Genomic DNA, 288,358 nt, shown 5'->3' on the forward strand with positions numbered 1-288,358 from the left:
AGCACTGTCCCTGGGCTTCTTTTTGCTCAAGGCTAGCTCTCCACCTCTTAAGCCACAGCACCACTTCTGGCTTTTCCTATATATGTGGTGCTGAGGTATCAAACCCAGGGTTTCATGTATGTGACGCAATCACTCTTGCCACTAGGCCATATTCCAAGCCCCGAAAAATACCTGTCCTAACAAAAAGGATCAACATTTTAAGCCTTCCCAGAAATAAAGCCAAAGTGTGGATTTGATTATCTAGTGTCTTCTTTAAGAAGGCCATTGATAGACAGGATAGATGAAACAGAAAGATGTACAATTCTAAATGTCTGGATAATTTGGGTACTAAGGCAAAGAGTATGGCTCAGGGGAAATATCAGTAAAATTACAAATTCGATACCAAAGGTAAAGCTTGTCATTTTTCTAATTTTTCCTAGAGTGACATGAAAAAGAAGAAGGAGGAGGGAGGGGAGGGGGAAGAAGAAGGAGAGGGAGAGGTGGGGTGGGATGAGTAGGGGAGAGAGTGGGAAAGGGGGAGTTGGAGGGAAGGGAGAGGGGGAGGGAGAGGGAGAAAAAAAAGAAGGAAGAGAAGGAAGAGCAGGAGAAGGAGACCCAGATGAAGAGGAAGAGGAGGAGGAGGAGGGGGAGGGGGAGGGGGAGGGGGAGGGGGAGATGAAGAAGAAGAAGAAGAAGAAGAAGAAGAAGAAGAAGAAGAAGAAGAAGAAGAAGAAGAAGAAGAAGAAGAAGAAGAAGAAGAAGAAGACACAATAGAAATCAAATGTAACATCTCATCACCTTGAAACCAGAGACACAAATGGTATCCTACACTGAACAGTTAGCAAAGATTTTTTTTTTTTGTATTTTATATTGGTTTTGTCTATCTATCCTAGAGAACCATAGGATCATTAATTCAGACATTACTAGGCCTTGTGATAAGTTGTGCAGTATGTGATATACAGGCAGAATCACAAGTATGCCATGTAGAGATGTTAATGTGTAATGTTTTCTCAGCTACTTAGAGTAACATAAAGTAACTGTGTTGATTCATATCTCATTCCAACCAAACGGAACAAGGAAAGTGTTACCCAGAGCAGTCAGATTCAGCAACTAAGCAATCTGTGCTTTTATTCATTTGATAAATTCCTATTTTGAATCTTCATTTTAAAATCAAGTTTCAACTTTGACCCACAAGCTGCAATAGATTCTGGTAATATACAGAGGATTTCTAGAATGAATTATTACTAAATCCACTATCACAGGAACCTTCTCTATATTCTATTAAATTACCTACAGAGATTTAAATTTTCTCATTTTTATTGGGATACCTGTTTCAGCCCAACATATTTGTAATTCTGACAAAACAAATATGCATAATCATTAGAAGCTATAGGAGTGTTTTTGAATAAATAACAATTTGAAAGTCTATGCAATACCATAGGGCAAGGCTGGTGAATGTAGGAAATAGGAAACAGACTGCAATATAAGTCCATAGTATTACAATCCTTTGTAAATTCTTGAGAATTTCATTAGTTACCTGATGTAGAAAGCAGACTATAAAGTATAGCAATTGCTCTTAAATCTTCTTTTCTGTCTACACATTATATTAGTGTTGGGAACCAACATTCATTCAGTTACTCAAACTTCAAATACAGCAGAAATCTTTTATTCCTTGTTTTCTTTTAATATCCAGATGCCATTTGGTCAGTTATTACTCCTACACATTTCGATATTCCATCTCAGTTCTACGTTTAGTCTTTCTTCTTTAGTTTGTTCCAGATTCATCTATTACCCAGATTAGTATGAAAGTTTTTCCCAAGTTATTATAACAGATAATAGATCAAATGTAGTCATTATGTTCAATGTCCACTATGCATAAATTGAACTACGTAACTTGAGGGTAAGGATGGAAAGAGGATAATGGGGAAGAATGATAGAAAGAGTGACATTGGTCGGTTAATCATACTAATAAATCTGACTCATGGAATTGCAACTTCTATGTACAACTACAATAATAAATTTTAAAAAATTCTAACAGAACACAAAATAATATTTATTGCAATAGCTAATTAATAAATTGCCTGGCTTTTATTAGGGAATAGATAATAGATTTATAATATCATTTTAATTTACCCCTCCAAGTTTCATTCTATCCCCATGCAAACTTCACACAGTTTAGCAGAATATACCTTCTAAAAAAGAAATTGACCCATTCTAGTTGTCCTAACAAATTACTGTAACTAAATTTATTTCTAACTGTTCTAAAGATAGCTGTCAAAGTTCTGCCAATACTGTTTCTGGACAGGAACTGCTTGCTCCTGGACAAGGCTTTCTGACTGAGTCCTCACATAATGGAAAAGATGAGATATCTCTCTTAGGTGTTTTATTTTTTAATAGGGACACAGCCATTTATGAAGATTCCATTCCCAGACTCTCAAAGGTCCCACCTGCAAATATTAATCACAGTGAAGGTGAGAATTTCAAAATATGAGTGTTTGTGTCAGGTATAGCATTAATGTTGTCCATTATTTACTTTAAAGAGGTCCAAATATAAAATCCTAAAATATGGTTCTTTCTTGATTTGGTCTACATTCAATTTCCTATAAGTATCCATAAGTACTTCCGATATTGCTTAGCATCCCATTATCATTCTGATGAGCTATGTTTGTTTTTTTTTGTGACTCTTATGCCTGGAGTACAACTCTTTATCTTCTTTACTTAGCAAACAGCTGCTAATTCTTCAAGATTCACCTCACATATAGCTTCTTGAATTTGCATCAGTGAGGAGAAAGAATTTCATTCCTTAAATTTCCAAGAATTAAGAGCATGATCTGTTATATAATTCTTAGGTATTACTCAAATCACTCATGTGTAGAATTCTCTCTACAACAGTCAGTTTATATGAATTCAAAGATTGTATTCTACTCAGCATGAAATCCTTGATTTTAATATGGTGCTTCTTCCACAGTAAGACTGCCAGAGTATTTGCTGAAGGGAATATGTGAGGTTTGAACAACTTAAGGTAGATTTTCAAGCTAAGCTGATATTTTATGAGTCATGTGTGTTGATTGAATTACTCTGTGAATCTTAAGTTCTTTGTTCATCCTTAAATTTGAATTTTGTATTGTTAGGAATTTCATGGGGAAGTCAGTTGCTTAAGGTGATTCCTTCCTTCCTTCCTTCCTTCCTTCCTTCCTTCCTTCCTTCCTTCCTTCCTTCCTTCCTTCCTTCTTTCTTTCTTTCTTTCTTTCTTTCTTTCTTTCTTTCTTTCTTTCTTTCTTTCTTTCTTTCTTTCTTTCTTTCTTTCTTTCTTTCTTTCTTTCTTTCTTTCTTTCTTTCTTTTTGGCATCCTATGGTGGCACCAAATGGCTTTTGATGCTGAGGCAATGCTTGCTGAGGTACCTGAATGGGCTAGTGGTAATAATTAACATTTTCAACCATCCAAAATTAGAGCTAGCTAAAGAAAGAGAAAGTGAACTTTAAAAAGATGTTCTACAGAGAATCATCTGGTAAAGAGCCATTTCTGGAAAATAATCTGTGCTAATGAGAAAAAGAGGTAAAAAAAACAAAACCTGTGGGATGTGGGCTTTTCTATTTTCAGTTCTTTGTTTTGCTTTCAACAAGGTGCCTCTAATCCCCACTGTGAATATTGTACATGCTGTCTTGGTCTCACACTCTGAAAAGAGCAAGTGAAATCTTGCCAAGCCATGGCACATGGTAAGTGTGGGAGGAATAACCCCAGTCATTGCTTAGTGGCAATTACCCCTAGAGACAGTTCAGCTAAACACAAAAGATACATTAATCTAGTTTTACTATTTTGGATCTCCATATCTAAAAAAGTTACATTGAACAATAAATAGGCAAACAAAAAATAAATAAGACACAAAAACACCTAAGATCTATTATCAGACTCCCTCTATGTTCTACTACAGAAAGAAAAGGTCAGAAAATTCAATCTTCTGGACAGTGAAAAAAATAACAAAAACCATGAAAACTTACAAACTGATGTACTCTGCAATGGCAGTTAAATAAAAAGGAAGAGAATTTTCAACTTAGATGCCATTCATTTGAACAAACTGCATATAAGAAACACCATTTTCACAGTTCCTCGTTTATCTTTCCCTTTACAATTTACAAATAATTAAACCAATAAATGGTTATTAAAACTGCTTTCAATTGTACAGTTTTTGCTTCAGTGCACAAATGCTATATAAATAAACCTCTACTAGAATCCGTTCTCCTCTTTTTACCTGAACTATCTGAAGAAAAGATAAGAACCAGGCTGTCCTTTTATTCGGGGACATACATTGTGTTAAGCATGATATAATCACAGAACACATTAAAGTGTTGCTAATATCTTGGTATTCAGAAGTTCCTCATCTTTAAAGCAGAAAAATACAATTTTCTCAAAATGTACTCCAAAAAACTACCTCTTCCCATATTGGTTACAGAACTCTAAAGTAATTTCGGGAGCTACAGCATTATGCAGGTAATTTTATGTATTATTTTTATAGGGAAGAAGATCAATTATCAGGCAAGTATTACAGTTTATAGATTCATCATTTTAATATATCACTATACCTCCCTGTAAGTCACTATAAGCAAGGCTCTCCTTAATTGTCCCCCATCATGCCTCCTGGACAAAAACACAAGGTTGCATGTGAGTGGGATTGCAGCATATACTGTTTTCCTTTTATTTACAGTGTGTATTCTATAAAAATTAAGGATCTTGATGCAACCCAAAGTAAAATTATAATTCTGTTCTTTAGGCTTGGAACTAACATGTCTGTATTACACAGTGCATGTTTCTGGACTCTGGTTTACTTTAACAATGTTAACACAAGCTCGGCTTTGTAATTCAACTTGAATATAAGGGATTTTTCTTTTTAGCTTAAAAGCATATGCATATGTAGACATTACTGGTATTGTTATTCCAGATTTATATTATAGAATTTTAAACCTATGACTCAAAGCCATAGTCAGTTGCTAGTCAATTGCCTGTAAGTAGCCAGTACAGGGTTTCAACACAATTCTTCCCTTCTTTTCAGACCTTTTAAACAACACATTCTCAACATAATAAATTGATACATGTGGCAATAAAACTCTCAATGCCTGGCTAGTCCAAACTTGTCAAAAGTGCAAAATCAGCATCCAGTTGTTTTGAAAACGTGATGTGAAATAAAGAATATGAACTGTGTCAGAAATCATTTGTATATTATTTGTATGCAAAATAATGCTACTTTGGATGCATTAAGTTCAGTAAAATACAGCATCAATTTTGTGTTACTAGCTTTTTAAAGGTGACTACGTGGGAAACTGAAATTCTACACATAGGATGCACAGCAGTGCAGCAATGCATGACAGTAAAGCATACAAAATTTCTCTGAGAAAATCTCAGTTGATTACATACTAGATATTTAAAAGAAAAACATGAAAAACGCAAATTGATATTTCCACTACAACTGATATACATATTGCAATTTACATGTGTCCATGATATTACGTTTGAAGAGCATTCATCTTTATGAAAAACATGTTTCCTAATATCAAACTTAAAGACAATCTCGTGCCCCATAGATTTGATTTTCTCAAAAATAGTTGCATTATGCTATGCTACCAAGAATCACCTGTCTTGTGAGGATCATTTGAGCAGTAAAACTCCCAAGATTTCGATTCTGTGCATGGTTGGACAGTTCTCTGGAAGTGTCTGTAATTACATTCGCATAGTAGTGGAAGGACACAGTCTTAGCCGTTGTTTCACTTTCCCATCTGCAGCAATGATTAAAGGGGTTCTCAAAATGGAAGGAAAAAGATAATCAAATTCTACTCAGAAATATCTGTAGCAGCATCCATCATTTTTCAGACTTTCTATGACTCTGACGTAGGTAGCCTCCATACCACTCTTTATGAAATGTTCCAAGAGAGAATCGTTTTTGTGTACATTTGGAAGCTGGGAAGGCATAAATGTTTCAAGAAATAACACAGATATCATTATCTATACATATAAATTAATCCTAGGTATATAGAGCTTTTGGAAGCCTTGAGATTATGAAAAACATCTCAAAATTATGTAATTGTGGGGAAATGAAGTGATCTGGGAAAAAATGTGTTAACTGATCTAAGTCAGGTGCAGAGAGACAAAGGTGCAGGTTTTCTCCCATATGTGGAAGTTAGATCTAAATTATAAACACATTTGAAATCATATACAGGGTCATATTCATATATACACAAACATATTGTCTGAAATATAATATACACAGAAGAAGTTTACAATGGTGTAATTCCTTTGCACAACTCATAGTTTAACTAAACAAATACTAAGAGCTGGAAAATGTGTTATAAGGAGGGAAAGACCTTAAGGTGAATGCTGCAGTTGAGCAGAAAAAGAACAGATAGGCAAATAACATCATAATATTCTATGTACACATGGAAAAATGGAAGTAGGTAACATAAATGGAGAGGTGGGTGGGTGAGAATGATAGACTAGGTGGCGTAGATCGATGCATTCTACTCATTCTACTCATAAATTGCTGCATTGAATTCAATCCCTTATATACAACTACCTAAAGATAATAAAAATAATTGAAAAGAAAGCATTCTCATTTACTCGAATTCTATCTTCATCATCTGTAAACTGGGAATCAATTACTCACTTTACTACAATATCACACAGTCTATTCTAAAGTATTGAAAAATGTTATAATTTTAAAGCTTTATCCATCAACTACATTGTAATTAGATAAATATCTTACCAGATATTTATATTTATATATTTATTTATATTTAGCCTTCATTAGAAGTCGAGCAAAAATAAGTACAGCTGCCTTTTGTGAAACTGACTTTTGCACTCTAGAGTTATTAATAAACATTGCTAATTGTTATGGAATACATAGCAAGACATTTTACACAAAGTAAAGAATAAATAGTAAAATATCACTAACTTAAAAATGATGTGTCATGAGTATAATGCAAAATATGGGGCTACATTCTTTAAAAGATTAGTCCAAATAACATTAGTTACTATTAGAAACTATTAGTGCCTTTATGTTAATAAAATATACTCACCCTTCTCTATCCCTATTTTATCTACTAAAACAATTGGACCATAGAGAAATTTCCCAAGAATTCTTTTCAATTGAGTAACAGCAATCTATGAGATATGGGAAAGGCAAAAGTCATGATCTATTCTTGAGAACATAAAGTCTGACAAATGCAAGGCTGCATAGAATATAATCTGTTTATAGCATAAAACTGACAAATATGTAACTGATACATTATAGAATAAACAAATTAACAAATACAACAAAAGAGTTCTACTGAAACTCAGGGGAAGACACTGCCAAGTTAAAGTGTATATGAAATACTTCCCCAATGGTACAAAAAGAATTCTAAACATTATGTTTAATCATCATAAATACAGCTAGAGTCAAAGTTATAACTGAAACTACTGAAGGACAGAGTAGGAAAGACACTAGAACTTATAGACACATGTAGGAACTTCCTGAACAAAGTCCTAGGAGCACAACAGATAGGGGGGAGACTTGACAAATGGGACTACTACAAAATAAAACATTTCCGCACAGCTAAAGACCTAGCTACTAAATTAGAAAGACAGTCAACTTTATGGGAAGGGATCTTCACCAGCACAGCAACAGACAAAAGACTAATATCCATCATCTACAGAGAACTCAAGAAACTAAACCCCCCCACAAACCCTGTAAACCAATAATTACATTGGCAAAGGAGCTAAAGAGAGACTTCACAGGAGAAGAAATAAAAATGGTAAAGAAACATATAAGGAAATGTTCAACATCCCTGGCAAATTAAAACAAATCTGAGATACCACCTCACACCAGTTAGAATGGCCTATACTCTGAGCTCAGGCAACAACAAATGCTGGAGGGGATGTGGAGAAAGAGGAACCCTTCTCCACTATTGGTGGGAGTGCAAACTAGTACAACCACTTTGGAGAACAGTATGGAGGTTCCTGAAAAAACTTAGCATAGACATACCCTATGACCCAGCCATACCACTCCTAGGCATCTATCCTGAACAACAGGTCCCAGAATACCATAAAGACATCTGCACATCCATGTTTATTGCTGCACAATTCACAATAGCCAAAATATGGAAACAATCCAGATGCCCCACTACAGATGAATGGATCCAAAAAATGTGGTACCTGTACACAATGGAATACAACTAAGCGATTAGAAATGATAAAATAATGGTATTCGAAGGGAAATCGTCAGAACTTGAACAAATAATGTTGAGTGAAACAAGCCTAGAACACAGAGAACAACGGTTTATGGTTTCCTTGATAAATGATTGTTAGGGAGTGGGGTGGGGGAGAACAGTAGAGATCAGGTCTGTAAAATAACAAACATCTTTTCAAATGGTATTTCCACGTGTTTGGGTCAGTGATTTTACATTATGTATCTAAAACCAAACAATTATTAAGCAAACATAAAACGGTCTAGGATAGACCTATCAGAGGATCCCAATAGCTCAACATCTATGTACGTATGATTATATAAGATGAGGCTGAGCAAAATGTACTCCAAGAGAAGGAAACAGGAAGGTTTTATTGTTACTGTTATGTTTAATGTACTATGTGAACTTCCTTTGGCAAACCCCATGTGGTTAATGTATATGATTTTGGTACACTGGATATTGTATATATGCTTACCTGAAGTAGGAAAGGGAAAGAAAAATGAGGGAGGGTGTAATAAACATGACAAGAAATGTACTCACTACCTTATTATGTAACTGTACCCTTTCTGTACATCACCTTGTAAATAAAATTTCATTAAAAAAGTTATAACTAATGACTTCCATGAATTTCCCTAGTAAATTACATTTTACATCATCATGAATAGGCCTAAAAATTAGAAGAAAAACAGGATTTCATGTCTGCAATAGGAAAGAGCTATCTTTTCATTGGACTCTTCAAGTTCATTTATCTTTCTATTTGTGGAGGCCAAGAAATCCCCTATTAATTTATGGACAGATTGATGCAACAGCCCCCTCAACAAATGGGCTAAAGATTAAAAAGAGACTTCTATGATGAGGAAACGAAAATGGCCAAGAGACATATGAAAAAGTGCTCTACATCCCTGGCCATAAAAGAAATGCAAATCAAAACAACATTGAGGTTCCACCTCACCCTAGTAAGAATGTCCTATATCAAGAAAACTAACAATAATAAATGTTGGAGGGGATGCGGCCAAAAGGGAACCCTACTTCATTGTTGGTGGGAATGTAAACTGGTTCAGCCACTCTGGCAAGCGGTATGGAGATTTCTCAGAAAGCTAAACATAGGGCTCCCATATGATCTAGCAGCCCCACTTTTGGGCATCTACCCAAAAGATCACAAACAAGAACACACTAAATCCACCAGCACAACAATGTTCATCACAGCACACTTTGTCATAGTTAAAATATGGAACCAACCCAGATGCCCCTCAGTAGACGAATAGATCAGGAAATTGTGGTACATATAAATAATGGAATTTTATGCCTCTACCAGAAAGAATGACATTGCCCCGTTCGTAAGGAAATGGAAGAACTTGGAAAAAATTATAATAAGTGAAGTGAGCTAGACCCAAAGAAACATGGACTCTATGCTCTCCCACATAGGGAAAAATTAGCAAGTCACAGCAGAGGATCACAAGAGCATAATAGCTGTGCCCCTATCAATGCATAAAATGATGCTAAGTGAAATGAACTCCATGTTTTGGAAATGAGTGTTATATCACTGTTGTAATTACTTTCAACATACCATGTGAAAACCATACCTTCTTTTGTTGATGATCCTCTTCTATCCCTTCCTGTGGTTGTCCCCATGCTATCACTGTATCTCATCTGAGTACCCTGGATACTGTATATACTGGTATTAGAACTAGGGAAGTGAAAGGGAATATCAAAATTGAGAGACAAAGGATAAAAAGACAAATGACTCCAGAAGCAATACTTGCGAAACCATTTGGTGTAAAGCAACTGAACAACTCATGGGGGAAGAGGGAAAGGGAGAAGTGGGAGGGGGAAATAAGGAGGAGGTAAAAAACAGTACAAGAAATATACCCAAGGCCTGATGTATGAAACTGTAACCCCTCTGTATATCACTTTGACAATTAAAAAAAAAGAAAAGAGCTCTAGAATAGATGCATGTTGAAAGGATATAATGCAAGTCTTTCAGCAGGTAGCTTCTCACTAGAGCACAGGTTTGAAAACACTGAATGCTTAAATTCACAAATTAGTATTAACAAACTATAGAAATGATCCCTGAAAGTATAGTCTTACAAATTGGTATTAATAAACAGATACGTCAAAACCATCAAAAAAGGACACTGATAATATCAGGACAGAAGTAATGTAGAAACTAATGTATGTGGAGCTAGCATCTTTTGAGCCTTTGCTATCCACAGCCCTCTTTAATTTTGTTTATCTTCATCAATTATAGATTATACAAATTTTTCAGCAATGAAACTGCTGTATCCTCAACTGTTTAACAAACTATAGAGTAAGATGACTTTCACATCCTAAACAACATGGAAGTTAAAATAAATGCTAGATTGTGTGTATGAGTTCTACAGATTTGATGTGTACAAACACAATTTTTAAAAATCTTGTGTAGGTCCCATGAATGCTGATGTTGGTCACTCTAATCTCATCAAAACAAATAGAGGAGCTGGAAGGAAAATGACTAATTAGCATGTGGCCAGTTCCATTATATCTAGATATTTGTATGTTTATGTTTCACAGTAAGTATGAAATTTGAAAATGACCACAGAACAAACAGAACAATTAGCTGAGTACCGGTCACATTCTATGTTAAGACTGTGTGATTTTTGTAGGTATTTTGAGAAATCATCTATTTTACTTTAATGAAAGACAACTCTGGGAATGAATTTATGCATTGGTGTAAGAGAGAGATGCCATAGTTTACAGAGGACCAGGACTAAACTAGTTCTGTTTGGGCAGATGAGAAAAGGCAGAGGCAGAACTCCAGGAAATGTGTAAACTACTTTTGGAAAGCATATTCTGCTGAAGAAGTATCTGAAAAATGCCTTAGCTATATGATAAATTGAAAATGTTCTGGAATAGTAGAATACTTGAAGTCCTAGACCACATACTGGGCTTTGGAGTTTCAGCATATCAGGTCTGATACCTTACTTGCCTTTATTTACCAAATGAAGAATCATTGATTCTTAGCAAATGCAGCTGCAGATCCAAGCGAGACTAGAAAATTCTGTCTAAGCAGAGTAAATTCTAACTAGCTTCCCCCTGAGTTTTATTAGTCCTTTCTCATTGTGCAATATATGTTACAAACAACTCTTTCTGGCCTCTTTCACTTAACCATATTTTATTAGCTGTGACCCTCCACTAGAATGTGAATACTGGAGGAAAAGTATTTTCAATTGATTAACTGATTGATTTCCTTGATCTTCAAAGCCTGAACTCAATGCTTTGAAAATCCACAGTATATTTTCAGCCACTGACTTTTATCCCGTACACATATAGACAGTCTTCACTAAGAATCACCTCCCTGCTCCCTAACTTGGCTCACTGTTCCCTTACCTCGTTCCACTTTGTGATCTTTTCTTATTTATGCAAAAAACCTTGACCCCTGTTGTATATTGTTTGACTGTGTCCTGACATTTTTCTCTCTTTGTAAACAGTTTTGATGCTTCTAGGATTATACATTTTTATTAAATTCCACTTAGCTCAATTCTTGTGACATAAATTAGATATAATTTTCTCACACAGGAAGGCATTCCAACTTGATCAGTCTTGGATTCTCAGAATGTATATGTGAAGTATCCCATTGAATTAATGTCCCTAATAAAGCAGAACTTGTCCATGTGATATAATCAGGAAAAAAAAAAACAATGCTAAGTATGTAAATATTTAAAATGGAAGAAGCTTTGCAAAGACTAGCAATAATACATAAGAAAGAAATTAAGACTCATCTTATTATTTGTGCTGGACATCCTTAGAGAAATAAATTTTCCTTAAAATTACAATATAAGTATAATAATAAATATGCTAGCAATTTTATAGTAGTTGGAAGAAATTCTACAAGAAATGTACCCACTGCCTTACATATGAAACTGTAACCCCTCTGTACAGCACTTTGACAATAAATAAGTAATTATTCAGAACAAATAAAAATAAAAAATACAGAGAGAAAAGAGGGAAAAATCTGTCTGGCATCATTTATGAAGATCCTCTAACCGAACACAGGAAATCATGATATGAGTTAAAATCTCTATTAGCTGTGATTTGCATGGGTGCACAAACTCTCTTGTGCAATTTCCAGAATTGCCTTCAACAGTGTTTCCAGGATGGGAGAATTAAAGCTGACTTGATTTCTAGGATGTCCCAGTGTTGCTTTGGATTAGTTCACACACAGATTTAAATGAATTTTCATCTCAAGTTCAGCCCATATGGTCACCCATAAGCATTCAGAATAATTCTCAGGTACATAGTCATTCAGCTCTAAAACTAAAACATGAGCATATCAGGCATTTAACTAATTCATCACCTTCATGAACCTCAAAGAAATGGTACAAACTACAAAGAGGCATATTAGTTTCGAATTCCATTTAATAGCAGGATCAAAAGCTGCCTCTGCTCTCAGTGTGAGGAGCAAGCACTGCTAGAGAATGTATACTCAAAATGCTTTCACCACTGAGCTGTGGTATGAAGCTTCCCTCTGAGTAGGAGTTTAGGATCTGTTCTGTGATTTCTGTTGCTAGGCAACCTCTTCCTTTGTCTGCTTTGTTCAGAACAGTTGCTTTATTTGTACTTGGTTTAAATGATGCAGATCATAAAGTGAAATCATAAAAGAAAATAAGAAAAGAATCATATCAAAAATTGTTCCAGGGAATTTGCAATATTGTGTGAAAACTAATGAATATTGGAGCAAATAGAGCTTCTAAAAAAACCCATAGCCTAGTAGATCCCACCTGTCTGAGTCTTCTTTGAAGAGAATAGGTAACGACCAAGTGATAACTTTTGATATCATCTACAACAACACCAAACGCGTAGGCAATAATTAAACAATGCTAAACAACATCCTCTGCAGAATGTTTAGGAAGACATTGAGTTCTAGATGCTGCAATAAGCATGTTTGAATATATATATATATATATATATGTATATATATATATATATATATATTTTTTTTTTTGCCAATCCTGGGCCTTGGACTCAGGGCCTGAGCACTGTCCCTGGCTTCTTTTTGCTCAAGGCCAGCACTCTGCCACTTGAGCCACAGAATCAAGTCTGGATGTTTTTCTTTTTATATATGTAGTGCTGGGGAATCGAACCCAGGGCTTCATGTATACAAGGCAAGCACTCTTGTCACTAGGCCATATTCCCAGCTAAATATATTTTCTTAATTCTCAGAAATAAAGAATTTTAAGGGATAGAGGACATGAAAGGTATATACACACATATACATAAAACTCTCTGAAATCTGAGAAATATTTGAAATTAAGGTTCAATAACTTCAATATGGGTATAATATTAAATTGAAATGAATAGCTTTCTTGAGAAAACCTCAACCTTATCTACATACATATTCTTGTAATGGAACAAATCAATTACTCAAAAGATGACTAGTAAATATAGCAGAAGCCATGGCGATGCTTTGATCATGCTTGCATATACCTTCTATTCCCATTCTTTGCTCATCAGCATGAACTAACTTTTCTCCACCATTAATAACAGTGAGGTATTGCGTGGTCACCAGAACAAGACATGTGAGCATTTTGAAGGTATTAATTCAACTGGCCTTCAAGTGACCTTTTGAAGAACATAGTATTATTTTTATCGTCGTTGTCGTCATCGTCGTTGTTGTTGTTGTCGTTGTCTTCATCATCATCATCATCATCATCATCCCATCCCATCCCAATACAGCCATGGAAATAGTGAAGTACTGATATAAGAAAAAAACTTTCACAGCAGCCAACTAATGTTTAAGAACCAAGAAGCCATCCCACGTATTCTAATGGAGTATTTGAGGGATGAGATACTGATCTCTGATTTGTTGTTGTTGATAATGATGTTATCATGGACCACTGTCTCTGTATAGTCTCCTCAATCTAGGTTTCAGTGAAATAATAATCTACAACAGTATCTTAGCCTTCATCTGTTTTTATTCTCAAGTTTGCAAATCACAGGTTATATATTACTCTGGTTATAACAAACCTCGTGCAAAATGAATCCTTTTCATGGTGTTTCCTCTCTATCTTTCCCTACAGGTGCCTAAAGAATTGTGTCTTCAGTTCTAGATCAGGAGGACTGCCACACCTCTCACACCTTCAGGCCTTCAGTCTCACCAATATGTAGAAAGATGTTAAATGGATGCCAAGAGTTCATAACTGAACACTCCAGAGCAGACTTAGTGAAGTCTGATTGTTAGTATTTCAGTCATCTAAACTTTCAATATTTTTTATGCCTTTGTGATTGTAAATACTTTATGCTTTTACTCTGATTATAATTGCATAAGAAAATATGTTGACCACATTTTGAAACAGTAAATTCAGCATCACGGAGATCTTTGTTTGGCTCATCTGTACCTTGCATCTGAGAGGAGTAAAGTTTGCTCTTCACATTTTAGAATAAGTTTATGCTAGAGCTATTATTGCAAAGAACAGCTGAAGTCGAAAGAGTAGAGAGCCCCACATCCCAAAGAACAACAAATAAGGCTTCAAGTCAACAGAGGCCTGATTTGCTTTATTTTAAACACAACTGATTTGTGATGAAATTCTCAACAAGATTCTCAACTTTGGGTCCCAGATTAAATAGAGAATAGAATGTCAAGAACATCTTTTACCGCTTACTTCTCCATTAAAAGTAAACAGAAAAGCAGGACAATACAAACCAAGAAGGTACATGACTGTAATCTCAGCTACTTGGGAGGCAGATGTATTGTGAAAATCATTACTTGTTTTCCTAAAATAAAGGAGTCAGGGAACAAAAAAAATTTCAAAAAACATGAAAAAAGTATATAAATAAAATACAAATATGAAAAATATAACATGACATCTATAAGACCCTTATCTGATCTGAACAATACATGGAAAAATATTCTAACAGTTTACTATCACACACGTTTATACAAAAAAAAAAGCACACATTGCTCAGTAAAAAGATATGTGTAATACCAAGTCAGACATAACATCTTGATAGACACTGTCAAAAAGAGTAAGAAAGTTAAAGCATTATTCAAGAAAGAAGAAATAGTTTTTGTTTTGTTTTGTTTTGTTTTTCTTTTCTTTGCCAGTCTTGGGCCTTGGACTCAGGGCCTGAGCACTGTCCCTAGCTTCTTTCTTTCTTTTTTTTTTTTTTGCTCAAGGTTAGCACTCTGCCACTTGAGCCACAGTGCTACTTCTGGCCATTTTCTATAAATGTGGTGCTGGGGAATTGAACCTAGGGCTTCATGTATACAAGGCAAGCACTCTTGACACTAGGCCATATTCCAAGCCCAAGGAATAGTGTTTAAAAGCCCCTTTTCCATAAAGGCACCAAAGTGCTTGAAGTATCATGACATATATTTGTTACAAGTTCTATCTTGTTATTACATCATAAATCAAAATTTTGCAAGAACCATAAAGTATCAAGGATATTTAGACCATGGTACATAATAAAAATAAAATGTGATAATACCTTGAATAAAATGTATCTCACATGTACAGGAATTGGAGGTTCATGTAATATAGCAATATGGGAACAATAATTTAAATAAATAAATAGCCAGAAGGAGCACTCTTGGAATGCTAGGCTACAGCAAGGACTACATTAAATGCTATGTGCCTTAACTAAATTTATAGAGTAATTCCACACATTCCATCTTACTGATAAGTACTGAAATAGATAAATAATTGGCTCAAGATATCATAGCCATTATTGGTTGTAGTTTAAAATCCTCTCCCATATGACTAAAAGGGAATCAGAGCCTGAATTTACCTATCCTTACAACTTGACTTTTGTTATTTTTCCCTTCAAAGAATTAATAGTAGTTGTCTTTTATTAAAACCTCTCAATTTGGACATAAATGTGCTCATAGAGCCAGAGTAATAAAACAAAAAAGTTGTACCTGAAATCCTAGTTGTACCAATGTAACTTGATATGACAAATGAAATTCACTTCTATTTCTAGTCTGAGAGACAGATCAATTTCAGGCTAAAACTGCAGTGAATTTTCTATTGAAAGAAGAGAAGCAAATAATACTTTAAGTTCAAATTATTATTTTAAGAAAAGGAGAAAAAGCCAAAGATTATAATGCAAACTTTTCAGCAATAACAATATAAATGGTAAGATTAGGTAAATGACAATAACTTTTTTGTTCTTGCTGGTCCTGAGGCTTGAACTCAGGACCTGGGCACTGTCCTTGAGCTATTTTGCTCAAGGCTAGTACTACTGGAGCCACGGCTCCACATTCAGAATTTTGATGTTAATGGGATTTTCTCATGGACTTTCTTGCCCAAGATGGCTTCAAATTACAATCCTCAGATCTCAGCCTCCTTAGTGTCTAGGATTGCTGGCCTAAGCCACCTCCACTTGGATTACAGTAACATTTAATATTCAAATTTCACATCCTGAATAATCATAAATATTGAATCTAGAAAAGTTGCTTTCCTTATGTATATTTGAAGACATCAAAACATATATTAGATAATGTTATTATCTTATGTTGAAATAAATATCTGAGTACATCTAAATAGAGCATTAGTGAAAATGTGACATAATACAAACAGAAAATCCTTTACAGCAATGGGTAATGAAGTCATATAGGTGGCAATATACTTTAAAATCATATATCGGTGAGAATGATTGAATTTCAGAATGCCTACAGGACTGTAAAACATAAATTCTACTTTGGACACTCATATAATCCATAGTTTTGGATTTTCCCCTACCTTGGTTAAATGAGAATTCTACTGGTTTGTTTGAAAAGTTCTCCTAGTTTGTTAGCAGGACAAAATCTGCCAATTTTAAACTCTGTTAAGTGCATGCCATGAACGCTTATTAAAACAAAAGTTTCAATTCAGAAACAGTTGTTGTTAAAATACTATTAGATAGCAACAAGGGTTCTACATGTTGGCCAATTAGGCATGGTTAGAGGGAGAACATGAAGATAGCTGGGTTCTCAGTTGGAGTATTCCCATTCTTCTCTGGTGTTCTTTAGTTATGATCTCTGTGTCTTCAGGATTTTAAAAGCTAGGTATTATAATGGTTGGCGATTACAACCATAGTGGTTTGATACAAAGAGGTTTAATGCATTGCAGGAGGTACCAGCAGCAAGCACAGCAGGCAGAAGCTTTATTAAAGTAGTTTCTATCACCCCTTGCCTATAAAATTCAAGCTGTTCTTAAACATCAGTCCGGATGTGCATTGCATTCCAGAAGTGGAACTCTCAAAATTTTACAATGCAAGTTCTTCTCCTGGGTGTGTTGAGTGGCTTTAAAACACTGATATAAGCTTTAAATGTTCTAGTAGTCTTTCTGCCTATGTTTTCTATTTTCCCCATAAGCATATGTGGCTACATTTAAGTGGAAACAATCAAATTACATGTTTCTCAAATTTTATTACATGAAGTGCTTTTGTCCTATAATTTGTTTTCTGTGCAAAATTGTTTTCAATTTTATCTTACATCTGACACACATATTTGATAACTTCATTTTTTTCATTACTACATCTCTCAGGAGCTTCAAGAAGTGTGATGATAACACCACACAATAATACTAGGGTGCAGTAATGACTTGCACTGAAGTGATTCCTGGTTAACATTCAAGTTGATTTGACTTTGAAGGCTACTCAGTGGATATTTGAGTGCTGATTGGAGTGAAGTTTAGCTTTGTAGAACTTGATTTTTTCATACCATTAAGCAACCAGCTAAAATTTAGTGTTGGAAATTATCTAATGTTGCTTAAATGTATTTAATGTAACATATAGAGGGTGGGGAAATGAGAGGAGACTAATAGAAACAGGGCTGTTTCTTGGAAGTTCACCTTTATATGTACCCTTATGCGGTGTCCATGGTACATGTGACGTATTTTGTGCATCCTTGTATGGTGGAAGATTGGGATTTTGAATGTGCAGTAGAGTAGTTACAATGGAAGAATTGTAATGTGCAAGCATGATGTGTTTAAATAAAACTTCAAGAAGATTTTCACAATCATATGTAAATGTTCTTAATGCTTTGTAAGAGCTCAAGGCAAATTACCACCTACATCTCTCCCCAGCTTCAATACCTAAACAAAAAAGAAGATACGACTGCAGAGTATTAGAAAAGCTGTTGTCACGAACAAGTCGGGTGTAGAAACAATCTGATGAGTTGTGCACTAAAGCTGAAGACCTACAGCTTCACCGAGCCAATGCTATGGTACATACTGAGCTCAGAGCTGGAGATTTTTCAAGAGTTTGACAATGATCTTGGTTTATGAACAGAAACCTGAATATTGGATAAAAACCATATCCAACATATTTCTCCTACTATCACTAAATGTACTGTTTAGTGCTAAGTGATAGTCTTAATTTTTTTTTCATATTATAGGATTTTCTTTTTCTTTTTTTGCTCAAGGCTAGCACTTTATAACTTGAGTCACAGTGATACTTCCAGCCTTTGGTGATTAATTGGAAATGAGTATCACAGACTTTTCTGCCTAGGCTGGTTTTGAATTGTGATCCTCAGATATCGGTCTTATGAGTAGATAGAATTAAAGGTGTGAGCAACTAGCCCCAGATTCATTTTATTGGGATTTAAAAAAAAATTGTGTTTGTTTTTAATATTCAACACAGACTGATATTTTGTTCTAAATAAAACTACCCAGCTGCCCTAAGACAAATTTCTCCTTAGCTCATATCTGGTGTGTGTGTGTGTGTGTGTGTGTGTGTGTGTGTGTGTGTGTGTGTGTGTATGTGTGTGTGTAACTAGTTATGACCTCACATTTGTTAGACTGCTTGCTCTTTCCAACTTTCCTGTCTGGGCGGGCCTCAAACTTGTATTTGCTTTTATTTTTAACCTCACAACTAGGTAGGATTCTAGTATAGGTGTGAATCACTGGATGTCTGGCTCAACCTTGATTTACTCACCCCCTGATAGACACCCTAATATTCCCATTTTACATAATAATCTCATACAGTATGAAACTGTAACCCCTATGTACATCACTTTGTAAATAAATAAACAAAAAAAAACACTGGAAAGGTCTAGTTTCTAACCATAAGGCATAGAGAATTGATAAGAAGAGCAGAGAATTAATGATCTAGCCATGGATAATAAAAATACCCAGGGAAAGTGATAATAAAATGACTCAAATTGTCTTAGCACAGTACTAATAAACTCTCATTACATTGTTAAAATGGTAAAAAAAAAAAAAAAAAAAAGGTACTCTAAATATTTAGGGCCAGAGGATAGACAAACTTAAGTTAAAATTGAGTATACAACATAATGCTAATTACCTCAACAATAAAAATTGAAATTGAATGGTGATATGAAATATAAAACAAAGACAAACAACTACAAAAGCAATACTTACAAACTGTTTGGTGAAAATGAACTGAACAAGTGAACAACTCATGGTGGGGGGGGAGGAAAAGGGGGAGGGGGAAGGGGGGAATGAGGGACGAGGTAACAAACAGTACAAGAAATATATCTAATGCCTAATGTATGAAACTGTAACTTTTCTGTAATTCAGTTTGATAATAAAAATATATTTTAAAAAAATAAGGAAGGATGTTAGAAGTACTATTATTGTTCCTATTTAACAATAGAGACAATGCTTGTCTTTAAAGTGATTAAGACAAGAAACAAAACTGATCAATCCTTAAATTAATTTTAAGAAATAATTATGTAAGAAAAAAGCTATTAAATATTGAGAAGATGAGAGGACTAGAAGACAGCTAAAATAGCTTATATTTTTAAAAAGATGCAGTCAGTAAATAAATTTTGATGTTGATGGATTAGGAAATTGAAGTAAAATAATGTTTATAATTCTGGGAGAAATTATTTGGGACACTAAAACACAAAATTCTGGGGTTCTGTTTCAGGCTAAGGCCCTTGACATTGGGAAAAGTAGTGTTAAGTTATTGATTGATTGATTGATTTTTGTCAGTCATGGGGACTGACTTCAAGGCCTCGGGTTTTTGCTGAGCATTTTTGCTCAAGGCTAGCACTCTATAGATCCACTCCTAGCCTTTTGGTGGTTAGTTGGAGATAAGCCTATCAGAGACTTTCCTGCCTAGGCTAGCTTTGGAACAACTACAAATGTCAATTTTAAGAGTAGCTAGGATTACAGGAATGAACCAACACTGCTCAGCTCCAACACTGATTTTAATAATGAAATTGTCTCTAACATTTGGTTTGCACTGCAGTTTTTAATGACAGACTAAAAAATCAGACTTAATTTCTAAGTGTATGTATGATTATATCTTTATATTTTAATGATGTACTTGATCTGTGAGAGTGGGGCTCATGAGGAGAAGTTGCTTAGCCTCATATCTTTTACCTAATGAATATATAATGAAATATGAATCAACAATTCATTAATACTGATGATATTTTTCCATTCACATAACCTTTATTTTCTTGGAGGTAGGGTGCTTGACTGAAAATAATGAGTGTTTAGTAACAAATCACACTGCTATTTATATACATTTCCTTTAATAAATCCTGGAAATTAGAAACTAAGAAGCAGAGGATTTCCTTTCAGAGAAATCTGCATAGCCTGCTTTTGGATTTCTCTTTCTAACATAAACCAGAAGACATGTTTGGATTGCCAAATCATATGCATGCTCTGCAAGTGGGCACTAACATGGGGTGGCAGAACTCTTGGGCCCCAGTATTGTCCAACATGTATAATGAAGATTCCATACATTCTGATTTTTTTTTTCCTGAATGTTAACTCAACTGACTAGCAGGGAATAGTGCTGTCTAGAGTGCTTCAAATTTTCATTTTAAGTTTTTTTCCATTTATTAAAAACAGAACTTCTGTTTTTTATATATTGTTCTTCTTACGTGTAGGTGGTTTTCATTTGAAATGACATTAATTATAAGTAAATCTAATTTAACAGATGGATGATAATGAGATACATTGAGTAATCAGTTGAAAGAAAAACACTCAGATGAGATTGACATTAACATTGGTCATTTTTAAGTTACACATACTACATTTAACTTTATTTTAAAATTTTAAATTATGATTAATTTTGTCTTAACTGATGCATAAGACACAAAAATGTATATATTAATGAAAGAACATGTGATGCATACTTGTGTGCTTTGTAGTATATTTATATAAAAACATATCATGTTTAATCAGGTTAGACATATCTGTCGCCTCAAACATAACATCCTTGTGGTGAAAAAGTTTAACATGTTTTTTCCAGATTGTACAAAGACAGGGTCATTAGCATAATGCACAGTCACTCTATTGTACAATAGAAGAACATATCATTTTTATTCCTTTCTAAACCAAAACTGCATAGTGCTGTTGTCCAACCTCTTATCACATCTCAGCACCCTCTTTATCTCTCCCTGATAACCACAGTTCTACTCTCAGATGCTAAGATCAACATATATATGTATATATTTACACATAGATATGCATATATATGTGAGTGTGTGTTTATTATACACACATTATATGTATATATATATATATGAATGAGATCACAGAATAATTGTCTTTCTGTGTTTGGCTTATTGCAGTTAACTTTCTCCATTTCATTCATGAAGTTTTAAGTGATGACATTTTATTTTTTGCCTTTGATTGAATAGTATTCCAATTTGTATGTGTATATGAATAATATATTAACAATATATGATATATACATAATATAATTCTAATTATATGGTTATAATTATTGTATTAATTACAGCATTATAATATATTATACAAAAATATATATACACCACATTTTTGGACACTTAGGTTTTATCTATTATTTCTTATCTGCCTAACTATATGTGTATCTATATAATATCTATAATATATTTTTCTCTACTGTGAACAAGGCTACAATCATCATGACAGTGGAGAAGTCTTTCAGTATGATGATTTTATCTTTTGGGGATGTGTACCAGTATATAATTAATGGATCATTTGGTGATTTTATTTTTTTAGAGTATTGTAAATATCTTGTATATTCTATAATAGCTGTACTAAATTGTATTCTTACAAATAGAATGCAGAGGTTTCTTTTCCTCTCCATGCTAACCAATACTTGTTATCTTTAGTATTTTTGATAATAGCCATCCTTTCTGAGTGAGCAATAACACATTATGGAATTAACAACTCAGATAATTTTTAAAATACTTTCTTTAGGCTCTATTTTATTAGTAAGTGACATGAATGCATAGTAAAGGTGAGTTACAAACTAGATGATTATGAATGAACCCATAGAGATTATGATTCTAATTCCAAGGCATTAGTAACTAATCCTATATTAACACAATATAATACCATTAGCTAATTTTTAAACATAATGATTACATGAATTTTAAACATTATAGCATTACATCACATATTATAAAGCTATGGAGCTAAGTATGTTATTTTTTATTTATTTATTTTTTGCCAGTCCTGGGGCTTGGACTCAGGGCCTGAGCACTGTCCCTGGCTTCTTTTTGCTCAAGGCTAGCACTCTGCCACTTGAGTCACAGCGCCACTTCTGCCCATTTTCTGTATATTTGGTGCTGGGGAATCGAACCCAGGGCTTCAAGTATACGAGGCAAGCGCTCTTGCCACTAGGCCATATCCCCAGCCCTAAGTACGTTATTTTTTATCTAATACTATTTAATCTGTTTCAAAGAAATTGAAGACATCATGAGAGGCATTTCATAGACATGTGACATTCTACATGTATATTGCTTGACTAACACATTGTATATGATAAACCATTATTGTTCTTTAGTATGCAGCTGAAGATAAAAAATGTTGTTTTTGCCAGTCCTCGGGCTTGGACACAGGGCCTGAGCACTGTCACTGGCTTCTTTTTGCTCAAGTCTAGCACTCTACCACTTGAGCCACAGCACCACTTCCAGCTTTTTCTGTTTATGTGCTACTGAAGAATCGAATTCAAGGCTTTATGCATGCAAGACAAGCACTCTACCATTAAGCCACATTCCCTGCCCTAAAGAATGTTTTAGTGCACTTTTCATGCTCTGAACACAGATGTGTGTTGTCTGGAAGGACATATTTACAGTTCTTTTTGAGCAAGGATTTGATGATTTCTTTATTAGTAAAGGATGCTAACAAACTTTAACTTAATTATTTAAAGCAAAAGAATTTTGCTTTTAATTTGTTAACTATACTATAACATGTAAACATGAACATGTGGTGGTATATTGTTAAAATTTACCTCATTATTTTGATAATAATCTAAACATACACCTATGTAGGTATGCATAGAATATAAATTCATGGATATTTTGATATCACTAGCCCCTAAACAGGCATTAACAACCAGCTTTAATTCTTGTGCAGTACTTAGGACACACTGAAGATCAGATAATACTGATTTTTTTGTCCTTGGTTGTCAGGATCAGCACTGAAAAAAGAATTTAACTGGTAAGCTTTACATTGATGCTAAACAAAATGAAAATATTTTAAGCAATATTTTCAGTACCATTAAAATGTTTAGGATTTCTAAGATGTGACAGAAAAAGGAAAAATAAATTTAAAAATAAAAATATAGTCCCATCAAAATTGTAAAAGAAAATTATATTGTGTATTGAAATAACAGCAGCAGAGTGAAAGGTAGCCAACAAAACACAAGAGATTTTCTCTTTGTTGTTGTTGTTTCATTCTTTTATTTTTGTCTCGTTTGTTTGTTTATCTGTTTTGGGGAAAGTAAGGGGTCAATGAAATGCAGGGGAAAAGGTTGACCAAATGGAATCATATTCCATAGACATTTTGGGAATGTGAACTATGCCATTTGTGTGTGGAGATGGGAAGGAAAAACTGTGAGAGAGTGAGGGAAGGGGTGACATTGTCCTAAAACAAATGTATTCTTGACTTATATGACTATAAGCCCTTTGCACATCAACTTTATAATAACAATAATAATGTATGAATAAAATATTTCTAGTCTAAAAAAGGAAATGTTTACAAACAGTATATTTGTGATAAGTTCTTAATATTTGGAATATCGGGGATAAGTTGAAATACTCTAATCACTTAACAAAAAAAAAACCTGATTAAAATAGTGAAAGGACTGTAATAGGCAAAGCTCTAAAACTGATACACAAATGACTAATAAATATGCTGATATTTTCTCAATACCACTGATCATCTGGAAAACTAAAATCAATCCCACTATGAAATAATATTTTATGCCCAAAAGATTGGAATGTATGAATAAAATAGCTAGAAAATAATAGAAGAGTTGGCAAAGACATAGAGAAATTTGAACAGTTAAACACTGCTACAAGAATGTAAATTAGTCTAACTACTGGAAAGCTCATGGGTTTTCCTCAAAATTTTAATCGTAGGAGTCTGTAGAGTACAATAATCCTTCTTGGTATTTGTGTAATATTTAAAAGAACTAAAAGTAGAGCTTGGGCAGGTATTTGTACAGTCATGGCCATAGCTACACTGTTCACAATGGTCATACTCACAGTAAGGAAATAATGCCCCTGCCCACCAGTTATTAAAGAGATAAAATTCAAGGCATGCATACATTCAAAAGTGTTCAAAAGGCAAGGAAATTCTTGGACACATTATCATCTAATTAAATGGAAGGACTTGGAAAAAAATCATACTAAGTGAAGTGACCCAGCCTCAAACAAACATAAACTCTATGGTGTCCCTCTTAGGAAATAGCTAGTATACGAATATGCTAGTCATGGTAGAAGACCAAAATACCCCAATAGCTACATCCATATGACCACATCAGAAGATGCCAAGTGAAATGAACTCCATGTTACAGAAACAAGAGTTATATCATTGTTGTAATTATTCTCAACATGCCATGTAAACTCATACTACTTTTTTTTTCTTTTTTTCCTTGTCTGTTTGACTGGTTGGTTTGTTTAGTTTTGTTTCTCTTGTGGTGCTGAGGAATCGAACCTAGAGCTTTGTGCATACTAGGCAAGCACTGTACCACTAAGCCATATTCTCCAAACTTTTTTAAATCTAATATTATAAGTTTTTATATCTGAGAATATCTCTATCATGGATAACTATATTATGGCAATGGTATCTGGGGAAGAGTTATTCCAAAAAAAATTTAGACAAAAGAGTAAACAAATACAGCATTGGTACTTACTGAACACTATGATGAGAATGAACTATACAAATTGTGAGAGGGAAGATGAGGGAGAATCTGGGAGAGAGACAGAGAAGAAGTAACATTGTTCAAAAAGAAATGTACTCTTTATCTGACTTACAAAACTGTCGGGATCTTTATCCCCAGCACTCTCCTGACCTGTGGGAGAGATGGGGAAGCTTGCCCCGACTGGGGAGGGCCAAGAAAGGAGAAGGGTCGATGGACCACCCATACCCAGACCCCCCCTCACCGGAGGACAATCAGACAGAGTCCGGGAGAATGTCTGCACACGGCTTGCTGTATTGAGGTAGATCCTTCTATTAAATAAGGCACAGGAGCCAATCAGGTCAAAGATGGGCAGGAAGGGGATGGTTGTACGTGCACCTATCTAGGGACTGTGAAGGGAGGCCTGAGCTGTCCGTCAAGGGTGGAGGGCAGAGGGACCAATCCTAAGAGGCAGCCTAATTCTACAGCCCACAGGACCGCCTCCGGGTTCACCATCAGGCGCCATCTTGGACACACATGGTCCCAAGGCTGAGAGGTGGGGCCAGCTAGAACCACCTTTCTGGGTTTCGTGTAATAGCCACATGTGACCCTAGGGCTGACAGCCAACTAGGACCGCCTTTCCGGGTGAACAGCCACTCAGCAGGTCTGGAAACAGGCGGGGCCAACTAGGACTTCCTCTGAGGCAAGGCATCTGGGCATGCCCCACACATAACTGTAACCCCTCTGTATATAATTTTTACAAAAACAAAAAGGAATTTTTTAAAGCACAACAAAAACATATGGATGTGCTATTCTTAGAATTCCAAATTTCCAGGATGGTTGTTATATGCCTTTGTTCTCTACTGAGACTCAGGTTAAGGTCTCCAAGATATTTAATTTTTTATTTACTGTGAACAACCCTATTTTCAAGTACACAAAAGTTCTGTTCTACTTGCAGTATTCTTTACTAAAATACCCAACTTAAATCTGGATGTAACAAAGTTAGAAAATATTATTTGTCTACCTTTGTTTTCTAGCACATTCAGATACATTTCTTGAAATAAATGACTCAACATTGCTTATCTTCACAATATTTTTATTCTGTTAAGGTTAATTTATATGTTATAGATTAGACACATTTTAAGAGCACAATTCATCAGTTTTGTTAAATATATACTTTCCTTGGGAAAGGCATGCTGGGATTTTTTTTTCAAGGAGATAACATGACTATTGGATACTTTTTGAAAATGACATTGCAGAGATAGCCATACATCGAGAGTAAAATTTCTCCTAATGTTCTGTTACTCACTGGACTCAGTACACCACATTAAAGGAAACAGTATGAAGTGGCACAGTACTGTGAAAATGGCTTGTTCCTATTTGTAATCAGCAAATCTTGCTCTTTACTTCTGCCAGTCAGTAAGCCAATCCAGTTCCTACCTTCCTCCACAGCTTCAAGAATTTCTTTCTCATCTTTCCTGAATTACTCAAGGTCTTGTACAATGCACTACCACTTGATCCCAGCCTATATCCTTTGTTGATTGAATTTAGCTTCTCATATAGGTCCTTACATTTTTTTGCTCCTCTGGAGCCATGACCCTATCTTCACTTCTTGTCTACCTAGGGTTACAGGTGTGAGCAAGTGTACTCTGTTTCTTAGATAAAGACACACTAACCTTTACCAAGGCTGCTCTTGAATCATGGTTGTTTCATTTCCTTTTCCCACACAGCTATGAGTACAGACATGTACCACTAAACTTGATTCTATATACTGTTGTGAGACAGAGGAGATAACTGCTGGGGGTTTGTAGCCTCCCACGCTCTGCTGTCTTGCAGGAGAGATGGGAAAGCGTACCCCACGCGGGCGGGTCCAGGAAGAGGGTGTGGGGGCTGACAGACGACCACCCAGCCCCCTTCTCTACAGAGGACAAACAGGCAGCCTGGAAGCCGGTCGGAGCCAAACTCGTTTAATTTAGGAAAAGATCTGTTACACAGGTTGGAGGGTGGTGGAAGGGGAGGGATACATGCACCTACGTAGGGGCTGTGATTTGGTGCCTGAGTTGTCCATCAGGGGTGATGTCACGCGTCCTCCCTAAGGGGCAGCTCATATCTACATCAGGGCCCTCAGAACTGCCTCGTATGCAAGGCATCTGGGCGGGTGTGCCCCACAATAACTATCACATCAGAATGTTCTTCATTAACCCTGGCAGATTATTTTCCAGGTGAGCTCCCACCTTGAGTTTTACTTGTAGACCTAGAACAGGAGGAATAGTCAATCTTACATGGATTTTTGTCCCACATACTAGGAGAAAATATAAGTGGTTTTAAGTCACCATGTTTATATGGAAACAATAGAAAGCAAAAGTCTTATACAAAAGAAAAAGAAGAAAAAAGCATGATAATTTGAGAGAAAAATTACTAGAAAACAATTATAATAAAAAGAAGAAATAGGAACTTTGAAAACACCTAGGAGGACCAAACCTTACTTTTAGATTGATTAACCAATGTAGAAACCAAAATGATTCAACAAAGTGAAGAATATCAATGGTATATAGTTATAATATTAGATATCTCAATTATTCAATATTACTTATCTAACTTTTACATGTTTAGGAAAACAAACAATAACATTGATCGTATTAGAATCATTGATCTAAAGACAATATACAGTGACTTTTTTAATGATCTAAAAATAACATTTCAATTCAGCAGAGAAAAAAATAGGTCTTACCAAAGAATGGCTGAAGGTGTGAGTTTAAATAGATAGATATTTTAAACATGTGGTCTTTACTTCAAACATTGTACAAAAACATGATATGCCTATGAATAAAAGAAGCAAGGAATTGCTAGAAGAAACCATAGAGTAATGAAATACATTACCAAAAATATATTAACAAAAACAAGACACTAAGATGATTGTTTTGAACAAAACACAAGGAGTACCAGCCTTAAAAGGAAAAGAATATTTCTCACCATCAAATACCAAAAATAAGTCATATAGTTGAAGGAGCTATATTACCTGTGAATATGATTCAAATTTAATTAATTGCTAATGAAATTCAAAGTAATCGAGGTGATCCTTATGACCTCATCAGAAAGACTGTAATTGAAAGTACTAATGATGTCATGTGTATAATGAGTATGCAAGTATTTGTCATTGCCATCTGATTTTAGCAAAAATTTAAACTGACTCAACAGAAAAGATGGCAGTGCCTAAAATGACAAACACTGATATATTTTATGTATAATTGCAATTACAAGTAAATATATTTTACTTTGCAATTTTAAGTAAATATATGAGATGAGTGAGTTTACTTGTCTGCTATAAGAATTCTTACAGCAGGATTACTTATAATAATAGAAAACTGAAAGTAAATAAAATACTCATCAATAATGGATTGAATATTTGATTGATTCAATGAATAAAATATGACATAGCAATTGAAAATAAGTTTTCAAAATAACTATTTTACATACGCAAATACTGTCATAGATAAAATGCTGAATAATATAAATTAGATAAAGCTTTTATTGTATTGTGCTTTTACTTGCTTGAAATTCAGGAGTAGACAAAATTATTGGGTGTGGATAGCTCATGTCTGTAATTCTGGTTGTTTAAGACACAGAGCCCTGAAGGATCATGATTTCAAACCACACTTGACAGCAAAGTCCCATAAAAGACTGCAGAAAAACCAGCAAAAATCTAGACTGGAGATATGGATCACTTGTGAAATGGTTTATTTGCAACACATCCATGTGTCTGCCTATCCAGCTGGCAGCAAAAAGGGAATCCTGAATGAGGGGGGCAAGGATTAAAGAAAAGGAAAAGTACAAGACGAGAAAAAAGACAAGAGGCAAAGATGGGGTATGGGAGGTCTGCATCTTGAGATTGTAACTCAAGACCGCAGCCATGTTTATTCTTAAATTCCAGCTTACATGCAGTATGAAAACCAGGAAATATCATAGGCTTAAAATTCCAGAACACAAAAAGGCTTGGAGTTAGCAATACCTGACATAGCTAAGACAGGGTGAGGTTGGTTAACATAATGGACTCCAGAGCAATACCTGATGTTAGCTAAGACAGGATGAATTTGGTTAACATAGAATGGACTCATATCAGACATAGTAAAGCATTTCTGATTTTCCATTAAGCCATGTCCTTGCACGTCCTTGAGAACACAGCCAGAGGTCAGGAAGAATTTAGCTGCAAGTATGGCTCCCGACATTTCCCCCATCTTCATATAAAGAAGTGAACCCACCTGTCTTAGTTGGGGTGGGTTGCCCAGCCAGCCTTACCCATTCTGGGGTCAACTTCAGAGCAATGCTGAAGGCCCATGTCTTAGATCGGTCAAGCTGACACTGCCCTCATACCCATCTCTGGCTGCAGTTCTTCTAGGGGCAAAAAATTCATTCACTTGGAGCTTGACCTTATGCAGCTGGCTGGCTAAACTCATGAAAGAGTTTTGCAATATGCGTACAATGCAAGGAAGGCATAGGAAAATCATCAGCAAAAGTATCCCTGGGCAATGTCATTAGCAGCCCCTTAACATTAGTCAAGGAAGGGATATACTGTTGAAGTTGTTCAAACAGTTCTTTTGCTGTTTCTGCCACTTCAGAGTCCAGAGGCGGAGCTTGATCTAGTCCAGCTATTTGCCTATGGAGTTGAAAGAGATATAAGGACAAATTATTATGGTGCCAAATACCACTTAGATTTGCTACAACTTGTTCCCAAGGATAGCTCGACCCATTATATTTATGGAGGGTCACACAGATAAAGTCAAACCCAGCATGACAGTGCACCCGTTGCAAAGTTTGTAAAGCATGGATTTGTTCTCCCAGAGACAACACAGATTCATACAATGCTTCTAATTTTTGTTCTACCTTATCACAATCCTGCCTTGAAAGTGCAGGGCTTGTGTAGTATTATGAGCATGCTGATTAACATACTGAGCTGTCTGCACACTTTGTGTTAAAGCCACAGTAGCTGCTGCAGCAGAGGCAGCTAAGGAAATAAAGGCTAAAATGTCTGCTATTAATAGCCCTACCAATCGTCTAGGGCACATGAGCTCTTTTAAATGTTTTAACACTTGAATACCTGTTTCTTCATACCAAGCTTCAGATATGTACACAGGAAGCATAACAAATGGTGGCTGCTTAATAATAATTACAGAATAAGTAAGACCACTATACAAGCAATTTGTAAAAGAACAGGTAGTACAAGTAACATTGAAATACATGGCTCCTATAGAAATATTAAAAGGTCCATACATTATGCCATAAGGAGGTGTTACACAACTCATAATATTTTTTAAAGAAGAAGAAGTGGGCCAGGAGATATTATTTAGGGCAACCACTAACATCCAGACACGACATTAAGGGTATCCATTCATCCACCACAGACCTGGGTTGTACTTGTTAGTGAGATTGGCTCCAGACCAGTCCATCAATTGAGAGTTAGTTCCTGAAATATTGGTTATAAAAGGATGTTCATGTCTACACTTTATGGGGTGCAGTTCTCCCGTGGATTCTATAATTTGAGAAGAGTTGATGCAGCGAGGTATCATGAAGGATGATGTAGAATTAGCATGTAAAGGGAACCCAGTAGGCAATGAAGTCATTTGTATATTACATACTTGGCTGTTACCAGGAATCCAAATTCTATGATTTGTGGATTGCATTACAGTATAGCCTGGAATATAACTGTTGGAGTCAGTTGTAAAACATAAAGGGGTTCCAATGCCAGAAGCTACAAAGTCTCCCATTTTAACGTGTGAGAAAGAATATTAACAGGAGAGAAAGGGTATATTTCCCCGCATTTTAATTTAGAAATTTGGTGTTTTATCAAACCGTTGGCCCGTACAACAATTCCTTGACCTAGAGGATTATAGAGAATTTCTGTAGAGTGAACAATTTGGTAAGATTTGCAAAAAGTTTGAAAAGCTCGTCCAACATATCCTGGACCATTATCAGTTTTAATTTGTTTAGGAAGTCCCATAGTAGCAAAGCAGCATAAGGCATGGGAGATACAATACCACTAAGCCTCGAGGGTTAATGCCATTGGAGGGCACAGGTAGGAAGGTAGTACTGTTGGGACTAGTTTTTACAATTTGACGAGCTGCCTCATGTGTGATATGAAATTGCTGATGTAAGGCATGACTGTTTTGATGGTGGGCAGCATGCGATTGCTTTGCTAAGTCAATTTGAGTGAGAAAAATTTGAGTGGCCTCATCTGTAATAGCATTGCCCTCACTTAATGGTAAGAAGAGGCAAAGTGAAGTAGTTTGTTGGAGGGACAATGATGTGAAATTATGTCCATAAAATTGTCCTAAGCAATGGCCCAGGAATCACAATGAATATAAAGCCATTCTTGCTCTTGTAAAGTATAGGGGATATAAATAGCCTGTGGATCTTGTCCAAGATACTCACAAGATTTTGTAGGGCACATATGAACTAAGGTGGCCACCAATTTATAATAGGGAGTTAACACTTTTGAAGGAGTAACAGGCAAGGAAAACCATAAAAGGGGTCCCTTCTGCCAGAGGACCACTGTTGGAGAATGAGGTGTAGTTAAAATACATGCTTTCCAAGGAGCTGAGTAATCAACATAATTTACATGTTGGGAAGAAATGGCAGAATTTACTATGCTTAAGGCTTTAGCTGTTTCAGTTGTCATGTCTCTGGGAGATGTAGGGTCAGAGTCCCCCTTTAATAGATCAAATAAAGGTTTTAATTCAGCTGTGGATAATTTAAGATAAGGGCAAAGCCAATTAATATCTCCCAGAAATTTTTGAAAATCATGCAAAGTAACCAAATGAGAAGTCTTAAGCTGTAATTTCTGACTAGTAAAATAATAAGGACCTAAAATATGACCAAGATAAGTATATGGAGGATGCTCTTGCACCTTTTCACTAGCTATTATTAATCAAAAAGAGGTGAGATCTTGTTTTAATTGTCCAAAAGCTTGGCGTACTACTGCAGGGTTTAGAAGAGCTAATAAAATATCATCCATATAATGAATAATATAAACAGAAGGGAAAATTTTGTAGTAGAAGAGAGAGCCTGTGCTACAAAGATTTGGCATAAGGTGGGGCTAGTTGCCATGCCTTGGGGCAACACTAGCCAAAGGTATCATTTCATGGGTTCTTTAAAATTAGTAGAAAGGACACTAAATGCAAAGTGTTTGCAATCTTGAGGAGCAAGGGGTATAGTATAAAAACAATCTTTTAAGTCAATTATTATTTTGTATGTATTCTGAGGAATTGCCATAGGAGAGGGCAAACCTGATTGTAATGCCCCCATAAGTTCCATAGTGGCATTTACTCGTCGGAGATCCTGAAGAAGTCTCCATTTACCAGATTTCTTTTTAATAACAAAGATAGGTGAATTCCATGGGGAAGTAGAAGGAGCAATGTGGCCCAAGTCCAGCTGTTCCTGCACCAGCTGTTGGTGACAATAATCTTTTCTATTGATAAGGGCCACTGATCCACCCACACCAGAGTCTCTGATAACCATGTGATAGGATAGGCACTAGGGACAGGATGAGCACCAGCCCCCGTTAAAAACATTCCAGCCCTTGTCTAGGAGGTCGGGGCTGGGGTTGAATGGGTTCTCTAATTCCTTGTTGATGAATCTCCAATCCTCCTGAAGGCAGTAGCCCTTGACTTAGGAGTTGATGAGTAGCTATGTCACTAGGGCTAAACAAATAAACTCCCATCTTTTCCATAATATCCCTCCCCCACAAATTTATGGGCAAATGATCCAATACATAGGCTGGAAAGTCCCAGAATGCCCCTCACCATCTCTCCAGTTAAGGATGGCACTGCTTTGTTGGGGATCTGTGGCATTAAATCAAATCATATTATTTAACCTTACCTTACTGGCATGTGAAAGAGAAAACAAATGAATAGCAATAAAAGTCTCAGCTTCAGTGGATCTGAAGTGGCTGTGTCTTCCATCCAAAATTAGCACACCAGCAGGAGAGATGGCTTGCATCTTGGATAAGGCTGTAGCATCTCAGAGTCCCCTGGATAGGCTGTCACACCTCCTGCTGGTTGCCTGTAAATTTCTACACAGACTGGTTAAGGGCATTTTTAAACAGATTTTAGAAGGCTTGGGCCTATAACCATCTTTCTAGTCACAAAATCCACACAGATTGAAGGCCAACTGAGTCTGCTCTCTGTAGCAGCCAGGACAGTTTCTGAGTCATAGAGGGAGAAGACACCAATGGTACCCCAATGCAACCCTGTGGTTGCCAAACACAACTCTGATGCTTTTAACCTTGGAATAAGTCTCGGTAGCAACTCTGTCATGATAGGCCTGTTATAAACCCAACTCTAATCTTGGGGCAGGCAGAGCCAGGGTAGTAGCCTTTGACAGTGTGGGCCTGTCAAAATCCTCACAGGACTCATAGATTTCCAGAGCAAATCAGGCAGTTTGGGAACCAACTGTGGAGGCAGCTTCCTGTAGCCACAGACTGCCACAGTCCACTTAGCTAGCACACATGTCAACCTGCATCCTATAAAGCAATATGTTAATTTTGGGTCAGGAAAATTTAGGTTAATAGTCACATTTGCGCAGTTGTTCCAAAATGACTCTGGTCCCTTGATCTTAAAAGAGTTTATGAGAGCATTGGGAAAAAAAGAAAAAAAATGGAGAAGCAAAATCTTAGTCTATATCAAAGAATTGTCAGGATTAGATGTACACTTGACTTTTAGCATAGATAGACATAAAGAATAACACACTGGTTTTACATCATTGTACTTATATCATGTGCTGTATATTAGAACCTTTTGTAGTTTTTCTTAGACACATTTGCTCACACCCAAACATATCAGTTTGGGTTTAAAACCTGTTTTTTGTTTTGTTTTTAAGTTTTACGAACACATAGACATAGACATACATACATACATATAAAGACAGTGTGCACAAGCTTTGGGGTGCGCTTACAATTGATCTTTAATTGGCCATGTAAGTTTTCTGGAATTCCAGTGGCAAATGATATTATTTTGCCTATATTCTAGAACCACGTGGTTAGATAGTAAACAAAAAAAAAATTTTCCAGCAATCCAAAATTTTCAGATCATCCGAGAAGCCACATATTGAGAAACCAACTTAGCTCCCATGGGAAGCTTATGAACAGAACACAGACAGCAAGACACCTTCATCTTCCTGCATTTGAATTGCAAGGCACCTTTGAAATGCAAGGCCACAGGATTCCCAAGTCCCTGCCCAGCCTCCAGGAATTTGACATGCCTGTTACCTGGGGGATGGGTGGGCTTCCAACCAATCCTATTGTCGACCATGTGCTCAATGCTAGAGAAAGCTTATGATTTAGCCAAACAAGCAGAATTTAACTGAGTCTCCAAACTTAACATCAATAACAAGAATAGAAAACCTTTCTTTGAGTCTTTCAAAGCAGATGTTAAACAGGCAGAAAAAGAGACAGAGAGAACTTCATCTGTCTGAGCGCTCATAGAAGTTAGGTAAGTCCTGCAAAATATTCCAGATATGTAAGATTGGGCTCAAACTTGAGCAGCTTTCCTGAAGCAATGTAGATTGTCTCCCACTTGATGAGCAACCAGCGGAGCTGAACTAGAGATCAGTTGACTCCAAACACCCACAATAGCTGATCTCCTTGACCTAGCCCAATGGCTTTATGGAAAATCCAAGCTCCAGGCTAATGGTCACTCACCCTGGTTGGGGTTTCAAATCTGTCGTTATCGCGGTGGATGGAAGTAAAGCGCTTGGTCAGGAGAAGTTACCTCAGTGATGTTAGTATTTCCCTACCCTCAAGTCCCTCTCCTCTGTGAGCAGCCTGCACCTAAGAGAGCTGTAAGTCTGCCAGGACTGTCGGTGGGGGCTCACTAGTATCTACACTTAAAGGAGTTTGTTGTTCTGGATGAAGCTGTGACAATAGAGCTATAACTGATTTAAACATATTCTCAACATGGGTCAATCTATCTTTAGTAGGCTCATTGCATAATTTCTGCTCAGTGTCTGAGCCATCTGAGTCTTCCTTAATATCTATTCCATTGGGTTCAGATCTTATTAATTTTCTCAGCTCTTCCCGGGCAGCTGCATAAGCTCCGGCGGCTGGGTGATGCTCATCAGGCCCCTGTTCAGTTTCTCTGATCGACTGAACAAATCTAATCCGTTCATGTCTAGGATCTAAACAATCTTGGACCAGATTCCAGAGAGTAATAGCGTCCACTGGGGTTTTCTCAGGGTCATTCACATCATAATGTTCCTGAATCTTTTTTCCAATTTTCTGCCAAATTTCTGTTATTGGTTCCTTCCTCCAGGAAGTGGGGGCATGCTTCCTCAATAAAGTGAAAGAGATGTTCTAAGTGACTTTGGTCAACTTTTACCACCTGGGCATGAAGCATGCCTTTGAGGGCCTGCACGTATAGCATGCAGCCTATACTTTGTCCCATAATTTCTTACTCCTGACAATTCTCTCTCTCTCCCGCTCTCCTTCCCAAGTGATCGGACGTCCTTACCTGAGCGGGGGTCCTCTGCCATCATCCCAGGTGTTCAGGTCCCTGTTCAGGCGCCACATCTGCCAAGACAGCCGGCAGCAAAAAGGGAATCCTGAATGAGGGGGGCAAGGATTAAAGAAAAGGAAAAATACAAGACAAGAGAAAAAAGACAGGGCTGGGAATATGGCCTAGTGGCAAGAGTGCTTGCCTCGTATACATGAGGCCCTGGGTTCAATTCCCCAGCACCACATATACAGAAAATGGCCAGAAGTGGCGCTATGGCTCAAGTGGCAGAGTGCTAGCCTTGAGCAAAAAGAAGCCAGGGACAGTGCTCAGGCCCTGAGTCCCAGGACTGGCAAAAAAAAAAAAAAAAAAGATAAAAAAGACAGAGGCAAAGATAGGGTACGGGAGGTCTGCATCTTGAGATTGTAACTCTAGACCGCAGCCATGTTTATTCTTAAATTCCAGCTTATATGCAGTATGAAAACCAGGAAATATCATAGGCTTAAAATTCTAGAACACAAAAAGGCTTGGAGTTAGCAATACCTGACATAGCTAAGACAGGGTGAGATTGGTTAACATAAGAATGGACTCCAGAGCAATACCTGATGTTAGCTAAGACAGGATGAATTTGGTTAACATAAGAATGGACTCATAGCAGACATAGTAAAGCATTTTCGATTTTCCATTAAGCCATGTCCTTGCACGTCCTTGAGAACACAGCCAGAGGTCAGGAAGAATTTAGCTGCAAGTATGGCTCCTGACACATGTATGCATATAATGTACCTTTATCAGACATGCTATCTGGTTTACTCTCCCTCATTCTTCTGTCTAATAAATCTCAATAAGTTTTACTTTTTCATTTTCATTATGTACAAACAGTATTTTGACCATATTCAAACTCTTTCACCAATTTGATATGTTCTCCCACTAGCAAGCAAAATTCATTGAGCCTGTTATATATTTCTGAGATTTATTTTTTTGTGTATACTAATTGGTAAAAGGAGATTCACCAAGGTATCTTACACATGTAAGCATATTTTTTTGGGGGGGAGGGGTCATGGGATTTGAACTCAGGGCCTAAGTGCAGTGCACAAGCTGTTTTTGCTCAGGGTTAGTGTTCTACTACTTTGAAGCACAGTGCCACTTCCAGTTTTCTTGTGGTTAATTGGACGTATGTGTCTCACGGACTTTCCTGCCCAGACTGGATTTGAATCGTGATTCTTAGATCTCAGCCTACCGAGTAACCAGGATTACACACGTGAGACAGTGGCACCCACCTAGCACAGTGCTTTTATGAAACAAACTTCTTTGATTGCAATACTTTCTCAGTCCTTCTAGCATTTAGTATTCAACTGTTTATGTGAGCATTTATGTTGTTGTTGTTTTTAGTTTCATTAATTGATGTAATCAAATTCAATATTGTTCATCTACTAATGTTCTCTTTTCCTCCAAGACCCAGTCATTTTATTTATCTATCTATTTATTTATTTATTTATTTATTTATTTATTTATTTATTTTCTTTGCCAGTCCTGGGCCTTGGACTCAGGGCCTGAGCACTGTCCCTGGCTTCTTTTTTGCTCAAGGCTAGCACTCTGCCACTTGAGCCACAGTGCCACTTCTGGCCGTTTTCTGTATATGTGGTGCTGGGGAATTGAACCCAGGGCCTCATGTATACGAGGAAAGCACTCTTGCCACTAGGCCATATCCCCAGCCTGACCCAGTCATTTTAAATAGTCCCACAATGACAAATATTGTGTATATGTATATTGAATAAGTAGTTCAGGTTGGCTTTGCACCAGCCTGGCTCAACTTTTCATGTGCTAGGATTACAGACATACATACTTATCTCTTTATGCACTGCCTTAGGTATGAAACTGTAACCCCTCAGTACATCACTTTGACAATAAATAGGTAATTATTCAGAAAAAAGTCAAAAGTTGAAAAGTAATTTTAAATAGGTGAAATAATGTTTAGAACACACTGCTTATGTGATGAAGAATAAATTTTGTGCATTAGAAAAAAATAGTAGAACTTGAAAATATATGTTCATTGAATCACTATTGACAGTATCCAACTATGAAAACAGCTGCCCTCCAATTGATAAATGAGTGGAGAAAATGTGGTATGCTTACTTAATGAAGTATTATTTAAAAATAAAGGATAAAATGATGCAATTTTTACTTATTTATTTTTGGTGCTGGTCCTGGGGCTTGAACTCAGGAGCTGAGTGACGTCCTTAAGCTTATTTTCCTCAAGACACTTGAACCACAGCTCCATTCCTAGAAATTTTGGTAGCATAGTGGAGCTAAGAATCTCGCAGCCATCCCTTCCAGGACTGACTTAAAACTGTAACCCTCAAATCTCAGCCTCCTGAGTCACCAGGATTATAGAGAAGACCCACTAGTGTCTGGCACAAAAATTATGTAATTTTTTAGCCAAATGGATAGAACTGGAGACCATCATGGTAAGCACAATAAGACATGCTGAGAAGGACAAAGTTTGCATGTTTTCTCTCATACCTACAGACTAGACGTAAAAGACAAACATGTGCATAACAACAAACAAGATGATATAAGCATGTATCACCACTTCCAGCTGACTTCACTATTAATATTCCATCAAGGTAGTTCTATAATTACCACAAGAGGGTCATCCTTTAATAAAGTAAATGTGATATTAGAAGTTCTGATATAACTAAAGAAAGCACCATGAATTACATTACAAATATAGATTATTGATTTCAAGGAAAGTACATGATTGCAAACTCAGTTGAAAATATGTTTTGTTATTGTAAGTAACCAGTGAAAGGAATACATTTTAAAAATTGAAAGAAAAAAAGTGATTATCTATAGATGATACAAATCTGACTCCTTAAGAAAATTATGAAAATTCATGAAGTTTCAGCTATGTGGTATGCTATAATCAAGAGAAATATGCACAAAAATTTCAAACAGCTAGTTATAATTATGTAACTCTTATATTTATATGCATTACCAGAGCTTGTGTAGACTTCAAATAACATCCAACATTCTACAGGATACATTAATAAAACATTATTTATTCAGGAAAGAAAAACAAAACCATTACTGAAAGGTAAGACAAAGATCCTATTAAGAGATACTAAGTACCATTCTCAATGGAAATTCAAAATTCATGAGATAATTTCCCCCCAGTTGAGTGATATATTAAACATAGCTCAAAAAATACTGCCATGAAGACTTTAACACTCCACTGTCACCTCTGGACAGATCAACATGCCAAAAACTGAGCAAAGAAACCTCAGAACTAAACAACTACATAGAACTAGACTTAACTGACATCTACAAAATATTCCATCCAGAAACACCAGAATACACAATCTTTTCAGCAGCACATGGAACATTCTCCAAAATAGATCACATCTGGGCTGGGGATATAGCCTAGTGGCAAAGAGTGCCTGCCTCGGACACACGAGGCTCTAGGTTCGATTCCCCAGCACCACATATACAGAAAACGGCCAGAAGCGGCGCTGTGGCTCAAGTGGCAGAGTGCTAGCCTTGAGCGGGAAGAAGCCAGGGACAGTGCTCAGGCCCTGAGTCCAAGGCTCAGGACTGGCCAAAAAAAAAAAAAAATAGATCACATCTTAGGGCACAAATTCAGAAGTATCAAAATCATTCCCTACATTCTCTCAGACCACAATGAAATAAAATTAGAGCACAACTCAAACAGCCACCACAGAAAATCCTACAATTCATGGAGACTAAACAACACGTTGCTGAATCATCAGTGGGTCATTGAAGAAATTAGAACAAAAATTCAAATATTTATGACATCAAGAAGATGAGCACACAAAGTACTGGCTCGTTTGGGACACAGCAAAAGAAGTATTCAGTGGAAAATTTATATCTTTGAGTGCCTACACCAACAAACTGGAGAAACAGCAATTCAACAACTTAAGGAAGCACCTTAATCTCCTCGAAAGAGAACAACAAGCCAAATCCCAAGCCAACAGACGGAAGCAAATAATTAAAATCAAATCAGAATTAAATAACTTACAGTTAAAAAAATCAAAAGAATCAACAAAACAAAGAGTTGATTCTTTGAAAAAATTAAAAAGATAGACCCCTAGCAAATCTGAACAGAAAACGAAGGCAGCACAACCAAATAAACAAGATCAGAGATGAATCAGGCAACATTACCACAAAAACAACCAAAATTCAGAATACAATAAGGGACTATTTTGCAAACCTGTACGCCAATAAATTTAAGAACCTGGAAAAAAAATGGATGATTTCCTAGAAAAAATTGATATACCCAAACTCAACCATGAAGATTGAAAGCTCCTAAACAGACCCATATCCAGCGTTGAAATAGAAACAACAGTAAGAGATCTCCCATCCAAGAAAAGCCCAGGTCCAGATGGATTCACAGCAGAATTTTACAAAGCCTTCAAAACAGAACTCACACCAATATTTCTCAAACTCTTCAAATTGAAAGAGAAAGTTCACTACCAAGCACATTCTCTGATGCACATTCTCTGATGCGAGTATAACCCTCATCCCAAAACAGGCAGGGACTCATCAAGGAAAGAGAAGTATAAACCGATTTCCCTGATGAACATTGCGGCAAAAATTTTCAACAAAATTCTGGCCAATCGACTTCAACAGGTCATCAAAAAAATCATACACTATGATCAAACTGGATTCATCACCACTATTCAGAGCTGGTTCAATATATGCAAGTCAATCAACGTAATCCACTACACCAGCCAGAGCAAGGTCAAGAATCACATGATTACTTCACTAGACACAGAAAAAAGCATTTGATAAAATCCAGCACCCATTTATGATAAAAGTTTTGGAGAAACTAGGATTTCAGGACACATTCCTGAATATAATTAAGGCTGTCTACGACAAATCCACAGGGAACATTACTCTTAATGGGGAAAAGCTATAGCCATTTCCTCTAAAATCAGGAGCAAGACAAGGTTGTCTTCTCTTCCCTCTCCTCTTCAACACAGTACTAGAATTCCTAGCCAGAGCAATAAGGCAAGAGGAAGACATAAATGGGATCCAAATTGGAAAAGATGAAATCAAACTCTCTCTCTTTGCAGATGACATGATCCAATACCTAAAGAACCTCATAGATTCTACTTGAGCTGATCCAAAACTTTGGCAAAATTTAAATCAATGGTTTTGTTATATGACATTGACCCAAAGACTGAGGCCGAAATCAGGAAAGCAACTCCTTTCTCAATAACCTAACAAAACATAAAAGTCCTAGGAATAACCTTTACCAAAGAAATGAAAGAACTCCATGATGAGAACTTTAAAAACATGAAAAGCAAAATTAAGGCAGAACAAAGGAAATGGACAAACCTCCAATGCTCCTATAATGGGAGGATTAATACTGTCAAAGTGGCAATATTTCCAAAGGCTATCTACAAATTCAATGCAATACCAATTAATATCCCAACACCATTTTTTAATTAAATGGAGGAAGCAATCCAGAAATTCCTATGGAACAATAAAAGATCCTGAATAGCAAAAACAATCCTAAGTGGAAAGAATATTTCTGGTGGAATTGCAATATCAAACTTCAAGCTGTATTACAAAGCTATAGTATTAAATATAGCTTGGATTTGGCACAGGAATAGGCCTGAAGACCACTGGAACAGAACTGAAGACCCAGAAATGAACCCACAGAACTATGCTTACTTAATCTTTGATAAAGAAGCTAAAAATAGGATGGAAGAAAGACAGCCTCTTTAACAAATGTTGCTGGAAAAAACTGCTTCAACACCTGCAACAAATTAAAACTAGATCCTTATATATCACCCTGCACAAAAATCAATTCCAAATGGATCAAAGATCTCGAAATTAAAACAGATACCCTGAAAACACTACAAGAAGGAGAAACATTTGAGCTCCTTGGCAAAGGATGAAACTTTCTTAATAAAGGTCCAGAATTGCAACAAATCAAAGAAAGGTTGGAAAAATTGGGATTGCATCAAACTGCAGAGTTTCTCCAAGGCAAAGGACATAGCTTGCAAGAAAAACAAAGTCCACAGATTGAGTAAAAGATCTTTACCCGCCATACAATGGAAAACGGCCTCATATCTAAAATACATGCAGAACTAAAAGAATTAAATTCCTCCAGAGCAAAACCTCAAAGAACCAACAGCCCCCTCAACAAGTGGGCTAAAGATTAAAAAGAGACTTCTATGATGAGGAAACGAGAATGGCAAAGAGAGATATGAAAAAGTGCTCTACATCACTGGCCATAAAAGAAATGTAAATAAAAACAACATTGAGATTCCATCTCACCCCAGTTAGAATGTCCTATATCAAGAAAACTAACAATAACAAATGTTGGAGGGGATGTGGCCAACAGGGAAGCCTACTTCATTGTTGATGGGAATGTAAACTGGTTCAGCCACTCTGGCAAGTGGTATGGAGATTTCTCAGAAGGCTAAACATAGGGCTCCCATATGATCTAGCAGCCCCACTTTTGGGCATCTACCCAAAAGATCACAAACAAGAACACACTAAATCCACCAGCACAACAATGTTCATCGCAGCACACTTTGTCATAGCTAAAATATGGAACCAACTCAGATGCCCCTCAGTAGACGAATGGATCAGGAAATTGTGGTACATATAAATAATGGAATTTTATGCCTCTATCAGAAAGAATGACATTGCCCCATTGGTAAGGAAATGGAAGAACTTGGAAAAAAATTATACTAAGTGAAGTGAGCTAGACCCAAAGAAACATGGATTCTATGGTCTCCCTCATAGGGAAAAATTGGCACAGGTTTAGGCTTGTCACCGCAGAGGATCACAAGAACACAATAGCTATATCCTTATGAACGCATAAGATGATGCTAAGTGAAATGAACTCCATGTTATGGAAACGAATGTTTTATCACTGTTGTAATTACTTTCAACATGCCATATGAAACCGTAGCTTCTTTTGTTGATGATCCTCTTTTATTCCCTTCCTGTGGTTGTCCTGGCGTTATCACTGTATCTCATCTGAGTACCCTGAATACTGTATGTACTGGTAATAGAACTAGGGATGTGAAAGAGAATATCAGAATCGAGAGACAATGGATTAAAAGACAAACGACTCCAAAAGCAATACTTGCAAAACCATTTGGTGTAAACCAACTGAACAATTCAGGGGGAGAAGGAAAGCAGAAGGGAGAAGGGGAGAGTGAGGGAGGAGGTAACAAATAGTACAAGAAATATATCCATGGCCTTACATATGAAACTGTAACCCCTTGTACATCTTTGACAATAAATAAGTAATTATTATTAAAATAAACTACTAGTTAAATACTTGGAAATATGAAAGAAAATATTCCCAGTAGCATTTTAACCAATAGCTTAAGTCATGTCCCAAAACAATGGGCAATAGCAACTTATCCATAAAATTTCAAAATCTGTCAGATTTCAGAATTTCTAATCAAAGTGCTTTTAGTTGTTTATCAATATTTTTCTTTTGTTAGTGTTAGTCAAATATATTCATTCTGCAAAATATTAAAAGTCAAACACTCTCGTGAGAACGTGGTATAAAGAAGCATTCAAATACTAAGTTTTGGCTGAAGGAGCTTTTGCCTCAGCAAGGAACAAATTTACTGTGCTATAAATGTTCTGAGCCAACTGTTCATGTGGAGAACAGTAAGTGAGATGGTGATCTCAGACTATGCTCCCATATACACATATACTGAAAATCAACTTCACAATAATTGTTAAGCAAGAATGAAAAGTATTTTTCTTGTTTTTTTTCTTTTTTTTCTTGATAAGTAATTTTATGATGACAATGCAGATTATGTTTATATTTCTCAATGACAATACTAACCAAATGATACCCATAGAGTTAAATAGACATGTAGTGTATAAGAAAGATACATTTACAACTTAAATAACTTTCACAATCCTTAATTTCATCCTCTTAAAATTTAAAGAAACATCACACAAGAAAGTTGAGATATTGTTTAAATTTGTGGTAAGCTGAAATTTGGAAATATTGATATATGTATGTTTACATGTAGACATACATATACATGTGTGCATGAAATATACATATATGAATATGTATGCCATACTCACATGTACATGTGTACATATACTTATTGAAGTATCTAAAAGAGATAATACAGACATTTTTACATTTTCATATATATATTCATATATACATATATATGGAAGAGTAATTTACCAAATAATTATATTATCCATTTATCTGAAATGATGCCAAATACATAATAAAAAACAGACAAAAGAGTTGTAGTGAATATGCTCCAAATGTATGTATAATGTTCTTGCTTTGTGGAAAATTTGAAGCAAAATGAATGTTGAATTTTATGTGTTAGAATATGTATGCTCATATTTAATTCTACATGTGTTATTATTTATTACCACTTTGTCTTCTTAGTAAACTATAATAATTAGTTTACAAAGTACTTAAATACTTTGAAAGACATGACTCCTCTCATAATGTATGTACTTTTACCTATTGATAATTTTCATTTTGGCCAAAAATCACTTACAAAACGTCTGCTGCAAAATTTATTTGAAAGGAACAAAAATTACTCTTAAAATGTCTTTATTCTGAATCTTTGTAATATGAATGTAAACACCTTTCTGATTTTTAAAGCAGATTGCTGTTTTAGTGTATTTCAAATCGTATTTTGGGGTAAAGTTTAATTTCCTTCTGAATTTTAATTTCTTTCTCAAATAAATTAGATTTGTGAAACTACACCATGAACAAATATTAATCTGCACTGATTTTTATTCTTTTCCAAAATGTCATATAGATGCCCTCATAAAATCATTGCTCTATTAATATGGCTCATTAGTTTAGCAAGATGCATTAGTAACTTATCTAGATTGTTTTATGTGAGGGCTAAAATTTCTTTTAAGAGCTGACTACTCTATAATACATGATTTTTGTTTCTGTTTTTATGTTGATGAGCACTTGACTTTTTCAATTTTGGAGCAATTTTGAAAGAAATGCTTACAATGATTTGTGTGCATATATTTCGTATTTGTGTAGACAGTATTGTCATTCCTTGTGGAGTAATGCTTAATGTGAAATTGATGTGTCATTTGTTTAGTGTGTAGTTGGCTACCAAACTTGAAAAAAATCTACCATACTGCATTCCACAAATGGCACAGGAGAACTCCCTTTGCTCTGCACCCTCACCCCTTACTACAATTGGGAATCCTCAGTAATTCTTTATTTTAGTGTTCTAGTAGGTGCATCAAATTAGGTTTAATTTACATTTCTCTCATGACAAATGTTCATTCCATTTCATTAGTTTATTTGCATCCATTTTAAGCTCTGTTATATTTACATAGTTAATTGTGTAATTTATTTATTTGAGTTGGTATTTGAGTTTGAATTCAAGGCCTGGCATTTTCTTGGCAATCACTCTACCACTTGAGCCACACACCCCCATCCTGTATGAAAATAATGATTTTGTCATGTTTTATTGTTGTTAAAGTTTGTTTTCCAACCCACCTCTCACTATGAAGTTTGCTTTGACTCAAATTCATGATTCTCATACCTCACCCTCTCTAATCCTGGAATGATAGCTGTTACTATGTCACCCACCCTGTTTTGGGGGTATTATACTATAGATTTGATACAAGTCCTATATCAGACACGTTATTATTTCTTCTTTATTGTTAAAGTGAAATACAGAGGGGTTACAGCCTCATTTGTAAGGCAGAGTACATTTCTTATCCAACTTGTTACCTCCTCCCTCATTTTTCCCATTCCACCCCCCATTCCCCCCATGAGTTGTACAGTTGGTTTACACCAAATGGTTTTGTAAGTATTGCTGTTGCAATGGTTTGTCTTTTCATCCTTTGTCTCTCGATTTTGGCTTTCCCTTTACCATCCCTGGGTCCAAAACACGTATGTACAGTATCCAGGGTACTAAGATCAGTTACAATGATAGTAGAGGTAAAACCTCAGAAAGGGAATACAAGAGGGGAAAAAAGGCACGGTTTCACATGGCATGTTGAAAATAACTACAACAATCATAAACAACTTGTTTCCATAACTTGGAGTTCATTTCACTTAGCATCATTTTGTGTGTTCATATGAGCATAGTTATTGAGCTATTGTAATCATCTGCTAGAAGGACTTGTAAACAATCATACTAAGTGAAGTGAGCCAGATCCAAAGAAACAGATCCAAAGAAACTTGGACTCTGTGGTTCCCTCACAAGGAATAATTAGTACATGTCTGAGATAGACCTACCAGACAAATTTTGCATGAATTTTGTCAATGTATGGCTTACATTTCTGCTGAAGAGCAAACACTGATCTTTGGATTGAGATTATTATATTAGATTTTCGATCACCTATATCTCTTTATTCTAAGATATCTTTGCATAATCTAAGTTTAATAGTTTTATCTATAATCTGAATAAAATTATTATAATGTTGTGTAAGTAGGTGAATTGGTTCCACAATTTGTTCAAATGACTATCATTTTCCCTGTGAGTTACATTTTCAAAAATTGGATTGATTTTTTCCTACAGCAACATTGCCTTGAACTCACTGAACTTTTACTATTCTGAAAATACCTTCATTCACAAAAAACTTTGAAATACATTAGTCCTTGTCATCCAATTAATTTCTATTTCATAATTGTTTTAGCTTTCCTGAGGCATTTACATATACATTTTGTGACTAAGTGGACAAAGGGTTTGAGGTTGTTCTGACCCTGTACATCATATGAAGAGAATTTCATATCCTAGCCCATATTTTTACCATTCCCAAGAATCATAAATGTTTCTATTTAGCTAAGTCTTCTACAATTTTCCTCTATAACATTTCCCATGTATTTCATATTTTAAACTATAAGAGACTAATTATTTCAATTCCTGATTTCTAATTACATTATTCCAGTATAATTCTGAGTTATCCCTCACTTCAACAAAAAGCTACCACTAAGTAACTCAACTTAAAAATATACTACTTATTTATTGTGGAAAATTAACAGATAATAACATGCTTTCTGAAAAAAACAGAAATGGACATTTAGAATGATAAAATTAATAATTAAGTTGATTAATTTAATTAAAAATAAATAATTACATTAGACAATAAAGTTGATATAAAATTTAAGTAATCAACAATATTTTTGCGTAAAATATTGACAGTTTGTTATTGAATAAAGTTATGCTGAGTAAACACGTTAGCCATTAGAAAAATACTGTATCTTCAACTGGAACCTATAAAAGTATGAAGGGCAAAACTAAATTCATATGTTGTTAAGTGCATAGCTAGAAACACACAGAAACAATTTCAACCACATTTAAAATAATTTTTTACATGTCCTAGTAGAATAAAGATCAGGGAAAAAACATAAAAAATACACTGATTCTAATCAGTGCATTTTCAGAGGTGCTTATATTGTTCCTGAGAAGATTGTGTGTTTTATGAGACAAAGGAAATAATTCTGAACATAAGTTACATAATTGGACTCTTAAATATAATATCATTTTACTGTGGAGAAAATATAAACATATATATATATATATCCTATTATTTTCCATATGAATGCAGTAAGAACAAATGATACTTTATCTTAAAATATACATATATAAATATGCATATTTGCATACCTGAAAAATTTCATATACTTTTCTAGCTCTATTCAAATAGAAGAATTAAAAACAAAAACTAATCTCATAATGAGATCAAATTCATAACTGACATATGTAAGTTTGTTTATTTTCCTTTCCTTAGTGATCTGTTTTTTTTCCCCAGGTACTGGGTATGACCTCAAAGATTTATACTCTTGCACATGGTCATGGCTGGTGTTCTAACCACTTGAGTCATGTCTCTAGTTCCCACATCATTAATTTAATATTAAAAATAAAGCAAAATCACTGAATCTATATCTAGACAAATGAATAAATTATGTGAGACTGAAAGGTCTTATTATACTAGGAAAAGAAGATATTCTCAAATACCATGAAGAATGATGTAGTAGCCCATCCCCAAAATAGTTACCAAGGGCTTAACTACATAATTAATAGAATATTTGGAAATAACCACAGGTGCATTCTGAGGCTGTCTTATTGATAACTTGATTTATTATTGAGAGGACTTTGTCTGGGGGGAAATATCTATTATCTTTTCTTTTTCTCTCATGTATTTTTGTTGTAGTTATAAAGGTGATGTATAAAAGGGTTACATTTACATGTTGGATAAAGAGTACATTTCTTTTTTAAACAATATCACACATCCCTCACTCCCCATTTTTCCTTCCCTTCACAACCTGCCGGAGCCAGCCGGCAGCAAAGAGGGAATCCTGATTGAGGGGGCAGGATTAAGAAAATGAAAGATAGGGCTGGGGATATGGCCTAGTGGCAAGAGTGCTTGCTTTGTATACATGAGGCCCTAGGTTCGATTCCCCAGTACCACATATACAGAAAATGGCCAGAAATGATGCTGTGGTTCAAGTGGCAGAGTGCTAGCCTTGAGCAAGAAGAAGCCAGGGACAGTGCTCAGGCCCTGAGTCCAAGCCCCAGGACTGGCCAAAAAAAGAAAATGAAAGATAGACAAGAGAAAAAAGAAGACAAGAGACAAAAGATGGGGTTCAGGAGGTCTGCATCTTAAGATTGTCACTCAAGACTGCAGCCATGTTTTATTCTTAACTTTCAGCTTATATGCAGTTTGACAACCAGGAAATAGCATAGAATTAACTAAGGTTTAAGAAAACAGGAAGGCCCTGAAATTGGTAAATGACAACAGGCAGTAAAACAAGATACAGTTGAATGGTTTATATAAAACAGACTTGTGGACATAATAAAACATCTTGGGATTAGTACTGTCCTTGAGATAACAACATATCCAGAGGTTAGGATGAACTTTGTTGTTGGCTCCCTAAGCCATGCCCTTGCACGCCCTTGAGAGGATAGCCAGAAGTCAGGATGAATTTCGCTATTGGCTCCCTACACCAACCACAAGTTATATAGTGCATTTCCAACATAGTGTCTAGTGAGTATCATTGCTGCATTTGCTCACCATTTGCCCCACCATTTTGGGGTCCTCTTTTTACCCTCCCCCAAGCCTATTATCTTATAAGAACACTGAATCTGCCTTTGTAGACATTTGTGTACCTTAGTAACAAATTCAGGCCTCCTGCTTCGAGAGAACAGAAACTTGCAGATCATTTGCATGATACAATTAATAAGTATATACTCTGTATGCATTCATGACTTTAAATGACTGAAGCATCTAAGTTTTATGAACTTTGATCTAGGTCTACTCAACTAAGTTATGCCTGAATTCCTTATGCACTAGAATCTACAAGGTAGCAAAGATTTTTATTATTTAAAGATTATTCTTTAAACAAGTTGTCAATATGATAAAGGAACTCAAGTAGGTCAAAAGGGTTTAAGGAATCAACTTGAACTTAATTTTTATTGTTCAAATATCCTGAATAGGAAAATAACTAGTAATAGTTAAATCATTTCAAGTCTTCATGACAAAGCTTACTCTCCTCCATTTTTGTTTTTCTTTGTGTTGTTCTTGGGACTTGAACTCAAGGCTTGGGTATTGTCCCTGAGCTTCTTTTGTTCAAGGCTTATGTTGTACCACTTAAGCCACTCTGGCCTTTTGGAGGAGATAATGGAAATAGTCTTGTAGCCTTTCCTGCCTATGCTGGCTTTGAACCATAATACTCACATCTCTGCCTCCTGAATAGCTAAGATTTCAGGCATGAAAACCCTGTGCCTGACTACCTCCCAAATTTAAATTCTTTTCTGGAGGGTGATAGCTAATTGTTTCATAACAATGAAAATATGAAAATATCCAGAACAAGCAAGTATTCATTTTCAAAAATTAGTTACAAAATAGGTAATTAAATGGATGGTGATGGAGAGTGTTTTTCAAGGAAGGGGTGTCAGAGAAATCCTACTGGAGAGGTGAGACTTTCGTGTTAACACAGTAGTGAAGAGGCTTTATTCCTGTGGGTATCAGAAATGGAAAATGGAGATGGTAATAAGACATGTCTATATGTCCCAGTCAGGGAAGAATCAGTACAAAAGCAGGACTACCACCATTACTCGGTGTGTGTGTGTGTGTGTGTGTAAAAACAAAAAGATATATACATGTATACACACATATATGTAGGGAGCGGAGCCAGCAGTTATTCTCACTTTGATCTCTGGCTATCACAAGGATATGCTAAGTGCAAGGACATTTGTTTACTAGTATCTCTGCCACTACCCAGAATTGCTTTGTTATGTCCACTTTGCTATGTCCACTGGAGTACATTCCTATGTTAATTAATCTCATCCTGTCTTTACTGCCATCAAATGTTGCGAACTTCAAAGCCTCTTTGTGTTCTTGAATTTTAGCAACCCTATGCTATTCCCTTGTTCCAAAACTGCATATAAGCTGGAAGTTAAAAATAAACTTGGCTGCAGTCTTGAGTTACAATCTTAAGTTGCAGACTTCCCGACCCCATCTTTGCCTCTTGTCTTTTTTCTCTTGTCCTGTATTTTTCCTTTTCTTTAATCCTCGCCCCCATTATTCAGGATTTCCTTTTTGCTGCGGGCTGGTTCCGGCACATATATACACAATATGCAATGATATATTATAATATATATTATTATATTTAGATTAAATATCATAAGGAATGCCATTACTTTATACTACAAAAGTACACTTACAAAAATGCAAAAATTGTTTAAATGTTTTTTTCATAATTTATTGTCAGATTAGTGTTCAAAGGGGTGACTTCCTCATATGTAAGGCAGTACATTTTTAAATCAAATTTGTTACCTCCTCCCTCATTTTTCTCCCACTTTCTCTACTCACCAATTCCCTCACACCTCCGAGTTGCTTACAGCATATAATCTACTAAGTATTGCTGTTGCATTGGTTTGCCTTTTACCCTTTGTCTCTCCATTTTGATGTTCCCCTTCCCTTCCTTAGTTCCAGTAAACTTATAATACAATATCTAGGGTACCAAAATAAGTTACAGTGACTTCAGGGGTAAAATCCTGGGGAAGAAAAACAGAAGAAAAAGGCATAATTTTACTTAGTTCATTGAGAATAACAGCAACAGTGATAAAGAACTTATATCCATAACATGGTGTTTATTTCACTTAACATCATCTTATGTGCTAATATGTACAGAGCTATTGAGCTATTGTGATCTTCTGCTAGGACTCTCCTAGATATGTACTAATTGTTACCAATGAGGGAAGCCATAGAGTCCATGTTTCTTTGGGTCTGGCTCACATCACTCAGTATGATTTTTTTCCAAGTCTTTCAATTTCCATATGAATGGGACAATGTCATTCTTTCTAATGGAAGCAGAGAATTCTATTGTGTATATGTACTACATTTTCTTGGTCCATTCATCCACTGAGGGGAATCTGGGTTGGTTCCCTATTTTAACAATGGTAAGTTGTACTGTAATGAACATAGTTTTGCTGATAGCTCTAGTGTGATCTTGCCTGTGATCCTCTGGGTAAATGCCCAAGAGTGGGGTTGCTGGGTCATGGGGGATCTCTATGTATATTTTGAGGAACCTTCACACTGCTTTCCAGAGTAGTTGAACAAGTTTACACTTCCGCCAACGGTGTAGTATGGTTTCCTTTTGGCCACAGCCCTGACAACATTTGTTTTTATTAGTTTCATTGATAATGGACTTTCTTACTGGTGCGAGGTAAAATCTCAATGTTGCTTGTTTAAAAATAAATGAATTACATAAATTGCCAATTGGAGCCATTAAGATTTCTATCCCCTGTATGCAGTAATAAGCCACCTTCTCTTCCTCCACCCCATCACAGGAGTCTCCTGAAACACAGGAGTTTCATAAAAACTTCTATTTTCAATTAAAAAAAATACTCATTGTTTCCAGTCCAGGAAATCCTAAAAAGAATTGCAAAAGGCAATGGTATGTATGTAAGCAGTCAGAAAACACAGAGACTCGGTACTGATTGCACCCACACTTTTCTAAATTTATGACATGAGTATGTCATTATCTTCTTAGTCTTCCTTTCCCTTCTCTATAAAGGTAAAGAGAACCTGCCTTGCTATACTTTTGCAATATTAATAATGTGATATATATTATGCCTGACTCAAAATATTTACTCAGAAACTATCATTAATGGAGGCTCTGCCATAAGGTTACCACCTTAAAGAAGATTTCATTTAACACACCGACTTATAATGATGCATTGCCTGTCAATGTTTATTTATTTCTCTTGCCCTTATTATTTAGCACATGGTTCTTTCAAATGAAATGATTGCAGAGACTAACTGACAATTTAAAAAAAAGTTAGCCACTTCATGCCAGGAGCAGAGCTTATAATGAATAATTTTAAGATTATGAGTAAAATGTTTATAGGAGTAATTAGCATCCTCCCCATGTATTTTATGCTATCCAACTCAAGTCAGTTTTACAAAGCTATCCAATTTACATAGCAACAGCAGTCCATTAGTGTATAGTCATTCTGTACCTTACAAAAGAATAGAGAAAATAAGCTGAATATTGGCATTCATGTGAAAGAAGCAGCCTTATATACTTTCATGATTAACTAGTGAGGACACAAACAGTGCTAACTAGAAAACTTGTGATGCTAATAACAACTTGTTTTTACAAACATACTTACATCTTCATTATTTAAAATTAATAAGCACATTTTAGATGTGGAACATAACAGTATAATATACTATATTGATATTGTATTAAAGTCTTAAGTAGATTCATTTAATACTATTGTGTATTGCCTACATTTCCCTTCTCAAATAATTAGCATAGAGGGGCTGGGAATATGGCCTACTGGCAAGAGTGCTTGCCTCGTATACATGAAGCCATAGGTTCAATTCCTCAGCACCACATATATAGAAAATGGCCAGAGCGCTGTGGCTCAAGTGGCAGAGTGCTAGCCTTGAGCAAAAAGAAGCCAGGCACAGTGTTCAGGCCCTGAGTCCAAGGCCTAGGACTGGCAGCAAAAAAAAAAAAAAAAAAAGAAAGAAAGAAAGAATTAGCATAGACTCACAAAATACAAAAACCTTGAAATCTTTTGAACTCTTACTTTCTTACTAGTTTTAATTTATCTAATCCTTCTGTTAATCTTTATACTATGTCTCCCTTTCTTTCTTTTTTTTTTTTTTTTTTTTTTTTTTTTGGCCAGTCCTGGGCCTTGGACCCAGGGCCTGAGCACTGTCCCTGGCTTCTTCCCGCTCAAGGCTAGCACTCCGCCACTTGAGCCACAGCGCCGCTTCTGGCCGTTTTCTGTATATGTGGTGCTGGGGAATCGAACCTAGGGCCTCGTGTATCCGAGGCAGGCACTCTTGCCACTAGGCTATATCCCCAGCCCCTATGTCTCCCTTTCTATAGTTCTCATTCTAAAAGGTTTTTCCTGACCATTCAACAGATGATCTTTACCATTCCAACCCAAATGTTCTCGTATAGATCATATTTCCAGGATCATATTAGCAAATTACATTTTAATGTGATTATTAATGTGGTAAATAGGTACTGATGTATTGTGACATAGTGTGTAGTTAGCAATTTTTCTTGTACAGGTCATTTCTTTGAATTTTTCAACTGACCATATAGTGTAAGGACAGTCCATAGTGCTGAATGTTTCAAACTAGGGAGGAAGAGCATTACCACTCATGTCAGGTCTAGAATCTATTTACCATTTTCTATCAATGTAAATGTACCTGTAGGTTTTCTACATATCATTTTCATACCAGGCTTGCATTTTCATATGACACCTCCAATTTTATATTATGCCTCTGTAGTCATACCATGCAGGCAATGACAAGCCTTAAACAACTCTCCCACTCACACAGTTTGGACTCAGGGGCTGAGCCCTGTCCCTGGCTTCTTTTTGCTCAAGGCTAGCACTCTTCCACTTGAGCCACAGAGCCAATTCCAGCTTTTTCTACATGTGTGGTGCTGAGGAATTGAACCCAGAGTTTCATGTATACAAGGTGAGCACTTTATCACAAGGCCTTATTCCCAGCCCTAGTTCAACAATTATATACATTATACAACATTTAAATCAGATAACATATTGATCTCCTTATTGATCATGTTTTATAAAAAATAGTCAAGATTCTTTCCTCCATCTTTAAGAAAATATACAGTACTTGCCATTTTCCTGTGGTCATACCAGAATATTTTGCTCCTGTCGAATTATTACCTACCTCCCATTACAAATTTTCTCACTCTTCTTTTACTTTCATTACAGCTATTGTACTTTCTTTTTATTTAATTTTATTGTCAAGATGAAGTACAGAGGGGTTTCAGTTACATATGTAAGCTAGTGAGTACATTTCTTGTCAAACTTATTAAACGTATTACCCCCTCCTTTATTTTTGTTTCACTTTCCTTCCCTCCCAATCCAACCCCCAAGTTGTAGAGTTAATTTCCAACATATTGTGAGTATTGCTGTTTTATTGGTTCACACTTTTTCCTTTGTCTATTTACTTTCAACTTAAAATTTAGTGTGGAAAGTAATTATCAACATGATACAGGTTTTGTTGTATTCATATTCATATCACACACATATTGGGAGGTGAATCTCTATTTTCTGAAGATATGAATGAGCTCATGAAAGACTTGGCTACTCTTTCAGGATAGTTCATATGTAACCAACCCAAGGGACAGTTGTCAAATGTAGGGCACTAGAGAGAATTTTCCCAGAAATGAAAATAAGAGTTTTTTTTAATTGTATGGTTTGCAATAATTTCTTCTGCCTGTCTTTTTTCCATTTGTCACTGTCATGATGGGACAAAAGGTGAACCAATTAAGCAGTGAGCTCACTCGACACTATGTTGGAAATGAACTTTACAATTTGGGAGGAGGGATATCAGGAAGGGAAAAAGTGGAAGAAAATAAGGGAGGAGATAATACTGTGCAAAAATAAATGTACTCATTACCTAACTTTTGTAACTGCAATTCCTCTGTACATCACTTATATATTTAAATTAAAAAAAGAGAATTAGCAACATTTTACCTTGTTGTATAAGCAGTAATCACTCATTTCCTATCCCATTAATATGAAACACAGAGAGGCAGAGGGCAGTCACATAAGTAAGGTATTGAGTACATTTCTTTTTGAACAGTATTACCCCTTCCCTCATTTTTCTCCTTTAACCTCCCAACCTCCCTTCCTCCCAAGTTGTAAAGTTCATTTTCAGTGCAGTGCTAGTGAATATCACGGTTGCATTGGTTCACCCTTTCTCCCACCATTTCTGTGATTCTTATTCCTTTCTCCAAATAAGATAAACTTATATACAAGACAATGAGTACAGAAATTTAAAAAAACACGTCAACAGTGAATAAACCAAAGGGGGAAAAATAAAGTAAAAGGAAATCAACTGCATGCACACATACACGCACGCACGCACACACACACACGCAACTCTTGCTTCCATTTCATGGAGGTTACCTCAGTAAGCACCATTTCTTAAGTACATAGGTAGTGAGCTCTTGTGATCCTCTGCTAAGAAAATCCTTGACATATTCTAGTTATTACAAATAAGGAAAATCATTTAGCCTGTGTGCCTTTGAGTTTAGCTTAATTCTTTAAGTATAAATTGTCCAATATTTCCAATTTCTTATGATTGGGAAGTGTCATTCTTTTGGATAGAAATATAGAATTCAGGGCTGGGGATATAGCCTAGTGGCAAGAGTGCCTGCCTCGGATACACGAGGCCCTCGGTTCAATTCCCCAGCACCACATATACAGAAAACGGCCAGAAGCGGCGCTGTGGCTCAAGTGGCAGAGTGCTAGCCTTGAGCGGGAAGAAGCCAGTGACAGTGCTCAGGCCCTGAGTCCAAGGCCCAGGACTGGCCAAAAAAAAAAAAAAAGAAGTATAGAATTCATATATATATATATTTCCTCTCCTGAGCAGCATCTAGGTTGATTGTATATATTAGTTATGGTTAAAAATGCTAGAATGAACATGGCAGTGATGCTACGTAGCATTAGTGTGGCCTTGTTTGTGGTCATTTGGGTAAATGCCCATGAGTGGGAGTGGGTCATTGGAGAACTCTATGTTTAGTCTTCTGAGGAATCTCCATATTGCTTTCTATAATAGTTACCATTATTATTAAAATCATATTACTGCGTTAGATGAACAATAGTATCTTTAACATCATCTAGTAAACAATGTCAATAATGTCAAACCATTTAAAAATATCTTTCATTCTTGGAAAGTTCCAAAACTATATAGATTAATTTATTTAATCTAGTTATTATAATTTCTTCACTTATTTTATGAATAAATGAAGAGAAAAATTAGCACAATTTGTCTATGATCTCATACATAAGGAAAACTGAAAAACAAAAATTCAAATCCAGTGTAAAGAAATATAAATAAATGATGATTCATGACAAGGAGATGTGATTGATAGCATAGAAGCTAATGTCGAAAATGCAGAGGTACATTTTCAACAGGCAAATCAGCAGCTGTCAAGAGCAGCAGATTATCAGCGCAAATCCAGAAAAACGGTGTGCATCATCATTCTTATCCTTGTCATTGGAGTTGTGATTATCGGTGCCATTGTATGGGGATTGAAAGGCTAAAACTCTTGCACTACATTCTTTAAATTATGTAGGAGACTCCTGCAATCATGTTTTTATTATCACTATTTTAAAGCTGTTACTTAGTGGATGGTTCCCATACTTTGTTACTTTTATTGGTGGGGTTCCTTTGGAGAAAATATGGTCTTTTCTAATATTGAAAGTTTTTCTAAATATCATTGTTGGCATAACTTCCATGCTTTTTGATTTAATAACTGTTAGTGTTCTGCCAAGCTGTACATAACTTTCACCTATAATTTATTTCTTCTATTTTAAGTAGTTTTTGAAATTAGTAAATTTGAAAGTGTATGTGTTCTGTATCTCTGTCAGTGCTTATCCATAAAACCTGATCTTTGTGTTACTTTAATTCAGACTCTCAGCTTTAATTTTTTTATTTGACCAGCAGAGAAAACATTGTCAATAACTTAAAAGCTAACATGTCTGTTCGCATATTTCCTCTACTTCATAGTAGCTTATATTGTTTAACTTTTATTGTTGAATTTATTTGAATAAAATCAATGAATGATTTCCCACTATATCTCCTGTCCCTGTACAGCATTTGCTGTAGATTGCCTAGATTACATATGGTCTATGTGAAGCCTGATGTTTACTAGGGATGATGAAGTAGCTTCGAAGTTGGATTCTAAAGATCCAAACCTGTTTTTTCACTAATCTTAACAATACTGTCAATATCTCTAGGTCATTATTTATGTTCCCTATGTTTTGTAGAATAATGGTTACACAACATATGTTTGGATGTGGCTTACTGAAAGGAAATAGCTTTCCCACAATTATACTTTTTCACTTAAAATTTAGTGTTTATACTGAGTACCCGTTTTGTACCATTTTTCATTAGGAAATGAATGTTTACCAATTAACTCACTTGCCTTTTGAAATCAATATTGTTTGAATGCATGAAAAAAAGATGATCTTAGTTTATCATTTGAATTTTATAATGTTCTTATAGCAGTTTGATATTGAAGGCAGTGTTTCATGTGGTGAACTTTGAGACTTTAAATGGGAACAAATGAAATATTAACTATTAAATTGTATGTTTGAAATCAAAATAAAGCTGATTTAAAAGTTGGAAAAAAATAAATAAATAAAATTGATGCACTTTGAATGCATGTATGAGAGCAGAACACTGAAACCTATTAAAGCCATTCGAAGAAGTTGAGGAAGATGAGGACCATTGAGAAAGAGGTTGAGACTTATTGGATGCATTACATGCTTCCGTGGGAGTGTCACAACAAACTCCTTTCGTATAGCTAATGTATAGTAACTCAAATCTTCAAAAAGGATGTAGTCTTAATGGTTTATTTCCTCAATCAATGATGTTCACCCTTTTACAGCTGACTATAGCATCATCAAATTTTGACTCCGTTTATTTCTATGCTTGTCTGATCAACAGTTGATAAGTTTATCAGAAGTTATCTTCAAGATACGATTTTTTTGGAACTGAAAATTTTAAATAAGAACAAAAGATTTCTGTACAGATACTAAGGAGTGTTAGAAGGGTGGCGGCAGATAGTATGCAGTTGTGTTGGGCAATAGCTCACCTGTAAGGCAGATGAAGTTTACTTGAGAATTACACATAGAAAAACTTTAAAATATAAAAAAAGCTTTATCTATACAGAAGAAAGCTATAGGCACAAGACATAAAAAACACTAAAAGATTCAGATGACAAATTAGGGTGATATGAGTGTTAATCTTACTGCTCCACAGAGGATAACAGGTATTTGGTCTATAGTTTCATTAGGGCTATGCTTTTAAAGCATTCATTTATGTAGGAAAGGCTGGGAATCCTTAACTTGTAGATTGTGATTCAATGTTTTCTTTTCTGTTTACATATGTCTTTTGTCCACATTACTTTACATTTGAGTTCTTACTCCGAATTGTTCAGAAACACTGAATATTTTCCTGTATTATTACTGATGCATGTGTCTCCAGATTATTAAGGGGGGGGGGGACTACGAATATAACATATTTTAATATAAAATATAACGTATTTTAAATAAAACTGAAAGCATTTCCTAAAAGAAGATAGTCCAGTCTCACAGATAACTACTGAATTAGTTTGGGTATGGATTATTTTTATGTAACCACTGTAAATTAAAGCTAATTGCTTCATATGTGTTATTCTTTCCTCTGTAATGTGGTTATTCAGGTGAAGCCAAAAATGAGTGACAGGAGAAGTGTGGGGAAGCAGAATTTGTTTCAGTTGTGTCCCAGACAAAGGATTCCCTGCAGGGTCAAATGTAGAAGGCACCAGGAGTTACAAGGATACAAGAATGAGATAAAGGATTAGGCCACTGCATCATTCATTCATTCGTTCATTTGTAGAGTTCCTTAGTGAAAGGCAAAGCAAGAGACAGGTGGATAGTCAAGTATTAGCTAGTTGGAAATTTTCAAGGTGCTTTGAGGTACAACAGTGGGAAGTAGTTGCTTGACCCACAGTCTGAAATTATTTAAGGCAGAAACATCTGGTTCCTGAGATTTGGGTGGCAGGTTGAGGAGTTGTGAACCCATAGTATTCAATATTCATAGCAATATCATGTACAGGATGGCTCTTTGCTTTTTCTTTAATCATGCCTTGAACTCAGGACCTAGCATTCTTACTTGACTTGCTTGCTCAGACCTAACACCCTGTGTCTTGAGCTATGCCACTGATGCAGGGTTTTATTTTTGTGGCTATTTCTCAGCAATGGAATCTGCAGATTTTTCAGCCTGGTCTGTCTTGAAATCATGATCCCTTGATCTTGGTCTCCTGAGTAACTAGAAGTACAGACATGGGTTACCAGTGCTTGGCTATCCCTTCACCATTTGTAAAAATAAGCTGCCCTGGAGGTTAGGCAGTTTCTTTCCACCAATCTGTTTTATAAGATGCCAAATCACCAAAATACATAAAAAGTTTTAATCATAATAAATTATTTGCAGAACAAAGTATAGATCCTCTCAGACAGAGGCACTGATACAGAAATCAAGTTATTTAAACCTATGAAGTGAAACCTGCATTTAAAAAAGGTTTTATGTTTTTGCTTTTTTAATTGATTTATGAAGTGAGTCTTTTTACTGACATCATAAAATGAGTCAATAATTATTGCTTTTGCTAAACAAAGACAAAAATTCCACTCCGGACATTACAAATGTAGTACAATGCTAACATAGACTCTAAGCATTGTGAGTTCAATGCATTATAATTTAGTACAGAAATATTTCTCTACACACATTAATAGCTCAGTAGCAACGATGTTAACTCATCTCCATGAAATAAATAGAGAAGGAGCATGAGTGACATTCAAATGCTAAGGTAATACAGTAGACAATGTCAAAACTTCAAGCATGAGCATCATCATAGTAGGAAAAAAAACTCGGAAACTGGAAAACATCATATCCACTAACAGACCACAACATTATAACCACAACTGAAACTGAATTTTAAATGTGATTATCTCATGAATAAAATAAATATTACTACTTTGGTTCTTACAGCATGGATGCATTATTAGTAGAATGCAAACACGGCATATATTCATCTCACTCAGTAAAAGCTTATTATATGTCTCAGTTCTTACCATTGAAAGGTCTTGATACCAGAATCGCTAGACAGCTGTATAGACCATAACAGAATGTAGTATGTGGTGATGTATTTACGAGCAAACCATTTTGTCAAGATGTGTTTATCTAAACATCTCTGTATCAGGTCTCAGTTTAGCCTTGTTAATTCTTTGCACAGAAGAAAGAAAATGCCACTGGTGTTACTGCAATTTCCTTTTTGAAGACACAAAAAGATATGCCATTCATTTGTCATTTAATCTTTGAGTTCCTTACCAGTAGCTGGCATAAAGTGCTGTGATACCACTGTTTTGTAACATCTTCCTCTTTGAAAACAAATGGACTCCAAATATTTATCATCTGGAAACTATAAGAGGGATGAAAAAAGGAGTGATTTAAAGTAATAAGTGTGGTGATTTGACAGAAGACATTTACAAGAAATTGAAAGTTAAGAAAATAAAATGCAGGTGCAGCAAAATGGGAAATTCATAAATAATGAGACCATTACAATGTAAAGTATTATGGAGGAAATATTCTTCAACATTTTGAGATTATCGATTTCTCTTTTGGTTTTTAAAAATCTGAGCTATTATGTGAAAGCCATGTTTTTGACCCCCAACTGTTGTTTCATAAATGAAACAGTCTTGTCATCCAATAAAATTAGAAATTATTTTTACAATGTTTCAGAGTAGTAGTGGCTCCTGTGCATGTACATACATACATAGAAGGAAAGAAAAAGGACAGTTACTCATAAAATCGTTTCTGAATTTCAAAATTATTAGGTGTTGTGGCCATTACACAATGTATATTTGTTGAAAGTCAGTGATTATGTTTTCTTTATGGCTAAGGACATTAAAAGGAGGAAAAAATTCTAAGTAAACAGAATTAAGGGATATCATATATCTATGTACATATCACAAATACATATGCATACACACATATAAGCAACATGGTTTATGATAAAAGAAGAATGGTAAAAGGCAAAAGGAGTAAGTTTGGTCATAGTACACTGTTCATGAAAGGAAAAAGCACACTGTAGTCTCATATTAAGAGTACATGTTAGCTCAAAAATAAAACCTTATGTGAGAGTCATTGTATATTTGAAATGGTCAAGTTTAATGTGTATAAATTATATCTCAACAAAACTGGTAACAAGTAGATCTTTGTATAACATGAAACATCATCAAAAGGGTAGAAATAGAGTGTGTTGTGTGATGTATTGATTTTGTAACTGCCTCAAAAAAAGTACTTTACATGATTGAAATGAAGTATGCGTGATATCACTGTACTTTTTTTTCTATTTCTATTTTTTTTCTTATTTATTGTCAAAGTGATCTACAGAGAGGCCACAGTTTCATATGTTAGAAATTGGATACATTTCTTATACTGTTTGTTACCTCCTCCCTCATTTTCCCCCTCCCCCTTTTCTTCTCTCCCCATGAGTTGTTCAGTTGGTTTACACCAAACAGTTTTACACGCATTGCTTTTGTAGTCGTAGGTCTTTTAATCCTGTGTCTCTCGATTTTGGTATTCCCTTTCACTTTCCTAATTCTAATACCAGCACATGCAGTTTCCAATGTACTCATATAAGGTACAGTGATAGTGCAGGTACAACCACAGGAAGGGGATACAAGAGGATCATCAACAATAGAAGCTACGGTTTCACATGGCATGTTGAAAGTAATTATGACAGTGATATATCACTCGTTTCCATAACATAGAGTTCATTTCACTTAGCATTATCTTATGCATTCATAGGGGCATAGCTATTAGGCTCTTGTGATCCTCTGCTGTGACTAGCCTAAAACTGTGCTAATTATTCCCAATGAGGGAGACCATAGAATCCATGTTTCTTTGGGTCTAGCTCACTTCACTTATAATTTCTCCAAGTCCTTCCATTTCCTTATGAACGGGGCAATGTTATTTTTTCTGATAGAGGCATAAAATTCCGTTATTTATTTTACCACATTTTCCTGATCCATTCATCTACTGAAGGGCATCTGGGTTGGTTCCATATTTTAGCAATGACAAATTGTGCTGTGATGAACATTGTTGTTCTGGTGGCTTTAGTGTGTTCTTATTTGTGGTCTTTTGGGTAGATACCCAAAAGTGGGGCTGCTGGGTCATAGGGGAGCCCTATGTTTAGCCTTCTGAGGAATCTCCATACAGCTTGTCTGAGTGGCTGAATCAGTTTACATTCCCACCAACAATGAAGTAGGGTTCCCTTTTGACCACATCCCCTCCAACATTTGTTATTATTAGTTTTCCTTACATTCTTAATGGGGTGAGGTGGAATCTCAGTGTTATTTTGATTTGCATTTCTTTATGGCCAGTGATGTAGAGCACTTTTTCATATGTCTCTTGGCCATTCTCATTTTCTCATCAGAGAAGTCTCTTTTAATGGTTAATTGTGATTGTCAACTTGATTTGGATTGAAAAACACCTATGAAATTAGTAGACATCTGGAAGTATCTCTGAAGTTATTTCCAGAAAAAATTAAGTAAGGAGGGAAGTCCCTCTCTGAATGTGGCAGCACGATTTTATAGGAGAGGGTCCAGTAGATTATAATGGGAAAAGGTAAAGAGCCCAATGATAACATAACTCTTTTCTCTGCACTCTTTCTTTCTCTCCGTTTCTCTTATTTTCAATCTTCATACATTCTGAGTGTTCTAAATTTAAGACACTTAAGTAGCACTATTGTAATGGAGTTCACTTATGTCCTCAAAGAATCTCTGTCACTGTCTGTCTGCCTGTCTGTATCTGTCTGTCTGTCTGTCTATCTCTTTTTCTCTCTCTCTCCCTATCTTGTTTCTTTGTCTCTCTGCTGCTGCTTCCTATGTGGATGCCCTGATGTGAACTGAACTACTTTATCTACTATGATGGATTGATAAAATAAGTCTTCCCTTTCTTAATTATACAAAATGTTTTTTCTCAGCAACAAATAACTCATACAGTACTCTTGATGTTTATATATTTATGTAAAACTTCTCTTTCAAAAAATGCATACGTGTCTTTTTATTCACATTGTTGTCCTTACCTTGAAACTTATATTCACTCATAACAAATTTTACAAGAAATGTACCCAGTGCCTTATGTATGAAACTGTAACCCCTCTCTACATCACTTGGAGAGTAAATAAGTAAGTATTCAAAAAAAGTACAATCTGAGACAAAAGAAAATGGCAAAGTTTCACATGGTACATTGAAAATAATGACAATGGTAAACCACTTAATTCCATAAATTGGAGTTCATTTCACTTAGCATTATCCTATCTGTTCATATGTATAGTTCTTTTGACTTTCTTCCCCAGGGTTTTACACCTGATGTCACTGTTAGTGGTTTTGGTATACTAGGTATTGTATATATGTTTGTTGGAACTAGGGAAAAGAAGGGGAACATCAAAATGGAGAGACAAAGGATAAAAGGAAAACTAATGCAACATAAATACTTAGAAAACGATATGCCATAATCTAACTGTACAACTCATGGGATGGGAGGGGGAAGGACGGAAGAAAATGAGGGAGGAGGTAACAAATTTAATAAGAAATATACTTACTGCCTTATGTATGAAACTGTAAACCCTCTGTACATCACTTTGACAATAAATAAATTTCAAAAAATACACTAAGATAGTCTAGTGGTTTAATGTAGGAGATGTTGAAAAATGAAAGATTAGCCCAGTTCAGTTCACTGAGGAAGGGCTACCAGAGAACAATTGAATGGGAGTACATGTTTATATATAAGGAATTTTACTTGTAAGCACTATTTTACTTGTCAGTACTATTCTATTGGACATTAGTTTTTCTGTAACCTTGATCACATATCATTGGGACACCATAAAAGAATATATAGTAAAGGAATTTATAACCTGGAAGCTACTAAAAATAATTTGCTAATATATCTGGGGAAAAAACACATAAAATATTTATATATTCTGAAAGTTTTGCTTGAGTTTCTTACAATGCCATTAAGTAGATTTAAAATGATTAGTCTTCCCAATAAAATTATTATTATATATTTGTCAATTTAGATTTTGGCCTCAAGTGTGATAAATGACACAAATTATACAAGGAAAAACATGGTTGGAGATGAAATACAGATGTAGATTAAATGTAGTATCAAAATATATGAAGAGTGAATTCCATAGTTAATTTTCCTACTGTACTTCGTTCAGTCTGGTGAAAAAGAAAGGGCATTCTCTGTGGGGATATTTGTATATTTATTCACATTATAAAATATTTCTTTTAAATTTGGCATGTGGTAATACACTTTAAGCAATTTGAAAGAGTTAATCCATGTACCTAGTATATTTGATCATTACTTATTACCAGTGTTTTATTTTTCTAACTCTAAACCAGATAAGTAAAATGTGTCAGTTACAGTATTTTGTCTCTGGTATCACTACCTTTTTTTTTTTTTTTTTTGCTGGTCCCAGGGCTTGAACTCAGGGCCTAAGCTTCTTTTTTTGCTTAAGACTAGTGCTCTACACTTGAGCCACAGTATCATTTCTGATTTTTTTTTTTTCTGTTTATGTGGTACTGAGGAACCCACGCTTCATTCACACTTTTTGGCTTCTTTTAATTGTATCTGGATTCAAAACATGTTCAGAAATACAATTATTTTCTAAGATACAATAAAACTTCTACATGAAGATGGTATTTAGCTGGAGGTACATGAAAAAATTACTAAAAATCCAAAGGCAATTTTTTCTTGTTTTTGTTGGTAAAGGAGCTTGAACTCAGGGCCTGGGCGAAGTTCCTTAGCTCTTCATTCAAATCAAGGCTAGTGGTTATACCCCTTGAGCCACAGTGCTACTCCCGGTTTCCGGATTGTTAACTGGAGATAAGAGTCTTAAAGACTTTTCTGCCCTGGCTGGTTTTGAACTGCCATCCTCAGAATAGCTAGGTTTATAGGCTTGAGCCACTTGTGCCCGGCAAAAGGCAAAAATTTTGTGTTGGCTGGAGGAGCCTCGCGTCACCTTCCATCTGTTTGACATGTATCTGGGGGAGGGAATGCCTCCTAGGCAAGGCCCGGGGCCGAGACTGCTTTTGCTTCTCCTACTTCTCCTCGTATTGCTAAAGGCATGCTTTATAATTAGTATATTTGTATTTGTAACATATTTTCCGGGACATAAGGGCATTGTAGAGAAAAAAGTGCATCACTATGTGACTGACACAAAAATAACTACTTCCTCATCAGTGGGGAAAATGGCAGCTCTTAAAGCTCAGGATTGCTGCAAAGGGAAAAACCTGCAAGAGATATGTATGGACAACTTAGAAAGAAATCTATTAGTGATGAAGAGAAAGACCCAGAGTCCAATAAACCTCCCATGCCCCTAGCTTTAAGAGCTAGAAAACCCATCTTAAATCCCCAAATTTGGACTTGGTATTTGGGGCCCTACAACCCCGTCCACAAAAGAGAAGCCGTTAATTCCCACCATAGGGGAACCTTTCTATGAGGCATATATGGTAGGAAGTAGGATTTGGAAGGCCCACACAGGAGCAGCAGTTAATGGGAAAAGGTTGTTGACCACACTTAACTGAGCTATTTGGGCCAGAGACTAACATCACTTTTGACTCTGCTTCTCTCACTCCTGCGCCAACTCCACACTCCTTGGTACCCTGTCAACTGCTGCGGCTGGCCCACGGCAGTCGGTCCCACCCCAAATTATAAAGCCATCAACTTCTGAGAAAACTAGAGATTTATTTCATTAAGGTGAAAGTGTTATTCTTAAAATAGAATTACAACATGAACGAGGAGGGGAGAATTTTAGGGGAAAAAATATGCTCAATTTTCTCCACATTTAAAATCCTGTCCTTACTTTTGAATTGATTCCACATGATTTTGAACACTTATCATGATTTATTTCATTATGTTGGAAACAGAAACTAACAAAGATTAAAACACAATTAAATCATGTATTGTATGATTGAACTAGGCTATAATATCAGTCTCCTTCCTCCTATCCAAATATTCTCCAATTTCTGTACAGCCATAACATCTGCCGCAGACAACTAATGAAATTCAGTCTATTTGTTTACATAATTGGTATTCCTTTGTCACAACACCTAACATTCCTTTCAGAATTTGTTTACATCCAGTTTAATTCTTCACACACTAGATAGTCTAATTACATAATATAATTTTGGTTGCTTCTTATATATGTTGGTTGCTCTTTACTGTATCTATATAATTTTTTATAACGTTCCTGTAACCAAGATTGATTTAATCTCCAGGTACTATTTTGCAAATCCCAATTATCACATTGATAAATTTTGTCTTTCTACTAAAGCATCAGCTTGAACATCCCTATAGTCGAATAAGGTGGATTTATTATTCATAGAAGCCAGGGAGAAAAAAAAACCAAAACATGGGAATGGTGATGCATCTCAATAAAAGAGAGTTAACTGGGTTTAAAGGAGAAATAACAGGATTCTTCCCCGTGTTGAGTGACCTGGAGGAGGGCTGAAAGGATTTTCACCTTCTGATCCTGTGCCTTGTGTTCTTTTGTTCTATCTTACTATATTTTTTCAGTTCAGAAGACATGTAGAAATGACAATATAAGGTGATTATTTGTAGAGAAAATATTATCAAAATTTCATGTTTATAAAAATTAAAAAATTCAAGTCACTGATACCTGTTTTTTGTTGGCTGGAGGTGTCATAATAAATAGGTGTGAATTTTGCCAACTGTATTTCTAACTAATTGGATGATCCTAAAATCTGTTAATGATGGAGATTGAAATAATTGCAATAATTAAGGTTTGCAATAATTTATTGTCTAATTAAATCCAAAATTTGTTGCCTAATTAAAATCTATTTGGGTTAAAATTTATAACTACTTTGATCTACTGGAGAATATTTTTTCTGTTATAATTTAGAATTATTAGGTCCACCAAGTAAATGTTAATAGTTCATATTTTCATATCTTCTATTCTGAACTTGTCAAAATTCTTTCTTTCAAAAACAGTCTAAATTTATACAATTCAGAAATTTTCTCTTATTTTCCATATTATGAGTGAATTACATTAGCTTTAATTTTTAAATTGTTATTTTTATTGCAGGAAAACAATTTTTTTGAGTAATCATTTGGCATTGAGACAAATATCAGAAATTTAAAATTAACAATGAAATTATAATTTCTGATTATTATTATACCTATTCATAAGCTTACTTGAGCTTTCTATTCAAAAGTATTATCAAATATAACACATTTTAATATGCCATTCACAAAACCAACAATTTCTAAAAATATCAAGCAATAAACTTTGTAAGTAATATATAAGCATATATAGGAAAATTTATAATAATACTTGAAGCATATCAGAAATACTTGGCTAAGTAGAAAATTAAATATTTTTCTTTATTAATGTAGCGAGTTAAGGGTAAATTATTCTTAGTTCTAACCAATTATGCTATGTCAATGAAAACTACTACAGATCTCCTCATGGAATTTAAAAATCTGACCTTAAAAGTTATAAAAGGTGAAAGAATAAGAACCCAAATCAAATATATGTATATGAACTAGTTAAATGAAAATTGTACTTTATCAAGCACAATATTTGTCTGTAATGCTTTCTGTGTTTCAATATAAGTGATTATATGTTTGCAATATCTATGAATGTAATGTTATATATTTGTGATTTGTTTATCATAGTTTTGTAATGTCCTAACATTTGCTAAGGTTCTCTTTCAAAAGAGTAGACTTCCTTCTTTAAGAATGATGTGAAGGGGCTGGGGATATAGCCTAGTGGCAAGAGTGCCTGCCTCGGATACACGAGGCCCTAGGTTCGATTCCCTAGCACCACATATACAGAAAACGGCCAGAAGCGGCGCTGTGGCTCAAGTGGCAGAGTGCTAGCCTTGAGCGGGAAGAAGCCAGGGACAGTGCTCAGGCCCTGAGTCCAAGGCCCAGGACTGGCCAAAAAAAAAAAAAAGAATGATGTGAAGATATATGTGTGTGTGCATGCGCATGTGTATAGTTCTTTATCTACATCATATATCATATGTCATATTTCCCATACATATCGTATACACACATATATACTTATATATACTTGTGTATATATACATATATACACACATATACACATATATAGACATGCTAGTGGCTCACACTTGTAATCTTAAGTAGGAAGTAATGGATTTGATGAGATGACTGGTCAAGTCTATTCTGCACAGAAAAAAAAAATCACATGATCTCATCTCACAAAAGAGCTGGATGTGGTGGTGTGAGCCTGTTAGCCTATTAGCTAACTAGTGTAAGGTATCTCTTGGACTCCTTACATAGGTGAATCTGGCCCAGGAAGGTACTGGGGCATGAAGTGAGACCTTATCTCAAAAATAATGAAGAAAAAAAATGGGCTAGAGGTATGGCTCAGTATAGGTGCCTCTCCCACAAGCATGGGGCAAGCTTATCTGGCAAAGAAAAAGGAGGCTATAGTTTCTGGCTAGCTTAAAGAAAATCTTACCAGACCAACAAATTGTAGAGCTCAGAATTGTCATAGCACTATGCAAGAAGTGTAAGCAAGAGAATCAGAGTCAGCTGGCCAGGGTATAAATATAAGGCCTGATTTATAACATAATGAAAGCAAAAAATGGAGGCACAGCTCAAGTGGCATTGCCCCTGCCCGAACAACACAAGGTGTTGAGATCAAACACTAGTACTACAAAAAAGTGATTATTAGCAATTCAAGTTCATTACCTCACATATCTATATACATATTATATATAATGATGTATACACACATACATACATAGTAAGATATATGTGCATATACAAATATATGTTCATATATTTATATAATGTGTACATTCAATTATATAATATATTTAATGCATATGTATGGTGTGTCTATAATATATAGGTATTATGTATATATGATGTGTATGTACACATTCATGTATATACATATGATAGTACTATGTATTTAAAATTGCCATCATTACAATATTCACTCTTCAATTTCCTTCTTGTTTTTCTTGTGCATCAGAGTACTTTTAACAATGTTAAATAGAAGTGAAAATGAATGCTTTTATAACTTTGTCTTTGAGAGTTTCATATCACTGTAGGATTTTGTTTATTATATGTCTGAGGTACAGAGGGGTTACAATTACATCAGTAAGGAAATGAGTGCAATTCTTGTCAAACATTGTTACCCTTTCCCTCATTTTCTCCTGCATTCCCTCCACCACTATCTGGACTCCCCTCGCCCCAAGTTATAACGTTCAATTCTAACATTGTGTCCTGTGAGTATCACTGTTGTATAGGTTCAGCCTTTGTCTTTTGTCTCACTATATCTGTGACTCCCTTCCCTTTCCCAAATAAGACAAACATAGACAATATAAAGGGTACCAGAAATAACTGCATACAGTAAGATACAAAACAAACAAACAAAAATTATTGTTTCCATATCTTAGAGTTCATTTCAATTAGCATCTTTATAAGGTCATATAGCTATTGAGATATTGTGATCCTTTGCTAGAACTGTCCTAGACCTATAATAATTATTACAAATGAAGGAAACCATGTAGCCTAAGTTTCTTTGGGTCTGGCTTATTTCACTTAATATGCTTTTTTCCATGTTTTTCCATGTCCTTATGAGTGGGGCTATGTGATTTTTTTCAGACGGAAGCATAGAATTCCATTTTGCATATAAACCACATTTTCACGATCCATTCATCCACTAAAGGGCATCTGGATTGTTTCCATATCTTGGCTAAGGCAAATAATGCTGAGGGTCAGGGAGTGTGCCTTAATGGTAGACTGCTTGCTTAGCATTCATGAAGCCCAAGGTTTAATTCCACAGTACTATATAAACAAAAATAATAATAAAATAAATTTAATACTGTAGTTTCCCTTCAGATCATATGAATCAACTTTACTCTAGAATTTTTATTAAGTATGTATGGTGGTAAAATCTTTTAGATTTTTCCCTACTGTTAACTGTATACAAAGGTTGATTCCACACTCACTATCTTCTGTTTGTTATTGATACAAGAACAGGCCTGAGGACCAAAAGAACACAACTGAAGACCCAGAAATGAACCTCCAGGACTATGGCTACTTAATCTTTGATAAAGGAGCTAAAAAAAATAGAATGGAAGAAAGATAGCCTCTTCAACAAATTGTGTTGGCACAACTGGTTCAACACCTGTAACAAACTAAAACTACATCTTTATATATCACCCTGCACAAAATCAATTTCAAGTGGATCAAAGACCTCGAAGTAAAATCAGATACCCTGAAAACACTACAATAAGGAATAGGAGAAACACTTGGGCTCCTTGTACCTTTTATCTTGTATGCAAGTTTGGTGTGTCAAAGTGTGAACTAATGCAGCAGTGATGTTCACTAGACAGCATTTTGCAAACAAACTATACAACTTGTGCCAGAGGGCGGTGAGGAGGAAAAAACTAGGAGAACACAAGGAGGGAGTGACATTGTTCAAAAAGAAATGTACTCATTACCTGACTTCAATAACTGTAATGCCTCTATATGTAACCCTTACAATATAAATAAATAGATAAATAAATAATGTTTAAAGATACAAAAGCCTTCAAAATTAATTTGAGATACTTATCTGGTTTTCTCGTTTTTGAAAGTTTTAAAATTTCAATAATTTATTTGATGAAAATTTACCAAAGAATTGTGTATATGGTCTTTCCTTTACCAAAAATATTATTTCTATTGATTTGTATAATGATTGTAGTACTTTTTATGATCTCTTTATTCCTGCTTGTTTTATCAGAATCTTTATAGGGAATATGCCTATTTCATTCAATTTTGAAAGTCACTAACTGTGAATACTAGGAGATAAGACCTGGTTGGAACAATAGGGAATCATTCCTTTGAAGGATTTAATTTGTCCTTGGCATCTAGTTCTTTTTCTTGCTTTCTTTGTTGCCTCTTCTGCCATATCCTTCTGCCATATTCTGTTCACCAAAGGCCTGACAGCAATGCAACCAGGCACCATAGACTAAAACATCAGTAACCTCTTTCTCCTAACTTTGAGACAAAATAGCTCTTTCTTCCTTTCAGCCGATTTGTCAAAACACTTTTGTTACAGAGATGAAAACGTGACTAAGTTTATGAGTCTTGGTTTTCCATTATCATTAAAATTTTATATGATTATCCTATCAATTTCTGAAAGCAGCATTTGAAAATATTTCATTATAATTGTGTAAAATTCCAATCACAGTGACCTTAAAATATAAACATATTTCTTGTGTTTGATCTTCCTTGGTACAATTATTTTTGTGATGGGTACTTTTCATCATCTCTAGTAAAGGTCTTATTTAAGCACAAACTCTGTTTTACCTGTTATTAATATAGATATGCCAGTTTCATTTGCATAAGCTTTTATGATTTTACATTTATTCATATACTTGCACAGTATCTCTTTCAACAAATGTAATTAAACTTTAATATCCAATCATTTACAGAATTGTTTGGCAAAACCTATGATCTTTTTATAGGCAGTGTTTTTAACCACAATGAAATTAGAACACCTGTCATACAGCACCTGCAATATGGAAATATTAGTTATGGCAAAAATCAGTTTAAATTGCTCACAAAGTGATTCCTAAATTCTTTTTACAGAATAAAACTCATCAGTTTTACAATTTTCATTCATTTATTGCTATGATATGCAAACACATTTTATTGACAATGAGATTCAGATGATTACATGTATGTGTCACATAAAAGAGTAGCACCTGCCTAATGTGTACTATCTCTCTTTCTGGGTTTTACAAATCACATTGCCATGAATTCTGTAATCATATTGAAAAGATAATTCTTTTGCTATCATTAATCATTTAACTTCTATTAGGTATTAGACCATATAACTTAACTATTAAAGATGAGAAGATACAAAATTTTCCTGACTTATCGAGCAAATATCACATCAAAACTATATTAGTTGTTACCATTGAGTTGGATGTGGTCACATATTACAAAACTAAAATCTAACTTTTTCATATTGAACAGAAATTCTAAGCATGATTAAAGAAACTATTTGGCTTATTCTGGCAATCTCATATTAAAAAGCTGAGTTGTTTCCTTTAACTGTCAGACTTAGCAATACTCACTTACTTTTCACGTTTGCCATTATGTGTATTCAGTGAGTCCAGAAATCCACTTGAAGAAATTTCATTTTAAGAGGTTGTTCTGAAAGTAAATCTGGCCATTTTCTTATAGACTATAACAAAAAATTTCTACAAGGATAACTAAATAACCTGTCCCAAATTATCTGTCATATTGCTTCAATTTTTCATTAGGTTTCCATTAAACAGGAGTAAAGTGAGACAGAATGGAGACTCATTTTGTGTCAGTCAAGCCACATCCTCAGAGAAGACCATGTGTACTCATCCTCCCAGAACTAAGCAACCAATTCAGTTCAATTTCTACCAACAGTTCAAAACGTGTTATGACTTTAGGGACACCAAATAAATGCCACTGATGGAGCATACTCCCATCTTCTCTCACTGTTAGGATTAACTACAAATTAAAACTGTAAAGGAGCTACTCTGAATACAGAGAGGTGAATATACGGTACTTACATGTAAATATCACTCTGCACATTGTTTATGTTGTCCATCACTACTTGAATTCTAGTGTTGAGGAGATAGTCAATAAGTGAGCATGTATTGCCTCTGGTGGAGTTTTCTAACAATCATTTACTTTTATGAAAACACCAGCCTTTTGGCATATATTTCAAATATAGCAATTTAGATTTAGGACGTTGCTTAGTGGAGTAGTAGAGCCAATTGCTTACCATGTCCCAGACTCAAAAATAAAAATTTTATTAAAAAATAAATGTAAACTAAAATTAAGATTTATTATACCAAAAATATCTAATGATTAAATGAGAGAATTCATTTAATTTCAAATAATAAAATGTGTTTGATATATCTTCTCATTTTTCAATATTATGCATCAGTACTGGGTGTTTTTGATAAGTAATCATCTTGGATTATTACGCCTGATAGAAAATTAACTCTTGATAAGCTAGCATGATAATGTTTAATTACCATTTTAAAAATATCATTTGTATTCCGCAATTATTGCCTTTATTTAAATCAGCTTCAAATTTTGACTAACATGAGAAGAAGAAAAGAGAGAATAAACTTTCAAGTAGTTCTTTTATTTTAGTGGATTACTTGTTTGGAATGGTATGGAAGACAATTTTGCTGTGAAATTATAGGACACAAAGTGACCTAAACTTACTGGTAGGTTCAAAGTACTGAAATATTAGTTTACATGCTGATCATGTAGTTTGTTTCCCATTCTCATTGTGATCAAAATGTTGCTTCTCATCTAAAATAAAACTTTTTCTATACTTTATTTATAATAATTATATTTTCCATGCACAAGCCTAAGGTCTACAACTAGTCTTTGTATTAAAACACTATAGAATTCCATTATAGTGTATATCTCAATTTATCAAATACCTGATATATAATGTCCATTTATAATGAGTACCAGTGCTTACGACAGAAGGAATGATGATTGATACAACTCTAATTGTATTTTCTATCATAACTCTATGGCTTAAAGGAGTGGTAATTGAGATGACCAAGACTACACATTTTAAAGAAATGGTGAGTAATGTGAATATGAATCTCAGAAGGAAACATAAATTCACCTAATCAATTTTATATAAATAAAAGTGAAAATAGCCAAGGAGAGTCAATACAGATTTATAAAAATATGACTGCATAAAATAATTGTTTTATTCTGATTTACAATCCCTTTTAATAGAGCTTGTTTTATGAAATAAAGGAGTGAATTATTTTAGCAATGAGGATAGGAAGATAATGAAATTGATGGTAAAAAACAATCATTTCTTTAGAAATTGTGTTAGGAAAAAAAGCCATGTATTGCATCAGAATCCATGAGTCCTCCTGTTCCTATTGGATTCAGGAATTTGAGTTCGATCAGCTTGTTTGATCAGCTGGTACTCTACCACTTGAGACATAACTGCAGCCTTGTTTTTTTGTTGGTTATTTTGGAGATGGAGTTTCAGGAATTTTCTGCTTGAACTGGCTTTGACCTTCAGTCCTCCATACCTAAGCCTCTTTAGGAGCCAGGAAGACAATCTTGAGTCACTGGTACCTGGCTACACACATTGGCTTCTTTAACAATGGATAATATTAGGAGATTGCCAGCAGCTTCCATTTATAATATTAAAGTTGCACCAAAGTGACATTTTTCATACTTGTCCTCATCCAGTCAATTGCTGAAACTTAAATCTTCATCAAAGCACCCAATCCTCAGGATGCATATAAAGTCTCTGTATATAGCTTATTGATCATCTGGATAAAATACATTACAATCTGTTTCTAAAATTATGTTCTAGGTCACAAGTTTTTGACACATTGGGTGTCTATATTAAATGATGATGGTTCCCAGCCCACAAATATTGACAGAAGCTCTCATGTTTAACTTTGCTCAAACTGCAATGCATTGCTTTAATACCAATAGAGAATGTCAAGATGGATATTCTATATAAGCTGAGATTCAGAGCACCAAGTTTCTGGCTGTTAGTTTCAGACTATTTTAATCTACTTTACTTTGATTTTTCTCTCCTGAAAGGACATAAAGCCTCATCAGTAATTTTCTCATAGAGTAACAAAAATAGATTTATTATATAATAAGTAAATAACTTGTTGAATATGGTTCTTCATATGGAAGGATATCATTCATAAAAATAAATACCTGCTCTTGTTTATTTTAATTTAAATAAATTACATAAATTTACTTAGATTTAGGGAAGATATTTTAAAACTTATATTGTCTTTTACAAAGGGAAGGAAGGAAGATCTATGAGGTATGCAGAATAATGCCTTCTACCTCCCACCAAATAAGACCTCATTTGATGTCTGCATTTTTATTTTACCTTGAAAAAAGAATTTTGTGAGCAGTGACTACACTCAGGATATTTAAGACCAGAACTTGTCCTCAGTGATCTGCCCCATGGGCCCCACAATGCAATGGAATGTAAGAGGATTGTAGAAGAGAGCTAAATGAAACTGTACAGGAAAGGCATAGGGAGTAACTATTGTACTAGCTTTGATGATGCAATGAAATAGCAACAAAGAACAGCATGTCCGTAGTCTCTAGAGAATGGAACGGGTAAAGATTCTCTTCTCAACCTTCCAGAAAGAAAATCGTGACCAGTGACCCATTGATTTCCCCAGTTATACCCAAAATAGACTTTTACAGAGCTCTAAGACAGTTAACTTGTGTTGTTTAGCTGCTAAATGTAGGATCATTTATTACAACAGAAAGAGACAATGAATCAAATTTTAGTTGATGTTCTACTCAAAGTGGAATACTAAATACAAATAATAAATTATGCTCACTGTTTCCTGAAACTGTAATATAATATTAGAGTTCTGGGTTCAATATTTATTTACTTGAAAATTTAAGAAAAAGTATTTTCCAAGTTTTTTGCTTCCCTAAATACCTGTACAGATATTACTTACTATGATGCATGCATTTTTTTCATAATGGTGAAGATTTTAAAGTAGCTTATCAAAAGTGAAATTTTGAGAGATCATAGAATGGAATTTATAAATAAAAATAAATGGAAGTCACAAAGGTTAAAGTAAAGAATGTCTCAAAAGCATTTAGACAAAATATACGGACATTGCAAATACAAGAAAAATGTAGAAATTAGAGAATTTGTTCTAGAGGTCTAATACTGTAATGAAAGCTTCAGGAAGAAGGAATAGAAAATAATAGAGGAAATGAAATAACCTAAGAAAGTTTCTGAAGCACATGAGAGCACAGTTGAAAACCCTCAGAAAGTGTGATCAATGTAGACTCATATTTAGGCAAGTCATCCTGAAATTTTAGAATACTGAGACAGAAGAGTGTCCTAGAGTCATAAGCATAAAATGAATTTTGGACAGGTGCCAGTATCTCCTGCATTTAATCCTCAGGAAGATGAGATCTGAGTTCAGCAGTTCAGAGTCAGCCTTGTCCAGAAAAATCTGTGAGACCCTTACTGCCTATTAACTTCCAAAAAGCCAGAAGTAGAGATGTGGCTCAAGTGGTTGAGTGCCAGACTTGAGTGCAAAAGCTAAAGGACATCATTGTGGCTCTGACATTAAGCATGGGCGTGCACGCGTGCCACACACACACACACACAAATGTTGTACTACAAGTTTAAATTTCAGAAGTACACCAAATATTTTGTCAGAAATATAGAAAAACAACGATGCTATTGAAACTGAAGGAAAATGAAATTGATTAGAAATAAAACTATTAAACTATAAATTTCAGTGAACTATGTAAAATATCTCAAAATATTTATACCACATTTTCTTTGTCAAACTCTTAGAAAGTATTCTAATCCGGATATGTGTGTGTGTGTGTGTGTGTGTGTGTATGTGTGTATGTGTGTTTGTGTGTGTATCTATTTATCTATATCTATCTATCTATCTATCTATCTATCTATCTATCTATCTATCTATATCTATCTATCTATCTATCTATCTATCTATCTATCTATCTATCTGCTTAATTTCTCCAGAGGATGATCTAGAGAACTAGTCCCAGAACACCAGCTACTTTACAAGTAGAGCAAATCAGAATGCATTAATAGAGATTTCATCAAAAAGGTAAATCAGATAGTATACCTAATAAGTTTGGCCAACTAACAGAAAAATATTCTGGTAATTGGGAATGACAATGGCTGAATCAACAAGTATGTACAAAAATGATCAAAGTAAAAGAAAACAATTATCAACTCTGGAAGACACACAGGGTGAAAATGTCCAAAATATATAGAAATTAATTGTAAGTTTCATAAAAACTCTGTTAATATATAAAAATATTATATAACTACCTTGAAATTTTATAGAAGGGTTAAGGGTAGATGTATTTGAAATACTATGCTTTATTTTTATTTTAGTTTAATTATATTGTCTAGATGATGTACACAGGGATTACAGTTACATATGTAAGGTAGTGATTACATTTCTTGTCATACTTATTACTCCCTCCCTCATCCCCCAGCCCACCCCTGAATTGTACAGTTAATTTCCAACATATTGTCTTGTGAGTATCACTGTTGCATTGGTATTTCTTTTAAAACCAACTAAATCTGCATCTATGACAGCAAAAAGCAAAAAATAAATAAATAACAACAACAAGAATAGCAAACAAAAATTCCTAATGTTATATCAAGAAGTAATATATTTTTTTCTGTTTCCACCTCCACCTCCACTTAGCCTTTAGCAATTCCATCTTTCTTCAAGAATCATTGTTTTCCATAAATGGATGAGAACCTGTAACTGACTTGCCCACAGTCCCTCCAGCAACCAGAAAAAGAGAGTAAGGGGCAGGTTGGTCTGGGTAGAAGAGTGAAAGGAAATGATCAGCAAATGATAAATACATGTATGAAGATATCAGTGACACAATCAACTTGTAAATTTAAGAAAAATATTTTAAAATAAGCACAAGAAATTCACATGTTAAGCACAGTAAAATCATGTGAAGGTTGAAAGTCTTCTGTATTTGGATAAAATGAGAAAACAGTAAGCAATGAATAGAAACTTGTTATTGTGACAAAATGTGTATAAAGTATATGGCTATTTATATTCATGGTTTATTATGCATATATACATTATATATGCATATGTATATATATACTCCCTACTATAGAGATACACAAGTAAATATGTACACATATACATAAATATGTGCATTTATATATGTTTATGTGTGAAATAGTTTTAAAATTCAAAAAATACAAAAAGAAATAATGTCTTCCATTGATTAGTGTGGAGTTCATATATATTCTGGAAAATCAGATTCTGATGTATGTATAATGGGAATGTGCACCCTTAGACACTTGGCTTTCCAAACAGGAACCTGAAATAGTAGATCCTGTCTAATTTCAAGGTTTGGCAAAATTGTCTCAACTACCCAACACACACCAATGGTCCAGGGATGGAAGAGTACCTTGGACTGGGGATCTGGACATGGAGAAAGAAGAGCTAGAAGAAGCTGAAATCTCCAATCGAAGGATTGTTAATGCTATGTCTATCTTCTCAAGTTAAGACTATTGTGTTACCAGATTCCCAACAAATTAAAACCTGGCAACACTGAAAAATATACAAATACCCATGCTGTTAGATAAAAGATAGGATTGTCATCAAAAGGAGACTCCATATGACACGTATAAAATCAAGTAAAAATATTGGTGATTAATAGCAGTTATGTTCACAATAGATGTTCACCAAAAGATTTGCTGAAGCATTTACAGAATGTTTCAGAAAGAGAAAGATCAAAATGGCGTGAGGTGTACAACGTGACAGTGAGCAAAGGAGTCAAGAAATATAGAAGGTTACAATAATATACATTGTGCCAAAAATAAAAAATAATGTGGACAGGATGCTACAAAAAAACCTAATATGCTATAAAGATGATAGAAAATTGGTGGGGTTGAGGTTAACATGCTCTGAGATCCTTGCATTGTTTGAAGAAGGGTAGAGTTGTAAATTAAATTTACATTAGATTATGCATGCAACCGTAAAGTTTTCTCCTTTAGTTGATATGGAGTGTTTAAACAAAGACAAAAACAAAGGGGGTGAGAGTGATAAGTGTGGTTCTGAATAAGATTCCTTATACACAGAAATGTGCATATGAAAGTGAATACCTTTTATGCAAATATTTGAAGATAATGAAAAAGAGAAGAAAAGAACAAATGCTATATTTATACATATATATATTCCGAGAAAGAAATAATGCCTAACATAAAGCTATTACTAAGTAAACATTACCTAATTAAATTGCATTCATTGTTCATTAGCAAATGCAATAAGCAGAATACATATAAATAATGGTATATACATGAAAATGCACTTAATTACACATGCATACATACACACGTACAGGAACACACACACTGAATCATGAGAGGCATGCTTAGGAATGTCCAGTTAGTAATGACTTTTGACAAGAGTGACTTAAATACAACTGTATGATGTAGGAGAAAAGAAGTAGCTGTTTTGGCTATTTCTATCCCATTTTATGTCTTTACAGCTACATGAAAAATATGGAAATACGTTACTAGGTCATTGTAAAACACAGAGCTGGTGTATTTTGAAATGAGGAAACTTTACACTTGATGTAAATATTTAATAATTATTTTTCAAGTAGCTAAAGGACTCCTGATATTTAACTGGACACTTATTTTACTCTTTTCCATTTATGTATTTTTCTGTGTACCACTCAAAATTTCTTCCTTCCTTGGTATTTCACTCATTTTTTTATTTTTAGATTTTAAAAAATGTATTGCAAAGTGATGAACAAGGTGTTACAGTTACATAAGTAAGACAATGAATACATTTCTTTTTAAACTCTTAGTGTTTATGCTATTCTCTACTTTTTAGGGTATTATATAATCTTGAGCATATCTTATAGTCTTCTTACCTTTCACCCACTTCTCCAAATCACAGTAACAAAAAATCAAGTTCAATTAGAAAAAGAATCCTGCAGGTTTCCAACCCTGCAATAGTCACTGAATATTTATGGCTATGCATCTAATTTGTCTTAAGTATTCAGTGGTTGAAAAACAGTTTGTCCACAGACTTTTTACTCCTAGATTTGGAAACTACATCTCATATTTACAGATATGATTAGAAATCCACTTTATCCAGGTATAAAATGTACAATGTGGTACAATTTCCCTGCCATGTTAGAAAATTTCTATCATGAATAGCTATCCCAAGGCTTGAAATAATATTCCCAAGTCATCACACAAGTGATTAAGACATTCTGTGTTGAGAAAGGGTAGAAGTAGAGTTGAAATTCCTCATAGATAATGAGAATGTAGTGGTTCTGAAAATATTTGTTCTTACAAAGCAGCCATGATTTTCAAAGAGTGTGAACTGGTGATGTAGAGCAGTGCAATGGAATTTACCTACAATTTGCAAGGTTCTGGGTTTAATTTCCAGTACCAGAAGGGAAAGCACAGGGGTGAGGTGAGGGAGGAGTGAGACGGACAGACAGACAGAACCAGAGACAGAGACAAAGACAAAGATCAACAGAGACACAAAGATAGAGGAAGGAAGAGGGAGGAGGGAAGGAAAAGAGGGAAAGGGATTGGGAGAGAGTGAGACAGAGACCTCAGAAGGCTCAAGCCAGAGGCTAGCTTATATATAAATAAAATACTGAAAACTAAACGAACAAACATTATAAGTGTTTTACATAATAATTTGAATAAACATGTCACAATCCTGATGATCATCCTCTCTAAATCTACTAGATCAGAAACAGTAGCAATTTTTCAAATTAACTAGTTTTAATTTTGTGAAGTCATTGAGATTGGGGAACATTTCTTCTAGATCAGTGCAGGATTAGGAACCTGTCTCTATTAAACATTTCTAGCTGAAATAACCAACTAATTAAAAGATAATGAACATTTAAGTACAATTATGAAACGTGTATTTTGCTGCTTTACTTATTGTGACTTTCAGATACTGGTTCACTAAAGGGTAAGACGTTTATGAAGATTCTTCACAAAATGTAAGTCTCAGGTAATAAGTGTAATTTCAAGAAATACCGTGTTCAGTTGGTACTTTTGGTTCATACCTCTACTTAGTAAGCTGAGATCTGAGGATCATCGTTCAAAGCCAGACTAGGCAGGAAAGTCCATGAGACCCTTGCTTCCAACTAACCAGCAAAAATCCAATTGTGGAGCTGTGGCTCAAGTGAGAAAGTACCAACTGTGAGCAAAAAACTACGAGATGGTGCCCAGGGCCCAGTACTGGCAAAAAAAAAAAAAAAAAAAAAAAAAAGGAAAAAGAGAAAAGATAATCAAGTAATACCAAATAGTACCTTGGGATAGGTCAAATCATTGTCTTTCATGAATTAGAAGTCTTCTAATAAACTGAATCAGAGAAAATAAATGTGAATAATTGACTATAAGAAAGTATTAAATGATAAGCACACTGTAAAACTATATCTAATAATGTTTCAAAAGTTTAATGTAACTTTTATAAAACTGAACTTGCAGTACTGAACACGAGTTCATACTTTTGTAAGCACAGTGACCTTGTACATTTACATAATGATAAGTTTCGTGCCAGAAAATGCATTAGTGTAGTAGTACTTTGAGTATTTACAATATGAATCAATAATAAACTCTAAGATGTGTTGTGCCATGAATCTGAACTCTCCACATGTAAGGAAGAATGGTAGGAATTTTCATGATACAAATACATTAGAAGTCATATTTATCATGACCTCAATCTTTCTCCAGAAGAAATATTTCCTAATGTGAACCCTTCTTTGTCCAGACAAAAAGTTGTATTAAACCAAATACTCTTGAGTATTAATAGTAACTTTTCATTAATATTTAAAACATGTACAGATGAGTTTAAAACAGCATAGGAAAATTTTTGCAAAAATAATTAATGCAAAAATATCCTTAATGTTCATATGTATATATTTACAAAATATATTTACATAGTACTACAAAGAATAAGTATTTAAATTGAAGATAAGCATTACCAAAATAATTATATTTCTTTTATTTACAACATCTTCATAAATAGAGTGAAATATTTTTCTGTAACAAGAGCTGCACTATGAAAATACTACAAAAAGGATCTAGATTCTGGTCATTAGTGTTAATCAGGTCACAATACAGAGAAATAATTCTTTGTGATCATGGAGTAGTTACTCAGTTCCAAGATCACATTAGTCTCCCTTTTCCAAGGACAATGACAGCCTCGACATTGGAGAGCAAAAATTGTCTTGGCTTTAATTGGTTTTTGCTCTCTTTGATTTGAGCTCTTACCCATTCCTGAAATGAAAATCTGAGATTTATTTTTCAATTATCCAATAAAATGCATAATTCTCATGGTTGAGAGATATGTAATGTACAATTTTTTAAAAAATGTTACATTAAATCAAGGTAATAAGTCCTTCCGGCTGAGATAGATTAAATTGAGATGATTTTGCTTAGAATGGTCCATGTCACCAAAAAAAAAAAATCAGGGAAAGGTAAATAAAAGCAATTCTTTATTTTTATCCAAATATATCAGACTTCATAGTATAGTTTCAACAAAAACTTTACCACATGTCATCCAAATCAGAACATTATAGAGAGAAAAATTAGTGCTTCCAATAATTACACACGTACAACAGATATAAACTGGAATCTTCCTGGTTAGACCAAGTCTTATGGTCAGTCTAGAAATAGGGGATAAACCGCAATCACATGCAGAAACCCCACCTTTCCCACACATAGGTGGAAAAGATAAAAGAATACCTTTCACTTTGATTAATTGATTTTGGCAAGAATAGCTCTTTCTCATTATTCAGGTAACTGTCTAAATATTATCCACCTCCCTAAGTTAGTCACCTTCTCTAAAATAATTGATTACTACTCCATAGGGTCATTCTCAATTTTTTTACATGTTCTTTATTTTTTCCAACTGTCATTATGGCCATTAGAAATTGTCCCATTTGTTTTGTCTATTCTTCTTCCTCTCCTATTGGTACCAATATTCATGATTTTCAGGGAATTTTTTTCTTAGTTATGTCCAAATTCCTAGGAACGAAAAAAATGCCTAGGACAAAAATCACGAAAAAAGATTTTTTGAATTAATGTATACATTCAGAGAGTCTGTTTTTGGTTTTCCTCCTTGATACCAAAAACAAAGTAAAAAGACTCTCTAAAGTAAATTATGGCTCTGTTTATTTTAAGGTTTTTGGATTAATTGATCTATGTAGTTTCTTCCACTGCTGAGAAATGCTCTATGCCCCCTGGTCCCTTTTCTCTGCCTGCTACTATTTCATTTCCTATATTCAACAACTAAGAAAGTTTGGTGGTCAAGGGATAGGGCAACTACTCTATTCACAGTGCTGTGAATTCACCACTCTATTCACAGGTTCTCAATGTTGATTATTTTGCCAGTAACAATTCCCTGGTATATGTTTGCACCTACAGAATTTGGTTAATACAGAGGTAGCCGGAAGGTATTATTTTCAAAGTTTTTAATACAGTAGTTTGCCAATAATAAAATCATGACAGTCTTGTTAAAATAAAAGAAATGAGGTGAACAAAACAGGCATCAGTGATCTTCCTGTGAAGCGGATTAATTCTTTTCAGACTTAGATTGAAATGCTCAAAGAAGTGTTAAAGGAAAATTGATTATATTATGATAAATTTTCATTAAGAAACCTATATCACATTTTATTGTGAAGGTGTTGTACTGCTGAACAGATTGATTTCTCATAAACAAGGCTTAGTAATGATAATATCAGAAATCTGGAGTTAGAAAAATAATATCATTAAAATTATTAGAGGCCAGGGACCCAAGACACCAAGAAAACCAGTGAGCACACACACACATACATATAGAAACACAAAATCCTGGTGTGCAAAACATCTTCATTTGAAATATAATTTAATTTCTTTCTGATCTGGCCAAAGATTTCTACTGATTTATAAGTGACAGGCCTTGGAAAAGTTTCTTGGGTGATGACGAATTTTATCCTTTTTCAATAAATGCTATAAACAGAAGAACTTTGAAAAAGAGACCCAATTAGACATACTTTAGCATAACTATTTATCACTTGCTACGCTGCATCACCATGTTTCCTTCAAGACAAATTAATATTTTTAAAGGACAAAGTTTCCAGAGAAAGAGTGAAAATACATCCAATTGATTCAGCTTGAAACAGGGACCATTTACTGTGTAGTAGCACAAAGAGTCTGATATTTCCAAATATAACCTGGCTCCCATAACAATATGCAACATTTGTCTGGAGTTCATATTAGTATTCAACTGCATACAAAGGTAGTTTCCAAGCCTTATTTAGAAAGGACTAATTAACAAATTAATCAATATTATATATCCCTCCCCCCACCTAGCAACTTTCAAAAATATAAAAAGAAAAAATTTAATGATATACCATGTATTGGTATGTTCTATAATTTACAAATTAAATATATAATGGTTATACTTTTGCAGGGCTGTAATACACAAACTTCGGTGACTCTTTCATGATAAGATACAATTGAAAATCTCCCATAACTTTAAACAGCAGAAAACATCAAATCAGATTTTAAAATGACAAATAATTTAAGGCTAAAATATTTGGTATTAATAATCAATGACAGTAGCCTTCCTAGTCTAATAAAGTAAACATGCACAATAATTACAACTTTGAACAAAACATCACAATTTTAACCAGATATATGTATGTATATTGTGTGTGTGTTTGTGTGTGTGTGTGTGTGTGTGTGTGTGTGTGTGTAGGTTTACTGCCCTGAAAGCTATTCACTCAAGTTTGGCTTAATACATATATTAGAAATGATGGGGATAGTACCTCCCCTTTAAATATATATATATATATATTTATATTTTTCCAGAATATACAATATAAATATGCCATATATAAATCATGCCATAAAACTAAATGCAAAATTTGCACATTATTGCATGCTTGATGTGATAATACATGCCCATTAATAACTTCCTTGGGATGTCCTCCCCCTGTAACTTTTGCTTTCTGCACAGTAGCAATATTTGGGAATGAAGAGCTGTCAAATATGCTTATTGGATTTAGGGAGAAATGTATCTCTCAGGTTCCTTTTGGAGAATAACCTTAGCCAAATAATCTGAGTATCTCTAAATCAAACAGTAAATAATGCCTAAAGGGATGTTTTGTTATGTAAATCGATCAGAGTTCATTTTTCGCAATTTGGCTGGAAGATTTCCTTCCATCCTGGCTACTCCTCCAGCCATCTTTTGTAGTTTTGGTGGCAAATCAGCCACAGATTGGCTCATGGGATCAGATAACATCTTGGTTGTTTTAGAAACGAGTTTTTCTTCTGAGTTGCCAGGAACTGAACTTATTCGTTGAAGTTTCATGGGCAAGTCTCCCAAGCTGTAGGCTTTTTCTGAAGTTGTTGAACTCATCCTCAAAAGTTTTTTGGGAAAGTCTTCTCTTCCAGTAATTTTCTGCAACTTTGAGGGTAGTTTTGTGCTAATGTCTTCAAGTCCATCTAAGCAGTCCACGGAATTATGTCTCTCTTTGCTGTTAGTTATGGCTGGTGCTATTAAAGGGGATGACATGAGGAGCATTTCCTCCTGCTCTTTCACACTGTAGGGGGGTGTGGGGACTTCAAATGTTGCATGAAACTGCGAGTAATCAACTTTAAAGAATCCCTCTTCTAAAGAAATAACAGGGAAAAACCGATGCCCCCACAGAACTTCATCTTCTGTATATGATGTTCGAGCTTGACAAGTCATCCCTATAAACAAGAAAAAAAAAACAAACCTTGATGAATGGAGCATAATGGAACCACAAGAAAAATTATAGAATTCATTTTCCCCCTTCATTTCTCTGAGTAGGCTAAATGATTATCTAAGTGATAAATAGGAATTTTGCTACAGAGCAATAGCTCTAAGGGCCTATACTTTCTTACAAGGAAAAGTATAAGACAGGGCACACGGATTCCGTTTGACATTTGTGACAAAATTCACTGCTATTTATCTATAAACAAATCTAAAGAACTAAAAGAATGATTTCAGAATGTGTGTCTCTCTGGGGATCTTAGATGGTGAAATTATGTAAGAAATATTATTTAAGAAGCAATGTGATATGTGAAATACATTTGACTTTGAATCTAAATTTTACCATTTTTAGGTAAAGTATTGAAAACCACACCTGCCCTATGCTGATAGCATGAAAGACAATGAAATACAGAAAGTTATATGTGCCAGATGCTGGTGGTTCATGCCTGTAATCCTAGCTACTCAGGAGGTTGAGATCTGGGGATCAAAGTTGGAAGCTAGCCTTGGTAGAAAATGGAGATTCTCATCTCCAACCAACCATTCAAAAATTGGAAGTGGAGATGTGGTTCAAAGTTGTGGAGTGCTATCGTTCAGCAAAAATAAGAGCTCAAGGACAGTTCTCAGGCCCTGATTCCCCCAAGAATGACAAAAATGAAGAATAGAAAAGGTAAATGTGTCATTTAATATTTGTTCTTAATAATTAAGAGTTCACTTTGTCTTCCTTCCTCACATAGAAAGTGAGAGAGCCAAAGACAACTCTCTCTCAAGTATTTGATAAGTGAATATGTGAAGATATTTTTGTGTTAGGTAAGGGCAAGCCTTTTGAATCTACAAGGTGAGAATAAAAAATGGCTTAGATTTTAGGTATCTATAAAAGCAAAAACAGTCATCAGAGCTTTAATACAATTTACTTCATGACGCTTTAATTTACTCAATTTTATTCTGTTCAATATCTCATATAGATTTAATTACATCAATCAGTCTCTGGACAATATTAATGTCTGTAATATATACATACATTAAAAGCATAAAGCAAATTTCAGTATTATATGAGTCAAAAGACATAGGGTAAAAATCCATTGTTACATTTGAAGAATATATTACTAGTTCTTAAGATGCATATAAAAATTTGCATATAAAATTATTCTTTCAATAGTAATGACAAACTTTCTTCATTTATTCAATTCTTCTCACCACCTAAGTGGTTTCTATACTTTAAAGGCTCAGCGTAGTTTGGATTAACAAGTGTTCTGCTTTTTTACCTCTTGAATAATAGTCATATATACAATACATGTACAGCTAAACTGGATAGTTAATAAGTCATATGAAACATTTTTATTGAATCCTCCTAAAAATTTTGCCTTATGAATATTATCAGTTATATCTCACCAAGAATGAGTTACCATTACATGTTTTTTTCCTAAGATAACTTTTAAAAACTTACATAGAAAATTGAATGCCAAGCACAAGGCAGGTAGTGTGTTAGGTTTTCTCTTTACTTTTAAATCCTTAGTAATATCTTGTTAAGATATTCAACTAGGGGCTGGGGATATAGCCTAGTGGCAAGAGTGCCTGCCTCGGATACACGAGGCCCTAGGTTCGATTCCCCAGCACCACATATACAGAAAACGGCCAGAAGCGGCGCTGTGGCTCAAGTGGCGGAGTGCTAGCCTTGAGCGGGAAGAAGCCAGGGACAGTGCTCAGGCCCTGAGTCCAAGGCCCAGGACTGACCAAAAAAAAAGAAAGAAAGATATTCAACTAATGATAAAGATTGAGAATCTAGTGCTCAGAGAGTTCAAAATGTCTTGATTTCTCACTTACAAAGTTGGCAAACTATAGAGAAAAGATAGTACTTGATTGTGGTGGTGGGAGGGACATGGGGCTTGGTTAGCCATGGTACCTTCAGTACTTCAAATAGAAAACTCATTATAAACAATATAGAACTTTAACACTGCCATAGTGCAAATCTGACAGTGACATAATGATGTCACTGCTCCTAATGAATTTTGTGAGACAGCCTCTAGAAATTCATATGCAAAGGTGAGAAAACCAATTAAAATGTCACTTGAAAGTTTAATTGACATGAACACACCAGTATTTTTAATTTACAAACATTTTTCAAACATCTGACTATTTTATAAGAAAATTACCATTTCATGTTACCACCATATAAAGAAAAAAAATTCTGATACATGTAATTGGTTTTGTTTTGAGAAATATAAAGATATAGAGTAAATAATTCAGAATAAGTCTAAATATCCTATGATCTTATGCATGAAGAAAATTAAGTAAGAATAATTTATCCTTTACTTCTCCCTCAATCAAACATTATATATAAATTCATAAGTTATCTACACATGATCATTTAAAATGATAAAAGATCATAATTTTTATAGTTATATACTAGTATTTACTTTACACCTCAGTTTTAACATAAACAAAACTTCAGACTCCTTTGTAACCACTGTCAGGGTCACAACCAAAATGATCTATAAGAGCACATGTGCAACATAGTGCAGTGTTTTATAAAGCAGGATAGGTGTGTCCTAGAATGGATATAAACACCCTCATACATTGACTTGAAGTCACTAAGGTCATGAACAATAAGAGTAAAATCGAAACAAAACTTTATGACCATCACCATTCTAATCCAAGGTTTTTTTTCTTTCTAGATTTTGTTGAGGGTATGCTGAAAAGAGTAAAGCATTATTCAATAATCTGTATCACAACCACATTGTAGGTGAAGTTAACCCCACACAATATTCTCTCTTATTTCCTGCCCCATAACTGCTGTCTTGGGAAAGGTCCAGATAAAATCTTCACTGTGTAGAAGTTACTGTGATATTTACTGTATCACAATGTCTAGATATTCCCTTTGGTTGGTGATTTTAGCATTTTTAACCATGTGATGAACACTTTGTGTGAAGGACAAAGACAAGATTAAAGACAGGATTTCTCTGTCCAGGAGGAAAAACAAAACAAAAGGACAATACCAAGTTACAGTTATTATGGAGGTTTAATTAAGGACATGTCAAACAAGAATTCCTTTTGTCATTCATTTAAAAATGTTCACATTTTTCATGTTGTTGTTGAATTCATCCAAGAAGGTGAACTTTGTATAATATAAACACACAATCCAGAAAGGAAAATGGTTAAAAAAAAAATACAGAGGTTAGACTCCATGGGCTCCACCATTTTAAACAGACATACTGGTGCTGGATAAAAGCACCTTAAACAATAACATATCTACTCTTCAATCTGTGAATCAATGCAAGGAACAAATTTTTTTTCACAAAATATTTTCCATCTAAAGACTCAGAAGTCCTAGCTATTTCCAGTAGCAGCATCTGCTGCTTTGCCAGTTTCCACAGAGATGAGCTTGTGTTGATTTTTCCCACATTTGTTCCAGTCTGGAGTCTGGTTTAAACATGCAAACACTCATATTAACAGTGAGGAGGTGCAACCAAGTCTTACCCTTTCAATAGTGGTTTTCACCTGTATTAACTTTAATTTAAGTCGCACTTTTGTCTAGGAATTTAAGCATGGTTTAAGAGTAATTTGAATTAGAGAGAGGAGTAATAAGATAAAACATTCAAAAAGGAAAAATGCTATGAAACATGCATATTCTTAGAAAACATAATTATATTTACTTTAAACCTTCTCAAATGAAATTTACATTTTTTTTTAACATCATTTTGGGAAAACTTCTGCACAAAAGAAAAACATGTTGGCTTTCAATTATATCTTATCCTAGATCATTGTCTACATGTGTTTCAAATTACAGACATTTTTCTGTTACCTAATTTTATAGTTCCTGTAATATTTAAAACATTGATTTCAAATAAATATAATCCTGAAGTGAAACCAGATTTTAAAATTATGACATTTGTTGTTGGCATTTGTTACCTAATCAGACAAAATTGTGAAAAGAAAAGAACACAAAGACTAAAGAGTTAGAAAATTTTGTTGGTATCACTAATATACTATTATACTTGATTTTAATCATTCGTTTTATGAAAACCTCTTAATAAAATCCCTAGGCTCAAGTTTAGTCTCTTTTGTATCAGGAGAGGATCCTGAGACAGAAAATGTTGAGAAACTCTGAATAGTAGAACTACAAATAATGTCACATTTTTCCATGTTTTAACAATATCTTATATTTTTATAACCTGACAGTTGAAAAAGGATCATGGAGGCTGGGGATATGGCCTAGTGGCAAGAGAGCTTGCCTCGTATACATGAGGCCCTGGGTTCAATTCCCCAGCACCACATATATAGAAAACGGCCAGAAGTGGCGCTGTGGCTCAAGTGGTAGAGTGCTAGCCTTGAGCAAAAGGAAGCCAGGGACAGTGCTCAGGCCCTGAGTTCAAGGCCCAGGACTGGCCAAAAGGAAAAAAAAAAAAAAGGATCATGGATAGCCAATGGATTCTAAAATTAACTATTTATATTAACAATATGAGTCAAATTTCCAATATGACAATACTTCCCATGTACATTTATTTTTACCAGTACTTAGGAGAAACAGAAAATGCAAATGATCTCCAGGGAGCAATGAGGGCAGCAGTCATTCTTGAGTACCCCAAACCCACTACATGCTCTGGATTTGCCAACTTTAACAGGTTGTTTGTTTCTGAAAGTATAGCTATTTATAGTTTATAAAAAAGAAGACAGGGACATAGAGATTTACATGACTCTAACCAAGCTACTTCATAGTGGGATTGTCAATAAAATTCATGTTTTCAATTATGCAAAGTTTTTGGGTCTCATATTGTTTTGGAAAGAAGATGAGTTAATGTCTAGTAGCAAAATAAAGTCTCACCATTCTTCTCAGTAGCAGAAGATCACAATAGTTCAATAGCTATGCACATGTGAACGAATAAGATGATGCTAAGCAAAATGAATTCCAAGTTATGGAAATTAATGGCTTATCTGTTTTGTTGTTATTTTCAATGTACCATGTGCAATTATGCCTTTTCATTTTGTATTTCTTCCCCAGAGTTTTACCCCTATGTCATTGTAACTTATTTTGGTACACTGGGTTTGTATATACATTTATTGGAACTAGGGAAGGGAAGAGGAACATCAAAATGGTGAGAGAAAGGGTAAATGGTGAACCAATGCAACAGCAATGCTTACAAGAAAATATGATGTAAACTAACTTTACAACTCAGCAGTGGGGGGAGGAATTGGGGAGAAGGCAATAAGTTGGGTGATAAATGTACTTGTTGCTTTATGTATGGAACTGTAACCCCTTTGTACATCACTTTGACAAAAAATGAATTATTTTTTTCTAAAAAATGCACTTGCATTTCCCTAACGATGAATGTAGATATTTTAACATGTAGAAACATCTGAATAATTGTTTTGACTGTAGATGTCTTAGTACCTTAATTATCAAAGCTCTGTTTCTCCAAAGTTAAGATTTACAATGATTTTTATCTCTCTATTTCCTCTACAGTTAAATCTCTTTAGTTCTTTACTAAGCTTTTTGACTATCCTATTGGAAACAACTCAGGGTAAATAAATATTAAACAGCAACAGTGTGAGCTACTGCTCTAAACATTCCAGGGGAAGGTGTTTTTTTTTTATTTTAATACTATTTTTTCTTAACATTAAAAAGTAAATCTTTAGTGAAGCTCTGTGATAATATGTATGCCAAGTATTTCTATACGCACTTTCCCCATGTTACCTTTAATTCTCACCAGACTTTAAGGAAGACAATGTTTTACGCTTCCCATTTTTTTAAAAGAAAGAACTAAATCTCAGGGTAGTTGCAAAATAGTAAGATTACATGCAGTTCATGAAGCTGGGCATCTGAGCTGAAGATACTGGGCATAGGAATTCATGCTGTTAATCCCTCTGCTGTAGAACCTCTCTATCAAGTTGTACCCAAAAAGAAGAATAAGAAAGCTTGGCATTAGAAATATAGCTCATGACTACTCAAAGTATCCGCTTTATGATATAAGTATATTGAATCGAATTTTTGTGGTTAAGAGAACCCAGTTTGGCATAAATAAAATGGCCATTTCTACAAAGATGAAGATCTGAAGCATGTCACACAGCTCCATTATTATGCTTGTGCTAGGAAAATGCAGTCACATCCCATTTCTAGAATCCATACTATTTAATGATGGGAAACTTCCTTTGCCCCTCTGAACCTTAGTACTTTCAATCTCTATAATTATACAATATTGTTTGTGTCCTAGGATTATCAGGAGAACTTCAGATATTTGTGGTATGCTTAGAAATGCCTGAGTAAATATTAGCTTTTATATCTATTACCATAGATAATAAAAAACAGTACATTTTTCAGAAACCAGAAACATTATTAAGCCTTTGAGAAATAAAGTGATGAATAAATCATCTTTTAATTAGTCAGAGCAGAAGAAATTGCTTGTTTCTATTTTCCTATTGGTTAAAAATGTTAAGTCTTAGAAGTGAAAATACTAATTATATATCTAATCAATCTTTGTGCTATACCGATGTTACATAATTTACTTCATTGTAGCATCACAAGTCATACTAAAAATCAGGTAGTATTATTATTTGCATTTTCATATGAATTTTGGAAAATTTAAACAACAGAAACTAAGCAGCAGACCTAGCAGCTACTCTAAAAATCACATTGGAACCAAAGTAACCTCTCAGTAACTTTACTACCTCATGATTACCTTAGTGATGAGATACTGGGGCATCTGAGGGTATAAATATTCATGTGCAATTTTTGATATTGGGGATCGTTAGGTAACTTGCATGCTGTATACGATCAGCATTTCTCAATACCTTCTTTAATATATGGAAATTACAGTACTGCACTGATCTGATGGGCAGAACTGGTGCAGAGCAATCACAGCTGATGTCCCAGTGTTGGAAGGAAGGAGGTCATGTCAGCCCTAGAGGCTATTGACAAGAGGCTATATTGTAGATTTTTATTCCAGATCAAACTGGCAGCAAACACAGAATCCCAGCTCTCTCACTAATTACTGTTTAACCTTTGATAAAATCTTTAAGGTTCAGTTTATCGCCTATACTTCGAGGCCCACCTTGCCAACTTCACATGAATATGGTATAGGTTACATGAAATTCAGTAATACATGAAAATTGCATTTACTAGAAACCTTGATAATTTTCTTTTTTTATTTAATTTTATTGCCAATGTGATGAAGAGAGGGGTTACTGTTACATAGGTAAGGTAATTAATACCTTGATAATTTTCTGACAGAAGAATCCTAAGGGCTGCAAGTGTTATGGTGCCTATCAAAAATACACAAACTGAAAATTTGAACTAAAAAGAAAAACCTATGACTTCTCTTTTTAAAAATCTATGACAAAGGGTAAATTAAGAGAAACAACAACAAAAGCAATACTTGCAAAACTGTATGGTGTAAGCGAACTGAACACCTTAGGGGGGGAAAGGGGGAGGGGGGAGGGGGGTATGAGGGACAAGGTAACAAACAGTACAAGAAATGTATCCAGTGCCTAACGTATGAAACTGTAAACTCTCTGTACATCAGTTGTATAATAAAAACTTAAATCTATCTTATCTTTTTTACTTCAAGTTCATAATTGTTTTTATATTGACACCAGCTGAAGTTATCATGCACAGCCCATTACACATCATAAATTATTTTCCTGGTTCATCTTACATATAATTCTGAGTTTATTAAATAACAACAAGGTCTGTTTCCTCCCTATAAGTACTTGCAAAATTTCCCCCTTTCTCTCAGACTGGCTTTGAGACTAATTTGGCATTCCCCATGTGTTCTCTGTAGTACTGCTCTGAGCTGAACTAAAATTGCAACTATAAACTCAGAGGAAGTTCATATTTTTAAGTCGTGTTTATTAAAAATAAAGACATTGTGTACTTCACCGCTCAATAATACCAAAGTTACTGGCATCAAGCTCTTCTGGGATATAGGTTGTAAAGCCATTAAGAATACATAAATTGCTTCCACAAACTGTAGTTTTCAAATAGACAGTATTCTGTGTATCCTGTTCAGCCAGGCTTTTAGAGAAGAGTAGAAGTTCCTGGCATGTATTCAACCCAATACAATCCTCTATTATTTACAAGCACTTGGTCTTACAATGTTTTCAGACATCAGTTTGCCATTACTGCTCAAGTGAGTTCAAAGAACATTTACCAAAATAAAAAGAAGAAAAACCTAACGTTAGTAGTTAGGAAAGGAATCTTGAATCAGAAATTTAGCTACCAGTATTTTAGTACAGTACTTTAGTTTTCCAATTGTTGGAAAAAACAGTAAAAAAAAAAATAAAGTAGCAGTGAAAAGTAAGACAGATATCGGGATACCAAACAGCAATTAAATGTTGAAACAAAGTGTCAGTGATAATTTTTGACAAGAAAATCATGCTGAAAATATATGTAGGATAGTGTAATACTAGGAAAAATATCCAGGACATTACATATAATCACGATTGTTCTTGGGTGAATCATTCACTATTGCTAAGTCCATTGACATGTTATTTTAATTATAGGAACATTCATTGTGACTATATATATATATATATATATATATATATAGTTATATGGGAGAGTAACCAATAATTTATAAGGCTAATGTGACAATCAATAGTGTAACCTTGTAATAACTTTAAACTTATGGGCTTACCACATTAGTTAACAAAAATTAGATCATTGGTAGCTGTTACTGAGTTTACAACTGTTTAAAAGTCACATTATGTATGTTTAAAATACTATAATCTTCCCAGATTTGGGTACATATTCAAAAAAATTAAATAATGTGCCCTTTCTAGTTTCTGTCAGTTTGACATAGATTTATTCTCGGATTCCAGATCTGAGGAATCATACATCACACATACATACACACACACACACACACACACACACACACACACACACACACGATCTGAGTCAAAACCAGTAACAGATTACACTGGACTGCCGTGAATAAGTATAAGTTAACTGGAGAAGCAAATGATTCCTCCAAGGTTCATTGAACTTCTTAGCTAGGTTCACAGATGCTACCATCATCCTTCCCCTCTCACTTCCCTTATAGAAGTACTGAAGAACTTGCCAAACTTATTTCCGGCATACAACACCACTTCCTCTAACAGAGAAAACATTTCATTCTTGGCCCATCTCTTTATTTTCTCCTGTATTACCTATTAATACATGTTAATTCAATTATTCATGCATGCTATTGCTTTCCTAGCAAGATACACTTTCAGTTTTCAAAGCATCCCAATTTTATAGGTATAATGTAATGCAGATACTATTGGAGGATACTCCATTTTAAAATTTGTAGCAGAAAAGATTTATTTTCAAAAGAAAAAATTGTAAAATTCCTAGCTCATGAAACACAAATGAAATGCATTTCCAGTAATTGCAGCACACAATCATTTTGGGGAACAGTATCCTCAGTCATATAAAAAGAATAAAAAAAGCTTTTAAAATATCAGTTGCAAGCTGGATGCCAACTGCTCACTCCTGTTATCCTAGCAACTCAGAGGAATGAGACTACTGATCATAGTTCGAACACAGCCAGGCAGTAAAGTTTGTGCAACTCTTATATAAAATAAATAGTGAAAATACTGGAAGTAGATCTGTGGCTCAAGGGTATAGAGATTGCCTTTGTTTAAAAATGGAAAGGGACAGTGTCTAGAACTTAAGTTCCAGCCCCAATTCTCTCTCTCTCTCTCTCTCTCTCTCTCTCTCTCTCTCTCTCTCTCTCTCTCTCTCTCTCTCTCTCTCTTTCTCTCTCTCTCTGTTTCTAGCATACACAAACTCCAGCTGCAGTAGTAGCATGAAGAATAACATCTTCTCAACGTTAAAGCATAACACATTAACACATATGTTTAGATCAAACCCCTACATTAAATCCTAAGCCAAGTGCTGGTGGCTAACACTACTCAGGAGGGTGAGATCTGAGGATTGTGGTTCAAAACCAACCCTTGGAAAGAAAGTCCAGGAGAATCTTATCTCTAATTAACCACCTGAAAACCAGAAATAGAGCTATGGCTCAAACTGGCAGGATTCTATCCTTTAGCCCAAAAGTTCAGGTACAGCATCCCAGCCCTGAATTCAAGACCCAGGATGGACAAAACAGATGGTAGGTAGGTAGGTAGGTAGATAGGTAGATGATAGATGGATGGATGGTGGATGGATGGATAGATGGACAGATGGATAGATAGATAGATGAATAGGTAGAGAGAGAGATATCCTCACTGATTTATAATGGTATGCCTTGTCTTAGAATGGTAATATAAAACAATTATAAAACATTTTCTATCCTGACTCCTATCTCCTTTTCAATCTAGTTTAAGTTACAACTACAGCTTCATCTCTTTAAGTCAACTAACGATAATAGTCACAGCATACATTTAAAGATATGTGCTAGATAATAAGTATTTTTATAAAAATGATCGCAAATGGATGTTCTTAGCCTGTAAAGAATTGTTATTTTTACAGGGAATGCAGCACCTGGAATGCAGCACTGCATGGGGAATGCAGGTCTCATGGCATATGATGGCTGCAGTTTATTCCAGACATGGGCTTTTGCATTGTCATGATGTGGGTATTTGCAATATGTTGATATAGATTTTCTGTGCTATCAAGATGATGCTATATTGGAAATTTTTGTTTGTATCTTCTTGCTTTTGGGTTTTGCAGTGCTGAAGATTAAACCCAAGACCTAGCACACACCAGACAAACACCGTCACTGAATCTCATCTTCCTCTTAGATGATGATGTATTATTTAGTCCAAATCATGAACTGAAAAATGGCTTTTAAATATTTGTGCTAAAAGCTTGACATATTGGTTAATGGACCAAAGTAAAATAATATGAATTCAATTTTGTATAATCACTGTATAAATTATGAATAACTAGCACAAAGTGGTAAGATATACTTGATTATAAATGACACTTAACCACAACCCACTGATTTTTCTTACAACTACATGAAGTTACACAAATATAAATTTATATCTAGAGAAAGTTACTACAGAAGTTGGATTATCCATTATCCATAGAATAGTTGAATTCATCAAACATTTTTGATGAATTTGAATACTTGATTGCTATTAAGTCTACTGTTATTTATTTAATATTTGTTTATTATCTTTAAGTAGTTGTCCAAAATTGTTTCAATTTAACAGGTCAGTTTCTGAGTAAAATATATCTTAATAAATTATTTTTATTTTTGTTGTCCCTATCCCCTCCTCTTGGACCCTGGAAGTCCCTGCCAGCCATAATCTCATGAGGGGTACTTCTATTAGAAGTGGAATGGTGCAACTCCGCATGTGCATGATGGTGGACACATTGGCATGTTAGTAGAATTAAAGGTATGTTGTTGCTGAAAACCAGCTGTTTTGTGACTAGATGGTATCCAGACCCCCACTCCCAGTATATTGCTGTCATGAAAAGGACTTCACTTAGCTAAGGGCAGCCTATGAGGTGGTGCTGTGTGGCTCTTGTGGGAGGTTCAGGATGAGGAAAGAAGACAGCATGGTAGCATTTCACAGTCAGACATTAAGCTATTAATGCCTTAGTTTAGCTGAAAAGTTTTCAAGTCTTTTTCAAACAGTACTTAATTTGATGTTCCGTGTCTCAACTCTCACAGTGGTATTTTAGCTTTTTGAGATAAATTATAATTCACATGCAATTATAATAAATAACACAGTAAGCTCATCAAAGATCCCTCTTTCTCCATGGTTAAATATTGCAAAACTATTGAGTAGCATCAGAGACCAGAAGTAAATTCTCAAAAAGCCCCTCATCTAATTTTAGTGTCCCATGCACTTTTAGCTCTGTGTCTACATCAAGGTGCACAGCAGTTCACCCCTTTCATTACCACAGGGATTCCTGCATCAACTTTTTAAACTACAGCCACATTTCTTCCAATCTCTGGCAGCGCTGTAATTCTGCCATTTCAAGAAGATTGTCTAAATGGTATCTGGTGTAGAAGCTTTGGGGAATGGTTGTTTCGCTGTGCAAAGGTCTCTGGAGGTTCATCTGCTGTGTGGAGAATCGGTGGCTGTGGCCTTACAGCTGAATGGGTCTGTGTTTTGGCCGTATCCAGCCATATACTCAGGAGAAGACACTTGAGCTGCTCCAGGTTTAGATCCGTTTAGAATTGAGTTACTATAGATATTCCTCTATAGGTTCTTATGTAAGCATAGTTTCTGTTTCTCTGTGGGAAGGACCAAGAGTACAGTTGCTAGTTCCTTTCCTCACTGAGTCCCCTTCCAGTGACATCATGTGTGGTCCTATGTCCCTTGTCCTCACAGTACCTGTCGCTGGCTGTTGAGTTTCTGATGGTTACTTTACCTTCTTGGTAAATAATTTGTGTCAATAAGCTAAACAGAATTGGTCACCTTGTGAAGCCCTGTACAATTATTTTTACCTGTGACTTTAAAACTTGCTTGCTCTCTAACTCATGACTCTTATTTTTTCTACGGATTGCCACATCTTTTTCAATCATAAACTATAGTTATTTTTTCACATCTTCCTTGGCAGAAATTCAACTACATTTTGTTTGCTTGCAGGCTTCGAACAGAGCTGGAATAAATATTTGCAATTCAGCAGTTGTTCTGAATCCACGCTTTGCAGGAAAAGGTCAGAGAATTTTTATTCTCATTTTGTTGTTTGCTATTTATAGTGGCTAAATGAAAAACAAATTCCCTGTAATTTTATGGGAACTTTATTTTGGGTATGAAAATTCACATTACAGGAATAATCAGAAACATATGGATTTTTACCATGAATGTTTCAAAAGAAAATGAATAATTGGTTTTAACACATTTCTACATATTTCATGAAGGAATTCAGTTTCTACCATGACATGAACAGGTCCTTAAAATCAAACAATGAAGACTTTCTCTAAACTATATGTTTTCTTAAAACCTTAGATATTATTGTAATTTGCTTTAAATTTTCAAAGAATCACATTAATGAGCCAGATATAAAATCTGCAGTCAATAGTACATAAAATAAAAGTTGTAAAGAGTTATTTTTTCAATTGAATTTTTAGAAATAAATGAAAACTACACTCTTCAGCTAATGTTAAAATGAAGTTCAATGGCTAAGCCTTGGTTTCCACCAGCTCTCAAAATGAAAAATATTTTGTCTATATCTGCTAATGTAGAGATCCAGAATTTTCGTAGTCTGAAAAACTGGGGAAATTTTTAATTATATACAGATTGCTGAAATATATTGACATTTGAAAGAATTCCGTAAACCATAAAATGATGGTAAGACTTGCAGTATATAAAATTGCCTAATATTTATTCCAGAGATTAATATTGCAAACCAATATCACTAAGTTTAGATGAGAAAAAAAAAGAGGGAAAGGAAGAAGATCCAATGAATTAATGCTCCTGGAGTAGTGGGAATCTATTGCTGTAGTCAGGTGTCAGGTTTCCATTGAGAACTCACTACACACACACACACACACACACACACACACACACACACACACACACACACAAACACTCACACAATAACTGGTTGTGAAAAGTATGTCCTTTTTTTTTTTTTTTTTTTGCCAGTCCTGTTGGCTTGACCTCAAGGCCTGAGCACTGTCCCTGGCTTCTTTTTGCTCAAGGCTAGCACACTACCACTTGAGACATAGCTCCACTTCCGGCTTTTTTTTGTCTTTATGGTGCTAAGGAATTGAACCCAGGGCTTCATGCATACAGGGTGAGCACTCTACTGCTAGGCCACATTCCCAGCCCCAAAAATATAACCTTATGGTCACACACAACCACAGTTTTGTATCATGTTGTCATTTAAAATCAGAAACAAACATTATTTTTTATCATGCCAATTTTAGGACTAATAATGCTTATCCACAAATCTATTATATTTTAACAAATAAAATAGAAATGAGAAAATAATTCAATGTCATGTATTTGCTGTCTATCAGGTAATATCTGACCCTTATTAACAAGCTTTTCACACATTGACAAGATAAACTTCAAATTAACATGAAACTACCTAAGCATTATGATTATATTCTCTTTTACTTGTGTTGTCAAAAGTATCTAAAATTACTGAGGCTGTTACTTTACATAAAATGTCAAAATTATCTCTGTTTGCATCATGAGGCAAGAATAATAGAAATAATTTAGGTCAAATTAAAAGAAATTGATACACTGGAGGGAAGTGAGGGAGATTTGCATCAAATATGCTATGGTAGCATGGTAATCAGTACAAATAATATCTAATGTTTACATACAAATTGCATGTTAGATCCTATACTAAATGAATTCAATTAATTATTTTCAGAATTTTTTTGTGATTATTTATTTTTTTAGCATTATATATATATATATATATTATCAAACTGAATTACAGAGATGTTACAGTTTCATACATTAGGCATTGGATACATTTATTGTACTGCTTGTTACCTCATCCCTCATTCCCCCCTTCCCCTTCCCCTTTTCCCTTCCCCCTCCCACCCATGAGTTGTTCAGTTGTTCAGTTCATTTTCACCAAACAGTTTGTAAGTATTGATTTTGTAGTTGTTTGTCTTTTTTTTTAACCCTGTGTCTCTCGATTTTGGTATTCCCTTACGATTTCCTGGTTCTAATACCAGTATACCCGGTTTCCAATATACTCAGATAAGATACAGAGATAGTGTAGGTACAACAACGGGAAGGGGATACAGGAATATCATCAATAATAGAGGCTACGTTGAAAGTAGTTACAACTGTGATATAACAATCGTTTCCATAACAAGGAGTTCATTTCACTTAGCATTATCTTATGTGTTCATAAGGGTATAGCTATTGGGCACTTGTGATTCTCTGCTGTGACTTGCCTAAACCTGTGCTAATTATTCCCTATAAGGGAAACCATATAGTCCATGTTTCTTTGGGTCTGGCTCACTTCACTTAGTATAATTTTTTCCAAGTCCTTCCATTTCCTTACAAATGGGGCAATGTCATTCTTTCTGATAGAGGCATAAAATTCCATTGTGTATATGTACCACATTTTCCTGATCCACTCATCTACTGAGGGGCATCTGGGTTGGTGCCAGATTCTAGCTATGACAAATTGTGCTGTGATGAACATTGTTGCGCTGGTGGCTTTAGAGTGATTATGTTTGTAGTCTTTGGGATAGATACCCAAAAGTGGGGCTGCTGGGTCATAGGGGAGTTCTGTGTTTAGCCTTCTGAGGAATCTCCATACTGCTTGCCAGAGTGGTTGAACCAGTTTACATTCCCACCAACAATGAAGTAGGGTTCCCTTTTGGCCACATCTCCTCCAACAGTTATTGTTAGGGAGCTAAAACAATCATCTGAAAGAAAGATAGCCTCTTTACAAATGGTGCTGGCAAAACTGGTTCCACACATGCAACAAACTAAAACTAGATCCTTATATGTCACCCTGCACCAAAATCAATTCCAAATGAATCAAAGATCTCGAAATCAAAACAGACACCCTGAAAACACTAAAGGAAGGAGTAGGAGAAAAACTTGGGCTCCTTGGCACAGGACGGAACTTCCTTAACAATGACCCAGAAAGGCTACAAATCAAAGAAAGGTTGGACAAATGGGACTACATCAAACTACAGAGCTTCTGCAGGGCAAAGGAAATAGCTCGCAAGATAAACAGAAAGCTCACAGATTGGGAGAAGGTCTTTACCGGCCATTCAACAGACAAAGGCCTCATATCTTAAATATATGCAGAACTAAAAAAATTACCTTCATCCAAAACAAAACCACAAACAACCAATAGCCCCCTCATCAAGTGGTCTAGAGACTTAAAAAGAGACTTCTCTGATGAGGAAATGAGAATGGCCAAGAGACATATGAAAAAGTGCTCTACATCACTGGCCATAAAAGAAATGCAAATCAAAACAACATTGAGATTCCATCTCACCCCAGTCAGAATGTCCTATATCAAGAAAACTAACAATAACAACTGTTATTTTCAGAATTCTTATAATGAATTCTTCTTTTCTGGGTAAAGAAACTAAATCTCCCCCAAAATTAGCAATAGATCTGATCTTACTCTTGATGGAGGATATGCAGAAGGTAAGAAACTATGTGTGACATAATGCATCATCAAGAATTGCAAATATGAACAACACCATGGCATCACACTCCCGTTAGCATGGACAAAACTTAAAACAATTCCAACATAAATGCTACTAAAGGAAGTGGAATGCTTTTCTTTTGCTGGAAGAAGTACAAGATAGCCTAGACATCTGAAGTTTCTTGGAAAGCCAGATATACTTTTTCCATATCAGCACACAATCAAACCTCAGCCTACTTAAATAATTTTTTTAATGCATTCCTACATGGACATTTACGTAGAAATGTTCACAGTAGTTTTGTTCATAATTACCCAAGTTAGAAAAAAGTAAATGCCCTTTCAGAGGTGAACGGATAAAGAAACAAAAAAGTGGTAGATTTCTACCTTGGGATGTTATTCAGTGATTAAAACCAAATGGACCATTAACATGAAGGATCTTAAGAAGACAGTGTGAACAAGATACATGTTGTATTATTACAACTTGTGAAAAGGCAATTATGGAGACCACATAAACATTAATTACTAACAAGTGTTAGGGTATGGAATAAATAGATGGCTGTAATTTTTAGAGCAGAAAAATGAGTCTGTGTGATACATTGATGGACTCGAGATATTACGTACTTGTTAAAACTCAGAACATGTGATACAAAGAGTAAAACCTAATGCAATGTATTTAACAGGATGACTAATTAAAATTATATTTACTGAAATTATTCCATACAAATGGTTACCATTTTTAATAATTCATGAAGCCATGACTGAAAAGCGTTTTTGTTCTAGCACTATTCTAAATAGTCACTAGATGGAAATCTTTGTAAATTATAAATGGATAAAAAATATCTGGCCAGATGCACAACATGAGTAGAACTGGATATCTACATATGAAACAAGCCATGCACAGAAAGACAAGTAAAAACATGATCTCTCTCATACATGGAATCTAATAAAGCTTATCCCATGGAATTTATAGGTAGAATGGTGGTTTCTGTGGCTAGGGACATAAAGGAAGGAACAGGGAGAGACTTACCAGTGGGTACTAAGTTAAATCAGATAGAAGAATTTCAATGATGTACAATTGCACAATAGGGATACTATAATGATGCTTTATTATGTACATTAATAAGAGATGAATTTTGAGTAGCTTCACTATAAGGAAATAACAAATTAAGAAATAGGTATACTAAACCTAACTTATACACTATACAATGTATGTATTTGACAAAAAACTTACCAGTACACCTTAGTGTATAAAAATTGTTTTTACGGATAAATATAAAGAATTGATTAATAAGTTAAAAAATTTAGTTAAAAAGCTTTTATGAATTATTTTAGGGAAGAAACAAGAAGTCTCATACGTTTTAACTTGATATGATCTATTTTATTGGTTTAAATTTGTTATGACTTAATCACCTTGCTAATTGTATTAGTCAATAGGTTGCATGGTCTTGAGTTTTTAAGTAGACCTAGCTGTTTTGCTGTGCTTATAGCTCCCAAAATGAATAGAGAGAAAAGGAACTACATTTTCTATGTCTTATAGAGTGAGAGACAAAATTTAAATCTCATGTCAGAGTACACAAAACATCTAATTGTACTTCTATCTATAAAGAACTTTTGCCTCTGTAACTGAAATCTATCATTGTTATTTTAAGTCCGTTCCCTTTGATTCTAGGCAATTCTAAGTATTTATATGCTTTTATCATCCTCTTTAAATTTTTTTTACCTTTAAGTATTGTACAAATGAGTTATCATTCAACAAAATAATATATGAATGCAATGAATCTTGATCAGTGTCACCCTTTTCATCATTCTCCCCCATCACTCCTAACTCCACCTCTTTCCTCAATTTTCCTAATTTTGTAGAATACTCATTGAGTTTTATTAATACATTTCCCTTTCCTCTCTTCTTTTGTATTTTTTCAATTAATTACTAATGCCTTCTATCCGAAAACATCATAAAATATGCAAAACTACTATCACATTTGTTCCAAGTCTAGAATTACTATGAGACTATGCTAGGACTTTTGATGAAGAGAGTTGCTATCACCTTCAGATCAAAAGAAGCATGCATGGAAGAGGAACACAAATTAAATATTCTAAGTCTTAATTCACTACAAGTGGCATTTCAGTCTTCATGGCTCTTACTGGGACACAGTCTTTCCATTTTCATGTTTTTGAAGGTTTGATTTTGTATTCATTTTTTTTTTCTTATAGAGAATCCCCACCTTTTCCTCTGGCAAAGTGCTATGACGTAATCAAAGCAAATCACTCTGATTTTCAAGTGCAATAAAAATGATGTAAGATTTCCTTGTTGATGCTATTTTATTAGTCCTGTGTTCTTAGTATTTGTGAGCATTGGACTCGAATATATGTTCTTTAGATCTTTATGGATACTGTCTCACTTCAACCATATTTCTTGTCCATTGGATATTCCCTGACCTGGTTTCCTGCCTTTATTTTCTCCTTCACAGTTTTGACATCAAAATCTGATCAATTATCCTGTTTTTCCAGAACTCATATAATCAGTATTCTTTCAAAGGCTACTCAATAAATGTTGGCTCTTATTAGTACTAAACTGTTATCATGTATTTTCAGAAACTAAAGTTCTCTTACATATAACAATTTCTATAATGAAAAGGTTTGATTTCTCCATTTTCATTTCTGAAAATTCAATGAGATAAGGAGTCTTTAGTGCTGTGTATAAGAGAGAAATTGTGCTTATCACCTGAAGAAATGAGTTACTACACTCAATATGGGGTACTTAATATGTTGTATCAAAGCCTGTGACACAGTCTGATAGTTTTGCAGAGAATACTCGGTGCTCTGTGGACACAAAAATCTGACTCTGTGATAACTGGCTCAGTGGACCAGAACGGAAGTTGTAGTAAAAGAAAATGGCAAAACAAGGGATTGTGGAAATATATCAGAAGCATATTTAGGAGGCAAAATTAATAGGACTTGACAAATGAAACTAAAAGGTGAAGAGGACTAGCTAACTAAATATCTTATTAGAATAATGGAGACAGACATGTTCTGAAATCTTATTTGTGCTTTTCCCAAGAAAGAGAGGATAAAGTCTTAAATTAAATTATACCTTTTATTTTCTACAATCAAATTTACCTGACAGCTTTGTAGCATGATACCTACCAACAGTCTTAGCAACCAATAGCATTAGTAAAGCTACCATCACCATCTAATCATGTACCATTAAATTAAGAACAATTGCTTTCACCTAAACTTTTTTCCACTCTTGTAAATTCAAAGGAAATGTTATGACCAAAATGTCACCTCATGTCTCAAGTTTCAATAACTGGCACTCGTTTCACTCATTATAGGACTTTTTTTTTTTTTGCTCTGAAACTGCTGACAGAGCACTCATTGAATCTGCACCAACTAATCAGATTAAATGCATTAAATTTGAAATATATGACCTGCATCTTAATGCAATTGTTTGCCCAAAGCTCTTTCCTGAATAACCAGGTATCTTACATTAAAATATAGTTTTAAGGAAAACATTCATTTTCCTATCAAAAATGGGAATCTGCTACATTACAGGGATAACTCCTGATGTTTTTCCAAAGTATAAGAACAAAAATGGGCTTTTACCCTAATAAGATCTCTGATGAGTGAGAAGCTCAATTAATGAAATATATACTAATTTCATGGAGGAAATCCATGGATAAACATCTTCTTAAATTTGAAACTTATCAAAAAGGAAAACTGAAGTACAAAGATGTAGTATTCTTTACATGGGCCAGCCATACTTGTTTTCATTTTCATAAAACAATTTGGTTTACAAATGTTGTGAGAACACAGATGAACCAAGCACATAGGCTCAATGTCCAAGATATGGGTAATAATCTATGTATTTTAAAAGGAATAGATTTCTGACTATGTCTGAGTTATCAAAATTTATTTAATATTCTGAACAAGTTTAGAGAGCATTGTGACTCATATCTTATTTTTATTAACTGCCAGGCTGCTATTAGAAAACCCCTCTGTACATCACCTTGATGATAAAATTAAATTAAAAAATAAAATACAGGTACAGAACAGACATCTATCTCATTCCCTGCTGTTATTTAAAAACAATATTTGTGGGTAGAGTACCCTCATGGCAGGTAGAAAGTCTATCATTTAACCCCAGTGCAGCTAAAAAGTAAATAATAAAATAAACAAAAAAAATTACATTTGGGTTTCTGTACTGATATAGCTATTCTGTCATGTGTATAGTTTTAACCACTAATTCACCAGGGTAAGGAAGTAAATAACAAAATAAAGAATGTGGAAGATGAAATTCTTATTATTACAGAGTATTTTAAAACAGTTTTACTTCAAAACATTCATATTACATAAAACTAGTTACAAAGAAAAACCCTGCAAAGCTGAGAGCTTATGGCAATAATGCTAGAGTTTGTTTTGCACATAAGAGCAGATCTGAATGCCCTTAGTTAGGTGTCCAGGTGGGCTAATTTCCAACCTATGCTGACATTTCTATATCATGACAGAAAAGTTACATATTATGAAAAGACATCAACAAATATAATATTATTTATCACGATTCAGCAAATTAATGATGCTAAACACATGGGAAGCTTCTCATTCAAATGCCTCCTTTGCTAGAACCTCAGAAGTCTACCCATCACTTCTCAAGGCTAACTGTGCCTGTGGGATCAGGCTAGAACTAAAGTGTTTGGGAATCACAGTGGGATATCTAATGGTTTTCATTTCTATTGAAAACCTTAGAATCTTTTTCTCCAAGGGTCAGAAACATGTGATTATCCATAAGGTGACCCTTCTCAGTAAAACCTTCGATATAATATTTATAATGCCTTATAATTAAAGGTAAACATTAACAGATAAATCATAGTGACTTCTGAGAATGGAGTATTTTAATCTGGTATATTATTGCTCTCTAAGACTTAGTTTTAACATGACTATAGTCCAAGTGTCATTTATCTCATCTTCACAATACTATGGACATAAGTAAGATGAAGGTCAAGTGCAAAAAGCAAAAGCAAAATGTCTAACACAAGAACAAATATTGAACAGTATATATTTATAATTAATAAAACATAAGTCAGTTGAAGAAAATGTACTATACTTCCCAAATTCTTATAATGATAACCATTATGAGAATAAAATCATTTATTATTTGTATTAGAGAACAAAATCATTTATTATGTTTACAATGGAGCACATAGAAATAAAGTGTGTTTATGTCTATCAAGACACACTAGGGGCTGGGGATATGGCCTAGTGGCAAGAGTGCCTGCCTCGGATACACGAGGCCCTGGGTTCGATTCCCCAGCACCACATATACAGAAAACGATCAGAAGCCGCGCTGTGGCTCAAGTGGCAGAGTGCTAGCCTTGAGCGGGAAGAAGCCAGGGACAGTGCTCAGGCCCTGAGTCCAAGGCCCAGGACTGGCCAAAAAAAATAGACACACTAGACTATAAGATACACTGAGAAGAACTACAATAATACAAGCCTAGTTGAAAATAAAATCTTTCAAGCACACCTATTTTAAGGACATAGATAAATTTCAGAATGTTTATAGAGTATACTTACATAACTTTATCTTAAAATTATTGCTTCTTCCTCCTTCATCCTATGTTCTTCAATTATCACTAGGGTGAGACTCCTAAACACCCTTCTGTAAATTGTTTCAAGCAGGGATTATCTGTGAGAACTTCTATTTTCTTCAAACTTGTCAAATGGAGTCTCATTAACATAGGCTACCTCCTTAATGCAACATATGAGAAATTACTGAATTCTGAGCAGTAAGCCAAAGAATGGTGATTGATTTTAACATTCTTGTGTAAAGGAATGACTGATTGGTCCCATTCAAGTGTTTCTATGATTGAAGTGCAAAATCACAAAAATTATTGTAATCCAGAAATAATGAAGAGATTTAAAAATCTGTATTTGCAACACTTTGGTTATAGAAGAAAAATTTCCAGCATATTGCTGAAAATATAAATTACTTAAAAGTCATGTTTAACTTAATGCCATAAGAATTAAAAAATGTGGGCAGATTTATTAATGTGGCAGAATTAAAAGTTGTGGTCAGCCAAGGACTAAGTCATCTTACAGAAGAAAAGACTCAGTAAAATGCATGAAAAAGGAAAATGGGGATACACAATCTGACCACTTGATATGTAATCTGATTAATTGTACCACTGTAGGTGCAGATACCTTAGAAAACATAACACACACATAATCACATACACACAAAGAGGTTTATTTTTGAAATAAAACCTCTAAATATGTTAATAGAATTCATTATGCATCATTTTTGAGTGACAATTGTAGCCCAAACTAATGATATTCATTCTCAGTATCCTAATTTTCAAGGTGTTCTCTTAAATGGAAAAAAATATTGATTGTAAAATATGTAGACATATTTATTCTAACTAAATGAAGAATTACCTTAAATAATGTACCTTGAAATATACTTTAATAACAAGTCTTAATAATTTAACCATGTGGAAATAATACATTTTCTCACATTAAAGTAAATAAGTGAAACTCTTTTAAAGTGAACTACAAATGACTATCCTTGCCAAATTCCATTTCATATAAATAAAAATTAAATAAAATCAAATAAAGACTTTAAAATTCTTTAAATAAGCCAGATGTTAGTGGCTAATGCCTCGAATCCTAGCTACTCAGGAGTCTGAGATTTGAAGATTCTGGTTTGAATCTAGCCAGGGAAGGGCAGTCCATGAAACTCTGATCTCCAATTAACCACTGAAAGTCTAAAAGTAGTGGTATAGTTCAAGAAGTAGAGGTTCCGACTTGAGCAAAAAAGGAAAGTCACAGTACAAGGCCCTGAGTTCAAGCCCCAGTACAAACAATTTCTGAGTAATTCCAAATGCTTTGATTATGAGATAAACATTTCAGAAAAAAAAGAAATCCTTCAATGGAAAAAGTGTCATACTCTGACAACATCATTTTATGAACATTTCCAAACAGCTCATTAAGAAAGTCTATTTTTCAGTTAAGTGACTTTTCTCATTATTACTTAAATCTTTTGTTCATCTGGTCCTCAGTAAATAATTTATAAGCACTGAGTAGTAACCCAGTGATCAAGGATTTAAAGGAGAGTTAAAGCTCTAATCAGTCTCCCTCCTTTTTTCTTTCCTCAGAAATCAGTATGTGTGTGATATAACAAGACCACCAAATGAGAGATGTTTTTACTGAGGATTTGTTTAAAAAAACAAAGTTTTCCGAGTGCTGTAATCTTATATACTCAGAAGGTTGAGATCCTATGGCAATGGTTTGAAACTCTTATCTCTAACTATCAAAAAGCCTTAAGTGGAGCTGTGGCTCCAGTGTAGAGTTCTATCCTTGAGCAAAACAGCTCAGGGACAGCATGCTGACTCTGATTTAATTCCCCAGGATCTGCACACACATGGGTGCAAACACATATGATTTTAGCACTATTTTAACTATTAAAATGTAAGTGCCATTCATTCTTTATAGGGTGTATACATATACAGTTAACCTTGTTTGTAACAACCAATCACTAGTGAAATACCTTCCCTGCATTCTAAAGTCACTGAGTCTTCATTCCTTTGAAAATTGCTTCTTCATACTCAACATTTTTCCAAACACTTAGCAGCACCATAAATGTATTTGTTATTCATATGTTTTGAGAATTATTGAACAAGGCAGTGAAGGTAAATGGTGAGAAAACCACATTTTATGACCACTGCTATATCATTCTTATTTCATATTTTTATGCCAAAGATGTTGCACATTTCAACACCTGGTAGAAATGTATTCCTGATATTTATTAGCTCTGTGAACTTCTTTTGAGAACTGTCTTTTTATTTTCCTTTTTGTTATTTGTTCTTTATTATTTAAATTTTTGAGTTTTTTTATATTCTGGGTAATAAATTTTGCTTGATATGTAGCTGGCAGTGATTTCCTACTATTTTCTGGTTGTCTTGATCCTAGCAATTATTTCCTTTGATGTGAAGAAGTAGCTTTATGATTTCTTATTTTTCAGTCTAACAATTCAGCCACTGTATTGAACATCATGTAGAACAGACACTTGTCTTATCCTTGACTTTAAGGTAAAATATTAGCTACAGATTCAACATAGAACTTCTTTATTATATTGAAATTTGTTTCTTCTATTCCTAATTTCTGTCAAGCTTTTTTGATCATCAAAGAATGTTAAAATTTGTTAAGCCTCTTTTGGTATCTATAAAGATGATCGTGTGATTGTGGGACTTTTTTTCTGATTATACACTGCATTAACTTTATTGCTTCGCACACGATAAACCATTTTTTATGCCTGGAATTCAAACAACTTAATACTGATTGTGTTTTTTCTAACTCTTATTGAATTTGCTTTGCAACAACTTTACTGAAAAGTTTTGCACCCATGATCTGATCAAAGAAATTGGTTTGCAAATGTCTCTGTGTGTGTGTGTGTGTGTGTGTGTGTGTGTGTGTGTGTGTGTGTGTGTGTCCTTGTGATTTCGTCTACTTTTAGGCTGTACTGTGCTCAAAGACTTTTTAATTGCAGTTTTAGTTTTTATAGAGCGGTTTAAATGGTGCATGATCTCTTGTGTCCATTTAGGTAGTCATATGCATTTGGAAATGTATGCATTTTTCTTAATTCTCCAGTTTATAAGACTATGTATTTGAAAAGCATTCCAGAATGAACTTCCCTGGATTTCCTCAGTACTTGCAGTGATGGCCTCTTTTTTATCTCTAATTTTAGTGATTTCATTTCTTTCTCATGATTTTGGTTAGTATAACTAAGGATTTTTCAATCTCACTTTTCAAGGAACAAATATTTTTATTACTAATTTCGAGTTTATTAACTTTCGGGGCCTCAACATTTTTTCTGCCTATTTATTTGGTGTTTGGACTTTTTTCCCCCTAAAAGCTTGAAGTGCTTTGTAAATTGTATATTTGAAACTGCTCTGTGTTTTGTTGTTGTTGTTTTCATCCTGGGCTTTTAATTCAGTGCTCCATTCTTGTTAGACAGGCACTGAATTACTTCAGTCATGGCTCAGTCCAATAAGAAACTTATACCACAGTTCCACTTTTTTGTATAGTACTGGAGTTTGAACTCATGTTCTTGTGGTGTCCTTCAGGCACTACTCAACCTGAGTCACACCCTCAGCTCTCTCTGTTTAGACACAGTCACAGATAGCTATAAGATTTCCTTTTAGCCCAACAACTGCTGAATCTCAAATACACTAATAAGTTCTTTTTACTTAATTCTACTTGCTTGATTTCATTCTTCCTCCCTTATCACCACAATGAGCCATTAAGTACTCAACAGTGCGTTCATTAGTCACCACATTCATCAAAATTTTCTGTGATTTCTTTTAAAGGAAAATGGACTTCAAAAAAAAATAGTTGTGAAGGAATTTAAACATTTCATTTAGCTAAAAAGCAACCAGATTCTTTTAAATTCATTTCTCTTTTGAAAGAGGTCTTTACACCAACTTTACTGTATATCTTTTTCAGAAGTCGCAGCTGAAATCAATATTTTAATGTAGTTACTTTGGCCTGCAACCCTTGAGAGAAGACTAAATAATGCAATACTCTTCAGAGCATGGGGATCACTGACTTCTATAGAACAGAAATCTATAGACATATACCTCATCAATAAAAAAATGAAGTAATAAATGCATGTATAAACACTGAGATGATAGAAAACTTACTAATATGGAACATGAGTGGTGATATCAGGGAAACCACTCAAATAGAGGCTGTATATGAACTGAGCAGGCAATAAAGAAGCAAATATATAATTGAGAGGGACAATGAAATGCAAGGAATTAATATACTCAAAGATTTATGAAGGCAGTAAAATTACAGGAAATTGCACTTGAGAGATATAGGTTTGAGCTGCATGTGCTTTGTCATATAATAGATGCTTGGAAAATATTTGTTGGCTGGGGATAAAAGACTGAATAAACAAAACCATGACTTACAAATGGACTTTGGTCATTGTGTGTTGGGGAAAGGAAGTGACATGTTTCTATGTTGGTTCAGTCCTCTTGAATTCAGCATTGCTCTTTCACTTTTTCTTCTTTCCCATGTTCTAATTCTCTACCAGAATTAAGTGTTCATTGCTTTTCCAAAAAAAAAAAAAATTCAATTGCTATTCATTTAAAGACACTGATTGATAGTAGTAAGCATTTAAAAGTCAACCTCAAATTGCATATCTGTGATTTTTATATACAATATGGTATGCTGGTATCACATTGATAGTACTCTTTGAAGTGAATTATTAGAAACATCAGTTAAGATTGCAAGCAGTTAGTGACTACCACAAGTTGTTGGCAAGCCTCTGTGATAGCTCATTCACTAAATATGCACACAATTCTAATTTTATTCCCCCAAATGGTAAAATATTTCATATAAAAATGTGTAGTTCGTAATAATTATAACCTTTACATTAGAAATATTCCATATAGTTATAGTATATTCACACCACTAATGTACAAATACTGACTACATAATGTATTCATAGGAATTGTATTAGGATATCTTTGTGTTAATGACTACTCAAGTATCATTGAGTTAGCTACAATCATTTGTAATCCTAGTGGTATAAACTATATTTCTGTCTACTATACTAGATTGCCAGATTATTTTATTCACTATATTTTTATGTTTTTAAATCAATGACACATTTACAAGACAAAATCTATTCTAAGAATTTAAGCATTTTACTGTGTTTTTTTTCAAATTTTTATTATCAAACTGATGTACAGAGAGGTTACAGTTTCATACATTAGGCATTGGATACATTTCTTGTACTGTTTGTTACCTTGTCCCTCATACCCCCCTCCCTCCTCCCACTTTCCCTTTCCCCCACTGAGGTGTTCAGTTCATTTACACCAGTTTTGCAAGTATTGTTTTTTGTAGTTGTTTGTCTTTTTTTACCCTGTGTCTCTCAATTTTGGTATTCCCTTTCAATTTCCTACTTCTAATACCAGTATACACGGTTTCCAATATACTAAGATAAGATTACAGAGATAGTGTAGGTACAACCACAGGAAGGTGATACAAGAACATCATCAATAATAGAAGCTACAGATACAGATGGGATCTCACCCCAGTAAGAATGTCATATATCAAGAAAACTAACAATAACAATTGTTGGAGGGGATGTGGCCAAAAGGGAACCCTACTTCATTGTTGGTGGGAATGTAAACTGGTTCAGCCACTCTGGCAAGCAGTATGGAGATTCCTCAGAAGGCTAAATATAGAGCTCCCCTATGAGCCAGCAGCCCTACTTTTCGGTATCTATCCAACAGACCACAAACAAAATCACAGTAATGCCACCAGCACAACAATGTTCATCGCAGCACAATTTGTCATAGCTAAAATATGGAACCAACCCAGATGCCCCTCAGTAGACAAATGGATCAGGAAAATGTGGTACATATACAGAATGGAATTTTATGCCTCTATCAGAAAGAATGACATTGCCCCATTTGTAAGGAAATGGAAGGACTTGGAAAAAATTATACTAAGTGAAGTGAGCCAGACCCAAAGAAACATGGACTCTATGGTCTCCCTTATTGGGAATAATTAGTACAGGTTTAGGCAAGTCATAGCAGAGCATCACAAGAGCCCAATAGCTATACCCTTATGATCACATAAGATGATGCTAAGTGAAATGAACTCCATGTTATGGAAACGATTGTTATATCACAGTTGTAACTACTGTTTTTATTTTTTTAAATAAAATTTTACTTAAAAAGTGATATACAAAGAGGTTACAGTTAAATACGTCAGGTATGGATTATTTTTGTTTGTTTCTTTTGCCATTCCTGTGTCTTGGGCACTGTCTCCAAACTTCTTTTGCTAGCACTCTACTGCTTGAGCCATAGTGCCACATCTGGCTCTTTCTATTTATGTGGTACTGAGGAATCAAACCCAGGGCTTCATGCATGCTAGGCAAGCACTCAACCACTAAGCTATACTCCCACCCTGGAGTACGTTTTTTGAACAGTGACTCAATCCCTAATTTTCTCTAGGGCTTTTCCCTCCCAACCCCACTGTTCCTCAAGTTTTATATTTCATTTCCAACATAGTGTCTAGTGTACATTACTGCTGAATTAGTTTGCCCTTTGTCCCACGATTTCTGTGAATTTAAGCATTTTACAAATTTCTGAATATTATTAGCATATTAAAATAAGGACTTATCCTTTTAGTTCACTTTATTCTTGTAATATAAACCTGCTTTTCTCCAATATAGTATTCCACACTACAGTAAATTGTTCAGAAATTACTGCAAAAGCTGTTAGCTGTGTGATTAAACCAGTGTTAGTTCATCTTGTAAGTGAAGCAAAGACAAATGAATGAATGCTCCTTGCCTGCTTTCTTCATAGTAAGAAATATGAAGATTTTATTTCACTTGAATTTTCAACTGTTTGTTTCATTGCTATATTATTTTGTAGATGAGAAAAAATGGGAAAAAAAATGAATGTAAATGTCATCTGAGATTAGTTAAAGCTGCCAAAATGCTCCTGTTGTTGCAGATAATTTTGGGGCACACAGGTCAGAAATGAAAGCAATATGAATACCACATTTAATACTGAATTTTTAATTTCAGATATTAAGACCATTTAAGTAATAACATGCATAATATTAACTCTACATGGATATTTGAAAATCTGTTTAGGTTCATTTGCACAACTCTGAAAATATACATCTGAAAAAATAACTACTTTGTTTTTCATGTTTATGTAGGAAGTATCACTAGGCATGATAACTATATTGTATGTAGTGATTAATAATAATGACATGCTGAAATGTTGGAATTGCAGGAAAAAAAGGGTGAGTAACATTACTGAATTCAGTTTCAGAAAAGGCATACTGATTTTTAAAAACTATTGGTATATTATCTTGCTTTTCAGAAGAGAATAAGTGCTATTATTTTCATTAATTTGTTATAAGCTACTGAGGTAATATGTGAATTCTTTAAACTAGAAATCCATCCTAAGAAAGGTTGAAGCTACAACTAGTAGAATTTTGTTTAAATTCTATGCAAATTTTTGAGATGATTTTGAAAGCATACAGAGAAAAAAATTTAAGGAAAAATTCCCATTCTCATAGTTTCTGCAAATTATTTCTAATCGGTGCCTACTAATCTTCCCACAAAAAACTTGAATAAACAGAAGGAACTTGGATTTTAAATATAATTGGATCATTATAGATCTGGGGAAATAAATCCACAGTATGAGACTGAAATTATCTGCAAAAAGCACAAGTTTAGCCTGACTTGGCTAGGGAAATATGGGGAATTTGGGGACAAAAGATAATAATGAGGACAATTGAGCGAAACATTGCATAGTAAATGATATATGCTCATAATGATATGTAAAACCATATGCAGAATCAGAGACAGAATAAAGAAAAAATGAAGCCCCATAAAAAAGAAATTAATATCAACAAAATATCCAATTATCAGTTGAGTTTTATCTATAATTAAGGCATTCAGAACTCTAGAAACTTAAATTCTAATTTTGCCAATGTCTACTTATTAATTATTATCTTAAAGGAAAAGAGCTTCACATAAGTGAACATCACAGCATAGCATTGTTTAAAAACTGCTTAGGAACCAGACATTCTCATACTATATGATTTTCATATTCCTTCCTCTAAGGTTCAAGCACTCATTAAATAAAAAAAAGATACCAAAAGCACTTACAATGTGGAAAAATGACTGAAACATATGTAAAATGCTTAGCAAAAGGATTAGCATGGAGGTAGCTAGAGTGCCACCCTTTTAATCTAAAAGTTGATCATTATGGAGAGAAAATTAAAACCAAAGAACTAGGTAGCAGTTAACAGCAGTTTCCCCCTTTAAACAGAAAATTGCAATAAAACATTTAAGAAGAGAAGAAAGTAGAATTTGAAAATTACTACCATCTGAAAACCCCAAATGAAAGAAATGATTCAGGCAATCATGAATATTAACGAATAAGAAGAAAAGTCAATGAGGAAATGTCTAATAGAACAACCTGGCTAAAACCACCTAGATAATCTAACCCATCAGTAATATGGGACAACTACATTGCTGCTGATATCATACAATACAAATGATATAGCATTGTCTTTGAAGCACTTTTTAAAATAAGAAACACAAATCGAATGAACCAATTTAGCCTATCTTGCATTTTTTAGAATATTTTTAAGTACATATTAATGACACCATAAGGAAACAATAACAAGTTCAAAACATAGAACAGCATATATATATATTTTTTTCTTCAATAATTCAAGGACATGGGGGGGGAAGGTAACCACATATGCAACAAGGGATTCTTCACAGATTCTTGTAGGAGAAAATAGGTATTAATGGGGGAAAAGAGTGAAATTGATTCCACCAGGAGGTGATTTGATAGTACTATAGAAAATATTAATTTGTTTGTTTTGATATTTTACCAGAGGAAGCTCAATGAACAAAATTCTGCAACTCGGTACTATTTTGGCAGTGCCTGAAGAATTCTAAAATTATTATTGAAAATGAAATTGAGGAAGCAAAACAGATGAATAGTACTGAGCTTCTTTGGCTTCTGATTTGAACATACCAACTATGAAGGGATACTTTTAAGACAATCTGGAAAACTCAAAACTAAATTCAGTAATAGGTATGCTTAGTGAAAATATGATCATGGTATTGTGCTTAAGAAAAAAACTATCTGTATTTTGAAATTAATGAAGAAGTATTTAGTGGTACAATGTCACAATGCTAAGAATTTGAAATAGTTCTATAGAAAAATAATAATCACAGATTAATGTCTCAGATACTGGTTAGTTCTGAATGAGTATTCACCAAAAGTAATCTCTATATATTTGCCTTTTTTGTAAATCCTACAACAGTTTTTACTCCACAACTTTTGTTTGACTCCATAACAAGAGCATAGTTCTGGAACCATGTTGAGCCTCTGCTCAGAGTCTTCATTCACTGTTTTCCATTTGGTTCTATAGTTGTCTATTCCTGTTGCTCTTGCTCTTGCAAAGGCTGCCTGGAAAGCCCTATACTGATATTGAGATGTGCAGAATTTTACTGAATGTCTTAGAAAAAAATGTTTCTGCAACTAACTCTCAAGTGTAATGGGATTTTCATTATGTATTTCTACAAATTCTGACAAAACTAATAACAAACTATCTATCTATCTATCTATCTATCTATCTATCTATCTATCTGTATGTATGTATGTATATACCATTAAGGTTTTCAGAAGTTAAAAACTTAAAATCTACTGTATTCAATGTGAACATGCACTTAGTAATTATTACTTAAGAATAAAAGCAGCTTAAAATATGTATAAAACTACAGTACACCATTGTAGTAAAAATCCTGCTTCAGAAACAGATATTCTACTACCAAGTGTATGATTGCCCTTTCTCTAAGGTTCAATCCATTCATCACACTAAAGAAGATAGAAATTGCATGTGGAATTCTGAGAAATAAATGAAATATCATATGTGAATCACTAGCAAAAAGATGTAAAATGACTACTAAATCAAATTAGGTAATAAAAATGATATCTCAAGACTTCTCCACATAGAACGGGTTTACTAGAAATAATATGGTATGATAATACATACCATGATAGATAATATATGATGACAACGTAATTTTACTCATCATTTCTAGAGGAACATTTCAATTTTAATTCTGATACAAGTCTCATGTTTCAGGAGAGATGCACAAAATGGAAGATTACATGAAATCTCTCATAACCTAAAGGGTCCCTAGGTAACACAGGGTGTAATAAAAACCTTCTCTATGGGGCTGGGGATATGGCCTAGTGGCAAGAGTGCCTGCCTCATATACATGAGGCCCTGGGTTCAATTCCCCAGCACCACATATACAGAAAACGGCCAGAAGTGGCGCTGTGGCTCAAGTGGCAGAGTGCTAGCCTTGAGCAAAAAAGAAGCCAGGGACAGTGCTCAGGCCCTGAGTCCAAGCCCCAGGGCTGGCCAAAAAACAAAAAACAAACAAACAAAAAAAAACTACTCAATTTCCTGATTTTTAACAATAGAATAATTGTTGTCACATTCTCTACACCAAGGGTACACATATTCTAATGCTAAAATATGGCTCATGTTTTTAAATAAAACATGGGAACTCTAGTATTATATCACTTTTTAAACATCATACAAATAAGAATTCCTTGCAAATTAGTAAGTTTCATTTTGTATAACCATGTTTTTATCACTAACATATTTTCTTGTTGCCGATGATTTGAATTCAGTGTCTTGTGAGGTACTTACCTAGGATGTAGGCTGCATATAAACAGAAACAAGCAGACAGAAAACTAAAGGTTGAAGCAAAAGAACAGCAGGCAGTTAAGAAGGGGGAAAGATCTAGAAATTAGGAAATGTTTCCCAATAATGAAATGTATTGGAGCAGGAAAAGTTCTCCTGGGGGAAGTATAGAATTCTGTGAACCAAGTCATTTCAATAGCTACACAAACCAACCAAAAATGGCATTAAGAGAGTAATCCCTCATGAGAAAGAAGTAGTTGGAAATTGATTTGATAATCTAATAGAGCTTTCATCCCTACATTTCCATGATTCTGAAATTCTATGGTATTTGTAGACAGTTGGATCTCTCATTAGAGAGATTTAATTTCATTTTATAACATATCTAATAGATGAACAATGATGATCATGCAATCTTTTCCTACCTGGCTCTCCAGAGCTTGGATTTCTGGCACAAAGCTAACTGCAACTCTAATATAAAGCTCAATGAAAACAATAATTACTAAGTAATCCCTGGGCAGAATTTCCATTAGGCATCTAAAGCTCATATCAACACAACTAATGCAGAATTATTGAAATTTAAATCAGGGGTTTTTAATCCAACACTGTGATGAGATAAAGTGATTTGGGACTGCTTATCATGATTAAGGCAGAGATTACAGGTTATTATTAGAATTAAAAAAAGGAGTAAGAAATAATTGGGAAGAAAATCAAAAAGATTCTTATTATCAAGAGGAAGAGAAAAGATTAATTCTTAAATGCAATTAGTACACAATAATATTTATGGTATTTTCCTGTTTACTCACACTCATGACTTTTATAACCAAGAATGTCCATAGCTATGTCACAAGGCCTTAGGGACAAATGATTTCCTAGGAGAGCAAAAAACAAAGTGCTGCAGTTTAATATTACGCATAGAACTTTATCTTTTAGGTTTAGAACTGGTATTAGTAATTAGTGTACAGGCCAATGAGAAATTGCAATAAGAATGGAAGGACACACACTGAAATGCACTTCAAATACATATTTCAGAACATGTCTACTGAATAATTAACATTTGCAAGGAAGTCTAATCTCTAGGAAACTTATTCCTTTGAAGAATTAGAAAAACTGAAAGTTCAGTATTGAAAGCTGTTTATTATAGAATGTGTTGATGTAGTCAGGATGTTGACTGCACTACTGAATTTCTCAAAATCATGAAGAATACTACTCATAGGCCCCACCAAGGCACAGTTATTAATATTTTTAAATAACATGTGTATGACTTATTGTAGTTACTTCTTAGTGCCTTATATTTTCAACAGTTCATAAATCTTTAATAATAGTGTGGCTGTTTTGTTTCATACTAGATAATCACATCTTTCAGCTTTGAGCTCTAATTTCTACATATAGCATATTGTGTGCCTTACTGAAGGCATTCCAAGGTGCATACTTCATGAGAAGGATCAGCAGATGTGTGTATTTATTTATGTTTATAAATACATATATGTACTGTACATATATAATGGAATTTTATTCATCCATGAGAAATAATCATTTTGTACAATTGTAAAGAAATAGAAAGACCTGGAAAAATTTATGTTAAGCAAAGTGAGGCCTAGAGAGAAAAATGATGCATGTTTGGCATTTATGTGTACTCTACATCTAGTCTATAAACACATAAGTAAACTATTGGGGTAATATGCAGGCATATATAGATATATTATCTGAAATATGGAACATTTAAGGAAGAACTCAAATGGTAAGATCCTTAGAAAGACAAAGTCCATGTTCAACAACGTAAACTTTAGTAGTGGATACTTAAAAGGAGTTAGGTAGAGTCAAGGGGAGAAGAATAGAGAAAAGAAAAATAGAAGAGGGGGACACTACAGTCAATAATTCAGTATATATCCTACAAAATTAAGAAGAATTAGGGAAGGGATGGATAGAGTAGGGATGGGAGAGAATGTTGAAAGGGGTGATATCGATAAAGATATTTTACATTTGTAAACTGTTGTTAAATAACAACTCTTTGTACAAGTACTTAAAGATAATAAAATATAGAGAAGTAAATAACAGCAAGAAAAACATAATTATTTTAATGTACAACTTTTATTAAAAGTTTTGATTATATCCTAATAAGTCCTTTTTATATTGCAAAGGATAGTCTTTGATCAATAAGGCTATTTGCCTTTGTTTCCTTAAATGTTTGACCATACTAAATAATTTACTCCTTACATTGGAAAATACCCAGAACCTTGAATAAAGATATTTCTCATTATTTCATTTATGCTTCTGTAAATATATGTAATTGGAAAAATAACACCTTCATAAAATTTACATTCTAATAAGAATATAGAAAAAAGTAGTGAAGTAAGCAAAGAAATAGTTCAGTAATATCAATTCAGACAATGGCAGCTCTCTGAGGAATAATAAAACAGTGTGATACGGCTTCCATTTGTATGTTGGGTGCCATGAAATATTTTTCTAATGGGCAGACGTATGAGTGAAGAGAGAAAAGGAAGCTGCGGAAATACCTGCTAGACCAAAGTTTCAGAAAAATAAATGAGAACACACATCCCTGTAGTACGAGTAAACTTGCAAGTGTGAGCAGCCATGGGGTGACAGTGTGGTAAAAAGGCAATAAGTGACATAATTAATAATAAAAATTGAATCACTGAAGTAAAAGGAAGATGATTCATGTAGGTCTGTAAGTGGATAGAAGAAAACAGTACGAATAAGTCTTATAGGAAAAATATTTCTCTTTAAAATATGTGTCAGGGGCTGGGAATATGGCCTAGTGGCAAGAGTGCTTGCCTCCTATACATGAAGCCCTGGGTTCAGTTCCCCAGCACCACATATATAGAAAACGGCCAGAAGTGATGCTGTGGCTCAAGTGGCAGAGTGCTAGCCTTGAGCAAAAAGAAGCCAGGGACAGTGCTCAGGCCCTGAGTCCAAGCCTCAGGATTTGGCAAAAAAAAAAAAAAAAAAAAGGGTCAGTACTTCCTATATACCTATACCTACGACCAGACCGTGTCAATAACAGATTAGATCAAGTATCTTCCATTATTCTATACAATTGATTCTTCCTAGAGAACATGGAGATTTGTTATATACCTATATAAATAGATTTCAAAGAAGAACACTGCTGAAAGATGACTAAGCAATCAATAGGAGTATCTAATGCATTTTTTTCTTTTTCTAGGAGAGAAGAGGGAAAATAAAGAATTACAAAAACAGTAACAGATCATGTTTGCTATTTCTGTAACAAATGTAGATTTTGGAGGAAGAATTGGCTGCTGAGATATTTTTAAAATTTTTAAGTATACCTTACAGCTACATTAAAACTTAGGCAGTTGTATTTTTAGAGAAATGGGATTTACATTCAATCATAAAATAAGTTTAAAAAGCAGAGAAAAATATCCTCCTTAGGGTGAAAACAGTATCTGCCTGACCTCTAGGTAGAGGCAGACATTCCTTTTGCACACTGAGTTGTCACAAAGAAGCAAGCCTCACCTTCTGCCATATTGATGCTTCATTAACTGTCTAATCAAGTTATGGTTTTGGTCTGTGAAATTGTTTTCTGACTCTAATTGTATGGCTTGTTTAATATCCTGTTTTAAAAAAAATTTCTTTTGCAAGTTTGGTCTTCTTTAATGATAAAAAATTGTCTCCCTAATTTGTACTTTTCATGATAATGCATATAAAGACAGTGACAATAAATTTTATCTTGAGGTCTTTAAGGCCTTCTAACAATATATTTATCAAAAGAAAGGTTAGAAAGTGAGAAGAAATTTTTTTTTATAAATATTTTACATTGTAATAGTTTCTTCCTCAATATCCTCAGTTTTATACTCTGTTTCTAAATGTTTTTGGAGCTACATTCCTCAGATGTGTACTAGAAACTATAGATTTAGGAGTTTGCTAATTTATAGCCTTACATTTGTCACCTGGAATGGATCAGTGTTATGTCAGATGTTGCACATTTAGGTCATGAAACATTACGTGTGATTATTACAATCTATGCTTTTCCTAACCTGCTTTTTATTGAGCAACTTATATGCACCATGTGTGTCCCACACAACAGTAGTACACAATAAGTTTGTAAACAACTCTTTGTTTATGTAGAATCAATATTGTGAAAAGTAGGATTCTACCAATTGCAGCCTGTAGTTATAATGCAGTGTCCTTCACAATTCCAAGGCATTAATCACAGAAATAGAATATTCAATCCTAAAATTCATTTGGAAGCATAAAATACCTTGAATAGTAAAAAAAAAAAAAAAAAAAAAAAAAAAAAAACACTGAGAAAAAGAGAGTAGTGTTGAAGATATTATAATTCTGACTTCAATCTAACTATAGAGCCTCAGTAACTGAAAGTATGTTATTGTTACAAAAATAGACTATACCAGTGAAATAGGAAAGAATACCAGAAACAATCCATCACAGCTATAGTTTATCTGCTTGTTGACAATGGTTTCATATGATTTTAAATGTGTACTATACTGTCTGTTTTCTTAACCCTCAATCTTAGTGAACTTTAAAACTGTAAACTTTTATAACTATATTTGGTACATTAACATATAAATGTTCCTTCTCTCTTTTTAAGTTTTTATTTTATCTTATTGTAAGGGTAATATCAAAGGGGTTACAGTCACATAAATAAGAGAGTGAGTGCATTTCTTGTCAATTTTCCTTCTATCTTAAAGTAACTAAATTTGGGAAAATATAAATAAATAAATATCCAGGAATGCACACACATGAGCTTGCATATGTGTTTATCATGTGAAGGTTAGTATGAAATGTTTAAAATAGATAATATTATTTCCTTATTCAGTTTAGTATGGAACCGTTTGAGCCTATATAAGTTAACTGCACTGTACAGGCATTTTGGTATCAGACGCTCCCAAACTATATTGTAAACTATTTTGTTATTTCACATGTACACATCATCAACATTGCTTTAAGGTTTGTTTCATAAACAAGTAGACACAACTGACACTCCACTGCTGGTAGAGAATATATGAATGAAGGAAATCCTCAAACCAAGATGGGGCTTAAATGAACAAAAAATCCCAATTCTCTTGTCTTATTTAACACTATTTGCTCTCAGCTTTGTATGTTTCTAATTATTGCTTTAGTAGACAATTCATTCTTCCTCTTAATTTGATAAGCAATCCGATTATCTTTTATCTAGTTTAGTCGTTTTTCTTTTTCTTTTTTTTTTTTTTGGCCAGTCCTGGGCCTTGGACTCAGGGCCTGAGCACTGTCCCTGGCTTCTTCCCGCTCAAGGCTAGCACTCTGCCACTTGAGCCACAGCGCCGCTTCTGGCCGTTTTCTGTATATGTGGTGTTGGGGAATCGAACCTAGGGCCTCGTGTATCCGAGGCAGGCACTCTTGCCACTAGGCTATATCCCCAGCCCCAGTTTAGTCGTTTTTCAAAGAGTCCTTTGACATTGCTCTTCTCTGTGTCTTCAGCCTATTGAAAGGAAGTTCTAAACTCACAAACGTAATGGCAAAACCCTCTCACTAGGTCTTACTTATCTCACTGGTGAGAAATGGAAAAAAACAAAACACCTACCGGATTCCTTAGGAATACCAGGCTTTGCTCCTGCACATTTGCTCTCTGGTAAGCTGTCCAGCACTGGCTGAAGCTACCTAAAGCTGTCATGATTGATTCAGTCTGGAAAAAGTTACTTAGATAATGGGGGTATGAAAGTTTTATTTATTCTAATCTGATCAGTGGACCCTAGCTACATTATAGATGCCCATGAAACTGATGATTTTTTTTGAGCTCTCCATTTATTGTCTGGCAATATTGTAACTTTTGTCTAAATGATCATCCTGGAGTCAAGGTGCTTGATGTACTTTCCATGCTTCTTTCATTCTTAAATGATGGTATCATTAAGAAGTGGCAGAGGAAGGCTGAAGAGAACCCTGGTAGACAGGATACATACCACCCTGACATGGGGATCTGAAGAAGGCAGGCCTAGGGCAGGGGCACATTTCTCCCCCAGAAGCAGAGCAAAGGGAAAATTAACATGAGTTTGCTTTGTTTGATTCGTTTTTCAGTTAGGGAAGTGTTCAGTGTAGTTTATAAAACTATTGGCTTTTACTCCTACAGCCCTCAAAAGGACAGAGCAGCATAGTGGTGGAGCATTTGCCTAACATGTGCAAGGCCTTGGGTTCTATCCTTAGGATCACACATACAACAGTATTGATCATGGAGACACTGTTGTGTTTGCTAAGTCAAAACCTAAATTTGGGCAGGGAGCTGGTGGTTCAGACCTATCATTCTAGCTACTCAGGAGACAGTCCTGAGGGTTGCAGTTTGAAGAGAGCCCAGGCAAGAAAGTCCATGAGACTCCAATTAACTACAAAAATAACTCTGAAATGGAGCTATGGCTCAAGTGGTAGGGTGCTAGCTTGACTAACAAAGGACAGGGACAGCACCTAGTTCCTGAGATTAAGCCCTAGGACAGGAAAGAGGGGAGGGACGTGAGAGAAAGAAAAAGAGGGAAAGAAAGAAGGCAGGGAGGGAGGGAGGGGGAGAGAGAGAAATAGAGAGGGAGAGAGAGAAAAAAGAGAGAAAGAAAGAAGGAAAGAAAGAAAGAAAGAAAGAAAGAAAGAAAGAAAGAAAGAAAGAAAGAAAGAAAGAAAGAAAGAAAGAAAGAAAGAAAGAAAGAAAGAAAAAAGAAGGAAGGAAGGAAAGAAGGAAAGAAGGAAGGAAGGAAGGAAGGAAAGAAGGAGAGAGAGAAAGACAAAAGAGGAAAGGAAGGAAGGAAAGAAGGAAGGAAGGAAGGAAAAGAAAGAAAGGAAAGTAGGAAGGAATAAAGAAAGAGAGAAAAGGAGGAAGGAAGAAAGATCTGTATGGGAAACAAGGACAATAGGCCCCTAAAAAAAGTAGCAGTCTTTAAAACATATTGAGAAAAAGGTTCTTGACTTGGTCTCTCCCAGCTTTTGCTGATACAAACTGCATTAAGTACAGTTTGGTGACTTGCATCTGGCATTTCCACTAAATGGTTCATTTTTTCTTGATCATCTCCTTGGCATAGATCAGAAGAAAATTCATACAGAACATTGGGATATATGGAGATTATATCCTACTATTCTTATCCCTAATGTTTCCTTCTTTCTCTCTTTCCTTCCTTCCTTCCTTCCTTCCTTCCTTCCTTCCTTCCTTCCTTCCTTCCTTCCTTTCCAAGAGTACATATGCATCCAGAGCAAAAATATATCTATAGAAGCCAGACCAAAATTTGTCTATTCTGTAGTCCTGCTATAATCTCTAATGAAGTAGTCATTAAAACCCTGTAAGTGCCAATAAAACACAATCAATAGATCACATAGCTATCAAGGACAATGTCTCTCAAGTGGGCTTCCATGAGGCATGAATGAATGACATTTCTGTAATGATTTGGAGTGGTTATCTCTAAAGTGGGAGACAACCAGATCAAAAGTGTACCACATGATTCCTGAATTTAGTGAATATATGAATGATACAATTTTACACACTGAAGGCATCTAAAGATCTGAGATAAGCCTGAACTTGCTAGTCAAAAGACAGTATTGTCCGAACCATCCTCCTATAAGGCCAAGGTAAAATTTACACAATCAGTTATATGCCTAGGTCTATTGAGATTAACTTCTCAGAACCACAGGAAAAGGAAAAGCAAAGACTCAGGGAGAACGTCATGTGTCTTTTGTCTTCTTAATGTGTATCCTATGTTTATATGATGAATTCAGATGGCTGAATCTCCTCTGGGGATATGGTAGAGGTAAATAAGTCCAGTTAGCTTCAACTCATTTCATGGAACCATAAAGACAGTGGCCTAAATTACACAGAACATGAGAAAAGTTCAGTTAGAGGTCTAGTGCCTATTGATACAATTAATAAAGTCGCCCATAGAATTAGTTAAACACATAGATGGTCTACATGATTTTGATAATCAGACTCCCAGGGCTTTGAGCACCCTATATGTTTTAGATGATGTGCTGCATTGACAGGCTTTTGTCTAAGCAAATTTGCTACAGGGTCACATAAACTACTAAGTAGGTCAATTTGCCAGAGGATAGCAACTTAAATTCTTGCCACAATGGAAAAGGAATATGTTTCTTACCATTTGCTGCAATGGTTAATATTTGCTAAATAAGTAAATGTGCTATCCATGTGCCTGTGGTTAGCATCTTAAATTGTAGCTATTCAGGAGGCTGAGATGAGAAGATCTGAAATCAGCCCATTCAGGAAAGTTTGTGAGGCTTTTATCTACAATTAACCAGCAAAAATCTGGAATTGGACCTATGGCTCAAGTGGTAGAATATCAGGCTTGAGCAAAACAGCTAAGCAATACCCCCCAAATTAATAACCCAATCAATCAATGGGCAAATGATCTAAATACAGACTCCTCAGAATAAGGCATGAGAATGGCCAATAAACACATGAGCATATGTTCAACATTCCTGGCCCAAAGGATAAAAACAAATCTAAAACAACATTGAGAGTCCATCTAACCCCCGGAAGCTTAGCCAGCATGGGCAGTCTGAACAATAACAAATGCCAGCAGTGGTTGGGGATAAAGGAACCTTATTACACTGCTGGTGATAATGTCAACTAGTCCAATCACTTGGGAAGGCAGTCCAGAGATTCTTCAATAACTAAAGAGAATTTCCATATGATCAAGCCATACCACTCATAGGCATCTACTTTTAATGCTGTAACATTACAAGTTAGCATATGGAAAAGACACTTGCACATCCATATTAATTCCCACACTATTCACAATACCCAACATATAGAAACAGCTTAGATATGCTATACTATGAAAGATTATTGTACCAAGAAGATGTGATACATACATACAATGGTCTTTTATTCATCCATGAGAAAGAATAATATTATGTTACTTTCAGGGCAATGGATGGTCCTAGAACAAATCATGTTCAGTAAAGTAAGTCAGGCTCAGAGAGACAAACATGACATGTTATCTCTCACATGTCGAAGCCAGATGTACAATACAAATATTCATGGTAACTGATACAAGGCTCTTCGCATATTCACACAAACAGACTAAAGGAGAGTATACTTTGGAGAGGAATCCAAAGATGTAACTCCTTTGAAAAATTAATGAACTCTTTATCAAAATGAATTCCAGGAAGTGGAAACATGTTTTGGCAGGAGAAGTTAAAGAGGAGCACATATGAATGGAGGAAGGAGGGTTGAACAAATACAGTCATTATAATCAATGTACATTATGTAAAAACTGAATGATGTGACTTGAAGGTAGGGGCAGGATGAAGAAAATGGGGGTGAACAAAGCAAGGGGTGACATTGGCCAAGAAACATTATATTCATAAACTGACATGGAATTGTAACTTCGTTGTACAACTATTTAATAATAATAAATAATTTATTTTAAAAAATCTAAGAGATATTTCCCATGCCTTGAGCTTGATACCAAATACAGTGTGTGCATACTCACATGTACACACACACACACACACACACACACACACACACACACACACAAACACATGCTCATCTCATTCCTGGATTCTTTAGCTGGAAAATAAACTCCCTCCCTGTGTAGTATCTGTCTAGTTCCATAACTCTTCCCAATGACTTGAAGGGAAGAGTACTGCTGCTTATTGTTGTTAAGTACTACTCTTTTATCTCTAAACAGAAAGTTTTGAATATTTTGCCATCATCCTTGTCACAATAGAAAACAAACATGTCAGCTTGTAAGTGGGAAGAAATAAAATTTCAGAACTTTCACAATCCTTGAAGGAATCAAAATATATGTTAAATAGGATATAGTTGAATTACAGTTAAATATCTCATGCTTTACACTATACTAATGTACTTTTCAATATGTTGATATAAGTTAAGAAAGGTAAAAGACTTTGCATAGTTCCTTACTGAATTTCTCACATCTATTCTCCATTATTCTTCACTATTTGCTAAATATGAAATTTTCAATTTTGTCTCCTACAGTGATGATCATAAATTTACCACATCTGGTCATGATTATCTAATCTGTGTAATGTTAAGGGAGAGGATTCCACATTACAAATAATTTAAATGTAGATAAATCACAGTCCTAGACTTGAGAAGTTCCAAAATGTAGTCTTCAAAAGTTCACAAAGTAAAAACACTTCTATTTGGTTTCTATTTTTGAAATTGTAATTCACATGATGTGCTGGCTTAGAAATTATCCCTGTACTACCATTAAATAATTAATTAAGAAGAAAGAAAGGCAAATATAGGATAATTTCAAAGTGTTATTGAAATGTTTTCTGAAAAAGAAAAAAAATTGACTTCAACATACCTTATTTAGAGTATAAAATTATTCAACTTCACAAAACTTCTCCTTAGCATGGGGTTGGATCAGCTCCCTCTGAAATTCCCCATTAGCACCCCAGTAAGCTGCCTCTGCTTCAGCAACCCAGATATTGCAGGCTAATGGCTTCATCTCATCAACATCAAAGAAAATTAGCTTCCCTTAGGTTTACCACTCTTTCTGGCCCTTCTCTTTAATCTATTGGGTCAAGGTTTACAGAAGATACTATTGCAAATAAACCTGTATGCATTACTGTTGTTTATTGTTTATCTTGACAGTTATGAAACTTTTAAATGACTGTGACTTTTTAATTGCACACCATATTCTACTAATGTGTGGATTTCACAGAAAAAATGTACATTCTTCACAGTATTTCAGTCTGCTTTCCAAAATACCAAGAAGGTCCTCCTTTAGGACTTCATACTTTATTTTCTGGTTCTTCCTCCTTGTTATCTTTTGACTTTTGTGAATTAAAGTTTAATTTTAAATTGCATTTTCTGTTTTTACATTATAACATCAGATTTGAGGGCTCATTGCATGTGTGCATTGTAGATTCATATTGAAATAGATATACTAAAAAGCTGTAATGATGGAGAAATCAACAACATGTGAATATTTCTTATAATAGATTATGTTTTAGTTGTCTAGAAACATAGGAAACGCACACACACCTCCTCCAATTGGGAGCATGATTTTATGTGAGACTAATGTAGGTTTCAACAGCAACATTATTCCTTAGTGTATACATGTGAGTAAGTTGTTTACTTGCTTGTGTCTTGCACAATTTATGGAGCATATAAACAGCACTTCATCAAGTATCTGCTGCTAATTTGTGACCAGATATATCAGAGCTCTTATCTGATGACAAATCAAGCATAAAACCACTGATCTAAAAACTAATGGCTTCTCTGCCCACTTACTCATTTGTCCATTTGGACACACGTGGTAGGCAAGGTGGAAAGGTAACATTTGTGTAAATATGGACAATGGAAGGAGAAAGAAAGAAAAGTTTATGTGATGAACAAGAAAAAAAAGCACAAATTCAGAAACAAGTTGACTATGAATAGGTTTGATTGGTTAAAATTGGAGTTTTTAATCTGTCACAAGCTACATTGTCTTGTCTTGTATTATCCTTCACCATGACACACAATCAACTCTTTGAAATATTGTTTTCATCATTTTACATATGAAACTGAATACTGCTTTCATTTTTTCTTTCATTTCAAAACTAATAATTAAAATTTCATAATTTTCTGTAGCCAGAACATTATGATTCACCCACAACCTAATCAGCGTTATTGACTCCGTTTTTATTATACTGTGACTCAGATTTAGTATTAATCTTCGCTTCATTTCATTTTTATGCCTAAATATATTTCATTTCTGCATACATTTTGAAAAGACATTGTAATTAATTATTTTCATTTTCCTTTTGAATTCATGAAAGAAAATAATAAGGTCAGCACACACTCCCCTCTGTGGATCAAGAAAATGTAATATATATATATATAATATGTACATATATATATGAATTTTACTCATCATTAGGGAAAAAAACCGATATTGGACCACTTGCAAAGAAAAAGGAACTGAAAAGAGTTACGTTAAGTGGAGTTAAGCACAAAGAGACAAGGTTTGCATGCCTTCTCCCTTATGTGGAAGCCAGAATTAGTTTATAGGTATGTAAATAAAGAACTTGGGTGTTATACAAGTGTATATAAATGTATGCAAATTTATTAAGTAAGGTACCATATATTCAAGGAAGAATTCAAATAATGTAATTCCTTAGAAAGTCAATGTTCATCCAAAATAAACACCAGGAAGCAGGTACTTTGAATGGGTAAGATGGGGTCAAGGGAAAAGAGGAGGATGACTCACAAAGAAAAATGGGGGAAATGCAATCAAGAATTCAATGTATATCCTATAAAATTTAGAGGAGTGATGTCCATAGATAGATAGATAGATTAGATACATAGATAGATAGATAGACAGATAGATAGGCAAATGAAAGATAGATAAATAAATAGTTGGTAGATATGTAGGTCGGTAGGGAGGGAGGTAGAGATATAGATGATAGATAGATAGATAGATAGATAGATAGATAGATAGATAGATAGATAGAACACACACACATATTCATCCATGAAAAGAAAATAAAAGTAAGATTAAGTTTTGTTTTACTATTGTACTGTTATGGTCAGTTCTAGATGTAATATGACCTAGGAGTTGGTGCAGCACCCAGGAACTGAAGAAGGTGGACACAACTCCTCCTGATACCAACAGCTCACCATTGTCACATGTTTTCTCTTAAAGATCAGGAAGAAAGAAAAAGCTATGTTAAAAAAAAGAAAAAGCTATGTTGAAGGAATACGTTTGCTGACATTCAAGAGTTTGTTAGTATTTTTCCATCATATCTTCTCAACATTTTTCATGTGTTAACTCTTTTAATTGTAAAACTAAACCCCAAAACTCACTGGAATTTTGATTGAGTTTATAGGTCACAAAAATGAAGAACAGAAAAATAAGGTGGCTCCTTTGAGTCATGCAGCTGATAGGAGTGGGCAAGAGTGGGATTTACACTCAACCATCTGGCACCAGAGTGAACAGAATGATACCACAATTCCCTTTCCATGTGTAAGGCTGCAAAAAGTGAAAATGGAGGATAACAATAAGAGTGAAGATAGATATCAAGATGCATTGAACTCACAAATTGAGTGGTTGAAATGAAACCCCTTTGCACAACCACTTAATGATAGTAAAATTGTAGGTATGAATGTATATATGTATATGCCCACACATATTTTAAAACATAAGAGTGTCTAAAGCAGAATCTAAAGCAAAATCAAAATCTAATGGACATCACCCCCCCCCCACAAGATGGGAGCCAGACAGTTAGAAAATATGAAGAAGTTACAGTTTCATACGTACCTCTCTGTACATCAGTTTGATAATAAAAATTTGAGAAAAAAGAAAGAATTTCACATAGTACATTAAAAATAACAACAATAATGATAAAAAAAAATATGAAGAAGGCAATGCCTGATTGCTCCTCTGGTGGTCGTGATACACAAGGCGTTCCGCTTTGCTGGTCCTTTTCCAGTTACATTGGGATGTTGGCATATCGCATATTGAAGATATCATCTACACAATAAGCAGAAACCTAAGGCCAAATCTTTTCAGAAGGGAAGTCAGAACAGTGTTTTGAATCTAATTTTTCTGTCATTTGTGGAACAGAAAAAAATGAATTATGAGATGAAGACAAGCAAAGATGAATCCTACATTAAAAATTTGGGAGAAATGAAGGAAAAATGCAAAACAATTCTAAATATTGAGGCCCAAATGAAGTCTGAATTAATGTCAGGAGAAAGCAGAAAAAGACTGAAAATCAGTGATTAGAAGGAAAAACATAGCATGTACAATAAAACAGAACATAATACTAACAAATTATATACATATTTCAGTTACAAGAATAATGGGAAAGAATGTTTCTATGGCCTCAAATTTGAAAGTACTATTTCCCAACCTTTTCTAAGACTTGACAAAAGCCAAGAACAAAAGACATGCCTACAATCCCAGATACTCAGCGAGTCCACACAAAATGTAGTGAGACATGTCTCAAACATAAAATAAAAACAAACGGGCTGTGTAGAAGGCTGAAGTGGTAGCACGTGTTGTTAGCCTGTGCAAGTCCCCATGCTTTTTTGCAAAGCTAAAAGAGGAAATAAAGCAAAAAGAGACAACATAAATAGTCATTCTCTCATACAATTTTGCCCTGAGCTTCACATTTCACTTTCCACCCCTCTCCTCTCCTCCACTCTTAATGTAGTATAAGTTTTACTTTTGCTCAGCTCTACCATTTGCTAAGACACTATATAGTTTCTTATGTATTTTGTCTAAAATATAAGTTCCTTGTGAGATGGGACCTCTTTTTAATGCTGGTCAGGTATAAATCCTCCAGAGTATCGTGCCTAAGTCTTCCAATTCAAGAGTGAAGCTCCCAAGGACTCAGTGGAAAGTAAATAGAAGAACTCTTCATTTGTACCTAAGTAAGACCCAGAAATGTGTTTGGAATGGTGGAGTCGAAGTGAATGAACTTTATTTTAAGTGTGGAGATAGTTCAAGTGATAATGGGTTGAGATTTAAGTTATTCAAAGTAAAAGAAATAGTTCAATACAACAGAGATTTCAAAACATCTGGGACTCGATTAGATCATTGGCTCTTCCATCACCAATCTTCAAACCCAGTAGGCCTTCCACTTTTCCCAACATTATCACCATTGGTTGTGACTCCGAATTCTGACAAATTCATAGAACATATACAAAATCCTCACAGACTCACAACCTTTTGTATTACATTTTCTCTCCCTCCTCCTTCCTTACTTCTCTCTTTCCCTCCTTCCTTCTCTGTCATATATACATCCTCTCCCTCTCTGTCTACCCCTCCACACACACAATCTGTTCTCCAGCCATAGCATAGCACCACTGCTCAACACAATGCCAAATATAACATATGGTTAAATTTGAGATTCCTACACAAAAGGTTCAATATTTTAAATATGTCAACTCTTCCCAAATACATATAAAATTCAGTGCAATCTTAAAGAAAAAAAAAACCCTCAACACTATTTTTTTCTTTTTTTTACTTTGGAGGAACTTGTCAAGTTGATTCTAAAACCCATCTGGAAGAAAAACTGTTCAAGAGCAGCCAATATATTTCTGACAAAATTAAAATAAGAGAGGTCTAGCTTTTCTTACTATTAAAACATACAAAAGGTTAATATTGTTTTGTTTTTGTTCTGTTTGTCAGTGGCTCAAATTCTGGTCCTGGGCACTGTCTCTGAGCTCTTCAGCTCAAAGCTAGCTCTCTACTACTTGGGACCCAGTGGCACTTTCGGTTTTCTGGTGGTTAATTGGAGATAAGAGTCTCACGGACTTTCCTGCCTGGGATGGCTTTGAACCATGATCCTCAGATCGCAGCCTCCTTGAGTAGCTAGGGATAATAGGTGTGAGCCATCAGGGCCCTGCAATGTTGTTTTGATGTAGACATATCAACAAGAAGGAATAAATGCTGTGAATAATGCAATATAATCATTTGCATAGTGAAACAAGATTTTTGCTACAACTTAACTGAGTATTTTTTAACTAGATAAGAGTTTATTCTATGACTAGCTTACTGCATTTGGCAAAATATTATAAAGACACATCCATACTGTTTCATATTACAGAATTGCCACTTTTTAAAAGACTAATAACCATCCATTGAATGTATATATCATATTTCACCATTTTTTAATTGGTGGAAATTTTCCATGACTTATAAACATTAGTTACTATTAATAGTGATCAAAGAACCATGTGACAAGTGTAAAGTTACAATCATGTTCCAGAGTTCTATGGTGCAAAATTGTGCACATATATACTGTATTATATAGAGAATACATTCTACATTATATGTATTTGTATATGATAATCTTATTTATGCATTATTTTATATAATAATTATAATTATTGTATATACTGTATTTTTGTCATGAAATTATATTAATGGTAAATTTCACATCAAAGACTATAATTAATAGTCATGTAAATTGATAATAATGAAAAGTGGGAGAAACTTTAATATTCAAACTGAGGAGAATGGTTCACTAAATAAATGATGTTTATTTCCATAAAATATGGTACATTCTGTAGTCCCAGTAATTGGCATCCTAAGCTGAGAGATTTACAGTTTTGAGGCCAACCTGAGCTGCACAATGTGATCTTGCCTTTATAACAAGTGATACATAGGGAAGATTTCACAATATATCTTTTAGACAGCAAGTATTAGTAGGATACATGTGCATGTGCGTGTGTGTGTGTGTTTGTGTAAGGCATACATAGGATATATTTTCACTTCATAAAATAATCACAGTAAAAGACTAACAATAAAAACAAAGGTGCTGAATCAGGGAGGAGGTAACATACAGTACAAGAAATGTACCCAAGGCCTAACGTATCAAACTGTAACCTCTCTGTACATCACTTTGACAATAAATAAGAAAGAAAAAAAAACCCAAAGGTGTTTACATCAGATAGTACAGAAACCTATGAATAACAAAGTTTGAAGTTGGGGAATTTTAACATTTTTTATGTGTATCTTGTATACTGAGTATTTTCACTATGGAACTAGGAACAGAATTTACATTGTTTTTGTTTTTTATTAATTTAAATTTTATTGTAAAGTTGATGTACAGAGGGATTACATTTGCAAAAGTCAGGTAATGAGTACATTTCTTTTTGAACACTCTTACTCTTTTCTCTCATTTTCATCCACTTTTTTCCTGGCTCCCCCCCTCCCCCCCAAGTTAAGTTCATTTCCAGCATAATATCTAGTGAGTAGCAATGTTGAATTGGTTCAACCTTTGGTCTGAAGGTTGTGAGTTATTTTTAAGCTGTTTAATAGAATAGCTGTTTGATAGAATGTATACTGTCATTTGTAACCTAGTATTAAACACTTCATTGAAATATTGCCTAGTTTACAAGTTACATCGATTTTGTAAAACCCAATGAACTTCTAATCTGTTAATTTTACAAATAATAAAACAATGGATTTCAAATGCTTAGGTATGTGACAAGCATCTAGAACATCAAATGGCACAATGTCTGCCTCAGAAAATTCTCAGTGAGATGAATAATCATTTCCGGAGACTAGTATTGTATCATTTGATTTAAGGCTCTTCTGAGCCATTGAGGCCCATGTTGGCCATTATGCAGTGTGTGGTGTTTGTGTTTGTCTGCCATTCAGCATTTTACAGTAGCATAGACAGGATTAAATTAAAAGTTCAGTCAACTGTTGATGCCAGCTACAGTCAGTTTGTGAAATAAGTTTTGTTTTGATTTTTCTTCCAGTTATGGGCTTTGAATTCAGTGTGTCATGCTCTGACTCAGCTTGTTCACTCATGGCTGCTGCTCTACCAAATGAACCATGTTGCCAGCCTAGACTTTTGTTAGTAAATGGGAAATAGAGCTTCACAGTTTTCTCTCCTTGGCCTATCTTTGAACCATGACAAGTCTCACTCTCCTCAGTATCTAGAATTAGTTATAAGCCACCCATTCCCAGTTTGAAACAACAATATTAAAATGACTTTTTTTAAAGCCTTAGAAGATTATCCTTGCATTGTGAGAGTGTTTTCTTTTTCCTAATAATTAAATCCTATTAAACTTTTTTCCAAACCAAGCCATCCAGATCTGTGATGTATTGTTACTTTTTCATAATTATTATCAAAAGAGAATTTTGAAACATAATTAGAATATAGTGATACAAAATCTAATGTGCAATACAAATTTCTGTGTTATCTTTTTGATGCTGGACACTTTGGCTGCATGCAGGTTAACTAACACAAACTGAGGATGCTAACAGTATCATTTGGCTTAGCAAGCTAATTGCTATTTAAAAGGCACACACACACACACAGAAATAACTGTGTCAATATATCAATAAAAATCACTATTACAAAACAATAAAGACTGGTAATTGTAGTACTTATACACTGTCTTGACAATATCATTGGTAAACTCTGTTTTTAAACTTTTGTGTGAAGGAAGGATTTCTGCCCACACAAATCAACAATGTCTTTGTGGATTGGGATTTTCTCTTTTCTGACTACATCTCCATCTCCTCTGTGTCATTCACACTCTATTGTAAAAAGTTAATGTTGTTCCTCAAAGCAGACTTCAGGTGCTTTACTTCCTACCTACACTCACATGACTGTGAAACTCAGCAGTACAATATGACTGTTAAGATACCTGTCATAGTTTCTGTTTAATCTATTACCCATGATTTTTGTGTGATATTTGAAGAAAGAACAATAAAAATATTTGTAACTTAGTAAAAACTAAAAGCAATAACTATGGGCAGGATTTGTGAACCAGTCTGAGTTTATTCCAAAAAACAATAAAAAAAAAAAATCCTTTTTCTCATAGAGTTAAAGTCACTGCCGTTCACAGTCCACTGGGGAAATCCAATTCTTCAAGATCCAATTTCCCAGGTACAAATCCAATTCTCTAAATATTTCCTTACTCAGTAATAATGCTCTGGGCACTACACTGACTTATAAGGGGGAATGGAAGGTACTTCAGAAAGGCATGCAAAAATAAGACATCAGGTATTTATCTATGACTCAAAAGAGGCCAACTTTTCATATGAGAAAAAAATGCCACTCATAATTCATTTCATCCACATAATTAGCTGTCAAATCAATATGAAGCATTATACAGAAAGACTCCTCGCTGACCTCAAACAAGTAGGAAACATAATTGTAGTTGCCAGAGCCTTAGAAAGATGTGGGAAGACAGGATGAAGTAGGGTAGGAAGAATAAAGTCTAATGTTTATAGAAGAAGAGTAAAACTCTGGGTGAAAAACAACTGAGTATTTCAAGAGGACTCATGGGAAAGATTGCCAATGTTTTCAACCAAAGGAAATGCTGATAAATTTGGCAATTAACTACTGTATAATTGCATATTGTATACCTACATCAGAATTCAGTACTAAGTATGTGTTGTTACTATGTGGAACTAAAAATAAAATCTTGCTATGCCTTGGTGGCTCACTTCTGTAATTTGAGCTACTGAGGAGGCTGAGATCTGAGGACAGAAATTGGAATCCAGGCTGGAAAGGGCAGTCCATGGGACTTTTATATCCAATTAGCCACATAAATATTGGAAGTGGAGCTGTGGCTGAAAGTGGTAGAGTGTTAACCGTGAGCATAGAAGCTCAGGGACAGTGCCCAGGTCCTCAGTTCTGCCACACAATCAATCAAAGCAACAACAACAAGTACTTTAAAAAACTAAAAGTCTTTTTTTAACAAAATATGCAAGAGAAATTACTCTGTTAATGGATCCAAGAATATTGACTAATAATGTCTTTAATACTGAAATTGTAAAGGAGGGACAAAGTGTTATATAGGAAGATTTTTTTCAAATAAACAATGATTTTAGCAGTTAAAACATCGGAAATGTTTTTAAGAATACAAGGTCAGGGGTAGAGGGGTTTCCCTACTCTGATCTCAAGTGAAACAAGAGTATAATGAAGATGAGCATAAAATCATAGAAAACTATGTAAAGTATTGAAAGCCCACTCAAAAAATGTATATATCCATCATAGAAAATGATTTAAATCATTGAATGCCCAATCCAAAATTTATATATATACATTCTTCTGAATATATATGTACATACACATTCATCTTCATCCTCAAAGATATAAATTGGCTTGATTTATATTTTTGTAGGTAATAATTAAAATTTGTGTTTAATATTATAAAATATAAATTCTTCTTAAAACTATGAAGAATACATCACAATTAAGCACCCAGCCAATACTTTTGGGCATCTACCCAAAAGACCACAAACATGAACACACTAAAGCCATCAGTACAACAATCTTCATCGCAGCACAATTTGCCATAGCTAAAATATGGAAGCAACCCAGATGCCCTTCAGTAAATGAATGGATCAGGAAAATGTGGTACATATAAATAATGGAATTTTATGCCTCTATCAGAAAGAATTACATTGCCCCACTTGTAAGGAAATGGAAGGACTTGGAAAAAGTTATACTAAGTGAAGTGAGCCAGACCCAAAGAAACATGGACTCTATGCTCTCCTTCATGGGGAATAATTAGCACAGGTTTAGGCTAGTCACAGCAGAGGATCACAAGAGCCCAATAGCTATGCCCTTATGAACAAATAAGATGACTCTAAGTGAAATGAACTCCATGTTATGGAAACGACTGTTATATTTGTGATTATTTTCAACATGCCATGTGAAACCGTAGCTTCTATTGATACTCTTGTATCACCTTCCTGTGATTGTACCTGCACTATCACTGTAACTTATCTGAGTACATTGGAAACTGTGTATACTGGTATTAGAACTAGGAAAGTAAAAGGGAATACCAAAATCGAGAGACACAGGATAAAAAGACAAACGACTACAAAACAAATACTTGCAAAACTGTTTAGTGTAAATCAACTGAACAACTCATGGGGGGAGAGGGAAAGGAGGAATGGGGAGGGGGGAATGAGGGAGGAGGTAACAATACAAGAAATGTATCCAATGCCTAATGTATGAAATTGTAACCTCTCTGTACATCACTTTGACAATAAAAAATTAAATTAAAAAAGGCAAAAAAAAACATAAAATAAAATCGAATTGAAATTGGTTCTACATAGGTATTATTAACACATATATTTTATACTATAAGTATGACTTAAATCTAGTAAATTGCCATAATATAAATCAAAATTATTTACTGTAAAGCATTGTTTTGTGCTAAGCAATGTATGTGTCACTGCTCAAGTTATACTTGTTTGCTAAACTTAAAATACATACAGCAGACAAAAAGAAATTTTGGCTGATTCATAATTTGATTTTCCAAAATTGAAACATTTAATATGAACTATTATATATTTATATTTATATTTATATATAATATATATATCCCCATCTTCTTTTATGAAGCTAAGGTGTTTTCTTATATTCATTTTATATCCAGTTACACAGTATCTTATATTTATTGTTTGATATTAGGAAAGGAAATCAGTGTTTGATAGAACAGTAGTAGGACATATTCTATAGTTACTCAGCACTTTATTTTTCACTAGTATTTACTGAAAACCTACTATAGGCGGAAGACAGTCATGAATTTATTTCAATGTAAAAAAGCTCCAAGTTACCTTTGATTATGAATAATGAGGCACACCATTCACTATTCAAGAACATTTGGTTGTTATATAAATGAAAATATTTATCAAAATAAAATTCCTACTTGTCATATATAAGATTCATAATGACTTTGAGGACAAAATGTTCTTTGGAAGGTTAATTACCTTCACTAAGCAATGAAGAAGGGTGAATTTGCTTTGCACTCTCTAGCTGGATTTATTCCTGGATCCCTTCATCTCCACCCAGTCATACTCAACATATTGCATACTGCTCTAATTTGGAACAAGCAGCAACCTCAAAATTCAATTTGGAAAACTTTAAAAATAGACTGAACATATCATGACAAATCAAACGTTTTGATATAACACTGTTGGCAAGGTGCTTTTTATTTAAAATTGAAAATGTTAACATTCTGCAAGAAGGTGAATTATTTTCCTTGGCAGATGCATTTTTAAAGAACATTGAAAGGAAATACTAAATAAGAACAAAACTTTTTGAAGTTAATTCAGTTCTCTGACAGGAAAATTAAGAAGTACCTAAGATAAATAACAACAAAATATGGATCCCTTCTATCTAAAAAATAGACATTATCTGCATATCTTCTTAAAAATAAAGCAACAATTTTTACAAAAATTATAAAATGTATTAATCTCATTCTTCAATTTGATTTCAAATGTCATTTCTCAATTCAGAAAACCCTAACGTTCCTCATAGACTGGTGTTGAGGAGTTTCTAGACACCTCCGTGTTGCACTGCTGAAAGTGAACACATAATGCTCACTTAAAATAGCAAGGCATTTGCTTCAAGGGAAAAATTACCATAATGTTTGGGCTCAGAATCTGCAATACAAGTGCCTAAAGGCATTCAATCCAATTACATATATTCAGTCCACAGCCATTTTGGGGGATACTAGTCATTCATTTATTCATTCAATCAGCAAATATTTAAGTGGCAGCTCCCTGACAGAGAAGTGTTTTAAAGGGTAGTCTCCAGTTTCAGAAATTAACTTAGCTCAGGGTCTGGGATGTGTGTGTGTGTGTGTGTGTGTGTGTGTGTGTGTGTGTGTGTGTGAAAAATCTCTTATAATGAATACTTGAAAACCCCACTATTTTAGAAGCTTATAAGTTTGAAAAGGCAATTTTTTAATTAAACTTTTTCCTTTATTGTCAAAGTGTGGTACAGAGGGGTTATAGATTCATATGTAAGGCAGTGAGTACATTTCTTGTTCAACTTGTTACCTCCTCCCTCATTTTTCTCCCATCTCCCCCTCCCCTATTCCCTCTCTCCCCCGAGAGTTGTGCAGTTGATTTACACCAAATGGTTTTGTAGGTGTTGCTTTTGGAATGGTTTGTCTTTTTGTCCTTTGTCTCTCAATTTTGATACTCCCTTTCCCTTCCCCAGTTCTAATACCCATATAAACAGTATCCAGGGTATTCGGATGAGATATAGTGGTAGCGAGGGTACGACCACAGGAAGGGAATACAAAAGGAACAAAACTGAAAAAAACAATCAAACAAACAAACAGACAAGAAAAAATTAATAAAAAAATACCAAAGGTACGGTTTCACATAGGATGATGATAATAGTTACAACAGTGGTATAAGTCTTGTCTCCATAATGTGGAGTTCATTTCACTTGGCTTCATCTTATGTGATCATATGGGTGCAGCTATTGGGGTATCTTGATCTTCTCCCATGACTGGCCTATTCCTGTACTAGCTATTCCCTATGATGGACATCATAGTGTTTATGCTTCTTTGGGCCTGGGTTACTTCACTTAATATAATTTTTTCCAAGTCCTTCCAATCCTTACGAATGGGGCAGTGTCATTCCTTCTTATGGAGGCATAGAATTTCATTGTGTATTTATACCACATGAAAATGCAGACTTTTATGAAAATATTTTCTTTAAAATATTAGGTGGACTGATGACCAGACAGTCCTGGATAAGCAATCATGCTGTCTTACATGATGCTGATATCAGAAAGTGTCTTGTCATAGAGATGTTAAAAATTAAAGTACTCCCACACATTGGCAGTTGCTCATTTTTATCTGTTGGAATAGATAACTACCATTTTCACCTTTCATTATCAATCTGTGTGTGCCTAGAAGGCATCAGTCTATGTCATTCAGTTTGCTGCTTCAAAACAATTCAGTGTCACAGAAACATTTTACAATAAAGAAAAAAGAGTAGAGGAAGGAACACTAAAAATATTTAACAGCTTCACAGAAAAGGGAAAATTCACATCCATACCATCTAAATTTCTATAATCCAGTATTGCATTTCCAATAAGTTGACATCCTCTTATTTCAAGGTCATGACAGGAATCCTAAACAATGATAATTTTTTTCTGAAGTAAACATTCTTGAGAAGACCTGCTGCAATCTGGACATTGAATATTTCCCCAAATATCCATGTATGCAAAGTTTCATCCTCAGATGGCACAGTGGGGAAGTGATGGAAACATTATGCAGTAGGCCTACTTGTAGTTCCTTAGGTCACTGGAGGCATGCTATTGAAGGAAGTGGATGAAGATGAGTGTATGACCTCATCCTCTTACCTCTGTTTCATAGCCCACCACAACTCCACACCACTACAATGTGGCAATCCTTCCACAGGCTCACAACAATGCTTCCGTGTCAGTCTTAGAATAGAAGCTCAGATCAACACTTAGAATAATTTCTTTTATTTTTAATTGTTATTATCAAAGTGTTACAGAGGGGTCATAGTTACATAAGTCAGGTCAAGAGTACATTTCTTTTTGGACAATGTCACCCTTTCCTTCTCTCTCTCCCAGTTTTTTCCTTCCATCCCCACCCACAAGTTGTGTAGGTTGTTTTCAACATAATATCTAGTGAGTACCACTGCTACCCTTGTTGTCTCTTTGCCCCACATTTCTGTGGTCCCCTTACTGCCTCAAGGATAGATAAAGGAATAAGCAAGACAAAAAGAAATGAAAATGAAAACATCAACAAGAAAAAAAAAAACCTCTTCTTTCCATTTCCTGGAGTGTCTTTTGATAAATGTGATTTTTCTATGATCAGATGCAAAAAAACCATTTCACCTTGTATTCCTTTCCTGAATGTATTCTCTTTTGGTCTTACCATGTGTGTGATTTTTTATTCTTTATTTTTTTTTTTTATTTTTTTTTTTTTGGCCAGTCCTGGGCCTTGGACTCAGGGCCTGAGCACTGTCCCTGGCTTCTTCCCGCTCAAGGCTAGCACTCTGCCACTTGAGCCACAGCGCCGCTTCTGGCCATTTTCTGTATATGTGGTGCTGGGGAATCGAACCTAGGGCCTGGTGTATCCGAGGCAGGCACTCTTGCCACTAGGCTATATCCCCAGCCCTTTATTCTTTATTAGTTAATTAGCTGAAGTGTTTTCTTTCAATGTCACAAATTGAGTTGTCATACAGCTTGTGGCTTGTTTCTTCTATTCTCCATAAAACAGTACTAGGAACCACCTTATCATCGGTTGATTAGTGCAATTCTGACTATTCATTTCAAAACCAAAACAAATTTAGGTGCATTCTTTTCAGCTCACTTTTAAATCTTATAGAACTACATCTATAGTAAATTTTTCTTTTTGTCTATCCTCTGATCTTATTTAAGCTCAAGAAAAATATGTTGATCAGAGAGACTTGTTCATGGTAGACAATATTTTCACTTTGTCAAGCAATTAAAATAAGGTTAACAACATGGTAAACTAAGTTAATATTTTTAGATCGAATCATCATTTCTGTAAAACAATATATACTAACCAAACCATTAATAATAAAACCAACCATTTGCTTTTATTGTATACTGGTGGATGACATCAGTAGCAACTGAGGAGGCTGAGATCTGAGGATCAAAACCAGCCCAACCAGGAAAGTCCAAGAGCCTTTTGTCTCCAATTAACCATCAAAAAACTGAAGTGAAGTTGTCAAGTGTTAGAGCACTAGCCTTAAAAAAAATATATCAGGGACAGTTCCTAGGTCCTGAATTCAAGTCCCAGGACTAGCACAAGAATTTTTCATAAATAAATAACAAAATATAAAAAAATCAGGTAAACCATTCCATGGTCACTCGTATTTCATATCTTTCTGTCTTTTGCTTAGAAGATGATTAAACTAAGGAAAGCTAATGCAACCATGTATCAGTGATTGATTCAGTAGGTACACTATAACACTTTTAATGGGGTCTTGCTGGAATTCTACCTTCCTGAAATAAGTGTGAAGAAGGGAAGGAGAACTACTAGTAGGGCTATTCACAATGAGACGATTATAAACCTAGCATGTCAGCTGCCCCAGCTCCCAGGATTCCAAAAGAAGACACAAATTCTGTAATGGGACAGACTGAAGTACTAGCTGAGGTTTTTTGTGCTACTTAGCAAAGGAGTGATTGCACAAGGAAATCCAGAGGACCAAGAGAGCTCCCAGAGACCATCACAGCACTAAGCAGACTGTGTAAACAGGAAGGACACACTTTGCACTGCAGCACAGGGATGCGCTACTGCATCTAAGAATTCTGTACTACAGGAACAATCTTAGGCTCAGCCAGGTAAAGGCACAGTCACAGTGTGCCATTTGGACATGCTCAAGAAGATAAGCAGGAGCATAAGGGACGAGAATGACTGCCTCCAAGCACATCTAAAAATAGCTTTGTTTAGGGAATCATGGTTTCGAGACTAGAAGTAAAAACAAACAAACAAACAACAAAAAAAAACACAACAGTTAAAAATCAAACCACCCACTTTGACGTCTACTGGAGAGGCCACAGGAGGACAGGGCTGTTGTCTGCTTTGCTGACTCATACAAACTCAGGGCCTGATCTAATATCCCACTTATCTTTGGACATTTTATGCATCATCATTGCCCTTGGCTGGATCAGAAGTTGGCTTGACCTCATGGATTAATATTGAGGTTCTGATTTTTACCTACTGACTTCCCAAACCTTTGTTTGAAACCCCCAACCACCTCCACCTTAGAACGTTTATCCATCATCCCATTTCTCATGTCTATACTAAAGTGATCTTGGCTTATAATTTGCCACCTTTGACATCTATCCATTTTGATTCAAAAGCCACTTACATTGTTCAAGTGACAATAATGGAGTGTCTCACAGGGATTCAATGAGAAAAAGTACAATCTGTGCATCTAAGAGGCTGGGCACAAGCTTCTAAGAAAGAATAAGAAAGTGATTTATTAGCCAGACACTGTGGCTCAGGCTTGCAATCCTGGCTACGTAGAAGACTGACATCTGGAAGCCTGTGGTGGGAAGCCAGGCTAAAATCAATGGGACTCTGTCTCCAAAACAACCAGCAAAAACAACCACACAAGAACAACTGAGCTGGAAGTGTGGCTTATGTGGTAGGGCAGCAATGAAGTAAGGCAGTGGAGCAGTAAAGTGAAGCAAAAAGCCAGGCCACTGAAATAAAGAAAGTGAATTGTTTATTTTAGTTTCTAGAGCCACCTTTTACCTGCTCTCAGAAACACACTTTGGGCATACCTTTAACTTGTTAATTACTTTCAGAAATGAATTAATAACCACTTTTAATTTCAGTAAGATGAGATGGAACTTGATTTCTGTGAATTTCTCAAACATTATAATGCATCATTAATAATAATCCTCTTAGAATACCCTTCATAACTCTGAAGTTCATTCCTTTAAATTTCCCTAAGTGATCTCTATTGCAAGTCATTATTATCCACAAATATCATCTTCAAATTATCTTCCTTTCTCTACCTCTTTATTTATGATTATATAATAGTGTACAATTCTACACTGAAATTAAATAAAGATCTTTAGATTCAACATGACAATTTATATTTAATGTGTGTGTATGTATGCATGTGTGTGTATTGAGGGAAGAAATAAAGGAAATTAGTTGAATTTGCCTATACACACATTGGGTTTATCTTTTTCTTTCAACAGGAAGAACTTGTTAGTAATCTAACAATCTCTGACACTTATACAGAGCTTTGTCTTGGGATACTACATAATCAGAGTCATTGTCCACCTCTATGCTGGCTAAGTATATTAAAGGCACAACATATAGAGTTTTGGGGAAAAAATATAAGGCTAGTTCTCAAGAACTCTGTGATCCTCTAGTTCCTAATAAAGCCATCCATAAAGCAGCTTACACAAACTGAGATGCCTAGGTAAAGTAAATATCTTTAGTATATTTCTCATTAAAAAAAGCCCCATGATATTCCAGTCAAGAAAGCAAATTCAAACTGATAGTAGTTTTAATTTCCCCTGTGGTCTCTGTCTTCTTTGCTTTACACTTAGCCTGATTACTATTAGGCCCTGGGCACATGGTAACTTCTAGTGTAGTCAATTAGAAAGAAATCCAATACTCAAAGTCCTGTACTTTTTTCCTTGCAATATTATACAGCCAAGAAAACTATCAGCCATCCTCTCCTAAGAATATCATCCTTTAGCTCCAATAAATGGAAATGAGATTTTTTGTTGCTTTACTGCTTGTACTTATTTCTTTTTCCTTCTTTTTCCTCCCTTTGGCTTATTCCATTTTGTCATTCTTTTTTATTTGTGTACCCTTTGTCTTGTACATAAGTTTATCTGATTTGGGAAAAGGAAGGGGAAACACAAAGGTTGGGACAAAGAGTGAATCAATTCTACTATGATACTCCTAGACACTGTTTTGGAAATGAACCCTATAACCTGGGGGGAGGGGAGTTGGGGGCAGAAAGTGGGAGAAAATGAGGGAGGGGCTAACACTGTTCAAAAAGAAATGTACTTATTACCAGATTTATGTCATTATAACCCCTCTGTACATCACCTTTACTTAAATTTAAAGTTAAAAGAAAAGAGAAATCTATCAACCATGAAATATCTGTTTTCAACCATTTAAAATTATAGAACTGATATAACCAACTAACTGATAGTAATATATTTAGTATGTATGCCTAAAATTCCTTAACCACTTGGAAAAGTTCTTTCAGATCCTAATATTCAACTTCAGTGAGCCACAAAGTAATCTTAATTAAGAACTGGAAATATCATTACATCTTAGAATTCTCATAGCTCCTAATCCAGGCCTCATCATGCTTACTTATGGAAAGTGTTGGGTCTCTCTCTTCTCCAGCTAATTGTGAGCTTTTATACCATACATTCCCATCATTTGGGGGGAAAATTTTTATTCTTAAATAACTTTTACTGATTATTCTCACACTTGAATTGAAAAGCATCAAAATCACATACCAATGACTTTCTATTTTAAAAAAGCTATATAAATATTACTATCAGTAAACATAATAGAAATGAACATCTAGAAATGGTAAGGATGAATGACCATACAGAATCCACACCCATGATAAGCATTACTAACCATCACAAACTTTTCCATCAATATTATGTAAAAGACTACTTCCATTAGCACTAGAAAGTTTTTAAATGACAAGAGGAACTGACACAAGAAAATGGTCTGGTATATTATGTCCTCTGCAAAATGAAACTACCATTTTTTTTTCATACCCAAAGGCACAGTCCCTCAGCCTCCCTCTGGAATACTAGCAGTCTCATTTCCACTGGGACTACTTGGTCAGCTCAAGAGCTTTCATTTAAGCAACATTTTTATCTGCCTAAAAAAGTCATACAATCATTTGCAATTATCTTGCTGGTTTCTTTATTGCATCTTCATAAAATTTCCATTACATCAACTACAGATTTTCAAAAACTGTACTCATCTGGCTAGTATTTTCCTTATGTATTAACAAAGAACTTATATTCATGCTGTGTGTCCTGCTTGTCCCCTCCAGTTGCCCTCTTTTCCTTAGCTTAACTATTGTTTCTCTTCAATGGTATATCCAAGCACCTCTTTTAATTTCAGTTTCCATAACAGTTGTCTCTCACACTGTTAATTTGCCAAACTGAAGAAATAGATTTGAATGAGTGTTTATCACATTATGAACAGCCAGAAACAATAGGGGTTAAGATCTAAGGATCATGCTTGAAAGCCAGCCTGGGCAGGACAGTCTTTGAGACTCCTATCTCCAAGTAGCCATCAATAACCCAGACATAGAGTTATGGCTCAAGTGTAGAGCACTAACCTTAAGCACAAAAGCTGCCCACAAAAGTGCCCAGGCCCCGAGTTCAAGCATCAAGACAAGCATGGAAAAACAAACAAACAAAAAAGCTTCACTGGTGTTAGACCTCCCTAGGAAAAGGTGATACTTGAGATGATAACCAAGGATCCACAAGAAACTCAAAATACAGAAAGGGACAAGTTACCTTTTAATTAGAGGAAAAATGGGTGAGTGCTAGATATAGGACAGATCATAGTTACCGACATCTAAACATGTCTTTTCCATATTTTAACTTCTGCTTGTGACAACTGAACTTTAGAAAGTTCTGAGAAAAGAGAAAAAATAATAGTAAAACAATCACCCTTGTAGTGATTGGGGCAGATTTATGCTTTGCTCCTGCTCTGCTGGGTTTACAAGAGATGCCCAAAGTCATTAAGTAGGAAATGGGGAATGGAATGGAGGAGCACATAGGGTTGAGCCAACCTTTGCTACAATGTAAAGCCATTCAACTATGCTTATAGTCCACTCACTGACTATTTTATTCAAAAGTACATTCAAAGGAACAATACAGAATAACAATTATAATTACGTATTCAAGAGGGAAGTGAAAGGGAATATCAAAATCGAGAGACAAAGGATAAAAAGACAAATGACTCCAAAAGCAATACTTGCAAAACCATTTGGTGTAAACCAACTGAACAATTCATGGGGGAGAGGGAAAGGAGGAAGGGGGTGGGGGGAGTGAGGGAGGAGGTAACAAACAGTTCAAGAAATGTACCCAAGGCCTAATGTATGAAACTGTAACCTCTCTGTACATCACTTTGACAACAAATAAGAAAAAAAAAAAAAGAAAAAGGAATGTACCCAAGGCCTAACATATGAAACTATAACTTCTCTGTACATCAATTTGACAATAAAATTAAAAAAAAAAAAAAAGAGCTGATTCTCAAAAGCATGAAGTAAGCTGCTGTTACAAGAGCCACAGCAACTCTAGGCTCTCTCACTCCAGGCATATGTATGAGTCATAGGATTATAACCCAAATAAAATAAGTTTTTTAAAAAAAGAGATTCAATGAACTGTGAGAGGAAGGGAGTGCTATGGGAATAGTATTAAATGTTTTGAAAACTCCAAGAGAATGAAATGCGATCTTAATTCTACAACCGACTACGAATGTTATTTTCTTCACATCTCAGTTATAATTTTTTCAAATATTTAAGCTATTCTGAAATTGACACATTCTTCCTAGAGACAGAGAAGTATGTTCTAAAGAATTCCAACAAATAGGCTAATCAGTATTCATTGGTATATTTCCACTTGTGATCTCAAAACACACAAAATCACACAATATACAAAAATTGTGAAAAATAAATTAATATTTTCAGCCTTATAAAGGGGCATGTTTGAACTCAGGATCTGGGTGCTGTTCCTGAGCTTAGTTTTTGCATAAGCAAATTTTTTACTTATTATTTTGTAGGGAACGTCTGACCTTTAGTGCCCATCTGATTCCCAAAGTGATTATAAAGGAAATATTTATAGTTTTTACCCATAAGGAGATGAAAGGTCATCAGGAATTAATTGAGGTAAAAACAAATGAAATACTGTATTTTCTCTAACTGATGGCAATTTTATTTCTGCATAAATGAAGTCCAAACCTATTCCAAACATCTTACCATATTTTAATTGCAGTCCTAAGAGACAGATATGTACTTTAACATTGCCCCCAAATTGATAACATGTTGGGGTTAGATCAGATATCTTATCGCAGATTTGAATTAGCTAATTGTGCTTTCAATCCATGTTTATAGTTTTCACCCCAAATTCCCAGTATATCCAAATACAAGTGAATTTGTAGATAACATAATTAAATAGCTAACAAGTTAAAATGAGGCTGCTAAGACAAGCTGTATTCTAACATGAAAGGTATCCTTACTGGAAAATAAAACTCAGACACACAGAGAGACACCAATGATGTGAATGCACAATGGAAAGATCATGTAAGGACATAGCAGAGCTTGACCATCTGAATGCCAAGGAGAGGCCTCAGAGGAAAACACATCTGCCAAGACCTTGAACTTGAACAAGAAGTCTCATAAACTAGAAGAAATAAAATCCTGTTGTTTAAGAAACCTAAATTAGGGGCTGGGGATATAGCCTAGTGGCAAGAGTGCCTGCCTCGGATACACGAGGCCCTAGGTTCGATTCCCCAGCACCACATATACAGAAAACGGCCAGAAGCGGCGCTGTGGCTCAAGTGGCGGAGTGCCAGCCTTGAGCGGGAAGAAGCCAGGGACAGTGCTCAGGCCCTGAGTCTAAGGCCCAGGACTGGCCAAAAAAAAAAAAAAAAAAAAAAGAAATCTAAATTAATGGATCATTTATGGGAGACTTAATAAACACAACAAGTCCACAACACCTGTTTGCCCTTTACCAAAAACCATGCAGTTTATTTAGTCATTGTATATTCTCTGAGAGCCTAACTGATGGTAATCACACTTGGAAAATTATTTCACTTACATAGTTCTGCTGTAAGTCTTATTTTTTAGTTAGCATATTTAGGTCAAAACTGAGTAAACTATCTGTTCTTCCTTTTCCCCTTCTTCTTCCTCTTTCTCTTCCTCATCAATACCACCACCATCACAACTGCGACAAAACAGAATGTTAATAAGTTCATAGTAGTCTGTAGGAAGTCTTTTAAATTCTTTGTATATTAAATAATTCAATGTTCACAACATTCTTTCTCTATTAAGTGGGAAACACCCCACATAGTGCTTAAATGACTCAGCCACGGTCTCAGGGATAGGATAGGAATTCAGTGTTGCCAATGGAAGCCTGAAATGTTCTTTAACCAGGATGTTACAGGATATTCCAAACAACATGCTCACTGAATCCAAGTTAAATTGCCTTGCAGTTTAGGTCAGTAACTTTCCTTAGATAAATTAAGTTTTGATAATAAAATTTGTGTTCAAGTTTCATTCAAAGCACCTTCTCCTCTAAAAAAACACCAGTACCTTTTTGAATTGGAAATGTAAGATAAATCTTAATTGTGTCCAGTTCATCACAATAGTTATAAACAATGTTTCTGTGATAGATAATAAATTTTGAACATCCAAAATCATTGTGCAACAATGTAAATTGGTGAGTCAAATTTATCTTTGTCCCTATAACTAGCATATCTTAAAGTCTACCTGCAGATCTGAAGGTGGTATATTGCAAATCTCAAATTTACCTTCCATTAAAAAAACTTGGAACTTTGACTTTATTTAAAGTATATAAAACACAGGAAAGCATACTTTTTATTATCCTTTCATGAACCAGTGCCATTGTGTGTTCAAGAGTTATTTTCTGCATGTAGCACAGTCAATATTAACAGTCATCCAGAGTTAGAAGCAAAATAATAGCAAGAATAACTGTGAGTTTCTTGTATGGAGAAGGAACATTATGTCTTACAGTTAAAAAGGTAAATGAAAATTGCACTTAGGTATACATTTGAGCCTACTTCTTAACTGTGTCACTCTGTGTTGGAGTTCCATTGGTCCTCTATACAATGAGAATAAGTATAATTCCTAATTTAAGCAAGCTTTGTAAAAATTTAACAGGTTATTAATGAAGCAGTTAAACTGTGTTTTTTACATATTATCATCTATGTTTATTAAAGAAGCATCATAATGTGGTGGTTAATCTAGGTTGCCAGTAATAGCAGCAAGACATGTACCAGATATTAGAACTAGGAAACTGAAAGGGAATACCAAAATCGAGAGACACAGGGTAAAAAAGACAAACAACTACAAAAGCAATACTTGCAAAACTGTTTGGTGTAAATCAACTGAACAACTCATGGGGGGAAAGGGAAAGGGGGAGGGGGGAGGGGTGAATGAGAGAGGAGGTAACCAACAGTACAAGAAATGTATCCAATGCCTAAGGTATGAAGGTATCTAATTATTAGGCAACAAGGTACCTAATACTCTGTACATCAGTTTGAAAATAAAAAAATAAAATAAAATAATTTAAAAAACAACAACAACAACAAAAAACCTGGAAGGCAAAGGCTCAAAAAAAAAAAAAAAGACATGTACCAGAAAGCTTTTCTCATCCTGTGTCATATGAAGTCACATTTCCTCATCTCTGCCTCATGAAAGATAAATGATGGCTACAACAAACAAGGAACAGAATGGTGAAGATCATTAACTCCATGAAAATTAAACAGAATCATACAAAATCCATGGGAATGCAGAAAAAAATATTTAATGTCCTTGCCTATTCCAATACTTTTTTTTTTTTTTTTTTTTTTTTGGCCAGTCCTGGGCCTTGGACTTTCTTCCCGCTCAAGGCTAGTAGCACTCTGCCACTTGAGCCACAGCGCCGCTTCTGGCCGTTTTTCTGTATATGTGGTGCTGGGGAATCGAACCTAGGGGCCTCGTGTATCCGAGGCAGGCACTCTTGCCACTAGGCTATCTCCCCAGCCCAATACTTTTTAAATCCAAGGCACATTTCATTATTTCAGGGCCTTTGTGTATTTTGCCCAAAAAATAACCAAAATACTATTTTATGACTTAAATACATAGCTCTTCATCCAAATGAAAATGGGAGATTTTGTCTGAAGTAAGTTAATTTCAACCCATATTCTTCTTTTGCATCTTTACATTCATTTGTGGGTCAACTGGAAAATGTAAATAAAAATAGTATCAGGAGTCTGTATACTCTGATCTGAATAGAACACTGTGACACATCCATATCGCTCTGCAAATCTTTGTAACATACAGGTGACAGGGGAACACTTTTTTATTTTTTATTTATGTCAAAAAGTTAAGGAGGCAGGGACATGTTTTTATTGGTAGATATTTTATCATGTTCCCCCCCATTTTCTGTTCTATAATGTGAATGTTGGATTGAAATATGTGTTTGTGTGTGTGTGTGTGTGTGTGTGTGTGTGTGTGTTGTAGGAACATAAATGTTTTATTATTATGCTACGCCTTGTAACATTTTAAAGTATATATTACCTACTTTTTATTTTTTTGCCAGTCCTGGGCCACAGCACCACTTCTGGCCATTTTCTGTATATGTGGTGCTGGGGAATTGAACCCAGGGCCTCACGTATACGAGGCAAGCACTCTTGCCACTAGGTCATATCCCCAGCCCCTATATTACCTACTTTCATTTGTATGTTTAAGCAAAAATTTATGGCTAACATTTATTTATCACCTACTATGTGCTGGTTATTTTTTCTGTGTAGTATAAATGTATTAATTAAATAATCATTTCAATATCTGTAAGAAATAGGCACTATTATGCTACCATTTTATATATAAGGAATATGTCATGCAGAACCTATCAGGAAATTAATTAGAATTAGATATCTTCCAAGTAAAGAAACTAAGTTTAACACTGTTTTCTGGCTTAGAGTCCTTCCTCTCAACATTACAATTATCTCACTTAAAAATGTTCCCAGTATTCACAGTGTGATTAAGCACCGAGGTACCTAATACATAAAACAAAACCAACAATTAGATAGACACAATTATTTCAGTGTTATTAATCACTAATTAATTAATTAATCACTAATCATTAATTAATAACAAATAATGTTACTGACCAGAGAAATAATTATAAGCATATTAAAAGTACAAAGAATTCTTTAGTCACCTAAAAACATCTCATCCAAATGTAGAGAACACTTGCCTAGCCAATAGGTTTATCAGTTTCAATCCTCAGTATCAACTAAACAAAGCATGTTTCTTAGCATCTAGTTACTAAACATTATATACAACAGTAAAGACTGATTCACTTTATGTTAACCAGAACCAATTGAAATACTGAATAAAGATCATTAAAGTTCTTTGGAGCTCCCAATAAGTGAGCAGTAAGCAGAAAAGAAAAAAGAGATTCACAAAGGTATTCCACAGTGACATCATGATCTCTATATGTATAGAAATGTGTATACGTATAACAGGGCATGTATAGCATGCATGGGTGTTTGTGCAGATTTCTCCAAATGCATTTATGGATGTGTATGAGTTCATGTGTAATATAAATGTAGAATGTTTGTACAAAACAAGAAAGTCACAACCACAAATGTTTGTATAGAAAATACTGTGCAAGTTGGATTCCAGGTGCCCTGCACTAGGGCCAGTTTCTTTCTCTCTCGTTATCTCCTGTGCCAGCAATTTGCTTCCTCTTTGCCATCCCAGTAACAGATCTTTGGTCTGAGTCCTATGTAATTTCACCATGGCATTACTAATGAATATTAGTTACCACACTTTTTCATTCAACATACAGACAATGTAAAATGATACTGCGTCACCTTCCCTTAGAAGCGTTTGCATGGTTTTCTTTTCCCTACAGGATGAACTTAAAATCATTCTGGAGGGGCATCTTATTTATCAGTTTCCAACAGTCATCCAAAACACACATATCGGTCTCTCTCAACATATGTATACACACATGTGCATACATACACACAAACAGGTACATACCTCACTTTCCACACTGAAATGCTTATTGTGTGCATAATGTGCCTGGTTGCTTCCTATATAATTTGTTTCTCCACATATGATCTTGGAAACAAGCTAATCAGATTCACATATTCCCTCAGAAGTACATTTTCTCTGGCTTTTCCAAGACAGAAGCTTTCCTTTTCTGTATTCCCGCAATGTGATCACTGTGAAAACACTGATACCTTCTCCCTTACTCTTAGGTAGGTACATTCACTTCTCTGTGCTCATCCTTCACCTTCTCTCTGCTTTCTTTTGGATTTTGTGACTTAATGCCTTGAAGAACAAGGGCTAGACTATTATCATCTTTGAATATATTCAGCATATAACTGGATAATGAAATTTGTGAAATAAAATAATGAATTAGTATTTCAAAAACTGACTTATTGTTACAAAATATTAAAGAAAAGGGGTATATTTTGAAGCTATAGAAAGTAACATTGGAATAGTATGTCATGATTCTATGCAGATGTAAGCATCAACATACTTTAAAAATTTGGTTCCAGATGTCTTCATCAAGGATCACAACAACCCTAATTATGTGGTTCTGATATATCCCCAAATATTGAAATCTATTGAGTGGCTAATAGGAGCTCTTATTTTAGAGAAGCACATGTCCTGAACATCTTCAGGTCTTGCATCCCATCTCATGGGGTCTAGTTTTCTTAGTAACTCCTTCATACATGTTCTACAGAAACTTGTTTCAAGTTAAGTAACTCTAAATCAATGCCGTTAGATTCAAATAACTCTGCATTCAGTCAATGGTTTCCTGTGTACCATGCAGGGATAAAATATGTAACTAATAAAGTGGCGATATTGATCCATGTCAAAACAAATGGTGTAATAAATTTTATCAGGTACCAACATTTGCCACGCATTATGCTATGCAACCAACACATACTTAATGTATTCACTGAAGGTATGTCATTAATTCTCTTTCACACAGGGCGAAATGAAATTTTAAGGCATCACACTAACCTTTTGGTTCTATGCACAAATGGCTTTGTCTCCCACTGATAAACTAGCCCATCTATTAAACTATAAGTGGATGTACCTTTCGATGAGCATGAGAGAAAAAAATATGTACCTACATCCAAATCAAGGGTGAAAAAACATTTCCAATGTTCACTGTAGTTTCATAAAAAGATTATTACCCTTCATAAGAAGCATTGCATACACTTTATGATGATTAATAAAATAATAATGGAATGAAAGTATTTCAGATTCTAAGATTATTACACTGTCGCCATATTGCTTACCATAATGGAAAACTACCCTTGTCTAACTCTATGACAAATCCCATTGCAATGTTTTAGATAAAAGTTTGAAGGAAAAATTTTTAAAAGCTTTATGTTTTTAATGGCTAAAAATTGTCTCTGACTGATATTAAAAAAAATACATTCTGTCCTAGGGAGTTCAGATTCCCTGACAAAAATTACCAAAGGGAATCTGTCATTTAATTTTAAAGGCACTTTAAAGTACAATTTGATCTGTTGTTTTGCTTTGGCCTCTAAATATCTCAGTTTGGTGTAGTAATCTTGGTAACAGTATAATCAGAGACTAAACCTGATCGTGAATTCTGGGTTTTTTTTTTTTGTTTGTTTGTTTGTTTTTGCCAGTCCTGGGCCTTGGACTCAGGGCCTGAGCACTGTCCCTGGCTTCTTCCCGCTCAAGGCTAGCACTCTGCCACTTGAGCCACAGCGCCGCTTCTGGCCGTTTTCTGTGTATGTGGTGCTGGGGAATCGAACCTAGGGCCTCGTGTATATGAGGCAGGCACTCTTGCCACTAGGCTATATCCCCAGCCCCGTGAATTCTGTTTAAAGAACAAGATAAATAATCATTTATTACAATCTGAAGACATTTTTAAGCATGAGGGAAAATTTTTTTAAAAAATCTTGCTTATTCAAACCTTGTAGAAATCTTGAACACATAAGTTAGAGCAGATATAAAGTTCTATAACAAACAATCAAAGATATCATAACTTTACATATATCTCAGAGAATCTTTCCTTTATGAATTCTGGTTCTTCCTGTGACAAGAAGCAGACCAAAAAAATGAATTAACACAACAGGAATTGTCCACTATTAGGTAGAGGACCCAGCAGTCACTGGGTTATTTCTTGGTTCTTTGACATTAATGGCCTACATTGTAGTTCCCTATTCATATTTTGTTTCTTAAAATAAAGATATCATAAAGTAATCTTCTTCCCTTTGGTTTTTCTTTGTTACCCAAGTGCACAAATTAAATCAGGACAATGGACTCACATTAGCTAAACTTGCATTGCTGAAGGAACACATTTCAAAGGGGGAAAAAATAAGTTATAACACTACAATTCCCTTGTATTTAAATAGAAGGTATCACACTATGAAAAGAAGGGCTTCTACTGATCCAAATAATACTTTCACATTCAAAAACTGGCATTACTTAGAATATTGAAAATCAATCAGTGCTTGAGGGAGTATAGGGTGAAACAATGCAACACCCTATACTCTCAAGAGTAAATTAGCTGTACCACTTGCAGCAGGGGAGTGGCATTGGGGAGAGGGAAGGTGGGAGAAAAAGCAGAGAGAGAGGGTAACAAGTTTGACAAGAAATGCACTGATACCTTACGTATGTAACTGTAACCCCTCTGTACATCACCTGACAATAAAATTAAATTAAAAATAAAGACAGGAGACAGAGGCACAATAGTTGTAAAAGATAAATAGAACCTGTCAATGTAACAGAGAATAAAGAAATGAATTTCGTAGGGATGTTGATAGTTGTACAGTTTGGACTGGATCACTAAGTAACATACAGAAGCGATATTAGAGGTGTGGCTTACAGTGTAGAGCATCAGCCAGCCATGAACAAGCAAGCAGAATAAGCAATAAGTCCTGAGTTCAAGCCCTTATACTAGCCAACAACAACAAAAGGTAAGTTCTTTAATCTAAATGCCTTTGGGAAGTTTATAGAATTTCTTTCTTTTGTTTTGAATACAATGAATATTATGTGTGGTGGTGTATGTATATATTTGTAAAAATGGAAATGTGTTCTAAATTCAGTATATCTATATAAATGGTATTGTTTGACTTTTTGGTGTCCACTCACTTCACAAAACATAATGTAACTCAGTCTTTTTATTTTTTAATTATTGTTGTTGATGTTTTAGTAGTATGTCAGGTTCAAATCAAGGCCTTACATTGGTAGCAGGGATAATGCTCCAATAATTGATCGAGATACATAAGCCTTTGCTTTTCAAACTGTCCTCCTACTTTTGCCTTACCACATAGCTGCTATTATAGGCATGCATCATCAGGCCTGGCTTCATTTTTTTTTTTATTGTCAAAGTGATGTACAGAGTGGTTACAGTTTCATACGTTAGGCATTGGATACATTTCTTGTACTGTTTGTTACCTCCTCCCTCATTCCCCCCTCTCTCCTTCCCCCTTTCCCTCTCCCCCCATGAGTTGTTCAGTTGGTTTACACCAAAGAGTTTTGCAAGTATTGTTTTTGTAGTCGTTTGTCTTTTTATCCTGTGTCTCTTGATTTTGGTATTCCCTTTCACTTTCCTAGTTCTAATACCAGTATACACAGTTTCCAATGTATTCAGATAAGATACAGTGATAGTGCAGGTGCAACCACAGAAGGGGATACAAGAGTATCATCAACAATAGAAGCTACTGTTTCACATGGCATGTTGAAAGTAAGTACAACAGTGCTATAACAGTCATCTCCATAACATGGAGTTCATTTCACTTAGCATCATCTGATGTGTTCATGAGGGCATAGCTATTGGGCTCTTGTAATCCTCTGCTGTAGCTAGCCTAAACCTGTGCTATCATAATTCTAAAAGGTAAAAAGTTAAAGCCATTTCCTTTAAAATCAGGAACAGGACAGGGAAGTCTGCTCTCTCCCCTCCTCTTCAACATAGTACTAGAATTCCTAGAGAGAGCAATTAGGCAAGAAAAAAATATAAAGGGGATCCAAATAGGAAAAGATGAAGTTAAACTTTCTCTCTTCACAGATGACATGATCCTATACCTGAAGAACCCCATAGACTCTCAGGTCCTGAGTCCCAGGACTGGCAAAAATCAACAACAACAACAACAACAAAAATAAATAAATAAAAAATACATTCTTGCATAGCAAAATAGCTGTGAAGGGGAATATAGCTCAGTGGTACAAAGTTCACTCAGAATGATTGAGGCCCTAAATAAGATGCCACTAAATAAAATGCATTTTTTAATTTTTATGAAACTGAAAAAGATACATAATTCTGCGAATTATGTGAAATTCACTAAATACTATGAAGAAGAAATTATTTTGTGTCAAAATAAGAAAAAATAACCTAAGTAAAATTCACATGACTTAAAAAACTATGTATTTTTTCTAAAATTTAACTATAAATATATATATGGTTTTGATTAAATTTCATTAAATAAATGGCATCCCACAAGATAATACCTTTGTGTTTGCAAGTTACTTTTTCATAATGCTAAGATTTCTTAATTTTAAGTATTTTCACCTATATTTCTAAATTGTTATCAATCTATTAAATCAAGTAACATTTTTTTGAAAATTTGACCTGACTGTGCATGAAAGTAAGTTTTCTTTTTTTTTTTTCATTTCTTTATTGTTAAAGTGATGTATAGAGAAGTTACAGTTTCACATGAAAGGCAGTGAGTACATTTCTTATCCAACTTGGTACCTCTTCCCTCATTATCATCTGCCTCTTCCCTCCCCATTTCCCTTTCCCTCCCATGAGTTGTACAGTTGGTTTACACCCTATAGTTGTGTAAGTATTGCTATTGCATTGGTTTGTCTTTTTACCCTTTGTCTCTCGATTTTGGCATTCCCTTTCCCTTCCCTAGTTGTAATACACGTATATACAATATCTAGGGTAGTACGATCAGTTACAGTGATAGCAGGGGTAAAACCATGGGAAAGAAAGACAAAAGAAAAAGGGCATCACTTATGGTAGACAAAAAGCCCTTTTGTATTGTATTCTATCTGGATGATAGCATGTTGCTAATTTTGCCCTGCCTGATGTCAAATGATTACAGGAATCAACTTCCACACCTATTCTTAAATCTAGTAATCATGTGAGCTATGCTTGGTTTCCATCTATACTACTATTACATTTCAGCAGAATAATTGTCCTTTCCTTATTCCTGATAACCTTTGAACATTTTACACTGTAAATATTTCCTATAGTAACTTTAAAATATAAGCCTTAAAATAAGCCAAAGGTATTGCAAGAAACTATAACCATCAGTTCTATGTATAAAAACACTATGTCAATTGACTTCTCTAGAGACTTGTATTATTGTGTTTTTGCAAAGGCATCAGTGTTTGCTTAAGTTAAGAGTCTAATGGTGTGACTCCTCTGCACAACTAAGGAACTGTTTAACAAAATAAATATCAGGAAGGACAATACCGGATATGTTGGGGTGGGGGGAGTAGATGAAGTTAATAATTTAACTATGTCACTTGAGAGTTGTGACGGAAGGGGAAAATGGCCAGGGGGAGGATGAAGGGAAGGGTAACATTGATCAAGTTACATTGTACTCATAACCTAACTTATTGCAACCTCTTTATACAACTACTTAATAATTTAAAAAATGACTACACTGCATATAAATATTTTCCATAGTATATTAATTTCACCTATCTGCAAAATACGAGCATGTAACACTAAGGCAATGTAAGTGATTAAGAAGCAGATTATCATATACTTCTTTATTAAGTGCTCTAAAACTAATCTTGGAGATAAATGAAACTGAGTTTATTGGCATGGAAATTCATCCTTTTTAAAGGGAGCTAGTTCTACTCAGAACAGTTTCTGTTGAAACATTTATACTGAGCCAGTGAGTTGGCTCATTTTAAAGATACTTGTCATTTTAAAAATGACATGTTAGAAGCAAATTATGATAGCCAAATCATAAACTACTTGGATATGATTGGAATATTAAAGTATTCCTGGATAGAGAGAGTAGTATCCATCATTGGTCATCTTAACATGTCAAAAAAACCTGTACTCCGACAAAATATTAAAAACTTCATGTCTCATAATAACTACATAAATGTTTAAGGACATATAAGTTACATACTGACATGCTCTCAAATATGAATGAATATTAGTCACTCAAGTTAGTAACACTTCAGAAGTTCTAAAATGTATAATAAAAATGTGTAACCAAAAAGGAAATATGTCTGAAGTATTAAAACAGCATTAAAATGCAGAATGGTTTTGATATCACCACATCAAAATCAGAACAAAATAGCATTGTTTGAAACACTGCTTTATGCATCTCTGGAATGATGCATGATTCTTCTTCACATGAGAGGAGAAATCAAATTTGTCAAAATCATGCATCTCACAAAACCAAAACATATTAAAAAGTATTAGAAATACCTTTCTAAACTGAGGACCTAATATCCTAATGGTGACCTTCAAATCCTATTTGTAGAATTACAGCTAAGTCAATCATCCTACAAAATATCCCATTCTTTAAAAAAAAAAATTACCAAATTGAATCATTATATGAACACACTCACAGACTTACAATGATAGTTTTGTGCTAATCTTAGTAAGTTAAAAGACAGAAAGCTATGCCATATGAGTCTCAAAAGGGCATCATCAATGATGCAAGGAGGTATTTTCCTATAGAAACCAAAAACTGCTGTTAAAAAATAAAACACAATATGTGAATTGCATTTTCTTTCAGTAACTACAATGTGCTGACCCCCTTCCCCCAGTGAACTTTGTATTCATTCATTGGGATTGAACAGTGTTAGGTTCTTGTTAAAATCTCTTTCCTGCTTTGCCTCAGTCTTCTCTGGAACTTACTTCTCAATGTTAAGGACTCATGGACAATTACCACTGAAGTAGAGTGGGGGTTCGCTACAATGAAACAGGGTCTCCCCCCAAGAGAGGGGATTCCTGGTTCCCCCAAGAGTCCACCACACAGTCTCCAGCTACAAGGTGACAAAAAGACAGTTTTATTGGGGAAGTAAAAAGTGAACAAAAAGTGAACCGACTGGCCTTGGTCGCAGCCCGGACTCGGGAGCCGAAACTGCCAACCACGTGTGCAGGATCAGGGCCCAGACTCGGGAGCTGGGACCGCATACCTGTGCAGCCCAGACTAGGGAGCTGGGACCGCGTGCCCATGTGGCCTTCCAGCCTGGTTATAAGGCAAACATCACAGACAAACTTGTCACACACAGGTGACCAATGAAGATACAACACTTACAGAGCATGCTAGGCCACACGCAGGTGGCCAATAGAGTTACAGTCTGTCTCATAATATTTATTTGAACTAACCTATCATTCTAGTTAGGATTGACTTGACGCATGGATTTGGCGGGGCTCACATGATGCAGGCGGATATGCCTACTCATAGCCGGTTCCCTTGAAGCTCCCAGGCCTCAGGTGGTCAATCTACATAACTTATCATAATAAAGAGGAGGACACTGGTTCCCTTGAAGCTCCCAGGCCTCAGGTAGTCAATCTACATAGTAAAGGGAGCTTCCCTGAATAGGGTGGGAGGAGGGCTTAGTGGAGATGGAGTTGGCTTCTGCTCTAATCTGAGCTGGAGTCAACCTGAAGTCCCTCCACAGCTATTGATGGCACTGGGCAGATCTGGCCTCCCTATTACAACCACCACAGTGCAATAAAATTTCCAGTGCTCTTTCTTCTTTGTGATAAAGCGAATATAAATTGAAATGTAAACATATATTGAAATAAAATGAAAATGTTTTATTACAATACTAAATTTCTAAAATTACATTTCAAAAACTCTTCACCACACGTGAATGAAGTTTAAGTTGATGGGTCTATTGAACCATTAGAGTTTTCTGTGAATGTTGGCTGCTGAAATGGGGTAAAGGTCTCATAGCTGGAGAAGGTCCCAAGAAGACATGGTGCCGCTGGAGGCACTCTGCCAGCATTATTTGTGCTGGTTATTTTTTTGAAATAAGATATCACCTTATGCTCAGGTGTTGGATCCTGGAGATTGATCTTGCTATTTCTATTTCCCCACATCCCATGAATGACAGGCGCATGTCACCACACCCAGTTATTCCCAGTTTTCCCCCTTGTTGGGAAGACAAAACCAGCCACCCAGCAATTTCTCCTGCAGGCTTTGAACAGTGACCTCCTGATCTCTACCTTTCCAGTAAGTAGGATTACAGACTTGCTTCACAGCACTGGCTTACAACAGATTTTAAATATGAAGTATGTATCCAATTTATTTTCTTTCCCATATGATTTTTCACTTGCCCAAACATATTTTCTTTAAAAGTTCTATTTTTTCCTGTTTTTGTTTTGTTTTGACTTTTTGCAGGGGCTTTTCCCCTGCATCATCTGGAAAAATGACTTTTAATGCAGAGTTTTTAACATTTATTTTCTTATGACTTAGTATTTGTGAGAGGAAATTTAGTATTTTACTGTCACTAATGAATAGGGTAAATAAAGCTCTGTTGGCACTTTCGTCATGGGGATTCCAATGTTTTCCTCTATGAGAGTTGCTGTCCACAAACTACTGTAGGGAGCAATGAAACTACCTAGAGAGAGATTAATAAGTGAAAATTATAAGATTTTTTTGAATCCTCAAGATTCAATACCCGTTGCAAATAGTACCACTTCACCATACTCCAAAGCAGTAATAAATAATATTTAACATTTAACATATTTAACACCAAATATTAAATTCAATAATATTTAAAATATATTTAATAGTCTGCAGTGCAATAAATAAAACAGACCTAAAATGACTCAGTGAAGTCAGAAAATCATCCAACTAGGTATAGAACAAAATGATCAAGATTCAATTTAATAAGGTAGTTTTAAAACATTACCACAGCCAGACAGCAGTAGATCATGCTATAATCCAAGCAGCTCAAGTGGCTGAGTTTAAGCCCCATGATCAACAAACAAAGAAAACATAAACATTACCATCAACAAGGAAAAAGATCAGGGAAATAAAGTTATTCCATATATTCTGTTTCTCAGTTCTTTAATGTGCCAAATAATTTGCTTCCTGTTTTCAAAAACTTGACTGAAATTGAATTTCGGAAGAGGAAGATTTCCAAAATCAGCTCAACTCATTCTTCGAAGATGCCCCATGATATAACTTCTCAATCATTTGTGCATGGTACACTGTGTCTGTGACAGATTATTGTTCAGAGGACAGTAAAAATCAAAGCTATTTAAAAATAGAGGTTATAAAGATGAAATAGAGGACTGGAAATGTGGCTTCATGGTAGAGTGCTTGCCTACCATGCCTCAAGCCCTGGGTTTGATTCCTCAGCACCACATGAACAGAAAAAGCTGGAAGTGGCGCTGTGGCTGAATTGGCAGAGTACTAGCCTTGAGCAAAAAAAAAAAAAAAAAAAGAAGCCAGGGCTGTGCTCAGGCCCTAAATCCAATCCACAGCACTGGCAAAATAAATAAATAAATAAATAAAATAAAAATAAAAAGAACATTGTGACTCCAAAAGGCAAATGCTTTAAAACGAAATACCTAAGTTGAACAGTTCAAAGAGTCTAGGATTTGTCTTTTGGGCCTCTTTAGTCTTTCAGTAACTTATTTCATTATTCTTCTAGCTTCTACCCTCACATGCTTTCTTGATTATTAAATAATTATATTATAATGCCCCAGTCATTATTTATGTCCTAAAATTTTGGTAACCATTTTAAAATAAGAAGCAGATAGCATTTTTTTTTCATCTTAACCAGTTATAAACTTATGAATGTATTATCTATATGATAGTGCACCATTTCTCTAATACTGCAACCAGACTGGACAGCACTACCCTCATGATCTATTAACTGTCATTGATTTTTCTTATGCTACTGACCTTTAATCATAGCAACTGTCAATAATGTTATTTAACAAAGTTATTACATAATCAAAAGCAACATGACAGGGTCTGTTGCTGAAACAGGATGTAATAGAAGCTGGCATTCTTCATGGAATATGAAAAAGGTTACTGTATTTACCTTCAATATGGAAAAGTTATCTTACAACTTCTCCCCCACTAAGTTCCCTGAATTTCTTTGGTTCACAATTCTGGACTATAGGCTAAAGAAAAATATATTCTTAATTTTAAAAGTTCAAGAGTAAGACTCGTGACTACAAAGATGCACTCATTTCAAAAATGCTAACTTTATGTAATTTAAAATATATGGATATGTCTCAAATTCCCACAAGTTTACTTCTGATCTTCTGATGAAGCTATCATAAGTCAAAATATCCTAAATTAAAAATACACTTGATACATCTTACTGGAATATAATAGCTTAGCAACCCAGTACACAGTGAGAATATCAGTGTTTGCCTTCATGATTGTGTGTCTAACTAGGGAGCTGCCACCTTTTGAAGTTGCCCAGCAGAAAAAGAGAGAGAGAGAGAGAGAGAGAGAAAGAGAGGGAGAGAGAGAGAGAGAGAGAGAGAGAGAGAGAGAGCTGCATATTGCTAGTCTGGAGAAAAATCAAGCTTTAATTAATGATTTCTATGGTGAATGTAACATTTTCACATCATTTTAATTAAAAAAACACACAAAAATGTTGAGTGAAACTACTGTAAATTGGGGAAATTATACACACATGCATATATATATGTGTGTGTGTGTCAAGGAAATTACAGAAGGAATATAATTGTCACAAAGAAGATTTGTGGAGTAAAAGTGTCTTATGAAAAATAAAGGGTTAAGGAAGCCCAGTTACCTTGTGGGATAAGATGAGCCTTTCTTAGCAAAGAAATGTTTGCAATATATTCAAAAATCAGTGGTTGTCAACCAAGAGTGAGTTTGCCTTGGTGAGACATCTTGCAATGTTGCTATGGTCTGTCATAACTGAGGCGAGGCACTACAGCACTACAAGCATGGGCCTGGGAATATGGCTTAGTGGTAAAAGTGCTCACCTCGTATACATAGTAGCCCTGGGTTCAGTTCCTCAGCACCACATATATAGAAAAAGCTGGAAGTGGTGCTGTGGCTCAAGTGGCAGAGTGCTAGCCTGGAGCAAATAGAAGCCAGGGACAGTACTCAGGCCCTGAGTCCAAGCCCCAGGACTGGCCAAAACAAACAAACAAACAAACAAGCAAAGCACTACAAGCAGTAAAGGCAGAGGTACCACTAAGTAACATTGCACAGCTATTAAATCCCTTCATTCCAATAGATTATCTGATCCCAAATGTCAACGCATGTACCTTGAAAAATTCTGCTTTCTGTAGTATAAGAGGATTTAACTAGGCATAAATATGTATGTAACTAAGTGTTCTCAGGTGGGTGAATTCTGTGAGCATTGTGGTCAACTAATTAGTTCGACAAAAGCTTTTCAATGTTCAGCACATGGGGCATTGAAAAAGCTAATACAAAGAAAAAGTGTGCCTGGAGCCTCTGTAGACAAGGGCAGGATTCTTAACATTGTCTCAGAATAGTAAGGATAAACTGTAAGGGAAAAGGGGATTTTTCTTTAATACACCTCAGGGTAAAAGAAAAGATGGTAGTGATTATTCTAAGGTTATTCTAATACTTCTGTCAATTGCCACGCTGTGATTTTGCTGTCGGCTGTTAAATGGACACAGAAGGGAAAGCAAGTGACTTACACGAAGGCGGGCACAGTCATCCAATGACTGTGTTGCCCACTGTGAAGTTCAGAAGGCTTATCAAACATACTTGATCCAACCAATAAACCTGAAGGAGAAAGAAAAGGGCATACCATTCACCTTCCCATCAAAAAGATTTCTTTTAACACAAACTAAGGTAGTCCAGAACTACATACAGTATTTTTCATGCTGTAGCATTTCAATGATGTGGTAAGTTAACTACCAACATTGACTGAGGACAAAGAGAAATCTCATATCTTAAATGATGGCTGGGGCTGTGGATATGGCCTAGTGGCAAGAGTGCTTGGGTTGTATACATGAGGCCCTGGGTTCGATTCCCCAGCACCACATATACAGAAAACGGCCAGAAGTGGTGCTGTGGCTCAAGTGGCAGAGTGCTAGCCTTGAGCAAGAAGAAGCCAGGGACACTGCTCAGGCCCTGAGTCCAAGGCCCAGGACTGGCCAAAAAAAAAATAATAATAATTAAATGATGGCTTGAAATATAGACAAGGCATACATCTACCACCTGTATTTTATCTACAGACAAAGGCTACAATAAGCAGCACATACTCTTTAAAATAATTTGAGTCCTCTTGGTTTTTTTTTGAATTCTTACACAATAGAAATGAAAGAATGAAAGAAAAGTTATATTGTATTTTTTAAATATATAGATTGCACATGCCAGGTTCAGAACTAAATATCTTCACGTATTGATGTTCAGACTGTGAAAGATAATCATTTTAAGGTAGAAAAAAGCTGGGGCTATTCAAAAATTTGAAGTCATCTGTCAAACTTTGGAAGCTAGAGCCCAAGTTTGATCTCAATATCTCCTGGTACACAGCTTTTTTTCCTACCACACTGCCTTTCAGAAGAGCAGAAACAAAATCAAGCCCTCCTCATCTCTGTAAAGGACTCTGAATTCCAGCATATTAGAGTTAATGGTGGCTGGGAGACCCAGAACTAAACACCTAATTTCAAGTCATCGTTGTTCTCCACCTCCCCCTCCTTCTCCTCTTCCTCCCCCTTCTCCTCTTCCTCTTCCTCCTCCCCCTCCTCCTCCTCCTCCTGTTCCTCCCCCCTCCTCCTTCTCTCCCCTCCTCCTCCTCCCCCTCCTTCTCCTCCCCATCCTCCTCCTCCTCTCCCTCCTCCTTCTCCTCCCCCTCCTCCTCCTCCTCCTCCTCCTCCTCCTCCTCCTTTCCCCCCTCATAAGGAAGTCTATCCATCATACTTCCCATACTTCAATAGATGGTAAATAACTTCTTGAGATCATCTTCTTTGTACATCTTGTACACTATCAATAGTAATGCAGGACAAAGAATATATTAAAAAGAACAAGTGTTGGTGTTACTAAGAAATCTGACACTAGCACCCTGGTCTGTGCAGAATAACTTGCAACATACTCAGAGTCAGAGTAAACAAATAAACAAGGGAGGTGGTAAAAAATTCCTTTTCTCTGTTCTTGAATTCACATTAGCTTCTAGGCTTTTTTTTTTTACTAAGTGACCACAAACAAGAGACCAGATTCATTATGGTAATAGCAGCTGAAGCAAATAACAATACTACCCTCAAACCTAGTTAAACTTAATAACTGAAACATGTTCTCAAAAAAAAAAAAAAAAAAAAAAAAAAGCTGTCCGAAATGTGAACGTTGGAGTTGCAAACATAAAGATAACAGTTTTCATTATATCATTTCATTTTAACATCCCAGTAGCTCTGGGAAGCAAAGGAATTGCCCTTGTGTTATAGCTGAAGAACATTGATAACTAACATAGTCAGATTATTTTGGTAGAATGGATTTTCTTCAGCTTGTCAACATAGTCAGATTATTTTGGTAGAATGGATTTTCTTCAGCTTGTCCCAGATCACTGGGCTGGTTGTTTTTCGTTTGTTTTGTTTAGCTTTGCTAGCAGTATATTGTATTCTTTTGCCTTTCTTATTTCTCAATGTACTATAACTTCTCAGACTTCACAGTAAATACTTACATTTATAATTAAAGTCAATACAAAGTCTCATCGTTTTCATTGCACCCTTTTTCTCTTAACAACAATATTTTCCTTTGTAATTGCCCCAAGAAATATAGTCCATCTTATCATAAATTTCCTTTTCAAAGTTTATAGAGCAGTTGAAACATTACATAGACCCCATGCTTATTTCTCCTAAGAACATCTTAAGACAAGAGATATCATATAACCTGCTACAAAATGAATGAGAAAAGAAATAAGTAGAGAGGGATACAACATGAGAAAAGAGGGAGAAAGGAGAGAGGGAAAAGGGGGAGAAGGAAGGAGGAAAGGATGGAGGGAGAAGGAGAAAGAAAACGGGAGGAAAAAAAATCAATTTCCATAAGTTAACCAAGTATCGCTAGGAGTGTTTTCATAGATGAGTAACTATAAAATCTTCTAACATCTTTGCAGAACGTTCTTATTACAAATCGTCAACTGATCACCTCTCTGTTTTCAACCAGGCTCAGTCTCCAGAAGCTGTGTACCATCAAGGAATGAAGGAGCTCCAACTGCTGGAACTGATTTACCTTTAAATGTTTCTAACACTAGATGAACTTCATCATCATAATAAACTTGATACAGAACTTGTTATTTAATGTGAAGGTACATTTTCCTCACAGTAATTAAGTTCAACACCTTGAAAATCAATTTCATGAGAGAATGTATTTGTGTCTTGAGGCTACTATAACCTATTGATACAGATATAATAGCTTAAATCAGCACAAATATATTACATTATACTACCTGGAGGGCTGATTGTGCTTATAGTTTCTGGGAAATAACTAGTTCCTTTGCATTTTCCAGCTTTTGAAGGCCAACCACAGGTACTAGGAAAGAAACTATTCCTTTGTGTTTTCCAGTCTATGTAGGTTAGCCCTATTTCTAGGCTTTGGCCACTTCAATCTACCTTCAGATTCCACTCTGATCTCGCATGTATGGGTTTCCTACCTTTTAAACTCACTTATTAGAAGAAAAAAAAGAATTCTCAAGATGTTGCTGGATACTCCTCAATAATTCAATATAAGACTCCAATATCAGGTCCTCAGTGATATCATGAACACATTGTTTTCTCTGTGTAAGCAAAAATAATCACAAGTATTTTGACATACATGTCTTTGAATGGTCATCTTCTTAGGATGAATGGTTAAATTATAAATGGAAGTATCCTAAATCATCACATTTTAAATCACAAAGTCTCTGCTACAACCATTCCAAGAAGGAATTAAATCTAATTCATATTTTGGCCACATCTAATGGTAGAAAATAAAAGTAAAGTCAGTGTTGTATATCTGATTCCACACTCGCATTTTTTCCAACAAGAAATATAAGGACAATATGTCATAATATCCAAAAGGACAATTTCCTTTTATATAGACTTAGAAGTTCATTGACATAACAACTAACATTTCAGTAAGTATATTCTCTAGAAATCAGTATTGATTCTAACATTAAATAAGGAATGAAGTTATTAAAATGACTATGGAAATATATACCCTTCAAAATATCATACTTTAAGTCAAAACTGATATTTTAATAACTAAAATATTTATACAAGAACACACATAACATTCCAAAGGTGAAGTAAAAACCTAAAAAACAGACACAGAAATTAACAGAGACTTATGAGGTTGGTAGTATTTACAATTTTGACTAAAATATTATACTTTGTGACTTCAGTTTAATAAGTGAAACCACAACATGGATAATAATGGAGTTGCATAATTACCTCACATCATTACATACTAAAAAGATAAAATAAAAATTTTCCAATGTGTAAATAAATGGATCACAACTTTATAGTTTTTTTTGTTGTTGTTGTTTTTTTTTTTTTTTTTTTTTTTGGCCAGTCCTGGGGCTTGGACTCGGGGCCTGAGCACTGTCCCTGGCTTCTTCCCGCTCAAGGCTAGCACTCTGCCACTTGAGCCACAGCGCCACTTCTGGCCATTTTCTGTATATGTGGTGCTGGGGAATTGAACCCAGGGCCTCATGCATACGAGGCAAGCTCTCTTGCCACTAGGCCATATCCCCAGCCCCACAACTTTATAGTTTTAAAAATAGAATTCTTGAAATAAAAGCAACTGATTTCAAAGAATAAAATCCACAGTATTTAACAACAAATTTAAAGCTACTATATAACAAAAACTCTTACAGAAATACCTAAAGTAAAAACTTGAAGAATACATTTATGACCCAAGTACATCAGGAACCATTATAAAAATAATTTTTAAAAGTCTTAGAATTTAATAAATAGATAATATCAATAGAAATCAAATGATGAAAAAACATATGAAAAGAAGCCAAAATTCTCTATCATAAGGCAAATGTAAATTAATGACGTCTTGAAGTCACAAGATTGATGTAGCTAGGATTGCAGTTGTGAGCCACTGCCACCCAGTTGAAAATATTGATAGAATATATATTGGAGCAAACTCTCTGCAGTGCAATTTGGTAATGTGTTATATATAACATATGATCATACAGGTACATTCCTGTCACCTAGCACTGCTATTAATCATTCTATATCCTTGTAAAGCTCTCTTTTCTTAAAAAGAAACCTTCTAAATTAAATATTCAGTTCAAGAAGACTAGTTATATTTAAAACTATATGCATATGATTAATTAGTAAAGTACTGATGAACCCACACTGTGCATCTATGAAAAAAACACCTAATGGTTAAGTATATGAACACACTGAGGTTAATAAAAGTAATTTGCAAATGATATAATATACCCATATTTTTAAACATAGATCAGTCACATTTATCTTTAAGAAATATACATATAAGAAAAGAAAAAAAAAGATAAGAGCATTGAATTGGTTTACAAAAAAGAAGATGTGGAGAGTAAAGTAGTTCATTCAGGAATTATATGTAAGTCTCTCTCACAAGAGAAAAAGAAAAAGAAGAGAAAGGAAGGAAGGAAGGAAGAAGGGATAGAGGGAGGGAGAGAGGAATGAAAGAAGGGACAGCTCTGTATCAGTCACTATAGGTTTTCTAAATAAAAGGAAAAATATTTCAAACATTTCAAATGCAAGGCTCTGTTAAATCTGGAGGATAGATACACAAATGTTTCTTGTCCTCTAAATACTTTATACACAAAATTATTAAATTAAATACAAAGAAAGCCATTCAAGCTTAGTGAAAAAAAAAACAACTAAAATGTAAATAATAGGGTTCCAGAATTATGTCATTGTTAACAAGATGATCCAACTAGTATTCTAGTACAGCTAAAAATCACTCTGTCACACCAGTAGACCAGACCCCCCCAAAAAAACCTTCAGAATTAGTGTCTGTATCCCCGAACTGGCTCAAATCTATTCCTCAAAGCCCTGGACTTTATAACCATGAGACTTGCTGGGTTGGCTATAGACATGAAGATGTTAAATGGATATTTAATGGAAGGATTAGGCTACCATCTGTTCCTGAGTCAGCAAGAACTGTATTTTCATTGTCCATGTTATTTCTTTGCTTGTGAAACTTGTTTTTATGTTGCCAGGGACCTCTAGGGCAAATCCAAGAATCCAATCTCCAGCATGAACTGCAAATTTGAAATCACTAAATATGCCTTACAGAAAAAGTTAATTAAAAAAATAGAGCTGCCAGGACAAAAGTTTCCCTTAAACCTGACTTGCCAACTGGTTAAAATGTCCATATGTAGATTCATGTAAATGTTTAATTCATTCATGGAATCAATGTTTATGTCACATGAACAAAATAATTTTTTCCCTCAACGTGTTTCACCTAATGTCTACGAAAATCCTTGCTGATCAAATACCATAAACAGAATGCTAAAAGCAATCCTAAATCTAGAATTCTGAGATTTCCCCTTAAGCCTTGCAAATCTACTCATCTCAAATGTAGAAAAGAACATTCATGGAATTCTTTACTAAGAGAAGCATAATACATTTAAAAATAAAGGGTCATAGTGGATAAAGTTTATGTTCAGTAATTTCTCATCATAGAATTTAGATTTCTCCAATGTTCTTATCTGGGAACCTAATAACCCTTGTGAAAACATTAAGAGATAGGACCTTCAGGAAGTGATTTAATTAAAAGTTCTCTACCAAAATGAATACTATTCTTCTGAATGTCTTTTTGCATGTTTCTCAGATGTGAGGAACTATCTACAGGGTTCATGTAGGAAGGACAGACGAAGCCATCATTATACACCTTGAAACTGATACCTTGAACCTGACGTTCCCTGCCTCCAGACCTATGAAAAATTTTATGTATAAGTAAGATTTTCAAGGAAGTTTTGAGGTATCAGCCAACACACAGACAATGACACAGTCAAATTCAGAGATTAAAAACATTTTATAAAATATAGTTATATATCTGAGTCATATTTCTAGTTCATAGCAGCTAATAAGATTTTGTGTGGAGGAAGCAAAACCCAAAATGTGCACATATGTAAAGCTGGAGCTATAGAAAGGAATCTGAGGAGAGAGAAAGGGTGAATAGTTTGCTTGGTGGAGTGAAAACTGTATTTTAAGCTCCTATTCTTGCATTTGATAGTCTGGAAGCTCTATTTCTGATAAGGGAACAGCCTGAACCAGCTGTTGGAATACTAAATCTTTCTCCCCAAAATATCCACTTCACTTGTTATACTGCCACACTGCTCACAAATACAAAATCAGCAGCTTTCCTAAGTTGCTCATCTAGAAAAATGCCAAAGCACTGGAGAGAACATTCTGATGATTTCAAATGTCTTCGTGTATATCTTCACTGATTAAATTTTATTGCCTAATGTCTTATTCTCTTCTGAAAAAAATTACAATTGCCGTGAAACTGCCTCGACACTTAAAATACCTTTTAAATTCAATACTAATTCATTTCTAAAGGCATATGAAGTTATGATTGTTTTTGGTGTGATGCAGCATGCAATTTTTATCTTGTTTTTATGTACTATTTATAAGAATGGGAGAAAACTTTTAACTGCTATTCTTCTGACATGGAATTATTACCCAAAATATTTACTTATTTATTTATCTTTAAGTAATCACATGAAGAATATTCACAATATTTAAATAACTAACATTAAAAATCAAAGAATAATTCAACTAATGAACAGGTAAATGAACTGAAAAGATAGTTCTCAAATGAATATTTGCAAATAAAATGGTCAATAAATACATGATAAATACTCAAAATTCTTAGTTATAAAGAAACTGCAAATCTGAGGGACAAGGCAACAAACAGTACAAGAAATGTATCCAATGCCCAACGTATGATACTGTAACCTCTCTGTACATCAGTTTGGTAATAAAAAGTTGAGAAAAGAAACTGCAAATCAAAATGACATTGAGACTATATATCTTCCCAAAATCAGAATGGCCATCATCATGGAAAAAAAAAAAAACAATAACAAATAATGAAGAGGACGCAGAGACATAAAAGGGGGTCGAGGGGGTGGGGAGAAACTTAAGAAACAACTCCTTGGAATGCAAATTAACTCAGCCATTCTGGAAATCAATATGGGAGTTCTCCAAAAACCTAAAAAAAGAACCACAATATGATTTGATATACCACTTTTGGTCTGTATCCAAAAGAATGCAAGTGAACCTACAAGGAAACACTATCATATTTGTGTTATAGAAGCACTAATTATATCAGCTAAATTATGGGATCAGCCTATGTGTGAATATCAAATAGATAAGAAAAAAAATGTTTTATGTATGTTGTATATGCATGTGTAATACATATTCATATATGCACATACAAGAGGTGCATTATATACATGTATGTAAGTATAAGACATATATATACAAAATGTATACATATATACAACATACATACATATTTGTGTTTTTTTTTTGTGTGTGTGTGTGTGTGTGTGTTTTCTTTTGTCAGTCCTGAGCCTTAGACTCAGGGCCTGAGCCCTGTCCCTGGCTTCTTTTTGCTCAAGGCTAGCACTCTGCCACTTGAGCCACAGCGCCACTTCTGGCCATTTGATATATATGTGGTGCTGGGGAATCGAACCCAGGGTTTCATGTATATGAGGCAAGCACACTTGCCACTAGGCCATATTCCCAGCCCCATGCATATACATCTTATATATATCTTCACATATATATGTTGCACACACAGGGACAAAGGACTATTATTGAGATATAAAAAAGAATGAAATTACATTTTGTATGTAAGTTGATAGAATCATCATGTTACCAAAATAACTCAAACTCAGAAAGAAAGTATGCATGTATAATCTACCTATCTATACATATTAAAAAGTCATAAATATAAAAGGAGGTCTGCTTGTGGGAGGAATCAAAAGAATGGGAAAGGACCAGTGGAGGAGAATAAATGTAGATGAATATGATCAAAGTATACTGTATATATGTGTGTGCAAATGTATGTATGCATATAGAGTAATAAAAGTCACCAAAGTTGTAAAATGAAAGAGGGACATAATACAGAAAGAATCAAGGAGTAAATTTGATCAAGGTACATTATGTACATGCATTCAAATATCACAATAAAATCTTTATGTACAACTAATATGCACTACTAAAAAATAATCTCAAAAGTACCACATAAAATAGTTTCAAGTCATGGGATAGTAGTCTATGAACTGAGGGATTATTTTTAAGAATATTTATTCTACGTTTAATGACATAGACTAGGTTGATTATGTATTCAAAAATCAATTGAATTCATCACATTAATGGATTAAAGAAAATTTCATTTTCAATAAATACAGAAAAAATGTACAATAAAAATCAACACTTATTCATGATATAACTGAAATAAAAAAAGATCTTTGTTAATTTTGCAATTTTTCTGTAATCCCAAACTGTTGCAAATAGTTTATTTTTTTAAAGGAGAAAATTGACAAAACAAGGTTTATAATAAAAATTACGAATTTGAAATTAATCTTGTGGTTCTAGTAGTACTTGTACTATGGTTAGAAAATTAATATTGGGAGAAGATAGATGAAATTTAAGGGAAAACTCTACTAACTATGTAGCATTTCTCTAAGTATAAACTTGTTCTAAAACAATTTAAAAAATAATGCATGTTCATGGATAAATGAACAAATCATGCCATAGAAATGAAGTAAGTATAAACATTTTAACCATTCATTTGAATTACATGTTAATTTAAATAATTAAAACAATTATAATTAAAATAAGCAAATAAAAATAGGCTCTAGATTGTATCTTAGTAAAACAGAATAAATGAGAAAATATAAGTTCCCAAAATTAAAACTTGGGGGAAGGACAATGTACTTATGCTTCAGTAATCTGAAATAAATTCTACAATTTGGATGATTTTTACAATATTAATTCTAGAGTAAGGCTATAATAAGAGATTATGAAATAAATTAAAAGTACATTATTTTATAAGCCAATATATAGTATGATTTCTAAAATAATTAAGTCAATTAGAACTGCGTTTAAAAAGGATTACTATCATCCATTTCAGACACAGTGTAATTATTATAACTTATATTGAAAGCAGTTGGGAATTGTCTCAATACTGATCTCTGCCTTCATAATTACAGATTTAGTAAATCATCATAAAAATATTTCAATTCTACCAAAGAATGGTCATCATATCATAAATTTCAAAACAAAATGCCCGCCTAATGCAAGATAATTCAAATTGTCTAAGGTTAATAACACTAATCAAGCAGGATTGTGGTCTTAGAACACTAACTGGTGCATAAAGCTGCTCAAAATTGTTTCTATTCAGCTGTCATATATTGTCTATAATCATTGTATAATCATTAGACATTATAATTCACTTTATTTTATGTTTTCTTCCTGTCACTCACCTTTTAACTTTTTATGATGCTTTAATGATCCAAAAATCTCAATCGGTAACTGGTTACATTATCAATAACTGCCTTTATTTTGTCAAGTTTTGGACTCTTATATGCTGTAGGTTAATCAATTCTCAACCTCATTAAAAAGCTAAGTTTTCCTAACTCATTTATTACTGCTGATTTATTGTTGAGGACTGTGGTATAGATAGATACAGGGCCCTATCTCTGGCCTTACAAATAGTACATATTTGAGACTTCTTTGGAAATAATATATAGTTAAAAACTCTAGGGAATTTACAAATAGTAAATATTCAGGCAATATTATTTGTTAGCTATTAATAGGATCATCATTATCATAAAAATTTTACAAAATATTTCCCACTTCTACAATTCCAGGTGCAGTAAATAAATTATTCTGAGAATATTTTACATCATAGAATTTTGTTAACTACAAACATCCTTCTCTCCATTTGTTCAAGTTTTTACATCTTTTTCCATAACACTCCTTACTTGACACACATTTTGTACTTGATATGTTGTTTTGTTATTATTATTAAATTTGATTTTTTTGCCATTTCATTAATTGGTTACTGTTATTGCAGAAGAAAATTACACTGGCTTGGGTTGTACTATTTTCATAATAACAATAACATTTTTAAGTGTTATTTTTCATTCATTAATTAATTTATTGTCAAAGTAATGTACAGAGGGGTTACAGTTTCATATGTAAGGCAGTGAGTACATTTCCTACCAAACTTGTTACTCCCTCCTCCTTCATTTTTCTCCCACCTTCCCCCCCTCTCTGGTTCCTTCCCCACCCTCCCGCACTTACAGTTGGTTTACAGCATTTACTTAGCATGCATGATGCCCTGGGATACATTCCTCCGCACCATATGAACAAAAAAGCTGGAAGTGACTCTGTGGCTCAAGTGGTAGAGTGCTAGCCTTGAGTAAAAAGAAGCCAGGGGCTGTGAGTTCAGGACGTGCAAAAATTAAGTGATGGGTTTGTTTTGTTTTGTTTTTTAGGGAAAACGATCTCTATTTGAGTATACCACAATCTTTCTTTGCTCAAGAAGATTATTTTATTTTTCAACACTTAAGATGCCTTAAGCTGTTTTACAACTTCATAGAAGTTATTTTAAAGTTAAAATAAAGGAAGTTACATTGCCTTAAATGAGTGAAAAAGAAAAAGGACAGGATAAAGACATCCAACCACAAATCAACAAGTAAGGCCGAAGAAGAAATCGATTCCTGTGAAAAAGTTGGTCTTTAACTTCTAACCAGACCTGTGAGAAAAAAAATAATTTATGTTGCTTAAGTCACTGAGTTTTTATGAAAGCAACTCAAACCAAGTAAACAGTAAAGTGGTTTTTGGTAAAGGATATAATTATGTAACTGTATGCAAACTATCAGGGACCATTTTAATGTTCAAATATTTTAAGTAAATTATTAGAGAAACACAAAAGACACTTAAATATGGTGCACAGTTTAATGGTTATAAATAATATAGGAAAATTACTTGCATGGAAATCAACTAAGTATTACTAATAAAGCTTAATTTTAAATGTTACATGATTTGGCAAATTAAATAAAATCATAAGTATCCTCTGTCAAAAAGTAGGTAAAACGGAAATTAAAAATATTTTAATAGTTCATGTAAAATTTTATTATTTAAAGAGTATATTATATAAGCTTTCCCTAGGGATACTTTTATCATACAAGGACATTTTTATCTTTGAGGCAAATTCATACCATGTGTTAAAAACATAGACAAACTCAAGAAGTAGAACTTCTGTTTCAAAAAAATTGGGAAAATAATTGCAAAATAGATCCAATTGTATTACTTTAATGTATTATGAAAAACCAAGTTATTTACCAATTCAATAATCATATGCAAAACTTGATTTTGTCCAATTCCCAAAACAAATTTTCAGAAGCTATTTCATTGTAAAATCTCTCATCCACCAAATAGAATGATAATATTCATTTTGCTTAGAAAAATAAGCAATTGTAAGCATTTCTGATACAAATGAAAGTAGGAGATGGAGAAGACAATTAGTCAATTATTTTAAATTGACCAAAGCAGAGAAGCCAAGTTATTTTTAACAGAACAGACAGGTATGTAACAGGCCTACATGCAACAGGTAGCAGTTTTTTCCACGGTTGATATTCAAATCCTATTTCAGAAAGTATAAAAGTCAAAATAATCTAGAATGGTTTATTTTCTTCTCACACATATAAGTTATGATTTAGTCATGTGTTGTACTTAAGCATAGGAAGTGGAGGGCACGGACAGAGACCCTCAAAAACTTCTAGGCTTTTAGTAGAATTTGTGGGAACAATAAGAGTAAGAAGTACTCTGAGCTTGCTGAGAACTGGTTACTAATAAGAGGTTGACTGCTTAAACCTATGTAGTTCACTAGTTCACACAAATAGCCATTGTTTGCTGTCTTCCTCAATGGAATCTCACAAAGTCCTAGTCCTTGATATTCAGGTCTTAGGAGCTGCAGGCATCCATCAGGTACCTGTACTTTCTTAGAGCTTTTTATAAATTTCAAGGCCAAAGGGGACTCCTAAATCCTGTAACACTAAACTCATGTTGAATGATGGATCATTTAAAATGAAAGCAATAATCCTTTCTCTTGTCTGGAATAGCATAAAATGGCATGTTAGTTTATGTATAATAGAGACTAGGTGGAGTTATTGTGAAGGGCTTAGATTTTAGAAACAGTAATGCTGTGCTCTATTCGCACTTACCAGAAGTAGTAATACAAAAGAGAGGTGAATAACACTATTTTTGAATGGGTCATCAGGACAAAAAGTTTTGCATGCTAGTTTTTTTTCTTTTTAATAACAGAATGTTTTGTTTGAATTCTATCACATACCTGTGTGAATGTGTGATCACACACACACACACACACAGAAGATTAAAGTCAAAGTAAGATTTTTAAACTTCTTCAATTTTCTCCTCAATTTTCTTTATTTTCCCTTGAAGTTCTGAGGTTTGAACTCATAACCTGTGTTTGATAGGCAGGTACTCTTCTACTGAGTATATGATTACTTTTGGTTAATATTGAAATAGGGACTTTTGTTACCAAATAGGGCCTTTTGTTACCAAAGTTTTTCTTGGTACTACCTTCTAATTTAATCTCATTGTGTCCAGAAAAGATATTTGATATGATTTCAGGTTTTAAATATCTGTAGATACTTGTTTTTTAGCTTAGCATTTTATCTATCCTGCAGAATGTTTTATTCTAATGAGGAAAATGTGCATTCAGCAGCTAGAATGTCTAATGATATATGTTAGGGCCATTTGGTCTAGAGTGCAATTTAACTCTACTATTTCTTTATTAATTTACTGTTTGGAAATTTACTTCTGAGTAATTTATGAATCAATGAAGAAATAAAGAAAAAAAATAAATTTTTGAAATAAATGAAAATGGAGCTACCTCATACCAAAACCTATGTGCCCAAGTAAAACATCACTAAAAAAAAAAAAAAAGAAAGAAAAACAAATAGGGCATTTCCTGCTGCGGGTACATCAGAATTTTGATCCACCTGTTTAAGGATGATGTGATTTAAAAAAGTACTTATGGTGCTGAGCACTGGTAGTTTACACCTATAATTCTCACTACTCAGGATGCTGAAAACTGAAAAATCTAAGTTCAAAGCCAGCCCACACTGGGGAGTCCAGGATACTCTTATCTCCAAAGAACCACTAACTAGCCAGAAGTGGGAATGTGGCCCAAAGGGTAGAATGTTAGCTAGGGGCAAAACTGAGAACAGCACCCTGGTCCTGAGTTCAAGACAGATAGACAGACAGTCACACACACACACACACATACAAAACTAATTAGTGCTGAGAATCATGTTCAGCTTCCTTGTGTTGAGAGGGAGTCTCATGTAGTTTTTTGTCTAAGGCTGGCTTGTAACCACCACACTAATTTTGGACTCAGTCCTATCTTTGGATGACAGGCATGTGGCACCGGGCCCAAAGAGGTCTCACAATGCTTTCTGCCTGGGCAACCCTTGAACCCTTAGCCTCCCATTCTTAGCCTACCAAGTAAGATTATAGGCTGATTCCGTGTTGGTTGGCTTAATCTTCAGAATTCTTTAGTTTCATCTCTTATAACTCTTTTATTTCTTGTACACATAAAACAAGAATGAGGAAACATATCCCTAATCCTACTGATGTAACAATAATACTAGTAATTGTCTACGTATTATGTCAAGTACAGATGCCTTTCCAAAGAAAGTATGGCTTTTAATTTATTTCAAAGTAACTATAAAGTATAACAATAAAGTAGTTCACACAATGAAAAAGCACTGAAAAGTTGATGTGCACCATTTATTGTAGAAAAGTAATGTGCTAGGACTTCTGTATTCTTTCAAAAACAACAGCAGGAAATGTTTTTCTGTTAGAAGCTTTTAGTTACTTTACAAGTCACACCAGGCTTTATTCCAGAGGTGAGAGCTATGAGATACTATTTCTCATATAGGTAAAAAATATCAGCCATAATATTATGATTTAATATCTTAGGGAATGCATTTCACAACTGATTTTCCAAGAAGTTTTAGTAAGAAAACCTATGTGATAAGACTTGGTACCCATTAATTTCCTTACTTAGCATTTAAAAAAAAATGGGGCTGGGGATATGGCCTAGTGGCAAGAGAGCTTGCCTCGTATACATGAGGCCCTGGGTTCGATTCCCCAGCACCACATATACAGAAAACGGCCAGAAGTGGCTCTGTGGCTCAAGTGGCAGAGTGCTTGCCTTGAGCAAAAGGAAGCCAGGGACAGTGCTCAGGCCCTGAGTCCAAGGCCCAGGATTGGCCAAAAAATAAATAAATAAAAACTTTATGAACTTTCTTGTGTTGTGATTTTTTTCAAATAAATAAAATTAAAATTTCATGTTTTAAAACATCTTAGACACACTTTAGAATATTACTAAGTAATGAACACTTCACTTGTGAATGGACTTGTGCCCTAGTAAGAAACACCAGAGAAACTCTTTGTCCATTCTAGCATTAAGGACACAGCCAAAACGTGTCATCCATGGGCCAAAGAAACAGGCCTGCTAGATTCAAAATCTTCCTATTCTTTCAAACCTTCCTAGCCTCCAGGAATGTGAAAATAAACTTCTTTATAAAAGGCCCAGTTTATTGTATTCTGTCAGAATAGCCGTAATAGAGTAAGACAGCAATGGACCTTGACATCTAAGGTAATACTAGATTTCTGTTGGCCTGATATCTATTTATGTGGTAAGAGAGCAAAGAAACTGGCAACTGATAAATGCAATGGGCATAGATAAACCACAGGAAAGAAAAAATCCTTTACTCTGTGTGTGTGTGTGTGTGTGTGTGTGTGTGTGTGTGTACACAGTGTGTGCATAAGATTATTGGTTGATTTAATAACATCAATTAATACTTGAAATGATTAAAACAATGAGTGTATGTTATATATATGTTACTAAAATATGGTTCAAGATTTATATGCTAAAATCTACATCAATCATAATATTTTATCAGTTGATGATATCATTTTCTCAGGTGCATAATTGTTATAATGAACCCAGTAATGCACACATACATTTCCTGGACATTTTAGTGCAATTTGGAGAATGAAGGGAGATGGATTTACATATCTGACTTTCCATTTTAAATGCAGTTTTACCTTCTTCTACTTTCAACTATGTTTTTGTCTCTATCAGTACTGGAAGCTTATTTTATTCTGCTTCTCATCTTATAATACCTACTTCCATGAGCAGAAGATTTGATGAAAGAAATAACAATTTCCTAATATCAAAGAAGCAATCATTTTTAACAGAATTGATTCTCCCACATCATTTAAGAAAAAAAAAAGAATTTTCAGAATTTTTCTTAATTAAAAGTAAACATTTAAAAATCGTATAGTAGTGCTGAATCAAGTTATATTTCTACTTCTTTATATAATAGCTTTAAATAAACTTATCAGATTACAAAAAAAAAAAAAAACAAAACAGTTTGCAATCTATCCTGAAGATAATCACATCTTTCAGCATATTGGGTGACCAGAATGTGCCCTAAAGTTAACTCACAAAAACTTGCTTCTGAGATGCACCATTATTTTGCTGTGCGACCTTGTGGAAGTTGTACAACATCTCTGTTTAGCACATTCACCATGTGTAAGATTTTGTAGTAGCACATATCTTAAGATACGATGAGGCTTAAATTACTTAAAGTAAGAACTACCACATAAATGACTATTAAATATTTCCTAAGATTATTAAAAACTTGATTTCTCAACATGTGTTGATACCTGTTTCGGGGTATAGACTAAATATCTTCCTGAGTTTTATTCTATTTACCAGATTCTCAGGAAATCTATGATACAGTGATAAACTATTCACTAGTTAGTAATCAGTACAAATGCTAAAGAAAAATGATTGAAGTGCTTTGTCCTGGTCTTTTATGCAAATGTTCTTTTTTTTGGTTTTTGTCTGCCAAGTCAAATTCAGGGCCAGAACTGGGGCTTCTGCCAATTCAAAATTTGTGGTGCTGATTTTACATCATGAGCCACATTAAAATAATTTTGTACTTATTTTATAGAAGACACCATTGTTACATAAAATGTCCACAAAAAATATAGGAAGGAGATTAAAAAAGAGAGTCAGTGCTAAAACAACTCTTTAAAAGCAAAAGCCTACCATCTGTGGCAGTAGGACTTTATAAAACCCAGGGGTGTCTCCATACCCAACTGTCAACCCACGGAAATGTGCCAAGGGGACAGATGCTAAAACTGGAAAGTCTCATCTAGGGCGTGACATCAGAGTCCTGCAATTTCTCTAAAAAAGCATCAGCCACCATAACAGTAACTAAGCATTACTGCAAAAACAAAAACACCCTCCTTAATGAAGCATGGCTTCCATTAAATTGTTATACTACTAAAATTCTATTAACAAAAATGAGCATACTGCTTTGTGGGATACAATGTAATAATCTGTATTGAGCAAGTTTCCAAGAAACCAGGAGGAATTTTATTTAATCACTGGCAACAACACGGAACATATGATCAAGCAAGAAAATAATAACAGAAGCTACTACTAAAAATAGTGTCCAATGAAAGAGCCCAGATGATGAAAAAGCAATAAAGACACCTTTCCCTCTGTTTTAACAATGCACTGACAAATGTGATTGTGAAAACTGGTACCTCAAAGGTATCATATGGCATCTATGTGAAAGTTAAACCTATAATTAATCATATTCCATGGTGAATTTGTGACCTAAAATATAAGTAGCCTTTATTTTCAAATATATCATGGTTGCTGAAAAAATGTTCAGTGTGGGTTTTATTTTTACTCCCTTTAAATTTTCAATTCTATCAGCAATATCTGGCTTCTTAAATCACAGCGTCTACAGCTGTACTGCATTTCAAAGCCCAGATAAATCAGGAAGTATACTCATTGGCAATGGATGACTTTAGTCAGAAGGGTTGGAAATACATTGGGTCAAGTAGGTATCCATAATGAGGAAAACAGGCTGTGTGAACACTCAGAATCCAGAAAGGAAATAAAACTGTACATTTCTGTTTGAAATCTCCAAGTTATGTAAGCATGCATAAAAGTGCATATGAAGCATTGTTCAAAACTGTAGCTGCCAAATAATGTATAAACTAAATCCAGCAAAGTTTAGCAGATCGCAATCACAGAAGGGTCTCTGTTATGATTACACCCCATAAGGGTAAGGAGGCCTGTTTGTTTTTGCTTTTTGGGGGTACTGTGTTGATTTAACTACACATGCCGAAAATCATAGGACTTTTATATGAAGAAAAAGCCTGTGATTTGCTAATTCTTGTCAACTTTTGTACAGAAAAGATCTAATCTGGCAAAGAAAACCATGATAACAAAGCTTTCTTCAGCTGCTCTGTATTGCAAGCAATACTAGATTTTTCAAGAAATGTGAAGGAAAATGAAAAAAAAATCCAACAGTTACATTCACTTTCTTCTAAAAGGTAAGGGAACTTGCACATGTGTTTTATGTGAAATGTACCTATGTAACCTGTGTATTGGTTCATTTAGTGTTGCAGAGAAAAATCATTAATAGGGGCTGACAACCATCAAATACATCCCTAAGGGAAGAGATTCAAATATAAGGTCCGTTTTCTTATTTAATATAGAAAGAATAATAATTTTTTACAGGTCATAGATGACCATATTATCAATTCCAACTTTTGCTATCCTTTATGAGCCACTTTTCTTTTTCATTTTGTTTTAAGGAAAATTGATGAGCTGATTTTCTTATCACTATATATTCCTATGACTCACTGCTTCTCATTTTTATCTACAGAGAATAAAATTCATAACAACTCCAAGAGGACACTGTACCACACTAATATGAGAAAATATACTGTTTTTTTCCAAGTAGCAAAATAGACACAGAAAATTAAACATCATTTGTTAAAGCACATTAAGCACCTTTGGCTTTTATCATATATACGGAATATATAGAAAGAGAATATATATTCTGTGTATGTATATATATATATATAGAGAGAGAGAGAGAACATATACAGGCTATATATTCTAGCATAGATGGATGGATGGATGCACTCTCCTTTCATTCTGTAATAACAAGGTCACAATGGTACCCAATTCTGTGAATTAATTTTTCACTGCACAAGTTAAAATTTGAAGACAGTTCATGCCATGACCCAGATGTATACTGCATGTTTAAGTTCTTCTCTTTAAAAATACAAGTCAGAGTGGAGGTTGAAGACCCCTAAGGAATATCTCATTATCATGACCCAAGAAAAAGGTGGACAGCAAAAAAGATGAATAGTCCTTTCCCAAATGGCAAGAAGGAGAGATAGAAGGGGAAGAAATAGTGACTGTTCCTTCTGTGAGGGAACCACCAATTCATCACCCCATAGGAATACAATTAGGTTCTTATTCTAGGAATCTCAAATAGAAGCTGAGGACTTCTATGTTTATGTAGGAATGGGAAAAGGAGGAGAAAAAATAGTCCTGCCTTTTACCCAACATGGGAGTTTACAGAACTAACTGGGAATTCTCTAGGAGCTGTTGTGCTGCAAATCATGTGAAAAATGACACTGAAGTCTCTAGAGTATTTAAGACCTCTTTTTGCATGTTAACATTCTCTCCTACCACAAAATTTAACCAATTAAGCCCTATTGAAATTTACAAAATAATATCTAACGGAAGTATACCTGTAAGATATTAAGTAGAAATTCTAGTTAGAATGTTTTTTTTGTGATAAGATAATGCATGGTCTATGTGTTCCAGTTCTTTCACCATTTACTGTCTTACCAGTACTATTATAGAACAAATTGTCTTAGTTGAATTTTTACAAATATTTGCTAATGTGGCTACTATTTCTGTGTTTCTCACTTTTATAATCAGAGAAGAAAATCAAACTGTAATTGCATTGGTCTAGGTACACCTGGACACACAGCTGATGTGTTTTTCTTTATTTTTTTCTTTTCTTTCCTTCTGTTTATTTTTTCTTTGTGGGTCATGGTGCTTGAACTTGCGACCTGGACACTGTCCCTGATCTTTTTTGCTCAAAGGTAGCACCCTGCCACTTGATCTACAGCGCCATTTTCAGTTTTCTAGTGGTTAATTAAAGATAAAAATTCACCCCTCCCCCGGGCTGCCTTTGATGTCATGATCCTCAGATCTCAGCCTGTGAGTAGCTAGGATTACAGGCCTGAGCCATCAGTGCCCAGCAACATGGTGGACTTTTTTAACTGACCTGTCTCTAAATACCTACGATGTACATGCCAGCTGACTTTGTTAAGGATACCAGATTACAACTTCTGAAATACTGGTTTCTAGTCAGATGTAATTTCTAAAGTTATTCCTCTCGCTTACTGAGACTATGCCTGATATTTTCTAGTAAGACAATTTGATCTGTGTTTCAGAAATCACAATTCTTGACTAAGCAGAGATGTCATTTACATTATTAATTTCAATTTAAGTTATATATAGAGAGAGACTACATTGTTATTTTTCTTTCATTGATTCTGAAAAATAAAATCTATTGCTTATCATTATTTTTGAACATGTGTGCCTCTTTCTCCAATAGTTTTTTGAAACAGTCTCTTTATTATTTGTTTTAAATAATGTAATTATAATTTGCTTTCGTGTGGTTTTATCTATGCCTACACCCATTGAGTATATGTGGATACATTGCATAATACTTTTCATAAAATTTGGAAAATTTATGGTGGTTGTTTCTTCAACTACCTATTTTACCTTCTTTCCTATTTAAGAAAACTTCCATCTGACATCTACCAAAATAATACTACTTCAAACTCACTAGTCTTTTTCTACCAAATTTAACTATTGATTCTATCAATATACTTTTTTATCTCAATTATTTAAATTTCCATGTAATGGTATTTAGCTTGGTATCTTTTTAACATTGGTGTACCTCTACTCATTTAAGCTTTCTTCTAGTTTTAAGAAAGTAAGTGTGAAATATGTACGTATGAAGTATAGGGATATCTGAGTTGTGTTTTCTGCAATACTGTGACTTGGACTCAAGACTTCATGGATACTAGGCAAGTACCCTACTACTAAACTACAGCTCTAGCTGTAGTAGCTAGTTGCAAGAAATGTTGACATTTATTTTGTTGGATACCAAAAACTAAGTCTTTCATTACTAAGTACTAAGTGTTCTGTATTGTTATAAATATTTATGAGCTTTGTTCTGAGCATGATTAAGTTACTTGGAAACATATTTAACTTTTTAAGGCTTGCTTTAACTTATTTGCAAGAAAATCCAGAACAAATTTTAATCTAGTACTAATTTTGCACCGACACTGATAGTTCTGGATAGACAGATAGAGAGAGAGACAGACAGGCAGATAGACAGACAGAATTCATCTCATGAATGATTACAGTTTCTACTTTGGCTGGTATCTACAAGAAATCTATCCAGATGCATGTGGTTTATAACTTTATTAATTTCTAATCTTTGGAGTGTGTGAATCTTTCCTCTGCCACAAGTAACTTCCTTATAGTCTTTGAGAGACCCCTAAATTGTCTAAATTGTCGCCTATCTCCAAGATTCTCTGGTGGTTATAGCTCCTTCCTCTCCTAGTGCTTTGCTCTGTGTACTCGTACCACTCGTCTCACATGATTTTAATCTGATCTGATATCCAATATAAAAATATTGTTTAGTGTATTTTCCAGGGTTCCATATGCAGAACCCTATATTGTCCCTTTTATCCTATTTTGGTTGGCATGTAAATTTGGAATTTTTCAATTGATATATAAATTTATGCACATAAATTATATATAAGTGTATATATAATTTAAGAGTAAGAATCTGTTCTTTCCTCCCACACTCATTACTCTACCATTCTTATTGCTTCATTTAGCATACAAAATACAAGCCCTTGGAGTTGGGAAATGGTACTTGAATAAATGACTATAGGGTAGACAGAGCATAGAATAGTGTCAGGTCATTTTATTGATTACTTTTAATTCAAGACTATTCACTCCTTTTCACTTCATTCCAACATAAAACAAAACACAAGAAATAATGTCAAATAATGAATATAATTCTTTAAGGTCATGAATGTCCCTTAATTTTTCTAAAGGCCTAAATCCTAGATACTAAAGAAAATCTGTACCAACAGTTTCAATAAGCAAAGTGTGACTTACTAGATTTATGTGAGATAAGTGCAGAGAACACTATAAATTTTACTAACAAGAGAAGGAAAAGAGTAAAACAGAGAGTAGAAATTAGAATTATTTCCAGGTACTCGTGGCTCATGCCTATAATCCTAGCTATTGAGGAGGCTGAGTTCAGAGGATCACAGTTCAAAGCTAGCCTGGGCAGGAAAGCACATGAAACTCTTGTCTCCAATTTACCACAAAAATCTGGGAGTGGAGATATGGCTCAAAATAATGGAACACTAGCCTTGAGAACAATAGCTCAGGGGCAGCTCCTAGACCCTGAGATCAGGCTCATGACAGGGGAAAAAAAAAAAACAAGGAAGGAGGGAAGGAGGGAAGGAAGGAGGGAAGGAAGGAAGGAAGGAAGGAAGGAAGGAAGGAAGGAAGGAAGGAAGGAAGGAAGGAAGGAAGGAAAGTATTACTCAGAAGGCAACGCAAGTAACCAAAGCATTAAAAAAATAATTTTACAGAGTACTTAGGACTTGAAGTTTGCCTTTCTAATATTCATAAAATTTAGCTTGAACTTTTTACAGATTTTAATGTATAAAATTACAAGGTTGGAACTATTTTTTTGACTCAAGCCTAATTTTTCTAAAAAAACAAAAAAATGGCTTGTTATCCCAAACCCAAATTTCTTAATTTTATTTTTGCTTCTCTTAAGATAATTCAGGGGATTGAGGACCAAAGCAATGTCTTCCTCAGGAAAATTTAAATCATATATAGGGAATAAATAATAAAAAATTAAATATGGCCATCTATGATAGCACAAAAAGGTAAAGTTAAAATTTCAGAACACTGGCATATCTTTTCATATACCTATTCTAGTTTCAAACTACTGTATGCTAACACAAATAATTCAAGAAAATTTGATTAATCACTTTCTAGATCCTTCAAAACTGGTACTGAAATCTTGTCACAGTATAAGAAATAGGACTGTAAGAGAAGATGAGGTTTGACGGCTCCGTCTTCATGAGTGGATTCATGTCCTTATCACATGATTGGGTTAGTTTTCACAAAACAGAATTCTTTATAAGTTTTTTCTCTCAGTGTCACCCTGGTGTGCTTATTCTTCAGATGTCCTAACCAAGTGCTGCTACCATGCTCCTGGACATCTCTGTCTCCAAAGTCATGAGCCAAATAAAAGTACCGAGTCTGTGTCTTTCTGTTATCAAAGCAGAAATGGACTATGATATCAGATGAAAGCAACATATTGTAGCATCTTACTAAGTATAAATTTAGTGTTTCCCTTCATATTTGGAAGACGGACACATAATTGGGCCAATCCTTTTCTCATTATCCCAATTTTTTTTGTTGTTGTCATTGTTTTTGTTATTGCTGTTTTGTTTTTAGATAGCCTATGGTATCAAGAGCACAGAGTAAGTAAGACATTCCTTCCCCTAACCTCACTGGAATAAGTACAGATAGGTGCAGCCACCACTGAAACACAACTAAACATAAAAGGAATTTTTCTGGAGTCTGTTCTTTAGCATTCTGACAATTCCACATTTAAAGTAACTTTGAGATATAAAACAATCCACATTCTGGTAAATACAATTCACTTTTACTATTAAATGATCCAATCTTGCCTAAAACCTAACTGGTGTTGCAAAAGGTATTTATCTATTTTACATCTATTATTTACTTTTTAATTCAGTAGAGACATGTGTTCCATTCTCTCACACTCTCTTAACTCCTGCTTTACTTCCTATCTACCAGCTCTTAAGAATATGAAAAGGGCAGGAGTGAAGGGATGAGCACTGGCTGCTTACTAATCTCAGTTTAAAAGCTTCAATCTTAAATTCAAGACAAGAAGTTTGCATGCAAGTCCCTGTGGCATAGGCGTTTGTTGACTAGAGAAAATACAAGTTGGTATGACTGACTCAGCCTCCTTCTTCCATCCAAAAAAAGGCTTAAAATGAACTGAACAATTCATGGGGGGGGGGAGGAGGGGAAGGGGGAGGGGGAGCAGGACTGAGGGAGGAGGTAACAAACAGTACAAGAAATGTATCCAATGCCAAACATATGAAACTGTAACCTCTCAACATCAGTTTTATAATAAAAATTTTTAAAAAAAACAAACAAAAACAAAAAAGGCTTCAATGTAAAACTGAATAAAGTAGTGAAGATAATATACTTATTTCACATTTATGTTTACCTTCTTTTTTTTTTTTTTTTTTTTTTTTTTGGCGCCAGTCCTGGGCCTTGGACTCAGGGCCTGAGCTCTGTCCCTGGCTTCTTCCCGCTCAAGGCTAGCACTCTGCCACTTGAGCCACAGCGCCGCTTCTGGCCGTTTTCCGTATATGTGGTGCTGGGGAATCGAACCTAGGGCCTCGTGTATCCGAGGCAGGCACTCTTGCCACTAGGCCATATCCCCAGCCCTATGTTTACCTTCTTAAAATAGTAACTTTTTTTTTTTTTTTTTTTTTTTTTTTTTTTTGCCAGTCCTGGGCCTTGGACTCAGGGCCTGAGCACTGTCCCTGGCTTCTTCCCGCTCAAGGCTAGCACTCTGCCACTTGAGCCACAGCGCCGCTTCTGGCCATTTTCTGTATATGTGGTGCTGGGGAATCGAACCTAGGGCCTCGTGTATCCGAGGCAGGCACTCTTGCCACTAGGCCATATCCCCAGCCCAAAATAGTAACTTTTTTAATCTTTACATTTAAATATGTTTACCTCCTTAGATGAATACATTTTTTACTCTTCAAGATAAAGTGGAAACAAAGTTTATCACTTATTATCTATTAATTATTTATTATTTCTCAATGAAAAGAAAACCATTGAAAATAAATTCCTCAGAAAGTATTAATTTATGATTTTATAAAGTTAAGTTTCAAATTAATATAAAGTAAGGGAATACTAGTAACTTGAAAATTATGTTTAAGTCAATTCAGATATGATAAATAAAATTTTTTTGTGGTAGAATAGTTGGTTTCAACACCCAAAATTAATTCAAACAACTATCATGCCTAGTTTTGTGTCTAAATTTATATGAATGAAAATATAAATTATAAAACAAAATGTATTTATGCTAATAAGTAAATTACAAACATATTTAAAGGGTAATGTGTTTACTTGTTCTAATATTGTATTATACACGCCTGGTGCCAGTAGCTCTTTCTTGTAATCCTAGCTATGCGGTAGCCTGAAATCAGAGAATCATGAATCATGGTTCAAAGCTAGGCCTGTCAGGAAAATCTGCAAGACTCTCATGTCCAATTAACCATCTAAAAACCAAAAAAGAAGCTGTGATAAAATGCTCAACAAGAGCACTCAAGTCCAACCCCAAGCCTAATAAGCCCCTCCTACAAAACAGGAAAAGAAAGTATTTACTAAAATCTGGTTCCTAATTTACTAAACATTTACTAAACATTTGATTAAGTTTTCCACTTAGAAAATGTACTCCTAAAATATTTTGAATAGTACTTTGAAATATAACCCTGTAAGGTTTTTTTTTTTTTAATGTTTCTAAAGAATTTATTGAAGTTGGGTACTCTCATTTGTCTACTGAAGCACTGTTGAGTTAGGGGAATTATTAATGCCTTGAAGAAAAGTCAAGAGTGAAAAGCTGAACTGTACACAAATGTTATTCTAGGAATTAATGCAACAAAATTGCTCTAAAATGAACAGGGCATATAAAAGGACAAATATATACAGAGATGCATAACCAAACGTATAAAACTGACTTCTTACTAAGCTGTATTTATACACTGAGCTTCATGAGAGGGAAAATTAATAAACAACATGCCCACACTTTTTAGCTGAATAGAACATTTTAATTTTTTACTTATTTTCATGCACAACTCAATACTGTGACATATGAATGACATGTTACACTCAGATTATTTCTCCCTCTACAAATATGGAAAAATAATGTTGAACTCCTAGGAAAGTTGTGAGTAAATAAAAAGTGTACTTTAAGAGTTCAGTCTCTTTATTTCCTGTTATTATAGAGGAAATGTATAGATGTATACATTTACATGAGTCAGGTCATGAATATATTTCCTTTCATATAGTGTCATCTGTTCCCTCATTCTCTCGCAGACCCTCCTATCTCCACCAATGAGTTGTATAGCTTTCATCAATGTCCAGTGACCTGCACTTTTTCATTCTTTTTCTCTTGATTTGTGCCCTTTCACCTCCTGAAGATACACATATGCATACACAGTTTATAAGGTAAAGAAGACAATCATCAAAAATTAAAAAAATAAAAGTGTTTTATTCCTATATCTTGGAGTTCATTTCAGTATGTATATTATTTTACATAAATATGACAAGGTATTTATGCATTCCACCTTTGTGATTATATCCTGTATAATTTGTCATCTCCCAGTGCATTTTGAACATAACTTCCACATATCAGAGAGACCATATACTGTTTGCCTCTCTGATCTTGGCTTATCTCCCTTAATGTGGTTTGTTCTAGTTCCATCTGTTTCCTTGCCAATGACATTATTTTAGTCTTTCTAATGGCTGTGTAAAAGTCCATTGTGCATGGGTACCACATTTTGGGGATCCACTTATATATTGTGGGATATCTGGGCAGTTTCCATATCTTGATTATTTTGAATTGTGTGGTAATGAACATGGATGTGCAGGTGTCCTTACCATCTCTTGGCTCATGATGTTCAGGGTAGATGCCTTAGAGTGGTACAGATGGGTCATAGGAAGGTTTAGTTTTTTGAACAACCTCCAGACCTGCTTTCCAGAATGTTTGTACTAGTTTCAGTCTCTTTCTGACTTATTATAATCAATACAATGCTGCTCAGCTACTACAATTCTTGGTAGAGCCTAGTGATGGCACTTCACTATACATCCATCCACCAAAACTGGTCTTGACCAGCTTATTAAGTGGAAAGATATTATTTACATCAGAATTGGCTGACCCAGGAACATACCAGTCAAAGAACAAACAAACAAAAAAGTGGAATTAAATGGTTTCATTTGAAAATGTAGCAGACAAAAAACTTTCTTTTGTTTGTTTTCCAAAGCAACATCTATCTCAAATTTCACCTGTTTGACAATAGTTTTTCATACGGTAACAAAGATCAGACATATAAATACCCTCATGATTTTGGAAACTAAAAGCATGACAAGTTAATATATTACAACTAAGACCCGATCCTCTGGCTTATCTCAGAACAACTCAAATCTATATTTAAAACCTGTATTTTTTGGGCTAGGAATATGGCCTAGTGGCAAGAGTGCTTGCCTCATATACATGAAGTCTTGGGTTCAATTCCTCAGCACCACATATACAGAAAATGGCCAGAAGTGGCACTGTGGCTCAAGTTGGCAGAGTGCTAGCCTTGAGCAAAAAAGAAGCCAAGGACAGCACTCAGTCCCTGAGTCCAAGCCCTAGGACTGGCCAAAAAAAAAAAGAGTTTCAAGGGGTTAGCTTTGGACCGTGATCCTCAGATCTCAGCCTCCTGAAGCCCCACGACTGGCCAAAAAAATGATTTTAAAAAATAATAAAACCTGTATTTTAAGAATAAAACATTCCTAGAATTAACTGGATATATTTTGTTATTCAGGATTAGGTATACTAGAAAATAGTACAAAGAAGGAAGGCAACTGAAGACAGTCATTTTAAATATATCATTTTCAATGTACTTTCGGCTTTCAAAACTGCAAAACTTTTGTTAACCCTAAGAAACCTCTCAGTGTCTATGAGATCTGGCAACCCCGTTTCATATTTTGTGCCCCATGGAGAATAGCAAATGCAATTCCCTAACCAACCACACTGTAGACACTCGTATGACTTCTACTTACAGGCTAAATTACATTGAATTAAAATAACATCTGAGCAAATTATACTAATCTCAGTATCTCCAGGAAATTACTGATACTTCCTTAGAACTGGTACTTTACATTCCATATTTTAATATGATTTGAATTACAACATAAATTTAAATGAAAGATATTCTTATTTCTCTGTAGAAAGAAATCTCATTTACTTTTTTGTTATCTTTAGGAAGTCATAGAAAGGGGTCAAAAATCAACAATCAGTTTATAAGTACAATTCTTCTTCATTGCTGCCTCTTCCATCATTCTCTACCATCTTTCCCAACCCCATACATACCCTCAAGTTAATGTGGTTACATTTTCCAAATTACTTTATAAATGTGATTTCAGTGTTTGATAGGCTTCCTTTCTTTGTTCTGTTTCAACTAGTGAAAAACTGTATGTTATTGCAAGGTATGCCATAGAAATGTATTATAAATTATGAAGTGTGATCTATATTAGAAATGTTTGCTAGAACTTTTCATGCCAGCTTTGATACTTGAACTGAGGGCCTGTGAGGTGTCCCTGAACTTTTATGCTTAAGGCTGGCACTCTACCACCTGAGCCCTAGCTCCAATTCCAGCTATTTGGTAGTTAATTGGAGATAAGAGTCTTAGTGGCTTTCCTGCCTAAGCTGGCTTCAAACCTCGATCCTTATCTCAGCCTCTTCAGTAGCTAGTATTACAGGTGGAAAACCAGTGTGGGGCTACAGGGACACTTTCAATATAAGATAAGATTCAAATTATGTAGAGATCAAAAATTCATAATATAAATGCACATTTATTTATACAACAAAATTTGAGATTGCTGAAATATTGCACAGGTGTTTTAGTGGTTACTATGTAGATTTCATAGAGCAGTCAAAAAATTGTGACTGCATTCTTAAATTATTATTTACATACGTCTTAGTCTTCATACTGTGAAGCAATTAGGCAACTAAATGGTCACTTAAATGAGTAACTTTAATACTCTTCTAACACTAAATTTTCCTAGGATATTTATTAGAGGAAATAATATAAGCTTTTCCCTTTCATTGTTTTTAAATCTTCAATTACTAAGCTGGTGAAACTCTATTTAAAATGATACTATTTATCATGTTGCTTTGGCTTAACTTTTAAAACTTGGTTGGGCAAAATTTTTCTTGTTTTTTGTTTTCTAAATTTATTCATTTCCACTTCCCATTATTTTTCACTAAGAGGAGAGAGAGCTTATTTAGTCTGAGACAATATGGACAGCTAAAAATAATCAACTCCTCAAACTGCTCCAGTTGGAACTGGAGGTTGGAGGAGGTAGTTTTTTTTTTTTGTTTGTTTTTTTTTTTTTTTTTTTTTTTTTTTTTTTGCCAGTCCTGGGCCTTGGACTCAGGGCCTGAGCACTGTCCCTGGCTTCTTCCCGCTCAAGGCTAGCACTCTGCCTCTTGAGCCACAGCGCCGCTTCTGGCCGTTTTTTCTGTATATGTGGTGCTGGGGAATCGAACCTAGGGCCTCGTGTATTCGAGGCAGGCACTCTTGCCACTAGGCTATATCCCCAGCCCGGAGGGGGTAGTTTTGACCAATGCAATGGTAGCAGAATTTCCTAGGAAACATTCTTGTCTGAATAGAGTAGCAAAACCTCTCTAGAAGAAAACTCTGATGGCCTTTCTTCCATATATATATATCCAAAAACACTAAAATATAAAGTGGAGGGTGGAGTCAATTAGGATTGAACCACATAGTTTCTGATAAAACAAATCTTAGAAGGATGTTGTAAGCACTGAATATTATATTAAACATCATGGTCTACTTCAAAAGGAACTTAATTAAATAACTCTGATCTCATCAGTTAAAGACAGATAGCTTATTTCTTTTAGCATTTTATTGCATTTAAAATTAAAGGCTAGGTGAACGTTCCTCTGTGATGTTCTGGTTGAAAAATACAATTATTCAAGCATAAATGTTGAATCTAATTCCTTCAACTTAGAATAAATCAGTAAAATGTTGAATTTATTCTAATCATGCAAAACTTGTACCTGTCAATTAAAGCTTACTGAAAAGGAAGTATATTCCAACTTTGGAACTCATTACTAAAATTCAATTGCAAATTTATGGTAATTTTGCATGATTTCCAACTTTGAAAGGTTTAGAGAAGTAGTATTTAAAAATTAGTATCCATTACAGATGTCAGTATATTATTAGTCTTTCAAAATAAGTTCAACAAAATCTTATATTAAAATATTTTTAATTTAATAATACAACTATTGATATTTGGTGAGTGCTTCTGATGTATTAATATGCTAAGCACACTATACTTAATTGAATATTGTTCACTTAATTATTTCTTACTCCTTAAAGATAATTATGACAAGTATAATTTCTACTTTCATTTATCATATGAATGTATCAAACCAAAAGTAAGTAAATCAACTTATCCACAATCAGGACAATAGTATATGTCCCATGGAAACAAAAATCAGTAATCTCACTACAAAGTCAATGCTTATAATCAGTTTGTATGGCAATCCTATCAATATAGTCCAACTTCCTCTAACATCTCTTTGATATCTTAAAACTCAACAAGGTGACATATCATGTACCATAGTCTTCACCAGGAAATTCAAACAACTCTGTCAATACTGAATTTTAGTAAAAGTTAAGGACTTGTTCCAAGGTTTCTAAGAACCAAAGACATAATTTCCCATTTTATATATAAATTGAGAAGAGGTTTATTATAATTACAAAAGCTTGGAGAATATATGATGTTTTTAAATGTCTTTTTCAAACTGATATCTTTTTAAAAGTAACCCAGACTTTTATGAGACGAGCACTCGTGCCACTAGGCCATATTCCCAGCTAACCCAGACTTTTATATGATGATCTATAATCAGAGCGAAATATCACACACATACACGCCATACACACACCTCCCCAAGATATACAATAGGAAAAAGACCATTTCTATGAAAAAACAATGCCAAAAGTACATACCAGTAGCTTACTGGTTGTAACTACCCTGTCATTAAAGGAAAAAAAACAACAGTTAACAATGAGTAAGAATCTACAAAAATATATTCAGTATGACATGAATATTATTGAAATTTAAATATCACCAACAATGGAAATAGCTTGATAATAGAACTAGGAAATAATGATCTAAATACTCAGAAGGGAATAACAAATGAATATTTAAATCATTTTTCTTCATCAATAAAATTATTTTTATATTGTGACTCTTAATAATTTTATAAAACAGTAATTTATCTTTGCCTTACCTAAAATCAGGACAGGCACTTTTGCTCAGTATATTACACAGGAGTAGATTTTATTTTAGATTAGTATTTAACGAGTTGAAGATCATTCAGTCACTTAAGGGCACCGCAGGACTGGAACTAAGCATTCTATCCTGCACGGTAGCTGGCCTTAGAGGTATAATGACATCTTTAAAAGTTTATTTGGGTGGATATGGGAGAAACAAGAGTTTGAACCCAGGGCCTTCTCCTTTCTGAGCTTACTTGGGCCACTGACATTGTACTATATGAGCTTCACCTTTAGCCTGTCATTTACTGGTTATTTTGTAGATGGAATCTCATTGACTTTGGCTGGCTTCAACCTAACATCTTGCAGATTTCAGTCCCAAGTATGTAGGATTGCAAGCATGAGTCTTTGGTGCCAGGCTTAAAAAGATAAGCAAACCTCTTGACTTATTGCTCTGGGAGGAATTCTAGTACTATGTTAAAGAGGAGTGGAGAGAGTTCACATATTGTCTTGCTCCTGATTTTAAAGGAAATGACTTTAACTTATTGCCATTAAGTATAATGCTAGCTATAGGTTTGCCATACAAAGCATTTGTTATAGTCAGTAATGTTGCATGGATTCCTAGTTACTCCAAAGCTTTCATCATAAGGGGGTGTTGGATTTTGTCAAATGCTTTTTCTGTCTATAGAAATAATCATATGATTCTTGTCCTTGCTCTTACATGCCATGTGAAACCATAGTTTCTATTGTTGATGATCCTCTTGTATTCCCTTCCTGTGTTTGTACCTGCATTATCACTGTATATTATCTGAGTACATTGGAAACTTTATATACTGGTATTAGAACTAGGAAAGTGAAAGGGAATACCAAAATCAAGAGACACAGGATAAAAAGACAAACGACTACAGAAGCAATACTTGCAAACTGTTTGGTGTAAACCAACTGAACAACTCATGGGGGGAGAGGGAAAAAGGGAGGGGGAGGGGGGAATGAGGGTGGAGGTAACAAATAGTACAAGAAATGTATCCAATGTGTAACATATGAAACTGTAACCCCTTTGTACATCACTTTGACAATAAATAAGGGGGGAAAAAAAGAAGAGGAAAAAATAAATAAAAACGCACAGCAATCTTCCATCTTAAAAAAAAAATCAAAAACATTTCACTAGAGGCCTGGCTCAAGTGGTAGAGACCCATCTGTGATCAGAAAAGCTGAAAAAGAGACTAAGGCTTTGAAATTAAGGTCCAGTACCAACACACACACACACACACACACACACACACACACACACACGTCACTGAAAAAAAATCTTAACAGTAAAATAACATTTCTTCATGTATCAAGTTTTTATAAAGGATATATGTGTATATCAACAATGAGATGAAATGTAACATTTTCACTATATGTGTGAGAGCAAAATTAAACTAAAATGTTACATCCATAATATAACAGTAAGGTAGTGTTCATTTTCACATTACATCAGATTTTATTCACTCAAACAGGTACACAGTCATTTTCCAAATGGAAATAGCATTACACTAGAGCCTGGCAGTGTAAATGTTAAAAGCCAATAAGCCATCTATGCCAGGAAATGAGATGTGTTGTAGCAGCCTTCTTCAAACAGGCTATGTTCTGTTCTTATTCTATTTTATTGGTACTGGTCCTGGGGCTTGAATATGGGGTCTGGGTGCTGTCCGTAAGCTTTTTTGCTCAAAGCTTGTGCTCCACCACTTGAGTCACAGCTCCAATTATGGCTTTTTTTTTTTTTTTTTTGGTACTTAATTGGAGATAAGAGTCTCATGATCTATTGTGCTTTGGTTGGCTTTGAACTGTAGTGTTTACATCTCAGCCTCCTGGGTAGCTAGGATTACAGGCATGAGTCACCAGTATTCTGTTAGCCTGTTCTTTCTTGATTTCAGAATAAAATCTAATACTTGAGTGATAATCATAACAAAACAGCCTGATCTTGATTACAAACTAAAAGAAAATTTCAGATATTTAAAAAATCTGAATTACCAATTCTATTTTTCTTCTAAATCAATTGGTAAGATATTTTGTTCAAAATTCATCTACAAATATTAATGTAGTATAAAATTTAACTGTCACCTTTTTAACTTTTCTAACAGTAAGGATAAAGTAGTAAAAATAATAGTCATGCTATAGTAATAACAATAAAGGAACTGGAGTAATATTGTGTTGCTTATCAGAAACTCAGAAGACATATTTATATGAATACACAAACATACACACACATGTTTGGTGATCTAAGATGTTCCTGATATCTTCCTGATTGGAAACTGCTATGATCAGACTGTTCTATATAATTATAAAATTTGTACTTTTAATTTCCACACAAAGTATTTATCCAAATTTTAAATTTAACAGATAGACAATTTCTAAAATTATGTTTCTTCATTTTTTCTTAAAATATTCTGAAAGACAAAATGTACAAAAGTACACACAAGCATTTAATTTAAATTATAGGATATAAATATATAACAGAATATATAAGTAGCTTCATAGACATCTCCTGGAAAGTGTTTCAAAATTTGACAATTCTATTTTTCATATTGCTATATATGGAGTGGACCTTTAAAGCAGACATTTTTATGACAGACTCATCCTATACTTTAAAAGACTTTCAAAAAGAAAAACTTGCAATATTTTTGTTAAAAACAAAACCATGGTGTTAAAAACCATAGTTTAGAACAGTTTGTTTTTACTGAGGCACTGAGCTTGTCTCATCTGACTTATAAAAGTTATCTGTCACATAGAAGACACTTTGCAAAAGGCTAAGTGAAATCAAACTGTGGCATCTACACTTGAAAGAGAAAGAAGGAAGATAACAATTCAGTGAAATTAGAAGTTCAATGTCATAAGTACTCTTGCTATTGACTTTCACATTATTTTCCAGAGACTGGATAATGAGCTGATCCTTGTACTCTTTTGCTGAGAAACTTGTGTTTCCACAAGCAGTTGAAACTGGACAAGCTGCATAAGACTTTCTCCTAGGACCTTTCTAGTCTTACCTTCTATCTTTATTTCACTTCATGCCTCTTATTCCAGTTCGGTCCTGATTTTAGAGACTCTTCCTCTGGTATAATCAGACCCCCAGCTTCTCACTTGTTATTTTGCCTAAGCCTGCAATGACTCATTAACTTTTTCTTCAAGTATTTTATTATCTTTATGTAGCTGAACAAAGGAATTGCCATTCACCAAAGCAGTTCATGAATACAATTCATCTTGATCAACATTCTCACCTATCCCTCCCAACCTAACCCTTTTCTTATTTATCTTAATTTTGGACTATGTATTGGATGTTTTCGACCCCTTTAACAAAGCAGCTTAGGTGTGCAATGCATCTGCTTCTGTGTCATTACTTCAACACCTTCACCCCTCATCCCTTATATTTCTCAATTCTGTGGTATTTACAGTGAATTCGTGGCGGCATTCTCCCCTTTCACTTTTCTACCCCTCTCTTCTTGGCCCCAAGCTACTGGCACAAGAACAGGGCTGAGGACCAATGAATGGAACAGAAGATATAGAAATTAATCCACAGACCAATAGCCATTCAATATTTGATAAGGGAGCCAAAAACACAAGTTGGAAGAAAGACAGCTTTTTCAACAAATGGTGCTATTCACCTGCAAAAACAGAAACTAGATGCTTATGTATCACCTTGTATCAGACTTAATTCAAAATGGATCAAAGACATCAATGTAAGGCCAGCAACCATGAAAATATTATAGGAAGTGATAAGGGAAACATTAGAACTCAAAGCAAGACTGGATGAATGAGATTGCATCATACTTCAACGTTTCCAAATGGGAAAAGACATAACTAACAAACAAAATAGAAAGCCCATAGATTGGAAGAAGATTTTTACCAGTCATATATTAGGCAAAGGCCTAATATCCAAAATATACTTAAAGCTAAAAAAATTAACCCCCCTCAAAATAAACCCTTAAAGAAACAACAATATAATTAATGAATGGGCTAATGATTTATGGAGAGATTTCTCAGAAGAAGGAAAAGTGACAATAGATACGTGAAGAAATGTCCAACATCTCTGGTAATGAAAGAAATGAAAAATCAAAACAGCATTGACATTCTACCTCACTTAGAATGGCCAGTATCAAGAAAACAAACAATAGTCAATCCTGGCATTTGTTATCTGATCTTAATACCCTCTCCATTTCCAGACATCAAACTTCAAAGGAAAACAGCAAAGGTTACATTCCAGAAGATATCAACAAGTTGTCTCCTGCAGTCTCTTAGCCACAAGTAAATGCTTAGGACTTCTACTGTAAGGGCTAACCTGAGAACCTGAGTGACTAAATACAAGTTTTAGTGTTAAAATTATAACAACTTCTAAACCCTGGTGATGACTTCATGGTAGAGGGCTGCACCCCCACCCATAAGACTAGTTTCTTGTAATTTGACATTTAAAAATATAGGAAGCCCTTGTTCCCCTCTGTACCTAGGTTGCAACCCTGGTATCGAACAGTAAAAAAAAAGATCATAGTCATAGACTATAGAAATAACCATAATAGTAGTAGAAATGCCATGGTAACTGTTGGTTTACTTATGATTGAGTACTGGATTGTTTTAGCTAGCTCAAGCTAGGTAGTGGTAATGGGAAAGCATGGTGATAATTATTAAAATGAAGTTGGTACTAGGTCAGCCCTACTGCAAAATTCTGCTTCTGCAAATGGCTTGTTTAACCCATTTGTGACTTGCTCTATCCCCTGCATTAACCCCCTACATCAATGCTACGTGTGACCACCTGTTGTCAGTTCCTGATATCAAGGCCAGTTTCCATGATCAAAGCCAAAATAGGTTAACTGATAGGGTAGATAGCCAATAGAAATAGGAAAAGACTTACTTGCTAAATGCCATCCAATCTGCCAAGTTGGAAATACCCTGCCCCTGCTGTATTCACAATAAAAAACCCTGCCTATCTGAGGGTCAGGGCTCTCAATCAAGATCTGCTGTGTCAGTGATGGTTGAGAGTCCAGGCTCGAGCTTGCAATAAAGACTCCCATGAGTTTGCTTCGGAATCGGCTCCATGGTGGTCTTTGGGGACCTGAAATCTAGGCATAATGCTACTAGCTGCCAGAATACAATCTCCTTTCTGAATGATCACCACAGAGCCCTATTTGTCCTACCAACTTCTACTTGCATCTGATTGAATATTTTCTACAAGGTCAGCCTGAGTGACTTTTTTCCTAAATCGCTATTTTAATCTTGTTAGCCTCTTGTGTAAAGGCTATCTACACTCCATTACCTGTTCCAACTAAATGTGAACTTGTAAAGTTGTTGTGTTTTCCATTCCTAATTTGTTATGTTTCCCTGAAGCTTATTCCCTATTACTGCCCAGTCTGCTTATAAACATATAAATGTAACTCACTAACACTCACAGAAAGTCTTCCAAGATCTGTCATCCTTTCCAAGATCTTTCTGTCCTTCTTTACCTAATAACACTCTCATTCACTTTCTCCAAGTCCTGGCTGTGGCCTCTTCCATCCCCCTTTAGCAAGGTTCTTTTCCCACTCTATGCTACTCATAACTGCCGGTAGGAATGTTTTTCATTGCTCACCAAGTTATGACTTCTGCTTCTGGCTGGCACCCTGGGAAATTACTATGCCCCACTGGATATCTAGCTTGGCATGGAGCTAGGTATCTAGAGGTTGCTCAACACATAGCTTTAAAAAAATGTACTGGGGCTGGGAATATGGCCTAGTGGCAAGAGTGCTTGCCTCGTATACATGAGGCCCTGGGTTCAATTCCTCAGCACCACATATACAGAAAATGGCCAGAAGTGGCGCTGTGGCTCAAGTGGCAGAGTGCTAGCTTTGAGCAAAAAAAAAAAAAAAGCCAGGGACAGTGCTCAGGCCCTGAGTTGACTGGCCAAAAACAAAACAAAACAAAACAAAACAAAAAATGTTGATATTGCTAGGCATTGGGGGCTCATATTTGTAATCCCAGTGACTCAGGAGGCTCAGATCTGAGGATCACAGATCAAAGCCAGTCCAAGAAGGAAAGTCTGTGAGTCTTTTATCTCCAATTAAACACCTAAAAAACGAAGTCGGGGGGCTGGGGCTGGGGATATGGCCTAGTGGCAACAGTGATTGCCTCGTATACATGAGGCCCTGGGTTCAATTCCCCAGCACCACATATACAGAAAATGGCCAGAAGTGGCGCTGTGGCTCAAGTGGCAGAGTGCTAGCCTTGAGCAAAAAGAAGCCAGGGACAGTGCTCAGGACCTGAGTCCAAGCCCCAGGACTGGCAAAAACAAACAAACAAACAACAACAACAAAAAAAAAAACAACAAGTGGGGCTGTGGCACAAAGTGGCAGAGCTCTAACTTTGATCAAAAAACTCAGGGACAGCATCCAGGCCCTGAGTTCAAGCCCCAAGACAAACAAGAGAAAAAAGACAAATGTGGACATCTCAATGCCAAAGCTACAACTTTGAGTATCTTTGCCCCCAAAGAGGGCTTTCTAATTCTGTTCATAAGCAAGCCTACTTTTCAGGTATAATCTACTAACTTGCCTTCTCCAATATTTAGCTAGGTAACCACTTGATCTGATGAAAACTTTTGTTTTTTTAATGGTGCTTGGCCCTCGGGCTTGACCTCAGGGATTACATACTCTCTTTTTTGCTGAAGGCTAGCACTTTCACTTGAGCCACACCTCCACTTCTGGCTTTTGTGGTAGTTAATTACAAGTAAAAGTCACATGGGCTTTTCTGTCTGGGCTGACTTCAAAGCACCATCCCCAGATCTCAGTCGCCTGAGCAGGGAGCATTACAGGCATGAACCACTGGTGCTCAGCTTGGGCCAAAACTTTTACCTCACCAATGGTAAGAGTCATTGACAACTTTTTATAAAATATACGTTCCATGTCAACAATATTATTTTAAAGTAGAAGAGCACAACATACATTTAAATAAATGAAGTATTGTCTCTAGTGAGAAAATGGGAGCAAGGTACCCAGAATGAGAAGATGAGAAAGTGATTCCCTCATCAAATCACAATTTCCATTTCTATACAGGGGAAAGTTTCAATGAGATTATTACTGAGGTACATTTTATCTTTATAATTCTATCATCCCAATTCTATTTAATTAGGTGACAGCTAAAACTTTAAAAATTATCAATGTCGCATTTTACTTTCTTTCTTTTTTTTTTTTTGACCAAGCCTGGGGACTGGACTCAGGACCTGAGCACTGTCCCTGGCTTCTTTTTGCTCAAGACTAGCACTCTGTCCCTTGAGCCACAGCGCCACTTCTGGCCGTTTTCTGTATATGTGGTGCTGGAGAATTGAACCTAGGGCCTCGTGTATTCGAGGCAGGCACTCTTGCCACTAGGCTATATCCCCAGCCCCGACATTTTACTTTCTTTATCTCCATGTTTCCAGGTTTCAGTGGCATACATTATAAAATGAAAAAAAATATATAAGAAAAATGCTTCTTAGAAATGTACTCACTGCCTTTCATATGAATCAGTAACCCCTCTGTATCACACTTTGACAATAAAGAAAATAGAAAGAAAAATGCTTCTTAAAAGCTGAAAGTAGTGTATTACATTTTACAGAGTAAGCATATCCAAGTGGGCAGATATAAATAAAGGATTAATTTAGATAATTTACAGTGTTTTCACTGGTGTCTTGGCTGCTGGTAAAGAGGAATCACAAAATGAGGGCTCTGTAAAGCTTACAGATATAATTTTAGTAACATTTCAAGCCCATGTTTGCAATACTGGGGTCTAACTCAGAACTTTGAACTTGGTAAGCAGGTGCTCTATTGCTGGAGCCACAACCCAAATCTTTCATGCTTCACCCCCCCCTTGCCCCCGCCACACACACCCACAGGTCCGGGGGCTTGAACTCTGGACCTGGATGCTGCACCTGAGCATCTTTGTGCATAAGGCTACTACTCTACCCCTTGAGCCATGGTGCTGCTTCTGACTTTTTTTTTTATTGTAGAAAAGTCTCAGACTTTTCTGTCTGGGCTGGCTTCCAACCAGGATCCTCAGATCTCAGCCTTGTAAGTAGCTAGAATTACAGGTGGGAGCCACTGGCAATGGGCTCATGCTTTATTTTTAAAACAGGGTTTCCCTTTATGTCCAACCCACCCTTGACTACAACCCTATTTATACTTAAAGCCATAGCTAGGATGACAAGCAACACCACCATGCTCATTTTATTTTTTGTTGGAATGAGGTCTCCTGAATATTTTTTCCTGGGCTGACCTGGAACTTCGATTCTATCTACAATTCCCACATAGAAAGTATTACAGGCATAAGCCATTGACAGCAAGCCTTAAGCACAGTTTAAAGAAAAAACAAGCTCCATTTATTAGAATTAATTTAAACAACAGTCAATAAATTAATACCATTACATGATTTGTTTTATTAATATTCTCAAAAAGCTCAGGTTTTGAAGGCTTGTAATCTAATCAGTAGTGCTATTAGGTGGTAGCAGAAACAGGAGATTGCACTTAGTTGGAGCAGGTCCCTAGAAGCAAGCCCAAGGATATATGGAGATCTGAGATCTTCCTCTTTGTCTCTTTGCTTCAAGGCCACACAAAGGAAGAAGCTCTGTTCTACCATATGCTCCCTGTCATGGTACCCTGCCTTGCCACAGACTCAAAGATGAGGTCGAGCAACCATAGACCAAAACGTCTGAAACCATACACCAACACAAATATTTCCTCCCTCTAAATTGATTTTCTTAGCAGATTATTGTGGGACAGTATCATTCTATAATTTATAGGTTATTACATATCAAATTTTAATTGCATGCACAATTTAACCTTTTAAACTTTAAGAGCTCTGAATAATATGATATATAAGTATTAAATGAATGTTAGTGAATAATACTTGAAAAAAGGCCATTAGTAAAAATAAAATATAGAAAAACACAGATTACACATGTTAAAATATTTTTGGAGCTGATAATGCTAATCTAAATAAATACAGAAACATATACAAAGAAGCTCCATCATTTTTTTTCTTTTACTTTCTCTAAGCAGTGTTGCCAAATTCAGAAAGATTGGAGCCATTTCTGGAGAACTGCTGAATCAGGAGCATGAGTCAGAAAGTAAACTCGTAGCACGAAAAACTACTAAAAATAAAAAATAAAATAAAGTGCTGAGAGGCCATCCAAAAACAAGGCATTTATGCCCAATGCAGAAAATCCAAATCTCCATTAGTACTGCAAGCACCATACGTCTGTCCCTCTTGTATTTGTGTATTATGAGGAGAAAGCTTTGTTTACAAGGACTCATCTTTTACCTGTATTTTGGGGGAAATTGTGGCACAGAGTAGATATTGTACATGACTAAATAAACACCAAAAGTTGACATTTTCTAACTTAGCTGAGAAGAAATCTATAATGAAAATAAAATTAAACTAAGTGAAATAAAGAACTTACATTAAAATTAACTTAGTAATATATGGAAAAATTGCTTGACAGTAATTTTAAAGAAGACTAAGATGCTCTTTCTTCAATGCCTTTGTGATCTAATCATCGGTCTGAAGTGGTCTAGACATACTTCTTCTCTGAGGAAGGCAATAGGAATGGTTCAAAACTCAATCTACTTGCAGGCTAATGGGTATACACTTTTGCCAGAGGAGATTAAACAAATATAGCTCATGTTCAATCAACACAGTTAATATATTTCCAGAGTAAGTCACCATTTGCACAAGAAATAATTGATTATCCTATTTCTTCCTCTTTCCTTGTCCCAGAAGGAAGACCTCTTCCATGTTTTACTGCCATTCTATCAGTGTTATGATTATTGAATATTAAGATGGCATAGCTTATGAAATAATTGCATATCATTTTATCTTATTCAACATTTATTTTCAACAGCAACAATAATAGAGCAGCTATAACTCTTGACTCTTTTAGTGCTAAGGTTACTGCTATGAGCTGAGCAGGTTAATGGTCTTAACTCCTTTCCACACAGTGCCTAGGGTACATAGCAACAATGTAAAAATTAGTCAAAATGAAGCAATGTCAAACTGTTTCCTTATTTGTCAAGCTAAACTCACTCTATCTGAATCTTAAATAGCAACACTCACTATCATTGCCTATTCAAATACTCTGTTTTACTTAATCCCTGTTACTACAGCAAATATTTCCCCAGGAAACAAATGCCTAAAATGCCTTAGTTTTAATGACTAATGGGCAATGTTTGTGTCATTTTAAAAATATAATTTGTCCCTTTGAACTTTGCCTTAAGCATATTGATATTTCCTGCATGTTGATATTCCCTTCTCTGGAATGGTAAATAACTATAAAGTGTTCTGGATCTAATGTATGTGAGCAATTCTCCATCAGTGAGCAGTACCAATATTGTTGTTTGACATGTGTATTCCATCTTCACCCAGTGTCCCACCATAGACATCACATCTTGTTCTCGGTTATCATGAGGAAGGGCAATGCATTTTTAATATGTACTGTTTTTCACTCTTACAGTCACACATTACTTTGTCTTTGGCTACATCAAACAGCACAGTCTGAAACAACACAAGACTTTCTCTCTAAAGACTTCACAAGTTTAAAGATCTCTGCTATTTTTCAGGTTTACCAAGTATCAACATAGAAAGTTAGGTCAAGTACTAAGTACTTAGTTCAGAATGTATTACTGGTTTCTTAGTTACAGAATAGAGACCTCATACCATAATGGACTTAATAAAAATCACTCTGTGCTTATAATGTATGCAAACTTCATGCAACAAAAATACAAAACATTATAAAACCATATATCTAAGCAAGGGCCCAGGAGCCACTATTTAATTAAGCATGAGATGAGTTAATATCTATAGATGTGATTTTTTATCACATCTTATTTCAAATTGACTTTGCACAATTATAGTTCCTCAATGCTTATGTATAATAATTAAGTAGATTACACATAAGACTTGTTAGATTCTTCAGTTCATGTAAGACTTTGACAAGATTGTAACAAATGGACATCCAGTCCTACCTCAACACACCTAAAGTTTAGCATGTTACCCACAAAGACCTACTGCCTAAGAAATGAGAAACCTCCACTATCAGACACTAAAGATTGTACTGATTAAATTTTACAAGACAAAGAAATGTGAGACTTCAGTGTTGACAATGGTAGATAAAGTAAAAGGGTAGCAAATGGCAAACATGAGTGTTAAAAAATATTGATCGAGATACAAAGGATAAAAAGACAAATGACTCCAAAAACAATACATACAAAAACATTTGGTGTAAACCAACTGAACAACTCATGGGGGAAGGAAAAGGAGGAGGGGGGAATGAGGGAGGAGGTAACAAATTGTACAAGAAATGTGCCCACTGCCTTATTTATGGAACTGTAACCCCTTTGTACATCACTTTGACAATAACTAAGTAATTATTCAGAAAAAAATATTGAATGATCAATTAAATTCAAGCTGGCTAGCCATTAGGTAAGATGAGCTCACTTCTCAGGCTACTGAGTAAAGTGATGACCAGGAGACCATTACTGAAATTCTCATGTCCCAGGAATTGTATCTGCCAAGGGAAAACCTGGATGATTGGCCATTCTACTTCCTCCTTCAATATTTAGATGCTAAATTTCTTATCTGAAAATTTCCTACAACAACCTAATAAAAGATATCCAAAGGCTCCCACGTTTTATTTTAATTCAGCAAATTATTAGTAAAGACTATCTACAAGAGAAAACTATCATAATTGAGAAGTATTAAATAATTAACAAATAAGCATTAACAGAAGTTATTAGAAGAGACTAATTTGATGCACTGTCACCTGAAATACTAACAATGACTTTGAAAGACAGAACCAATTCAGCAGTGATGCTAGACACTGTGTTGGAAATGATCTATACAGCTTGGAGGGGGAGGAGGGAATAACTGAGAGAAAACCAAGGAGGGTGATACTGTTCAAAAAGAAATGTACTCATTAACTGATTTAAGTAACTGTAACCCCTCTGTCCATTATCTTTACAATAAAATTTAATAAGGAAGAAGGGAGGGATGGAGGGAGGAAGGGAGGGAAGGGGAGGGAAGGAGGGAGGGAGGGAGGGAGGGAGGGAGGGAGGGAGGGAGGGAGGGAGGGAGGGAGGGAGGGAGGGAAGGAAAGAAAAAAGGAGAGAGGGAAGGAGGGAAGGAAGGAAGGCAGGAAGGAAGGCAGCAAGGCAGGAAGGCAAGAAGGCAGAAAGGAAGGAAGGAAGGAAGGAAGGAAGGAAGGAAGGAAGGAAGGAAGGAAGGAAGGCAGGAAGGCAAGAAGGCAGAAAGGAAGGAAGGAAGGAAGGAAGGAAGGAAGGAAGGAAGGAAGGAAGGAAGGAAGGAAGGAAGGAAGGAAGGAAGGAAGGAAGGAAAGGAAGGAAGGCTGGTTGAAGGAAATATAGCAGCAATCTATATAATGAACAGAGCAATGGAAAGATGACAAACCACTCCCTGATTTAGCTTCTGACTGCAAGTGTTGTTACCCCTGAGCCAATGATTCAGAAAACAGGAATTAGAAAGGATGAGTAAAATTTCGAATCATTAGCAAATATTACCTCCTTAATTTTACTATGAGGCTGTTTGTCTGTTCACTATTTCCAAATGTATTACTAAGGAGTATTTGTTGATCAGTTACACAAAGCTAAATACAGTGGAATCATTAGGAGATGAAACATGCATGGGCACATCTCTATTCGCAAGTTGAGACAGCTCTATGGTTTATTTCTTTAGAAAATATTGAGCTATTTTTCACTAGCAAGGAATACAGTCTATATCTAGTGAGTGTTGTTTTATTTATTATTCTCTATTATTTTATTTCTCTGGGAGCTCTGCTTTTTCTAAGCAGCCTCTGGGATTTCATGGGGAGAAATCCTTGGGCAGTAACAGAAGAATCCTGAGGCTTTCTTCATTATTTTCAACAGCTCCGTAGTTGCTGGAGCCAGATCATTTTACGTAGACCTTAATTTCCTCTGTTCTATCCTTTGAAAGAGCTAAATGACTGGTCTGTCTCTAGTCTCAGACATATTCAAAACATCTTACAACAGCTGCCACAGTGTCTTTCTATCTGGAAAATATTATCATAGCGTTATCAATTTAGGTCCTTCACAGGCTTCATTGTTGGCTGAATTATGTCCAAACGTTGATTCCGAACTCCTCTCCATGCAATATCCCCATACTACTGCCTGTGAGCATGCTAACTTGGTGATATTCTTAACAAAATGAAACCTCCATATGTATACTTGCTGTCTCTCTGACCAGGAAATCCAGCCCTCAGAAGCTCCTTGATTTGCTTCCCTCCCTTCCCTTTCAGGTTTCAGCACATTCCATGTGTTGGAGATGACCTTTCAGATCTTGCCAAGGTCAAATCTAGGGGCAAATCTTCTCTGCTCCTACTACAAGTATATTTGAATACTAAGAGATAATACTGAATTAAGCTCAACTTCTTTCTCTTTTCACTGTGGATTTTCTCCTTAAGCAACCTTGCACTACCTTGAACCTAACTACATGGGTATTTTCATAAGCATCTATTGATTGATTTATTATGACAAACAAATCATGACTCTGCAATTATTTGTAGAAAGATGATGACTATACTAAATTCAGCTTTAAAAAGTCAGATGTGTTTATTGGGATTACCCACTTTCTGAGATCCAGAGCACACAGCCAGAAGAGCTATGAAAGAAAGTCCTTCATAAATATTGGAAGTTACAGCTTATTTGAAAGTGTAATGAAACGCGTATGAGAAGATGACTCATATGTACCTATTAAGAAAATATTTTCATTAAAGGATAAGGACACTAGGGATATGATTTTAACTACATAAGCAATTAATATACAAAAACACAAATTCCAATTTATCCATATTATCAGTCAATATGTAAAATAAAAGCCAGTATAGCACATACAGAATTTCAACCTCAACCTGAGTTAAAGGGGAAAAAAAAGCAAAATTTAAAAACATATATTTACTTTTTTTCAGGATTAGGAGGAAATGGTACTTTTGCATACTTTTTTAAACAGGTACTATATTTCCCAGTAGAAATCTTGAAAAATGTATTAAAAACTGACAGCATAAGCTGGAGATTTTGCTCTGGGGTAGAGTACATTCTCAATTTTAAGCTTCACAAAATTGTGATAATAATAATAATAAATTACAAAATGAAAACTACCAGTTTTGTATGCCTCATTACCCAGAATTTCCAACTCTACGGATTTTTAAAAATAGTTAGTGCCAGGTGTCTTTGACCTATGCTTCTATCATAGGTATATAGTAGCCTGATATCCAGAAGATCATAGTTCAAATCTAGTCTAGGCCAAAACCGTAAAAGACTCTGATTCCTAATGAATCACCTAAACTCATGGCAGAAGGCCTGGCTCATGTATAGAGCAACTGCTGAGCAAACGAGCAAGTTATCTTGATGGCCTGAGGAAAAATAGAGTTGGTGGTAAGTAAACTTAAACTATAGAGTATTCATGATTGACTTATTAAAAATATTTAGCTATAAATTCTAGACTAGAGGATAAGTGATAAAAATTCTTATAAAATGGGGATTAGCAGATTACCATTGAAAATAATGGTATGTGCTGTTCATATACCTATAATCCTAGTCACACAGGTGGCTGAGATCTGAAGATCATGATTTGAAGTCATCCAGGCAGGAAAACCATGAGATTATTATCTGTAACTAGCCAGCAAAAAGGTGGAATTGGAGGTAGGTGTTGCTCAAGTGGTGGAGTGCTAAACTTGAGCAAAACAGTTAAGGGATAGAGCCAAGGCCCTGGAGTTGAAGCCCTATTACTGGGACACACGCACGTACACACAACTAACACCAGAGAATTATGGTTTGACATAAAATGTAGTAACAATTGATTATATAATAAATAAGTTACAAAATAGTAAATATAAGTAATATATCTGAAAACCATAACAATATATCTAAACAGTTATTGCTGTTATTGTTGTTTTGGCTCATCTGACAACTTATAGGTTAACCAGCTGTGTTTTGATACTGTAGATATTCAAAATTATGAATAAATTTTCTACTCTGCCTATTGCATTTCTATTTAATTTCTTTTTCTACAATGAGCATTTACCAAGTAACATGCCAAAGAAAACAGTTCAAAGTAAAAGAGAAACTGATGTGCCCAGGGAAGATTTAACACATATGACCCCTCCTGTACTAAGAGAGAAGACAGAATTGCCACCCAATGTGATACAACAAAAACCAAAACAACATAGTCACTGACAATGGAGCAAAAGTGAGAACCAACAACTAGTGTCTGAGCACCATAAGAAGAGAAGTAACCAAGCTTTCTTCATAAGAAGTGTGTGTGTGTATGTGTGTGTGTGTGTGTGTGTTGGTGTAGCACTCAGAGTTTTAAGGAAAAGTGTGTCTTGAAAGTACTACTAAATGCAAATCTACTGAGCAGCAGTAGACTATGCCATGTGCTTGTAAGGAGCCATCCTTCAGGTACTAAATCATTTCTGAAAGGCATGATTCAGTGGTACCAATATGTGAGCTTAAAGATTGAATGGGAAACATTCCTAAAACAAGAAGTAGCCAGGTTCCACACCCCTTGAGAACCTTGGCCTTCCTCCCAGCCATTGCTGTGCTCAACATGGGGATTTGGGGCTCACATGATACTTTCTCATAGCATGCCTCAGGATCCTGCTAGTCCATCTCATTCTGCATTCCTTTCTGAAGGCTCTGAAGACTCTCTAGCATTCCAGATCATGTAGTTCAGTTTGTTTATTTTATTTACAAAATGATAACAATAATTCACAGTGAAAAATTTTTTTTCTTTTTCTGCTGATTATGTTCTTTAGCATTTACACTCGTGGTTCACCTGTATACTATTGCAATGAAGAAACTGGCTAGATATACAAAGAAAATTGGTGGGGTATGGATAAACAGTTGTCATTTAATAGAGACAAACATCCTGAGAGAGGATGTAAGGTGGACAAAAATTATAATATATTTGGGAAAGTAATCTGGAATTCCTATAGGAAATGCAAGAAGAAAATGGCAGATGTTATCCCTAGTGTCATGCGAATTCACTAAAATAGCAAGCATTTAAACCAGACAAGAATGCTGGTAACTGCAGAGAGTTAGGGAGAAAATAAGAAATATCTAGAAAATACAAAGAAAAGTTGAGAGAAAACATTATGTCTCAAAGCCTTCAAAGTGTAAAAGAACAGTTAATGAAAGTTATCCCATAGGGAAGAAAAACTGAAAACATTTAACACAAATAGACTTAACGGGGTTTTAGGAGAAAACATGAGAAGAATTAAACTTTAAGCCTTAGGTAATGGGAGGAAATGTATAATAAACATGAGGGCCTATCAAAGAGACAGTATGAGAAGAAGAATAGTCACTTAATCCAACATTAACAGGAAATAGAAAGATAACATAACTATACAAAAAGAATAATGAGAGTAGACAGATGCACAAGAAATTGAAGTGTCATTGTTTTTAATAGAATAGGTGAAGAGATGATAAGCCAAGAAAGGGACAGGACAGATGGGACTCGGGGCATGGAAAGAGAAAAGGTCTAAAATAGATCCCATGGGGAGTGAGCTTGAGAATACAGAAAAGACAATTAAAAAGACTGCCAAATAGCAGCAGAAACCAGATTGAAGTTTGAAAGCATCGGTTCTAATGAGCCAAATCTGCCATGCTTTACTTGCCTCCAGCAGGGCCCTCTCTTGGGAGGAGAGGAAAAGGGAACCAGAGGTAGAGGTAGGCTACATTAAGATTGTGCTGGTTACTGGTGAGCAATGTCTGTTGTTTAAAGCAAGGAGGGCAAAAATCCCCAAGTCTGATCCCTGGAGAATATTGACAAGGAAATGATAGTTATTATGGTAATCTTGAGGTAAAAGTTGAATTCTTTATGAAAATTAGCAAACTTCTAATTTCTCACCTCCTTTCCTCAATCCATTATTCCCTGCTGAGACCTCAGGAATGGGAAAATTAGGCAAAAGAAAATTTAAGAAAAAAAAAGAAAATTAAAAATTGTAACTAGTGAATTGCAGTGAAGTCATAGCTTCTGTCCAAGTGGGTGAGAAGACAGCAGGGCCTGGGTACAGTCAGCATGAAAGTGGTTAACTCCATAGAATTGTGCAAATTTCCAGATTTCAGTTACTAACTTAAGCAAAAAAAAACCAAAAAACAAAAAACAAAAAAACAAGGCAAGCTACTAGCAGAAAAGTAGGCCTTCTGTTATGTACAATTTGATATTACTAAAAAATTAGTCTGCTTAAAGATGCGATTCCAACACATCCCCCATCCTGACACACTGAACACAGTTCACTCTGCTCCACATACCTCTGCCATCTCGTGGTGCCTAGAATAAGTCAATCCTCTCCCCAACTCAGGACCCTTGCACCAGCTGATTTGCAGTGCATGCCACAATGCCCGCTGGCAAGCCCTGGCTTTCCTTCTGGATGCTGGAGCTCAGTTTAATCTGAGTGACTTCCCTGAATATCCCTACCTGAAGCAATAATTTTTGTTAATTTCTGATACATTAGAACCTAATACTATTGTGTATATGTATTGATGTCTTCTCATCTGCCTTCTCCAATTAGAATAAAAACTGGGGAGTAAAGACAATCTGTCCATCTAGGTCACCATGTTACTGCAACTCAAATACTTTCAAGCACACAGCATACATCCTAATGTCTAATTCAGTTTGTCTACTGAATGAATGAAAAAGAAACATGGTATTTTAATGCTAAATATGATAGGAAAATGTTTGGAGTAAAAAAGTATTGAGAAGGCTTATGACCATGGAACTTGAGAGGTAAAAACTGGAAAATCTTGATGTCTTAATACCAACAAATCCTGTCTTCCTCTAATAACAACAACAACAACAATAGTAAATAGTAATGAGGAGGAGGAGAAGGAGGAGAATGACATGAAACAAGAAAATTATTGTAATGGAGAGATAACAGAGGAAATATACTTAAAGATGAATCTAAACAAATTTCAAGAGAATTTTAAATGACAAAATGGGCATAAACATGTTATTTTAAACAGGCTTGGTAGAGTGAAGCTTCAGGTTTTACTTCCAACAGTTTTCATTAGAACATGTACTGAAACAAAATGTCAGGTAAATTTTCTCTAAAATTTGTGAGCAATATTTCTGCTGTATCAGAACTACAAAACAGTTGTAATTAGAGGGTTAAGAGGAAGCAGACTTGTTTCCCCATAAAACATAATTTCTAAATAAGAAATAAAGTATCAGCAAAGCCTTCATATTTCCTGTGGAAAGCATTATTTTCCAGTTCATTGACATTTTTTCAAGCTTGAGGGAAGAAATATTATAAATGATATTCCTAGAAAATAAATGATGCTGCAAAATTCCTCTTGAATTTATGTAATATACCACATTGTTTACTAATCCTGATCCTTTCAAATACAGGAGACAATAACTAAAGAAAGAAATGAAGAAAAGAAGGAAGGAAGGAAGGAAACAACCTGCTTCAATAGTCCCTTGAGATACTCATGTTGAAGTCACAGTATTTAATAAATAAGGTAACCTCAGACACAACTAAGTAGAAACATTCATCAAAGGCCTTAGTCTGAATAAAGTCCTCAAGCACATCAATGTCAAGAAATACAAAGCACATTTCAGATTATTTTATCTTTGAAGTATGAGTTTATAAGAAAATGCTTTCACTCTCAAGTAATATACATGGTACTTAAGAAAATCAGGGAAAAAATGGATGAATAGGTAATTATATCTAAATCATATCTTAAAAAGCCTTTAAAACTCTCTATAATATGCATATACATAAATACATATGTCATGATAAAGGTCAATGCCTTTGAACTTAGCTACTCAGAGGGTTGAGATATGAGAATCACAGTTTAAAACAAGTTTGGCCAGGAATGTTCATGAGACTTTCACCTGCAAAAAAAAAAAAAAAAAAAAAAAAAGCAGATGTAGATCTGTGGCTCAAGTGATAGAGCACTAGTCTTCAACAAAAAATTCTCAAGATAGAGCCCAGGCTCTGAATTCAAGCCCCAATACTGGCATATACACCAAAAGACCTTTCTTAATAGTGATTCAAATAATAATTTGATGGTAAGTTTTAAGCATATGGTTATATACTCTAAGAAATAAATCAATAAAAATACTCTCTTTCCAGTAATCAAAGCTAACTTAGGAAGCTGAGATCTGAGGATGGCAATTCAAAGCCAGACAGGCTGAAAAGTTAATGAAATTCTTATCTCCAATTAACCACCCCAAATCTGGATGTGGAGCTTAGGCTCAAGTGGTAGAATGCTAGCCTTGTGCAAAAAAGTTCAGGAACAGTACCAGGTTCTGAATTCAAGTTCCAAGACTTGCATGCACACACACACGTTGCAACACTAAGAACTGAGATGTAAGAATTTCAGGTTGAAATGTAAGGTTCCTTGGATGAAGAACTCAAAAATTAGTTTCTTTGTTTAGCAGTCTAAAATAGTTTATATAATATTGGCATCATTTAAATGCTGAGGAAAAAATGAATGAGGCATACAATCTTAAATCAGTGTACCAAACCAAATTCTACACATACCAAAATTTTAATAAAGCCTCAAAAATGGTTTAAATCTTAATTTTAAATTAAAGGACTAATAATAAACATTACAGTAAAAAGTACTTTCTACAATTTGAAAGGAGATAAGTTTAGCATGATTCTAAATTTTAGAGATGTATTATGTTATAAATGAGAAAACTATAGTAGTTTTGCTGCTCCTTGAACAAAAGTGACTCTTATGTAAGCAAAGATCTTACAAATGTGTATGAAACTTGAATTTAAATTTGTATCAATGTTCTAGTATTAGTATACTTTATATATAACACTATGACTAACATAACGCTTGAAGAAAATTTAAGAGCTGAAATTACCTGGAGAACATGTAAAACCCATGATATGCACACATATGCATACATAATTGTGTGGATATTTTCATCTCATGAATCTAGTAGCTTCCAGCCTAATGAGGCTTTATTTCAGGGACAAACAATACGCTCACATGGATTTTTTTCTCTGCCAACCAAACTTTCAGGGAGTAGCAAACTTTTAAAGGTTTAGAACATGTCAGTGGGACAAAATCTTAAGGGATAATATACAGCACACATCTAAACTGATGCAGAACTAAAAAAAATCCCTTTATAATACAAAACGATAGTCAGGGTTCAGCTGGAGAAGTCTAGTGACCTGTTTTGAAATTAAAATGTTGCTTTTGTGCAATCACACACGTGCATACACAAGAGGAATTTTCCACTCAGTTTGCATATAGGAATACCAAAGCTGCATCAAGACACTCGAAATCAACACCCCCAAGGCAACTATATATGTAGGCTGAATTCAGGCTGCTACCCTGACTTTAAAAGAACCGATTTTGTAAGAAAAAATGTGATTATAGGAAATGCAACTTTATAATAAAATAGAACATCATAGTAATTTCCAAGGAATCAGGTCAGGTTCTTTCCTTCCAGTGTGAATTTCTGTGGTTAATATAAGATCAGAAGCCACTTAATTTTCAAAAGAGTATCAAATTAATGTTACAACAATATGAGACAAGTCATTTTTGTTATTGTGAGCTCTCAGTCATTTATCCCAATCTATACACATATCGTGCATAAAATAATATCACGGAATAATAAAACATGATGGCATAGCTTTATTTTACTCACCAGTAGTTTCCACAATGCCTTCTAGAATGACGACAATCTCGAATTGTTCAGTTTGCATGCTTCGCTGAGATAGGTCATAAAAGGGGCTTTTGGCATCGATCACGTGGCAAATTGTGAGGGGGGACACAAGAAAAAGTTGATCTGCCCCTGTACTAAAACCTACATCCAGTTCAAGTTGGTCAAGGGGAAGGAACTCACCCTCAGGTGTCTGCCGAGACTAGACAAGCACACAGAAAAAGAGAAGAAATCACCACATGAACTAAGATTTTCAAGGCAGCCCAACAGTAATTTACATCATTGCCAACATTCTGTACTATCAATCATCTGTAAAAAATCCGGACAAATCATTATGCAGCTATGTTCTAGCAAATGGGCTGAAATCCCACATAGCTCATACAGAACATACATGCATTATTTATAATATACAACTTGCTATAATTACTATTCCCTAACTCGTGAGCTTTGGAGAAATGCCTGCTCCAACAATGGCTGTTAGCGCCAACTGTGGAACTAAATGTACATGTGCCAATGTTTGACATAAATCACAGCATGATAACTCACCAGTTGTCAAGGGTTTTTTCCCCATGAAGCAAATAAGTGGGCAATTTCTTATGGGAATTATTAAAGGTAAAAAAGGCTGGATATTATTTAAGAAGAGATTTACAAATGTATTGAAAAGTACAATGGAATAATTTCTTTGCTAAGGACAAAAATGTATGCATGCTAAAAGTCACAAATGTATGTATATAAATTTGAATAAAAATGAAGATTTTTCTCATATTAAATTCTATTCTGAATGTATATAAGTGCTCACATAATGAAATTAACAATCAGATGCTCTCAGCTAATGATTTTTACATTTTGATAATGATCTGCATTATAATTTCTTCCATATAAATCTTAAAGGGCAGTGACAAATTATGATAAATTGAACTTTCTTTAGTGAAAGTGACATTTTAAAAATATTTGATGAAGTTTGAAAAAACTTCCATGAAAAATAATATTGTTTTGGAATAAATTACCCTAAAACTTGGGTGCAATAAAGTATGAATCTACTTGCTTTCTAAGGATCAAAATGAAAATTAAATATGACTTTAATATTGACAAACCATGAAAGTAAACTCGCTCATTTGTTTATATTCATGTTCATTGTTTCCGATATCTCTCATATATTACATGTATAAGTGAATAGTTAAGTTTGATTTGTAAATGTAAGTGATAAATTGTGATGGATAATTAGTAGCAACATACAAAAAATTAGTAGGGAGAGGACTATGCTGCTAGTCAAATGGAACTTGGAAGAACTCAGAGCATTTCTGAAGACTCTGGAAAAATTGATTTAATAAACTAAACAGAACTTATTATACTAATCTCTTCAGTGAAATGGCCATTTAAAGACACAATCTTATTCACAGAGCAAGAAATGCATTGTTTTGTATGCTAGGTAAACATATCTAAAAATATTGCAAAATTAGTTTAGTGACATGTCCTTTGTGCCAACAGAAGGGTTTCAATTTGTTAGGTTTGTAAGGACAATGCTTTATATAAAGAAGGTCAACAGTAGAATTAGTTAATCAGAGAAGCTAATTTTGTAGTTAGTGATATTCAGGAATATTATTTGTCTAGAATAAAATCAATAAAGACACTGAAGCTACTCTTCTTCTCTACTTTGTAGGTAATTTGGAAGAGAAAGAAGAGGAGGAAAAGAGAGGACAGGAGGTAGAAGATTCAACATTTAAAGGGGGAAAAAAAAAAAGCAAAGCTGGTTGGGGGAGAAATAAACACCACACAAACACATCAGCAGTAGCAACCAATGTTGGAGAAAGTAAGGCATTTCCAAGAGAGCATGAAAAATACATTTGACACTTTTTCAAGATACCTTTATTTCTCAACCTAATCAGTACCTAATCAGTATCTTCCCTCATGAAATGAATCAGTATCTTCCCTCCTACACAGTAGTATATCAAATATTGATGAACACATAAAATAAAAAAGTAACCATAAAATTTTATGTGTGTTTGTGTGATATTTTCTAATCTATTAAGAAATAGGTGCTATATAAATACAAGGTGGTGTTTTGATACTTGTAATGATTAAAATATGAGTCCTTTAACTTGCTGTTTTAAATTTTACCTTTCAAGCATTACATGGCAGTGTTGATCCTGATATTTCTTTTTTAAAAATGTCAATTTACTGTTTATTTTAAAGTAACTTTCCTCAAGGAATATGCCCATATGCACACAATTACTAAATTGTGTCCTTTATGTATTTGTTATTTAAACCTGTGCCTCATCATAAGGGAGCGTAGCTGAAGCTGTTAAATCATATATTCCTTAATCTTTTGACAACCTATGTAATGAAGTGCCATAGAAAACAGGTAGGCCACCAGGAAAATGCCAGCTTGTAGTAAAATATATTTTACTTTTAGTAGTTTCTTCAGATATAGGTCATTTAAACTTAACATACCTGATTCATATCTGTTCCATTCAGACTCAACTTCTTATCTTAAATGTATGTCCCACATATTCAAAATGGTACTAGGTGATTCCACCACTCTGTTCCCACTGCTGTGTACCCTATCCCAGACTTCCTATTATATGACATAATGGAAAAGTAGTGATCACATTATTTTTTTTCATATTTTCAGAAACATAATACTACCTACATATGCCTTCAAATTCTTTTCCAGTGGCTACTACATATTTAACATTTCTTTAGCTATTGACAATTTGTTATCCCCCAAGTCTTCTTTCTTTTTATTAAGCCATAAAATATTTTATCTATCAATATATTCATATCCCTGGTTCCTTGTTTTCCTCTTTATGTCAGTGATAGACTAAGAAGCCTATTAATAACTGGAATCAGATACAAGGCTCTATTGAAGGTCAAAAGTGAAGGGTGCATTATAAGAGTAGCAGGTGTTGGAGGGCTTGAAGTGTCTGAAGTTTGAGCTGCTGAACAGAGCCTAGTTATGGTAGCCAAGCTCAGCCAAATGTTACAAAACCCTACAGAAGCCCACTCAATACATTTTAAGAAGCATGCACATACTACTCTAGACTAATAATTCTATTCTAAGGTCTCCTAATTCATGGACTAGTTAGAGGATATTTCTTTAAACCATTAAATTACAAGAGTAGGGTAAAAGAAGTTGAGAAATTTTACTGAGAGAACATATATATATATATATATATATATATACACACACGTATATATACATACATATGCAGAGAAAGATAAAAAGATGAATTATATATATGCTGACATAAAAATCAAACTGATCTTTAAGTTTGAGCAGTAGATAGAGTGGTACCACTGAGATCCATTAGTTTCATAAGTCTTATTTATCTATCAATTACTATATTTCACTTAGAAATATCTGACCATAGGCAGAATTGTCTGTGGTACAAATACTGTAACCTGACTTTATTGTGTCATTATAAGAACTATCATACAAGAAGACTATCTTGAATAGAGTTTTATATGACTGTTACACTTCTTTTCTTCAGCACTACAAACTACCTAATTCCAAAGAGAATAAACACATCATCATTTCCCAGATAAGGGGAGTAAACAAGATGGGCTAAGTGGAAGTTCCATAACAAAAGCCATGATTGTGTACAATAAATTAATTAAAAAATTAAAATGAATCCAAGATATTAGTAAAATGAAAATAAGTATGTCCTAGATCAATAATTCAGATTGTTTTCAACTTCAAAATAATTGCTAAAAATTCAGATAGCTATCATAAAAAGAAAGTTTTGAAAAAATAGATAATAAAAGTTGATTCTTCCTAATTAAATAATGATTAAAACAATGGAATAAATTAAAAATTTAGAATTCTTAAAAATCCAGAACATATTTATAAATGTAAAATTGTTTATACACCCTTTGATTTCCAGTTGTATGGAATCATAGAAAGCACTAAAGATCATTCTGTTATAACATAGTTTTTTCTGTTTCGTGAATTACAAGAAGAATTAAAGAGGGGCTGGGGATATAGCCTAGTGGCAAGAGCGCTTGCCTTGTATACATGAAGCCCTGGGTTCGATTCCCCAGCACCACATATACAGAAAATGGCCAGAAGTGGCGCTGTGACTCAAGTGGCAGAGTGCTAGCCTTGAGCAAAAAGAAGCCAGGGACAATGCTCAGGCCCTGAGTCCAAGGCCCAGGACTGGCAAAAAAAAAAAGAAGAAGAAGAATTAAAGACATTGAAGTTTTAAAATGTGCTTACATTTACTGTCCAGAAATAATCATTTGAACATCATGGAATTTAGAAACTTTTGTACAATTTATGTATGAAATTTCTAAATTATTTGTCATGGTGAAATATGCTTTTTGATATATATTTTTTAATTCTATGCATTTCCTATTTTATGTAAATGGACCTATGTATCTCACTTAAGACATGTGCCATACTCTGTAGTCCTAGGTATTAATTTCAAAATAATAGTACGTATTCTACTTGAATTACCTTAGATTCCAAGGAGAACTACAAACTAATCAACTATCATTCTGATTACAAATAGCTACTCAGGAGGCTGAGATCTGAAGATGGAGGTTTGAAGTTAGTCTGGGCAGGAAATTTATGAGTCTCTTAGCTCCAATTAACTACTAAAAAAGCTACAAATGGAGTCAAGTGGAAGATCACTAGCCTTGAGCAAAAACTCAGGGACAGTGGCCAAACCCTGAGTTCAAACCTCAGAACCAACACATATACAATGAAAGGAATCACAAGTCACAAATGTCTGAAGGGACCACCATGGTTGGTTACTTTCAGGCAGCCAATATAGAACAGATAAAAGTCAGTTAATAATGTGTACACACATGTGTATAAGAGTGTGCATATGAAATACACATATAGAACTGTCATAACGAAAGATCCATCCTCCTTCTGGTAGATAGGGTGGCCACTTGTATACCCCAGAGCCAACATAGCATTAATAATAATCTGTATCTTCATCACATTTTTCCCACCTCAGATCTGAAACTGTGCCAGAATTTTTCTAGCTTAGATTGAAGCTGTGGGAATTTTGAATATAGCATTTACTCACTGTCCCCTGACTATCCAGATTTAACTGTGTCATAGTCCCAGGTTTAATCTACTCCTTACCATACCACCTCCAACAAGCCTCCACTGGAAAGGCTACTGCAGGCCCAGAACCTAAGGTGGAGAAAAAGAAAGTCCTACCATTTAGTGTAGAACTTTACTCTTTACTAGTGTAATCCACATGTATTTGTATATACTGAGTACATGCTGAAGTCAGAAAGAAAACTAAACAGAGACATAGGTCAGAGTCATTAATATCTAGAATCTAATATTAGAAGAGAAAAGGGCCAAAAAGAGTTTCCAGGATCAAAAGTAAAAGATCCACTGTAACCAAATGCAGATTAAACTTTAAGTTAGATGGCAAAGAATATAAGCCTAGAATATTATCTACTTTGGTTGCTAAAATGTACATTGATTTGGAATCCTTAAAATTTACATTCCATGAATATTCAGGTAGAAAAAATAGGACTAGGATCAACACTGAAACAAAGATTTTTTAATGCTAACCTAAGTCCTCCAAAAAATGTCCAATTTAGCCAGGTGCCCATGGCTCATGCCTGTAATCCTAGCTCCTCAGTAGGCTGAGATCTGAGGATCACGGTTCAAAGCCAGCTCAGGCAGGAAAGTCCACAAGACTCTTATCTCCAGTAAAAACTACTGAGAAAAAGCTAGAAGTGTAGCTGTGGCTCAAGGGATAGTGTATTAGCTTTGAGAACAGGGAAGTTCACGGACAGAACCCAGGCCCTAAATTCAAGCCTAGGAACAGAAAAAAAAAATCCATTTTAATGTAATCAATATACCTTGAACAGATACAAAGTAATTTAGAGCTGTGTATTCTCTAAGGATCTGTTACAGAATTTATAATAACTATGGTCAGGATTTGTTAGGTTCCTGCACATTCCCCCCCCCCCCCACATACACACACCAAACACTCCCCAACCCATCAAATGCTTTTTGTCTGCCTCCTTTATCATTGTTCTTTCATACTGCTATTTATTTGTGAGTATCTAAGACTCCTGTATCTTTTACACTTTTTCTCTGATTTCGGGCCACTCTGTACTTTTGAGGAACCACATAAAATTTAAAGATTAAAGAAAAAATATTACTACTATGTATGTTAGAAAGAACCCAAGATCTTCTGGATAGATAGTCTGTGAATTTAATTTGTTAAAATGAGGACAAATAATGTTCTTAATATATCAAAAGAAGTTCATGTCAATCAAAATTATTTGGTTAAGAAAAGTCAGCCATACAGGGCTGGGGATATAGCCTAGTGGCAAGAGTGCCTGCCTCGGATACATGAGGCCCTAGGTTCGATTCCCCAGCACCACATATACAGAAAACGGCCAGAAGCGGCGCTGTGGCTCAAGTGGCAGAGTGCTAGCCTTGAGCGGGAAGAAGCCAGGGACAGTGCTCAGGCCCTGAGTCCAAGGCCCAGGACTGGCCAAAAAAAAAAAAAAAAAAAGAAAAAGGAAAAGTCAGCCATACAAAATAAAATTGTATAAAGTTAAGAAATTCACCTTAAAGTACAAAATAATATATGGAATGAGGGCAGGGAATGTGACAGTGGTAGAGTGCTTGCCTAGCATGCATGAAGCCCTGGATTTGATTCCTCAGCACCACATACACAGAAAAAGCCAGAAGTGGCGCTGTGGCCCAAGTGGTAGAGTGCTATCATTCAGCAAAAAGAAAGGGATTGTGCTCAGGCCCTGAGTCCAAGCCCCAAGACAGCCAAAAAAACAAAACAACAACAAAATATGGAATGAAGAAAAAGCAATAAATACATGAAAAGTATTTAAGAATCTTGAGATCCAGGAATTACTGTGCTTAAAAGATTTATAAACTTTTAATACAGGCCAAGGGATATGAGTGAGAGTGCTTTCCTAGCAAGTTTTATGGGCCTGTGCTTGATCCCTTGCGATGCAAAACAGATTTAATTTATAAATGAAATGTACTCACTGCCTTACATATTAATCTGTAACCCCTGTGTGCTACACTTTGACAATAAAGAAAAAAGTTAAAAAGAAAAAAAAAAGCTTTTCCTGGCCTAGGAATGAAGCTGAATAGCACAATTTTTCATCATTCCTGAGGCCCCGAGACCCTAGGTTTACTCTAGAATTAGGGAGAGAGAGGGTGAGGAAGAAGCTGGACTCTATAAGGAGGAGAAATAGCCTAGTAGTTTGAAGACAGAGCTTTTCTTTTTTTTTTCTTTTTTTTTTTCTATTGCACCTGCATTTGATATCACTGGCATGGGGAAGCCACACAATCTGATTCTGAACATCCATATGAATGAAAAACAGAGCAGGTGAGTACCAAAACAATATATGTAATGTTAGACTAGAATGGGAATGCTGGAATACACTCTATAGCTTTTCATAAGTCAGTAAATGAAAATTAAAAATTGCATAGCCAGCCTTTCCAGAAAGAAAAATGGTGACTATTGGCAATGAAGAAAAAACATGAAGAAATAAAAATATCCTTCCATGAGAAAAAAAAAAAAAATCACCTTTATCCCTTTCAAAATGTTATTCTAACAATAGTCAACTTCATGTTTACTTTTAAAAGATATGTATTAATATGAGCACCTATATTCATATATAGGACAGCTTTTAAATAATACATTTGCAAACTCTTGAATTACTTAACTATTCCCCCAAAAAGTTGGAAATCTTGAGCAGCCTACAACTAGTGTTAGGTTAATAGGAAAGACAAAATAATGATTTCCGAATTTTGATTTCCAACATACATCCCAACATTTCAACTATACATATTTCAACTTCCAAATTCAGGCATTTTCATTCAAAATGTGTATGGCTAATACATTAAAATAACATAACCATGACAGCAATTTATATTTATTCTCTGGGTATGAAAAAACAAAATAAAACAGTGATTCAAGTTGCGTATGATGATAAACTGAAATATTAATACTCCTCTTAATAAATTACTATAATTTACTTGTAACTAAATTATAATTTTTAAATAATTTTCAAATACACTCTTTTACTTTGAATTAAATTTTTTTTTAGTAGAAAACTTAACTGACATTGCCAGGAATACTGTAATAATATCTATATGTGATTGCTAAAAGAAATTTCGGTATTTTATAGTTGAGAGATCAAAAATAGTTTATATGAAGAAATTTTCTTCATATAAGCAAAAAGCAAAATTTTAAAAATGTAAAACTTCCATCAAAAGTTATAGAATTCAAAAGAGTGATTCATGGAAATCTCAGAATAGCCAATGTTAGAACATCAATGCATAACCTTAGAGTCTTCTCAAGAACCAAAATTGCTTTCAAATAATTATATAAAAGTCCTTATTTTTACTCACTAAAGAAGCTTCTAATCTAAAAGTAAGAATACAGCAGTAGAAAAATGTTATTGACAGGTTATAGAAAAAATATGAACAGTAATTATTATCAGTACTATCATGTGTAATAATACATTACATAGGAGGAATATATAGAGGTAATGGAATTATAAAAACTTTGATCTTCGGCATGGCTTATCTTCATTAACAAAGTTAACTGTATTAGGTCACTTCAGTTCAGCCCATAATGGAAAATAAGAACAACTTGTTAAAGAAAAATTTCCCCTCTACATTTTCTGCTTGTTATCAGTTCCCCATTAAAAATTGATTCATGTTAAATGAATTCTTAGGAATTTCCAACTATGAGAGTCCATTTTAATTCCTATGCTTACAGAGAAAAAATTCAGACAAAGTACATTAACAATGCTTGAAGTAAATTGCTTGAAGAATGCTTATGATTGGCCCTTTTCTTCCACAAAAGTTAGTGAAAAATTGTGCTATAATTATGTTTAAATGTAAATTTAATACTATGTATTAATCATTTTTAATTCTAATACTGGCATTTTCCTAATAAAGTATTAGTAAAAAGTATTATAGTAGTATCATTTTATTATCACTATTAAATGTTGCTTTTATCACCTTGTATTAATATAGCACCCGTGCTTCAAATTTTTCAATATTATAAGCATTTTTAATTAAGATAGTATATGTGGTACATGGTATCATGTATGGTTTGAGTGCTTTTGATACATTGTACTATTGTATGCCCATATATGTGTATATGTGTACATGTGTGTGAGTGACAAGAGAGAGAGAAGGGAAAGGAGAGAGTAATACATGCTATATATTAATCTATGAGAGAGCAAATATACCATATATTCTATTATTTATATTCTAATATATAATATATATGTACTAATTCCCTGGATTTGTCCAAATAAAATTTGATGACATCTAAAATATACTGAATGGGAATTATCTCAGTTTTAATAACTTCATTATTTGAAAATCTTAGAAGTATGATTTTCAGTTTCCACTGGACCAATCAATATAGCAAACTATTGTTGAACGATATTCTCTAACTGGTTATGAACATTGATTCTTTGACAGAAACTTAGGGACTATACTAAAAGTCCAGGTGTTCCTATGTGCAGACTAGGCTTAACTTAAAGAAAGATGTTGTATTTGGTGCATATATAGAAATATACTTAAAAAACAATTACCACTAAATAAACATGTTTACAGCACAACTGTTTTGCTTGATCTGGCAACCTCCTTACTTCAGACATTATTCAATGAGCAATACTCTATGTTAAATTCTAACCACTGAATGTAGTTTATTATAAGTAACTTCAAAATAATGTAATATACACAGATTACATACTCATAGGATTTTAATGAAAGTATATGCTAGAATGAGTTTGGTAAATACACTTTCATATACAAAGTCTCATGATTCCTAATATAGCGGAGTAAAATATGCTTATGATAGGAAGAGACAGGACTGGTGAGTGGCTTTAATATGGTACTGAGTAATTTGGTCAAAACCAATTAGAATAAGAAATTATAAGAACGAAAACACTAAAATCTCATAAGGGCAAAACATTTTAAAGGGCATTAGGTCACACTTAGCTAAGTTGTGGCTGTAGAAAACAATATATCCTGGTACAGTGAAAATTAATTCCAATGGCCCAAATCACAATTTAGTAACCAGATTTTCATTTTTTCAACATTTAGAGTCAGAATCTGGCTGTGGCTTATTTATGCAATTGTAGATAAATCTTTTTTTCCATTTATGAACTACTCGTTTGAAGTCCTCCATTTCTATTTATGAACATTTGAAAACAACTAAAGCAAATTCCTCCAAAAAGAACAAGAAGGTGAGGGGGAGAGGAGAGGAAGGGAGGGAGAGGAGGTGAGGAGAAACAAGGGGGGAGGAAGGGGGAGGGGGAGAAGGAGGAATTGTAAATGGCTTCTAGCGAGAAAACTAGGCTTTAATCCTATCTCCCCAGGAGCCAATTGGATGAGTGAGGGAGGAGGACTTGAGTTGTGTGTGTGCTGGCACCCTGTAATGACTGGGAAAAGCTGGCCTTAATAACGACTCTATATACAATTTGTTCTAGCATTTACACTACTGATGGTAGGAAACAATCTTCTTTAATGGATGCTGAAATTCTTCGAGTGAAATCTATAATTGACAAAGGCTTCATAGAAACAGGTAATTAAGAATAAAATTATCAAGTGGCTCTACAGGAAAATCACTCAAGCTTTCACAGAATACTTCTCTGGGAAAATATTTAGTAAAAATAAAAACTTCAAAGGACCAGGTGTGGTTTCTTCCACTTTATTAACTGTGCCCTAGACCTGAGCTTTGTTTAAAAAGATGACCATGGGTGGACTTAAGCTTACAGGGTCAAGAACGATCTACCTGTTAACATAATTAGGGTGGGAATGGGGGGAAGGGAAAGGAAAAACTACACAAAGGCAAACTCCAAAGTAAAAGTTGAGGCAAGTTCTGCAGCTCTTTCTCAAAAACGAGAGTTGTTCCGTCTATGTATGTATGTATGTATGTATGTATGTATGTATGTATGTATGTATGTATGTATGTATGTATGTATGTATTATTTAGTATCTGAAGTTTAATGGAGTAATGGGCTGATAATAATTCAGAAGCACTGAAAAACAAAGCAGCCTGGTGACCAGGAGGGAGGGAACGATGCCCCTCCAGCTTCCATGACTCTGCTTCAATGTGACTAGTCCTGAATGTGATCCAAATACATCTGAAATGATGCCTATCATGAAGAGCTTAACAGTGGGTGGGAAAAGTACAGAACTGCAACCGTGCTCTTTCCCCACTGCCCCAGCCTCCTTCCTTGCCCGGCCAGCCCATGCTGTCCCTAAGTTTACCTGCGGTGGTGGGGCGGGAGTGGGTGCGGGCTAGCTAGGTGGCTCTCAGGTGAGGTACTGTCTGGGTTTCCCACAGAGGGGAGCGGAAGGGGAGCACTTACTTTGAGCAGTTTACAGCGGATCTGCGCCGAGACCATGTGGCTGTTTCGCAGGTTGCCCACTCGGAACATGAGCGTGAGTTTCCCGTCCCTCATGGAGATCACTGCGTGCTCGCTGAACATGAGGGTCTCCGCGCGCTTCTTGGGCTGGGACATCTTGATGAACATGCAGCCAATGAGGAAGGCGTCCACGATGGAGCCCAGTATGGACTGAAAGAGGAAGAGGATGATGCCCTCGGGGCACTTGTCGGTGATATACCGGTAGCCATAGCCGATGGTGGCCTCCGTCTCGATGAAGAAGAGGAAGGCAGAGGGGAAGTTGTAGACATTGGCCACGCAGGGCGTGTAGTTGCCGACGTGGGCTTTGTTCAGGTCGCCTCGGGTATAAGCGATCACCCACCACATGGACGCCATGAAGAGCCAGGCCACCGTGTAGGTGAGGATGAAGATGAAGAGGTTCCAGCGCCACTTGAGGTCCACCAGCGTGGTGAAGAGGTCCGAGAGATAACGGCTGGTCTCGCTGCCCAGGTTTCCGTGCTGGACATTGCACCGACCGTTCTTGTCCACGAACCGCTGCCGCTTCTTCTTGGGTACCAGCTGCTGCTGCTGGCCCTGACCCGGGCCCTGGGGCTGCAAGCCAGAGCTGCTGGACGAGGTGGTCACTACCTGGTAATCGTCCCCAAATTTCCTTCGGAGTGCAGACATAATACGGAGGGGCGAGCCAGATTCAACCGCGAAGCGAAGGCGCTGGAGGCAAGCGCTGCAAACCAGCACCAAAAAGGAGGTGGGAGCGGGGGAGGGAGGGAGGGAAGAAAGGAAGGAGGGTGGGGGCAAAAGCAACCTCCCGAGGTTGGGGGGCGCACTGAGCGGGGAGCGGCGGTCTCTGCCCGCGGCCGGTGCCTCTCCTCCCCTGGGACGGAGATGTGCTTTCCAAATTTAGTATTAAAACCAAAATGAAAAAGTGTGCCCGGGCACTCAAGGCAGGGGGGACTCGAGGACCGGAAACCCCAGGAGAATTTTGCTTTCCAGCTTCGTGTGGCCCCCCTTTTCTTTCCCCACCTCTGGCATCCCAGAGCCACTGCTAACCTTACCCTTCACCGCATGGAAACTGACTGTAGACCAGGAACGGTTGACAAGCGATTCCCACCTCACCTGCCAACTCGCCAGGCTGACAAAACTGCGCTACCTGCTTGAACCAGACCCTCCCCCCTCCCCTCCGCTCCCCGATCTCCCGCCCCCGGGAGGTCTCCTGCCCACCTCCCCCTTGGCTCTCCCGCCTCCTATCTTTTAGCCAAAATCCCGCCCAAAGGCATGACTGCAGGGCAGTGGTACACCGCCCCCTCCCCACGCCCTCTGGACTCAGAATCCCCTGGTGGGCGCAGGTGTCACTAAATCCTTTTAGCGGACCTTCAAGGGCCCTCTAAAAACACCCCCGCGCGAAGGCTAGTGTGCGGAGCCGGGCACTCGCCCAGCGGGAGAGCGCGGGAGGCAGCGCCGCAACCGGCCGCTACAGCCTGGCCCCCGCACCCTGCGCTCAGGGCCGTTTCCTACTTTTCCTAGTGGACCTCGATGGGAGCTGGTGCAGGTTCCTCGGGCTCCGCACGTCCTCGACAGCACCGCACTGCCCTCGCCAAACCAATCTTGCCGCGCTGGGCGCCGAACTAACCGGGACACGGGAATCTGGCACGGCGTCCTCTTTGCCAGGAGATCGTGTGGTGTTGATGTTGATGGACAAGGTTCCAGCCCTGGGATTCAGATCAGACTTTCAGGTTAAACGCGAGCGCCTCTCCAGCTCTTCCTATGCCTAGCGGTAGAAACCTTTCCTTCCTAGGTCCGCTAACTCCCGGTCTGCGCCCCGGTGGTCCCGGGTGGAGGACGCCAGGCTCTAGCAGTGGCGGCGGGAATGAGGTGTGTGTGCTGGAGCGTGAGATCAGCTGCAGAGCTGCGCTAGCCCCGCCTGTCTCTGCCTTCCCCCACTGCTCCACCAGCCCCAATTGCACCTCGGCGCCTCAGTTGAGCCTGCAGTGTCTGGCAGCTCAGGAAAAGCTAGCCCCTCCAATGAGAAGCCGCTCTAAATCTGCTCCAAACGTCAGCCAACTCTTCTTCTTCGCGTCTCCCCCCTCCCCACCACCACCGCCTTGCATCAGTCAGAAAGCCCCCAACAAGCAGCAAATGCTGCTTTCTGAAAGAAGTACAATATGTCTCTATAACTAGGGCTCTCATTTCCACAGATTCCCGGATTGGGGGACGCATCATAAACAGTGATCCCAACTGGCTAGGAAATGGGCATATTCATAACTCAAAGTTACAAAAGCCAAGCACCCTTTGAGTATCAAGAAAAGACCAAGGGGGGTAGATAGGAAAGCTGCCAATGCTTTCTGAAAATGGCTCTATTAGAAAGACTCAGCATATCTAGAGTTTAATATGCGGCTGTAAATGAGGGAAGAAAGCTAGATTTTAATGGCCCCAGCCAGGCAGTTAACTTAATGGAGGGACAAAGTGCAGAACGAGCTAATATATTGTCTGTTAGTAATGCCAGCTTATTTATCACATCTCAAATTTGGTTTTAAATATCATGGGATCTTAGCAAATATTTCATTCAGTTCAGACACAGAAAGTTGACTGTATTGGAAAGACGACGGGTCATATTGTTAGAAAAATCAAAGAGATATTGCCAGAATCCTATGCAAGGGAAAATTTACCCAATCATTTCACCAATTCTCTGCCAGTTGGCACTTCCTTCTACCTCTCTACCTTTAAACCTCAGTGGAGGCAAGTACATGTCAGCTTGTGACCCATTAGCAGAGGTCTGTTACACTGTCCTTTTATTAAAACATCGAGTTCCAGTTACAGATGCTTTTCTTGCGAGCTCTCTGATAACAGGTCAGTAATTCCCTGTTATCCTTCAAGATTACATAAGACAGAAAGTGACACCACTGTGAGAAGTGAAAGCTTCTCTGATCCTGGAATCATAAGACCTGATTTGAATCCTGACAGAGTCTTTTACAAACTGTGTGACCTTGAGCGAGTAGCTGAACACCTTTGAGCTTCGGTTTAGACTTTGTTTTGGCCAGTGGCATGGGCCTGTAGTTCTAGCTATTCTGGAGGCTGGAATCTGGGAATCTTGGGGATCTTGGTTTGAAGCTAGAGGAGCAGCAAAGTCCAAGAGATTTTTTTCTCTAATTAACCACCAAAAAGGTAGAAGTGGAGCCTGTGGCTCAAGTGGTAGAACACTAGCTTTTAGTAAAGAAGCCCAGGGACAGAACCCAGGCCCTGAGCGTGCGCACACGAGTGGTAGCTTAATTTACTATTTTCCCAATGTTGATACGAAGAAAAAAAATTGAAGGTGGTTTTATTATCTCTGTTCTGAAGAATGCTATAACTAGGCTGTAACATTTCAACAAAACCAAGAAGAGATTTTGAATGAGTTTCTGAAGTTGGCACCACGCTGTGACCTAACATAAATTGCCATCTCCTCTCTGACCACTACACTCTGCCCCAATTCACCATGGACTTGTCAAGCTGGCTTCATTCCATTTCATATCAATGCATAAGACCAACCCTGGACACCTGAATCTCTGCCCTATCTAACTACAGATTTCTTTCCCTGACGTGCCACACTGCTGGCGCCTGTAGTCATTGGCTCTCAGTCTAAGTGCACCCTCTTCTGGGAGACTTTCCCTAGTGGGCCAGGTCTTCCTGTCACATCCACCATATTGGTAATACTTGTCTCTGGTTGCCATTCCCTTCATTTGTTTGATGTCTCTCTCCCTCAGTAAGAATTACTGAATCATAGCTGTATATTTATAATTATATGTGTGGTTTATTTATACAATTTATATACTAAATAATGCCTACTAGTATACTTACATAGTTATAACTAGCATTTGTATATTAAGTTATATTACAAAATACAAGAACTTAGAAACATAAAAACAGGAAAATTTCCCATTTTTATTAACCTTTGAAACTGACATTTAACTGGATCCCAAGTTATTTCTATTATGATCCAATACCTTTCAAACTATCCCAATAATACCAATATGACATGTTTAAGATTCCATTTTACTTTAGATCTAAGCAAATAATTTTCTGTTTTTATTCCATCTTTTCCTTCTTCAAATTGTTCTAGATATTATTACTAGATCTACTGCCTTAAAATCAATGTAAATTTAATATTGAAAAAGGCCGTCTCAAGTATTCTTTTTAGTTTTCTAAATATTCCTTTAAATGAAAAACCTATTTGCCATTTAACAGCAACCAAATTTATGAATAAATAATTTTGTGCATTAAAAAGTCACATTCTTGTCCAATCCTCTCATTTTACAAATGAGCCAAACATGGGTATGAAGAGCAAAGGACTTACTCAACCTCACTAAGCAATTAGGTAGAGACTGAAATTTGAACCCAGAGAGAAGGCCTACAGGACCTACGTGCTCTACTATCCTTTGACTGTGAGTGCAGGCCACCTAACCCACAGCAAAGACCTCCTGCCTATGTAGACCATATTCCCACTAAAGTTAAGGTCTGAAGCCCATCAAAACAAAGCCATTAATACCTCCAAATTATCTCCTAGTTCTGGGCCTTACAATAACTGCACTGACTCTCCTTATCTCTCATCACACTAGTGTTTGTATCATTTCATCCAAACACTAGTATGCAAGGGCAGGAAAGAATTTATCCATATTTTATTCCAGTTGTCACTTCTTCCAGATAGCTTCTCCTCCTCCCACATCACTACTCTGAACCTATTCTCTATCTGCTCTCATTTATGTAAATTCATCACATAGCATTTTTTGCACACTCTAGCTAGTAATTCTGCCTAGAATTTACCTATATTCCTCCTGTGAAAAAGGGCATATCTTCCTGGTCCTAGTGTTTCTATCTAGTACTTTATTTAGATTCTAGTGATGCATACCAGCCCCATGCATTCTAGCATGTAAGTGAGTTTTAGAGAAAACCCATGTACAAATATCTCACTTGAATGTGCCAGGCAACACACTTTCAACTTTAAAGGCAGTGCATGAAGAGTGAAGCAAAAATCTTTCATTTAAAAGGTCTCTATTATTTAAGAGACAAACATTGTCCGATAAGTTCATTTTTTTGCTGGATGCCATCATATCTCACTTTAAATGTAACTGAATCTTTGACCTCCTTGTGACATTGAGTCCAACTCCCTGAAAATATTTTCAAGTGAATCCAACTTGTCTTTCTCTGTGAGGACAGCTGCTCCCAAGATGAGGTTCTGGAGGACAGCCAGCGCCATGGTGCCAAGGCCAGGCGGTATGTGTGGGGAACGAATGACAGAAAGCCATTTAATCAGGTGCTTTTGGATGAACTGAGGTCAAACATTTTAAGCACAATGGGTCAAAGGCATAAAAGGCATATACTTTCAGGCCAGACTACAAAATTCAAAAGAAACGTGAAAAATAAAAGTGTAGAACAACTACTTGCCATTCAAAGATTCTAACATTCAAAGATAAGATGTTAGATTGTATGTAAACTAACACAGAGTTCATGGGCACAGGTGGACCAATGAGCTATATTTAACAACAAACTCAGATAAGAGCAATCTATGTATTTATTCTGCCTGGGAAGAACTTTTAGCACTGTCTTATTTGCTGTGTCCAAAATTAACAATATCATGAATAAGTATAGCTTCAAAACTAAAGGATAAGATTTTGTATTTTATATTAAGAAGGCATGACTTTGTAGATGTACTTATGCTATTATGTAACTGAACAGTGTGAGGAAAAGTGTATATGTAATATAAAAGAAAAAACCTCTGCCCTAGAGAAGTCCAAATTCTAAAAATGACTTAATCGGCCAGCTGCGACAAAAGCAAGGCTTTGAACATACTGGCATACCTGAAGTCTTTCTCCTGTTACTCACTTCCCACCACTTTGACAAACCATGTGACAGCATGCATGGCCAGAGACATTAGTTACTCTTGGAGGAAAATCATTTTGTGTTTTAATTAGGAGATTAATTCCTAATTCTGTCATTTTCCAAAAGTACAATGCAAAGGTTGGCAACACTGTTTATCTAACACTTTCATGTATCAAAAGGTGACACTTGCCCATTGCTACCATAAGGTTTGCTATATCTGGGAAGAGGTCACTGTTTGAAATTCTACACGCAATTTGGGGAAACAGAATGGTGTTCCTTTTTTTTTAACCATCCTAAAAATGAATACTGAAGTTATTTTCTCTCTTGCCAAAAAAAAGGAAGAAAAAAATGAAAAGGAGAAATCAGTTGGAGATTTGATTGCACAGAATTGAGAACAGAGGCATTGCCAAAACATGGCAGATGACTCATGGAGCCTTTAATCTTAGCTCCAACCCTGGCCTCTGCTTGCAGATTCAGAAAGAAGTAATAAGCCATTGGCATTCAGAGGCCACTTATTTAGTAAAGTGTTCCTGACTTACCCTCTCTTTACTGTGAAACTGTACCTTCTAGTACTCTGCTTTATGGAAGTAAAAAGGGACAATTCTTTTAAAACATCTTCTGGAACTCAATTTTTAAAAGAATTGGAGCTGGTAATGGGGCCACAGCAGTAGAAAACCTGCTTAGTATTTATGCAGTCCTGAGTTCAAACCCAGTATCACCAAAACTGGGAGGAGATAAATATTTTATGAGACCTAGAAGTTTATTATCAGGATATCAAGGGAAAATGTTAATGATTTCCTACTCATAGCCTTGTAAGTGGAAATTGTATTTCTAATTATTTCTCTTGAGATACTAAAGACATCCCAGATTCACAATATGTATAAGACTACTTAGTGTACATACAACAAGCATCTGTCACTATGCCAGGGACTGTGCAGGCCAGAAATGTCAAGGAAATCACATCAATTATTAATATAAATGACAATACTAATAATTCAACTCAGCGAATTTTTAGAGAAAAAGGATTGCTTTATAAACAGCCAGAACAAGTGCCTTTGTGAAATTTGGTTCTACCTAATGGAAAATTTTCATTTTTTTCCAATTGGAATCAGTTATATGTGATTTGTATTAACTATCTCTGCCCAAAATACATTGTTTTAGAACTTTGACTTTTTTTCTTTTCTTTCTTTTTTTTTTTTTTTTGCTAGTCTTCAGGCTTTAACTCAGGGCCTGGGGACTGACCTTGAGCTACTTTTGCTCAAGTGTGGCACTCTACAACTTGAGCCACAGTTCCACTTCCACTTTTTTTCTGTTGATGTGTTACTGAGGAATAGAATTCAGGGCTTCATGCATCCTAAGCAAGCACTCTACCACTAAGCCACATCCCCAGCCCTAGAACTTTGAAATTTTTAATAACAAAACTTATGTGGGATAAGATTTCTATTAGACTCAAATAAGCAAGAATTTATATGTGCATTATAGAACATCCCAAACACATATTAAAATAGTGAGAAGAAAAAAAACTACCAACAATATCATTTAGATATAGTAAGTTTTTACTCTAGTTTCCTATATTTGTTATATATAGGAGAGATTGAAGTTATTGTCCAACAACTAGGAAATAGCAATGTACTAAATGTACTATTATAATCTTTTAAAATTAAAGGTTGGGTCACATTGTGTCAGTTCAGCTAACCTGGAAGCACATACTGATGAGTAAGTAAGAGTTTTACTAGATGGCAATGCCTACGAAAGGTAAAAGGGGAAGGAAGGAGATAAAGCAGATCATCTTCCATCAGGATGCAGCTCTGACATCCTTGTTGTATGGTTGAATATAGGTATGTCTTCTACAGCTGCATGTGTTGAAATTTCATTGTGAGGTCTTATAAGAGTGGAAACAAGTAGACTGTGTGGTTAGATGTGGGGCTTTTAGGGCTCCATAAGGTCATCAAGGTGGAACTGTTATCACTTAATATTGGTGACTATATAATAAGAGAGAGAAGGAGAAGAAAGCATGTGGACATCAATTTGCATTTCTGTTTCTTGCCATGCTAACTCAGGAGTGTCAGCAAAATGATCATCATCTGATGCAGGCCTCTAGAACTAGGAGTTAAAGAATTTTCCTTATAAAGTTTCCTAGTATTTGGTACTTAGTAACACTACCTGTTAGAAGAAGCAGGACTGAGTACAGAAAGTATCCTAAAGTATTTTGTAAATTAGATTTTGAAAAAGTGTTGGCCAGCTAATGGGATTAACTACAGCATGGATTACCAAAATTCAGGAGAAAAGTAATGATATGAAACTAGAAAACATGTCTTGAGATCTTAAAACCTTGCATAAAATGTTGAAAACATCCCATAGCTGGTGCTATGTTAGCTAAGTGCCCTCTTTCCAGCTGAAGGGAAGTTTCTTCTTGAGTCAGACTGAGGAGAGAGTTGCAATTTATTAGTGTTTTACCAATTTTTTTATTCATAGCTAGAAATACTTCTATAATCCAACAAACTGATTCTTGAACAGTTCAGTCATGTTTCTTTTTTCTTTTTCTTTTTGTATAATCATGTGAGACCTTTTGGCCTGAGAAGGAGCTGTGTTGGTTTTAACCTTGATTATAGTTTACTAGCAAGTAAGAAAGAACTTACCTCTTCTCGCTCCTTTAGTATCTCAAATATTAAGGTTGCATGAAAAAACAAACAGAGAGGGGAATGATGGAACATTATTAGGACAATAACATTAAGGAGATGAATAAAGCAGAACACAGTAAATCAAATGAAAAGGGAGTGAGGAAACAAAAGTCAAAGACATCATGGCAGGAAACCCAGGTTAGGAAGGAAGGAAGAACCATGACTGCATTTTTTTGTGAAGTTGAACTGCCATCTATACAGTTCCTAGTTGTATATTAAAAACACCTTTGGATACCACTTCAGCACAGTCATATCTTATGCACTTTGGGCAGGGCTCAGAAAAACAGTATTCTTTTTTTAATTTAATTTTATTGGCAAGGTGATGTACAGAGGGGTTACACTTACATAGTGAGGTAGTGAGTTCATTTCTTGTCAAACTTGTTACCCCTTCCCTTATTTTTCTCCAATATTCCCTCCCCCAACTCCCCCTAAGTTGTACAGTTCATTTCCAACATATTGTCTTGTGAATTTCACTATTATATTGCTTTAACTTTTGTCTCACCATTTTGATATTTCACTTGATATTCCTACATAATAGTGTACCAAAATCTAATACAGTGACAATAGTGGAAAAACCATAGAAAAGAAAAACAAAAGAAACAAACAATTTCACATAGTACACTAAAAACAACATTTTTGAAAACTCCTATTAGTTCCAACTACAAAGCTGAGATTGAGGAAGTCGGCTGGCTATATGGGAACTGAACTTGCATTGGTAGAGGGAATTCCCTGAGCAATGTCACACAGTGAAACACCATCAATCTTTAATTCCAAGAGTCTTTATCCTTTGGCTCCAAAAAAGAAGAGAGTCATGATTAGCAAACTCTGGTTCCTTCTCTCTTACCAGTCATTAGAATTCATCATGTATGGATGCAAGTTTTGGGTAACAGAAGTATATTCCACTCAATTAAAAAGTACTTGAGCAAAACAGGGCACACTTTTTTACTATAACTGAAACCAAATTCAGCACTCACAGACTCATAAATAATAAACACGAAGCAGGGAACTTTGGGGCCACGGTGTGTTTTGAAATCTTTAGTTTATAATGCTTCTGTTTCTCAGTATGGAAATGCTACAGTTCTGTCTTTATAATCCTTTTCATCATTAGGTCTCTTATTTTCCAAAAGGAAGGAGGGAAAGAAGGTAGGAAAAGATGGGATGGGAGAAATTGTTAAATGATCACTTCATTGACTACTTATATGCCAATGGAAGAGCAAATCATTCTGTGGCCTCCATGACAGACAGCCAAATTATAATCAACTACTTTGACTCTTTAATGCATGTAACAAAAGATGGGTGAAGATTAATTTGTGAAAACAGTTATAATAATGAAACAATTACTAGAACATACAGTGTTATTTTTACACATTCGTGTGCTGAATTCCTTCCAGATTTTTCTCAGGGAAACTTCAACAGTCATTGTCAACTACCTTTTCACTTGGGGAAAAAATACCTGTTTCTCTTTTGCCCTGTAAAATGGTGGCACAGCTTTCTTCTTCATAATTACCCAGAAGTTTGCCAATCATCTTCAGGATTTTCTAGGAAATCACAGAAGATGTGTGGAGATTATTTCAGGAATTGGGTGGAAATTTATTAAAACTGTCCACGTACTATCCAGGTGGTCCTTCTCCTAACGTATAAAATGAATGTTTAAGTAATATAAACTTCAAATATCTAAATACCAATCACTGATCAAAATTGAAATAAAAATAATAACTGTGGGACTGGAATGTAGCTCAGTGGTAAAGTGCTTGCCTAGGAAGTGCAATATTCTGGGATCAATCCCCAGTACCAAAAATGAAAAGACAAATAAAAAGGTAATTACCATATACAATATACTAGTAAGCATATGCTTATTTTATTACCCTATTGGTAAAGTTGTCCTTCAATAACATCTCGATTCTGAATCATTACTTCTGAATAATTTCCTAACATTATTCTTTTTTCCTCTCATCTCAGTTAATTAGAAGACCATTCTCTGGACACAGACTAGGTCACTGAAGGACTTCTAAAAATAAGTAAATTTCTCTGTTATGAAGAGTGAATGGACATTAGCAAGCACTCTATTAAACATATAATGAGATAGTTGCTGTTCCACTTTTACTTTCCTGTACATTTTCTGCTTTACATCAAACTAAAAGATCCAAAAAGGGCTTAAAACATGTTGCAAAGTTACCAAGTAATGAGCTAACTTGTAGATGTGGAGAAAGTCATTTCTGCATAATTACTTAAGTAAAATCAAAGAGATATGATACAATTAGGAGATGGGAACTGGAGGTCAGATCCCATTTGGCATCTTCAGTCAAGTGTATATTCATTTTTATATTCTGAGAGGCTGGAACTGTGAGTGATGAAACGTCCTCACATATTCTGTCAATGTCAGGATACAAACATCACCAAATAAATCCTTGTGTCAAAATGTCACATAGTGATTACTTATGCTTCTTGACAACACCAGTGAGTGACAAGACTGCCCCTATGGCTGTGAGAGGTCGCATACCAACTGTTACAGGTAACATAGATGAAGGACAATGTAGTCATCAGAACTCATTTAAGCTGATTCAACTAATTAGATACTTTCACAGTGACCAATACAGTAAGTGCTGTTGTGATTCTCCTGAAAAATCTATTATCTAAACAATTTAATGGAAAACATTTTATAAAACATGCATCTCTGATTTCTGCTATCAAGTTGGTATTCTCACTAAAAGGAAAGTGTCACTTGTTTTTCTTCTTTAATTGTCATTGTTTTGCAATTTTAAGACTGGATTTGAAATCTGCATTTTAGAGAAAAAAAATGACTAGTCAAAGTTTGGATACCACAAAACAAGTCCTGAGGACAGCTTATGGGATCCAATAACATCGTAGCAAGATATAAAGTAACTAAGATACTGATGACTCTGGAATTCCAGGTCCTCTCTCATTTCAGTTCTCAGTGGAGAATAAGAGGCAGAAAAATGGTGAATGGGAGAAAAGTGTACACTGTCAATACCCTAATCAAATCTGTCAGCAAAATTTGTAAGGTAATTATAAATATGTTATATATCTTAAATATTAAAGACTGAAAAAGAATAATTAAAGGGTATTAATTTTAATAGGAATAAAATCTCACTAGGATCATATATTATTAACACTACTGGAATATTTGATGCTCCAAATACTATTAAAAGTTACCTATTAAAAGTATACTGGCCTGGGAATATGGACTAGTGTTAGAGTGCTTGCGTCATATACATGGAGCCCTAGATCCAATTCCTCAGCACCACATATGTAGAAAAATCCAGAAGTGGCACTGTGGCTCAAGTACTAGAGTGCTAGCCTTAAGCATAAAAAGAAGCCAGGGACAGTGCTCAGGCCCTGAGTTCAAGCCCCAGAACAGACAAAATCCTTCATAAAAGTATACTTATTAAATACAATAGTAAGTGTATCTTTAAAAAAAGTATATCTATTAAGATTTTGACAGACTTGTATTTGACTTTTCTTATTATTAAAATGAAATAGAAAGGCACTGTGAGGCCATTTGATGGACGGATTAAAAGAGAACATCTGAAGAGATCCTAAGATCTGGCACAAAACATTTTCAAGGTCAATGAAAAATAAATTTAAAAGGTATCCTTACAGGAAAGTTTGGTCCACATGAAGGACCACTAATTTGGTAGTAAGAAAACATATGAACTTAGAGATGTAAGAATATACTAAAGTAAACACAATTCCTAAATTTAAAAAGATTTCTAATATTTTGTCCTTTGTTTATAAATTTCACATTGTGTTCTCTTAACAGAAATAAGAATGTCCTTGCTTTTAGTCTGTAATCACTACCATTTTATTATTAATCTCTTGATGTTGATTGTGTCTGAGATTACCCCACTCTGTTTTATCTGTGCTTTGAATAGATTTCTTCACTCACTCTTGTTCATGATAGCTCTGCTCAGTGAGTAGAAGTAAACCCCCTAGCCAGCCTACTTGACTTCTTTGAGAAATCTAATCTGTACTCATATAGTTGAAAAGCAAGCCAGCATCTCCAACACAGTCTCAACAACACTAGCAAAACTATGTTAAGCGAAACAACAAAAACAAAACTTAGTCCTTAAATTTTTCTGCATTTAAATGCTCAAGTAGTTATTCACCAGAACATTTTTGGAAGTGAATCTGTCAGGCTTTGAGATATCTGAAAGTGGTTGAAAAAGTGGCAGAGGAGAATTTAAGAATAGCTTACTATCACTCCAAGGGGAAAGAGAAAAACAGCACAAAGAGGAGGAGTTGAGAGCTATGAGTAGGAGCACCACAATGGAGACCCTTTATGCTGGAAGGCCATTTCTCCCCAGACAGTCTTTAGTATAGGCAATGTTCCTTAGTCTACTATTGACACTGAGGTCAATGACATGCCAATCTCCATGTGTACCTTGATACAAGGCAAAGCAAAGGCAGCACTTGGTACAAGTAAAAGTAAAGAGACATGAATGAAATGACTCTAAGAATTGAAATAACAAGACTTTGGACTGGTTAAGGCCATAGAGTTCAAATCAGGCTGCAATCATTTCTGACAGACAATGAGGTTCAAGATAACTTTTTTTTGGTTATTCATGAGAATAGAAGTCAGGGCCTGGGTGCTGTCCCTGACCTTCTACCTCAAGGCTAGTGCTCTATTACTTTGAGACACAGTGCTACTTCCAGTTTTATTGGAGATGAGTCTCAGACTTTCCTGACCCTGCTGGCTTTGAATTGGAGTCCCAGTTCTCAGTCTCCTGTGTCTTAGAGGTGTGAGCCACTAGTGCCAAGCTTTACCCTTTCTATAAGACATTGACTTAGATATTTTTGGTTTATTTGAAAATATTTTCTTCACCAAGCCAAAGATATCAGCCACTCTAAATTTTTTCTGCACTAACCTTTCACTATGCTCTGTGTGGGTTACAAAATGAGACAACAATAAAAGAAAGATTTTGAAGTTCAAAGATAAGGGTGGGCCAGGCTATAAAAATAGCTATGCAAATAACAATCTAACAACACTCATGGAGTGTTCCAAATAATGACTTTAGAAAGGAAACCCATCTAACATAACAATGCACATTTAAATTGATGCTATTTAAAGGTAAAATAGGCATATTATAAAAAGTGTCACTGATACTTCAATTGTTCCTGCCATTGAGTATGAAAAGTTGTGACTTCAGCTCTTGCCTCAAATAAAAGCAAAGAACTATAACAATGATCCACATGCTTGGTTACACACACATATACACACATGAATATACACACATGTGCACAAATATGCAGAGACAAACTCATACAATATACACATACATAAGCATATACACACATGTACACACAGAAACACATATAAATATAGAGACACCTATACATTCACCAGTATATGCATACATACATACATACATGTGAATGAGCAGATGCATATATAGATTCATACACACATATACAATTCACACATGTACACATATGCACACATGGACACATAATTATACCCATACACACCTACTGAGATATATCATGTACAAATTCTAATGCAAGAGAATTTAATTTTCACAATTAAGGATACTTTAAAATAGCAAACATTCTGACAAACTATCATCATGAGTGTGGAAAGGGCACAATCTTACCCTGAGAGCATGATCTTTCAAACTGTCTAGTCCCTATCAATTTTCAAGATGTTAATAGTGACTTGCATGACTAGCAAAGTTACTAATAACAGTGACTAGTTCTACATGCCTTCTGGCCTTAGGCAAAACTGTGATTGTAAGTTGGAAAATAAAAAGCGGAACTTTCGGAAAACTCATAGAACAAATGAATGCTAAGACAAAGGCAAAACTATTTGTGTTGAAGCTGACTCCAGCCCCAAATCCCATCCATTTGTACCCACCTTCATTGTGGTCTTCAAGAGAAACCTGGACCCACTGCTGAGTTATGAGGAGCAAATTGTATCTCCTATCATTTCCTGGAATTTAATGGATGGAATAAAAGGGATGTTGAGAAAAGGGGAGATACTAATGTCATTCCCAAGTATGTCCACTCTTGGGATTCTCTCTCACTTAAGATGTCACAGCCTTGACAAGGGCAAATTGCTTGAGGTCCATAAGAGCTCATAAAATTCCAAAGCCTCTCTTTCAAGGAGCTAAGAGGAGCATCCAGCAGACAGCCTTAGTCACCAAGGGCTGAGCAATTCTTCCATATGCTGTTCCTCACACTTAATGTCTCTCATCCAGGCTTTAATGGTCTAACACAGTGCATGAATCTTACAGATGTGCAGGTATAAGGAAAGTCTGGGAATTATTCCAATTAAAAAGAGATGGGTGTTTCATTAGTATTTCTATTTTTAAAAAGTTAACTCTAAGTAGCTTGCTTTGGTAACTACAGTGGAAAAACAGACACATAGCAGGGAAGGGAAGAACATTGTTTTGAAAAGGCTTGGTTCAAGAATATTTGGAGTATTCAAAGAATGCTCTCATTCCAACCCCAGGATGGGATATAAGTGTATCCCAAGTGTCTTCCAGCACCTGGTACCCAGTGGAGTTGATCCCATCCTGAAGTTCTCAGAAGGACCCAAATAGCTGACAGAGTTTTATGTGAGACCTTCTCTTCTCTGAGGAGATAGAGCAAGAACAATGCAGATTCAAGGCTGTTACTTGGCCAGATTTCAAATATACATTGATAATAATGTGTTGCCATCACATGGCACAGGCGCTCTGAATATGTGATGGATGCTGGAAACAGCATCATTTAAAGAAAAGATTGTGATCAAGTGGTTACAGTAAAGAAGTTAGCCCCCAGTAGAATGGCTTTATATAGTCTTTATGCTGTCCACTCCCAAGGGGAAAAATGGTCACACACTCCTCTGTCATTTAAATGATTTTCTATCATTGCTCCTGTGGATTCATTCTGTCATTCCACATTTGCTTGTAGAAAACTATGGCCTTCTGGAACTCACAAGCAATGGGGGCTTTTCAGTCCACATACTTAATGAAAGCTCCAATGTATAGGCATGTCTACTTTTTTAATGTGAAAAGTAGGTACTAGGTTGCAGGAAAAAGATAAGAAGTTACAGTCAAGTCACTCTGGATGGCACCGTTTATAACAAAAATCCACCTGGGCATCTGGGAGGTGATTTTCTCAGGCTGAGTCACAGGCCACAGCTTTGGCCTGGTAATGGTCATGGCCCCACATGAATGACCCAGGGGGCAAAAAAAGCCAAGGGTGCTGAGTTCATGAGGTGGCAAAGACATAGCTTCTATACTGACCCTGTGTTCATGGGACGGGACTTGTTCTACTGGTAATGTAGTTGTTGTTTTTTTTAATCATAAAATAATCTTAATCACTAGAAATGGAAAGTCAGACTGAGAAAGCACTATGCTAGATGTTCCCAGATACAGCCATCTGATACTGGTGCAAAGCCACTGATTCAGAAGTATGAGGATTGCAGTGCAGAGCCAGCCCTGCACATAAAATTCCTGAGAATGTATCCTGTTTACTAAAAATTGAACTTCCTTCTACATTTCTGAATATTCCTAATGCATTTTTCATTTGTTAATTTGCTTTATTCATATGCCTAGCTAAGGATTGTAAGAGAAATGAAGAAATTTCCCTCTTCTACATAAATATGAAGAGAATTGGTCTGATATTAAATTTGTTATATGGCTTCAATAAGTAAGCTAAAGAGGCATCAATTGGATGGATTAAAACCCAGAATCCTACTTAATAACCCATTATACCATAAACAAATTACAGACCAAGAGGAAAAGAATGGGTTCTTTCATAAAAGTTGTCTTTATTGTTCTTATTGTTGAGTAATGTTTTAGCTTCAAATCTATAGAAATGGATTCTGAAGAAAAGGCTTATGGGATATTTATTAGAGAGCCCAATTCACACAGCAACAATAAAGTGAAGGGAATGTGAGGAGGATGGGAGAGAGTCAACAGAGGAAAAAAAATGCATTGTGAATCCTTAACCTACAATGAAGTTGTGTCTAGATAAGCCCATGATATACTGAAAATATTCTAAGTAAAAAGTGCATTTAATATAGCTAACCTACCAAACACTGTAACTTAGCAACACAGTACACAGAGGAGTTTCAACTGTTTATTCTCAGATCAGACAGCTTCAGCTCACTACTCCTGCCCTGCATCAGAGCAGTATTTTACCACTTATTAGCTCTGGGAGACACCAACACCTGAAATTTGAAGGATCATTATCACTGAGTGGATTTTGCTTTCTTTACTATAAATAAAAATATCTTAAATCAGACAATCAGGAGTCAGTGACTATTTTGAGTTGAGATGACTTTTTAGGAGGCAGTAGAAACAGTACTTCTCCATCTGGGGTCAGAAGGCAAACAACCTTAACCTTTACCCTCCCTTTCTCATTGATTGGTCAATGATATGACACATGGATATTAATCATCGAACATCTCCAACATTTCAGCCCATAGTGTTACACAAACAGAAATGACAGACTGTCCCTCCCTTGCATCAAACTTTATATTAGGCAATGTGAGATTTCAGTAAACTTGGTGACAGTATACTCTCATTTGTTCTTGACAACAGTCACTGAGGGGAAAACAAGGGAAATAGGGAAGAAAAAACAGCTGAGGCAGAATTACTCTGAAGCTATCCAAATGGTTTTGTTTGCTTGTTTTAAATACGCTGTGGATTTATTTCTTTCCTTAAATCATTGTTTAAAATTTTTGTTAAGTAATTTTACAAAGGAATTTACATTTAACAAAGCAGTTTAGGGATGCAATGTATCTTGACCAATATCACCCCTTCCAACATCCAACATTCACACTTAAACTTTCCCTTACCAGACCTTCCCTGACTCTTCTTAATCTTGTAGGATATACATTGGATTATTCTCTCTCCCGATTCTCTTCATTCATTTATACCTATCCCTTTGATTTTATACGACCACTTTTGAGTACTCATTTCCTCATGTTATATTTTCTTGAACTTTTATTTTAGCTAAGATTTAAGATCTCCTTTGAATCTACTATGTTAAATCCCACCCTACCTTGTTGGTGGGAAAGAGCAATTCTGGAAAACAATGTGGAGGCTCCTCAAAAATTATATTCAGGTGCTGGTGGCTCACACCTGTAATCCTAGTTACTCAGGAGGCTGAGATCTGAGGATTACCATTTAAAGCTGGCTTCAGGCAGGAAATTCCATGAGATTCTTATTTCCAGTTATACACCAGAACACTGGTAGTGTCATTATGGCTCAAAGTAGTAGAGCAATAGCCTTAAGCCAAAGAGCTCAGGAACAGTGCCCAGACCCCTGAGTTAAGCCCCATGACCATCAACAACAACTATAAATTAAACACAGAATTACCCATGGACCCTTCAAGTTCACTCCTGGAAATTTACTCCCAAAGATTATAAATCAGGATATAGTAATGTCAACATCATGACCATGTGTATTGCAGCACTATTCACCATAGCTAAAGTATGGAATCAGCCAAGATACTCATCAATGGACAAATGGATAAAGAAAAAGAAATACGTGTGTGTGTGTGTGTGTGTGTGTGCGCGCGCACACACACGCACACATATATAAATGGAATTTTATTCATTCATTAGAAAGAATGACATTGTACCATTTGTAAAGAAATGGGAAAGATGTGGGAAAAAATACTTTAAGTAAAATAAGTCAGGCCAGAGAAACAAATGATACATGCTCTACCATGTAGGTGAAAGCTAGATTTTGGTATTCTGTTTTTCAATGACAGATAAATTAACTTTCAGGTAGGAAAATAGCATCAACTTAAACTTCTCTGTAGCATTTTCCCTAGAAAATGTGAGCATATTTAACCACTAAATATGGACAAAGGAAACCACTCAATAGAAGGTATATTAGGAAATTACACATCTATAACTGTTATTTGTAAGGTAAATTGAAGATTATTTAACGTTTTTAAAGAAGAACATCTAAGCTCACCAGCAATGGTAGGCAGCAAAGAAAACCAGAAGGCAAGTCCAGTCTCTGTGAGCCACTCAGGGTAATTAAGGCACTTCTTCAAATGCTTTTTTCCACCTCAATGTAGATCCCCACTCACTCCTTACTTTCCTTTTATGTTTTCATTTGTGTCCTCTTGTATTCGCTCAAGCACTCTCCTTAAGAAGTTTATATTAAATTCTTAAATGTTATACAGATTGGTCTTGCTTCTGTTTCTCTTCAGTGTATGAGTTCTATAAGTGTTTTGGTCCCAAATTCCTAGTAATTTCATGTCTAACATTATGAATTCTGGATTATTTTATCAAGTCAGATATATTTGGAATTAAATATAAATATTTTTTACTTTAATAGGATACAGCTATCTTTGGCCTTACAAAGATATCAAGGTTTGTAAGTTGAAATCTGAAATTATAATTCCTTTCTCAAGACTCATTATTATTCCTCCTTTGCTGCTCAGAGGTATTATTGGAATTACCATTCATAGTTTGTTCCAGGGTAGAAATCTTACAGTAAGTCTTAACACATTCTACTTTCTCCCTTTCCTACATTCTACAAGTTAGCTTCTGTTGCCAGTTATGTTTCAGAATGTCTCTCATATCCGTCTTGTTTTCCAAATCCATTGCAATTGCTTCATTCAGAAATTAGGGATCACTCATCTGAACTATTGCAAGAGCGTCCATCTGTTCCTTCTCTAACATGCTATCTTCAGTGCAGTCTTTACCATGTTTCTGCCAAGCTATCTTTTTGAAAGCATTTTTAATTGATCATAGTCCTATCCTTTTCTACAGAAGGAGTATACTGTCTTAAAGTAATGAGTATTCCTAGTGTTTCAAATTTGACAGAAAGACAAACTAAGAAATCATCCCTTTGTACTATACTTTCTGGCCTAAAACCGTCTTTGTCATGGTTTTGCAATTTTCCATTCATGGATTTGAAAATTCCAATCTGTAGACCCTGTATCATACCAAGGCTACCTTCTGAGTATACTGTATTGCCTACCATAGAGTAGGAATACAATTTCTGTTATTGAATGTACTGATAGTTAAAACAGGATCTGCTATATCCAAGAAGTATGCTAAAAATACAATACAAAAATATGACTTTAGGGGCTGGGAATATGGCCTAGTGGCAAGAGTGCTTGCCTCTTGTACATGAAGTTCAATTCCCCAGCACCATATATATAGGAAATGGCCAGAAGTGGCGCTGTGGCTCAAGTGGCAGAGTGCTAGCCTTGAGCAAAAAGAAGCCAGGGACAGTGCCCAGGCCCTGAGTCCAAGGCCCAGGACTGGCAAAAAATAAAAAATAAAAAAAAAATATGACATTAGAAACAAGGCTAAGATGTCTTAGAAAAATAAAACAAGTCTCTAATGGAGTACTCAGAAGAATATATATTTTAATATAGTATAACTTATTGAAAAAGCATAGTAAAACATTGTCGGATCATCTTAGTGATTGAAGCAATTTTCAAAAGGAGTAAGCTACTATGGCAATAACTTAGAGATTTTCTTATAAATGAATTCTCAAATGAACTAGGTACAAATTTAAAAATAGGTTCCTTTTATTTCTATCTTTATACTTCACCATATTGCATTGTCTGACTCAAACAAATGCTTTCTGTCTGATTAATTATGTGACACAGGTGAACATAACAGGCAGAGTTACTCTTCTATACAATTTAAGCAAGTATTTCAAATGATGCCCTCTTTAATAAACTGTAATAAATAAATGAAAGGTCACGTTTTTCCTGGATTATGCTCAACTCTTTGTGAAAATGTTAATCCAAGTTTTTGAGAACACAAGGCAATACTGATAACAGACAGAAACTGGGCATATTGATCACTACTGCATGTTTAATAAAGCAAAAAATTTCAAAGAAATAGTAATAGTTATCATATAATATGCCTCCTTTAGAAAAGAAAACCTAAACTATTCACAAATTTTAGTAGGTACAGAGTCATTTTTTTTCATTTTTATTAACGGAGACAAACCTAATTCTGCTGAATTTTGTTGGTCTTACAAATACAGTGCTATCCATTCACAGATAATACTGTCAAATATCTGTATTCACATATTACACTCTGTTAAAAGGCTCAACAAAGGAACATCAACAAGTTAAATGGTTAATATTCTGTGTCAGATTAACGAGAATACAGTGTCCATATGCAGTAACACATTATCGTGGATGTTTCTGTGATAGTGGTTTTGAATGGTATTTACAGTTCAGTGGGTGGGCTTTGAGTAAGTTGATTGTCCACCATAAATGTGGTGAGCCTCATGGGATCAGCTTAAACCCTGAATGCTACAAAAGGCTGACAGATTTAGAAGAAAAATAAGTTGTTTACCAGATGACTTTTGAACTGCATCTGAATTATTGGCTCTTCCTGATTCACCAACAGTCCACCTTTGAACTTGAACTGTGGCTGTTTCCATATTCCTCAACTTTAAAGATTTCCCTTATTGGATTTGGAGCTCGGCACATTCCATGATTGTGAAAAACAATGTTGTTGTTTTTAAAGTACTGGTATTTGTACTCAATGTCTTGTGTTTACTAGGCTTGTGCCTTAATTTTTGAGCCATGTCACCTACTCTTTTGTGGTTCTAGTTAATTTCTTGGATTGGATATCTAACGTTTTCTTGTGCTGTCATTGGACCATGAGACTTTTACCTACAACTCTCATGTAGCTGAGATCGCAGCCACATACCATCTTATAGGGCTTGTGTGTTGAGATGAGGTCTCAGTAACATTTTTCTCAGGCTTGGATCACAGTCCTCTAGATCTCTGTCTCAAGAGTTGAGATTAGGGGCTGGGAATATGGCCTATTGGCAAGAGTGCTTGTCTCATATACAGGAAGCCCTGGGTTCTATAAAATGGCCAGAAGTGGCGCTGTGGTTCAAGTGGCAGAGTGGTTCAAGTGCTAGCCTTGAGAAAAAAAGAAGAAGCCAGGGACAGTACTCAGGTCCTGAGTTCAAGGCCCAACACAGGCAAAAAAAAAAAAAAGAAAGGAGTTGAGATTACAGATGTATGTTACTATACCTGTAAATGAACTTAACATTTTTTGCTTTGTATTTATTTAATTAATTTTATGTGATAATTTACAAAGAGGGTTCATATCAGTATGTCATTTTATGAATATAATGCATATCGATTAGTGTCACCCTTTCGATCTCTTTTTTTTATTTATTAATTAAATTTTGTTGACAAGGTATTGTGCAAAAGGGGTACAGTTACATAATAGGGTAGTGTATACATTTCTTGTGATATCTTACACCCTTGTTTTTCTTTCCCTTCCCTAGATCAGTAGACACATATACAATACACAGTGGACCAAAAACATACAATAGCCACATGGCATACACCAAAGGAAGTTCACCTAGAACTTTAAATGTAATGTCAACAATAGAGTTTGCTTATCCTTGTCTTATACGAACATACCTACATAGCTTTTGAGCTACTGTGATCCACTGAGAGGTCTATTTTTGACCTTTATATACTGAGTAGTTTGGTTTTAGTTACATAATGTAAGGTGGCTGACCCAAACCTGAGGGAAATACCATTTGACAAGAAGTTTTTTGTTTCACAGACCTGGTCTCTGCTGTCTCCCCCTCCCCCACCACCTTAACAGTCATATATATCAAGGAGACCATGCCCCTTTGTTTCCTGTGTTCTAGGCTAGTCTCACTCAACATTATTTGTTCAAGTTCTGACCATTTCCCTGCGAATAGCAATATTTTGTCATTTCTAATCGCTATGTAGTATTCCATTGTGTATAGATACCACATTTTTTAGATCCATTCATCTATAGAGGGGCATCTGGGTTGTTTCCATATTTTGGCTATTGTGAATTGTGCAGCGATAAACATGGAGGTGCAGATGTCTTTTAGATATTCTGAGACTTGTTGTTCAGGATAGATACCTAGGAGTGGTATGACTGGGTCATAGGGTAGGTCTATGTTGAACTTTTTGAGGAACCTCCATGCTGTTCTCCAAAGTGTTTGTACTAATTTTCACTCCCACCAACAATAGAGAAGGGTTCTTCTTTCCCCGCACCCCCTCTAGCATTTGTTGTTGCCTGAGTTCAGAGTATAGGCCATTCTAACTGGAGTGAGGTGATATCTCAGGGTTGTTTTTATTTGCATTTCCTTTACTGCCAGGGATGTTGAACATTTCCTCATATGTTTCTTTGCCATTTTTATCTCTTCTCTTGTGAAGTCTCTCTTTAGCTCCTTTGCCCATTTCCTAATTGATTTACTGGGCTTGGAGGGGCTTAGTTTTTTGAGTTCTCTGTAGATGACAGATATTAGGCCTTTGTTTGTTGCTGTGCTGATAAAGATCCTTTCCCATATGGTTGGCTATCTTTCTAGTTTGGTGGAGTCTCTCCCCTATCTGTTGTGCCCCTGGGATTCTATTCAGAAAGTTCCTTCCTGTGCCTATAAGTTCTAGCGTCTTTCCTACTCTGTCCTTCAGTAGTTTCAAGGATTCAGGTCTGATGTTGAGGTCCTTGATCCATTTTGAGTTGATCTTTGTGCATGGTGATAGACAAGGGTCTACTTTGAGTTTTCTACATATGGCTGCCCAGTTTTCCCAGCACCAGTAGTTGAAGAGGCTATGTTTATTCCATTGTATGTCTTTAGCTCCTTTGTCGAATATCAGCTGACTGTAAGCTTGCGGTTTTATTACTGGGTCTTCAATTCTATTCCATTGGTCTTCAGGTCTGTTTTTGTACCAATTCCAGACTGTTTTTGTTATGATGGCTCTATAATAGAGCTTGAAATCTGGTATTGTGATACCTACTGAACTGTTTCTTTTTTACCTAGAATTGCTTTGGCTATTCTAGGTCTTTTGCTGTTCCATATGAATTTATGGGTTGCTTTCTCTATTTCAGTGAAGAGTGTAGCTGGGATCTTGATGGGGATTGCTTTGAATTTGTATAACAGTTTGGGCAATATGGCCATTTTCACTCTATTGATTCTGCCTACCCATGAGCATGGGAGGTCTTTCCATCTCCTTGTGTCCTCTTTGATTTCCCTTTTTAGATTTTTGTATAGTTCTCATTAAATCGGTCCTTCACGTCTTTGGTTCTGTTGATCCCTAGGTAATTTATTCTTTTTTTAGCTATTGTAAATGGTATTATTTCCATAGTTTCCTTTTCTGCTTGTACACTGCTGGTGTACAGAAAAGCTGCTGACTTTTGTGGATTGATTTTGTATCCTGTTACTTTGCCAAAATGGCTTATTAGGTGTAGGAGTTTGGGGACTGAGTTTTTTGGGTCCTTCAGATATAAGATCATGTCATCTGCCAATAGGGATAGTTTGATTTCTTCTTTGCAAATGTGGATCCCTTTGGTGTCCTCCTCTTGCCTTATTGCTATGGCTAGGGATTCCAGGACTATGTTGAAAAGAAGTGGGGAGAGTGGGCATCCTTGTCTTGTTCCTGAGTTTAGGGGAAATGGTTTAGGTTTCTCCCCCATTTAACATGATATTCACAGTTGGTCTGTTGTATATGGCTTTTATTTTTTTAAGGAATGTTCCGTCTATTTCTGTTCCCTCCAGAGGTTTTAACAAGTATGGACATTGTATTTTGTCAATGGTTTTTTGGGCATGAACTGAGATAACAATGTGATTCTTGATTTTAGTTCTGTTTATGTGGTGAATTACATTAATTGATTTACGGATGTTGAACCATCCTGTGTCTGTGGGATGAAGCCTACTTGGTCATGATGTATTTTCTTGATCAGTTTCTGGATCCTGTTAGCTAATATTTTATTGAGGAGCTTTGCATCTGTGTTCATTAGTGATATTGGTCTGTAGTTCTCTTTTTTTGTTGGGTCTTTGCCTGGTTTGGGGATGAGTATAATATTAGCTTCATAGAATGAGTTTGGGATTTCTCCCTCTGTTTCTATTTGGCGGAAGAGTTTGTGGAGTATTGGTATTAGCTCCTCACTAAAGGTTTGAAATCAGCATGTCATTTTATGAATATAATGCATATTGATTACTGTCACCCTTTTGATCTCTCAAAGGGATAGATTATAGACAGGCAATTGCCATATATAATTTATTTCATGGATAGATAGGACATAGATGAATATACTGTTGTTTGAGTAATTATTATAAGGAAAGAATGCTGCTCATGTAAATTACAGAGGCAAAGCTTTCCAAATATTTTTATTCCACTGTTGCCTGAATGTATACATTATGAATCCATGAATACAAAGTGGTGACTGTATTTATATATTATACATTCTCAATATATGTAAATAGTATTGCTTTCTTTGAAGAACGCAGAGAAACTATGACAGTAATCACACAGTTGTTCACTGCATTCAGTTTCACTGTTTCCCATGGAGAGTGATGGAGTTTGTACTGATTGTATGTACTCTAGGAAAGCCGCACAATTTACTCCTCTATGTACTCTTTCGCCTCAGCCAGTGCTCATTAAAATCAGGATCTCTGGAAAATCAAAAGGGAAAACAAGAAGTACACTCAGTCTCTCTTGAGAAACTTGAATATTCTATTAACAAAAAAAAACTCATATACTTGAGATATGAACCAAAGTTTGGAAATTTGAGGAGAGAATGCAAGAATTTAAGTGGCATGTCAAGTATAGTGGGTTTTTCTTTTTTTATTTATTTTGCTTTAATTCTAAGAGGCACAGGAGGCCATTAAAACCTCTTATATAACACCATGTCCTTTTTAGTGTTGGAACGATTTTGTACACTCATCCTGGCAACTGGAAGAAAATCAGTGGATGGAGGGCAAGTCTACACATGATTGAGTTACTGATGAGGAAGGTAGCAGCGAGGAACAAGAAGCTCAGGGATTCAAGCTGGGTGAAAACATGGAACTAACAGGAAATTATCAGATAATTGTCTAGGGATAGGCATTACATTAAATCAAGTTGATTCCAGCTTTTTAGAAGCTTGAGAGTTTGTCCATTTTTCATTTAACAATAGAAAAGAGCATCAAGTTTTCAATTTGACAGAAGGCATTTATGTTTGAAATTTTTTTTTTTTTTTTTGCCAGTCTTAGGCGGTGAACTCAGGGCCTGAACACTGTCCCTGGCTTCTTTTTTGCTCAAGGCTAGCACTCTGCCACTTGAGCTACAGCGCCACTTCTGGCCATTTTCTGTATATGTGGTGCTGGGGAATTGAACCCAGGGCCTCATGAATACGAGGCAGGCACTCTAGCCACTAGGCCATATCCCCAGCCCTATGTTTGAAATTTAACCAATTGATTATGTATGTCTAGAATGCTGTTACAGATTTGTCAGTAAGCATGAAACATAAACTCAGTGCTCATTTATCCTTGGTAGTACTTACACTGAGTCCATAGGCCATGTATTTTTACAGATTAGAGAAATGGAATTAAAAAGAAAGAGTAAAAGGCTGCAATGGGTACCCTTTGTTTTGTGTATAAATTTATCTGACTTAGAGAAGGGAAAGAGAATCACAGAACAGTAGGACAAAGGGTCAAACAATGTTATGGTAATACTAGACACCATGTTGGAAATGAGCCTTACAACTTGGAGGGTAAGGAAGTGGGTGGGGGATGGGAAAACATAGTGGGGGGGGTAACACTGCTTAAAAAGAAATGTACTCAGTAACTTACTTATGTAACTGTAACCCCTCTGTACATTACCTTTGCAATAAAAACTAAAGGAAAAAAAAAGGCTGCAATGGAAGGGTGTGTGTGTGTGTATGTGTGTGTGTGTGTGTGTGTGTGTGTGTGTGTGTTTGCCTGTGTCTGTGTTTACTTATTGAAGTGTGGCCAAGACGTATTTTTAAAATTATATTTAAGCTAGCTCATTGCCTTTTCTTTAAAGTTAATGAAATTGCCAAGTGACTCTTGAAAACAGTCTTCTGTTTTCCTCCTAACTTACGGGGGTAGCAGTTAATAAGAGGTTTCTAGTGACAGCAGTCAAGCTCTAATCATTTCACTACAAATTTTCATTATTTGAGACATTCATAGACATCCATATACCAGCATGATTTTTTTCTTTGTACTTTAGGAAAATAGTGTATGTCTACATATCTGCCACAATAAGAGGTTTAATTCTGTGATGTGCCCCAATAAAATGAGTACTATGCTGAGTTAATCTCAGGTTTGGGTCTTGCAGTCACTTGTGCATGAAGCTGACAAGTCTCAGAATGCAAAGATCTAAATTGATATGTTGAACTTTAGTTGTCATTGCAAAAATAATAATAGATGAATGTTGAAGAGGGTGGTAAACCACTTCATGAATGGATTTGTTCCATTACCTTCCAAGCAGGTCCATATTAGAGTAGGAGTTTTTGCTCCCTCTTGTTTGGTTCTATGTCTTCTCTTTCTTCTATGGGATGAGATAACAAGAAGACATTCATGGTTTGCTAGCCTTTCTGGCTTGAACTTCCTAGCCTCGGAGCCATATGACAGCAAACTTGTTCTTGCGAATTGACCAGGCCATTATATTATATCCATGATAGCATTCTCTCAGAATTATTATTCCCAGCAGATAATAAAAACTCTGTTGAAAGATGAACAAAGGAAGTTGGGCTATGGTAGCTCATGCCTGTAATCCTAGCTACTCAAGAGGCTCAGTCCTGAAGATAATGATTCAAACCATACATGGCAGGAAATTCTAGAAGATTCTTGTGTCCAATTAGCCATCAAAAAGCTGGAAGTAGAGCTGTGGCTTAAGTCATGGAGGGCTATCCTTAAGCATGAAAGGTTGTTGACAGTGCCCAGGCCCTGAGTTGAAACCATAGAACCAGCACAAAAGAAAAAATAAAGAAAAGAAAAAAAAAACTAACAAAGGAAGAACAGTTTTAAAATAAAACAATGTAAAATTGGTTTGAAATACAATAAATAATTTATGATAAGGTAAAAAGTAGCATGTTTTATAGCCAGCTAATTTAAACCTGCAGTTTGTGGTTATTCACTGTAACAGAAACATCAGGCCAGTGATAAAGACCAGTGTTGAAAGGAGGCAGCTACAAGATTTGTAGACAATGCTGAAGGAAAGACCTCCCACCCACTAATAGCAAGTCATTTGATAATACCTTTAGTACCTGAAAATGGGTGTCAGTCAAAAAAAAGTGGAACACAATGAGTCATACCTGTAATGTCAGCAATGCATGAGACAGTTCAACCAAACTGGAACTTATACAGGAGGTCCTATTCAAAAGTAATTTTTAAAAAATAGTGTGGCTTAACAGTCACAAGGCCCCAAGTTCAAACTCCAGTACTACTGAAAAACAAATTTGAAAAAAGAACCTCACTGCAACAAGTTTTTTTCTGCTGAAAAACTGAAGAACAATGCCGTTCTATGAGGATTAGCAGATTAGTGATATATGCTGGCAACATATGTTTCTGTCTGTTTCAGAACATGAATGGCATAAGCTCATGACAGTAGATCTGAAGATCTCTCCTGGACCTGCCTAAATCTAGTATTGGTCAAATCATGAAGGCATAAATATATCTTAATAAAAAGATATGGTTAATTCAAGTTGATATATGATATGAAAAATGTTAGTCTTTGAAATTTATTTTTGTTCTAACATTTGACTGTGTGTCTGATGTTCTGAGAAATTACTTCAAAGAGATTAATGAAGCCATACTGTGAAGACCTGACTCAGGAGAGCTGGGAAATTGTCCAAATCTTTCCTCATTCTGCCTCCCCATCAAACTCCTCCTTGACACCCACTCTCTAACACCACAAGGAACAGCTAAGATGTCTCTCAGAATAAAGCCAGCTTTCCTTACAGCATAGGGCAAGATATATGGAGAACCAGAGATGCTTTGTAGTTGATGTTTTATAGCAAGGAAGGCAGGCTTTAGTTAATTACACTTATATGATCAGTTTCTCATGCGCTATTTCATTATTTCTTTTTTTTCAATTTTTAATTTTTCTTCTGAATAATTACTTATTTATTGTCAAAATGATGTACAGAGGGGTTACAGTTTCATATGTAAGGCAGTGGGTACATTTATTGTACAATTTGTTACCTCCTCCCTCATTTCTCCCTGCCCCCCTCCCCTCTACCCCCATGAGTTGTTCAGTTGGTTTACACCAAATGGTTTTGTGGTACTGCTTTTGGAGTCATTTGTCTTTTTTTGGATTTGATTTAGAGATCATGATGCTCCTAGAAAAAATAGACTAGTCTAGCATCAGGGATGAAGGAGGTAATCTTAGTCTATGCCAGTGGCTGCAGGTGGATATGCATCCTAGATAAGTACAAGAGTTGTACTGAACTAGACTGTCTTTCTGTAGGTAATACGATATGCAGGTCTGAAGGATAAGCCTTCTGTAATACTTTTAATGAAGTAAGTCACCACCAAGAGAAACAGATATGTGAAGATGCGCAGAGCTGGGAGAGTTGGATCTATTGTGGTATAGATTACCACATGAAATCATTTCTGAAAAATATCCTTCTCTATTCACTAACATACGTACTCAATCAACCAAAGTCTTCATTTTTAAGCCAATTAAAATTGGGCTTTGTATTATTAGCAATATGAGGTCTGCTAATTAAAATAATAAGTCAAAAACATAATTGAATTAAGAACTGTCAGATATATTAAAATATAAATACTGCCAATTAATATGAGAAAATTCACTGTGGAAAATTATATCATATACACACCTCTTTCTCAGCATTTACAACACACAAATACACACAGACACACATCATCCTCATCCTCACCAATTTATGTTGCCTCTTATATTTGTCAGTTGTGCTGTATATTTTCAAAGTACACATGACAGAAATACAGTAATCTCTATGTGATGAGCTAAGCCCACTTGTTCCTGAGAAACTAGCCTTGAAAAAAAGCCAAAACCAATATAAACCAGAAACCAGAATGTTCAGCTTCAGAGATTCTAGTGGAATAAACATTTAGGCTTTAATTAGAATTAAGTTGTGTTTTTGTACAAAGAAATAATATTTGATCAGAAGAAAGGTAACTAGATTAGCAATAAAGGAAAATAAGACTTAACTTTATGTAATCACAATACTTTTATGTAATTGACATGATCTCACTGCCAGTATTTTGACATTTTTAGAAGAAAGAGTCATGTCTCTGATGGGAACTTCTGTAATGATATTATGCAATAGCAATATTCTTATGCATGCTAGAACCAAAGGCAAAATTACAGAAATTCATGAATTAGCAAAATGTAAAAAATGCTTTGCATTAAAAAAACATGATGGTATGTATAAGCAAATGATGAGTAGTTTCTCTATTTTTTTTTTCCTTTTATGTGGTACTGAGGAATTGAACCCAGGGCTTCATGCATGCTAGACAAGCACTCTATCACTAGGCCATATTCTCAGCCCCTCCAAATTTTTTCTACAGCAGTTTCTTCAACTTATGATGCAAAGAAAATTGATCAGATAAAGTTGTATCAATATTATTGCATATCTTCATAGAAGTAAGAAAACGTTAATAAAGAAGATGTGATGATTAAAGTCTATATTGCAGTTTTTCAAGTCCGATATCTAGGCAATTGCTTCCTCCAAAGAGAGAAAAAGAAAACCTTGGAGATGCATCATTAACCATGTAGTCAGAACAACTGTACAGAAGCTGTTCCTGAACATGTTCATTGACACGTGCTACTAGAGTAATGGCTTGCGTCAGCAGTCTGCTTCCTACTGCAAGATGTCTCAGACTGATTGTCAGACTTGTCATCAGAAACTAGGAAACAGAACTTATGATACAATAGAAAGATAAATCCATTGCAGATATAACAGCCAGAGAGAATAGCATAAACATTTTAATGATGGAAAAAACAGTTTGGAAGCTCCAGTTAACAGGTATCTATGAATGAGTGACTAGAAATTTTCTTAATAGAATCTGATCAGTGAAAAGGTAAGTGACTCACTAAGCAATCAACAGTGTTGGAACAAAAGAGTTCTAAAGAGAGAAGTTGTATTTACTCTGTTAGTAGGAAAAGAAATAAATATAATACTGCTTTAGAATCAGCCTGGTAGAATGTGTAGTTCCTGCAACTCAAAAGAATAGGAATATTTACACATTATGGCAATGTAATCGGTTAATTTCCATTGCTAATCAATTAAATTATCTAATATGTACCCATTATTTTCTTTCTTCTTTAAGTGCATGCAAAAATATTAAGTGACAACCTCTTCATTCAAACAGTGAACTTTTGAATGGAGAAAACACGCTTGCCCTAATTGAGTTAAAATATAAATGTAGGGCTGGGGATATAGCCTAGTGGCAAGAGTGCCTACCTCGGATACACGAGGCCCTAGGATCGATTCCCCAGCACCACATATACAGAAAACGGCCAGAAGCGGCGCTGTGGCTCAAGTGGCAGAGTGCTAGCCTTGAGCAGGAAGAAGCCAGGGACAGTGCTCAGGCCCTGAGTCCAAGGCCCAGGACTGGCCAAAAATAAATAAATAAATAAATGTAGCTGACAGAGATCAAAGGAAAACAGGAAGCAGTATTTTGACTTCAGTATCACCAAGATTAGGATCAGCATCTTGTTAGATAGCATAACTATCAGACAGCTTTGTAAATATCAACAACCCTAACATGAAAATGTTTTCATCAGGAACTGAATTTCTCTCCTGTGAGTACACAAAATTTTAATAAATAGGAAGTCTAAGACAAAGATAAGTAACTGTTGAAATTACCATAAACAGGATCACAAGTTTGACATAACATAAATATGAAGAGTAGGGAAGGCAGTGTTTTATTCATGGCTCATGAGTCCTGGTCATAAAGATATTGCTATAAGCACTTTATTTTCTAAGAGCACATTACCCAGACATTTTGACAGTTGTTTGGCTTCTGTGTTGTTTCTTGTTGTAGCAAATATATTTATTCTAAATGTTATTATTTTCTATTGACATATTTATGTGCCACCTCTTTGTGAATGTGTGACAAAGGAGTTTGTCCTCCTTAATCCTATTGAATCTACATTTAGTTAACTTGTTTAAGAATATAAGACAAAGTCCTTAGAATAAGCAGAGAAGGAAGGGACACATTCTTTCCAAGCAGCTTTGACCCAAGTACTGGGTGTTTCATTTTCTGACTTTCTTTATACACCTTCCACATCTTCAATTTGTGAAGGAAGCCTGATATTCAATAGTCATTCTCATTTTGCCAATTCATAACATCTATCTTAAAAAGTATATGAGAGAAACACAAATGGTAATGATTATGTTAGTCTTATTCATGAAATATATAAAATAATTTTCAGTTTCACAATTTACTATTTTTATCATTATTATTTTGCTGGATTGAGATGTTGAATTTGCTCACCATGGGTGTTCTGCCACTTGAACCATATTTCCATCCTGGCTTTTGTCTAAGTTTATTGGAGATATGGTCATTTGGAATTTTCTTCCAAAGGTTGATTTCAACTTTTATTTTATAATCAGACCCCTGAATAGCTACAACAACAAGGATGAGCTACTGACACTCAGCTAAAGATATAGAGAGAAATAAATACAATATTTAAAGATGCACATGCTATGAGTATACATTTGAAATGTCTTATATCGTTTTTTAGAAATAAATTTATTTACAGGTCATAAATATTTCCTAAGTGTTCCCAACTGTGGGTTGGTAATTAAGCTTGAAATCTAAGAAATAATTCTATATTCTAAAGGGACACTTCCATAGAAAAGCCTGTTTTGAAGCAAAGACACCAGTAGCTCAAGCTTGTAATCCTTATTTCTGGAATATCTGAGTCTGGGAGCATTATAGCTCAAGGATAGCTTGGGCAGAATATTTCTGGAGACCCTATCTCAACCCACAGCTAGGCATAGTGCTTCACACCTGTCATTCTAAGATACATGTGGGGGTGGGGGGCGGAGGACTTAGTTTGAGGGGATCACAGTGCCAGGCCTACCAGGAAAGGAAAAGTCTTGTTTCCTCTGTGGACAACACAGCCCACCTGCACTCCTAGTGACAATAGAAAGACTTAAAACAGGTAGATCAAGACAGACTCAACCTGGGGTGGGGGGGCTGGGAGAAAACAAGGGAAGAGGTGACATTATGCAAAAAGAAATGTACTCATTACCTGACTTATGTAACTGTATTCCCTCTGTACATCACCTATACAATAAGTTATCCTAAAAGTTACCCGTGAAAATCAGGACTGGAGGTGTTGCTTACTGGTATCAGCTTATGAAGTATTAGGCTCTTAGAACCCCTTGCCGCCCTCCCCCCAAAATATAATAACGTATGCTTTGAGGTATTGCCTACAAGCCAAAAAAACTTGCTCACACTCAAATAACTCATAATAAGGAAATACTGATGTAATGATGGATCTTATCACGTGAATTATAAAAAACATTGTGAAGAATGAATTACAATGACTAAAAAGATTAAACAGTAAATATTAAATAAAATTAAGCAATATCTAACACATAAACCCATGTTTTAAAAAAGTCATTATATTAAATTATCAATAATAATTATCTTGGGTGAGGCAATTATGGAGGATTTTTAACCTTATTTATCTTTTGTATACTTCAAAACCTTTATTAACAACCCATGTATAGGTATCCTAATAGAAAATTACTTTCTGTTGATTCAATATTTTAAAACACTTGGGACGGAATTAGAAATTGTTACTCTAGAGACTTGATGTTATGTGTAATCACATTATATTGCTTTGATGCATTTTCTACTTGTGTATCAAACTTGGGTGATACCTTGATTCACTGGATTACTCAAATGATCACAGATTCACTCAGCATTCCCTGTATGTCCACAGCACAATGAAAAATTACAGCTTCATCTCCGTTCCTACTTTGCACCACAGAGACTACTGTAATATTTTACCAAAGTTGTTTTTATTCTGTTGTAACAGAGTATGCCGTGAACATAGAAACACAGTGGTGTGTACCTATGACCCTATGTGGAGGGAACTAACCCTGTCTTGAGGTACTAGAAAGGAAAGGACTCTCCAAAACAGGAGAGTCCGTACTGAAAATTGGTAACTGACATTTAAATGAGTGCTTACAACAAATGGGTCAAATGGTGCTCTCTTTACATGTGTTAAATTATTCATTAAGTTAATCATCCAAGAATGCTATTTTAATATTAGTTTAACCATCATATGATTAGAAAGCCAGAGCAGAAAAAATTTAATTCTCCTAGTAGTGACAAGAAAAGATCTGAATCCATGAAATCTAGCTACAGAGTTCTTTTAAGCCATAACACTGCCATCTAAGGAGCATAATATGTTTGAGGAGGGTTACCTGCCAACCACAGAGGAGAGCAGATGAATACAAGCAGGAATGTGGTAAACTGAGAGGATGGGATTTGGGGTAGGGATGGACATTCGCTGGAGAGGACTGAGAGGAGACCAAAAGGGTGGCAAGCAGCTGTAAGCTGTGTGAGAATTTGCCAACTATCTTGCATTGATGGACAGACAATTAAATAGAGTTTTAAACAAGAAATGTGATTATCCAATGCACTTTAGAAAGGTCATTCTTCTAAGTGAGGAGAATAGATGGGAGGGAAAATAAGAATTGAGATTGGCACTGCTTTTTGCTCTAAAGTATTCTGCTCATTATTAGTTGTTGTTTTTTTGTAGATTTATTCATTTATCCTTAAATGGTTGTGCAAAAGGGTTTCAATTCAACATGTCAATTTATGACTACATGCATTATTCTCCCCCTCTCTCATCTACCCTAACTCCACCCATCCCATCAAGTTTCCTGATTCCTTTTCACATATATACAATGAATATTATGACTTTAGTCACCCACTGTGCCACTTTCATTTGTCTGCCCCCTTGCACTTAAGCCCCACTTCTTCAGACAAAGCACATGCCAGATTCCTAGTATTCATTGTGTGAAACTGTAAGTTAATGAGGTACTTAAAAAAATGTTTCTTGGCTTGCCATGTTAAGAAAATGAAGTCTAATAAATTGAATGTGTCCCATAATTTAGGCACTTGGGAATTGAATGTGTTTATTCTGATTTTACTCTAGAAAGGAACTGAAAGAAGGGTAGAATGGTTTTCACCTTATAGAGTACCTCTAGTGAGAAGTCTCTCCATAGTACTAAACATTCCGTCTTAAGTAGTTTGACAAGAAAGGGGGGAAGAAATGGTTGCCAACTTGCTTTGCTCAAATGCAGGCTCTACTCATATATCCAGTTGTATTGATGCAGATGTAAATCTTAATGAAATTTGTATAATTACATTAATTTGATAGACATGCAGTGATAAATTACACAAAAGGAGTGTCTTAAATAACATTTCATTTTCTTATGAGTTTTGAATTCCAAAGCAAGTACTCTCAATTTGTTTTCTTTGGTCTCTCCTTGGTTTGCTGATGGCTTCCTTTGTTTCGAGTCCTCACACAGCATTTTCTCAGCTCATATTCCTTTGCCTCATCTTGCCTGGGTCATAGAAGACTTAGAGACTCATGTGTGTAACATTGCTCACTTAATTTAGCATTAACTACCTTTTTACAGCTCTCCTGAATATAGTCATGTGCAATTTCTAAAGATTAGGACTTTACAAGGTAAATTTTGGAGAGATACTCTGAATTATGCATTACATATATTTACTTTAGTTTTATTATATATATGTATGTATGTATGTATGTATGTATCTATCTATCTATCTATCTATATCTCTAAAAAAAACACAGATTGTCAGCATGTCCAGAAGGACTTTCTTGACTACAGAAATTAAGCATACTTTGAATTGCAAATCCCAAATGGCTGATAAAAAGGATGTTAAAATTTGTGTTCAACAGGTTAAATTTATGGCACAAATAAATTTATCCATTTTGGGATGTGGAAGGAACCAATTATGCAACACTAATGGGGACCATATGCACTAAAAAGAAATAAATCTCACCGTTTCTAAATGCAAAATACTTTTATTTCCTAGCAACTAGTTTACAGATTACTTAGTAGGAAAAGAATAATGTACAAAGTCAAGACTCTAAAGCTGTAAAATACGGAATAGAGAGCTTTTGCTATGTTTGAAAACAAAAATACATGCTACTTCTTATGCCTTATTTGTTGCATCAGTGTAAACAATGCACTGAAAACTGTCTATTGAGAAGAAGCAAAAGCATTGCCAAATGCATAGTGAAAGAAATTTTTAATCATATTTGTAAATACAGAAAAAAAGGAATTTCAGTTTGGGATACAAAACACAATATTTATTTTTGCTCTTGGTATTCCTAAGAATGACATAAAGAAAAAACTGCAACACCATAATCCTCCCCAAAAGACATCTCATTGCAAAGATAAGTCAAGAAAAAAACATGATTTGGAGCCTGATGTCTAGGTGTCCAGGATGTTTCTTTTATAAATTAGGATAGAAATATTACCTAATGTTTTTTAAATGATTGGAAAATTTGCTGTAAAAAGTTAAATAAGATATACCGTTTGACTCTCAACTGCTTACAGCTAATAAAAGGAAGATTTTTCTCTCTTTTTTGTTCCTTCTTAATCTTTTATTATCCAAAAGTCATGAAAGGGTAGTAATTCGTGTTCAGGAAGCCAAATCAGGTGGGTCAAAGTTATATAAAAATATCAACTTGTTATTATTGGTATTTTCATGTTTGTCATTTCTTTTTGTTGTAATAAAGAAAATTAAAATATACAGCAAATTATTTTGATATACAATGAAATGTATTGAAATGATCACTTGATATATGCTCTTCTTTTTCAATAGTCAATTATGTATGGGAATGATAAGAACATCTAAATTCTACTTGTTTAGCAAACTTTAAATCCATAACACACCATTATTAACTATAGCCTTGCCCTACATCTCTGATAATCACCACTATATTGTACTCTGTGTTCATTTCTTCAAACACATTCCATACATTAGTGAGAGCATGAATCATTTTTATTTGTTTAATTTATTTCACTTACTATATAATCTCCAGTTGTTGTTTTTGTTTGTCTATCATGCAGCTTGAACTTGTAGCCTAGGACTTGTTGTTTGTCCATCATGCAGCTTGAATTTGCAGCCTAGGCACTGTCCCTGAGCTGTTTTGCTCAAGGTTGGCACTCTACCACTTCTGGTTCTGGTGGTTACTTGGAGATGAGTCTTGTGGACTTTCTTGCCCAGGCTGACTTTGAACAATGATCCTCACATCTCAGCCTCCTGAGTAGCTAGGATTATAGGCAAGATCCACCAGCATTGCCTTATTCAGGTTCTTTTTCCCCCCCTATGTAACAGTTTTATTTATTTATTTTTCTCCAAATTTCTTTTTTTTTCTTATTTATTGTCAAAGTGATGTACATAGAGGTTACAGGTTCATACGTTAGGCCTTGGGTACATTTCTTGTACTGTTTGTTACCTCCTCCCTCATTACCCCCTCCTCCCTCCCTCTTTTCCTCTCCAAAGACAATAAACTCTCCTATTTAAAGTTGAATAGTATTCCACTGTTTCTATATTACAGGATGTATGTATCTATTCATAAGAGGACTAGTTTTTTTTTAATTTATTTACTATTGTAAATTATGTCAGTGATAGCTCATGTACATAATGAGACTGAGATCTGAGGATGGTGGTTAGAAGCTAACCCTGGCAAGAAGGCGATGAGACTTTTTTCTCCAAATGACTACCAGAAAACTACAAGTAGAGCTATGACTCAAATGGTAGAGTTCTAGTCTTGAACAAAAGAAGCTCAAGGACAGCGCCCAGGTCCTGAGTTCAAGACCCAGGGTGGACATGCAAACACACACACAGACACACACACACACACATACACCACACTAATTATGCTGTAATGGGCATGAGAGTGCAGATATCTCTTCAAGGTATTGATTTTATTGCTTTTATTTATGTATCCAAAGGCAGGATGACCTCTCATACAGTAAGTAGTTTTAGATTTTCATCTTAACTACATTATGCCTTTCGTTTATGTAAGAGCCATCCCGGTCCCAATATTTCCCATAGATTAAAGATCTTGTCTCTTCCTGAACCAATCAAAAATAGAACTTCTCTATGATCCAGCTCTACCACTTCTGGATATACACCTAAAAGAATAAGTCAGCTTTTATATTATTTTTACACCCTTGTTTTTCCCTGTACTGTTTGCAATAGCCAAAATATGGAACTAGCCTAAGTGCCCATTTCAGATGAATGAGGAAAATGTGGTGCATATGCACAATGGAGTACTATTGAGCCATAAAAAAAGAATAAAATTATGTCATTTTCAGAAAAGCAGATAGAACTAGCACCATCACAATGTATGAATTAAGCCAGTGCATTGTGACAAGTATATGGAATCTGGTGTGGATGTTAACATGAAAGGCAAAGAAAGGCACCGTGAGGAGGAGAAGAGGCAGGATAGGGGACAAGAAGTATACTCCAGGGAGTGAATATGATCTAGGTACATTATACACATATATGAAAATATCATTCTAATGTCCCTTACTTGGTATAATTAATGTTAATAAAAATAGAAAAGCAAGTTGGTCTCTTTTGCAAAATATAGCAGCTAATCAGGAAAATCATCTTCAATGCTATTTATTTTTTGGATCAGTTGTATTATTTACTGAAAATCTCAAATGATTCATCAGCTAATGTCAGACACTGATCTGTCTTTTTAAAATAGATATATCTTTACAGGAAGAGCTTTGAAACCTTTTTCGCTCCTGTGTTCCACGGTGCCTTATTAAAACTAAGCACTGGTGGCATTTAAAAATATAAAAAATAATGAAAACAGAGCTGCTCTGGTTGAATTAGGGTCAGTGAGCCAGAAACCCAGAACACCAAGCTGAAACAGAAAATTTTTAAATCTATTACTTTCAAGAATGTCATGTATCCCAGTGAATAAATTTCATGATTCATTTTACACAAAGGCCACAAAAAATGTTGAGTGTGACTGAATTAGAAAGAAATAGGAAGCAAACTATCTTTGAGATTGAGGTTAGTCCTAACTGGCCTTGTAGAGATCTCCTTTTTGGGGATGCTTCTGATTGTAGTTCAGCTACAGCTCAAGAAGTGGACACACAGCCACCAGCACAATAATGTTCATTGCAGCGCAATTTGTCATAGCTAGAATCTGGAACCAACCCAGATGCCCCTCAGTAGACGAATGGATCAGGAAAATGTGGTACATATACACAATGGAATTTTATGCCTCTGTCAGAAAGAATGACATTGCCCCATTTGTAAGGAAATGAAAGAACTTAGAAAAAATAATACTAAGTGAAGTGAGCCAGACCCGAAGAAACATGGACTCTATGGTCTCCCTTATTGGGAGTAATTAGTACAGGTTTAGGCAAGTTACAGCAGAGGATCACAAGAGCCCATTAGCTCTACCCTTATGAACACATAAGATGATGCTAAGTGAAATGAACTCCATGTTATGGAAACGATTGTTATATCACAGTTGTAATTACTTTCAACGTACCATGTGTATCTGTAGCATCTATTATAGATGATGTTCTTGTATCACCTTCCTGTGGTTGTACCTACACTTTCTCTGTAACATTATCTGAGTATATTAGAAACCATGTTTACTGGTATTAGAACTAGGAAATTGAAAGGGAATGCCAAAATTGAGAGACTCAGGGTAAAAAAAGAAAAAGAACTACAAAAGCAATACTTGCAAAATTGTTTGGTCTAAGTGAATGGAACACCTCATGGGGGGAAAGGAAAAGAGGTGGGGGGAGGGGGGTATGAGGGACGAGGTAACAAACAGTACAAGTAATGTATCCAATGCCTAATGTGTGAAACTGTACCCTCTCTGTACATCAGTTTGATAATAAAAATTTGAAAAAAATAAAAACAAACAAACAAACAAAGAAAAAGAACTACATGATCGAACAGGGTAGGTAGCTTTATATAAAAAAAAAAAAAAAGAAGTGGACACACAGAATCTATCTTTACACAAGCAGGCTGCTTGTTTTTTGTTTTGTTTTGTTTTAAGAATCAATTTATCTGTGATTCTAATCACTCCCTAAATCATGTATCTCTCTACCTCCAAGAAATGAACTCATTTATTATTATTACTTATTATTTTGCAAGTCTTGGGACTTGGGACTCAGTGCCTGAGCACTGTCCCTGGCTTTTTTTGCTCAAGGATAGCATTCTACTTCCTGAGCCACAGCACCACTTCTGGCTTTTACTGTTTATGTGGTGCTGAGGAATCAAATCCAGGGCTTCATGCATGCTAGGCAAGCACTCTACTGCTAAGCCATATTCCCAGACCCTGGACTTACTTAGAATTGTAGGATATTATAATTCATGAACATACATGTTTTGAAACATTCTTTTGATTTTGAAATGCCTATGTGGTACTGATATATGCACAATGAGCACTTAGCAGGCACCAACCACTTCATTGATTGATTTGAAAGGAACGCAATTATAAATCATGCAGCCATTTCCAGATGTTCATTAGTTATTGCTTATTCAAGAGATTGGCTATATTGGTCTTTATATAGTTTCAGTTTCATTAGAGTATGAACATATACTGTAATTATGAAGCACAGAAGAGCCATCTGCAGAATGTTGTCCTCTTATCAAGGACTTTCAGATCCAACTGAGTCACTTTCCACTGCTAAGTTTCTCCTGCATAACAGTTGTAAAGCACTGAAGTGACCCTGACAATGATGAACACATAATGTGTATGGAGAAAGGAAGCATTCATTGTCTTCTGTTTTTTCAGGCTTTTAGAATGACTTTGAAAACAAACAACTAATGTGTGATCTGCTAACAAGCCCATTAGGGCCACACACTTAGTATGTTTTAGTTGGACTCTCATTGATTAATAAATAGTCTGTTTCTAGGTTATAATTTGGAAGTACAAAACTAGAATCTTAAATATCAATAGTAATTCTTGAAAAATGACTCAGCCAAGTCGGTTATTTCAACATTGTCTTTCTTCTTAGTACAAAGACTCATTATATCTGAATTGTAATTTTTACAGATATCTTACAAAAATATTTATTGGGAATGCCTGCTGTAGGGAGGTCCCTGGAAAATTCTCCTAGTTCTTCCTTGGTCAAACATCACAAATACAACACTCAGATTGTATCAGCAAATTATTCTCAAAAAAAAAAATCAGAGATTCCTTGAGATATACATTTGCGGGGGAGGATGTATTTCCCTTTGTTTCAAAGATGATACACTCTGAAAACTATCATTTAGTAATTTAAAATAAAAGAATAACGCTGTACATAGTTATTTTGAAGAACAACAGCTTTTTTGTCTTTGTAAAACTTAATTTGTTGTCAAATAATGTACAGAGAGGATATAGTTTTATACATAAAGCAGTGAGTATGTTTCTTATCAAATTTGTTATCTCCTCCCTCATTTTTCTCCCACTTTCTCCCCTCCCAAATCCCCCCCACCGAGTTTTACAATTGGTTTACAGAATATAGTTTTGTAAATATTGCTGTTGCATTGGCTCACCTTTTACTCTTTGTCTCTCCATTTTGATATCCCTTCTCTAGTTCTGATAAACGTAAATATAATATCCAGGGAACAATATCAGTTACAGTGACATCAGAGGTAAAACCGTGGAGAAGAAAAACAAAAGAAAAAGGCATAATTTCACATAGTATGTTGAAAACAACAACAATGGTAAATCACTTATTTGCATAACTTGCAGTTCATTTCATTTAGCATCACTTTTTGCATCCATATGTACATAACTATTGAGCTATTATGATCTTCTACTAGGACTATCCTAGTTAGGACTATCCTGGGCATGTACTAATTATTACCAATGAATGAAACCTTAGAGTCTATATTTCTTTGGGTCTGGCTCACTTTGCTTAGTATGATTTTCCCCAAGACTTTTCATTTCCTTACAAACGGGGCAATGTCATTCTTCCTGAAAAAAAGCATAGAGACCAATAAAATTGTTTCATCTACTTTGAAGTATTTTCTCCCAAACTCATTGTTACATTATTCAACACACATTGGCAGATTTTTTTTTTTTTTTTTTTTTTTTTTTTTTGGCCAGTCCTGGGCCTTGGACTCAGGGCCTGAGCACTGTCCCTGGCTTCTTCCCGCTCAAGGCTAGCACTCTGCCTCTTGAGCCACAGTGCCGCTTTTGGCCGTTTTCTGTATATGTGGTGCTGGGGAATCGAACCTAGGGCCTCGTGTATCCGAGGCAGGCACTCTTGCCACTAGGCTATATCCCCAGCCCCGACATTGGCAGATTTTTAAGAAAGGACAGAGGTATATTCCTCATTTGGTAGCTCCTGAAAAAATAATATACTAAAGCTAACCAGAGGGAGGAGATAGACACAGAGCTAGCCAACATTATTACAAGCAGAATTAACTCGATATCATTATGTAGGCTCAAATAGTGCCTTGTGTTATAATTTGATATCCAATGGACACAGTTGACACTGTAGACAGATGCATTAATATTCAGGAGGCACTGCCATTAACAAGTAATGAATCATTAACATAGTATTCATCTTCTCAATGCATTGATCCATTGATGAATTCATGGCTGAATGAGCTATTAGGAGGTGGGACAAGTATGACTTGATGCAATGGTATTTTCAGTTCTACTTTTGATGTAGAATTGAATAAAACAAAAGTAGACAAGTGAACATGGGAAAATAGGGTTTGGTCATAGGATTCATATTAACTTACACAGGAAGCAGTATAAAAGATGATCAAGGATAAAGTACAAGAAGGGATTCCAGTGATACTCAGAGACATGATCCATTGAATAATGTCATTCTGTATAATTATGGATTAGAGATGTTTCAATTGCAGAAAAAATAGGCATGTTTAAGATAAACTTTACTTATATAAATTCATCCCCATTATAGAACTCTTTATAGAAAAAGCGCAAAATGCAAAGAGTTATATGATGAAAAAGGTCAGTCCCCTAATGCCTTGTCCACAGTTTAAAATGCCTTCTTAAAGAGTTTGAGCCTTTCTTCCTCCCCTAGATAAATTCAGGCTCCAAAAATATTTCTGATGTATCATTGACTTTGAAAATGCTGTCTCTCTCTTTTTGTTCCTCCTCCATTGGTTTATGATCTTTAAAACTTATACCACAAGTCAAATAATCTGATATCTGCCCTTTAATTTGTTTTAATCTATTAATACAATATTTCATCAAATCCATAATCCCTTCCTTTTTTCTACTTCTTGTCATTTTGGTAAGTTTGTAGCAATATTCACAGTAATAAGAAGGTGCATACAATCTGAAATCCAGATTTAATGTGTATATATTATAGCAGAGCTAGTGCAAGCTTATGTGAAAAGTCAGGTTTTCCATAGCTAAAATGACTGGAGATTTCAGAATTTGTTTTCTAATTTATTACAATTTTTCACCCATTTTACTAAAAGATACTTCAAAGTTTAGGTATTTACAAAAATCATGATATTAATATTTGATAAAGTTTTACCTTAAATTTATTATATTCAGCATTCTCATATTGATACACTCAATGTATTGGATATAGTAGGAGCCAATTTGCTTATCTAAGAGTAACAAGTTAATACAAGTTCAAACTGTGTCTTCCCCAAATTAGAGTGTAAATGTAAAGTGGATTATTAATTACCTAGCTAAATCATTTTGAGTGATCATAGTATGATGAAATAATTTCACTTGACATATTATTGCATGTGTTGTAAATTTTATGACTAAAATTTTAGCTACATTTTTATACAAGACCATTTAATTTTTCTCATCCTAAACGTAACATGTAGCATTTGTAATGAGAGATATCACACATCCTGAGAAACAGAGTTGTCTCCTAGAAAACTAGTAATCTGCTGAAAAACCTTAATTCCAAAGCTTAATGGAACTGAGAAATCTCTGAATTATGTATGAATGTACCAGACATCTGAGGTCTTCTGGGAATGGCCCCAGAGTTAGGTTATAACAAAGATGCTCTAACTCATTCCTTCTTACTTTTCTCTTCATATTAGGATCTAGAACAATATCATGTTAATCAGAGTGGTCGAAGATAAAAAATTTTAATTCAAGTTCACATGCATAGGAATGGAAATGTGAGAAAAATTTAGAATCCTAGCCATAATTTTACTAGTACGTAAACAAGCAATTAATTAATATTTCTGTGGTTCTAGTATCTTCTCTTAGTAGAAGAGTAGCAGTAGTACCCATCATATAATTTTGATATACTTATATCATATCAGTACATTTTTGGATAATAAATACTAGCTAGTAAATGATGCACTCAGCATTGTTAGGTTAATTTTTTTTTCCTTCTGTTAGACACAGTTCAGCTAGAATCCTTTAAAGCTGATTACTTTCTAGTAAGTGGTTTTAGTCCACTTATCTGTAAAACAATTCCATATACGTCTACTCAGTTATCTAGGCCAATTGATTATAGACATACAGATGGACATTCTCTATTGGAAAATGTGATTTGGATTTGCTTTGATGGCACCACTCATGCAACCCAGCTACACCAAGAGATTGATGCTTGCAGGATCTACTGAGAACAAAGATCAACGCCAGCCTGGGCAACACAGCAAGACTTTGTCTCCAGAAGAAGTTACTGTAATTATTAATTAGTATTATCTTATATAATATATGACATATATAAACATATAATGTGCAATGCAATTATATATTAATATTAATAATTAGATTTAAATTTACATGTAATTGATATTCTTATTCTACTCAAATATACAAGAAAGGACAACTTTCTTTTGAGTATGGCTATTGTTCAAGCATTGACTTTGGCCAGGCTTTTGTCTAGCATTTCTTGAACTCATAAACTGAATATTAAGAATGAGTGAGTTAGAGACTGAAAGCCTGGCTCAAACTGTAGAGCATCTGCATAACAATTTTGAATTCACTTCCCACTACTGACCCTCAGAGAGAATGGTGCTTGCTTGGATGTAGTTTTAAAAGTCAGTAAAGTATTCATTACAGTACTATGTCTGCCATGTATCTGAATGCACAAAGGTCCATTCATGCCTGAATAAGATTCTGAGACTCACTCACCAAGAGTTATACCCACCAAACAATTTCTGTAATCTAGAGACATTTCAAGGAATCACTGAACTGAGCAAAAAAACTGAATCATTCAGCCTTTTCTACAAGACCAGGATATTTTGTTGAGACTATGAGGGTTACAGTTCCATACATAAGGCAGTGGTACATTTCTTGTAATAATTTGTTCCCTACTCCCTCATCTCCACCCCCTCCTTCAGCCTTCCTCCCCCCGCCCCCGACCCCGCCATGAGTTGTTCAGTTGGTTTACACCAAATGTTTTGGTAAGTATTGCTTTTGGAGTCATTTGTCTTTTTACCCTTTGTCTCTCAATTTTGATATTCCTTTTCACTTCCCTAGTTCTAATACAAGTATATACAGTATCCAAAAAATGGAACCATTTTAAAGTGGTACTCAGTTTGGTTTCAAGGCTTTTGAACACATTGAATATATATTCTTTATATCAAACAGTACATCAGCAACAATTCAGATAGAGGTATACAAAATCAGAGCTACACTGAAAAAGACAACAATTGGACCATATCAAAAGAACTTGATACATCCCTGACCAGTTTCTCAATAATGTATCTGTAAATACCAGTTTACTTCAAGTTTATGTTCCTTTAGGCAAATTATGATGTGTTTTAAAATATACTTTGCCACAAAAACTGAAGTTTGAAATACCAACCATAATGAACATAAATTTATTTATAATCTTTGCATTAATATTTAAGTTACTCTTGAGGAATAAATTATACAGATCCTGTGTAGATTTTTTAACCATAAAACATACAGAACACAGTGCTATGATCACTTTGTCCAAACCTAAGCGACTGGGTCAAGAAAATATGCATGAGTGTGTGCATATGTGTGTGCACATTCATGTATGGGTATGTATGTGCGCATTGAAAGAGAAGGAAGGAAGGAAGGAAAGGGAGAAAACAGAAGAGAGAGAGAAAGAGAGAGAGATATGAGGAAAAAGTTTTGGAAGGGAAAATGCAAGTGATCATAATATGTAAAACAAAATGGCATAAAGGCTCCAGACAGAAGGAGAGGACTGAGAGTCCCTTGAAACTCCAACGTTTTTCATTTTATTACTCATATATCTTAGGGGTGTTTTTATATTCATTTCCTCATCCATTAACTACATGTTCCATATAGTTATTTTTTATTTTTATTTATTAATTAATTTATTTTTGGCCAGTCCTAGGCTGTGTACTCAGGGCCTGAGCACTGTCCTTAGCTTCTTTTGTTTTGTTTTGTTTTGTTTTGCTCAAGGCTAGCACTCTGCCATTTGAGCCACAGCGCCAATTCTGGCCATTTTCTGTGTATGTAGTGCTGAGGAATCGAACCCAGGGCCTCATGTATATGAGGCCAGCACTCTTGCCACTAGGCCATATTCCCAGCCCTCACATATAGTTATCACACATAATTCACAGAATTATTGAAGTAATCCATTTTAATTCTATGCAAAATTACTTGAGGTCAGTGTAAAACAGTAAGTATTATGCAATACTGTCATTATGAGAAAAATTCCAGACTAATAGTGCAGTATCCATAAGGATTTACACAGGGCATTTCTAATACAAAGTTGGGTTTTATGCACTGCTAAGATAAGTATCTAGGACCTTCCTGCAGCAGCAGCATGCTAGAAGAGAACATGAAACACTTACAGAGTTCAGTTTAATCACCTTAATTCAGCCATAATGTGTAATACAGTGTGTGATTTTGAGCAGTGTATAATTCTTTAGCTTTGATTTCTTCAACTGGTAGTGGATACAATAATTTTCACTCTCAATACTAGACATATTCATAGAAATGCCTACTTTACCAAAGCACATGCTTGATAAATATTAGTTATATTCAATTATCTATTATATAATGCACTGGTAAATTTTGAAAACGTAAAATTTTTCTTTTTTTTAAGCTTTTATTATCAAACTGAATTACAGAGAGGTTACAGTTTCATACATTAGGCATTGGATACATTTCTTGTACTGTTAGTTATCTCGTCCCTCATTCGCTCCCCCTCCCCCTTTCCCTTCTCCCACCCCCCATGAGTTGTTCACTTCATTTACACCAAACAGCTTTGCAAGTATTGCTTTTGTAGTTGTTTGTCTTTTTTTACCCCGTGTCTCTCAATTTTGGTATTCCCTTTCAATTTCCTAGTTCTAATGCCAGTATACACAGTATCCAATATTCTCAGATAAGATACACAGATAGTGTAGGTACAACCACAGGAAGGTGATACAAGAAGTTCATCAATAATAAAAGCTACAGTTAAAAATGGCATGTTGAAAGTTGTTACAACTGTGATATAACAATCATTTCCATAACATGGAGTTCATTTCATTTAGCATCACCTTATGTGATCATAAGGGTATAGCTATTGGGCTCTTGTAATCCTCTGCTGTGACTTGCCTAAACCTGTGCTAATTATTCCCTATAAGGGAGTCCATAGAGTCCATGTTTCTTTGGGTCTGGTTCACTTCACTTAGTATAACTTTTTCCAAGTCCTTCCATTTCCTTACAAATGGGGCAAAGTCATTCTTTCTGATAAAGGCATAAAATTCCATTGTGTATATGTACCACATTTTCCTGATCCATTCGTCTACTGAGGGGCATCTGGGTTGGTTCCAGATTCTAGCTATGACAAATTGTGCTGCGATGAACATTGTTGTGCTTGTGGCATTACTGTGATTTTGTTTGTGGTCTTTTGGATAGATACCCAAAAGTGGGGCTGCTGAGTCATAGGGGAGTTCTATGTTTAGCCTTCTGAGGAATCTCCATACTGCTTGCCAGAGTGGCTGAACCAGTTTACATTCCCACCAGCAATGAAGTAGGGTTCCCTTTTGTTCACATCCCCTCCAACAATTGTTATTGTTAGTTTTCTTGACATAGGAAATTCTTACTGGGGTGAGATGGAATCTCAATGTTGTTTTGATTTGCATTTGTTTTATGGCCAATGATGTAGAGCATTTTTTCATATGTCTCTTGGCCATTCTCATTTCATCATCAGAGAAGTCTCTTTTTTAAGTCTTTAGCCCACTTGATGAGGGGCCTATTGGTTGTTTGCGGTTTTGTTTTAGAGGAAGGTAATTGTTTTAGTTCTGCATATATTTTAGATATGAGGTCTTTGTCCATTGTATGGCCGGTAAAGATCTTCTCCCAATCTGTGGGCTTTCTTTTTATCTTGACAGCTATGTCCTTTGCCCTGCAAAAGCTCTGCAGTTTGATGCAGTCCAATTTGTCCATCCTTTCTTTAATTTGTAGCCTTTCTGGGTCTTTGTTAAGGAAGTTCTGTCCTGTGCCAAGGAGCCCAAGTGTTTCTCCTACTCCTTCCTTTAGTGTTTTCACGGTGTTTGTTTTGATTTCGAGGTCTTTGATCCATTTGGAATTGATTTTGGTGCAGGGTGATATATAAGTATCTAGTTTTAGTTTGTTGCATGTGTTGAACCAGTTTTTCCAGCACCCTTTGTTAAAGAGGCTATCTTTCTTCCAGACTATTGTTTTAGCTCCTTTATCAAAGATTAAGTAGGCATAGTTCTGTGGGTTCATTTCTGGGTCTTCAATTCTGTTCCATTGGTCTTCAGGCCTGTTCCGGTGCCAATACCAAGCTGTTTTTTTTTTTTTTTTTTACTATATCTTTATAATATAGCTTGAAGTTTGGTATTGTAATTCCTCCAGCACTTTTCTTTCTGCTTAGGGTTGTTTTTGCTGTTCTAGGTCTTTCATTGTTCCATTTGAATTTCTGGATTGCTTCCTCTATTTCATTAAAAACATGATGTTGGGATATTAATGGGTAATGCATTGAATTTGTAGATAGCCTTTGGCAATATTGCCATTTTGATTATATTAATCCTCCCAATCCAGGAGCATGGGAGGTTTTTCCATTTCGTTAGTTCTGCCTTAATTTTGTTTTTCATGTTTTTAAAGTTCTAATCATAGAGGTCTTTCACTTCTTTGGTTAAGGTTATTCCTAGGTATTTTATGTTTTTGTAAGGCTATTACAAAAGGAGTTACTTTCCTGATTTCAGCCTCGGTCTTCGGTTCGTTAACATAGAGAAAGGCCGTTAATTTTTGAGGGTTTATTTTATATCCTGCATTTTTGCCAAAGTTTTGGATCAGCTCTAGTAGTTTGGGGGTAGAGTCTATGGGGTTCTTTAGGTATAGGATCATGTCATCTGAGAAGAGAGAAAGTTGTACTTCATCTTTTCCTATTTGGATCCCCTTTATATTTTCTTCTTGCCTAATTCTCTAGCTAGGAATTCTAGTACTATATTGAAGAGAAGGGGAGAGAGTGGACATCCCTTTCTTGTTCCTGATTTTAAAGGGAATGTCTTTAGTTTTTCACCATTTAGAGTTATGCTTGCTGTTGGTTTGTCATAAACTGTCTTGATTATATTCAGGAATGTTCCCTCAAATCCCAGTTTTTCCAGGGCTTTTAGCATAAATGGGTGCTGGATTTTATCGATCACTTTTTCCACATCCAGTGACATAACCATGTGGTTCTTTACCTTTCTCTGGTTGATGTAGTAGATTACATTAATTGGCTTGAGTATATTGAACCTAAGATGGCAAACAATGGAGTCTCATCTCCCACTCAAAACAAGCAGGAAGCAGAGCAGACAATCAAAGACATAGAAGAGAACACTCAAAATGCTCTACAAAGTCTACTGATAAAAATGATAAGTGATAAATTTGAATCTCTTCAGTCAACTATTCTAGAGCATGAGGAGGCAAAGCAAAAATTAATGGAGAATTTCATGGCCTCCACAAATAGAAAGATAATTGAATTTCAAGAGTCAAACAAAAAGATAGTTACCCAGCTTAAATTTTTCTTAGTTAACATTTTTACTCCTTTCTAACTGTACTTAGAGGAGCAAATTGAAAAAGAAAAGAGAAAATAGATACTTCCTATGGGATGAACATAATAAACTTTCATTCTGTTACTTTGAGTGTGAAACTTTTTGCCCTACAATATTAACTGTGACTAAATATAATTTAGGACCATACCTCTCTCCACCATTTGATGTTTTTACATTTCTGGAAGGAAAAATTTGTGAATCTCTAAATAGAAATTCACATCACAGAATGTTGGCAAGAATTAAAATTACCAGCCACAGGAGTACAAGTTTATTTAACTTCATATTTAAAAACTTATAAAGTGGGAAGCTAAATATGTCACTTTATCATACAACAGTACTACGCTGCTACACAATGTACTTACACCACAGGCATGTTAAGTTCAGACAGTCTTATATTTTCTGTATGCTCCAAAAATAAATATCAAGTTAATGTTTTACTCTCAAATTGAGGAGAAACACTGCAGATACAATTTGGAAATATTTTTTGGCAATTTAGTCACATTTGGAACTGTGTCTAACAGTATTTGCAAAAGAAAATCTTAACAGCAAGATAACTATGATTAACAAGCTGTGTTTTTGTTATTCAGAGCTCTCCAAAAATTCTCCTGCTGGGCTTATATTTGCAAGGTTAACTTAGCAAAAACTGTGTCTCCTTTCAAAAGCTAATAATAATAGTAATAATAATAATTTAAATGTATCTAAAGATCCAAAAGTGAAGATGATCACAAGCTTTATTTTCTATAAATAATAACTTTGAAATGCATACCTAAATAGGAATATCATACATAATTAGCCATAGAAAACTCTTTGAAAGTATTGCAAATACATGTCTATGTATAGTTTTAAATTTAAACTTAAATATAACAAAATATACTTATTGTAATTCACTATGCTTATTCATGGAATTAATATTATGAATCACATTAAGTTTTGAATCCTAAAACATATTAAAAAATAGCCACAAGGTCTTATGAGGATGCTTTCTTATTCCTTAATAAATGAAGTTCAGGACAAAGTAGGCAGGTGTGTCTATAAATGTGTTTTCTTGGTTAGGCTTATTTTAAATCCTCTATTAGAAAAGTGAGGTTTATTTTTTTCCAAACAGGTCACAATTATTGGTACAGCTTCAGAAGACATAAGTGGAATCAATTGATGCCCATGACTGGAAGACAGAATTAAGCTCAGCATAAGGTGACATTTTCTAACAATTAGAGCTCTCTGCCCTAGGACATAGTAACCTGGAAGGATTCTCCAGGAGAATGCAATCTTCAAGGATGGTTGATAGAGGATTACTGCACGGAAGTAAACTAAGGGATCTTCTAAGAGGAAACTCGCTGCACATTTTTACTGGCCAAATGAAAATAAAGTTGAGCTAAGCCAATTTGTAACTGAAGACAGAACGGTTTAAAAAGTAGGAGAAATTTCAAGATAATTTTCTTTTAAATTTAACTTAAGATGTTTAAAAATGTTATTCGTGAAAACAATAGCAAGCCAACTACTTTGGCTATTACAAGAACCTATGTAATACTCTCTCACCTGCAAACATGTTTCAAGTATATCATACTTATTTTTATTTTCAAAGTTTTTTTATGAAAAATGTTAAGTTTTTACCTAGTCTATATAAAATTTGGTTCAAAATGCTATACTTTAAATATTTGTGACTGTGAATATAGGGTAGATGCTCATTTTTTATCATTTTTGGTCAATTTTAATATGCCAGATACTTCAGAAAGCACATTTCAATATTTATATGATTTAATACTAATACTCATTTATAGATGGTTTATCGAGGCTAGACAATGAATTTAAATATTTGTTCAAGCATGGAGCTCTTATGTGATATAACCAGATGTTTATAAAAGATGGATTGTCCAGTCTACTGTAATTTCTTAAATAAAGAAAGTGTACCATGAAGGCTTTGTAGAGGCAAGTATACAATAGAATTTTAAAGAAGAAGAAAAAAATGAAAGAATTATGATGTTAGCTACTTCGCGAGATGGCAACTGGAGAATCTCCAGTTGAAGCCAGCTCATGCAAAATTAGTTAAACTCTTTCTCTATGACAACAATATCACAATGCACAGAAAATAGTCTGGAGTCATAGCTCAAAGGGTAAAGCACTTAACATTAACAATACCCAATGTTCAAACCAGAGTACCAAACATCAACAACAACAACAAATATTTTTTCTGACAAAGATGACTTAATATTTACCCCATATTCTTAGAAATCAGCACAAATGAATTTCTGTATAAGACAGTATATCTATAATAAACTTAAAAGGCAAAAATTTGTACAATACATTGACAATTTTTAACTTAACATGTGTAGGTTATCATTTCAATATTTTGACGGCATTAGTAATTCCTCCAGAACCAAGGTGTTACGTGAATAGATGGACTCTCTTCATAGTGGAAGAAATGATTGTGCACCATGATGCTTCAAAATTTCACAATACTAAGGCAAGATTCTTTAATGAAAATGTAAGAGGCAAATGCCTCTGAAACACAGGCTGGGCTGGCTTTGGATGTCTTCATACTTGTTTTTACTTTACTATTATGATCACAGAAAGAGACTATGTTAAGAGGTGAAAGGTTTTTCAGAAACCTAGAAGACTCAGCAACTGACCTATTATAGCTAGCTAGCTTCATGGAAATGTTAGTGTTTTTGTCTTTGGTGAGATATGCTGGAAATTTCTATGACAAAAACTACAGAAAAGGATTCTTCTTGTTAGCTGTGACAGGAGTTTGAAAGGGATAAAGTCACTTTATAAACAATTGGAAATAATATCACTTTATTTATATCCATTCATTATCTTCCTAACATCTGTAAACTTTTTATAACCTGAAATAGCAACAATGTCTTCTCATGTAAATACATGTTCTCATAGAAATAAAGTGTCTCAAAACTTTCAAAGACAAGGGTATTTTCAGTTTTGAGGATTTGCTTTTCATTGTCATTTCTCTTTCAGTCTCATTTTGGCTTTGAAATCAATCCTTTATCTCCAAAATTTTTTCCTGCCTTCTGGATTGTAAACAACTACATTGGCTTTTTTTTATTCCACCCTCCTTTGTATTTTGGCCTTGCCTTAAGTAGAAATTGAGACTGATGTTGGTCATGATAGGAAAGAGGGCAGATGGAAAGAGAAGCCTGTACTCTGAGCCAATAGAATACTCTTAAGAATTGGAAAAGAACTAGAAAAAATAGTTATTAAAACTCAAAAAAAATGGGTTACCAAGCAATAAAGTAGAAAGGCAGCAGATATTGGTTGAAACATCATTACTAAAAATGACAAGATATGGCAGAGACCTAGCACAAACAGTGAAAAAAGTGGCAATAGGGGAGAGAAGTTAATCAAGGTTAGAAACAAGATCAAATGTTTGGGAGCTCAGTGTGTTGTAGGAACCAGACGCATGAAGTTTTAAATACACAAAATGAATGACAGTGAGTTGGGAAATGTAAGAAATGCCAATGCTGACCACAGATAACTATAGAAAGAGTATAAAAATTCCAGAATGGAAAACAAGACAATTTGACAAACTTCTACGTGAACTCCTAGATGAACTTCCCATAATTGAAAACACCAAGTTTTTTTTTTTTTAATAAGCATTACATACCTATCAGAACACTGAATGCTTATATAACAAGCCTAACAGAGGTGAGAAAGAAAAAAAATGGTCATATGTATTTAAGTTCATTTAACTTGAGGCGAGAAAAGTGGAGCACAGAAATATTAGAACAAATGGTGAACAAATGCAGCAGTGATACAAGACACTATGTTGAAAATGAACTATACAATTTGTGGGGTAAGAGTCTTGGGAGAGAAAAAACTGGCAGAAAACAAGGGAAGAGGTGACACTATCAAAAAAGAAATGTATTTGACACCTGACTTATATAACTGTAACTCCTCTGCACATCATCTTTACAATATAAATTAAAAAATAAAAAAATAGAATTTTGAATTATATTTCCCAAATAGATATCCATCAATATTTAAGAGGTAACTATTTTTTCCTGTTCTATCCATTTTGCTGCTGATTATATAATATTATTCTGTCTGACAGATGAATTAAAAATAGTGGACATAAACCTATGTTACAGTAATAAAGTCTTCTTCAGAATTCACCAAGAAAACAGAAAAAAAAAAAGACTCAACCCTGACATTCATAACAGGAAATCCAAACAGAAAGGCCAGCTATATAGCTGATGCTCAGGTTTCTATAGAGTTTTAGGAAGTGTTTGCAAATTTTGCACTGGTAGTGATTATGATGTACTAATTTGTATCTTGATGTATTCACCCTATTTTAAATAATTAATAGTCATTAATTACCATGTTCTTCTAGAAATTGGCACTTAGTATGAGGAATAGACCATTGGGATGAGACTGTCATTTCAGAAGTAATATCAAGAGCCTCCAGTAACCACTTAACAAATGTAAATGATTCCGCCAAGCATAAAAGAGTTGAAATTTGATTCAGAGCTCCTTCTGGATTAAAAGGCACTTACAGTTGCCATCAAATCTCTTTCCTCTATGTCAACCACTGTGCCATGTTTTTTAACCTCACTCTCTCTATTCCTTATTCCTCTTCCTGAAGTCAACATTCTACCACACAACTCTTTACAATAAAAACTTTGAGTGAAAAGTGAAAAATGTTAGGGGAAAACAATGAGACATCACGAGTCATCACTGCAGGATTTAAACCAGAGTACCATAACAGGAAATTTTCAGCTGCGGGTATGTGTGTGATATGATTTTCTAAATAGATTACCTGAGATACAATTAAACCTTTGGCTTTCTGTGTTCAAATACAAAACCAACCAACCAAACAAAGAAACAAATGAAAAAATCTTTTGAGACTTGGTTTTTCTTTGACCTAGGGATGCCATTTCTAAGAATTTACAAATATACATCCATATAAATGAAATAATGCAAATGTGATGGCATAGTCAGATTTGTGTTTTTTTTTCTTATTGTCAAAGTCAAGTACAGAGTTACAGTTTCATATGAAATGCAGTGAGTACATTTCTTATCCAACTTGTTACCTCCTCCCTCATTTTCCCCTTACCTCCCTCATCCCCCTTTCCCTCTCCCCGCCCCATGGGTTGTACAGTTTTTCTATACCAAATTTTTTTTTAAGTATTGCTTTTGGAATGGTTTGTCTTTTTATCCTTTGTCTGTCAATTTTGGTATTCCCTTTCCCTTCCCTAGTTCTAATACACGTATATACAGTATACAGTGATATCAGGGTTAAAACCATGGGAAGGGAATACAAGAGAAAAGAAAAAAGAAAAAAAAAACGGTACTATTTCACATGGCATATTGAAAGTACTTACAACAATGATATACCACTTGATTCCATAATATGGAGTTCATTTCGCTTAGCATCATCTTATGTGTTCATATGGGCATAGCTATTGGGCTATTGTGACCTTCTGCTATGACTAACCTAAACATGTAGGGAAACCGTAGCCTCTGTATTTCTTTGGGTCTGACTTACTTCACTTAGTATGATTTTTTTTTTCCAAGTTCTTCCATTTCCTTGTGAATAGGGCAGTGTCGTTCTATCTGATAGAGACATAGAATTCCATTGTTTATATGTACCGCATTTTCCTGATCCACTTGTCTAAAGATTACATGCAAGACCACACTAAAGCCACCAGATTGTTTTATAATAGAAAAATACTAGAAATAGTCTAAAGTGGTCAAATAGCTATTCATGGAATCCTATTTAGCAATGAAACATAGCATTAGGATTGGGACAGGAATATGGCTTAGCAGTAGAGTGCTTGTCTAGCATGCACAAAGGCCCCAGTTTGATTTCTTAACACCACATAAACAGAAAAAGCCTTAAGTGGCACTGTGTCTCAAGAGGAAGAGTGCTAGCCTTGAACAAAAAAGAAGCCAGGGACAATGCTAAGACACAGAGTATAAGCCCTAGGACTGGCAAAAAACAAAAAAGTTAGGACATTAAAATAGCAATTTCAGGGCTGGGGATATGGCCTAGTGGCAAGAGTGCTTGCCTCCTATACATGAGGCCCTGGGTTCAATTCCCCAGCACCACATACACAGAAAATGGCAAGAAGTGGCACTGTGGCTCAAGTGGCAGAGTGCTAGCCTTGAGCAAGAAGAAGCCAGGGACAGTTCTCAGGCTCTGAGTCCAGGCCCCAGGACTGGCCAAAAAAAAAAAAAATTTTTTTTTCAAAAAAAAATAGCAATTTCAGAAGACTTTCCTCACAACTCTAGGTGTTACTGTAGTTTCTTTTTCACAAAGGTTAGTTGACAATTTAGGAAAGAAGGAATGTGTGCAGACAAACAAGCTCTAGAACTAGTAAGAGTTGGAGTTAAGTTTTAGCATAAATAGGCTTTGAAAGTGTATTTGCCACCTAGTTAAAAACACATTTTACCTACAGTCATTGTTACTAGTATTTACACTCCTGTTTAGATGTACCCTGGTAAACGTGGAAATTTTAGGCAATAATATATAAAGAAAACGTTCTATCTTTACAAGAGGAAAAAAGACAAAAATGAGCATTGTATAAGAATGTGGCAATGCAGGGCTGTCTTTCATTTTAGTAACTCAAATTTTTCTTATTGCTATATTTCTAACATTTCCACTGAAATGATATTTTCATTTTGTGCCATTATACTTCAAAACCTATTTGTTTGGGTCTCTAGAGAGTATATCATGTTTTTCTGGTTTGTACTGAGACTCATAATGAACTAATGTATGTTTAAATTCAATTTATAGATATTAATACAGCTATAACAAATTTCATATTGAGGAAAGAATCTTTGAGGTGCCCCTTTGTGTCTTACATTCAGCATGACCAGAAACTAACTCATTTATTTGCACTTCAAGGTTACTGAGATTATTTTCCAGTCCTAGGGCTTGAACTCAGCGTCTGAGCACTGTCCCTTGCTTCTTTTTGCTCAAGGCTAGTACTCTACCTCTTGAGCCACAGATCCACTTCCAGATTTTTCTGTTTATATGGGGCTAAGGAATCGAACCAAGGGCTTTGTGCATGCTAGGCAAGCATTCTACCACTAGGCCACATTCCCAGCCCATATATATTACAATTATATATATATATATATATATATATATATATAATTGTAATAAAATGTATTGATAGAAAACAAAAAAAATCACATTTCACAATTATAAAGGTTTAACAGATGTTTAAACATTAGGTAAAATCTTTCTTTTCTTCTTCTTCTTTTTTTTTTTTTGTATGTGCCTCCACCTTGGCTTGAACTCAGAGCCTCATACTCTTGCTTGGCTTCCTTGCTGGGTTTAAATTCTTCACCTTGGGCCAATTCTCCAGGTTGGTTAATTTTTCTAGTTACTTGAGGATGGACTTGTGTGAACTTTTATAACTTAGTTGGCTTCTGATCTCAGCCTCCTAAGTAGCTTAAATTTCAGGTGTGAACCACTGATGCCTGACAATAATAGTAAAATAATTTTAAGGTTTCCAGTGGTGATATATTGGTGTCAATCAAAAATTCTATCTAGATTTTTTCAGCTAATGGTGTTGGAAGAATTAGATATACACATGTAGAAAACTGAAGTTAGATCCTTATATATCACCCTGCATGAGATCGATTCCAAATGGATCAGAGATTTCAAGGTAACAGCAGATACCCTGAAAATATAAGAAGGAATAGGGGATACACTTGGGCTACTTTGCACAGGACAAAACTTCCTTAGTAAAGATTGATCTTATTTAAATCATAAAGGAAATTTATTTTAAAATATATGGAAAGGTTTTAATCACAGAATTTATGTGTGTGAAAATAAGATAGGTTCAACATGTGCAAATATACTCACATTAGTTCTTTCTTGATTATTTCTGACAAGAGTTAGTTATTACAGAGTAATTATTTTTAGTATTTGATTCTTTTAAACTATTCTATATACACAATGAGACCAGGAAGAGAAAAAAAATCATCATGAAACTCAGTTTTGAATATTTACTTATCTTTCCAATAGGCAGAAATATGACCATAGGAACAAAGTCTCTGTTTTATTCAAGTATTATTTCTGCAAAATGTCTTACAAAGTTGGCCTCTTGACAGCCTGAGATTCTAAAATAGCTGATTTTATTGCAATATAAATTCTCTCACCACAAAATAATAATCTGTAATCAAGTTAATGTCATCAGTTCAAATTTACAGACAAAAAAGAGTGGTTTGGGGAATGCATTGTTTTTCTATATGTGTCATATAGATAGGGTCTAGAATTTTTAGCTTGATTTGTTTTTAAGATTACCTAATGAACAGAGACATAAATAGTTATAATTTTTCAAGATATAAGATAATTATTCAAGATATAAGACTAAATATTTTGTTGGCTCTCCAAATTGCAACATCAATCTATATCAACTATGAAAAGTAATTATCAGATTAAGTCCAATTAAGGCTTAACCTCTTCTTTAAAGTTCTCTGTATTTTTGCCTTTGTTTTAAGTTAATTATATGTATGTAAATAAAACATAAATCCATCAATAATAAATAAAATATTAAAAAATCATTGAGATGTAAGTGCTTTAAATAATAGAATGATTTAATACTCTTCTTAAGACTTCAGTGGTATTAGGGTTGAATTGTTCTCTCTCAGTGGTCATCTGTCAGGAAATGAAGTTTATTTATGGTAAAGTATTTCAAAATGTTTAGGTAAAAGACCAAGCTGTGAATGAAAGTTAACCACTGGCATAAGAAGGGCATAAATGGTGTAAGGGGTAATAAATATATTAAACACAGCAAGTGAGCTCTTTGGTAAACTTCATTCAGCATTCAGATTCAAGGCAAATTAAAACAAGTAGCCAGACTTCACATTCTTAGGGGAAGTAGTTGGTGAGAGCATGGAGAAGTCTACTTCTGAAAGGGTTTTGAGGAACAATAAGATTTGGGCATTGAAATTTTACTTAAATTTCTCAAAATAAATTCTAAGCTAAACTACAGTACACAGAAAATACAAACTTGGGGAAAGGGGACAGAGGCAAAGAGCAAAAGTGGGTATTCTTCTGAAGGTAGCAGAACTGCCAACTCTATGAATAATGGACAAGTCAGGAGTAAGCATTAAGTAATTGTTATAAGCAAATTTGAATCAATAGGATTGATGGAAGATATACTAGCATCTTATCAGAAGCAACATGGTTGAGGGTCTGAGTAGTGATTGAAAAGGTTTAATTTGGGAAATGTCCTCATTTAGATACTCTTGGTGAGATTGTTGGTTACTGCTTTAGAGTTCAGTTTAGACTATTTGGAACTTCATCCACTTTACAAAGTTAACCAGCAAGTCAAATATTGGTCAAACTTCTGTTTAATTTATGGTAGGTGCATGTTTTGGTGCATGATGGCAAATATTATGGTTAAGGATATGAAGTGAATCCCCAAAGGCTCATGTGATAAAAGCTTTGTCCCCACTTGGTGGATCAATTCAATCATTTAGAGATACTTGAATCATGAGGCCCCTGACTTAATCAAAGGATAAATTGATTCCTAATTTTCTGACATTATTTATTTGATCTTTTTGTCTCTCTGTTTCTGTTTCTCTCTCTGTTTGTGTCTGTCTCTCTCCATCTCTGCCTCTCTGTCTCTGTCTCTCTATGTCTTTCTCTTTCCCCTCAGGCATATACCTCAACTGTTACTAACAACTCCACTTTACAACTTGATGCTGATAAGGAAAAACAAACTAGAGAAGATTTTTACATTAAATAAAAAAAAATCATCAGATTACCTTGAGCAGAAGTGGAACTTTCAGTAGACCTGCTTTCTCAAGTATGCTTTACATACATTCTGTACCATATGTGGTAATGATATTCAAAGTGTACTGTCAGTCTACTACTAGGTGATCCCCTTCACCTTCTAGATTTTTGTCAAAGAAAACTAACCTGGAAAATCCCCTCCCCGCCAAAAGCTGAAAAGTGTCTATCCATCACCCAAGGGAATTTTCCAAGGGAAAAATGAAAACTGTCATGAATTCATTTTTGATAAATAACCTATCAATCCTAAGGTTCCTACAGGTGAAACAGCTCATGACATGCACTTGTGTGCATTCAACTAGGGACAAAAATTGATATAGGGTGTTTATGTCTCTGTTACAGCTATATTGGGATTTGGGTTTTAATAGTTTGGTTTTGGTGGAGGTTTTTTGTTGTTGTTGTTTTGCTGTTGTTTCCCAGAATAAAATCATTTTAAGATAAGAGGGTAATATTTCAGAAGAGCATGGTAGAGCATTCATAACCAAACTTATCTTATCCCTAAATTAGATCACATTTCTGGATTCATCATAAAGAACTGTTCTCTATCCTTATATCATAGTTATGTGTAATACACATAATGCCTAAGGAATAGTTGTTTTCCACTTCCAAGCTTCCTAACAATGATAATGTTTTCAGACAAATGTAACTTTCTGGATTTATACATACCTTTGTAATGGTGTTAAATTCTTTTAAAGTGTTGCTTTGCTCATTCTTGCATGAAGGTCTTGGCACATGAAATAGGACGCTTTGTATGGTTTATGAGTATATAACTTTTGAGCTTCATGCAAGCCTGGCACATTTATGAAAAATGATAAAAATTAAGTAGATAAAAATGGAACCTAAATTGTTATCAGGAGACAATTCTCAATAAAAGATATTTTCTCTCATGCAGCCTTGCCAGAATAAAGTTAGTATTATATAGTCCTTAGGTGGGTATATTTGTATATAATAGCCAAGTGCTAACCACTGAGAATAGTATTATTTCATTTTCAGTTAAATGTATGGACCTAGGAAAAAAGTATGCATCAGATCTAAATTATAAATATTTATGTAAACATATAAAGGGTCATATATACATATGCACAAATATTACTTAAAGTATGGTATATGTCAGAAAGCATTCCTATGGAGTACTTCCTTTGAACAATTTACAGTTTAATAAAGAGAATACCAGGAAACTGGAACACTTGTTTTCTGGGTGGGGGACAGAGGTGGGTGGAGCCATGAAAATGGAGAGAAGGGTAGGTCAATGCAGTTATAATATTCAAAGTACACATGTGAAAATGGAAGTAGAAAAACCCAGGTGATGGGTGGGGCTGAGAAAGATGAGGGAAAATGACATAAGGGGTGACACTGATCAAGAGTATATGGAAGACAAAAGAAGACAAAAAATAAGTACTGTCAGTAAGAAAAAGAATTGAGACACCATAGACTAAGTAGTTCTTCAGTAATAAAGATAATAACATATAGTATCTGATGGGAATAATTTTTGAGAAATTATTGTTTGTCTGGTACTCTTGAACTCATTGAATAGGTAATGTATTTAAACATCACAAGGGTATTCTGCAAAACAGTACTAAACCTATTTAGATGTACTCAAATACGGGGTACAAAATCAACTCATTTCAGGCCATAGCTAGTAAAATAATAGGACATGACATAACTAGTTAATGAAATTCATTCCAACTTTACAACTTCCACTTTGAGCATTAAGAAAGTTGCTTCCATTTCTATTGTCTAAAGAGAATTGTTGATCATTTGGAAACAGGTGAAAATGTTTATGACACACTGCTGAGGTCAGGATTCTATATCCTATTACAGCATTTATTTTGTCCTTTAGTAATACCAATTGTCTGTATGCATAACCAAGTTTTAAATATACAGGAGTAATCTACATATAAATAATCATTATGTAATGTATATTTTATTAAAATCTAATTCTTGAATTGTATATTTGAAAAATGAACTGCAAAAAATCCTGGATGCTTCTTAAAATTAGTTTGAATACTTCCTTAGGGGAATAAATAGGCAAGTTATTAAAGGTTATATTTAAATTCAAGAGAAATTCTAAACAGGAAGTCATAATTATGTAGCCAATATGACATTGTGTTGTAGAGATAGCCAGAAACTAGAGAAGAGTGAGCAATATAGTCACACTACAGGGTACTTAGCAACAACTTACGTGTAACTGAATCAGCCAAC

The 288,358-nt window shown here is 35.1% G+C and overlaps 1 protein-coding gene and 1 pseudogene across 1 annotated transcript; both read right to left on the reverse strand.

Annotated features, from left to right (window-relative positions):
• Positions 1-10,190: 10,190 nt before the first annotated feature.
• LOC125350977 lies at positions 10,191-10,279 on the reverse strand (annotated as a pseudogene).
• Positions 10,280-81,890: 71,611 nt separating this feature from the next.
• Positions 81,891-227,956, reverse strand: Kcnj3 (potassium inwardly rectifying channel subfamily J member 3). Its single transcript, XM_048345452.1, has 3 exons — positions 227,115-227,956; positions 215,748-215,964; positions 81,891-85,149 (listed from the first exon to the last, which is right to left on the reverse strand). Exons 1-3 carry the CDS (start codon positions 227,814-227,816, stop codon positions 84,563-84,565), a joined length of 1,506 nt encoding a protein of 501 aa, XP_048201409.1. The 5' UTR covers positions 227,817-227,956; the 3' UTR covers positions 81,891-84,562.
• Between the last annotated feature and the right edge of the window lie 60,402 nt (positions 227,957-288,358).

This window comes from Perognathus longimembris, chromosome 4 (genome assembly GCF_023159225.1).
Source record: "Perognathus longimembris pacificus isolate PPM17 chromosome 4, ASM2315922v1, whole genome shotgun sequence".
In the NCBI taxonomy this organism is placed as follows: Eukaryota; Metazoa; Chordata; class Mammalia; order Rodentia; family Heteromyidae; genus Perognathus; species Perognathus longimembris.

Excerpts from the sequence above, each read along its gene's own strand:
- Kcnj3 (XM_048345452.1), bottom strand. The coding sequence starts at position 227,816 with ATGTCTGCACTCCGAAGGAAATTTGGGGACGATTACCAGGTAGTGACC. Across the intron at positions 215,965-227,114 it reads TCCGCTGTAAACTGCTCAAA|TCTCGGCAGACACCTGAGGG; the intron begins GTAAGTGCTCCC and ends GTGCTTGTCTAG. Across the intron at positions 85,150-215,747 it reads AGGCATTGTGGAAACTACTG|GGATGACTTGTCAAGCTCGA; the intron begins GTGAGTAAAATA and ends TCTTGTTTATAG.